The 205,943-nt window shown below is 39.4% G+C and overlaps 4 protein-coding genes across 6 annotated transcripts; 2 read left to right on the forward strand and 2 right to left on the reverse strand.

The window, feature by feature from the left end:
- The first annotated feature begins 13,555 nt into the window (after window positions 1–13,555).
- Window positions 13,556–88,460, forward strand: LOC127436829 (laminin subunit beta-1-like). Its single transcript, XM_051691263.1, has 32 exons — window positions 13,556–13,692; window positions 14,631–14,803; window positions 16,530–16,665; window positions 21,528–21,601; window positions 21,759–21,947; window positions 22,071–22,134; window positions 22,357–22,556; window positions 22,656–22,776; window positions 24,878–25,066; window positions 29,743–29,919; window positions 30,028–30,140; window positions 30,478–30,557; window positions 30,665–30,800; window positions 33,510–33,668; window positions 33,786–33,907; window positions 37,687–37,807; window positions 38,307–38,496; window positions 38,731–38,874; window positions 39,203–39,434; window positions 49,107–49,495; window positions 55,181–55,395; window positions 55,578–55,674; window positions 73,608–73,977; window positions 80,595–80,779; window positions 80,868–81,109; window positions 81,864–82,064; window positions 85,202–85,346; window positions 85,693–85,897; window positions 86,341–86,482; window positions 86,669–86,845; window positions 87,847–88,006; window positions 88,100–88,460. The coding sequence occupies exons 1-32, from the start codon at window positions 13,659–13,661 to the stop codon at window positions 88,234–88,236; spliced, it is 5,319 nt and encodes a 1,772-aa protein (XP_051547223.1). The 5' UTR covers window positions 13,556–13,658; the 3' UTR covers window positions 88,237–88,460.
- A 6,033-nt stretch (window positions 88,461–94,493) lies between these two features.
- Window positions 94,494–158,149, reverse strand: tmcc3 (transmembrane and coiled-coil domain family 3). Of its 2 annotated transcripts, none has more exons than XM_051691287.1 (4): window positions 157,988–158,149; window positions 102,212–103,167; window positions 100,785–100,920; window positions 94,494–98,043 (listed from the first exon to the last, which is right to left on the reverse strand). In XM_051691287.1, exons 1-4 carry the CDS (start codon window positions 158,015–158,017, stop codon window positions 97,741–97,743), a joined length of 1,425 nt encoding a protein of 474 aa, XP_051547247.1. In that variant the 5' UTR covers window positions 158,018–158,149; the 3' UTR covers window positions 94,494–97,740. The 2 variants fall into 2 exon arrangements, with proteins under 2 accessions (XP_051547247.1, XP_051547246.1); XM_051691286.1 differs by lacking the exon at window positions 157,988–158,149 and adding an exon at window positions 133,389–133,592.
- Window positions 158,150–159,507: 1,358 nt separating this feature from the next.
- On the reverse strand, window positions 159,508–171,749 carry LOC127436850 (NADH dehydrogenase [ubiquinone] 1 alpha subcomplex subunit 12-like). Its single transcript, XM_051691297.1, has 4 exons — window positions 171,638–171,749; window positions 162,298–162,380; window positions 161,067–161,154; window positions 159,508–159,793 (listed from the first exon to the last, which is right to left on the reverse strand). Exons 1-4 carry the CDS (start codon window positions 171,724–171,726, stop codon window positions 159,613–159,615), a joined length of 441 nt encoding a protein of 146 aa, XP_051547257.1. The 5' UTR covers window positions 171,727–171,749; the 3' UTR covers window positions 159,508–159,612.
- Window positions 171,750–198,575: 26,826 nt separating this feature from the next.
- LOC127436837 (uncharacterized) lies at window positions 198,576–204,463 on the forward strand. 2 transcript variants are annotated; one of them, XM_051691274.1, is made up of 6 exons: window positions 198,576–198,701; window positions 198,972–199,035; window positions 200,710–202,193; window positions 202,629–202,690; window positions 202,815–202,963; window positions 203,105–204,463. In XM_051691274.1, exons 2-6 carry the CDS (start codon window positions 198,996–198,998, stop codon window positions 203,191–203,193), a joined length of 1,824 nt encoding a protein of 607 aa, XP_051547234.1. In that variant the 5' UTR covers window positions 198,576–198,701; window positions 198,972–198,995; the 3' UTR covers window positions 203,194–204,463. The 2 variants fall into 2 exon arrangements, with proteins under 2 accessions (XP_051547234.1, XP_051547235.1); XM_051691275.1 differs by having other exon boundaries at window positions 198,620–198,701; window positions 198,987–199,035.
- Window positions 204,464–205,943: the final 1,480 nt, after the last annotated feature.

Below are 205,943 nucleotides of genomic sequence, written 5' to 3' on the forward strand. Positions count from 1 at the left end.
TCTACTCCCGATGACATCATTGTTGAGGGCCGTTCTGTTGTGTGCCTCATCCAATAGGAGTTGAGAGTTCGATCCTTTAGTGAGCAAGGCTTCATGGGATTTGTAGTCTGTTTGGACTCCCTTTGTTTGATTTTGGCGCGATTTTTATCAGTAAAATTTACGACTTAGAAGGTGGGGGCTTGAGTTATGTTTTCACGACTGTGTTAGGCCTGCCTTTGTCTTCTATCTGAATACATGAGGCCCAACAACGGCGATGGAAACAAAATTCTCTGAGTTGTTTACAAGTGTGACAGAAGTTGAAAAACGATTCGATTATCTTGAGTCATCGGAAAGAGAATTATCTGCTAATCTGCCCGTGTCCAAAACAGATTTAGAATTAATTTAGGAAAAACTGGAATATTTTGAAAATATGAGCCGAAGGAATAATATACGAATTGTTGGAATTCCTGAGCATGAAGAGGGCAGAGATATGGTGAAATTCCTAGACGAGCTTTTCCCGAGTCTGTTCCACATAACAGGCCACATGCTGGAAATCGAGCGAGCTCACAGAGTCCTGGCTCGAAGATCTGCTGAGGGAGATAGGCCCTGATCGATTCTGGCCAGATTTCTGAAATCATCCAATAAAGATCTCGTGTTGCGCCAGGCGAGGAGTAAAGGGAAGCTTTCTTGGAAGAACCATAATATTTTCTCGTTCCCAGACTTTGTGAATTCGACAAGAGAGAAATGCGATCGGTTCAGGGAATGCAAGAAACCTTACACCAACAGAAGATCGCCTTTGCATTGATGTTCCCGGCCAAACTGAGAATAGAAATTAAGAATGGTCGCAAAGTATTTACTTGTCCAAAACAGGCACTCTCCTTTATAAATACATTGGAGTAAGCCATTTGATGTTTCTTATATTAGTGGACTGCCTCGCGGTTGAGAAACTCTATTATCTGAGAAAGCTGGGTGCCATTTTTGTTTCTTTTTGCGCTGGCTCCGCCTTGCAGTTGGAGTTTGTTTTATGGCATGACTCCAAGAAACATTTGCATTGACGGAAGGTTTTTTTTACACTGAAGTTCCCGGCCAGATCGAGAATGGACACTTTGGATGACCGCAAAATATCTACATGCTCACATAAAGGACGTCTTTTATAAAGTTGACGGGCTGAGTAAGTTATGGTGTTTTGTTTTTTTTTGCACACCCTCCGAGTTAGTTTGGCTCTTGATCATCCGAGGAACCGGGATGTCGGTTTTGTTTTTTGTGCTGGCTCCGCCTAGCGGCTGGAGCTTGTTTGTGGAATTACACTACTTCAGGACAGTTGTGGATAAATCTGTTCGTTCTTTGTGCTTATGCCTCCTAGTAGAATGATTACCTCATCTGCTGCACTCATAACAGCCGGCTCACTGAACAATTGTTTGTCTGTCCGAGGAAACTGAATGGCTTTATATCAGCTGGAGTATATTTTGTGGAGGAACACACCTTCGAGACAGTTTTGTGAATTAATCTACATGTTTTTTCTGTTATTCTGCCTGTTGGCTGGGGTCTGATTTACAAAGTATTTTCTGTTATGTAATTTTGCCTCACAAAATTTGTGCAGAAACACCGGACTTGAATAATCCGATGGCAAAGACGTTGCGGGGGTTCTCGCATGCGTACATGGACCTTTTGAGTTTGGAGGGATTGACGCCGGTTGGCACTGTCGTGCACGGGGTTAATGCGCACGTTTGTTTTGTTCGGGGGGGGAAGTTTGGGGTTTGATTGTTGCATTCATGGGGAATGTGGTCTGTGTAATCTTGTTTTTGACACACTCATTTGTTTTTTTTATTATATCAATATGTCAAATGTTAATATGAATAAGTTGTCTCTCTCCACATGGAATGTGAATGAGTTGGGGCACCCTATAAAAAGAAGGAAGGTTATTTCTTTTCTTAAATGTAAGTAATATGATATTGTGTTTCTTCAAGAAACACATCTTTCCCTGCAGGAAGCTGAAAAATTTGGGAAGAAATGGGGTGGACATGTTTTCTTTAGTGCTGGTTCAAGTAAGAGCAGGGGAGTCATTACAGTGATAAATAAGCATCTATAATTCAAATGTCTCAAACATATTAAAGATAAATTAGGAAGAGTCATTGTTGTTTTAGGAGAAATTCAGGGGCAAAGGTTGATTTTGGCTAATATTTACGCACCTAATGTTGATGATCAGGGCTTTTTTATAGATCTTGATGGGTTGTTGCAAGCTTCTGGCATCTCTTATGACATAATATTGGAAGGAGACTTTAATCTTTTGATGGACTCAGTCCTTGATCATAGTGAAGCAAAAGTGTGTAAACGCTTCACAAGATCTGTAAAAATCTTGGTCTTGCAGATATCTGGTGACTTTTGAACCCATCTGGTAGGGATTATAAATTTTTTTCATCAGTTCATAAGATTTACTCTAGAATAGATTTTTTTTATATCTAAGTCCCTCATTTCATCTGTTGTTGACTGCTCAATTGGAAACATTTTAGTCTCAGATCACGCCCTGGTGAACTTAGAGATGTTGCCACATGCAGAGAAAAAGAAATCATATAGTTGGTGCTTTAATGTATCCCTTTTGCAAAATCCTGATTTCCAACAAATGTTAAAGACTGAAATCAATGTTTATATTGAGACCAACTGGTCCTCAGTATCTTCTGTGGGCGTGGCTTGGGAGGCACTTAAGGCGGTTCTTAGGGGTCGGATCATACAATATGCCTCATTCACCAAAAAATCCAAAGCACGAGAACTCGTGGAGTTGGAAGGAAATATTAAAAGTGCCAAGGCAGAGCTGAAGCACCGAATGTCATCTGATGGTTTCAGAGAATTGACCTGATTGAAATACAGATATAATACTATTTTGTTGCAGAAAGTGGAGTTTTGGTTGTTCAGGGCAAGACAGTTATACTTAAGTCAGGGGACAAATAAGGGAAGCTTTTGGCTAGATATATAAAGCAGAGAGAGTCTTTTTCTACCATTCCCTCAGTGAAATCTGCTGGTGGTGAAATATTTACCTCACCCATTGATATTACTGAGCCCAGCTTAGCTGGGATATGTGAAAAAAAGAATTTCACTGTATATGTGCAAAACATATAATGTGTGATAAATAAATATAATTATTATTAATTATAATTATTGTTATAATAATGCCTTTAAAGAATTCTATCTTGATCTCTATAGTTCCATGTCTTTGTCTACTGATGAAGATATTAGAAACTTTGTGGAACCATTAGAACTCCCTAAACTGACGAATGAGCAGAAAAACTCTCTTGATTCTGAGATAACCCTGAAGGAACTTGACGAGGTAATTAAGTCCTTACCTACAGGCAAGGCTCCGGGGCCAGATTTGCCACTGAATTTTTTAGATCTTATGCTACAGAACTGGCTCCACTTTTGTTAGAAGTTTATACTGAATCATTAAAGAATGGAAAGCTTCCGCCAACCATGACACAAGCCCGGATCAGTCTGATTCTTAAAAAGGACAAAGATCCAAACAAGTGTAAAAGTTACCGTCCAATTTCCCTGATCCAGCTAGATGTAAAAATTTTGGCTAAAATTCTGGCTAACCGATTAAGTAAAGTTATGACATCTCTTATACATATAGATCAGGTGTGGTTTATTCAGGGTCGTAGCTCTTCTGATAATATTAGGCATTTCATCAATATCATGTGGTCAGTGGTGAATGATCAGACTCCGGTCGCTGCCATCTCACTTGACGCCGAAAAGGCGTTTGATATGGTAGAATGGGATTATCTTTTTAAGATTTTGGAAATGTATGGGTTCAGGAGTACATTTATTGGTTGGATCAAGTTACTTTATAGAGACCCTGTAGCAGTGGTACAAACAAATTGATTAATTCCAGATTATTTTACTCTGGATAGGGGCACCCGTTAAGGTTGCCCTCTTTCCCCATTATTGTTCTGTCTTGCCCTGGAACCATTAGCAGCCGCGATAAGAAAGGAGGATGATTTTCCAGGGGTGACGGCGGGAGGCATGGTGCATAAGCTTCTGCTTTATGCAGATGATATTTTATTATTCGTCTCTGACCCTACTAAATCTATGCCTTGCCTCCACAGAATTATTAATTCCTTTTCCAGATTCTCAGGATGCAAAGTCAACTGGTCTAAATCCGAAGCTTTGGCTTTGACAGCGTACTGTCCAGTAACAGCCTTCCAGCCAGGCGCCTTCCAGTGGCCCAAACAGGGCATTAAGTATTTGGGCATTTTATTCCCAACAAATTTGTCTAATTTAGCCAGAGTTAATTTTGACCCTTTAATAAAACGGTTTTTGAGCGATGTAGACAAGTGGGCTTCATTACATTTATCGATGATTGGGAAGGTTAATGTTATTAAAATGAACTGTATTCCAAAATGTAACTACTTGCTACAGTCTCTCCCGGTAGATGTCCCCCTCACTTATTTCAAGCAATTTGAAAGCATAGCGAAGTCTTTCATTTGGAGTGGTAAGCGCCCCAGACTACATTTCAATAAATTACATAGGCCGATTGACAAAGGTGGGCTAGGCCTACCCAAGATTTTGTTTTATTATTATGCAATCGGTCTCAGACATTTGGCTCATTGGTCGCTTCCACCTGAAAGAGCCCCTCCCTGGTTCTGCATTGAACAAGAAATTTTTGCCCCTATTTTGCCATTGCAAAGCTTTCCATCAAACTAAATAGAGAAGTTAAATCACACCCTGTTATTTCACATTTGCATTCAGTATGGACAAAAGTGTCCAGAGTGTTTAATTCAGATATTTATTTAAATGTTGCCTCGAGCCTATGGCTAAACCCCAAACTATGCATTAATAAGTCCCCTTTTTGTTGGTCAGAGTGGATTGTGAGGGGGGTTAATTCACTCTGTGATCTTTATGAGAGCGGTGTGATGAGATCCTTTGAAAATCTGGTTCAATATTTTGGGATCCCCAGATCTCAGTTTTTTAGGTATCTTCAGTTACGCCATTTGCTCTGTACTATTTTTGGGAACAGCATACACCCCCCCTAAAGCAGCAGATACTCTAGGAGAGGTGATTTCTGCTTTTGGAAAGGGCCATGAGGCATCAGTGTATTTCTCCTTATTAATTCAGAGTCTGGGGGATGGAGTCTCAAACACTCTCAAGAGATTATGGGAGAAAGATTTAAACCTGGAATTGGAGGAGAGAGAATGGGCTAGGATTTTAAAAAACATAAAAACTGCATCGAGAGATGCAAGGGTGCACCTTATACAATTCAAGATTTTACATCGGTTCTATTGGACCCCCTCTAAATTGTATAGGCTTGGTCTTAAAGACACACCCACCTGCTGGCGATGCCAATCAGAGGATGGAGACATGGCCCATGTTTTTTGGTGGTGCGCTGAGATTCAGGAATTTTGGTTGAAGGTACAGAGTGTTCTGTGTGACGTGTTGGGCATTTGGATTTCGTTTTGCCCCAGACTCTGTGTTTTGGGTGATGGGGCGGTCATCGACATAGGTGACAAATACATATACAATTGGGTCCTCACCAGTGCGATGATAGGCAGGCAGATTGGGGGGGTTGGAAGTCGGTGGGAGCACCCTCAATTCGGGAGTGGTGCGAAGAGATGGCAAGGGTGGCAGCCTTCGAAGAGGTAATATGTAGAAGGCTGGGGATATGGGATTCTTTTATTTATTTATTTATTTATTATTATTTTATTCTCTGTATATGTGTGTACTTATGTAAGACCACTGGGATGTTGGTTTGGGGTTGGGTGGGGTTCTTGATTGGGGAGGGGAAGTAGTGGGATTTAATGTTGAATCATTGTATATATGTTTTGTTTTTCTTTGTTTTGAAAAATTAATCAAAATGTTAATCAAAAAAAAAAAAAAAAAAAAGAGCTGCATCAATACCATATTATTTATTTATTTTTTCTATTTTTTCCCCTCTTGTCATCTATGGCAAGGCGGGCCAAATCAAAGGTTATCACAGGCCACTTTTGGGCACCTCTGGCATAGAGTAAAAGTGTATGCACCACACCTGCTATTGCAGCTGCTAATGGTTCCAGGGCAAGACAGAACAGCAAAGGGGGAGAGAGGACAGCCTTGCTGGGTTCCCCTACCAAGACAAAAATAATCTGAAATTAATCCATTAGTTTGCATTGCCACTGATGGTTGTTTACAGAGTAACTTAATCCACCCAATAAAAGTGTTTCCAAACCCCTAAACTTCCAAAATCTTAAAAAGAGACAATATTTTTTACATCTAACTGTATCATGAAAATTGGACGATAACTTGTACAATAATTTGGGTCCTTGTCTTTTTTAAGAATGAGACTGATCAGGGCTTGCACCATGTTTGGCGGTAGTTCACCTTTCTTTATTGACTCTGTGTAAACCTCTAACATAAATGGAGCCAGTTCTGTGGCATAAGATCTAAAAACATCTGCAGCAAACCATCTGGCCCTGGTGCTTTACCTGTTGGCAATGTTTTAATTACCTCACCAAGCTCCTCAAAAGTAATATCTGAGTCAAGAAAGTCTTTTTGATCATTCGTCAATTTAGGAAGTTCTAATGGCTCAACAAAGTTGCTGATATCCTGATCGGTAGACGAAGATGTGAAACTATAAAAATCTAAATAGAATGCTTTAAAGGCCTTATAATATCTGTGGCAGAAGTAAATATGCACCAATCAGCCACAACATTAAAACCACCTGCCAAAACCATATTGTGTAGGTCCCCCTCGTGCCACTAAAACAGTGCCAACCCGCATCTCAGAATAGCATTCCGAGATGCTATTCTTCTCACCACAATTGTACAGAGTGATTATTGTTGGTGCCAGATGGGCTGGTTTAAGTATTTCTGTAACTGCTGATCTCCTGGGATTTTCTCGCACAACAGTCTCTAGAATTTACTCCGAATGGTGCCAATACCAAAAAATATCCAGTGAGAGGCAGTTCTGCAAATGGAAACACCTTGTTGATGAGAGAGTTCAACACAGAATGGCAAGACTGGTTCGAACTGACAAAATCTACGGTAACTCAGATAACCGCTCTGTATAATTGTGGTGAGAACAATAGATGTGGGTTGGTGCTATATTGGCGGCACGAGGGGGACCTACACAATATTAGGCAGGTGGTTTTAATGTTGTGGCTGATTGGTGTATTGCCTCCAGAAAACTTCACTGAAGGAATGGTGGAAAAAAACTCTCTCTGTTTTATGTATCTTGCAAGAAGATTCCCTGCATTGCCCCCCAGCTCAAAGTATGTCTGTCTTGCCCTGAATAACCAAAACTCTACATTCCGTGATAAAATAGTATTATACCTATATTTTAGCCGAGTCAACTCTCTAAGACCATTGGATGAATTCTGTGCTTCAGCTCTGTTTTAGCACTTTGAATACTCTTTTCCAATTCCATGTATTCCTGTGCTTTGATCTTTTTAATGAGTGAGGCATATTGTATGATCCGCTCCCTACTAGGATAAGCGCCTTCCATGCCATGCCCACAGAGGACACTGAGGACCAACTGGTTTCTACATAAGCATTAACTTCTATCTTTAACATTTGTTGAAATGCTGTATCCTGTAGAAGGGATGTATTAAAGCGCCATCTATATGATTTCCTTTTCTCAATATGCAGTAACATCTCTAAACACATCAAAGCATGTTCTGAAACTAAAATGTTCCCATTGAGCAATATGTGGCAAATGGAATAAATTACTTACTGTAGATATAAAAAAATAAATAAAATAAATAAAAACTATTCTAGAGTAGATCTTATGAATTGATGAAAAAAAGGTGTAATCCCTCCCAGATGGATTCAGAAGTCTCCAAATGCCTGTAAGAATAAGATTTTTACACATCCTCTGTCATGTCAACATTGCTGTAATGGGTCTACACACTTTGACTACTCACTATGATCAAGGACCAGATCCATTAAAAGATTGAAGTCTCCACCCAAAACCATATCATGGAGGATCCCAGCTGCTTGTAACTTCCCCTCAAAATCTATAAAAAAGTTCTAATCATCAGTGTTGGGTGCATAAATATTAGCCAAAATAAGATTTTGCCCCTGTGTTTCAGCCAAAACAATAATGACTTCCTAAATTATCTTTAATCTGTTTGAGACAATTAAATTGTAAATGCTTACTTATCAATGTGATGACTCCCCTGCTCTTACTTGGATGCTGCAGCACCCCCTGGTGTCTGCCCTGATCTGCACTGTGAAAAAAAGTTTACTAGGTGAAAATACAATTTTAGGTGTCTTTGTGCCTTCCTGTAGGACGTATGTAATCGGATATCGCGGTATATTTCTTTTTAGAAAACTAGCATGAATATATTTCTTTCATATCGCCCAGCCCTACTGTGCACTAGTAGCCTTACTGCCATTATGCAGCATGCAATTTGTGACTGCTGGGTAAACAGACTAGGACTATTTGAATCATCCTTTGGAGGGGGGAAGAAGAGGAGGAGGAAGAGAGAGAATGATTCACTCATTGCACACTCTCACTCTAATCTCCTTTGTTAACCATATTTTAATTATTTATTTTGGCCTATTTAAGTTTTAAACTGCAGGGTCACATTACTCACATATGCCTTCTAAGCAAATATGTTCAATAAAAACATATCTTTCTGTTGCCATTACAATTATGCTTATCAAAGAAGCCTAATAAAACGTTATACTGTATTATGTGTCGTATAAATTTAGATCTATCTTTAGACCTAATTTAGACCTATCATGTCACATGCTCAGACTGCGGAGACTGCCTATTGATTTCAATGCAATTTTTTCAACACTTTTATCCTCTGAAACCGTGCACAATGGCTTTCCAATGATCAAAATATATTAATATAATTTATTAAATGTCCCTTTGTATCTGATAAACTGTGAAAGATGCGAGATCAATATGTGTAATAATTTATGGACTTAAGAGCGGTTCATAGCTCTAGTTTATTTACAAGCGTTTTTATGTGCTACTTAGATAAATTAAATTCCTACATAACCGCTGCAATGCGGATCCCAATAATAACTTAGTGCTGATTTGCCGAGAAAACTCAAAAGCTTATTTTTGCTTATTTGTTTCCCAAAAATTTTCTCCTTACCACCTTGGCCTTTTAGGGGCTCCATACGTGAGAGAGAAGTGAGGGAAAGATTTTGAGAAAAAATTGTTCATTTGCTCTGTGTTGCCTCTTACCTGTTGTATGGCCAAGAATACATCACAGAAAAGTAGAACAACTGCACTCGTTCATTAACAGTGATTGTTACAGTAATATAGTAGCCTACGTTATATTACAAGGTGAACGTTATGCATGTAATAAAAAAAAAATAAAAGAAAAAACGATCCCTAAGAAAAGTTTACTCATGTACTTGAAGCCAAAAACTGGGGAGGGAGAGATGATAAAAGCACAGGTCAAGGTAATCAAATAGCAAAAGTACAAGTTTGTTCATATAAATTTGTACGATTTCATCATGTGCAAATTCCACAAATTCAATGTGGAAGCGTGAGTTTCGCGCACGAGGCGTTAAGTACATGCTTGTTAATATTATGCCCTTACCCAAACCCCTTATCTAATCCTAACTGATCAGCAGAATGTGTAAACATGATAGGAAGAAAGTAATTGTCATGTATTAAATGGAAATGATGTCCAGCGACGTCACTGGCTGTAGTGAATGTCGTATGAATTCATACGAATGCAGTCTTACGATATCATACAAATTAGCCAAATTTAGAAAAGTTGTATGAATCCTTATGATTTCGCTGTGTGAGTGTGTAGCACCATCAATAAAATTGCAACCCTGTATCAATGAGCCATGTGATGTCATAAACCACTATACGGATGGGATTCGTTTTATGTGGGGCAATGTAATGATTGCCAGAGCTTCCCATTGATTTGAATCACATTCAAGCAGATCAGTATTTTTTCCAGACTTTTTTCAGACTTTTTCTGGGAATGCGTGCAACATTAAATATTAGAGTGTTTTTATCTTCTATAAAATGCCGTAAAAATAACCCAAGTGAAGGTGGCCCACTGCGAATTGACATGCTGGTAAAAAGCCAATGAATTTGTGCTGTCTGTGAGCACTTTAACTATTGTTCCCTATCTGTCACTCATTCGACGTTGTGTCGATGTAGCGACACTAGGGGTCACTCTTGGGAGCCCCAAACACCTCTGATTTTGAAAAAAGGCCAATGGGAATTGGCGAGTGGAATTTGCATGCCACTCCCCCGGACATACGGGTATAAAAGGAGCTGGCTTGCAACCACTCATTCAGATTTTCTCTTCGGAGCCGAGCGGTTGTGTTCAGTGAGCTGAATTACTCTGCTGATCCATTCACCTCGAAAAGCTGTTGGATTTACGGCGCATTACAGCGGCTTCTTCCCCTCTTGCACTGGTGAAGTGCAGAGAACGCCCCTGGGCACTTCTGCAGCTAAAGGAGTATATTCTTCCTACAGAAAGAGTATAAATTCCCTTCTAAAAGAGTGGCATAAACGGAGAGCGTCTTTTTTAAAGATGCCTCTCAGTTTGTGTGTATTTCCTGGTTGCGGTCATTACCTCTCTGCTTCCGATGGCCACGATTGCGGTCTTACATGCTTGGGCGCTGCCCACGTGGAGACAGCATTCGTGGATGGGTAATGTTCTCACTGCGAGAGCGTGACCATGGCAACGTTGCAGTCACAGTTTTTCCTTCGTTAGAGGGAAAGACCACCCCAGCAGCTTCCCGCCTCGGTCCTTCTACCTATGGGTTTGAGGCCACGTCGGTTAGCACTGGGGGTGATTTGGGGACCCCAATGGGAGCCACTCCACCGGGTAACTCCCCATGGACCTCCCATTCCCCAGTACGATCGTTTGCCCCGCTGGGATGAGACTGCCGGCTCATCTCAGGGCGAGTTCGCGATCTCGTTTCGGCGCTCGCGATGTGGATGAGCTCTCGATTGCAGCATCGAAAAGCAGGCTGTCCAGTCTGACGCTGAGTACTCGACTGGGCTCCCATCATAGGGTGCGGTCGCCCAGTCGCAGCCTGACGCACAGCTGGCAGCCATGCTTGCCCGGGCAGCTGCGTGTGTTGGGCTAGAGTGGAACCCTCCACACCCCCTGAACCCTCGCAGCCTGAGGATTGGTTCCTGGGCCCGGAGCGCCGCTCACGGCTGTGCCCCGCCCCGGTCCCTTTCTTCCCGGAGGTGCATGAGGAGCTCACGAGGTCGTGGCGGGCACCTTTTCACTGTCCGGACCCGGTCTCTGAGCTCCTCCGCTCTCACTACCCTCAATGGTGGGGCTGCCAGGGGGTACTCGGTGATTCCCCAGGTGGATAAGGCGGTTGCGGTGCAACTGTGCCTGCAAAACACCACCACCTGGCGGGGCCACCTGAGACCCCCGTCCAGCGCCTGTAGGGTTATGTCGTCTCACGTAACACAGTTCAGCTTATTATGGAGTTTCGTATAGGTACCCCTAGTGTCACTACATCGACACAACGTTGAGTGAGTGACAGATAGGGAACGTCCTGGTTACTTTCATAACCTCTGTTCCCTGATGGAGGGAATGAGATGTTGTGTCCCTCTTGCCACAATACAGAACTACCTGCTGAAATGGCTGGGACCTTGTCTCAGCTCCTCAGCACAAAACCTGAATGAGTGGTTGCGAGCCAGATCTTTTTATACCCGTATGTCCGGGGGAGTGGCATGCAAATTCCACTCGCCAATTCCCATTGGCCTTTTTTCAAAATCAGAGGTGTTTGGGGCTCCCAAGTGTGACCCCTAGTGTCACTACATCGACACAATATCTCGTTCCATCCATCAGAGAACGGAGGTTACGAAGGTAACCAGGATGTTGTTTCTGAAGTTCTCTGTATCTAAAGTCATTAGAAAATGAAAAGACATGCTTCACATCCTCAAATAAACACTTAAGAAAAACATGCATCAGCCCATATATTCATATATTTAAAGAGAAAGAAAAGCTCATATTTTCTTTTGGTTAGGAAAAGTGTAGCCCCACATTTTGGGATATATTTTCCAGAAGTAGGCTACAAATAAAATTACATAACTTGAATGTATTGTTCATCTTTTTTTAATTCAATAGAGTAATAGAGCATTGCAATCTGTTGTAATAAATAATCTCAATATGCACAAGTTTAATAGTTTCTCTATAATTAATCAGCACAGCTAAATACATTTCCTCAAAGATCAATAATGTGAAATGGCAGTGTAAAAGCAGTATACACACCTATTGAAATTGCTTAAATTAATCCAGTGTGAACTGATGATAAGAGATGTCCGTTGTAAAATGTCTGTGGAGAGCGGGGCGGGCCAAGCGGCGACTGTGCGGAGCGAGGCCATGTTGGACACCTCACCCAGCTGTGGCTGATTACAGCGTTAACGGGCGAGAGATAGAGCCGCAGCGAGAGCTGCAGTCGGGGAGAGACACAGGGAGAGAGAGAGACTCAACGAAGCTGTTTATGTGTAGTGGTGAGCTGAAAAGCCAAGAGAGTTTATGTGTAGTGTTGAGCTGAAAAGCCAACAGAGTTTGTGTAGTGAAGCCGAGGCCCTTCATGTCAGCTGAGACTTTTGTTAGTGCTGCATAAATGTTCGCAATATCTTGACCTGCATCCTGAGGCGCGCTGTCATTCCCAGCCAGACCCCCACTATCTTGCTCTTGAGAGGCGTCAGACTCACGTGACCGTAAATGCTTTTTAATGTCCCCACAGGCTGACGATTTTGAATTCTTCTACATCCTACACTCCCAGCGCAGTTTAACAAATCAAAACGAAATCAGTTCTCACTAAGTTAAAAAGAACTTCCAACTGTTAAAAATGTGTCTCTAGACAATTGTGTTCTGTTATATTCGTTGTGCTGTTTTTTTTTTTTTTTTTTTTTTTTTTTTACACGAGAAATCATTCCTTCGGAACGCCCCCTTAATTGTTTTTTAGTGTTGTGTACAAAATATTTTAATTTTGAATCTCTATTTTGAGTTGGTTCTTTTCAATGAATTGGTCAAATGGGTTAGCATAACATCTGAATTGGTTCATGGTTCGGTTGAACTTTTCACTCATGCATTGAGTCATTTCCAGTGGTTTCTCACTAATACACACATATATATATATATATATATATATATATATATATATATATATATATATATATATATACTTAATGGGGGATCTGTGACCAAGAGATAAAAGAATACAAACGCAACTGCCTCTGGTCAAAATGGAATAATAAATTCAAGGTGGGTGAACTGCCCTTAAACTAGCCTTTAAACAAAGTTTTGTAAAGCAATGCATTTTCTTGCAAAGATGAATTCATTTTGAGCAAATTAAAATCAAATTTGCGAACATCATCTTGCGCGCGCAGAACATTTTTGTGCGCTCAAAATATCATCTTCTGCACAGAATTGTGCCACAAATATAACTCCATACAGTACCTGCGCTGTTTCATTACGTCGCGCTCCGTCTAGCTGCGTTTGAACGCGCCTATAATGCCCAAAATTTAAGCTCGCGCCAACGATACACCTAAATAATGCTGTCTTAAGTAGGCAGTTCACCAAGTTTTGACACACTGCCAGACTGTTTAGCGTGATTCTCAGTGTTCGGAGCAGCACAACATGCGTAATTGAGTGTTGTTTAATATCATGGGCGGGAACTCCGGTTCTCTCACGGGTGAGGGGCTTGGAAAAAGCTCTGCGCAGCTCTGGAAAACAGTGCTGGAGAAAGAGCAAAATGTGGATATTTAGGATCGCAGTTTTTACAATAGGTAAGATTTGTTTATTTGTGCCGTCAATTCATAACTCTGACTCTGCCTCTTTTATATACAATGTGAATATGTTGTTTTTTTGTTTTGTTTTGTTTTTTTGCTAAGAACTGTAAGGTTCTTAAGTTGCTTATATGGTTAAATTAAGATTTAAAAAGTTTTAATGTTACATTACATATTTTTTTTTTTTCAGATTAGTGCACTGGTTTCTGGGTTCTTTAAAGCACCAATACATACATTATTTAGTAAAGAACTAGAGAATAACAAGTTCTTTGTGGAACTTGAAATGGTTCTCATGTGGTATCAGGCTGTAAAACCATTTATGGTTCTAATTTGATTTATTTGTAAGAGCATTGATATTCTGCCTGCATTTAAAGTATAAAAGCAGGGGAAACTGTGTTTTAGGAAAGAAAGGTTCAGTTATGTTTTCCATTATTTGTTGGGAGTGTGATCAAATACAGTCTGTGGTTTAAAATCAGCATCCATCCTTATCTTGTCTGTTCATACATTTATTGAGGTGGCAGGTTAGATAGTGTCAAGTTTGGTGTTGTGTGCACATCATCTGGTTTTCTACATGCTACATTAAACTCTCCATTGGGTCAAAAGTCGTTCCCATGTGGCATTCATTTGAATAATTAGAAACAGACTCTATTGTAACCCAGATGCCAAAATAATTTAACCACATGCATAGGTTACACGAAGTTTCAACTGTTTCAGAAACAGTTAAGGCAATAAAATAGTTTTAATAATCCATTTTATTGCAAATGTTTATATGATGTTTATATAATGGATTTGTACATTTGGTTAATATCTCTAAAATTATGCAACTCATGTCTATGAATAATTAAGAGCACGGACTTATTAATAAAATAAATATGACAGTCATGTGTCAAGCTTCAGTTGTAGAATCTCAGTCCAGCATCTTATATTTTCTCTCATAGTCACTGGTTTGCGTGTCCTGGCACAAAATCCAGATCAAAATGACAAATGTACAGAAGGGAGCTGTTACCCCGCCACTGGCGATCTGCTGATCGGCAGAGCACATCGGCTTACTGCCACCTCTACCTGTGGATTGGATGGACCAGAGACATTCTGCATCATGAGTCATCTGCAGGTAATGTAACAGAGCATGGCAAACTCCTTGTGCTATACAAGACAGACATGCTGTTAAGAATTACAATAAAATATCTCCAAATCATGTTTATTTGATTTACATTTACCAAGATCCACAGATAGACAGACTGACTGATTGACTGATTGATTGAGTGATTGATCGAAGGACTTGTATGGGTCAGTGACGACGTGATGCTAATTTATTTGTCTGAAACTATTGTTATTCGAAAATACAAAAAAAATGAAATTCACACAAAATTATTACTTAAATACACCTCTTTGATAAGCATGTTTTCAACTACTGAATACAAAGTCATTTTATAATTTTTTCTTGGGGCTTAAAATAAAAAAAATATTCTAAGTGGTGTAACCATCCGGAGACAGAGAAAAGATTAAAAGTCTCTTTTAAAGCTGACATTCTTGAAAAAATCAATATTGGCATGAGTAGTGTAGAATAATCTTTTATTATTATTCCTTTATTCTTTAAAAAAAAAAAAAAAAATGTATAGCAGTTAAATGTTAATATTTGAAAAACTTTTGTCTGCCAAATCAAATTTCTCTGGTAAAATCAATATGCAGGTAGCCACTTTGTTATGTGATTTAAAAAAAAAACACACACACACACACACACACAGAGGACCCAATGAAACCCTCAATCCCCTCAGATAGAATGACTTTTCCTTCTGGCACTACTGATAATGTGTTATGTGAGTGACCTCTGAGATACGCTTCTGGTCCTGTGGACACCACAAAGTAATCACATTTACATAAACAATTCTGAGCATGATTCGCTGGTTGCATTTCCACTCCAGAATTAAATCTTTACTCCACCGACTGGAGCTCACATGCGCCCATACCTTCAACAACACTTCCAGCTTCGGCCACAGGGGGGTGGTTTTAAAATTCACCAGTTTCAACCGAATTTACAGTGTGATAAGTATAGAGATTCCCCATATAAAATTTTTGATATAAATATATTGTAAAGTTTTTCACTCATTTCATCCACCTCTTGTACATGATGCATGCAAAATAAAAACACCAGTGATTTGATCATAGTCTTGGTGTTGTGTATGTTGTTGGGTGGGTATTACAACATTCTGTTTCTCTGCCCACTCTTTAATTCACTGTCTGATGAACAATCAGATCTCTGTGTGCAGAATATGTGATGGGAGGGAGGACTGATGAAGGCCCCTCTCTCAGAAATGCTCCAGACTCCCTCAGGCCACTATTTTGCCCTTTAAACGATCTGTGTGGCCTATCTTTTCCATTCCATACATCAAATCACGTGAGAAGTTCAGTGTGTGATTAGCCTGTGATCAGACAGAATATTTGGACTGAGGCTAATGCGTAGATCTGATCTGGAATATAATCAGGGCTGTTTCGGTACTATCGGTAGACAGGAGCGCTAATATCGAGGTCACCAAAACACCAACCACAACATCACTTTCCTGTAGGGGCTCCGCAAAGATCCAGGAGCTGTTTTGCAAATATTATTTTATACGGGCAAGTTATATGTTAACACTTAATATGTTAATATGTGTGTGTGCATGTGAGTGTTCATGTGTGTTTATGTTAGTGAGAGAGTTGTGGATGGTGCGCATTCAGAACATCTGGAGTCCTGCTGTCCGCATTAATGTGTTTTCACTCTGCCAGTCCACAAAAGACTCTACAGTATATCTCTCACACAGTCCACTAACATCTGCATTTCTCTCTCTGTTCATCTTCAGGATGAGAAGAAATGTTTTGAATGTGATTCCCGAAAGATGTACAATGAGTTCACCTATCCCTTCAGCCATACCATTGAGAATGTGGTGACAAACTTCGCTCCCAATCGTCTCAAAACCTGGTGGCAGTCCCAGAACGGTAAGAGTGTGTGTGAACCAAGTCGAAATACACACGCAATTCAAACTTCTACAGGAAAGAAAAATCACAAATGAGATCTTTTTAATATCACAGTTTTTTCTCCTAGACAGTAATGACATGGAGATCAAATTGAGACTTTTGCTTCAGTCTCCTGCTTGTGTTTTCCCCTGAGAAAAAGATCCCAGTAATCTATATTTCCTCTAAAGTTTCTGAAGAGTTTCACAGTTTCAACATCTCAAACTGTGCTCAGAATTACTGCAATACCAAAGTCTGCAATCTAAAGTCAGAGATCTCAATATAAATGTAAACATGTCTTATCACGTTTTTCCAAGTCCATATTATCAAATGTAATTTTATAGCTTTTATATACTTTTACTGTATGCTTGCAATTGTTAGGAGAATTATCAGAGACAAAGTTCAGAGACTTTCATGAAATGTAACTGATAACGGTAAATCAATTTTTGATCTTGACACTCATTATAGAACACTCAAATGTTCTGAACGGTGTTACTCCCAAAAAAAAGTAATACATTTAAGATTACTAATTACTTCTCTAAAATTATAATCAAATTATATTAATTATTACTTCATGAAAAAGTAATCACATTGCTGCTACTCTTACTTTTAAGCAACTTTCTAAAACCCCTAGAAACGGAACCCATAGAAAAGCTTTTGTTTATTCACGTAACAGTTTCAAAAGAATGTCTATATTTTTTCTCCATTGACGTTCGCAAGTCATACATTCAGCAACACGTTTCTCCTTGAAAATTACCTGTTATGGGGCGCAGGGCCTTCAGCTCTCCTTAAAGGGATAGTTCACCCAAAAATTACAGTTCTCTTATCATTTACTCACCCTCATGCCATCCCAGATATGTATGACTTTATTTCTTCAGCAGAACATAAATGAAGATTTTTAGAAAAATATTTCAGCTCTGTAGGTCCATACAATGCAAGTGAATGGTGATCAGATCTTTATAGCTCCAAAAATCACATAAAGTTAATATAGATGTAATCCATAAAACTCCAGTGGTTTAATCCAAATCTTCTGAAGCAATATAATAGGTGTGGGTGAGAAACAGAACAATATTAAAATCTTTTTTTTAAATTTTATTTTATTTTTTATTTTTTTTACTGCAAATCTATACTTTCACTTTCCCTTTACATTTGAAAGTCACATTTGGTGCCTGTTTAGTTTCACTTTTACATCTGAGAGTGAAAGTTAAAGTGGAGATTATGACCATGTTAACTACATTAAACAGAAGGTTTTTCAGATTTGTTTTGCAGGTTTTTGCAGCATTGAAGCACACTAGATACTCTTTGGAACATTCTCAGTCATGCTGGATAATACGAATAAAGTTTTGCACAAACTTTTAGAGTCCACGACAGCTCGAGTGCATGCTGTCATTAAAGCCAGAAGGGGGATATACCAAATACTAAGACATTTTAAAAAGTCATATACATTTTTCATTTCAGCTTACAACTCAAATTGTTGATTGTAATGCAAAATGGGGAAAGAATCACAAGAGTGTAGCATTTTCACAAATGGACTCAGAATTTGAAACATTAATGATTTTAAGAAACACATCAATTCTCATGTCTTCAGTCCACAAAGAATTTCCATTGGAAGAACACACTGTCTCTTGAGAGAGAAACTTGGATTAAGAGAGAGGGGGAGGATGGAAGCAGAATAAGGAAAAGAAACAGCTTAACTCTGAGGATGAAACACACAGGAAGTAGAGTGAATGGGAAAGTGAGAGTTGGGACGGGATGGGTGAAGCCGCTGGGCGTGGGAAACAGCTGGCCTGCTCTCTCCCTGGTGACCAGCCTCCACAACAGTCACACTAAGAGACAGACTCCACAGATGTGGCACAGCATCACTAATTCTCGGAATGTATGAGTTTGGATACTTTATTTGGCAGTGTGTTTGTTTTGTTACACCCGGATTCCCTGAGAGTACATGCAGATGAAATGCAAACACATTTTTTTCATTATGTTACAAGCATAGAGATTTTACATATTTAAAATGACAGTGAACTAACTTTGTGAATAGTTTTGGTTCATTGGCAATAGTTTCCTGCATTTCACATTTTCAATCCCCTACTGATCGAGTAAAACTTACATTTCAAATTCTTGTAAATATGATTACAATGCATCACGCATAATTTTTAAATAATATTTGTAGAATACACTTAACATTGAGTTTAAACGTATGTACATCTGTTCGTGTTTCGTACAGCTGAAAGAAATCTTTAATTTGAGCGGAAAACAAAAACAACTGCTGCTCAATGCTGAACATGTTCATTTGGGTCTATGACATCAGAAATCCAGCAATTTCAGAACAAGAGGTTTTGCTGCTTAGTTTCCATACATTTTTTTGACTGGGGAGGAAGTTTTGGTACATTTTCATTGTATATCAAACTTAAAAATATAATCAATTAAAGAAATATTTAAAGGTGAAGTATATACACACAACATTTGAGAGATGAGGCAAGAGAGCAGGATCTAAACGCAGCTTATTTTAATGAAAAACATTTGAAACATAAGAACTGAACAAACCATTACAGCCTAAAAATGGAAAACAGACAATGAACAGAGGAAAACACAGGGATTCAATACATGGACTAATAAGCAAATAAGGGACACCTGACACTAATGAACACAAGAACCAATGAACAAAGACAAAGAAAAGAACTACAAAACCCATAATCAATTATATTATAATACCGGTATATATATATATAAATATACCGATCAGACACAACATTAAAACCACCTGCCTAATATTGTGTAGTTCCCCCTCATGCCGCCAAAACAGCGGCACGAGATGCTATTTTTCTCACCGCAATTGTACAGAGTGGTTATCTGAGTTACTGTAGACTTTGTCAGTTCAAACCAGTCTGGCCATTCTCTGTTGACCTCTCTCATCAACAAGACATTTCCATCCAAAGAACTGCCGCTCACTGGATGTTTTTTGTTTTTGGCAATATTCGGTGTAAATTCTAGAGACTGTTGTGCATGAAAATCCCAGGAGATCAGCAGCTCACCAGCACCTCTTCTTCCTGAGACGGCTGAGGAAGTTTGGAATGAACCACCACATCCTCACACGGTTCTACACCAGCACTGTAGAGAGTATCCTGACTGGCTGCATCACCGCCTGGTACGGCAACAGCACCGCCATCAAACGCAAAGCCCTGCAAAGGGTGGTGCGAACTGCCAGACACATCATTGGAGGAGAGCTTCCCTCCTCCAGGACATATATACCAGGCGGTGTGTGAAAAAAGCTCAGATGATCATCGGAGACTCCAGTCACCCGAGCCATGGGCTGCTCTAACTGCTACCAGCAGGCGGTATTGCAGCATCAGGACCAGCACCAGCCGACTACATGACAGCTTCTTCCCCCAAGCAATCAGACTTTTGAACTCTTGATCTCTCACGATCAAAATACATCAGCACTGCACTTTATTAATCTTATTATCTCACACCGGACTGTCATAAATTATATTCTCTCTAAACAACACAGTGGCAACTTACTATCAACCGACAGCCTGAATGTCAATACAGTACAATACAACCTACTGTATATTATATATATACTATTTTTATTGTATACTGTGTATTCTATATTGTGTGTATGTGTATTCTATATTGTGTGTATTGTATATTGTATACTGTACATTGTATATTATTAATTGTATATCGTGTTGTGTGTAATTATGTGTATATTAGATATGTAAATTGTGTTGTGTAAATCTGATGTTTATTGTAAATTGGTATATGTCTCATCACTGTCATGACTACTATGTTGCTTGGAACTGCACCCAAGGCTTTCACCCACCTTTGCACTTGTGTATGTGGTTGAGTGACAATAAAGTGGTTTGATTTGATTTGATTTGATTTGAGTTATGTAAGTATTCAAACCATCCCATCAGGCATCAACAATCATGCCACTGTCCAAATCACTGAGATCACATTTTTTCCCCATTCTGATGGTTGATGTGAACATTAACTGAAGCTCCTGACCCGTATCTGAATGATTTTATGCTCTGCACTGCTGCCACACGATTGGCTGATTAGATAATTGCATGGATGATTGTTGGTGCCAGATGGGCTGGTTTGAGTATTTCTGTAACTGCTGATCTCCTGGGATTTTCACGCACAATAGTCTCTAGAATTTACTCTGAATGGTGCCAAAAACAAAAAACATCCAGTGAGCGGCAGTTCTGTGGATGGAAATGCCTTGTTGATGAGAGAGGTCAACAGAGAATGGCCAGATTGGTTTGAACAGACAAAGTCTACAGTAACTCAGATAACCGCTCTATACAATTGTGGTGTGAAGAATATAATCTCAGAATGCTATTCTGAGATGCGGCTTGGTGCTGTTTTGGCGGCACAAGGGGGACCTACACAATATTAGGCAGGTGGTTTTAATGTTGTGACATCGGTGTGTGTGCGTGTGTGTGTATATATATAATTCATTTTTATTTTTATTTAATTTTTGTGTTTGTGTCAAACAATTAAAGCAGTATTGGCTCAGCCAATGGCATGAGTTCGGTTTGGGTGACCAATTGAAGATGGGGTGTTTGGGAAACCTGTTTGAAAGTCATTACTTTTTAAATTCAGTTTGGTGCCGCAGAAATGATACACTTTACTAACATGCTACTGCTCTTTTAAAAATAATAATTAGTGAAATATTGTTTTTTACTTGAAATATTATTATTAATTATTCAGTGGTTATGAAATCAGTTTATATCTTAGTATATAATATTAAGTTTCTAAATATATATATATATACTGTTATTGTACTATCTATCTCTCCTTCTCTCTTTCTCCTTTCCGCACTCACTTCTACATCTCTTTATCAGGAGTTGAAAATGTGACCATTCAGCTGGACTTGGAGTCTGAATTCCACTTCACACACCTCATCATGACCTTTAAGGTGAAATAAACACTAAATATTCACTGAAGCAGAGCAAACACTAACCAGGGCACACTCTTGAGGAATGTGGAACATGTGTGGAGATATGTTTGAAGTGCTTCTCGTGTCAGAATTTGAAAATGATGTGTACATTTTATGTTTTTGCTGTGTTTCACAGACCTTTCGTCCTGCCGCCATGGTGATCGAGCGTTCGTCAGATTTTGGGCAAAGCTGGCAGGTGTACCGTTACTATGCTTTTAACTGCAATAACTCCTACCCACACGTCCCTCAAGGGCCAATCAAAAAAGTGGATGATGTCATTTGTGACAGTCGCTATTCTGGCATTGAGCCATCAACAGAGGGAGAAGTACATATACATATAAACACACTTTTTTTTTTTTAAAACATAAGTGCTCAACACACTTTATAAACGTAATCTCTAGCAAATGGATTTAGTAAATAAACTCACTGCCACTGTTCTTGTGCATAGGTGATTTTCAGGGTGCTTGATCCTGCATTTGTGATTCCTGACCCTTACAGTCCACATATTCAGAGTAAGTTATTATCATGTCTCCACGGCAACCCAATAGGAGGCTTTGTGCATTTGTGTATGCGCGTCATTCTTGTAGGGTCAAGAAGTTATGAATTTTTTTAATTTATTTTTTTACTTTATTTTTATAATTTTTTTTGTAGTGTCTATTTTTGGTCTTACTGATCACTGATTATCATTGTTTAGTAATTATGATACACTGATTTGTGTTTGTGTGTGTGTGTAGACTTACTAAAGATCACAAACTTGCGCATTCGGATGGAGAAGTTACACACTCTAGGTGATAATCTGTCTGATGATCGAGAGAAGGTGAAAGAGAAATACTATTATTCTCTTTATGACATGATCATCCGTGGCAACTGTTTCTGCTATGGCCATGCCGCCAAGTGTGCACCAGTCTACGATGACGTTGGAGTCGAGGGCATGGTGACTAAACAACATTAATAACAATAAAAGCGGCAACTCTTTACATCTCACCTTTATGTAAGTGTGTGAATGTGTGTGTGTGTGTGTGTGTGTGTGCAGGTTCATAGTCAGTGTGTGTGTAATCACCACACTGCTGGACTGAACTGTGAGCAGTGTGAGGACTTTTACCAAGATCTGCCCTGGAGACCAGCAGAGGGCCGCAACACAAACGCATGCAAGAGTACGACAAACACACATGCAGCTTAAACACATATTTTCAATAATAATAATAAAAATAAAATAAAAATCAAGACACCATGAAATAGTAACTGACACTACAAAATTTTTGTCTTCTTAACTAATAAAAATATATAATCTAAAAACAATATAAATTTACTCGGAGAAGCAAAATTACAGAATATATTACGGTATGTTTTCAGAGAATATTTCTTGAATTAAGTTTCTTACCTCTTTGGCAGATTGTTTTTGTTTTATTATTATTATTTATTAGGGCTGTGAATTGATTAAAAAATGTTAACTAATTAATCACGATAAATCATGGTACATGATACATTACAACAAACATAAAAAAAATCATCATAAAAACAATATATTTATTTTATGCTTTGTCTCAAAGAACTTTATTTTAATTACTTAAATATGTATGTTAATTTTTGTACATAGAGTTAATTAGACACATTTTACAAGTATTAGTCTTTGATACAAGTATATGTTTACATGCCATAAAATCAGTGGTCATGCTATAATTACAATTTGGACAACATTTTCTGGTGTTTTCCAGAGGAATTTATTTTTTATAATAGGCAGATTCAATTCATATCAAACTTTATTGGCAAGAGAAACTTAAGTGTACATTGCCAATGCATTATTAGACACTATACATACAGATATAAAACATATTGAATGCTGAAGTTTAATTTGCTGAAGTATAAAATCTCAAAACTATTATTTTCTCTGGCTGCCGTTCAGTCTCTACAAGTATACCTGAACATCCAAGTCCTTCTCAGTCTCACACACACACTGGGTCTCACTCACGTGGGCGGTTGAAGTCTACATTCTCCGTACAGTAAATCCGCCCCCATATTTTTTATGAACAGGACATGCGTTGTGCGTAATGAATATGCATGCACTGCTTTACACAATCAGTTTCTGTCCGAGGATGTGCAGTTGAGCTGAGCGTGTTTCTCCTTAAAATGTATGTATGCCAATGTTAGCCACAGAAAGTGGGGAAAAACATTGAAGTTTCGCCCATTGTACAAAGGTGCCTGGGTTTGTTCCTGGCAGGCAGCAGATGCTCACACTAATCGGCAGTGTGAGCATCTGAGTAGCCAGGAAGATCTCGAGACAACTTTCTCCTATTGCGTGAAGGACCAGGAAGTAAAAAACAAAACAAAAAAAACAGATACTGCATTGAGTTTTGTTTTTTTACGCGTTAAAGAAAAAAATATTAATCGCAGAAATTAATGCATTAAATTTCCCAGCTGTATTATTTATTATTATTATTGTTTTAGCAAAAATCCAACAAGATTCAGTGAGGTTTATGATACAAAGCAAAAAACATTTTTAGCTTAATTTACGATATATTCTCAGAAAAGATGTCTTATTACAGTGTCTTATACACTTTTGCTTCTTGAATCAGTCTCACCAGGATTTCGCAGTACTTTTTACTTGATTATTGCGGCCAAATTAATTTATTCACTGTTGCTTTGCGCAAAATTGCGAAGCTATTTGTGCCATTTTTGTTATTGTTGTTGTTGTTTTGCAGGGAAAACTTACAAATAATCACAGGATACTTGTGTAATTTGTGTCAATGAAGGTATAAGTGAGATTGCCTATAATTATTTGATTGCATAATTGAATATGCAGCTAGCAAAAAATAAATAAATAAATATAAAATAAACACTAAAATGCAATCAATTTAAGAGGTGGAACCTGTGATAGGGGGGTGGTGGAACTGCTGTACATTGAACAAGCACTACATGGACGCGTTAATGCACCCTTCTGCCGCAATTATCACCTGTTGCCTCATTTGATTTAACCGTGATTATCTGAGAGAACTGTGAATATTGAGTGCTTCAAATTCAAATAACATTATACTATCCAAATAAGGGATTTTAAAAAATACATAGAAATGTCAATCAAGAACGAGTTTTTGAGTCTCATTTTCACTGTGCAAGAGTGCATTATGTGAGCACTCCAAATGAACTGTTGGAAAGAAATACGTTACATTAAAGATGTAAAGTGCCTTGCGAATGCCGTTTCATGTTGTGTTTAAATGTTTTGTTTGCTTTTCCACCTGTCATCTTGCCTCTCTGTCCCAGAATGTGAGTGTAACGGGCACTCGCGTTCGTGTCACTTTGACATGGCGATGTATCTGTCATCGGGGAACATGAGTGGAGGAGTGTGTGAGGATTGTCAACACAACACACTGGGCCAATGGTGTGAGAGCTGTAAACCCTTCTACTACAAGCACCCGGAGAGAGATATCAGAGACCCCAACATCTGTCAGCGTAAGTGTGTTTAACTAAATATGATTTAAATTCGTACCGCTGGTACCATTTGTACTTTGGTTAAAGCACTTATGTTAATTCTTCCACGCAAAAATGTGTTATTTTAGCTGTAAAGTTGTCTAGATCGTCCTTTTGAGGTGGAAATACTTTTCTAGGCAGATCTAAGTTATGTGCTACACGCAATTTCTGTGGATGGAGTTTGCTTCATGTAAACAGTACTTTGTAAATAGTAATGTCACACCCCTTTCTAGTATTCTTGCCTATATTAAGCGGATGTTATCAAGTTTGCCTTCACATAGTCATGACATGAGTTGAAAGATTGGATATAACTTTGCACCGTGTTGGGGAGTAGCTAACTAACAAGTAGCAATGCTATTAACTTAACTACATTTTTCAGTAGCTTGACAGTAGCTCAGCTGCTTTTAAAACAGTGTAGCAATTCCAGTAGAGAACTACTTGTTCCAGCAAGTAGTGGTGTAGCGTGACCAAATGCTACATCATGCTCTGGTCAGATTATAACGAATAGCTCTCTTTATTGCGTAGAAGCCAAATTTCTGCCGGCAAAATGTCTGACGAATTTACAGCGTATTCTGACTGCTGGTCAGAATCAGGCAGTGCCTTTCTTCTTCTTCTGCAATGGCAGATCACAAACTAAAATAGTGCATTACCACCATCTACTGTTAAATCATGCAGCTTATTGTATGGCTCACTTGTATAAGAGACTGTATGATGGTTATGTAGCTTATGTAACGATGAGGTAAATAAAGAGATGACGATGATGTGATGAACCCAAGTGCAGTTTTATTTTTCAAACATGGAATCCAGTAACCCTAACTATAAACGTGAACTAAACATAAACTAGACTTGACTTAAACATAATTTGACTTCAAATGATACAACAAAGTTACATTTACAATACCTGACACTAGACAATGGCAAACATGAGGGCTTAAATACAAGGACATGGGTAACAGGTAAACAAGACAACCAATTACAAGACAAATCTATAAACAAGATAACAACACTAAATGAACTTTAACCAATGAAAACACAAGACTAATAACAAAGTAATCAAACAATGAAAACAAGACACATGAATAGGGGAAACATATGACAAGATTACATGAGGGAACAGGAAATCACATGACATGAACAGTAACTAAACTTGAAAATAAAATACATAAAAACAAGAACAAAACACATAAACATGACACATGTCCTCTTTTTTGAACCTGAAAAATGGCCTTTAAATGACCGGGATTTAGCTTTGTCTTCCTATTGATGTGCTCTCTAGAATTAGGACTATCATACATTCTGTATAATTGGTACTGCACATCAGTTTTGATTCATATACGTGTCCTTATGTGATTATTCTGGCTGAGAGCAGAAGAGCATGCACTCTTTCAAAAACCTTTTTATACATTCTCTCTCTCTCTCGCTCACCTGCTCACTCACCGCTCACTGCATATGTGTGCGGGAAAGAGATCACCAGACGTGCTCTGCCACTCTCAGCAAGAAACATCAATAACATAAGTACACTTTTAATAGTATGTTACCCAACTCTGCAAATTATTAAATAGAACACCTGTTTTATCAGACTCACGCTTACTACACAAAGTCATTTTTAACTAAAAATGTTGACTATATCGAGAAAACAACAAATATTGTCAGATATTTGTAGCGTAACCTCTGTATGTGACCTATAGAGCTGCTCTTGCGTGTCAGTGGTAAAAAAGTCAGAAAATACAGTGAACAAGAACACAGGTGAGGGTAGAAACAAGCCCTGAGTCTCTATTATCCATACTAAATATTATGTGACGAGCACAAAACTTCAGCCCAAGGAGAGTTTGTGATAAAAATGTATGACTTTAGGGAAGTAGGCTACACCTGTGCACAGCAGGACTGAAAAGTGTGAGTATAAAATATAAGTTTATAGTATACATTTTTTTTTAATGGCATCTGATCTTTTCTGTTTTTATTTTCTGTTGTTGTTGTTGATATAAATGTAATTAATACATTTATTAATTAATAAATGTTATTATTGTAAATTTTGTTAATATTATTATTGGTTTGATAGTAAAAAAAAAAATTTAAAAAAATTGCCTCATTAAGTATTGTAGCTTCAATGTACAGTGCTGTGAAAAAGTATTTGCCCCCTTCCTGATTTCTTCTATTTTTGTGTATTTTTCAGACTAAATAGTTTTAGATCTTCAAACGAGATATAACATAAAACAAAGGCAACCTGGGTAAACACAAAATATATTTTTCTAAAATATTTTTTTTTTTTTATTAAAGCAAAAAAGTTATCCAACACCTATATCACACATGTGAAAAACTAACTGCCCCCTTAAACTTAATAGCTGGTTGTGCCACCCATAACTGCAACCAAACACTCCTGATAACTGGAGATCAGTCTTTCACAAAGCTGTGGTGGAATTTTGGTCCACTCTTCTTTGCAGAACTGCTTTAGTTCAGCCACATTGGAGGGTTTTCAAGTATGAACTGCCTTTTTAAGGTCCTGCCACAGCATCTCAACCAGGTTCAGGTCAGGACTTTGACTTGGCCACTCCAAAACTTTAATTTTGCTTTTTTCGAGCCATTCAGAGGTGGACTTACTCCTATGCTTTGGATCATTGTCTTGCTGCATAATCCAGTTGCGCTTGAGCTTCAACTCACGGACTGATGATCGGATGTTCTCCTTTAGGATTTTCTGGTATTCTGATTTTCAGAATTCAGTTTCCCTCAATTATTGCAAGTTGTCCTGGCCCTGAAGCAGCAAAGCATCTCCATACCATCACACTACCACCACCATGCTTGACCGTAGGTATGATGTTCTTTTTTTGAAATTGTGTGTTTGATTTACACCAGATATAACAGGACCCCTGTCTTCCAAACAGTTTAACTTTCAGCTCATCAGTCTGCAGAACATTTTCCCAAAATCTTTGAGGATCATCAAAGTGCGTTTTGGCAAAATTCAGAAGAGCCTTTGTGTTCTTCTGGGTCAGCAGTGGTTTTCTGGTAGTGGAGTCATGGACAGTGACCTTTATTGATGCGAGAGAGGCCTGCAGTTCCTTGGAAGTTGTCCTTGGCTTTTTGTGACTTCCTGGATGAGTCGTCGCTATGCTATTGGAGGAATTTTGGAAGGTCGGCCACTTCTGGGAAGGTTCACTACTGTGCCAAGTTTTCTCCATTTGGAGATAATGGCTCTCACTGTGGTTCTTTGAAATCACAGAGCCTTTGAAATAGCTTTGTAACCCTTCCCACACTGATGTATTTCAATCACCTTTTTCCTCATCATTTCTGGAATTTCTTTTGACCATGGCATAGTGTGCTACTGGGTGAGACCTTATAGCCAACTTCATGCTGCTGAAAAAGTTCTGTTTAGGTATTGATTTGATTGAAAAGGGCTGGCAGTAATCAGGGCTGGGTGTGTCTAGTCCAGCTAAACCCCATGGACTAGGGGTTGGGGGGTTGGGGGGGGGGGAATACTTTTTCACACAGGCCCAGTTGGTATTGGATAACCTTTTTCTTCAATAAATAACATTATCATTTAAAAACTGTATTTTGTGTTTACTCAGATTGCCTTTGTTTTATGTTAGATTTTGTTTGAATTTTTGAAACAAATTAGTATGAGATATACACAAAAACAGAAGAAATCAGTATGGGGGGAAATACTTCTCCACAGCACTATAGTTAGCAACTTTTTGATAGTAACTTATAGAGTAGCTAACTACTTTTTCAAAAGAGTAGCTTGACTGTAGCTTAACTACTTTATAGTGTGAGTAGTTTGTAGCTTGTCAAACTACAGTTTCAAAGTAGCTTCCCAAACACTGTTTTGCACAGAGAAGGTTAGTAAGTAATTCTATCACATTAGTCTCATGTTAATGTTTTATTTTTGGTGCTGTATGAGTGGCATGGTGACTCAGCGGTTAGCCCTGTTGTCTCACAACAAGAAGGTCCTGGGTTCGAGTCAACTGGGCCTTTCTGTGTGGAGTTTGCATGTTCTCCCTGTATTTGCATAGGTTTCCTCCAGGTGCTCTGGTTCCAGGTCCCCCACAAGTCCAGTAACATGCAGGTTAAGTGAACTGAAGACTCTAAATTGCCCTGTAGATGTGAGTGAGAGTCCCCCAGCCACTGGGGGTTGCATGAGGAAGGGCACCTGGTGTAAAACCTGTGCCAAGTCAAATATGCAGATTATAGATGGTCTGCTGTGGCATCCCCTAACAGGAGCAGCTGGAAGAAGATTTTTGGTACCTTACTGTATTTTGTTTTACAGTCTAAGCGAGGAGCTGATATATGTTCTGTGGAAATCGACAGCATGTCACAGATAATGTCGGTAGGATGATTTAGACTAAAGGATGATTTAGACAACTTTACAGATCAAATAAGGAGCACCTTTTGCTCAGTGAATTTGTTTAAATGATTTAACAAAAAATATTAGCTGCATATTTCTGCTTTTGAACCCTCTGAATACCTTGCCCCATAGAATTCCATTGTAAGTACATTACTTAAAACCTCATTTTTGGTTGTTTTTATAAACTGAGGGACAAGACTAAATTATTTCATGTGGTAATAGAGAGCATTTCCTTATAGTTTAAGTTGTATTTTACCTGAAATACTCCTTCAAATAACAGTTTTGATTTTAATATTTGTGTAATCTGTGTGTTTGTGTTTAGCCTGTGACTGTGACCCACGAGGGTCTCTGAATGAAGGCTTATGTGACAGTGCTACGGATGTGCTCAGAGGTATGATTGCTGGACAGTGTCGCTGCAAAGCTAATGTGGAGGGAGAACGCTGTGACCACTGTAAGAAAGGACAATATGGCCTCAGCGATGATCCATTGGGCTGTCGGCGTGAGTTACATACACATTCTTTAAGGCTTTGACCTGTGAAAGACTTTCTGTTTGTCTGTAATCAGTTAGCATGATCAAGTCTGTGTTATTTTTTCTTTTGTGCCCCAGCATGCAGCTGTAATGCTCTCGGCACACTCCCAGCAGGACGTCCCTGTGATATACAGACAGGAAGCTGTTACTGTAAACGTCTTGTTACTGGACAAAACTGTGACCAGTGTCTGGTGAGACAGCATTATGGGTGAATTTGTTTTGGTTTGTGGATTTGGCTATGTTCTGAATGGACTAGCTTACTGCTTACTTCATAGTGTGTAGTAAACACTGTATACTGCATACTATTAAAAAAAAATAGTACCTTGAAACTGTATTATTCAATGATGCTTTCAAATGGTAATAAGGGACATTGTTGTCACACGACCTCATTGTGTTGCATGTGAGTGGCATCAAGTTATAACTGTTATTTTCCATTTGATTTTCTTGCATAAAGTAAATTCACAAATTGGATGGAAACATAGCTAGTATGTTATTCCAAGCAAAGCCTAACACTATTATTCCTTTCAGCCTCAGCACTGGGGTCTCAGTACAGATATGGACGGCTGCAGACCATGTGACTGTGACATAGGCGGAGCTTTGAATAATAAGTAAGAACGAAATAATTGTAACGACTACCGTGAATAGCTGATTCTCTGATAAATGATTTCAATCAAGCCAAACTGAATATCCAAGTCCACATTTTCTCTCGCTCTAGTTGTTCTTCAGAGACAGGACAGTGTGTATGCAAGGAGCACATATTTGGCAGACGTTGTGATCAGGTGCAATCCGGGTACTTCTTTGCAGAACTGGACCACTACACCTATGAAGCTGAGCAAGCTTCCTTCAGACCAGTAAGTGTCTGACAATTTCCATTCATCCTTCAGTGTTTAAAAGCATGCAGAAATTGTGTTTGCAGTAACACATTTACAAAGGAAGTCAATGGGGTAAGGCATTGCACTGGGATACATGTTAAAATACACACTATTTCAAAAGTATAGCCGCAAGACTTCAAAAGTATTGGTGTAAACATGAGACAAATGTGATAAAAGTGCTTACTACTCTTGTTTGTGCAAATTTTCAACTTATGTCAAGACCATATAAAGCTGGTTAAACCAGTATTTTTCACATAATACACATTAAATACATGACGTAACTGTCCTTAAAGTACTGTTTACATGGAGCAAACCCCATGCACAGAAATTTGTCGGTAATGCATAAATGACCAAAGTTCAGCCATGAAAATTAATGTGGTGCAAGCTGTTATTTTCTTTGAGCATGTTATCTATTAGCCAGTCAGCTCGCTCACATGTGACTTGTTAAGACAAGCGGCTCACATGGTGTAAGCTGATTGGTGCTTTTGTAATCGGGTAGCCAATCTACTTGCATCTCTCTCTTTGTGTAACATTTAAATTGCTCAGTTTTGCACTGCGAGAGTTTTTTTTTTTTCTCTGAAACCACCCCAGCGCCACTTGCCAACTAAAAGTTCAGCCATGACAACTCTCAGAATACATTTATGGTGTTATAGTATGGTAGGTCTGCACAATAAGCAGTGCTGGGTAGATTACTTCAGAAGTGTAATCAAGTACTGATTAAATGACTAAAACTGTGATTAGTAATGTAACCTTTTGTATTACTGTTTTCTGGTAATCTAATCTGATTATTTGTTGTCATATGCATTTGAGTAGGATAACCTTGTACCGTTTTCACAAAATGTTGCTTAAATGCAAAAGTTAATTAATTAATAAAAATATAAGAATTGAAATAATTTTGTTTCCTTAAAGGTCCTTAAAGGGTAATGAAATACAAAAGCACATTTTACCTGATAACAATAATTCATCAACATACATATTTAGAAGAAAAACATGCATTTCTTATGGGAGAGTTTCCAGAATTATGGATGGGGTTTCTGGGAATTTTATCAAATGTGGTCTTACTCCAGCAATTTCAGAATTACAAATGCCATCCTTGTGAGGTAACAAAAAAACAACACTCTCAAAAGTTATTGTCAAAGCGCATTCATGGACATTTTTTAAGTTGAGTACAAAAGCAATCTGTGAAACTAAAATGAACTTTACCGCGATAATGCAATAGGTTTGTCATTTATGTGTGGATTAGATTGTGAATACGAAATGACGTGTATTTGGGCATTTTGTTATGTTTGATTGAGAAAACCTTTCCAAATACATAGTGAATATGCTGATCTCACCAGCGAGTGCACAGAAAATAAATGGAGGATGGCCACTTACCCTGTGGAGGTCTGGTGTCATGGGTTTATTGGAACATCAATGCAGCACCTGTTGAAAGGCATTGGTATCTTTGGATCAGCGTTGTAGAAGAGGTAAGGGGTGGGGAGGAATTATTTCCGCTGACCCACTTGGTCCTTATCTGGGGGTTTCTTATATGGTTTGTCTAGACGGGAATGAAGGAATGCCTTGTTGGGAAATCAAGAACGAGAGGCAACCGAAAGGATCCGGTGTCCAGCTGTGGGTGGTGGCAGGGAGTCCCTGACCACTGCCCCACCACCAGGAGATGTTCTGGGATTAATGGGGTGAAACATTTGTGATAAGTGACTCCTGGCTGATGACCCCGCAGCTGGACAACTGGCACTGGCGTATGTGCAGCAGGCAGTAATGCCCAGCAGGTTTAGACATCTACAGTACCTGTGTATCTGATTGAGACACATGGTTCTATGGAACACAGGATAATTCAAATAATTAAAATGTGTTTGTCAGGAGTTGGTTAGATATGCAATGCAAAGTTAATCAAACATTCAAGCAGTATAGATCTTCAGTAGATCTGACACAGAATTGGACAGGATTTTAACTTTTGGAAGGCAGAGTTTACACTGCAGAGTAATGTTTTGCCCTGTGTCTAATAATTTGTGTCTAAAATAAAATTATTTATTATATAAAACTAGTGGTCAAATGCTGAGTGTGACGCTCCATCTTCAGTGTTATATTTACCTGGCTAGTGGCTAGTATCAGGTCTGTGTGTGCAATTACACAACCCTCCCCCCTCTTCCAAAAACATTCAAAGACTTACCAAATGTATATCAGCAGTAGGCTGGGGAGGAGGGGTGTTTTAGAGAGAAAAGTAAGCTATAGTGAAACCATCTTACCAGCAAACAACTGAGGCAATTTAACTGTTAGAGTATGCAAGTTGATTGCATAATAGTTTACTTGTGGAATAACCTATCAGCTTGTGCCATGTAAGTTTCATCCTTTTAGAAAAGTAGTCCTTTTAGCAGTCCCACCACTAAAAGTGCGATTTAGACAACATTACATCTCAAATCACACACGTTTTTGTACGGGAGAATTTACATAAGCACTTTAACTTCTTATTTAAGCTTTATATTTCTGATTTTAAACCCTTCGATACACTTGCCCCATAGACTTTTATTGTAAGTGCATTTCTGTAGGCATATTTTTCCATGTTTTTACAAACTGAGGGACACGTTGAAGTTATTTTCTGTTAAAATATGCTGTCGAACCCAGAACATTCCTTAAACACGTAGCAGAACCAGTTTGGGTAAGTATTCAGATTGTTTATTGACTGTACAGGCGGTGAAAGTGGTTCAAAGACCATTACCTTTGGATCGTAAGCCCACCTGGACTGGTACAGGCTTTGTGAACGTACCAGAGGGGGAAACACTGAGATTCGACGTTCACAATTTCCCTCGGTCTATGGAATACAATTTAATGATCCGCTATGAACCACAGGTAATGTAAAGATACATAAACGATATTAAACTTATTACTTAGCCATTACATCTTATAGGTGTCATATATGGACAGACACATACTTAAACAAGTACATATTATTGGCATTTTTCGTAGTTGCCAGACGAATGGGAGCAGGTTGTGGTAACTGTTGAGCAGCCCAGGACTGGTTACCCCTCAGCTCACTGTACATCTACATACAGTGATGAACAGACTGTTTCATTGCACCCTGGATCCAGGTGAGGCTATTTGCACTCCAGTAATCAGATGGAACCAGACAAAACAGTACAGTATGAAAAATTCAATACATTCATCTGAGAAGTGATGTGTGTGAATTTGACTTTAAGCACAGGCGACCTGTATTCAAATTCGCCTTTTGCCGATCCCAAATTGCCTTTTCTAATTTTTTATCCTACAAAAGTAAACAAAAATGTCCTCAAACTCAAACATTGTGATGTATTAATATTACCATGAACTGCATAGGCCCAAAAATTTGCTACGTTGTTAACATGGCATAGGCTGAATAGGGAAATTTACCATTTTGGTTTCTAAATGTCTCTTGAATTTCAATGGTTTCATGCTCTTGGCAGCCAGTGATTCATTGCACAACACACATTTTTGGAGCTTTTATTTTTTGTACACTGGCAGTCAAAAGTTTGGAATAATGTACAGATTTTGCTCTTGTGAAATGTGTAATTTCATTCACCAAAGTGGCATTCAACTGATCACAATGTATAGTCAGGACATTAATAACGTGAAAAATTACTATTACAATTTGAAATGTTTTTTTCAGAACTTCTTAAACTACTTCAAAGAGTTCTCATTAAAAAATCCTCCACATGCAGCAATGACAGCTTTGCGCATCCTTGGCATTCTAGCTGTCAGTTTGTCCAGATACTCAGGTGACATTTCACCCCACGCTTCCTGTAGCACTTGCCATAGATGTGGCTGTCTTGTCGGGGGCCTGTCTAGATTTGATCAAAAATGACTTTTTTTAAATAGTGATGTGCTGTTTTTTACATCAGCAATGTCCTGACTATACTTTGTGATCAGTTGAATGCCACTTTGGTGAATTAAAATACCAATTTCCCTCCGAAACAGCAAAATCTGTACATTATTCCAAACTTTTGGCCGCCGGTGTAGTTTGGGTTGTATTGTATATCCCTGTGCATATGTTTATATTTTTTGAGGATGAGGGCATGTCACGCAACCTGTTGTCAGGTGTATTCTGTTGATTCATGTCTTTTATTTTGAAATTCTAGTTCCTGTTTCATGTCATGTGTTCCTGTTTCCCTAGTCATGTGATTTCTGTTTTCCCTCCATGTTCATGTGTCATGTTTTCATTGGTTTATTGTTTAATTATCTTGTTATCAGTTTTGTTTGTTCATTGGTTTATGTTCTCCCATGTCTTGTATTTAAGCCCTCATATTTGCATTGTCTGTTGGTGGAGTATTGAATGTTATCGGATGTGATGGTCAAGCCATGGTCAAGCCATGGTCAAGCCATGGTCAAGCCATGGTCAAGCCATGGTCAAGCCATGGTCAAGCCATGGTCAAGCCATGGTCAAGCCATGTTTCATGTTATGACTGCTTCATGTTTGTAGTCAGGGTTAATGGTTTTCACGGTCTCTAAATAAACTGCACTTGGGTTCTTCATCTTCACGTCCTCGTCATCGTCATCATTGTCAACAGTTCCAGCCAACATATGTTACAGAAGAATACTCGACCTCCCATGGACCCAGCGGTTTTGCTTCTGTGCTTACGTCAGGGGAATCGTCCTCTGGAGGACTGTGTTGTGGACTTCTGCGGTCTAGCCAGCCAGGTGGACTTTGATGAGGTTGCCCTCAAGGGTTGTTTTAGATTTGGACTGAATGAGTCCATTTCTTTTTTGATGCCTGGCGATCGCAGTTCCCTCAGCCTGGCTCAATATATCGACCTTGCCCTTCGATTCATTGGTTCCCCGTTCACTGTGGGAGAGGCGGATCCCGAGCCAGAGTTCCACGACGTGGCCGCCGCCGAGCCAGAGTTCCACGACGTGGCCGCCGCCGAGCCAGAGTTCCACGACGTGGCCGCCGCCGAGCCAGAGTTCCACGACGTGGCCGCCGCCGAGCCAGAGTTCCACGACGTGGCCGCCGCCGAGCCAGAGTTCCACGACGTGGCCGCCGCCGAGCCAGAGTTCCACGTCACAGCGACGCCTCGGCCTGCTCCGTGCCACGTCACAGCGACGCCTTGGCCTGCTCCGTGCCCCGTCACAGCGACGCTTCAGCCTGCTCCATGCCATGTCACAGCTCTCATGGCTTCACCTCCCACGGACTTTGCCCTGGTCCCACGCCCCTCGCCCTTTCTCGCCACGCCACGCCCCACGCCTCAAGACACCCCCCCCCCCCCCCCCGCTCCCTACAGACTTTGAATTATGTCATGTATTACGTGTTTTGTTTATGTGTTGGGGTGTCAGGAGCCACCCCTTAGTGGGGGGGATATGTCAGGTGTATTCTGTTGATTCATGTCTTATTTTGAAATTCTAGTTCCTGTTTCATGTCATGTGTTCCGGTTTCCCTAGTCATGTGATTTCTGTTTTCCCTCCATGTTCATGTGTCATGTTTTCATTGGTTTATTGTTTAATTATCTTGTTATCAGTTTTGTTTGTTCATTGGTTTATGTTCTCCCATGTCTTGTATTTAAGCCCTCATGTTTGCATTGTCTATTGGTGGAGAATTGAATGTTATCGGATGTGTTTGTCAAGCCATGGTCAAGTCAAGCCAAGTCAAATCAAGTCTAGTCTGGTTATAGTCAAGTTTCATGTTATGATTGCTTCATGTTTGTAGTCAGGGTTAATGGTTTTCATGGTCTCTAAATAAACTGCACTTGGGTTCTTCATCTTCACGTCCTCGTCATCGTCATCATTGTCAACAGTTCCAGCCAACATACGTTACACCTGTACATTTTGGCATTTGCATTTAGCATAGTTCGTGACCCTATCAGAACAGTCCTGCAACACATTTTGGGTCACAACCAGTGTTGTGTGTAATCTGATTACAAAGTAATCAGTTACTATAATATAATTACTCTATTATAAAAAAGTAGTGTAAATAATTACATTTGAACTCTTGTAATCATTTACATTTTCATGTAATCAATTACAGTTACTGAATTTTTACTTAAAAGGTAATTACTTGAGTTACTGTTTACATATTTCTAAAATAATAATATTTGTGTATAATACATTTAAAATATAAATTCATATGTTTAAATGCACACATTTTTACACTTGTATGCATTTCAGCTGAAGGGTGAGCGACAATGAACAAGAAAATGTGGACATTTTGAATTTATTGAGCAGAAAAACAAAAACTTTTCTGTGAAAAGTGTTTTAGATAGTAATTTACGTAATTTTTATTACGTAAAAACTTAAGTAATTAACAAATTAATCTGATTACATTTAAAGAGAAGAAATTAACAATTTGTAGTGGATTACTTTTTGAGTAATTTAGGCTGAGCAGGCCTCCACTTTGAGAGATGAGAGTAAATGTCAGATGAGTTTGTGGTTACTTTTCTAATAAAGTAATTAACAAATTTATCTAATTACATTTAAAGCTCCCCCTCTGGGCTAAGTGGGTCTCATGATGCAGCTCTGCATTTAGGCTCAATGGGCCCCGTGGTGTAGCTCCTTCTCTGGGCTCAGTGGGCCTCATGATGCAGCTCCACATCAGGGCTCATTGGGCCATGTGATGCAGCTCTGCCTCTGGGCTCAGTGGGCCCTGTGATGCAGCTCAGCCTCTGTGAGAGGTGAGCGTAAATGTCAAATGAGTAATGTGATTAATTTTCTGAAAGTAATTAGCAAAGTAATCTGATTACATTTAAATAGAAGTGATTAAAAATTTTAATATGTTACTTTTTGAGTAATTTACAGTAAGTTACACTGGCCATGACCCACCCCTTTAGAACCACTGGCATTTAGTGTGTAGTTACGTGTAGTGTGTATTTAACTCTCTGATTGTGTGTGTGTGTTTGTGTTTCAGATATGTGGTTCTTCCTGATCCAGTGTGTTTGGAGAAGGGTCAGAACTACACAGTGAAAATAAGCTTCCCATTGTATTCATCATACAGCCATCACTCCTCTCCACACACATTCATCGATTCAGTAAGTACAGATTAACCTTACCTAACCCCTAACCCTAACTGAATGAAAATGTTTAGAATAAAAAAATAAAAAATTTAGTTTATGAATTATTATACTCTTGAGGACGTCCCAAAAAGAAGGTTTTGCTAAATGTAGCTTCTAATTTCTTTATTTTTTTAATTCAATGAAAAAGAACAATCTTTTAAGCGACATTCCTAATGTGCTAAAATACAACTTTGGATATTTTTAGATATGAATTATAACATTACTTAGACCCTTTATGAAGCTATCTGAATGTCTATTTGAAAGATTCATTTGTCAAGTTTTAACATCCTTGTGGGTGGAATTTTTAGAAATTTCGGCTCCATGAGGAGAGCAAAACCAGCTTACATATACAAATATCCACACACTCACTAATAAACGATGCAAATCCATAATCAAACTGACTTCTCACAACTATTAAAAACAGTTGGTTTATTGCAATATTCATGCCAAATGACTTGACTTTTGACCTCTGTAGATCGTGCTAATTCCAGAGGTGCAGGATCTGGACCTGTTTTCTGGAGGACAACGGCAGTTCCCAGACTGGGAAATGTTCCAGAAGTACCGATGTATGGAGCGCAGCCAGAGTGTCATTAAAATCCCCTTGTCGGATATTTGCAGAGATTATATCTTCAGTGTGTCTGCATTAATGCACAATGGAGCTCTGGGTGAGACGCTCAGATGGTTATTTGTAACCAATGAATTGTACACAAAAAGACCAGGAACGTGCATTTTTAATGTATAGTAATCAAGATAAGATTAACAAAGGCACATGACCTCCAGGGGTCACTTGAGTAAGGCTTATCCATTCAATCATTGTTTGACCTCTCTATTTGTTTTCTATTTTTTAACTTCCCTTATTTCTATTTGTCTTTCAATCATCTATAATGTCATGAGCATAGAGTGCAGTTGTGACCTGCATGGCTCTCTGAGCTCAGTCTGTGACTCTAGTGGTGGACGGTGCCAGTGTCGACCCAATGTATCAGGCAGGAACTGTGACACCTGTGCCCCTTCAACCTACCTGTTTGGACCTTCAGGGTGTAGACGTAAGTATAATCTCCACACACATGCACACATTTTCACAGATGCTTTTTTAAGTATGTAAAAATCCTTTCTGTTTACTGTACGAACCTCAGTTCCAAAAAAGAACATTATCATTACATACCACATCTATTTATTAAAAATAGTAGAGTACTGCACTGTCTGCACAAATCAGTATGCTAGTATTTTATTCTGAACATTTTGACATGACGCACATTCGCAAAAAACATTTGACCAAAAATGCATAAAGTCATGTAACAAACTCAGTTAAAAAATGTATCCATCAGCATAAAATGACAGTAACACATGTCTTTCTGATCATTTACTTCTCAGCATGTGACTGTGACCCGCTTGGCTCTCAGAATGCTTTCTGCCACCACTCCACGGGACAGTGTTTGTGTGTGCCAGGGGGATATGGTCGCCAGTGTGCCAGTTGTAAGCCTAGCCACTGGGGCTTCCCTCAGTGCCAGCCCTGCTTCTGTAACGGACACAGTGACCAGTGCCACCCACGTACGGGCGAGTGTTTGGACTGCAGGGGCCACACCACCGGCCATCATTGTGAGAGGTGAGAGTAAATATCAAATGAGTTCCCACTATATTTTAAAGTCTCTAAGGTAAGTATTGTTCAGTGGGCCGTGTGGTGCAGCTCCACCTCTGGGCTCAGTGGGCTCTGTAGTGCAGCTCCGTCTTTGGGCTCAGTGGGCCTCATGGTGCAGCTTTTCTTCTGGGCTCAGTAGGGCTCATGGTGCAGTTCTGCATTTAGGCTCAATGGGCCCCGTGGTGCAGCGCCACCTCTGGACTCAATGGGCCATCACTGTGAGAGGTGAGTGTAAATGTCAAAAAGAGTTCACAACAGGGGTTGCGTTAACTGAAAATTCTACGTCATTTACAAATTTCAAATGTCGTCAGTAATTTTGACAGATAAAAAAATAAGACCTCTCACCTAGGGCATCAGTTTTGATTTCACTGCCTTTCTCACACTCACTTCTGCTGTGTGTGTGTGAGCCCTGTTTATTGCCTGGTAGTATTAAGATGTATATTAACAGGCACCTTCACCTCCTGGTAATATATGCATTTCTTTTGACCAACTGTGTTCAGATTTCAAGGAGAGGGTCTCTGAATTAATGACTGCATACATCGGTCATTATGTTAGTGTGTAACTGCATGATTAGTGTGTTACTTCATTATAATAAAGTGCAAAAAAGTAAAATAAAATGAAAGTGCATTGTTTCTGCCAATTACTTGCATTTAATCTTAGTGCAAACATTATGTTTAGAGCAGCATTGTCAGTTATTTTAGAAGAGTATATGCCTTAGAGCTTCAGAGATGTGTGTGCTTCTCATCTGTGACACTTCATTGTGATATCAGGCACATTCAAAAAGTACTTATGCATGTATGTATGCATATTTTCTGATCGGACATTTGGATCCTCACTCGTCTCTGACAGAAGAACTGATCTGAAACATGGATCCAGCAGAACAGATTGAGCAGCTTTCCCAAGGGTTGAGTATTGCTCCAGATTTTGGAATCTGGCTGCTCAATTGCACTGGAATGAGAGATCCCTCAGAGCTATGTTCTGGTTGGGACTTAATGGCCCTGTGAGGAAGTTGGTCCTTTTAGACTGTGATCGTCTGTCTCTTCAGGAGTTTATCGATAACATCGTAAGGGCTGACCTTCTGCTATCTACACCAGTGGTCCCTTCCTCGGTGGTCCAACCACGATGGTTTTAGCTCCAGTGGTTCCAGAGTCCCCCTTGACGGAGGCCCCTCTGCTCCTAGCTCCAGTGGTTCCGGAGAACCCCTCCACGGAGGCCCCTCTACTCCTAGCTCCGGTGGTTCTGGAGACCCCCTCGACGGAGGCCCCTCTGCTCCTAGCTCAATTGGTTCTGGAGACCCCCTCAGTGGAGGCCCCTCTGCTTCTAGGTCTGGTGGTTCCGGAGACCCCCTCGACAGAGGCCCTTCCACTTTCTCCTGAGACTCCTCCTGCGGCTCTGCCCGCTCCTCCTCCTGCGGCTCTGCCCGCCCCTCCTCCTCAGCTCCGTCTGCTGCTCCTCCTGAGACTCTTACTCCTGCGGCTCTGCCCCTGCCACTGCCAGTGCTCACGGCCACGGAGGCCTTTCCCCTGCCATTGCCAATGGCCACAGAGGCCATTCCCCTGCCCCTGTCAGCATTCATGGCCACGGAGGCCGTTTCCCTGCCCCTGTCAGTGTTCATGGCCATGGAGGCCGCCAACCAGCCTGAACCTTTGCCAGCAGCCTCTGTCCAATCCCCAGTGGCCGCCTCTTCGTCTGTCCAGTCCCCAGCGGCCACCGCTCTGCCGGAACCCACTCCCTTCTTGGAGCCGCCTCCCAGGCTGCCAGACCCCGTTCCCTTCCTGGAGCTGCCTCCCAGGCTACTGGACCCTGCTCCCTTCCTGAAGCCACTTCCCTGGTCACCAGCTCTGGCATGAACTATTGCCATTTTATTTTTTTGGGGGTTTCAGGAGCAGCTTTCTCTAGAAACTTGTCAGTCAATCATTGTTTTGAGGAATGATGGCTATACAATGTTTGAAATTGTCAAAAAAAACTGAAGATTTCATACAAAGGTGTACACAACAGTCTTCAAAGACAAAGGACAACTGGCTCTAAAAAGGACAGAAAGATATGTGGAAGGCCAGATGTTCAACAAAACAAGAGGATAAGTACATCAGAGTCTCTAGTTTGAGAAATAGACACCTTACCTGTCTTCAGCTGACAGCTTCATTGAATTCTACCCGCTCAACACCAGTTTCATGTACAACAGTAAAGAGAAGACTCAGGGGTGCAGGCCTTATGGGAAATAAGAGAATTGCAAAGAAAAAGCCACTTTTGAAACAAAAAGAAAAGGTTAGAGTGGGCAAAGAATCACAGACGGTGGACAACAGATAATTGGAAAAAAGTGTTATGGATCTTAACCCCATTGAGATTTTGTGGGATTAACTAGACTGTAAGGTGCACGAGAAGTACCCAACAAGACAGCCACATCTATGGCAAGTGCTATAGGAAGCATGGGGTGAAATGTCACCTGAGTATCTGGACAAACTGACAGCTAGAATGCCAAGGCTCTGCAAAGCTGTCATTGCTGCGCGTGGAGGATTTTTGATGAGAACTCTTTGAAGTAGTTTAAGAAGTTCTGAACATTTTTTTCATTTATTTTTCATGTGTTAACATGAATGCAACATGAACTGACATGAACCAACAAAGAACAATAATATTTTTATTAATTAATATTAGATAATTAAATTACAAACAAAATGGAAACACTTAACAAAAAGGTTGTATTTGTTAACATTAGTTACCCATATAAGTTAACATGAACTAACATTGAACACATTTTTGAAAACACTTAGATCTTGGTTACTGTTAATTTACTACATACTGTATATTGATTAAAAAAATAATTAAGCTGTATATGTTAACATCAGAGAATACATTATGAACTAACATGAACTAACAATAAATGATTGGGTATTTATTAACATTAAATTAATAAATTATAAATAATATGTTAACACTTTACAATAAGATTCGTTAACATTAGTTCCCTATCTGTCACTCTTGGGAGCCCCAAACACCTCTGCTTTTTTGGAAAAAAGGCCAATGGGAATTGGCGAGTGGAATTTGCATGCCACTCCCCCGGACATATGGGTATAAAAAGAGCTGGCATGCAACCACTCATTCAGATTTTCTCTTCGGAGCCGAGCGTTGTATTCAGTGCACTGAATTCAATTCCCTCCAAAGACGCACCTCAAAACTGCTGGATTTACGGCGCATTTCAGCGGCTTCTCCCCCTCTGCACCCGTGGAGTGCAGAGAATGCCCCTGGGCGCTTCGGCAGAGCGAAAAAAGAAAGTATTTTCTAAAAAAGTATATTTTCATTCACAAAAAGAGCGGCATAGGGAACGTCTTTTTAAAGATGCCTTTCCGTTTGTGTGTTATTCCTGGTTGCGGTCGTTATCTCTCCGCTTCTGACGGCCACGATCGCTGTCTTATGTGTCTGGGCGCTGCCCACGTGGAGACATCTTTCGTGGATGGGTCATGTCCTCATTGCGAGAACATGATCATGGCAACGTTGCGGTCGCGGCTTGCTTTCGCACCGGTCCTTCTACCTACGGGTTTGAGGCCACGTCGGTTAGCACTGGGGCCGATTTGCGGACATCAATGGGACCACCTCCGCCGGGTATCCCCCCACAGACCTCCCATTCCCCAGCACGCTCGCTTGCCCCGGTCGGGTGCTCGGACAAGTCCGCCCGCTCATCTCAGGGCAAGTTCGACCTCTTGTTCGGAGCCCAGGAAGACGATGAGTTATCGATGAGTTATCAAGCGCAGCATCGGAGAGCGGGCTCGTCCAGTCGGACACAGAGGCTTCGGCTGGGCTTCATCTTTTGGGAACCCTCCACTCTCCCCTGAACCCTCGCGGCTCGATGATTGGTTCCTGGGCTCGGGGCACCGTACACAGCCACGCCCCGCCCCGGTTCCTTTCTTTCTGGAAGTGCATGAGGAGCTGACAAGATCTTGGGAGGCACCTTTTACTGCCCTGTCCTGATCTTTCAGCTCCCTCGCTCTCACTACCCTCGATGGTGGAGCGGCCAGGGGGTATTCGGTGATCCCCCAGGTGGATAAGGTGTTCACGGTGCACTTGTGTCCGCAGAGCGCCACCACCTGGCGCAGGCACCCAATGCTCCCGTCCAAGGTCTGTAGGTTTACTTCATCCCTGACGACTAGGGCCTATGGTGCCGCTGGACAAGCCACCTCCGCCCTTCATGCCATGGCTCTCCTGCAAGTACACCAAGCAAAGGCACTAAAAGAGCTGCACAAGGGTAGTTCTGACCCGGGATTGATGCAGGAACTGCGCTCGGTGACCGACCTCACTCTCCGGGTGACGAAGGTCACGCCGTGGTCTCTCGGGCAGGCGATGTCCACCCTGGTGGTCCAGGAGCACCATCTTTTGCTCAACTTGGTTGAGATACGAGAGGCTGACAAGGCACGGTTCCTTGACGCCCCATCTCCCAGGTTGGCCTGTTCGGCAACACTGTCGAGGACATTGCCCAGCAGTTCTTGGCGGTGAAGAAGCAGACGGAGGCCATACAACACATCCTGCCCCAGCGCGGCTTAAGACCCCATACCCCGTCTGCTCATCGCCAAGAGCGTCCTCCTGCAGCAACGACACTGGCTCCACCGAAGCCCGCCCCTGTGGCCCGGCCCTGGCATGGAGCCCAAAGCAGGAAGCAGATGCCACCCGTTTCACGGCCGGCCACTAAGAACCTGAGGAAGGCTTCAAAGCACCCCTGAGACAGGTGACCCAGGGGGAGGAGACCTGCTTCTCTGGAGCTGGTGAACAGACCACTCCATCCCCCGGTGGAGGGCTGGGAGGAGAATCCTTTGTTTCATTTTTTGCCGCATGCCCAAGAGGCTGTGGTACCCAAAAGTTCGACAGAACAGTGGTTTTCTCGTTTCCTGGGTCACATGTCTGCTGCGCACAGCCGTCGTCACGACCACCGTCCACCGTCCCATTTTTGCAGGTATGGCGCTCCAGTGGCGGACACCCCGCCCCTGTGCACCCAGCTGTGGCACAAACACGCCCATACGTGATTGGTTCCGGTGGACTACGGGGACAAGATTCCTCCTCCCCCCTCCTCAGCCAATCTTATGGTGGGCGGTAGGAGCCAGGAAAGTGCTTCGATGTCCCTGGACTCAGCACGGCCATGGGGCTCGAGTACCCTCGATGTGGCACCTCGAGCTCTGCCCCGCCGCGAGGCCCCACCCACCGGTACGTCCGATGTGATCATTCCCTTGGTCCCCCTCGCCCGGAGTTTGGGCGCGTGGCTCGCACTTTCCAACCCATCACGACGCGATTAAGTTCGCCAGGCCCAGGTTCAGTGGCATCCGCTTCACCTCGGTGAAGGGCGAGAATGCCGCTACCTTGCGTGCGGAGATCGCGACCCTTCTGCGCAAGGGCGCAATAGAGCCTGTTCCTCCAGCCGAGATGAAGAAAGGGTTCTACAGCCCTTACTTCATTGTACCGAAGAAAGGCGGTGGGTTTTGACCAATCCTGGACCTGTGAGTACTGAACCGGGCTTTGCACAGACTCCCGTTCAAGATGCTGACGCAAAAACGCATTCTAGCAAGCATCCGGCATCAAGATTGGTTCGTGGCAGTAGAACTGAGGGACGCGTACTTCCACGTCTCGGTCTTACCTCGACACAGACCCTTCCTGCAGTTTGCCTTCGAAGGCCAGGCGTACCAGTACAAGGTCCTCCCCTTCGGCCTGTCCTTGTCCCCTCGCATCTTCACGAAGGTCGCAGAGGCAGCCCTTGCCCCGCTAAGGGAAGTGGGCGTCCGCATCCTCAACTATATCGATGACTGGCTAATCCTAGCTCACTCTCAAGAGTTGCTGTGCGCACACAGGGACCTCGTGCTCTGGCACCTCAGCCGACTGGGGCTTCAGGTCAACTGGGAAAAGAGCAAGCTCTCCCCGGTTCAGAGCATCTCTTTTCTCGGTTTGGAGTTGGACTCAGTCTCGATGAAGGCGCGCCTCACGAACGAGTGTGCACAGTCAGTGCTGAACTGTCTGAAGGCGTTCAGACAGAGGACAGCGGTTCCACTGAAACTTTTTTAGAGGCTTCTGGGGCATATGGCATCCTCAGTGGTGGCCACACTGCTTGGGTTGATGCATATGAGACCGCTTCAGCACTGGCTTCAGACTCAAGTCCCAAGATTGGCATGGTGCCACGGGACACATCGCGTGGCCATCACGCCGATCTTCGCCGCCTCTTCAGTCCTTGGACTGACCTTGCATTTCTATGGGCAGGGGTTCCCCTAGAGCAGGTCTCCAGGCACGTTGTGGTTACAACAGCCGCCTCCAAGACGGGCTGGGGTGCCGTATGCAACGGAGTTGTTGGCAGTACAGCTCGCCCTGCGGAGGTTCCGGCCATTGATCCAGGGCAAGCACGTGTTGGTCCGGACAGACAACACAGCAACGGTAGTGTACATCAACCATCAAGGCGGTCTACACTCCCGTTGCATGTCATAACTCACCCACCGTCTCCTCCTCTGGAGTCAGCAGCGCCTCAAGTCGCTACGAGCCACTCGCATCCCGGGTGACCTGAACACCACAGCGGACGTGCTGTCACGATAGGTTACGCTCGGGGGAGAGTGGAGACTCCACCCCCAGGTGGTCCAGCTGATTTGGAGTTGATTCGGTTGAGCACAGGTAGACCTGTTTGCTTCCCAGGAATCCTCCCACTGCCCGCTTTGGTACACCCTGACCGAGGCACCCCTCTGTATAGACACGCTGGCACACAGCTGGCCCCCTGGACTATGCAAATACGCCCTCTGCCCCCGGTCGCCATGCTTTGTAGAATCTCCACATGACATACTTCCGACAAGACTCGGTAAGACCATGTGATGTATTCCACTCAAAATACCCCCCCCCCCTTTTTGGGCGGGTGTGGTCTCCACGGTGTCTTCCCCTTGGGAGGGACCGCCCCCAACGTACACACTTATGGCTCCCAGTCAGTTAACAAATTCCACTCTTTTTGGGGAGAAAAAAGAGGAAAAGATGCCTCGGCTGGGCTAGCCTGTCCCTGGCAGTCGACTTGTAACCTCCCCCAACGCTCTGAGCATCGAACGGTCCTTCAGGAACGTGACGGCCTGATGTGCCATTTTTTATAGGAACCCCTAGTGTCATTACATCGACACAACGTCGAGTGAGTGACAGATAGGGAATGTCATGGTTAATTTCGTAACCTCCGTTCCCTGATGGAGGGAATGAGATGTTGTGTCCCTCTTGCCACAATGCTGAACTACCCGCTGAAATGGCTGGGACCTGGTCTCGGCTCCTCAGCACAAAACCTGAATGAGTGGTTGCAAGTACTTGGGGATGGTAAGTACTTGGGGAAGCATGACTTGATCATCAGGTTCTTGAGAGGCACTAGTAGGTTGAATCCTCCAGACCGTGCCTCTTCCCCTAGTGGGACGTTTCTGTAGTCCTTAGGGGTCTACAGGGAGCTCCCTTTGAGCCCTTGGAGTCAGGCACTCTCTTTGAAGACTGCCCTCCTGACTGCGCTCACTTCCATCAAGAGGGTAGGGGAACTGCAGGCGTTCTCTGTCAGCTAATTGTGCCTGGAGTTTGGTCCGGGTTACTCTCACGTGATCCTGAGACCCCGACCGGGCTATGTGCCCAAGGTTCCCACGACCCCTTTTAGGGATCAGGTGGTGAACCTGCAAGCGCTGCCCCAGGAGGAGGCAGATCCAGCCTTGGTGTTGCTGTGTCCGGTGCGAGCTTTACGCATCTATTTGGATCGCACGCAGAGCTTTAGAAGCTCTGAGCAGCTCTTTGTCTGCTTTGATGGACAGCGGAAAGGAAGCGCTGTCTCCAAACAGAGGATTTCCCACTGGGTCATTGATGCCATCGCAATGGCATATCAGGCTAAGGATGTGCCACCCCCTGCGGGGTTATGGGCCCACTCTGCCAGGAGTTTGGTGGCCTCCTGGGCCCTGGTCAGTGGCGCCTCTTTGTCAGACATATGCAGAGCAGCAGGCTGGGCAGCACCCAACACATTTGCGAGGTACTTCAATCTCCGAGTTGAGCCGATCTCGTCCCGTGTATTGGCAGGCACGAGCAGGTAAGTTCCGGGACAGCTGGCTGGCTGTACCGCTTGCGCATAGCGCCTTTCCCCTTCCTTGAGGTGAAGACGTGCGCTCTTGACTCCCAGTAGTGTTCACAGACTGTGATCCCTGGATGACTTTCCTCCTTAACCCTCTGGCAGTTGAGTTTGCGGAGAAACTCACTGCCGGCCCAGTACATGCGCTAATGAGGCCCTGTACTGAGGTAGGTGCTCCACATGTGCTGGTTCCCCGAAGGCGACCCCATGTGACATCTTCCGCAAAATCGTTTCCCTGTCGGTAAACTGCGTCTTCCTTGGGCAGAGGCCCCTCTGCCCCCGGTCGCCATGCTTTGTAGAATCTCCACATGACATACTTCCGACAAGACTCGGTAAGACCATGTGACGTATCCCACTCAAAATACCCCCCCCCCTTTTTGGGCGGGTGTGGTCTCCACGGTGTCTTCCCCTTGGGAGGGACCACCCCCAACGTAGACACTTATGGCTCCCAGTCAGTTAACAAATTCCACTCTTTTTGGGGAGAAAAAAGAGGAAAAGGTGCCTCGGCTGGGCTAGCCTGTCCCTGGCAGTCGACTTGTAACCTCCTCCAATGCTCTGAGCGTCGAACGGTCCTTCAGGAACGTGACGGCCTGATAGTTGTGCCATTTTTTTATAGGAACCCCTAGTGTCATTACATCGACACAACATCGAGTGAGTGACAGATAGGGAATGTCATGGTTAATTTCGTAACCTCCGTTCCCTGATGGAGGGAATGAGACGTTGCGTCCCTCTTGCCACAATGCTGAACTACCCGCTGAAATGGCTGGGACCTGGTCTCGGCTCCTCAGCACAAAACCTGAATGAGTGGTTGCACACCAGCTTCTTTTATACCCGTATGTCCGGGGGAGTGGCATGCAAATTCCACTCGCCAATTCCCATTGGCTTTTTTTCAAAAAAGCAGAGGTGTTTGGGGCTCCCAAGAGTGACCCCTAGTGTCACTGCATCGACACAATGTCTTGTTCCCTCCATCAGGGAACAGAGGTTACGAAAGTAACCATGATGTTAATTACATTTGTTAACATGAAAAATTAACAATACTTCTGCTTTTCAATCTTGGTTAATGTTCATTTCAACATATACTACATTTCTTTAATTAAAGGATATGTTAACATTAGTTATGCAATGAACAATTGTATTTGTATTAATTAACATTAAATAAGATTAGTAAATGCTGTAAATAATTATTGTTAACTGTTAGTTCATAATACCTAAAGCATTTACTTGTTATCAAATATAACCTTAAAGTGTTACCACTTTAATTGATATGTGGCAAAATCCTTAGTGAAATACATAAAAGTACTGTATTTAGTGAGCTACATTAATGCTTTCACATCCATGTAATGATTTCACATCCATATTTCTTATAAATGTAACATGCCTTACTTTCCTGAAGGTATATGGCTCTGCTATTGTTGTTGCATAGCACTTATCCTAATTAATAAGCTTTACAATGTGAAATAGCTCTTTTATAAGGTTTAATTTTTTATAAGTCAATTAGCATTACCTAATGAGAGCACTTCCTGAACCAACACTTTTCCTGAAACTCTCTCCTCCAGATGTGTGAGTGGTTATCATGGCAATCCATCATTGGGTTCCAGAGAGCAGTGTCGCCCCTGTATGTGTCCTGATGGACCAGGAAGTGGCAGGCAGTTTGCTGAGAGCTGTTACCAAAATCCTCACTCCCTTCAAACAGTCTGCGTTTGCAGCCCAGGTTATAAAGGATACAGGTGTGAGGAATGTGCCCCCGGTTACTACGGTAACCCTCAGGTGCCAGGTGGGCGGTGCCACCCATGCCAATGTAATGGCAACATTAACTTACAAGACCCGGAGTCCTGTGACGCCCGCACTGGCGTCTGTCTCAAATGCCTGTTTCACACAGTTGGCATTGCATGCCAGTTCTGTATGTACGGTTACTATGGAGATGCCCTTACACAGAACTGCAGAAGTAAGTATGCATTAATGCTTTTGATTGGCTACATGTCTACGCATGTGTAGTTGGCATGAAATACTTTTTAAAAAGTTGTCATGTGGTGTGACATGCTATACTCCATCTAAAATTATTTTAAACCGCATTGTTCTTATTCTTTATTAATTATTATTATTGCAGTTTTATAATATCAGGAAGGGCATCCGGTGTAAAACCTATGTCAATTCAAATAAGCGGATCATGGATGGTCCGCTCTGGCGACCCCTAACAGGAGCAGCCGAAAGAAGAAGAAGATTGCAGTTTTATAATAGTTATTTTATAATAGTGATTATCAGTATTATGTATGCAGCTTTTATGAACAAATATTTATTAATATTTTTATTTCTAAAAAGGCAATTTTCACACCTTAGGACCATTTAAAATGTGCAGAGCCCCTTTGAGGATAGGGACAGAGTTTATTTTCTGAAATAATTTTGCATTCCCTCACAATAAATTTTGTATTCCCTAACAATAAATTTTGCGTTACCTCGCAATTATTTTGGGTTCCCTTGCAAAGGCACAATAGCTTTATTCAACCCTTAATTAACCTTGATTTTACTGCAGTAACCGTAGTTGAATTTATGTATTTTTAGTAAAACCATAGTAACCACAACATTTACCATGGTTTTACTACTGTAACCATAATTTAACTATAATATTCATAGTAAAACTATACTAATAATTCAGGAAAACCAAAACTATGTTAAAACAAAATCATAGTCATTAAACAAAAAAGAAAACATGGTTAAGAAAGTTTTACTACAGTAACACCATGGTTAATTTGTGGTACAAGTATTGTTTTTAAAACGTCTCGGTTACTGTTGTAACCTCTGTTCCCTGATGGAGGGAATGAGATTTTGTGTCGATGTAGTGACACTAGGGGTCGAACTTGGGAGCCCCAATCACCTCTGATATTTGAGAAAAGGCCAGTGAAAATTGGCGAGTGGAATTTGCATGCCACTCCCCTGGACATATGGGTATAAAAGGAGCTGGCTTGCATTCACTCATTCAGGTTTGTTCTGAGGAGCCGGCCATTTCAGCGAGTAGTTCAGTGTTGTGGCAGGAGGGACACAAAGTCTCATTCCTCCATCAGGGAACAGAGGTTACAACAGTAACCGAGACATTCCCTATCTGTCACTCACTCGACGTTGTGTCGATGTAGTGAAACTAGGGGTCCCTATACACAATGCCACGACCAGCTGAACTGTGTTACGTGGATCGGCGGTGCAGATGTAGGCAGGCTACCACGTGTCGGGTAACAAGTGCACACAGCCCCATCGTAACCTTCCCAACGCCCCACATAAATCGCATAGTCCCTCGTACCCCAAGGGGGGAGGCGGGAGACGTACTTACAAAGGGAATAGGTCGCATTAGCTGTTTCGGCCTTTCTCTCTTTTTCTTTTTTTTTTTTTTAATGTAAATTCACTTAGCTGGGACCAAGATATATTCGCGCCGGGGAAGATGTTCTTTTCCCCCATGGATAAAAGGACACCGTGGAGACCACATCCTACCTGAAGGGAGGTTAACATTTGGACCACACATGGAAAGGAGTCCTGCGGTAGGTCCTACCTGGAAGGGAGGAGCTCTAGAAGCATGGCGACTGGTGGCAGAGCAGAGCTCTGCCCAAGGGAGGACACAGGTTTACCGTCAGGGAAACCATACCGTGGAAAACACCTCATATGGGATTACCGACAGGGAACCACCACATATGGAGCACCTATCCCAAGCGAAAATGCTCCCATTGAAGCCCCCAAATCACACCCAGCGCTAGCTGTCGCGGCCTTGTGCGTGTAAGCAGAAGGACCAGGGCAGGGAGCGGTTGGAGTGGCTTTACCTCTATGAAAGAAAGAAAGAGGTGACCGCAACATTGCCATGGTCATGTTCTCGTAGTGAGAACATGAACCATCCATGAATGCTGTCTCAGCATGACTACGACCCATACACGTGAGACAGGTATTGTGGCCGTCAGAAGCAGAAAGATAGAGACCGCACCCAGGAACTGCACATAAACGGAAAGTCATCTTTAAAAAGACGCTTTCCACCAGTGCTTACTCTTTTAGAGAATTAAACTCTTTTATTGTGGCTGCCGACGCACCCAGGGGCATTCTCTGCACTTATCTGTGCGAGAAGAGAGAACCCACTGTAAAATGCGCCATATATTCAACAGCCTAGTCACTGCAGAGGTGAAAGGAATGCCAGTGGAATTTCAGCTTCACACTGATTGGCTCCAAAGAACAAATCTGAATGAGTGAATGCAAGCCGGCTCCTTTTATACCCGTATGTCTGGGGGAGTGGAAATTCCACTCGCCAATTTTCATTGGCCTTATCAGAGGTGATTGGGGCTCCCAAGTTCAACCCCTAGTGTCACTAGATCAACACAACATCGGGTGAGTGACAGATAGGGAACCATGGTTTCCACCAAAAAACATGCCTTAACAAAAAATTATAATGGTTCCACTATAGTAAAGTATTGCAAGAGAATGCAAAAGTTGTTGCAAGGGAACACAAATTATTACAAGAGAACACAAATAGAGGTCTGCGCAGGACTGTTTTTTCCATCCCACTCCCACACGCTCCCACAAGTTTCTATCCCGCACCCGGATGCTCCTGCTGAATTTTACGACATGTTCACCAGCTCTCTGCCTGCAGTGATTTTCTTAACAATGGCTCCAATTCCCGAAATCCCGCATTTGTTTTTCACATTGGGCAAAAGCCATACAAATAGACAAGTGTAAACAAAGAAAGTTTTATTTTTCTGTTAATGCTATTATCGGATGACGTGTGACATGGATGCCCAAATGACTTGCCTGAGGTTGATTTCTTAACACTAAATTGACCAGTTTCTAGTCCGAGTTTCACATCCTTTGATGACACAGTGTGCCCACGCTTTGTTTTGCCATTCTTCTAAAGCACAAGGAAACGTAAACTATTACGAGGGACCAAAAACTAATGCAAAGAATGTTAAACTTATTGCGAGGGAACAAACTATTGCAAGGGAACACAAGCTATTGCGAGGGAACGCAAATTATAGCATGGGAACGCAAACTATTGCAAGGGAATGCAAAATTTATTGTGAGGGAACAAACTATTGCAAGGGAACGTAAACATTCGCAAGGAAATGCAAAACATATTGCGAGGGAACGTAAACTATTGTAAACAAACACAAACTACTGCGAGGGAACGTAAACTATTGTAAGGGAACACAAACTATTGCGAGTGAACGTTAACTATTGAGAGGGGACATAAATTATTGTGAGCGAACAAACTATTGTGAGGAAACTCAAAACGTATTATTAGGGAACACAAACTATTGCAAGAGAATGTAAACTATTGTGAGGGAACTCAAAATTTATTGCGAGGGATGGCAAAACATATTGTAAGGGAACGCAAACAAGTGTGTGGGAACGCAAAACTATTGGGAGATAAAGTAAACTATTGTCAGGGAATGCAAATTGTTGTGAGGGAACACAATGTATCGCGAGGAAAAATCAACTATTACGAGGGAAAGTAAAACTATTGCAAAGGAACACAAAACTTATTGCGAGGGAACACAAACTATTGCAAGAGAATGTAAACTTGCGAGGGAACAAAACTATTGTGAGGGAACGCAAAATGTATTGCGATGGAACGCAAAATGTATTGCGAGGGAACAACTATTGTGAGGGAATGGAAAATTTATTGCGAGGGATGGCTAAATTTATTGGAAGGGAATGCAAACTGTTGTGTGGGAATGGAAAACTTTTGGGAGATAACGTAAACTATTGTCGGGAACACAAACTGTTGTGAAGGAACACAAAATGTATTGCGAAGGAAAATTAATTATTGCGAGGGAAAGCAAAACTATTGCAAAGGAATGCAAAACTTATTGTGAGGGAACGTAAACTGTTGTGGGGGAATGCAGTCTATTGTGGGGGAACACAAAACGTATTGCGAGGGAACACAAACTAATGCTTGGAATGCAAACCTTATTGCGAGGGAACAAACAATTGTGAGGGAATAAAACACTTATTGCAAGGGAATGGAAAACTTATTGCGAGGGAATGTAAACTATGGTGAGGGAATGCAAAACCTTGCAAGGTAATGAAAAACTTTTTGCGAGGAAACAAACTATTGTGAGGGAACGCAATCTATTGTGGGAGAATGCAAAGCATATTGCGAGGGAACAAACTATTGCAAGGGAATGCAAAACTTATTGCGAGGGAACACAAATTATTGTGGGGGAACACAAACAATTACAAGGGAACACAGACTACTGTGAGGGAACGTAAACTATTGGGAGCTAACGTAAACTATTTTCAGGGAATGCTAACTGTTTTGAGGGAATGCAAAATGTATTGCAAGGGAAAATTAACTACTGCGAGGGATTGCAAACTATTGCAAAGAAACACAAAACTTATTGCAAACTATTACAAGGGACCACAAAACGTATTGCAAGGGAAGGCAAACTATTACGATGGAATGCAAAACATATTGTTTATTCCCTCCTTGTCCAATAAAGTGCTTAGTATAAATAAACAGAGTGTCTGTTTACACTAAGTGCAAATAGCCCATCTTGTTGGCAAAGGCTATTTACACTAACTCCTTCCACCATTGCTGAGACCAAGCTGAAGACAGCCATGACAAATTTTTTAGGGGTCAATTGCCGGTTAAATGAATGTGGGCATATTTGAATTTTCCGCGATGGGTTAGAGACATTGAACTGGTTAACGGGTTACACGTTTAGTGGGTTAAGAGAATTGAGGACTAAGTTACTATTTGCACTCTATAAACACAGGAGTCTATGACAAACTGCACCCTTGTGTGCCGATGTAGTGGCTCAGGGTGAAACAGCGGTGCAAATGTGTTTTTTCATGCTGAAGATCCGGATTCAAATCCCACCTTTTGTCATGCTTTTTTCCATGTCTCCACTTTTAATATTTCCTATAATACTACTTATAGCAATAAATAAAAGCAATTCCTCACAGTGATTTGGTCACAGTGAAAGTCGGGGAGTTGAGAGAGGGGTTTAAAGTGGATGCAATTAACCATGGTGTTACTACAGTGATATATCGTTAATATAGTAACCATGTTTAATTTTGTGGTTACTATGATTTTACTAGAAAAATACCATGGTGATCCTATGGTCACTGTAGTAAAACCATGGTTAATTTTTGTAAGATATGGTTAGGTTTAGGGGTAGGAGTTTCTTTAGGGTGTAGGTGTAGTGTAATAGTATCTGCCACTATTTGCATTAGAGTGCAAATAGCATCTAAGACTATTTGCACTTAGTGCAAAAAATATGTTTTTCTTTACACTTAGTGCAAATAACCTCTGCCATAAATAAACTAAAGATGGCAAAATGTATTTTAAAAAAACAAAACTTAAAGTAATGACCAGTTACATGGTTTACACTTTCCCTATTATAGTCATATACATTTTTACCTAAAATCTTGATGTTGATAAAAAAATAAAAACAATCCATGTAAATTTTATGCATCAACTACCTGCATATTTGTGTCTGTGTTTATGTTTAAAAGTCCTTGCATTCTCCCACGCTCTCTGTGTGTGTTTTGGTATGTGTGATATGCACCCTTGAGATCTGTGCATATGTGTTTCATGCATGGTAAAGCATGTGTGTATTTATCAAATTGTCCAAGGCCTATATTCTCTTCGTTTCGTGTTCAGGGTGTGTGTGCCATTCAGTGGGTAGTGTCAGGCACAGCTGTACTGATGGTCTATGTGACTGTGATAGAATTAGTGGGCAGTGCCCATGTCTGCCCGGCGTTGAGGGTCAGCAGTGTGACCGCTGTGCGCCCAACACATGGAACATCAACAGTGGAAAAGGATGCCAACCCTGTAATTGCCACCCTGAACACTCCTACAGTTCTTCTTGTGACCTGGTATGAACACACAGATAAGGCCCTGTTTATACCTGGTATTGATTTATTAACATCTGAATTATAAGTGTGAATACCACATGCAAACAGGGCCTAAATTTACCCATCAACAGTTGACAAAATAAATCCTAAATACGTTCTTGTCAGACTGAACACTGTTTTCCATGTGTGTCCAATTATCTCAGCTGTCAGGTCAGTGCTCCTGTGAGCCCGGTTTTGGAGGCAGGACATGTGAGGAGTGCAGGGAGTTGTTCTGGGGTGATCCTGAGGACAAATGTCATGGTGAGTAAAGAGCACATGTATTACATACAAAGAAACAACACGTTACACTTGTTCACGCTCACAAAGGGAATGTTGCTGACATTTATTTGTACACCATTAAAACATTGCTCTGGTAATGTTTTATCCTCGTTTCGGAAGATTCCATGAAGCCTCGGTTATCCTTGGACCTCTTGCTGAGAAATGTCAGATATCTTTGGATGCCTTTGACAGCTGTGGTTTTTTATGTGATTACAGGTACTGATATACCTAAAACATTCTGGTTAACCTTACCTAACCTTAAGTAGCTTTGAAGCTATTTAAAGAAGAAAATATTTAACCCTTTTGTTCTGTTCATATTGGAGTAACACTTTATGGATTTAGAACTCAGTTAGCTCAAATTACACCATTACATTTTTATATAAAATAAGAAGCAAAGTTGAATATTTATTAAAAGGTTGCTAGGTGTCATGCATTAGGAGTGTTCTGCTGGAAAAACATGACAAAATGTATCAGTTTCATAGCAATGTCAAGTATAGCCAGTAGGTGGCCTCAGCGTTTACCTTATTGTTAAATGGTGTCTGTAACCCACTGCTGTAACGTAATTAATAGATGTTATCACAAGTTATACATTTGTGTATATATAGGTGTTTTAAAAGACAATTATTTGTCAAAGTGTAGCTATTTTTTTAATCCACTTGCTCTGAAATGTTCAGTTTTTGCAACAATATCTCATGTAGTGCTCAATGCACAGTCAAACCTGACCATGGTATTACAAAGAGAAGACTTAAAAAAAAGTATTTTTATAAAAGTATTTTTTTATCTACCATTTATTTTGCAAACTTCATTCAATAATATAATTCAGTAAACTCGAATCTGTGAGGAAAAATTGCTTTGCACGGTAATATGTGTTTTCGAAACAAAACAAAATGCCATGTTTTGTCTGAAAGGGTAAACTCTTCCAAAAGAGGGGTCAGGCATTTAGTTCTGTAAGTGTGTACATGTGTGTGATGTGTGTGGTTTGTGTTCTAAATTGTGGCTGTGTCATAGTCTCACCCATTAATTTCTATTTTCGTTTGTGTGTGTCTGTGTGTGTTGTATGGGTTTGGTCTGCATTGTGTCTCTTTGTTCTGGTCTCACCCACTGATTTTCCCATTGATTTCTATGGTCAGACAAATTTGTCCGGGAGCAGTACAAGTGTGAATTTTTGTAAAACGGCCTAATCTTGATGTAATCTTTTCAGGAATTCTTTTTTTGTTGTTTTTGGTGCATTAAGATGGTAAAAAGAGGAAAAGTCACAAAGACCCAGAATACTCAGTTCAATGACACTATTTCTATACATGCAAAAAGGGATCAAATCAGGCAAAAATGTCTGAACAGAACAAAAGTAGAGCCCGACCGATATGGGATTTTTGAGACCGATATCGATTTTAGAGAGGGGAAAATTCACAGATAACCGATATGGTGACCGATATAGCAAATTTTTGAGCTGGAATGAAAACAGACCTTTTCTATGTGGATTGTGCACCGATATGACTATGCAAAGGTACTCAGAAGGCTGCTTTCTTAAACAAATATTTTTATCAAAGAACATTTGTCATTATTATTATACATTGTCAACAAATTCTAGAAAATAACACTGAGAAAATAAAGAATAAATAAAAATACAATAAATAGCTTAATAAACATCAGTACTGTTAGTATAAGTCAATTGCTGACCATTTAAATAAAGAATAAATTCAAATAAAATAAATTGCTAAATAAACATCAGTACTGTTTAGTATCAGTCAATGGCTGACCATTTAAATAAAGAATAAATAAAAATAAAATAAATAGCTAAATAAACATCAGAGGCCAGTTGCACCAGCTATACGTAAGTTCAAACTTAGCCTAGTTGTGGCGTAAATGGGCACTAAGTCACAATTTATGCTCTACTAAATATTTGAGCATGGCACCATTATATTTATGTAGGATGTAACCTTACATATAAACTAAATATTTATGGAAGCCTCCGACCAGGAGTAACTGACTCATTTAATGACATAAATGAGCTCATGTTTTGGTTGACAGGCATCAGTCCTTTCGATATATGATGGTGTTGGCATTTACACTCATTTACATTTACGAGAGAGATAAAAAATTTTACTTTTAAGTGGCTCTTCAGCATGAAACCGATCTAACGGTGCAGTTTTTAGGGTGCGTCGCCCGGTGTCAAGTTTCAATACATTCAAAATATATATATATATATATATATATATATAGGGTATTAAAACGAATAAATGTCTATTTTTCCAGCCTATTGTATTAGTATTTATCACCCCTCATTTATTTTAGATACAGTTCCTATATATTATTATATATACTATAATATACTATTTATTAAATCTACTTTTATTGTATCCTATTTTAATGTCTGTAAAACCAGACTTTTAAATATGACGTTTTATAAATGCAACAACTGGAATTGTTCGGTTCAAGGGGTACCAAACTGTGAATCCTGAACAAAACAGTTTGGTGAATACATGTTTACACGCTGACAAGGTATGAAAGTAGCTACGTGATTAGCTAGTTAGCTTTAAGCTCGTTGCCACGGAGAGTAAAAGATGGACTTTATTTACTTTCCAGCATTGTGTCTCACCAACTAGGTAACAGTGAAGCGTGAAATCAACACTCACCACACACAATTCACCATCGTACCGTTGTCTGCTGAGCTGCAAAAAGGTGCTCTGATGTTTACATTTCAGTCTGCTACATTACTGACTGCACTGACAAACTATAGCTGGCTAACAGCAAACAGATGTGATAAACATGAGTGACATGGTTGTCAGGGACAGGGTTAACGTTATATTAGTTATATGAAATTATGGGATTATTTTTTATTAACTTTCCAGTATGTATTTCACAAACTAGTTAGCAATTTAAGGAGAAGAGATCGCTCAAATCCGCACCGTTTAACTCCGCCCTGTCTGTAGAACCACTGTCAGCTCAGAGTCAGCTCTGTAAACAATGGAGTTGGAGCGCACTCTGCTGGACAAACTACGCTATGACACCAATTCTAAAGCATTGTTTTCTGCATTATATGTTCTGAAAAAAAGTTTTAATTTACGGCGCATATCGGTAAAATATACGCCGATACCGATATATCGGTGAAAGGCTAATATCTAATAGATACAAAACAAAAGGGTTAAGAATCAGATGATATTATTAAAATATTCTTATTACAAAAATGAAATAATATCACCTGATATAATTAGGGAGACATTAAACTACTAGGGTCACAGCTATCAAATTGAACATCTAAACTAACAAAATTAAACACACCATTTTAGAAAACTGAGTTACAGAAGAACTGGACTTCCCAATTGTAAATATAAGAAAATAAATTATTATAACCTGTTTGTTTACATTGACTGTGAGAAATAAATGATTCACTTTAATGATTCCCAGCTCAACATGAGAGAGAGGACCATTTAGGTGAGCGTGTTTGATTACCCCCTCGGTTCTATTGCTGCATTTGCAATGCAATGTGGCAAATGTAACGTTTTGTGACACTACAGCGCTACTTGTTGGAAAATGTAACTCGTTGCTGGTAAAGCAACACTATTGTGAAAAAAGAGTTTATTTGAAAAAGAGTTTGTTGTACTTGTTATACTTTTAAGCATTGGTATACATGAGTGTATTGTTGGATTGTTGAATTCAACCAAACACACTCTCTCTCTCTCTCTCTCTCTCTCTCTCTCTGTCGTTTTATCTTTTCCTGTCTTTTATCTCTGGCAGACTTTAGTATACACTATTACAAAAACATTTTACACACGTTAGAAGTGCATTTCACTGATTTTGGGACAATCAGTGTGTTTACATGCAACGAGTCAGTTTACATGTGTGATTGTAAACTGATTCAGTCATGTAAACACCTTAAATAGTGTTCTTTTGTCAGGGAAAAGTCATAAACTGTTTAACTAAAAACCGATCCACACACAGATTTGTTACCCATTATCCAGATTTTGCTTTGTATATGCAAAATTTCTTAATCTGCATTCTGTCAGCTTTTTAATGCTATCTAGACTATTTACCGAAATAGAGCTTATATAACATTCACTACAATATTAGGCTAGCACAATAAACCAAAGGTGACATTAAACTGTAGTGTAAATTAAAGAGGAAATTCCAGAAAAGATACACAAGCTCTCATCAAGCCAAAATATATTTTATAAAAAAAGATAATCTAGGAATTTCACATTTCCGTTCGAAACTTCCCACAGCATTCCAACCAAATGTCCTGAACACAGCTGCAACAGAACCAGACACACAAACACTAATATATGCATATGAGTGAATCTCACTAAAACATATGTGTCATATTTCACTGCAGAATAATTAAAAAAAAAAATCCTCTAATTATCATAACTGTAATGCTGTATGTTTTACTTTTGAGTTTGTTTGTAATTTCCATTAGTCATATAAACATACTGATATCATCTTGATGATTCTCATTAGATGTTCATTACTATAACAGTCATGTAAATTATCCTGACTATTTTCTTATTGGTTTTTACTAAGACAACCATCACTAATGCTATTGTTCATACTAAGCATTAAATGTAAGCACGGAACTCGTCCTGCACCGTTTATTCTTTGGACGTGAATGATACGTCAAACTGTGTGGCTTGTCGAGAAGTGTACTATTACTTTTCCAAATAACTTGAGGATTTTACCTAGTGGATTACAAAAAATGTGGTAAAAATATCCTATAAACTTACAATGAATAAAAGATGCGAGCCATATGTAGAGACCAGAAGATCATAGAGACTTTGGGTGGGCTCTTTTGGCCAGTAAGTAACCTAGAAACCACCCAGATCACCCTGGCTACCTCCTAAAAAGCGAACATCCAGAACGTGAATCATGGTGGCGACTTTTGCACAGGCCATACATATTAAAATATAAAAAAAAATTTTTATATTTTTTTTTAATTAAAATCAGCATAAATTAAATTCAGTACAGCAAATACTACAAAGATGTATAAGTTATTTTTCAATTTAAATATTATATAAACAATTATTGCAAAAATCTTTATGCAAAAAATCTTCAGGCAAACAATTTCTTATTACACATATTTTTCTTAGTTCATTCACCTTGTTTATCATGTATTTTAAAAACAGATGTGCTCTCACACATTACGACACACACACACACACACACAGAGAAGTTTTTTTTTTATGGAAGTTTTTCGCTGAAAATATTCAAAAGGCATTGCAAATTGTATTTGAAAATTGTATGGCGTGGATGCGCACATTGTGACTATGCACACATAGTGACACTAGGGATTCGCTCTTTAGCCCCCCAATCACCTTTGATTTATTCAGAAAAGGCCTATGAAAATTGGTGAGTGGAATTTGCATGCCACTCTCCACCCCGGACATATGGGTATAAAAGGAGATGGCGTGCACCACTCATTCAGACTTGTTCTTCGGAGCCGAGCGCATGTGTGTGTGTGTTCGTCCCGTCACCTTATCTTCTGCTGCTGGAATTTACAGTGCATATCAGCAGTCACCCTCGCACAGTCGAGTGTTGTGCTTCCCCTGGGTGGTTCGGCGGCTGAGTCCACAGGTGTTAAAACAGTATATTCCAAAAGAGTATATTTTCTCTAAAAGAGCTCGCACAAAGGATTGCCGTCTTTTTAAAAATGTCCTTTCGCATTTGTGCTACTGGGTGCAGCCATTATCTCTCCCCACCGGATGGCCATAAGATCTGTCTCAAGTGCTTGGGTCGCCAGCACGCCGAGGCAGCTTTCGTGGAGGGGTCACATTCTCACTGCGAGAACATGCCCATGAGAACGTTGCGAGGTAGGCGGTCCACCTCAGGGCGGTTTTAATATCTCATTCGGGCTCACGACGAGGATTAGTTGCAGCATCGGAGGGTGGGCTTCTGCTTTCGGAAGCAGACGAATCTTCTGAGTTCCCGCTCTCGGGCGGTAGAGTCTGTACGACATCAGGATTGGTTCGTGGCCATTGACCTGAAGGACGCGTACTTTCACGTATCGATCCTTCCTCGACACGGACCCTTTCTTTGGTTTACCTTCGAGGGATGAGCATACCAGTACAAGGTCCTCCCTTTTTGTCTGTCCCTGTCTCCTCGCGTCTTTACCAAAGTCGCAGAGGCTGCCCTGGCCCCACTGAGGGTGAAGGGCATTCGCATTCTCAATTATCATGACGACTGGCTGATCCCAGCTCACTCGCGAGATCTATTGTGTGCGCACAGGGACCTTGTGCTTCGGCACCTCGACCGACTGGGGCTTCAGGTCAACTGGGAAAAGAGCAAGCTCTCCCCGGCGAAGAGCATCTCTTTTCTCGGTATGGAGTTGGACTCGGTCACCCTGATGGCATGCCTTACGAACGAGCGTGCACAGTCAGTGCTGGCCTGCCTAAAAACCTTCATGCAGAAGGTAGCGGTCCCAGTGAAACAATTTCAGAGGCTCCTGGGGCATATGGCATCCTTGGCGGTGGTACTCCCCCTCGGGTTGATGCATATGAGACCGCTCCAGCACTGGCTACAGACTCGAGTCCCGAGGTGGGCATGGCGCCACGGCACCCAGCACGTGAATATCACGTCTCGGTGCCGTCAAACTTTCAGTCCTTTGTTAGGCCTGGCATTTCTACGGGCAGGGGTTCCCTTAGAGCAGGTCTCTCAGTGATTGATTTTTTTAGGGCTGTAAAAACATGAAATTAACTTTAATTTTCCACGTCGTGGTCACTACAGATTCCTCAAATACAGGCTGGGACACTGTGTGCAATGGGCAGGCAGTATTGGGGCTCTGGACAGGGCCCCGCCTGCAATGGCACATCAACTGCCTAGAGTTTCTGGCAGTATCGTTGGCCCTGCGGAGGCTTCGGCCGTTGATTCAGGGCAAGCATGTGTTGATCTGGATGGACAACACAGCGACTATGGCGTACATAAACCACCAGGGCGGGGTACGCTCACCTCGCATGTCACAACTCGCCCGCCGCCTCCTCCTTTGGAGTCATCAGACGTTGAAGTCTCTGCAAACCACTCACCTCCCGGGCGTTCTCAACCGTGCAGCAGACGCACTCTCACGGCAGGTAACGCTTCAGAGAGTGGAGATTCCACCCCCGCACAGTCCAGCTGATTTGGGAGAGATTCGGAGAGGCGCAGATGACCTGTTCACCTCCCGAGAGTCCTCTCACTGCCCCCTTTGGTACTCCCTGTCCGAGGCTCCCCTCGGCATGGATGCCTTGGTGCACAGCTGGCCTCGGGGGCTGCGCAAGTACACGTTTCCCCCAGTGAGCCTCTTTGCACAGATGTTGTGCAAAGTCAGGGAGGACAGGCAACAAGTCCTGAATGTTGCACCATACTGGCCCAACCTGACTTGGTTTTCAGACCTGATGCTCCTGGCAGTAGCCCCTCCCTGGCACATTCTCCTGAGGAAGGACCTTCTCACTCAGGGGCAGGTCACGCTCCGGCACCCATGGCCAGACCTCTGGAATCTCCACGTCTGGCTCCTAGATGGGATGCGGAGGACCTAGCAGGCCTTCCGCCAGCGGTGGTAGGCACGATCACTTAGGCCAGAGCCCCCTCCATGAGGCAGCTGTATGCTCTGTAGTGGCATCTCTTCACAAATTGGTGTTCTTCCCGTGGGGAAGATCCACGGAGATGCCCAGTCGGGTCTGTGTTGTCCTTTCTACAGGAGGGACTGGAGAGACAGCTGTCTCCCTCTACCCTGAAGGTGTACGTGGCTGCTATTGCAGCATATCACGATACACTGTATGGGAGACCCTCTCGACAGCACGACCTGATCTCCAGGTTCCTCAAAGGCATGAGGAGATTGAATTCCCCTAGACCGTGCCTGATTCCCTCTTGGGATCTCTCTGTGGTCCTACCTGCCTTACAGAGAGCCCCCTTTGAGCCCCTGGAGCAGGCCGAGCTCAGCACTTTGTCCCTGAAGATGGCCCTCCTGGTGGTGCTCACTTCTACCAAGAGGGTGGGGGACCTGCAGGCGCTCTCTGTCACCAGCGAATGCCTGGAGTTCGGGCCGGCACACTCTCACGTGATCTTGAGACCCCGGCCAGGTTATGTGCACTAAAGCTCCCACCACTCCCTTCCGGGATCAGGTGGTGAACCTGCAAGCGCTCCCTTCAGAGGAGAAGGACCTGGCCTTGTCATTGCTGTGTCCAGTTTGTACCCTGCGCTGGACCGCACACAGAGCTTTAGACGCTCGGAGCAGCTCTTCATCTGCTTTGGAGGGCAGCAGAAGGGGAAAGCTGTCTCAAAACAGAGGTTGTCCCATTGGATTGTGGATGCCATTTCTCTGGTTTACCAATCACAAGACCTGCCGTGCCCTTTGGGAGTCCGGGCGCACTCCACCAAAGGTGTTGCGTTCTCCTGGGCACTGGTGGGGGCGCCTCTCTAGCAGACATATGCAGAGCAGCGGGTTGGGCTACACCCAATACCTTTATGAGGTTCTACAACCTACGCATAGAACCGGTTTTGACCCGAGTGTTACGGGGTAACAACAGGTAGGCCGGGCAGCCGGTCGGGTGTATCGCTTGCATTGCACCTTTCCCCATTTGAGGTGATAATGTGTTTAATCTTGTCCACAACTGTTCCCCGTAACTGGTGAACACTGGACGCTTCTTTAATTCCTTAAGCACTATTCGGTGGCGAACCCGGCGGAGGAGTGATGCTGCCAGGCCCAGTACTCGTGGTATGCCCATTTTCAGGTGAGCCTGTGTACTTGGGCTCAGTGCTCCATGCGTGGTGATTCCACCCTCAGTAATCCCGTATGATGCGTTTCCACTGTTCAGTTTTCCCTCATCAGAGTTCTGCTCTGCCTCGGCCACTGTTGCTGTGTACCCTCTCCGTAGGTAGGGTCTTCCTCAGTGGTATCATTCCATATGTAAACTTCCCTGTCGGTAAGTCCATGTGAGGTATTCTCCACATGTTAACCTCGCTCCGATAGGATGTGGTCTCCGTTGTGCTTTCCCTCCTGGAGAGGGAAGAGCATTTCCCCAGCACTATCCGAGCTATTGCTTGGCGGGAAATTGCTTAATACAAAAATCAGGAAAGGCCACCGCCTGTAGCTTCCACGGGTAAGTCCTCCTCCCACCCTTACTGGGACCCAGGAGACACCTTACCTAACTCGCTGGAAGGTCATGACATGGTCGAGTGTTCCATGCGAGGCATGCAGCAGTCTGCCCGTGTCTGCTCCTCCGTACCTCACGACACGGTTCAGCGCCTGTGCCATTTCGTATAAGAACCGCTAATGTCACTACATCGATACAACGTCGAGTGAGTGACAGACAGGAAATGTCTTGGTTAATGATGTAACCTCTGTTCCCTGATGGAGGGAACGAGACTTTGTGTCCCTCCTGCCTCGGCACTGAACCGACCGCTGACATGGCCGGGACTCTCTCTCGGCTCCTCAGCACAACTCTGAATGAGTGGTGCACGCCATCTCCTTTAATACCCGTATGTCCGGGGCAGAGAGTGGCATGCAAATTCCACTCGCCAATTTTCATTGGCCTTTTCTGAATAAAGCAAAGGTGATTGGGGCTCTCAAGAGCGAACCACTAGTGTCACTACAACGACAAAACGTCTCATTCCCTCCATCAGGGAACAGAGGTTACATCAGTAACCAAGATGTTTTTTCATCGAGTGTCAATCATTGTATCACTCTTTCAAGTAAAGTTAAGCACTAAACCCTACCTGCTCTTTCATGGATTGTTAAATTTGAAAGTAATCCCATGTAGACCTATCAAATAAAAAAGTTGTTTAAGTTGAGGTGGAGGGAGACATCTGGTGGTTGCAGAGACTACATCAGATTCAAGTTACTAGCTCTAAATGCCATGAAAGCATTCAGCATGTGAAGACTACTCTCACTCACTCCTTGGCATATTCAAACCTTGGTGTCACGATCGGTCACAAAACCATTTGTTGGGGCTTCGTTCAGGGGTGGGTTTGGTTATTAGCAATAATTAATAATTATCAAAGATCATTATTAATTATTAAAATCAATAGAACATTGATTAGAATCAACATTAGCTTATTAATCCTTCAAATCAACAATCATCAAAGATCACTATCAATTATCAAAATCAATAGAATATTAATAAGATTTAATATTGCCGGGGCACTACCCTGGAATTAGGGACTAATAACCAGACAGTATAGCAGTCTCAATACGGGACTGTTCTTTAAGGAAAGTCAACATCCGGAGAACATCGACATTCAAATGGGGAACAATGAAGGCTTGAATCCGAGTATTGACATCCCCTGCCAGCCCTTGGCACAGATGCATGCAGAACAATACCAAAACACTTCTCTTTATTGACATAAGATATGGTAACAGATAAGCCTATAATATATGAGAGGAGGGTAGATGTGTGTGTGTGTGTGTTTGTGTGTGAATGGGTGTATGTGTTTGTGTGTGTGTCAGGAGAGAAGGAGTGCACAAAATGGCGGGCATGGCTCTCATGGAGAGTGCGTCACACGAGGTTTCCGGCCAGAGAATGTGGCTGCGAATGCGGGTGGAGAGACTGGTTAATGGCGTCTGCCCGTTAAACACGTGTCTCTGCTGGTACGATAACATAAGGACAAAGCTGGGTTCTATCGCCAAGTTATCTGTTCGCCAAATGTGTGTGTGGGAATGTTTGTGAGGGGTCGTGTATGTGTGCGGTTAGTACGAGAGAGAGAGAACAGGGTGACGGCACCAAAGCCAGTTTAGCTATCGTGGGAGAGATGGCAACTGTTAGTTTTATCACTCAGAGACGCAGTGAACGGCTCAAAATCTGTCTGCCACAAACGTTGGTACTTTAATGGATAAACTCAGTGTGCCAACACAGCAAATCTCATTCATGGTAACAGTAAGTTACAGTAATACCTTGATTATTATTAGCAGCAATGAGTGGACTCGGCAGTCCGTAAACTGTACACAAGAATAACACACAATAATAATCTATCTCTGCCCAGACATAAACCTCTTACTTGAGTCACATGAGGACACAGGTAGAATGTGTGTTCGTCCGTCGTTTGACTCCGACTCGTTTCCTCGAAGCTAGGTTGATGACAGGAGGTAGTTTCCTCGCTCTGTCGGTGGGCGGTACGGTGGCTGATTGTCAGCGGGTTGGCAGAGATATCAGCGAAGTCATCTCAGTTGAATAAGGAAGAGAAATCTTTCTTCACTTCTGTAGGCAAAAGGGTGAGATGCGGATTACTCGCCGGTCTCCTTCAGATCCGTTAGCGTGCTCGGTGGAACATGAAGATCTCAGCTCGTCCAGCGAGACGGAGATTATATGGCCAAATTTCAAGTACGTACGTTACTTCCTTGGGCAGCGAGGCTACACCTGGGAGCATCAGGGCTGCAACAAGACACGGCGAATACTGTCGCTGGAAGCAAGGCTTAGGAGAAATCTCCGGGGTTTTATACTCTCGATGACATCATGGTTGAGGGACGTGTTCTGTCATGCATTTCATCCAATAGGAGTTGAGAGTTTGATCCTTCATAATTTCACACCTATGTGTAAAGTGAGCAAGGCTTGATGGGATCTGCAGTCTGCTTGGACTCCCTTTGTTTGATTTTGGCACAGTTTTTGTGTTATCAGGCTTTGAGTGTTCTACAGGCCTCAGTCAGGCTTTATGACTGTGTGTAAGCCTGCCTTTGTCTTTTATCTGAGCACATAATTCCCAACACATTAATCGCAAGAAGCAATGAGACTTAATTTTGGCTGGTTAGCTTCGAAAAGCCACTGATCGGTAGCAGTTACACAATTATGCAGGCAAAAACATCCTTTGCCATTGGCGGCCATTCAAATGTAGCCATTTATTCTGATGATTTTTTTTTTTGTTGTTGTTGTTGTTGTTTTTTGTTGCAATGAACAAATCTATTATAATATATTTCATTATATTACAGTAGATGATTTAACAGTGATTGATTTTTTTTAGGGCTGTAAAAACATGAAATGGACTTTAATTTTCCTGTCTTCTGCCTTTGTGATTTCCAGGCCTGGAAAAGTCATGGTAATTTATAAAATCTCACAAATTGCAGAAAAGTCATGGACTATATATATATATATATATATATATATATATATATATATACAGTATATATTGTCCATTAATTTTCTGCAATTTTTGAGATTTTATTAATTACCATGACTTTTTCCAAATCTAGCTGAGGAGATATTTTTAAGCATTAGAAAACTAGAAAAATATATATATTTTTTTCTGGTTTTCTAATGCTTAAAAATATCTCATCAGCTAGATTTTGCTCTTGTGCAAAATAAAACTTGCTTGAAACGGCCAACAAGCCAACACCCATGCCTGCCAAGACCAACAAGCCAACGCCCATGCCTGCCACGGCCAACGAGCCAACGCCTATGCCTGCCACAGCCAACGAGCTAGAAGCTTCGTCCGTCCCAGAGCCTGCGTTGCCAGCCTCGCCCGTCCCAGAGCCTGCGTTGCCAGCCTCGCCCGTCCCAGAGCCAGCGTTGCCAGCCTCGCCCGTCCCAGAGCCAGCGTTGCCAGCCTCGCCCGTCCCAGAGCCAGCGTTGCCAGCCTCACCCGTCCCAGAGCCTGCGTTTCCAGCCTCTTCCATCCCAGAGCCTGCGCTGCCTACTTCAGCCGCCTGGAGGAGGAGAAAGGCTTCTGTCCCCGAGTCTCTGCCCATGCACACAACCTCGGAGGTCGTTTCCAAGTCTCTGCCCATGTTCACGACCACAGAGGTTGTCTCCAAGTCTGTCTGCACCCACGACCACAGAGGTCGTCTCCGAGTCTCTGCCCATGTACACGACCACGGAGGTCATTTCCAAATCTCTGCCCATGTTCACAACCACAGAGGTCGTCTCTGAGTCTCTGTCTATGCCCACGACCACAGAGGTCGTTTCCGAGTCTCTGCCTATGCCCACGACCACAGAGGTCGTTCCCGAGTCTCTGTCCATGCTTACGACCACAGAGGTCGTTCCCGAGTCTCTGTCCATGCCCACGACCACAGAGGTCGTTCCCGAGTCTCTGTCCATGCCCTCGACCTCAGAGGTCGCACCCGAGACTCTGCTTATGTTCGCGACCACTGAGGTCATTTCCCAGTCATCCTGGACTCACCTCGAGCCTACCATGGATCCGCCTTCCACGGCTCGGCTCCTCGAGCCTCCCATGGCTCCGCCTGCCACGGCTCAGCCCCTCGTGCCTGCCATGGCTCCGCCTTCCATGGCTCCGCCCCTCGAGCCTGCCACGGCTCTGCTCCTCGAGCCTGCCACGGCTCCGCCTTCCATGGCTCCGCCCCTCCGCAGGGCTTTGGTCCCCTGGTCATCCACCTGATCTGCCCTGGTTCCCTTGGTCCCCTGCTCGTCCACCTGATCTGCCCTGGCTTCCTTGGTCCCCTGGCCACCAGCTCAATCTGCTCTGGACTCTTTGTTCTCCATCTCCATCTTGGCCCTGCCCCCCCTTCCTGCACTACTTGGGCGTCAGGAGCTGCCCATTGGGGTGGGGGGGGGGGGTTTCTGTTATGATTCTCTGTTGTTTGCCCTGTGTTTTGCCTCTATCATCTGTTTCCCCCTGGACTACACTTCCCATGATTCCCTGCCCTGATCGCTACCATCTGTTCCCTATTGTTTTCATCTGTGTGCCATTTACCTAATTATCCCTCATGTATATAATGCCCTGTTTTCTGTTCACCTTTGTCAGTTATTAATGTTTCTCCCCAGTTCATGCTCCGGTTTCAGTTCTGTTTGTTTTCGTTTGTTTTGCTTCCTGTCTTGCCCTGTTTCCATGTTCATCCTGTTTTGTATTTAGTTTTATTCTTATCAAAATAGCTGCTCTTAGATCCTGCCCTCGTGACCTCCCTCATTGCTACAGATCCTCAGCAAAGTGTTCTTTATGACATCACAGTAGAACCTCTGCTGGAGTTCTGATCGTCAGTCATTGCTGGAGATTTTCAGACTTTTCTGCCAGTCATATAGTTCGCTGGTCAGTCAGTTGATTTCTTGAAAAATTGGATTATGGCATTCAAGAGATCTTGCAGGCAATCTTTGTCCACCCCAGCACCTTTCACCCACAATGTGAAATAGAGGCACTGGCTGCGGTCAGGTGGCAATTCTTTCCCATTTCCTGTGCTCAATTTTGGCTGTGACATTGAAGAGCCAATGGAAGTGGAAAAGCCGGTGGACACAAGTGAGCCCATGGACTGGGAGTACAGATGTGAGACACACAGGAGTTCACTGATGTCCACTCCAGCACCACCGTTGTCCAGCTATTTAACATCCAGACCGCTGATAAGGCCACCAGGGTTTCACTACTAGAGCCAGAGCCACTCTGCACCAAAGATGATACAGGTGGCACCAAATCACCAAGATTCCTTCTGTGTTTCTGTACAGCAACAAAATAAAATGAAAAAATTAAAATTTACATAAAAATGTATATTGTCGTTTGTCTTTCACCTTGTGGACAGCATACTTCAAGTGCACTGTTAACAGTTCAAACCACTCAGAACTGTGAAAAGTCATGCTTTAACATGGAATTGCAGTAATAGAGCACAACAGTCTGGTTCAAGAAGAAAAAATTCCATTAAATTTTCTTCATAGACCAACTTATTTTTAACAATTACTTCTAAACCTTTAAAGACAGACATACTGTGAGCTCCAAGATTGTTAATCAACGGTATATGCTTCTGTGGAAGCCATCCGTCCATGTTATTACAAAAGTCATGTTTAAAAGCAGAATTCCTGGTGAAGAACAACATTACCCATGATTCTGAAAAGAAACGCTCCACTAATCAGAAAATTGCGGCCAACAAAGTGCGGCAAAAGAGCTCTGAAGTGAACACTCACTCCGGGGGCCGTCCCGCACTAGGAATGACGCAATCAAGTCAGTCCTCCAACACTCTCAAACTACTTATATATTATTGCAACATATTGAGATATTTGCAAATATACAAGTATATTGTTTCCATACTTATAATCAACAACTTTAAATGAATGGTTTTATATTTTTACATCTTTTTCAATTTGTTTACATCTTTCGCAACGCTTTATGGGATTGTAGTTCATTCCTTCATTGAAGACGTTAAGAACACCTTTGTCTTTTTGCAGATTGTCAAATACTATTTTGCTTCAAATCAAAGTTTGTAATGTTGTGATTCGCCTCAGAGCTGGTCATGGCTTAGAACTCTTTTATTAAGGATTTTATGAAATCCCTATGGAAAAAATGAATCGAAAAAACACTTCTGGAAACAAGATGGCTGAAAAAGTGGTCAGGCACTGTTGCGCTCTATACAAGCAGTAGTTATGGTGATAATAATATTGTTTACCACCTGCATCATTAACTTCATCCAATGTAAACTGAAACTTGAAGAACTGTAGTACAGTCCAATTTTGGATTTGGATCTTGATCAGCCTGTGCATTTGAATTTATTCATGAAATGATGCTGAGACCCACAGAGAGTTGTTTGTCATTGGCACATGTATTGGTGCTGTGCAGAACTAACAGAAAACTGGAGTACTCCATCATGATATCAAGTTTACTTGGCAACAGTATTTAAACATTCACTAGCGTGGAAGAGATTTCAGCACTTTGGTAGATGGAGAACATTTTGAATCAATTACTTTAAATGTTAAACTTACAATCTTCAGTTGCAACACTCTGCAGTCAAATATTTATTTTTATAATGACCACTAAACTGAATAATTGACCGTTTTTCTTGGCAAGCAAATATGAAAGAGCACAAAGTATGACATTTCTAACTGATACACACATACACACGTTTAACTTAGCTTTATCTAAATGAGGACATATCATAGACATATGTTGTTTTTATAAACTCAGCAAAAAAGAAACATCCCTTTTTTAGGACACTGTAATTTAAAGATAATTTTGTAAAAATCCAAATAACTTTACAGATCTTTATTGTAAAGGGTTTAAACAATGTTTTCCATGCTTGTTCAATGAACCATAAACAATTAATGAACATGCACCTGTGGAACGGTCGTTAAGACACTAACAGCTTACAGACGGTAGGCAATTAAGGTCACAGTTATAAAAACTTAGGACACTAAAGAGACCTTTCTACTGACGCTGAAAAACACCAAAAGAAAGATGCCCAGGGTCCCTGCTCATCTGCGTGAACGTGCCTTAGGCATATTGCATGGAGGCATGAGGACTGCAGATATGGCCAGGGCAATAAATTGCAATGTCCGTACTGTGAGATGCCTAAGACAGCACTAAAGGGAGACAGGAAAGGACAGCTGATCGTCCTCACAGTGGCAGACCTGTAACAACACCTGCACAGGACCACACCTGTGGGACAGGTACAGGATGGCAACTGCCTGAGTTACACCAGGAATGCACAGTCCCTCCAGCAGTGCTCAGACTGACCGCAATAGGCTGAGAGAGGCTGGACTGAGGGCTTGTAGACCTTTTATAAGGCAGGTCCTTACCAGACATCACCGGCAACAACGTCGCCTATGGGCACAAACCCACCTTCGCTGGACCAGACAGGACTGGCAAAAAAGTGCTCTTCACTGACGAGTCTCACCAGGGGCGATGGTCGGACTCACGTTTATCGTCGAAGGAATGAGCGTTACACCAAGGCCTGTACTCTGGAGCGGGATCAATTTGGAGGTGGAGGGTCCATCATGGTCTGGGGCAGTGTGTCACAGCATCATTGGACCGAGCTTGTTGTCATTGCAGGCAATCTCAACGCTGTGCGTTACAGGGAAGACATCCTCCTCCCTCATGTGGTATCCTTCCTGCAGGCTCATCCTGACATGACCCTTCAGCATGACAATGTCACCAGCCATACTGCTCATTCTGTGCATGATTTCCTGCAAGACAGGAATGTTAGTGTTCTGCCATGGCTATCGAAGAGCCCAGATCTCAATCCCATTGAGCACGTCTGGGACCTGTTGGATCGGAGGGTGAGGGCTGGGGCCATTCCCCCCAGAAATGTCTGGGAACTGGCAAGTGCCTTGGTGGAAGAGTGGGGTAACATCTCACAGCAAGAACTGGCAAATCTGGTGCAGTCCATGAGGAGGAGTTGCACTGCAGTACTTAATGCAGCTGGTGTCCACACCAGATACCGACTGTTACTTTTGATTTTGACCCCCCCCGTTCAGGGACACATTATTCCATTTCTGTTAGTCACATGTCTGTGAAACTTGTTCAGTTTATGTCTTCGACGTTGAATCTTTTTATGTTCATACAAATATTTACACATGTTAAGTTTGCTGAAAACAAAAGCAGTTGAAAGTGAGAGGATGTTTCATTTCTTTGATGAGTTTATAAAGCTAATTATTGTAACTAATAGACTAACCGTAACAGAAAACATTTTGCATTTTTAGAATAAAAAAATAAAAAATAAAAAAAAACATAATTTATGTATGGATCATTTTTCCAAATAAGGATGTCCAAAAATGTCCCCAAAGGTAGGTTTTGTCCGATTTAGCTCACTTATGGGTACTGTTTGTCCCCATACTACAGGTAAGTACACACTGCAAAAAAAAAAAAAAGATAATTATTTTCATGCTGAGCATTTGTCTTATTTTTACTAAAAAAAAAAAAATCTAAACAACCTTTAAAAAAAAATGTAAAAAAATTGAGTAGCAGAATGACTTAGATATTAAAATATTAAGTCTTGTTTTCAGAAAAATCTAACAAAAGTTGTTTTTTGCTTAAAACAAGAAAAACAATTGCCACCATTGGCAAATATTTTTTATCTTGTTATAAGCTAATTTAATGTAATTTAGCTTTTTAAGTAAATGCATCCCATTTTAAGAAAGTTTCGATATTTTGACTTGAAGAAAATAATTTTTTGCAGTACACACACACGCACACACACAAATACACTGTTCCTTCCAGTCCTCACTTTCAGGATTTTAAATAAAATAAAAATGACGATTCACATTTTTAAATCTAATTGTGCCTGTTTTTTTTTGTGTGTGTGTGTGTTTTTCCAGCATGCAACTGTGACCCACGAGGCACTGCCACTCAACAGTGCAATAAAATGTCTGGAGAGTGTGTGTGCGTAGAGGGTGTGGCTGGGCGGCGGTGTGACTCCTGTGGGCGTGGCTATGTGGGGACATTCCCTGACTGTGAGCCGTGTCATCAATGCTTCCAAGATTGGGATGTTAATGTTGGAGAACTGACCAATCACACGCAGAGGCTGGTGGACACAGTGGAGCAGTTAAAAGAGGCGGGTGTGACAACACCCTATAAAGACACCATATCCAGTCTAGAAGACATGACCAGACAGCTCAGGCAAATATTGGAAGATGACAAAGTTCATCAAACTTTGACACACACACAGATGGTGATGCAGCAAGCTGAGTATGTATAGCCCCCCCCCCCAAAATAAATAAATACATAAATAAATTATAAATTATGTCATCATTTACTCACTCTCATGTTGTTCCAAGCCTGTGTGACTTTCTTCTATCCAATATATTTAGCAAAATCCTCACACTGCTATTTTCACCAGTACTAAAGCATATGGTGACCAGGAGATGTCAAGCTCCATAAAGGACAAAAAAGCACCATAAAACTAGCCATCCACAGTCCGTTCATTGACCATCTGATACATATGGCACACCAAAATGGAAAGCACTTGGAAAAAAATTGCAAGCTCCAATCAGATTGCAGAACAACAGTGCTCACCCAACAGTGCTCTATTTTCCCCAGTACAGTTTTAAGCCATAAACCAACCAACCAGATTAGAGGTAATTTACAAACTTGTAACTGAAGCAAAAGAAAAGAAGGGGAAAAAAGAAAAAGATAATCAGACAAAAAGGAAATTAACTACAAAATGATGCAAAGATTTAAAACCATTGATTTAAAGTTGTTTGTTATAGCTATAGAAACAATATATTTTAGGTTTATTGCCAAATACTCAGATATTTAGAAATATATAAGTAGTTTAATTATGTAGGGAGACTGACTAGTCGGTGCAGAGCTCTTTTGGTGCACTTTGTTGACCACAATTCTCTGATTTCTCTGGAGGATCATGGGTAGTGTAGTTCTTCATCAGGAATTAAGCTATAAAACATGTTTTTTCTAAAAATGAAATTTAAATAATGTAGACTGATGACTTTAACAGTATTATATAACATCAATTTACAACCTTGGAGCTCACTGCAGTCTATCTTTAAAGGTTTAAAAGTTTCTTTAATGTTAGTTAAAAATCAGTTCTTCTGAAGAGTCACGTGGCACCATGCGAGGTTTGGACGTGTGAACGGCGAGCTCTCCGCACATTGCTAGTTTTAATACTTTTTGTGTCATAAACTGGTGAGATTCGATACTCCCTGATTCTTAACTGTTCTAGGAAGACAATATGTCAAAGAATTCAAAATCCTCGGGCTCTGGAGACATTAAAAGACACTTACGTGCTCAAGCTGATGCCCCTGAGAAGCAGGCCGCAAGCCCAGGAGCCAATTTGGCTGGTGAAGGAAATTCGGCGAGATTTGTTGAACGTGTTTGCAATGCTGACGAAGGTCGTTGCTGACTTGGAGGATCTTGCTATAATATGTCGATTGATCACTGCCATGGAGACGAAATTCACTGAGTTGGTTACAAGAGTGGGGGGTGTCGAGAAATGGATCGATTATATGGAGTCATCAGAGAGGGAATTAGCTGTTAATCCGCTAGCGACCAAGGTGGATTTGGAGCACGTCTGGGAGAAGCTGGAGGATTTGGAGAACTGTAGCTGGCGGAATAACGTCCGAATTGTTGGAATTCCTGAGGACGAATGAGGTCAAGATATGGTGAAATTCCTGGACGGGCTCTTCCTGAGTCTGCTCGACATAACAGGCCATAAGCTGGAAATCGAGCGAGCTCACATGGTTCCAGCTCGGCGATCTGCTGAGGGAGACAGGCCCGATAAATTCTGGTCCGATAAAGATCTTGTGTTACGAGGCGAGGAGTAAAGGAAGGCTTTCTTGGAAGAACCACAGCATTTTCTTGTTCCCAGACTTTGCAAATTCGACAAGAGAGAAACGTGACTGATTCAAGGAATGCAAGAAACTTCATCAATGGAAGGTCGCTTTTGCACTGATGTTCACGTCCAAATTGAGAATACATGCTAAGGATGGCCGCAAAATATTTACATGTCCCCAGCAAGCGATGTCCTTCATTAAGTCAATGGACTAAGTTATTTTGTGGTACTCACATTGCAGCCAAGTGAGCCTGACTCACTGGACATTCACTTGACCGTCCGAGAAAACTTGAGCGCCTTTTTTTGTTTCTTTTTGTGCTGGTTCCGCCTAGCAGCTGGAGTTGTTTGCATAGGAACACACCTTCAGGACAGTGTTGTGGATGAATCTGCACGTTCTTTGTGCTTATGCCTCCTATTGGTTGGAGTTTGTTTTGTGGAGTATTTCTTGCAGGACATTGGAGTGATTGGGTCATTTGTTGCACTCATGTAGCAGTCGAAGGGGCCGGCTCACTTAACATTCGTTTGACTGCCTGAGGAAACTGAATGGCTTTTTTTTTTTTTTTTTTTTTGCTGGTTTCGCTAGCGGCTGGAGCTTGTTTTGTGGAGGAACACACCTTCGGGACAGTTATGTAGATGAATCTACACATTCTTTGTGTTTATTCCACCCATTGGCTGGAGTTTGTTTTATAGATTATCTTCTGTTGTGTAATTCTGTCTCACAAAATTTGAATAGAAGCACCGCACTTGAGAAATCCGACAGCAAAGTTGTCGCAGGGGCTCTCGTAGGCATACACTGTTTTAGTTTAGACGGATGGACGCTAGTTGGCGCTGTCTTGCACGGGGTTAATGCGCACGTTTTTCTTTTTTCTGTTTGTTTGGTTCGGGGGGAAGTTTGAGGTTTGATTGTTGCACTAATGTTGGAATGTGGTCTTTATTATTTTATTTTTTACACACAATCCATTTTTTTCTAATATGTCAAAATGTCAAATGTTAATATGAGTCGATTGTCTCTCTCCACGTGGAATGGGAATGGGTTGGAGCACCCCATAAAAAGAAGGAAGGTTATATCTCTTCTTAAACGTAAGAAATCTGATATAGTGTTTCCTTAAGAAATGCATCTTTCCCCACAGGAAGCTGAAAAATTTGGGAAGATATGGGTTGGACATGTTTACTTTAGTGCTGGCTCAAGTAAGAGCAGGGGAGTTATTACACTGATAAGTAAACATCTACAATTCAAATGTCTCAAACAGATTAAAGATAAATTAGGAAGAGTGATTATTGTTTTAGCAGAAATTCAGGTGCAAAGGTTGATTTTGGCTAATATTTATGCACCTTATCTTGGTCTTATAGATATTTGGAGACTTTTGAACCCATCTGGTAGGGACTATAAATTTTTTTAATCAGTCTATAAGATTTATTGTAGAATAGATTTTTTTTTTTTTTTTGATATCCAAATCCCTCATTTCATCTGTTGTTGATTGTTCAATTGGAAACATCTTAGTCTCAGATCATGCCCTGGTGAGTTTAGAGATGTTGCCATATACAGAGAAAAAGAAATCATATAGTTGGTGCCTTAATGTGTCACTTTTGCATAATCCTGATTTCCAACAAATGTTAAAGACTGAAATCATTGTTTGTATGGAGACCAACTGGTCCTCAGTATCCTCTGTGGGCATGGCTTGGGAGGCACTTAAGGCGGTTCTTAGGGGTCGGATCATACGGTATGTCTCATTCATCAAAAAATACAAAGCACGAGAACTTGTGGAGTTGGAAGAAAATATTAAAAGTGCAGAGGCAGAGCTGAAGCGCCGTATGTCAGCCGATGACCTCAGAGAATTGACCTGATTGAAATATAGATATAATAATATTTTGTCGCAGAAAGTGGAGTTTTGGTTATTCAGGGCAAGACAGTCATACTTTGAGTCGGGTGACAAAGTAGGGAAGCTTTTGGCTAGATATATAAAGCAGAGAGAGTCTATTTCTATCATTCCCTCAGTGAAATCTGCTGGTGGTGAAATTTTTACCTCAGCCATTGATATTAATAATGCCTTTAAAGAGTTCTATCTTGATATTTATAGTTCCACGTCTTCGTCTACTGATGAAGATATTAGAAACTTTGTGGAACCATTAGATCTAAACTGACAAATAAGCAAAAAAATTATCTTGATTCTGAGATAAACTTGGAGGAGCTTGACGAGGTAATAAAGTCCCTACCTACTGTCAAGGCTCCGGGGCCAGATGGTTTTGCCGCAGATTTTTTTAGATCCTATGCTTCAGAACTGGCTCCACTTTTGTTAGAAGTTTATACTGAATCATTAAAGAATGGAAAGCTTCCTCCAACCATGACACAAGCCCGGATCAGTTTGATTCTTAAAAAGGACAAAGATCCAAGCAAGTGTAAAAGTTACCGTCCAATCTCCCTGATCCAACTAGATGTAAAAACTTTGTCAAAAATTTTGGCTAATCGATTAAGTAAAGTTATGACATCTCTTATACCTATAGATCAGGTGGGGTTTATTCAGGGCTGCAGCTCTTCTGATAACATCAGGCATCTCATCAATATTATGTGGTCAGTAGCGAATGATCAGTCTCCGGTCGCTGCCATCTCACTTGATGCCGAAAAGGCGTTTGATATGGTAGAATGGGATTATCTTTTTAAGATTTTGGAACTATATGGGTTTGGGAGTACTTTTATTGGATGGATTAAGTAATTTTATAGAAACCCTGTAGCGGCGGTTCAAACAAATGGATTAATTTCAGATTATTTTACTCTGAATAGGGGCACCCGGCAGTGTTGCCCTCTTTCCACATTATTGTTCTGTCTTGCCCTGGAACCATTAGCAGCCACGATAAGAAATGAAGATGATTTTCCAGGGGCGGTGGCGGGAGGTATGGCACATAAGATTTTGCTCTACGCAGATGATATTTTATTATTCATCTCTGACCCCACTAGATCTATGCCTTGCCTCCACAGAATTATTAATTCCTTTTCTAAATTCTCAGGATACAGAGTCAACTAGCCTAAATCCGAAGCTTTGGCTCTGAAAGCATACTGCCCAGCGATGGCTTTTCAGCCAGGTGTCTTCCAGTGGCCTAAACAGGGCAATAAGTATTTGGGCATTTTATTCCCAGAAAATTTGTGTGATTTAGTTAGAGTTAATTTTGAGGTTTTCGATAAATTTTTCTATGATTGGGAAGGTTAATGTTATTAAAATGAATTGTATTCCAAAATTCAACTACCTGCTACAATCTCTCCCTGTAGATGTCCCCCTCTCTTATTTCAAGCAATTTGATAGCATAGCGAAGTCCTTCATTTGGAATGGTAAGCATCCCAGATTACATTTCAATAAATTACATAGGCTGATTGACAAAGGTGGGCTAGGCCTACCCAAGATTTTGTTTTATTATTATGCATTCGGTCTCAACCATTTGGCTCATTGGTCGCTTCCACCTGAGAGAGCCCCTCCCTGGATTTATATTGAACAGGAAGTTCTTGCCCCTATTTTGCTATTGCAAAGCCTTTCTATCAAACTAATCGGAGAAGTTAAGTTACACCCCGTTATCTCGCATTTGCACTCGGTATGGACAAAAGTGTCCAGAGTGTTTAATTCGGACATTTATTTAAATGTTGCCTTGAGCATATGGCTGAACCCAAAATTATGTATTAATAAGTCCCCTTTCTGCTGGTCAGAGTGGATTGAGAGGGAGATTAATACGCTTGGTGACCTATATGAGAGTGGAGTGTTGAGATCCTTTGAAAATTTGGTTCAACATTTTGGGATTCCCAGATCTCAGTTCTTTAGGTATTTACAGCTGCGCCGTCTGCTCTGTACCATTTTTGGAAGTAGCATACACCCCTCTAAAGTGGCAGATACTCTGGGAGTGGTGATTACTGCTTTTGGAAAAGGTCATGAGGCATCAGTGAACTACTCCCTGTTAATTCAGAGTCTGGGTGATGGAGCTTTAACTTCTATCAAAAGATTATGTGAGAAAGATTTAAACTTTAGAACTAGGATTCTAAAAAATGTCAAGTCTGTATCTAGAGATGCAAGGGTTCGCCTTATGCAGTTCAAGATTTTATATAGATTCTATTCGACCCCCTCTAAATTGTATAGGCTTGGTTTTAAAAGCACACCCACCTGCTGGCGATGCCAATCAGAAGATGGAGGCACAACCCATGTTTTTTGGTGGTGTGTTAAGATCCAAGAATTTTGGTTGAAGGTTCAGAGTTTTGTGTGTGACATGTTAGGCACTCGGGTTTTGTTTTGCCCCAGACTCTGTATTTTAGGCGATTGGGCGGTCACCAATACATAACACATAAAAAAATTTGTTCTGACCAGTGTTATGACAGGCAGACAGATTGTTTTAAGGGGGTGGAAGACGGCTGGAGCGCCCTCATGTCGGGAGCAGTGCACAGAAATGGGGAGGGTGGCAGCTTTCGAGGAGGTGTCATGTAGAAGGCTGGGGATCTGGGATTCATTTGATGGGAAATGGGACAGTTATTTGGCATTTTTGGGGGACTCTCGGAGAGGGGCTGTGGAGAGAGAGGCATAGTTAATTTTTTTGTGTCTGTGCATGTGTGTACTTATATGTGACCACGGGGATGTCCGTTGGGGGTCAGTGTGGGGTTGGTGATTGGGGAGTTAAATGTTGATTCAATGTATATATGTTTTGTTTTTCTTTGTCAACTATATGAATCAATAAAAAATGGTTAATCGGGAAAAAAAAATCAGTTCTTCTTCTGGGAAAATAAATGGCATTTTTATGTCCGGAACCAGTTACGTACTATGAACTACTTTTATTATACTTTTCAGGTGCTATTTAGTTCGTTTTGGAGCTTGACAGCATCATTACCCTTTCACTTTCATTGTATGAAAAAGAGCAGCATGGACATTTAGTGAAATAACTCCTAAATAAATCATACAGGTTTGGAACGACATGAATTTGATTAAATGATGACAGAATTTTCATTTTTGGATAGACTATTCCTTAAACCATTTGTTTCTTCTTATCTCAGTGAGATGGCGTCAGTTCTAAGAAAGTCTATGGAGCGATCTAAAGCGGATCTGGAGCAGATATCGAATGACCATCAGAAAGCCTCAGAAAACCTGAACAGTCTTTCAGAGGAGGCTCAGAACTTCCAGAAGACCTCCATGGATAAACAACAACAGGTTCTGAATATCAAACACTCAGACCTCAGAGGTGAGCAAAGTACATAAATGCACAAATTACACCTTCACATCCATAACACGGCATACCTGAAGCGTGCTGCCACCATTATCTCCTGTAGGCGCAATGGACAGTATCAAAGAGTATTACAGGGAGTCTTCAGAGGCCGAGTTTCATACCAGTCAAGCCGTAACTGATTTAGACAGTACGGTGAAACAGTCTGCCAGGACACGCGGAGTTGCTGAAGCCAAACTAGACACAACAGAGAAAGAATTCAACCTGAAACATCAGATGCATGGACAGAGTCTGGACAAAATTGCGTCTGCACTGAACTCCAAAGACCTTTCAGAACTAAGCCATCAGGTAAATCAAAAAATTATCTGATTTGAGAGTCTGTTCTTTAGCTCAGTTCATTTTGATTATTAAGGGGTATTCACATTTACACCAACGGAGCACAGCAATTAGGTTTCAGAAGTAAAAATCTCATTCATTTTCTTCATATTGAAACTTGTTAACATTTCAAGACAGACCAACCATGAGTTCACTGATTGTTAATTGATACTTCTCGCTATTAGCCAGTGAAGAACTACTGTACACTACCCATAATCCTCAAGAGAGATCCACCAATCAGAACAGTTGCTGACACTACGAAAACATAAATTAGACCTTAGAAAAGACCTTAGCAGTGATCACACATTCCCATGAAGCATTGTGAATTAGGCTGGGTATTGATACAGAATTCTGTTGAATGATTCGATTTGATTCCAATTTTGATACGGTTTCATTTGATTCTGATTCATTTGGGTATATTTCAGTTATAATGTTAATTTTTGCTTATTTGTGAAAGAAATTCACAATAATTTGGTACATTGCAAAAACATTAATTCAAACAGGGCCCAATTCAAACATTTAACAACAGGGCCCAAACTATGCAGTTGAATTGCTATTTAACAGATATAATGATCTACCCTGAAAGAATGGGTGGTCACTGTTGTTTTCAGAAATCAGTTTTCAGTTTTCATGCAATTCACAGAATTCTGATTATTGTAATGTGTCAGACGCATGTTCTCATGAGCTTCTGGTATAATGTAAAATGTGTGTGTGTTTGTGTGTATAGGTGTGTGGAGGGGTGTCAGGTCTAGATGGCTGTGGTGCCTGTGGTGGTCTGGGCTGCGTGAGCGAGGACGGCGTGACTCAGTGTGGGGGTGAAGGGTGTGAGACTATAGTGACTCGATCTCAAGACACCTTGAACAAAGCTAAAAACTTTGACCAAGAGATCCTACATGCTTTAAGAGAAGTAGACAACCTTCACAAGATGGTTGGTATTCAATAATAGTAGTATTCATTTGCAGTTTTGTTACATTATGAATTTTTCATGGTTGCTGACATTCCTTTGAAAAATTACAAGCATATAAAGAAAAAAACAGAATTTTAAAAACTTTAATGTATTTAAAGGAATATTTCACCCAAAAAATTAAAATACTATCATAATTTACCCACCCTCGTGTTGTTCCAAACTGTATGACTTTTTGTCTTGTGCATTTATGAATATCCTGGTTTGTCTTTTCAATGGCAGTTGGTAGTGTTTTAACCCTTTAGGCTCTGAGGGTGTTTTTAAAGATTTCCTGTTTCAGTGGCATACCCAAAATTACCACACAAAAAAAATTATAATATAGATTATGATGAATTCTGAGACTCTCAGCATAAGAAACTGATCACAAAAATACTTGAGCCAAAAATTTACTTTTTTCGTATTTTTCTAATTTGACTGGGTGTAAATAAGGTGGCTCCGAAAAACTGCTTTTGTTTTGTTCCCAATCATGGCACCTGTAATTGAGTAAAATTTTGTGTTGATACAACAAAGCAATCAAAAGTTATTGCATTACAAAAATTATTTATCCTAGTTTCCAAAAACGTCTCCAAGTGTCCAAAAGCCTCTCAAAACAAATAAACATAATAATTGTACAGAAGAACTAATTACACATGCAAACACAACAATGACTAAAGGATTGCATAGCACGCAGACATGATTTTAGTAATGAGATTTCACAGAATAAGTTTCATTCTGTGCCATTTGATTCATCATTGTGTCTGTCATGTACTTGGTGTCATCTCCTGGTGACCATATGTAATTACAGTGATTGATTACATGACTATCTGCCCAAATATGGAGGACAATTGCTGTTCCATTCAGGTCGGATGTGGGATATTCCTACTTGTTATCTCCGATCTCTGACCATGAGGGCATTCCATTGCCAGATGCCCGAAGATGACGTTTAAGGAAACAAAACTGCAATGCTCCCGTTAGCTTAGCAGGGGTTTGACTGTAACCAGAGACGTCTCCTAGCAACCCAACTGATAAACAATGCTGCAACGCTAGCATTTGTGCTACAGGTGTACGATTATCAAAAGAAAGTATAATATACCATGTTTTATGCACCTGTTTCTGCAGGCATTTGTTAAACAAGCTTTAACATCATATAATGTAGGAACTTTGACACATTTAGCGATATTACTTAATAAAAGTGAATGTTTATCACTTACTTTGTATATCTCCTCGGGTGCCAACATATTTGTGTGACGTCACGCACGTGCATCTCTGAGAAATGAGTTTCCCACTTGGAATTCTGACTTCAAGTGGCGTTCCATTGCACTTTTCCTACTAGGAAGTTGGAAAATTGGACTTTCTGAGTTGAATAGAACACAGCATATCATCACTGGTTGGAGCAATCTGAACCCAATCCGATTGGTTTAGTGTTCCGTGATGCTAAAGGGTTAAAGCTTTAAAAAGCACCCAAAAGTATCATAAAAGCAGTCTACGTGACTCATATGTCATATTCCAAGTCTTCTGAAGTCATATGATAGGTCTTATGAAAATCTTGACATCCGTTGTGTATTCATGAGCATTATGAGTGAAGCACGTTCACAGTGGCAGTGTTGTATTTAGTGCTAAGCATCTCAAGTTCTCGCATGAATACTTCCTTTGTAAGCTTTAAAGTCATTATCAACTGCCATTATTTTAAAAAGACAGGCCGGAATATTCATTAAAATCTTTCCTTTTGTGTTCTGCATAAGGAAAATTCAAATGGGTTTGAACAACATGAAAGTGAGTAAATAATGACAGAATTTTCATTTTTGGGTGAACAATTCTTGTAACATGAATAGTTGAAGTCTTTGTTAACTCAAGGAGTAATTTAATGTTCAGTTCACAAAAGTAGTTTAATGTTATCAATTAACATTGATTTAGCTTAAAGGAATAGTTTTTACCCACCCTCATGCCATCCCAGATGTGAGTGACTTTCTTTGTTCAGCAGAACACAAATAAAGATTTTAGAAGAATTTTCTGCTCGTTTGGTCCATACAATGCAAGTAAATGGGTGCCAAAATTTTGACACTCCAAAAATCACATAGGTCAGCATAAAAGTAATCCATACGACTCCAGTGGTTAAATCAATGTCTCCAGAAGCAATTTGATAGGTGTGGGTGAGAAACAGATCAATATTTAAGTCCATTTGTACTATAAATTCTCCTTCCTGATCAGTCAGGCTGCGCTTTAACTTTCACATTCTTCTTCTTGTGTTTTTGGTGATTCACATTCTTCATGCTTATCGCCCCCTACTGGGCAGGGGGAAGAATTTCAAGCAAACATTTACTTAAATATTGCTCTTATAATATGACTTCAGAAGATATGGATTTAACAGCTGGAGTTACTTTTATGCAGCCTTTATGTGATTTTTGGAGTGTTAAAATTTTGGCACCCATTCACTTGTATTGTATGGACCTGCAGAGCTGAAATACTCTTCTAAAAATCTTAATTTGCTGTAGAAGAAAGTCATACACATCTGGGATGGAAAGAGGGTGAGTAAATGATGATAGAATTTTCATTTTTGGGTCAACTGTCCCTTTAAAGATGCACTCAGAAACTTTTTTGTGTGTCATCTTACACTGGACTTACACTGACACCTAGCGGCGTGGATGCATCATCATTCAAAATCAGTAGTTTTTAGTTAAGAGATGGTATTTATAGAAATTAATTATTCACTATTCACAATCAGCAATTATTAATTTAGCCCAAGAGTGAAAGGCTCCAATAACAGGGCAGTTACTGAGATTAAGTGAGTAGTATTCAACTGGTCATGTGATTCTAACATGGCGGCTCCCATGAGGGGACCCTCTCCATATAGAATAAAACTCCTTTTAAAAGGTGACAGGAGTCTTCCTCTCATGTGAGTGCTCATGATTTTATAAATGTTTCAAAATTGCAATGAATTTCTTTAGGAGTAAAAAATGTTTAATGAGGAAAAATTGACAGAGTGCACCTTTAATATTTTAGTAGTTTAATATTTTGTTAAATCATGATGTGCTGTAATCAGTGAACACAAGATTTAATTTAATGTTATCAGTTAACATTAGGTTAGGTAAGTGCTCTTGTAAGTACATATGATTTTTTTCCAGGTGTCAGATGCTCGAGGACGTGCGGATGAAGCCAAACTCAGTGCTCAGGGTGTTTTAGTAAGAGCCAATCAGAGCAAAGTACGAGTGGAACAGACCAATGAGGAGCTCAGAGAACTCATTCAGCAAATACGAGACTTTCTCACAAGTACTCTAAACACAGACACTCAAAACTATTGTAGGATAACTATAACTTTATCATATTATATCATAGTTCCGTTTTTAACATGAATAGTTTTTCTTATTATATACGTGACTCATAATAATGATTTGAAATGTTCCAATAATGCTTTTACATGTTCCAGTAAATAAATACATAGGCATTAAATATTAATTTTGTTTTATGACCTTATTTGTCCGAGGGAAACTTATTGCAGACTGATATGAGAGATGTGATTTTTGTTTATATATTTATGTAAAAAATGGAAACTAAGATCTGATTGTGTGTGTGTGTGTGTGTGTGCGTGTGTGTGTGTGTGTGTGTGTGTGAGTAGATGCCACAGATCCAATGCGTATAGAGAAAATAGCTGATAAGGTGTTGAAACTGAGTTTGCCAGTGTTGTCCGGAGTGTTAAAGAACATCACCACAGAGATTCGCCACCATGTGGCCCGACTGACCACCGTGGATGATATTCTCACCCAGACAGCAGAGCACGCCCACACTGCAGAGAGACTCCTGCAACGAGCACAGGCTGCCAGGTGAACACACACACGTGTGAGGATAATTTTTCAATTAGGGGAACTTTTTTGTCCCTTTGAACAATAATAATAGAAAAAAATATATTTGATAAAACAATCGTTCTAGTTTTGAAGTATATTTTATTTAAGCCATATCACACGAGCAAGAGTGCTGTTGTTCTAATAATAGACACAAGGCTGTGCTGATATTCAGACCAACGGCGTGATTGTGAAACAAAAAGTTTCTAGCAAGTTTCTGATCATGGCTTATCAGATTTTTTTCTACAAAAACTAAACAAAAATGTATTACCATCTCACATCATTACCATCAAACACAATATAAAAAAACTCCAAACAGCACACATTCAAGCTAAATCCACTTGAAAGGCTGATGAAGGTCAAGATCAGAATTTATTACAGATGCACACATATTACATTTAAAATGTGTTGTGTGTTTATTACAGTGAGAGAACTACAGCACTTAAACATGCCACTGATGAGATGAAGGAAACTCTAGATGATACCGAGCGCGCTCAGTCTGCTACCAGTGAAAAACTGAAAGAGGTTGAAAGTGACATGGACCTCTCAAGAAAACAAATCGATGCTGTAAGTGTGATGATGCTGCATATTAGACGTCCTGTTTTATGCTTGTGCTTAAGTCAGTGAATGCTATTAAATTTCGAGGTTCGTTAATGCGGCCCAGGATAATACAACCCCTTTAAACATGATCAGCTTGTGGTCTCCACCTTTGATTATTTTTAATGATGTTTCTGTATGTGTGCGTGTTTACAGGTCCAGTCTAAGACAGAAGCGACTGAGTTCCAACTGAGTAGCGCCACAGGAAGATTTTTAGATCTTGAGAACGAGGTGAACGAACTCCGACGAAAAACTCTAGAAGTGTCCAGCAGCACAGAGCAAATTCACAGACAATCTGAGTACATCACAGCAGAAACTGAGCAAACCGAACGGGTAAAAAAATTACATTTGCGCCTGCCATTTAAAGAAATAGAAAATTCTGCCATAATTTACCCATGTCTTTGCAAACCCATAGAAAACTCTAAAAAAAAAAAAAGACAAAACAGCACCATAATTAGTATCCAAATTGCAGTCTACAGTATGACTGTTGTGCTATATTCCAAGTACCAGAATTCTGAAGCCATATGATAACTTTGTGTGAGGAACAGACTCAAAGTTAATCCTAAATCAATGAAAATCTTGTCCCCAGCAACAGCTCTCAAATCTCATTCACACTCAAGTACATTCAAATAAGTATGGAAACCCATTTCCGTACATAAAAAAGGGTTTTAAGTCATAATTATGACATACAAATTCATAATTTTAAGATAAGACATAATTATGAGATAGTCAAAATCATTAGATAAAAAGTTTAAAATGAGATGCTAAATCATAATTATGAGTTATTAAATCTCCACTTTTATCTCAAAATTGACTTTTTATCTCAAATTATTTAATTTTTCAATTTTAATTTCTCAGAATTTGGACTTAGTATCTCAGAATTTTGACTTACAGTAGTATTCATAATTCTGACTTTTTTAATTGCATAATTATGCCTTAGAGTATCTCACAATTATGACTTTTTTTATACTAATTTTGACTTATTTGAGAATTTTTACTTTTTTAATCATATAGTTATGCTTTCAGATCTAATAATTATGACATTCATCTCATAATTTTGAATTTTGAATCTCATTATTATAACTTAGCATCTCAGAAATTTTGACTTGGCATCTCGTAGTTTTGACTTTTTCCAATTTATCGCAAAATTTTGCATTTGTATCTTGTGATTATGACATAATAAAGCACTTTTTATGTGGTGGAAACGGGCTTCCTTTAAATATGGCATAAAGACGCATTGGTGCTTTTTTATCAACCTCATATATGTTTAACAATAGATTTTGTATCAATATATATTGAAATTAGCCTTTATGTGCATATTTGTGTATTTTTAGGATATTGACTCACAGGTGCAGCCTAAGTACCAACTGGTCAGTGGTCTGATTGATCAAAAGGCAGTGGGTGTGTTTGATGCACGTCAGAGGGCGGAACAACTACGACAGGAGGCAAAAGACCTATTAATAGATGCCACAAACAAACTACAGAGACTAAGAGGTGAACACAAAGACTACTTATGCACTCTCATATTAATAATCAATTATGAACTATGATTAAACTGATTGATTCTTCCTCACTTTTCCTTCTTAGAGCTGGAGAGATCTTTTACAGTAAATCAGCACACTCTGGTGGAGAAAGTTCAGGAGCTGGATGGACTGGAGAATGAAGCCAGAGACGTTTTGCTAGAATTGAGTCAGAAAGTCACCATCTACAGCACCTGCTCTTAATAACTATCACTGAAATATTGATCAAGGTTCAGCTGCACAGCTGTCGTGAACCATGCAAATGAAATTTTATAATGTCAAAAATATACTGTATAACTAACTGCCCTACTGCAATTAATTTAATTTTAGTTAGGTAGTTTGAAAAACTATGTATTTTAGCATACCTTTTCTGAATGTAAACAGTCTTTGTATCACAGCAACATTTGTATTAAAGAAAAAGTCAAAAGAAGCTCACTCAGTTTTACAGTGTCTTCCATGATATACGGTCAGGGTTGGAGTGGGGGTTTAGACATTTGAGAAGGTTGTGAAAATCTAATCTCTAATGGTTTCTTTAAGTTTTCAACACTGACATTATCATTGGATACTGAAGAAAAAAAAAACATTATTATCAGTATCAAAACAAAACAATATTTTTTATTTTGTGATTTTTACTTTTCTGAGCAAAGCTAGAGTGTTCGAGATGGTTGCCAGTGTGTTGTTATGCAGTTGTTCTGAATTCTTTTTCACACATTTCTCTATGGATGCTAAAGTGTCCTGAGTGGTTATAGGGGCGTTGCTATGCAGTTGCTAAGTTGTGCTCAGTGCTTTTTAGTGCATTGCTTTGTGGTTGCTTCAGTGTTCTGAGTGGTTGTCGAGTGCTGCTTTGCAATTGCAAAGGTATTCTCAGTGCTTTATAGCGCATTTCTCTATGGTTGCTAGAGTGTTCTGAGTGGTTGCCGGGGTGTTGCTATGCAGTTGCTAAAGTGTTCTCTTCTCAGTGCTTCTTGGTGCATTTTTCTATGGTTGCTAGAGTGTTTTGAGTGGTTGCCTAGGCCAGTGTTTACCAACCACTGTGCAGCAGCACACTAGTGTGCTGTGAAAGATTGTAAGGTGTGCTGTGAAAAATTATCAAATTCCACTAAATAAATAAATGCATAAATAAAAAATAAATAAAATAATTTACAGAGAAGCAATTTTGGTGAAATTCACCATTTGAAGCCATAATCGGTTACTTTTGTGACTGTGAAGAGCTACGATTAATGTGCAAAAGTGACTGATGTTTATACGTGTTAAGGGTTTTCCACATGACACGTCAGTGTTGCCAAATACATTGAAGTCTGTGAAGTGACGCCACTTTACACCAAAGTGTTTTTCACACACGATTTTGCCTCACAAATAATGTCTTTAACAGTACAAAGCAACAAGAAACATTAAAAAACTGTCAAAGAGATGTCTCATAATTTCTTTTAATTAAATATTACCTTTTCGTTTCTGAGCATCCAAAAAAACGCTAAGACCTAAACATAAACGAGTCCTTTAATTACTTTCTGCTATCAAAGCAACTGCCAATTTTTTTCTCTCTCTTCCAAATACATGTTTTCATTGTTTATTGTGCACATCTCCTGCTTTCTTGTGTGGCAAACTCGTAAAATTGCTCCTCCGTGATGCTTTCTGCAACTCTTGTCATGTGAAGGGTAATGCGGCTCTTGACGCTGGCGTTGAACGGAGTGTTGCCGCCTCGACTCAACTCATGTAAAATGTGCTTTACAATGACCAAAGGACATTATTGAAACTCAAAATTATTATTATTAGGCTATTGTTGTGTTTTCTTATAAAAGTCATGCTCAGCAGTTTAAATACTGTTGGAAAATCATACAGTACACCTGCTTTTTTCTTATAACGCTTAAACATTCTACTGAAGTCAGTAGATTTGTAGTCATGCAAGTTTTAATGAAGGAGAAGGACGCTATTGAAACTCACTATTATTAGACTATTATTGTTGTCTTTTTGGATGAAAAATAATGCTCAAACTAAAGGAAAACTATAGATCTGCTTTGTTCTTATAATGCTTAAATACTATAAAGTCTCTTGGCAAATTTCGGCCGTGAACATCTCAAAATGATTCAATGACTCACTCATTGCACATAAGACATATGTTGGGGAGGTCACGTGATGCCATGCGAGGCTTGGACGTGTGAACGGCGAGCTCTGCGCATGTTGCTAGTTTGAATACTTTTAATGACATAAACCGGTGAGATTTAATACATTCTGTTCCATAACTAATCGAGGACAATATGTCAAAGAATTCAAAATCCTCGGGCTCTGGAGACATTAAAAGACACTTATGTGCTCAAGCTGATGCCCCCGAGCAGACCGCAAGCCTGGGAGTCGACTTAGTCGGGGAGGTGCGGGAAATGCGGCGAGAGATGCTGAACGTGTCGGCAGTGCTGACGAAGGTCGTTGCTGTATTGGAGGATATTGCTGTGATACGTCGATCAATCACTGCCATGGAGGTGAAGTTCACTGATGTGTGGGATGTCGAGAAACAGATCGATTACCTGGAGTTATCGGAGAGGGAATTATCTGCTAATCCGCTAGTGACCAAGGTGGATTTGGAGCTTGTCTGGGAGAAGTTGGAGGACATGGAGACCCATAGCCGGCGGAATAATGTCCATATCGTCGGAGTTCCTGAGGGCGAAGAGGGACAGGATATGGTGAAATTCCTGGATGGGCTCCTTCCGAATCTGCTCAACATAGCAGGCCATAAGCTGGAAATCGAGCGAGCTCACAGGGTTCCTGCTCGGCAATCTGCGGAGGGAGACAGGCCCCAATCAATTCTGGCCAAATTTCTGAGATCATCCGATAAAGATCTTGTGTTATGCGAGGCGAGGAGTAAAGGAAGGCTTTCTTGGAAGAACCACAGCATTTTCTTGTTCTCAGACTTTGCTAAATCTACAAGAGAGTAACGTGATCGATTCAAGGAATGCAAGAAACTTTTACATCAACGGAAGGTAGCTTTTGCACTGATATTCCCGGCCAAACTGAGAACAGATGCTAAGGATGGCCGTAAAACATTCACATGCCCACAGCAAGGGATGTCCTTCATAAAGTCAGTGGAGTAAGTCATCTTCTTGTACTCATGTTGCAGCCGAGTAGACCGGCTCACTGAACATTCACTTGACTGTTTGAGGAATCTGCGTGCTTTTTTTGTGCTGGTTCTGCCTAGCGGCTGGAGTTTATTTTGTAGAGTGTCACACCTTCAGGACAGTTTTATGGATGAATCTACATGCTCTTTGTTGGGCCTCATGTATTCAGATAGAAGACAAAGGCAGGCCTAATACAGTCGTGAAAACATAACTCAAGCCCCCACCTTCTAAGTCGTAAATTTTACTGATAAAAATCGCGCCAAAATCAAACAAAGGGAGTCCAAAACAGACTACAGATCCATGAAGCCTTGCTCACTAAAGGATCGAGCGCTCAACTCCTATTGGATGAGGCACACAACAGAACGTCCCTCAAACATGACATCATCTGGAGTTGAAATAATTCTGAAATGTGTCCAGAATTCACTTCCAGCCACTTTGTTCACCGAATATAGACATAGTTTTTTTTTGCTGCTCTCCGGTGCAACCTCGTGGCACAAGGAACTAACGTCCGACTTGAAACTGTAGCCATACAATCTCCATCTCGCTGGACGAGTTGAGATTACTCTGTGTTCAACCGAACACACTAACGGATCCGAAGGAGACCGCCGAGCAATTCTCATCTTCATCCGTTTGCCTGCAGAAGTGAAGAGATTAAAGATTTCTCTTCCATCTTCAATCAAGTCGACATTTCTGAGTTCTCCGCTAGCCCGCCGAGAATCAACAGCCGTACCACCCACTGACAATCAACAGCCGTACCGCCCGCCGACAGAGCGAGGAAACGGCCTCCCGTTATCACACGAGCCTCAAGGAACTGGGTCAAAGTTAAAGGACAGAGGAAAACACATTCTACCTGTGCTAATCTGCTAGCAACCAAAGTAGATTTGGAATGCATTTGGGAAAAACTGGAGGATTTGGAGAATCTTAATCGGCGAAACAACGTCCGAATTGCTGGAATTCCTGAGCATGAAGAAGGCCGAGATATGGTGAAATTACTAGACAAGCTCTTCCCAAGTCTGCTCGACATAACAGGCCACAAGCTGGAAATCGAGCGAGCTCACAGAGTCCCGGCTCGCAGATCAGCTGAGGGAGACAATTCTGGTCAATTTTCTGCGATCATCCATAAAGATCTCGTGTTGCGCGAGGCTAGGAGTAAAGGAAAGCTTTCTTGGAAAAACCACAGCATTTTCTTGTTCCCAGACTTTGCGAATTCGACAAGAGAGAAACGTGATCAGTTCAAGGAAAGCAAGAAACTCTTACATCAACAGAAGATCGCTTTTGCACTGATGTTTCCAGCCAAACTGAGAATAGATACTAAGGATGGCCGCAAAATATTTATATGCCCACAGCAAGTATTGTCTTTCATAGAGACAATGGGGTGAGTAAACCATTTGGTGTTTCTCATGTGGCCACCAAGTGAACTTAACTCGCTGAGCATACACTCTACTATCTGAGGAAGCTGGGCGCCATTTTTGTTTCTTTTTGTGTTTGTTCCGCCTAGCGGCTGGAGTATGTTTTGTGGAATAACACACCTTCAAGAAACTTTTGCATTGACGAAGGGTCGCTTTTACACTGAAGTTCCCAGCCAAATTGAGAATAGATACTAAGGATGGCCGCAAAATATTTACATGCCCACATCAAGCAATGTCTTTCATAAAATCAATTGACTGAGGAAGCCATGGTGTGTTTCTCACTTGCCTCCAAGTGAGCTTGTCTCACTGAACATACACTTGATCTTATTTCAAGCAAACTGATAGCATAGCGAAGTCCATCATTTGGAATGGTAAACGTCCCAGATTACATTTCAGTAAATTACACAGGCCGATTGACAAAGGTGGGCTAGGCCTACCCAAGATTTTGTTTTATTATTATGCATTCGGTCTCAGACATTTGGCTCATTGGTCGCTTCCACCTGAGAGAGACCTTCCCTGGTTTTGTATTGAAAGGGAAGTTCTTGCCCCTATTTCGCCATTGCAAAGCTTTTCTATCAAACTAACCGGAGAGGCTGTTACTCCCCATTATCTCGTATTTGCACTCGATATGGACAAAAGTGTCCAGAGTGTTTAATTCTGACATTTATTTTAATGTTGCCTCAAGCATATGGCTAAACCCAAAATGATGTATTAATAAGTACCCTTTCTGCTGGACAGAGTGGATTGTGAGAGAGGTTAATACGCTCGGTGACCTATATGAGAGTGGAGTGTTGAGATCCTTTGAAAATATGGTTCAACATTTTGGGATTCCCAGATCTCAATTCTTCAGGTACTTACAGTTACGCCATCTGCTCTGTACTATTTTTGGGAGTAGTATGTAGCCCCTTAAAGCGGCAGGTACCCTTGAGGTGGTGCTTGCTGCTTTTAGAAAAGGTCATGAAGCTTCAGCATATTATTCCTTATTGATCCAGAATCTTGGGGATGGGCCGTTAACATCTCTTAAGACGTTATAGGAAAAAGATTTGAATTTGATATTGGAAAATGGAGTGTGGGGAAGGATATTGAAAAATGTTAAGATCATATCCAGAGATGCAAGGGTTCGCCTTATGCAATTTAAGATATTACACTTCTACTAGACTCCCTCCAGATTGTTTAGGCTTGGTCTAAAGATATACCTACCTGCTGGCGATGCCGTTGGGAGAATGGAGATATAATCCATGCTTTCTGGTCTTGTCCTAGGATTCAGGAGTTTTGGTTGAGAGTCCAGAATATTGTTTGCGAGGTCCTGGGCACTCAAATTCTGTTCTGTCCCAGACTTTGTGTGTTGGGCGATGGAGCGGTTATTGATTTTACCGATAAATATGTAAAAAGGTGGGTCCTCACCAGCGTGATGATCGGGAGACAGATAATTCTGAGGGGTTGGAAATCAGCGGGCGCTCCCTCTTTTTATGAATGGTGCACCGAATTGGGCAAGGTAGAGCTAGTGTCTGAGTGGTTTCATAGACGTTGCTATGTAGTTGCTAAGGTGTTCTCAGTGCTTTTTTAGTGCATTACCTTGTGGTTGCTGAGGAGTTGCTATATAGCAGTTAAGGTGTTCTCTGTTGAGAATTCCCACCTCTGGAGCTGATTTAATGAGTTTTGCCACTCCCTTTAAACAGTCTCAAAAACAAAATGATACATTCTCCTTTTTCCTTGTGTTGATTGTGAGCTCCTGTCCTTTTTGTGGTTTTCCCTTTTGTAAGTGTTGTGTTGGTGACCCTACACCAGTTACTTCCAACTACTTCAAGCCACATCCTTTTAAATCCTCCCTACTCCAATACATTCTAGAACATCTGAGGACTCATAAACTCAACTCCTGATAACAGTAACTTAATAGAATGTTAATGTGCTGCTGAACAGGAAATAAATGACATTGGTATTAAGATTCTGATTTATTGTGTTTTAATGGACACACCATCCTTGTAGTACCTAACCAAAACCAGCCAACCACTTCCAATATTTTACATTCTCAGTGCTTTTTAGTGCATTGCTTTGTGGTTGCAGATGCGTTTCTATGCAGTTGCTAAGGTGTTCTCAGTGCTTTTAAACGCATTTCTCTATGGTTGCTAGAGTGTTCTGAGTGGTTGCAGTGGCGATGCTATGCAGTTGCTTGGGAGTTCTGGGTGGTTGCTTAGTGGCCCAAGTGAAAAGAACACGCCACCAAAGTGTTTGTGATTTTCTAGTCACAAAATGTCTCAGGTCCCTCCTTTTATGTTCCATTGTGATGTGGACTATTTCAGTTTTTTCTTTCTTGAGCATTCACAACATTACAAGACAATCATATGTCAAATTCACATACATTCGACACAAACAGCATAAAAACAGTTTTTCAGTTGTGTTGTGCACTTTTTTTTTGTGTTAGTTTTTATTTTAGATAAGCAGATCTAAAATATAAGTCAGATAAGTGGACTTGCATTTATATTAAAGGAATAGTTCACCCAAAAATGAAAATTCTGTCAACATTTACTCACACTCATGCCATCCCAATTGTGTATGACACAAATGAAGATTTTTGTAAGAAAATGTTAGCTCTGTAGGTTCATACAATGCAAGTGAATGGGTGCCAAAATCTTGAAGCTCAAAAAAGCACATAAAAGCAGCACAAAAGTAATCCATAAGACTCCAGTGCATTAAATAATGTCTTCTGAAGTGAAACGCTGTGTAAGAAAAAAAATCAATATGTAAAACTTTTTTAACTATAAAATTTCACTTCCGCACAGCTGTGGTATGCACAGTCACGAAGGTCGAATACATGCTGCCTCTCACGTGACGTAAGCGTGTTGGAAAGTTCACGCGAGAACTGACACGTGAAATACGTAAAATACTTAAGCACTGTGTTGAGGAATGTTATACAGAAACTAACTGATTTTGCTATAGATTTTTATTTGTATCTGTTTCTTTTTCAAGATGGTGCATGCGTGTGCTTATCCTGGATGCTTCAACCTACTGAAAAACGTTAATTATGTCCGTGGGTATAATCGCATATCAATGATCCTGAGCGACTGAAGCTACTATGGCTGCTCACTGTTCACTGGGATATCAAAACACCCACTGAATCACTCAATATTGAAGATGTGCATGGGGGCCTGGGTAGCTCAGTGGTAAAGACGCTGGCTACCACCCCTGGAGTTCGCTAGTTCGAATCCCAGGGTGTGCTGAGTGACTCCAGCCAGGTCTCCTAAGCAACCAAATTGGCCCGGTTGCTAGGGAGGGTAGAGTCACATGGGGTAACCTCCTCGTGATCGCTATAATGTGGTTCGTTCTCGGAGTTGAGCGTGGTTGCTGCGGTGGAAGCCTCCACATGCGCTATGTCTCTGTGGCAACACGCTCAACAAGCCACGTGATAAGATGTGCGGATTGACCTCCTCAGACACAGAGGCAACTGGGATTTGTCCTCTGCCACCCAGACTGAGGCGTATCACTACGCGATCATGAGGACTTAAAAGCACATTGGGAATTGGGCATTCCAAATTGGGAAAAAAAGGAAAAAGAAAAAAAAATTGGGTGCAGTGCAGTGCACATTTTCCCCCTGCTGATTTCAGACCAGCCGACAGATCCTACAATATCGACATGCCAATGCGCTTAAGTCATGCAAGAGGCAGTTTGAACCCTCGTGACTGTTCATACCACATCTGGCTGGAAGCGAACATTTTTATTAAAAAACTTTTTTTTAAATATTGATCTTACACACCTATCGTTTCATTTCAGAAGACATTAGTTGAGCCACTTAGTCATATGGATTACTATTATGATGGCTATATGTGCTTTTTGGAGCTTCAAGGTTTTGGTATCCATTAACTTGCATTGTATGAACCTACAGAGCTGAGAACTCTGATTTTATGGTTTACATAATCTTCAGTCAAAACCAAAGGCAGGCACACACTGAAAGAATCGTGTTAAAATGCCTACATCACTTTGCATTGTGGGATTCATTAAAACATAAAATAAAGAAAATTGAAAATGCATAAAAATAGCTCAAAATGGGTTATATATACTCAACAGAGATGTATCATGTTCTTGTTTCTATAGATTCGAAGGCATTTCTGTTAATAATAATAAAGTTTGTTTCTGTCTTTTGTGCTCATTACAGGGCACCACTGCACAAACTGCAGATTAACTGTCAAAAAATTTAAAAGTGCCAGTGAAAAGAACTTTAGGCCATATCAATAGTACAAAATAATAATTGAATATTTTATCTTAGTAAACAGATGAATCATGGAGCTTTTCAAGGTCATGTACAGGTCATATTTTGCCCAAAAATGAAAAAAAGCGTCTATATTAGGCTAGAAAATAAAGCCTATTTAAGATTTTTTGGTTTGATTTCTGACATTATTTTCATGACAATTTAGCAAATTCCCCTTTAAATTCTCATTACTCTAATATATATATATATATATATATATATATATATATATATATATATATATATATATATATATATATATATATATATATATATTACCATAATGCAAAATAAATACATTAAGTATTTATAAATAATAGTGGTTTAATGGATGTCTTTAATTTATGATGCTTTAAATACAAATCTTCATTGAGAATAATGTTTATATAAATGGTGGTAATTACAAACATCCAGATGCATTACAGTAATGACAACTGCAGTGGAAATGTGCTTAATTTGCATGAAAATAATTTTACAATTAAAAGAAAAAGAAAAAGAAAAAAAAATGAAATGGAGCAAAAACAGCACCATTTTCTTTATACAAAATATAACTTAAAATTGTTTCATGTATTTTGGAGAGATATATGACCCAGACATATTTTTCATAAGAATTACCTAAACACGCTGTTGCCATCTATCAAGTCCTACTTAAAAAGGTACATAAAACAGAAGTGTAAAAAAGTGAACCTTTACTTTTAAGACAGCAAACAAATAGAAACATGTTAATCGCATGAACACAATACAGTCAGAGAGATGGACCCGTTTCTTCTACAGTACATCATGAATACTCCCTCACACACACACACACACACACACACACACACACACACAAACACACAGTGTTTATTAAAGCCATTGTCCTGGGACAGTCACAATGCGAAGGGGGAAGTCCATGAAGGAGTTCTTTAAACAATGCCAGTGACGCACATAGAAACACGTTTGTCGTCATTCATCTGGGCAGCAGCATTCGTTCTACGGCACACTGCAAATGCTCCCAGTTGCTCCAGCCAAATGCCAGTAGACACACACATACAAAGGTTCCGAACATGTGGAGACGACTCCGTAGTAGCGGTGCGGAGAACTTAGCAGCTGTGGAGACGCACACCAATATCACCGTGACAATGGCCAGCATGATGTTGATGCATTTTCCCAGCAGCACTTTGGCATCTGCGCTTTCTAACTGCAAGACCTGCTGCTGCTGTTGCTGCAACTCTAATTTGCTCACTCGCGTCTGACAAACCTCCAATGCATCCTGCAGAGAGAGACAAAGTAAATGCTGAGTTAAGTTATAGTATTTAATTGTCAAATATCTGACACTGTCAAAACCAGATACAAGGCAAGCTTTCAGTAGAGGCTGACCAATTTTGTTTTTTTCAGATAAAGCAATTCAACCTATATTTTTTTTTTTATTTATTTATTTTTATATATATACAGATAATCGGTTTGACCCATATTTTTTAACCAATAAACGGTTTGATATATTTTATTTACTGACAATCAGTTTGAACATTATTTTTAACTGATAATCGGTTTGACCACTATTTTTTAATCATTATTTTCTTTCCACAGATAATCGCTTTGATCAGTATTTTTTTTTTTTTTTTCAATAATCAGTTTGACCAGTTTTTTTTGTGCCTGTGTTCGATGGAAGAAAATTAGGGTGAGCAAATGAGGACCAAATTTTAATTTTGGGGTGTATTACACTATCAGTAACACTCAGTTTCAGACATATAAAGTAATATCAGTAAATCTCTAGTTTTCAGTGTAATTTTTCTTTGCACACCGAATAGAGATCGGTGATATTGTTTTCTTTTTCAGGGCTGATACAGATTATTTATACGTATAAGTGTGCATTAGCTGAAAGGCATTCTGATTTTTCATTATTATTTTATTTATGCTTTTTAACGCAATAATAATCATTAGATTTCATCAATAATAACATGTATTATAAATATTATCATTAACTTGTTTTGCATAAGTTACATTACAATTGAGGGCACACCATTTATTTGTAAACTCGATATTAAAGAACAGATTAATTAAAAAAGTGGGAATATTTGTAAAAAAAATAAAAATACCTGTCAAACTGATTATTGGCCTAATGCTGAAAGTGAAATGCAGCACAAAGTGATAAAATCATCGCCAATAAGAACATACTTGATGTTTAAAATACAGTTCATTGGAGCGAGGATTTGGACCAATGAGATTTCAGTGTGGGCAGGGCAACCCAGCATGATACGACAGAAATGTTGCACATAGACTGGCAATTAGGGGTCGACCGATAACCGATATTTGGGGCGATATACATTTGCAGTGAAAATGAAAACTCCAATACAAAACGTTCTTTAAATGCCTATGAACATGTGTTTAATGAAATACTGCAAAACAGAACATTTCAATATTATCTTTTGAAAAATACTGGAAAACAACATATCAACATTATTTTCTGGGTTAATCCATTTCAAGTGGTCCAACATAGGTTGCTTGACCATTTCTAATTTTCCTCTTTTTTTTTTTGAGTGATTACAAACTTCTATGTATTGGCATTGCAAAACCATCAGTTTTTTTATTTTATTTTACTTTGTTAACCACGGCAGCCATCTTTGTGTCACGGAGCATGACAAATTTTGGATATACAGATGTTTACGGAAACCTCCACATCTCGGCTCAGGATGGTCCTAGCTCCTTGGATCAAAAACTGATCTCTACAAGGTACATGTACATATATATTTTGCACATTCTTGTTCCTTAAGACTTAGAACTTAAGTACTAATGTAATGATCAAGATCGCTGTAAGTTCCACATTTAGGGTCAATTTATAATGGGAAGTGTTCGCGTCTCAGTCCTAAAAAAAAATTTTTTTGGGTAGCTAGGTAGGTATAGTGTGCATGCAGAACATTTCAGGTTTGAGACTTCTCTTAATTTTTTTATGGGGATGAGAAAGTGCAATTTTTTTACATTTCCCCCTCAATTTCGGGTTGATTATCTCTGGTGTGGGACCAGATAGGAACCTGACATTTTCACAGATAAAAGTCCTCTACAGTAGCATTCTGCTGTAAAATGTTTGAGTTTGAGGTTCCACTGGTTATAGAGCTAGGGCAGAATCTAGGGAAAAGCCTACTTTATTCATGCGTTTTGAAAAATTAATAGATAGTTAATAAGCATTACAGAAAATAAAAATGAACAGTATTTTACAGTAATTATATGTATGGTTGATATACCACAATTTCAATCTACATGTTTGATTAGAAGCTGTGAGATTTCTTCACTCAGTCTCTCGGAAATGTTGTGGGAACGTCCGGTGGCACGAGTCAACTCGGCAGGTGTCAGTTTTCTGAGAACATTGTTCATGGGAACCCACGCTTTGTCCTCAGTAGATATCTAGAATGATGTTCTTGGTCCTGCTAACTGTTGACCACTGGCATAGAGTATTGTGTTTATTGCAACTTCAATATCTGCATTCTTACCTTTGAAAACAGCTCGTCCTCTCAATGATTCATATTTCTCTCACTGCTTTCCTCTTTCCCACCTCTCCCCATGAATACAGAGTACAGTGTTGATGGCCATTTACTCGTAACATATAACCAATCCGATAATACTGTGGGTGGGACATTGAGCCAGACTACAAGCAGTAACCTTTCAGAGAGAGGCGGTGGCATCAGAGCCAACAGAACACATTTTAAAATTTATCGGCAATCAGATCAGACAAAATAACGATTCCGATAATTAAAAAAATTCGGAATATCAGATCCGATTATCGGCCATGCAATTCCTTATTTTGAGTGCTTCAATTAGGTTTCCAATAAAAATTAAGAAAAGTGTGCTGTTCTGATTTTAGCGAAATGAGAAGTCATGTCTGTAGTGTTCTTTTACTTCTCTTTAGCCCAAATATTCCAGAATAAAAATGTGCAAAATGTGTCTCAAGCTGAATGAAAGGGTCAGTGCATCTGAGTTTGATTGGGTGTGTATACAGTCCTGCAACTGCATCTTTACCTGTATATCTCTGGCTCGTTCATAGGCCTGATAGGCTATCTTCTCCTCAATGCTTGCTAGCTCTTGTTTGAGGTTCGCTGTCTCGTTCTGATGGAGCTCTGTGAGGTCGTTCAGCTGGTCTTCCAACCGTTCACACCTGAAACAACATTAAGTGTGTTAGTGTGTAAGAGAGAGAGAGAGCCTATAATAAAAAATCTAGAGTAAACAAAACAATCCGCCCCATCACGACTGGTCATGAGTCAAGCAAGAAATCATGACATTTGATGACAATGATAAAAAACCTGGCTTGATGCATCGTCAGGTGCCAGGTTTGAATATGTGCAAGTGTGAATTATAATTAATTTGAGAACTGCATTGGAAAGGAAGTGTTTCAGTGAACATTAGGGATGCAAAGGAACAAAATTTGTGTGCCGATACCGATATCCGATTATTTAGAACATCTGCCAATAGTTTGGTTGTTCTGCTTTTTTATGCAACCTTGTTTTTTTTGTGCACCCTCTGCCTTGAATTTAACACATCATATTCCTTGTTATGTCAAGCCTTAAGGTCAAAAATCTATTTTGTTTTATTTTTATTTTTTTATTTTATTTATTTTTTATTTTTTTCCTTTTTCTCCCAATTTGGAATGCCCAATTCCCAATGCGCTCTAAGTCCTCGTGGTGGTGTAGTGATTCGCCTCAGTCCGGGTGGCGGAGGACGAATCCCAGTTGCCTCTGCGGCTGAGACAGTCAACCCGTGTCTCTTATCACGTGGCTTGTTGGGCAACCATGCTCAATTCACCATGCGCCCCACCGAGAACAAACCACATTATAGTGGCCACGAGGAGGTTACCCCATGTGACTCTACCCTCCCTAGCAACCGGGCCAATTTGGTTGCTTAGGAGACCTGGCTGGAGTCACTCAGCACGCCCTGGGATTCGAACTAGCAAGCTAGCGAGCTCCAGGGGTGGTAGCCAGCGTATTTTAACACTGAGCTACCCAGGCCCCCCTATCTATTTTGTTTTATTAAAAGTTTTAAAGCTAGTTCCATCTCATGGAATTTTAGCATTGCGACGCTTACAAACTGCAACTTTACTGTTATTGTCACCCAATTCAAAGTAATTCCAAATCAGCTGATATTTGATAGCTTCGATAATTGCTTTAATTGTGATACCGATATTTAATGAGCTAAAAGAGACATCTTTGAATGTGCTGTTGCAATGTTGTTGATAAATACCAGCTACATTTGAATGTGCAAACTTGTAATTGTGCAGCAACTAATCGAGTCATAAAGGTTCAAATGTTTAGTGAATAAATGTTCTTGCTTGTGCCCAAATGTTTATGATATACTCATAAGGAACAAGGGGTGGAATGAGGCAAGGTACGTGTAAAGAATCACTAAAACAAGAAGATTTGAATAAAAATGTGATTGTAAAATCATATACTAACCTGTACCGCTCCTCTTGAAGTGTTTGCGTAACATGCTCAAATTCACATTTAAACTGTGTCTTCAAGCTCTCGACGTCTTCAGCCAGCAGATTCTGAGCCTCCCTCAACTCCCTGATCTCCTCCCAGGCCTCCGCTATTCGGCTGCTGCTGTCGTTATGTCCTCCTTCCTTTCCAGATTCACTATGGTGTCCCGTCGCACCTGATCCACTCACATGGCCGTTACTTTCCACAGATACTGACGTCTCCGTGGAGCACTCGTCATCACTGGGATATTTAGGTTTAGAGGTTAGCGTAGCACTGCCACTCAAAGCTCGACTTCCCCCTTCCACCTGCAGCCCACTTCCCGTCTCCATCGAGCTCTTTAGGTGTGCAATGTTGTCCGCACTGCCGAACTTGTTGCGAATGAGGTTCGCGATCTCTCTGGGCTTGCTGAAGAAGAAAGGCGGTGACAGCGAGACTCCCGGGCCAATTGTTTTGACCTTATCCAAATGTAGGTGCCGCCCACTACCTGTGACCATGCTCTCCTTGAGGTTGTCTTTGGGCAACTCGCTGTAGTCTTTGGAGTGTGGTGGCGTGAGTTTGGTCCCATTCGAGACGTCATACTCCTTCATCTTACGCTGATACTGCTCCAGCTTCTTCTGTAGTTGAGCGATATTGTGCACCGTTTTCTGGTTCTTTTTCTCAAACACTTGTTTGATGCGGCTGCTTTGCTGCTTGTCGGCGCTGTTAATGAGCTTGAGATACTCAGCCACGTTCTCATCCTGCAAATTTTGCTCGATTCGCAGCTGCTCTTTCACCTTGAGAACTTTCTGCTGCAGGCTGTCCAGGCCAGAACGAGATCGCGGGGTGTCTCGTCCCACCAGGTCTGTTGTGTCCAGGTCTAAGCATGTCTCTGAGCCTCCTCTACGCATGACCATTGGCACGCTGAGTGTGTTCACATCGCCACCCCGATCCACCTGAAAAGAAACAGAGACAAAAATTAATAACAAGACAATAAATAAATAACTTTTTCAATAAATCGGGAAAAATCTCTCATCATTTACTCACCCTCATGCCATCCCAGATGTGTGACTTTAGTTATTCTGCAGAACACAAAGATTTTTAGAAGAATATTTCAGCTCTGTAGGTCCATACAATGCAAGTGAATGGTGACCAAAACTTAGAAGGTCCAAAAAACACAAAGAAAACATAGAACTGGAGCCGTATGGATTACATTTATGCTGCCTTTATGTGCTTTTTGGCCCTTCTAAGTTCTGGTCACTATTCACTTGCATTGTATGGACCTACAATGCTGAAATATTCTTCTAAAAATCTTTGTTTGTGTTCTGCAGAAGTAAGTAAGTAATACACATCTGGGATGGCATGAATGTGACTAATGATGAGAGAGTTTTAATTTTGGGGTGAACTATTCCTTCAAAGCATTACAGGCACAAATCACATGCTTTTTGCATTGAGAACTTTTAGATATACAAGACAAACTATTATGTGGAAACATTTTCTGGAAACAACATTATCTTCTGAATTGAATATTGAATTCATTGTAATTAAAAAACAATCTTTCAATCAACCGTTACCAACATTATTGCAAGAAAAGTGTGTGTATGTTTTAGAAGAAAAATTATCAAATATTTTCTCTAATTATTGGAAAATATAAGTTGATCAATAACTAAAAACAAACATTTGATCCTAAACTAGCTGATCCTACTCAGTATAGAAACCATATTACTTGCTAATTTTGTACATTTAATTTTGATGTTTATTGCTAATTTTCAAAAATATAAAAAAATTATATATATATATATATATATATATATATATATATATATATATATATATATATATCAGTATTTTAAACAAAAATGCAAAAATTGCAAACCTCAAAAGTAATTTTTTTTAACATACATGTAAAATAAAACCACTCACATAATGTTTTGTTCGACTTCCTGAAGTACCTCCTTTCACTGACCATTTGTTGATTTTTGTGATTTTTTGCATCATAACATTATTTTCAGGACACTTAAGCACATTTTACCCCCCAATTCTCAGTACCATAACACATCCTGACATTTTACTTTTAATATTCCTGTTGTTTTTATTGATGATTCTCATTACCATAACAAAAGAAATTTCTACTGTATTACAGTAATAAAGATGCTGTTGAACAAAGATTGATTTTATAAAAATAAGTGAAAGGCACTGAAATTCCTTTGAAATGAAAGGCAGTACCAAGGAAGTACATATATGATGTATAAATACTTTACAATTTAATCTATAATTTTTTCCACATTGCAGTAATGAGAATATCATAATGTCCATTTTTACAAATCGCAGTAAAGAAATTTTGGGGTAAAATGCGGTTAACTGTACTGAAAATAAAGTCACAGTGTAAAACAATCTTAATGGCTCTAATTGTTTCTTTTGAATAATGGAGTAAAATAGTGAGAGTGACCCAGCCTACTGTGTATCCTTTTTCTAGGAAGAGCCTTAAATGAAAACATGTGAAAACAAGAGTGAACGTACATCTTGTATTATGCATAAATACATTTATTGGTCTTTAAAAGGGCTACATAATTAATTTTCTGCTGAAGACTATATGACTCTGAAGGCCATCTAAACAATTAGAAGGAGCATCGTTAATGAATATTGTGGTCAGCCAATAGATATAACATATGGACAAGATCCCAAAAAAACAGTCACAAAATTGCCTACAACATGCACTTGCGTAAAAAAGGCATAATTTACTGGAAAAGGAAATAAGCCAGAGAGCCAATTTTTTTTTTAAAGTCACACAGTCACATGACGACACTGCACAGAAGTGAACTGAAATCTGCTTAGAGGAAAACAAGGTCGAAATTTCTCTGACTGCTTTAACAAGCTGTGGACCAAACTGAGACACAAATTAGGCCAATAAACAAACCCACAGTATAAGGTTCTGAATGTGGCTCTGGGAAAGGCCAGTTTATGAGCTTGTGCAATGGGCTGACGATAACCAACTCTCCAGAGACAGAAAACTCATTCAAGCAAATATGAAAGGTATGTTCCAGGTTCAATACAGGTTAATCTCTATGGACAGCATCTGTGAAATGCTGTTGATCACCACAGACAATTTTTTGTAAAAACAAGCCAAAATATAGCTGCAAGCGGCAATCATCGGGGTCCAAACACATGTGAAGAAATAACCAAAATAATCAGAATTGACAGAAATGACCCAGTGGATGACAAATAATACAAATTGACAAAATAGATCCTGCCTAAACTAAATTTGTTGAAAATTGGGGAAAAATGTGATTTGTTGCTTGGTTGCTAGAATAACTCCATCTGGTTGCTAGCCAGTTACCAAAGTGATAATCAAAAGGCTTCTTGATACCCTGAGATAAATGAATGACACCGGAAGACTCTATGATGTTCTGGTGCAGAGATATTTGATTTGCTACATGGTTGATAGGGTAACCCCATCTGGTTGCTAGACAGTTTCAAGGTGATACTCTAAAGGCTCCTTACTATCCTGAGTCAAATTAACGAAGCCGGAAGTCTCTACGATGTTCTGGTGCAGAGATATGTGATTTATTACTTGGTTGCTAGGGTAACCCCACCTGGTTGCTAGGGAGTTACCAAAGTGATACTCAAAAGGCTCCTTGCTACCTTGAGTCAAATTAACGAAGCCGGAAGTCTCTACGATGTTCTAGTGCAGAGATATGTGATTTGTTACTTGGTTGCTAGGGTAACCCCATCTGGTTACTAGGCAGTTAACAAGGTGATACTCAAAAGGCTCCTCACTACCGTGAGTCCAATGAATGAAACCAGAAGTCTCTATGACATTGTGATCCTGAGATCCCCATCTAAGAATTTTGAATGGAAGTCAATGGGGTTTGGTTGCTAGAGTGCCCTAAATGGTTGCTAGGGCATGGCTATGTAGTTTCCATGATGATACTTGAAGAACGATTGCTCACTCAAGTTAAACAAGCCAATTGTCATTTCTCTAGGATATTCTGATCCAAAGATATCACTCTCAGCTATTTTGAATGGAAGTCAATGGGTTTTGGTTGCTAGGGGGCTCTAAATGGTTGCTAGGGCATGGCTAAGTAGTTTCCATGATGATACCTGAAGTCTGATTGCTCACCCAAGTTAAAAAAAAAAAGCCAACTGTCATTTCTCTAGGATGTTCTGATCCAAAGATATCATACTCAGCCATTTTGAAAGGAAGTCAATGGGGCTGGTTGCTAGAGCATGGCTAAGTAGTTTTTCAAGTGGATACATGAAGACTGATTGCTCACCCAAGTGAAACAAGCCAATTGTCATGTCTGTAGTCCATTCGGATCCAAAGATATCCCTCTCAGCCATTTTTAATGGAAGTCAATAGGGCTGGTTGCTAAGGTGCTCTTAAGTGTTGCTAGTGCATGGCTAGCCAGTGACCAGAGAGATTCTTACTGGCAGATTACTAACCTGCCTCAAAAAAAAAAACAATCCTCAAGTGTCTACAAAATTCTGTTCTGAAGATATCCTTCTGAGCCATTTTGAATGGAAGTCTATGGGGGTGGTTGCTAGGGTTTAAGACTGATTGGTAGCCCGAGTGAAATGAGCCTGCCCCCATGTCTCTATGACATTCTGATTGGGAGATATGATCCCACAAAATTCATTGTCTTGTCATACTAGGAAAAAAAACAATTGTTTTCATGGGTAAAAGCCTTGCCATAATATGCCTATGGGGCATCATTGGACTGGTTTTAAGGCAGCATTTTACAGTTTTCGGATGCAGCCATATAGAAATGACGCGAGACAGAAACGGGTATCATGGAAAAATAAACACATAATATAATTCCAGACTTTTGTAAACATATCCCTAAAACAATGTGACAGTTAATCATGTCTGGCAACTTGACAAATATGTTTTCAATATTTTTAGGATATGTAAAAATTAAGGTGACATTTGATTATCTATAATCATTTTGGAAATCACAGATTTATTTGCAAACTAATATTATAAAAGTCAGAAGACATTGTCAGTGTACCACATTTCTTCAAATAAATTTATATGCATTCATACACTTATGAAAGCCTTAGATTTAAAAGGATTTCTTATCCTATGGCTCCCTCTTGTGGACAAAAAATAGTATTACAGCTTTCATTTCATTAGTATTACAGCTTTTCATTGAAATGGCTGATTATTTAAAATTTGCTGTTAGCCCCCCATTCATCATAAATCCATTAAATTTAGTATGATTCCTCAGAATGTTTTGTATACAGTTTTGTAAATTTTGGCATTTGTGCACACAAGATACAGGAATATTAGTCATAATGGGCCACACTAGTCAAATATATTGGATTGCATCTTGTAGACTATTTAATGGATCAAAATTCTTTTGATAACTTTTTGCCTGCGTGGTCTAGCGCTGAACTGGGCCAAGTTTGGTGAAGATCTGATTAACGCCCTAGGAGGAGTTTGAAAAAGTAGGGTTTTCAGTAAATTAGAATGGCAGAAACATTTTATAAAATGAAATAAAAATGAGATATAAATTTTGTAGGACTTGACGCAAGGATTTAGAGGTAAAAAGCATTTTTATTTTAATGTGCTCTGATGCGGAGTAATTAGCAAAAACCTTGTGGCCGATTCACACAAAACTTGGTACATAGCCTCATTTTGACTCTGTGTATGAATATCTCAAGTTTCGTAATGGCCGGCCATTCAGATTTGATGTTATTAGCTGCTGAAATTTGATTGGCTGCTGGCGGCCATGTTTGTTGATTTTTCCAAATGATATTTGAGTGATATGTTAGCCTTTGGGCCATAGAAGATGCAAACCAATTTTCAACATCATTGATCATACAGCTGTGGAGTTATGAGCGGTTTCAGTTGTAGCGCCCCCTATTGGCGGAATGTGACGCAACTTGGCGTGCAGCCTCAGAATATCATGTTGTCTATGTGCATCTAGTTTCGCTACATTTGGACTTTTAGTTTGGTAGATATAGGTCAATTTCGATTTCATGAACGACGCCTGACCAGTTCGTTGGCTTATATCTTCATAACACTTCGACAAATTAAAATTCTTTTGATAACTTATTTTGTGCGAATCGGACATACGGCCTTGGAGGAATTCGAAAAAGTAAATTTTCCCAAAAATGTAAAATGGTGGAAAAAAAGTTATAGACGGAAATTAAATCGGAGATTACATGTTGTAGGGCTTGACTCAAGGAATCAGGAGGAAAAAATAATTTTGATTCTAGCCCTTACGGTTCCAAAGTTATGAACACAAACGCAAAGGTGCTTATTATAGCGCCACCTAGTGTCTGACGGATTGGTGTGTGGGGGCCTGAGTAGTGGGGGGGATTTGGAACCATCCTGCCAAGTTTAGAATCTCTACGACTTACGGTCTCTGAAGCCCAGACACTTTTATGGCAGAAGAAAAATAATAAGAAAATCGGAACAAATACAATAGGGTTCCTGCACCTTCGGTGCTTGTACCCCTAAAAATATCTCTCATAAACCCTGTCTGTACAAAGTCAAAGTGTAATAAAATTTACATAATACATAAAAATATGCAGTCACACTAACCGGAGACGGAGCTGTAATTTCTTTATTACATTATAAGTTATGAGGCATTTCTATGGCTCTTTTCAGTGCACAAGAAATATTCTGATCAGCTCTTAAGGTTGTATTATCTGTATACGCTTGTATCAAACTTTATTCAGTTGTCCAAATGTCAGATATCTGCAATGAAATCAAATTTGTCTGTTCCATGACAGCCAGTCATCAAGCGGCAACAGACCATCAGAGATCAGGGACACTGGCTTTTACGACTCCACTGCAGTGGAAGATAAAGAAGATGAGACTTCTTGCAAAAACAAGCAAATAAAGACTACAGGGAATGAGTGATAGAGTATAAAGTCAACTCAAGAATTACTGCCACTCTTTATAAATCTGAACAAAAATCATTTTATAAATACACAACGAATCGTATTTGGCCTCGAACAGATGGAGAATATGGATGTTTTTATGTTAACAGAAGTTTTCTCACACAAAACTCTCTTTTTAACTGAAAGCTCTAAAAACAAACGGACAAAAGGATCAAAATGTCAGTTTAAGAAAAGTCATCACAGTCTAGTTTCCTTTCAGTTTTATTTATATCCTTCCTTCTTGCCTGCATCACCAAAATGTCACCCGTGGTCTGTTTAAATGTCACTCTGATGGTGTATTCTACTCAGCCTGAAGCATTACATTACTTTACACAAGTAAAATTAAATTACAATCGTTTAAAATTGCTTTATCATGTTTGCCATTTGGAATACTTTTGCAGAGCATTTTTTGGAACAATTTATTGTGAATATACTTGTATCTGCTTGTTAGGGCTAATATTATTGACAATTGGTTAGGGTTAGGGTTAGGTTTAGGCATAGGGTTAGATGCTCAAAATACCTATATTATGATGTAATGTAAATAAGTGGTAAATAAGTGGTTAGGTTTTGTAGTGGGGTTGGGTTACAGGATATAAAATATCAAAATGTTCATATAATATAAATAAAATAATGTATTTCTCTGTATAATAAAACATTGCTATTAAATAAACACCTAAATCCAAACACTGCCAAGGCTGAAACGGCACTGTCCGTACTGAGAAGAGACCATTCTGTCCGAGACATTTTCATAGTGCAGGAAAATCGTCGCCTTACTAGAAATTTGAAACATACATTTTGACAACACGGTCAAATACAAAAAAGACAATACAAATAGTGGCTTTAAAAGGCAATATTTATTCATTATTGAACATAAGCCTATCATACAGTCCACAGCAATCCATTTTACAAATGAGTTTGTCAATCTATCCGAGGCTTTTATAAGGATGCGTCAACGTACACTTACGTCAGACGGACGCTTTTGAAGCATCTTACTTTGGTTGGCTTGAGTCAAAAACACTGCATTTTTTGCTCGCTGTGTCAAGTTAAAGGTAGTTTGAAACTTAGAAAAACATGTCTCGAAATCCCTGCATTCAATATTGCACTCTGTCCAGCTGTGTTTGAATGCAAGAACTCATTCTCATTTTGTGCTGTCACCAGCACCAAGCAAGCCTGAGTGTGGTTTGTTCTCTGCACAGTTGCACTTTGTCTACACAGCTGGAGTTAAACTTACTGCCCCCTGCTGAAAACAGGTGATACTTCAAGCTTGATGGCCAGAATATTCCTTATTAACTGCATAAATGTTTTTAACAGCCCTGGTTTAAAATAGGGTTGCTTGATTACAGAATTTTTTGGGAATCGACTGTAAGTTTCGACTCGGGGACTCGGATTCCAGACAAAATTTTTTCATTCTTAAGAAAGAAAAAAAAGAAAGTGATACCTTATAATAAAAATGCAATATAAAGTACTATATAATTTAAAATACTATAACTGAAACTATCAATGACAAAAGATCTCGATATTTTCTTATAAATATAGGTCTATTTTTTGTAAGCATGCAGTGTATCAACATGGAAACCACTTTATAACCACTTTTTACATGATTACCAATTGTATGAATAATTATATATATATATATATATATATATATATATATATATATATATATATATTATATATCAAACCTATATGTTCAAGATGTAGCATTAATTCTCAGATACAAACGTTTTCTGTGTAGTTTGTGAATAGGGATTAATGCTTGAAAAAGATGATGTTTACGTAAGTGTCATTGTGTGTGTGTGTGTGTGTGTGTTAGGCTCTGACCGACTGTAGTGATGACTTCAGCACAGAAACGGTCCTCTGAAGAACTAGGTCAGTCATATCAAAGGTCTAATAGTAAGTCTGGCTCCTCCAACCTTACTTACTTTCTCCTTCCCATGATATAACACACACAACTGGCATCTGACTCATATGATCAGAACCAGATGGTTCTCATCTGAACTTAATCTATTTTCTGGGGTCATGATGTACAGTAAAACACACATGATTTCAAACTTGTCCTTGGTTAACATCTGTTTAAAGCAAAGCAGAAAAGAACCCTAACACTTCGATTTCCATCAGTTACCTAAATGTAGCCATATCTACTGGAATTTTCTGGGTTAAAAATTAAATTAAATATTCATTTACGAACAACACACCACTAATTCAAAACCAGAGTTTTTGCTGGCGGAGAAGAAATTGGCCAATTTGTTTGGTTTGTTTGAAACGCAAGTTAATGTTATTTACTTGTTTGTTGAACTGTTGTATAAAAGCAACAGCAAACAGATGTGATAAACATGAGTGACAAGGTTGTCAGGGACAGGATTAACGTTATATTAGTTATATTGAAAAGGGAAAATGATGGGGTCATTGTTTATTAACTTTCCAGTAAGTATTTCACAAACTAGCTATCAACTTACCATGAAGACACCGCTTAACTCCGCACCGTTTAACACCGCATCGCTTAACTCCGCCCTGTCTGCAGAACCACCATCAGCTCAGAGTCAGCTCTGTAAACAATGGAGTCGGAGCGCGCTCTGCTGGACAAACTACATTATGACACCAATTCTAAAGCATTGTTTTCTGCATTATATGTTCTGAAAAAAAGTTTTCATATCTGCGCATATCGGTAAAATATACGCAGATACTGATATATCAGTGAAAGGCTAATATTGGCCGATAATATCACTATTTGTGTCAGCATGAGACTGAGTGTTCCAGAACAACATAATCAATTGAAAAATCGACATGTTGCTAAAGAAATTTCATGTATCCTGAAATCGACCCCCATTCTGCCGAATTACTGATAAGCGCCACCCCTGAACAGACATTTTTCCATCAATTCAAATGTGGTTACTTTTTCCTGTGGCGCTACTGATAGCGAGCATTCTCAGAGACATGAATTCTTGTCCAATGTGAACCAGAAAGTAATTGCTTTCTAATAAACCAGTGGTTCTTGAAGTGTGGGGCGTGTTGTAAGGGGGGTGTGGAAGACTGCCCCGTTCTTATAACTAGTTCATTTTCACACTTTAACAAAAATATTAACAGAATACACACAAAACCCAATGCGCACAATTTCTTCTCCTCTGCCTTTTCTCCTAACTTGTTTAAACTTTCGCCTGGCACAGCAGCACGTCCTATGCACGCACTCCGCAAAGCAGTGGACAGCCCAACACATGTATATGGTGTCAGGAGCGCTGGCTCAAGTAAACAAAGATGTTCATAATGGTTTTGAACAACGAGGGTGAGTAAATGATTGAAGAAATTGTCATTTTTAGGTGAGCTTTTATATATTAACCTTGCTCCAACACAGGGCGGAATTAAACATATGGGCCAAGTGACGGTATATTTAAATGGTCTTAGGTCCATTTTTATTTTTAGTGGTTATTCCAAGTATTTCAGTATCTTTAATCAGGTGTAAATAATTGTCCAGAGTTCCGGGCCGGTACCGAAACAACGCATAGACAGGGCTGTCACATGGTACCTGTTACTTTTCTCAGCGCTAATAAGTGTTGGGCCAATTACAGTCATTTTTAATTACTAGATGAGGATTTCTAAAAATGCTTTTATGATACTGCTGAGCTGATTTCCATTCACATGTTTAAATTCTTGCAGATATCTTTATTAAATATTTTATTAAAAATGTCTCCAATGAGATATACAACGATCTGAAAGTTGAGGATTCTCTGAGTTTTTTGAGAAACAAGTTTTTCTTGTGTCAAAGGGGGGCAGGACCAAGAAAAATTTAGAACCACTGACATAAACAATGGTGAGCGCGATTCTGAGGTTGCATTTTCGCTCTAAAACTATATTTTTAGTTCACTGACGGTTAGGTTTAGGCTATAGGTTTAATAAAATATGTATTCCTGTTGACTGTACAACATCATTTACAACTAAAAATAAGTTTAGCGTTTGGGGCCACTCTGTGGACATTCCACCCGCAAACTGGAGCTTACACGCGCCCATACGTTCAAGAGCACTTCCAGCTTCGGCCACAGGGGGCAATGTTTTGAATTTCAGTAAGCACAGACCATTTTCAGCAGCAGAACTTTCGGCCTGCTGTCACCAAATTCACACTGAGGTCAGTCTGGAGACAATTGCTTACTACCCTTGTCTGTGTAAAACAGGCAAGTAACAAAACACAAATTGGACTATACAATACAATGCAAAGCCTCATGATACAATACGGTACGATAAAAAAACAAAAACAAAAAAAAGCAGTGCCCACAAATGTTTTACTCAAACTTATTCAAGGATTGAACATGAATGTCTTTTAAATCATAAATTACACAACATTGTCTGACATTGGCAGCAAAAAGTAAAGCTCTATAATAAAGTAATTTTTTTAAAAAAACATTTTCGCTGTGATGTTGGTGCAAATAAAATGACATGTTTGATGTACTGTAGCAGCAGGACATGATGCCATTTTTTGGCATATTTGACAAGCTGTAACGCTACAGTACAATCTACTTTGTCTTTGCCATTGATCTTCTAATAAGATACAATACAACATTTTTTACACCCCTAGTGTAGAATGTTTAAGGCAAAATTACTTCCAGTTTTTCAACTCTATTGTCTAAAATGTAAACCTGGTAACTTTGATCGATACACACAAGGATACTAGAAATGGACTTGATGCAACTATTCCCAAAATAATGTTTACATGGAGCTAGGAGTGGGCAATATACTAGTAGACATGATAAACAGGTTGAAATTTGGCAACCAGTGTACATTTTGGATTATCGCCTGTATCGCGGTTACGCAAAACCGCCACCGCATGCAAGAAATGTGCACCTCATTCTATTCACGTAACACGTATGCGGTACACATTCTGTCAGAGAAATGGAGGAGGAAGACGGAGCGTCTTATGTGAGACTGAGAGAATTGAAGAAACGGGGGTTTTCAAGTTCAGGCCACCAAAACAAATTCAATGGCATTAATTTTGCGTTCTTATTATGCTTCTCATCAGACACACGCAGCTGTGTTTCACGTGATTCTGATCTCTGAAACATGAAAGTGCGTGCAAATCCAGCAGGTTTCAGATTGGGATTCACAGACACTTGCACTACTCAACCCGGTTTCTCTCTATCGCAGCACAAACTTCAAAACTTGCATGACTCATTTGAATTCTGCTGAGTTTTGAGTTTTTTTATACCTTAAAGCGCTATGGAGGAAGTCAAACATGTCAAACGGCAAGACAGCCTGACATTCTAACCAACACTGATGAGGAAAACAGCTAAAGCAATGTGTCATGTGCCAACAATTATGTGTCATCTGCAGATTTTTAAACTATACATCATCACCCTTAATAAAATTCAGTTTGAATTTTCTCGCTTTGCTTTCAGATATTCAAATATTGTCTACAGAGATGACTTAAACCATTAAGAGCCTAATGAAGTGTTTTATAATAATAATACTGGTCAACAACATCAGAATGAAGTGTTAAATTTAACATTGTGATAAGGTTGATTACCACTTTTTGAATACCACCAATTGTTTTGTTTTGTTTTTTTACTGTTTGTCAAGTTCCAAATAAAGAGAAAACTATAAAAGAGGAAGTAGTTGTCATTTAAAGTATTTAATTCAATGACTGGATTATTCAAAAAAAGGCATTACAATATGTTATTTTTAATATGTAAAACAATTGGTATTGATTTAAAAAAAAAAAACAATTATGTAACTATATTGTGATATATTTCGTTATCAAGATATAAAATTAGTGATATTGTGATAAAAGATTTTGGTCATATCGCCCACCCCTACATGGAACAAACAGGAATGATTTTTGCTTGTTTTAAAGAGTTGGGATGAGTTTTGAGTAGCGAGTCAAAATGATTTGCTTTGTTGCAATGTAAAGTTCTATACAAATTGAAATATAATAATTTTTCTCTAATATGGTATTTGACAGCATGTGAAAGATATCGTCCAAACATCTTAACTTGTAATAAGCCCAGAACACTCCTTTTAAAATTGTATTTGTATAGTTGAATGATATAAATGCATATAGTTGAAACTAACATTTTCTTATACTCCTATAAACACTACAGCACAAACCATTTTCTTTGTATGATAACGGCCTGACTCAGGTAAGAAAAGTTAATAAAGGAATGTGTGTACTGAGATTATAATGCAGAACAGGATTATTACTCAACAGAGAGTAGAGAGAGAGAGAGAGAGAGAGAGAGAGAGAGAGAGAGAGAGAGAGAGAGAGTGTGTGTGTCAGGTAAAGATAAAAAGATTACAGCTGTCAAGTGGCCAGTGGAAGTGGCCTCATAGAAGGCTTGTCATGTGAAGAGCTCTCAGTAAAGAACATTCCTATATAGATACACACACACACACACACACACACACACAGACAGAGTCACACAGACACGGACAGACACACAGACACACGCACCCCTGGGCCAGCAGACTAATAAAAACCCTTGTGTGTGTGATGAATTCTGTTCACATGCTTTACATAATGCTGAGGGCTGCAAAAAGCTGTTGTTAGTGAAGCTTTCTGCATAAAACTGAACTAATAGAACTTTACACATCACACATTAACAAACAAAACACGAAAACACACTGCAAGTACTGTACAGTCTGCATTCAAACGAGAAGTGTTTATTTGTGTGTATGTGTCAGATAGAGTGAAATGAAAGAGGAAATGAAAAAAGACAAGAGCAGAATAAAAAAAATCAGGGTGAAGGACGAAGAGCTGGCAGTTTAACAATGTTGCAATACAGAAGTATACCGCACAAAATTATGAAATGTCAAGAGGCTTCAAGCTGCAATAACTTTTTCCACTGTAAAATGTTTTACACCCAAATAAATTGACAGTACTTTTGACAAATGTTCAAATGTATTGTATTTGCAACACTCATATTAGATGAAGAGTCGTATCAATCAGTCAGTACGTTTAAATGCTCAGTTATTATCGAGCTACAGCGGGTTTTGCATAAATAGATTTTATTTCGTTTTTATTTTTCGAAAATGTCTCTTTTTAGTTTTATTTAGTCTTAGTATAGTTTTAGTTTTCATAAGTTATAACACCACAAAATATCAGTAACACTTTACAATAAGGTTGCATTTGTCAACATTAGTTAACTACATTAGTTATTTGAAACTAGCAGTGAACAATACTTATAGCACAATCTTGGTTAATATTAATTCTAACATATAATAGTACATTTTTAACAAAATAATATTTAAATATAATGGTACATATAAACATTTATGAATTTTGAACTAAAATAAACAAGAATGAACAACTGTAGATTTATAAATTACCATTAACCAAGATTAATAAATGCTATAAAAATCGCATAATAAATGTCAATGTTAATTTCAACATATACCAATAATTTTTTTTTATTAAAAGTTGTGTACATTAACATTAGTTAATACAGTATGAACTAACATGAAAAAAACAATGAACAACTGTATTTTTATAAATTAACATTAAGATGAATAAATGCTGTAAAAATATACATTATAGTTCATTGTTAGTTTATGATACATAATGCAACCAGTGTTAACAAAAGGTACCTTATTGAACAATATTACCAAAAATATAGTTTTTTGTTTGTTCATGGTGCATTTACTAATGTTAACAAGTACATTGTTGTAAAGTGTTAGCCTGCAGATATCATTGGTTCAGAAGCTATTCGTGCTCAAAATACCATGGAAGTTAAAAATGTTATTTGTCAAATTCACAACAACACATTATCAACATTGTCTCAAGGGGGGAAGTCACGTGATGCCATGCGAGGATCGGACGTGTGAATGGCGAGCTCTGCGCACTTAACTAGTTTTAACACTTTTAATGACACAAACCGGTGAGATTCGACACACTCTTTTTATTAATCTTGAAGGGATGTTGCAAGCCGCTAGCACCCCTCATGATATAATATTGGGAGGAGACTTTAATCTTTTGATGTCCTTGATCATAGTGAAAGCAAAAGTGTGCAAGCGCCCAAGAGCAACATTGTCACTTCACAGGATGTGTAAAAATCTTGGTCTTACAGATATTTGGAGACTTTTGAACCCATCTGGTAGGGACTATACATTTTTTTCATCAATCCTTAAGATTTAATCTAGAATAGATTTTATATATATATATATATATATAAGTCCCTCATTTCATCTGTTGTTGACTGTTCAGTTGGAAACATTTTAGTCTCAGATCACGCCCTGGTGAGTTTAGAGGTGTTGCCACATATGGAGAAAAGGAAATCATATAGTTGGCGCTTTAATGTATCCCTTTTGCAAAATCTTGAATTCCAACAAATGTTAAAGGCTGAAATCAATGTTTATATGTAGACCAACTGGTCTTCAGTATCCTCTGTGGGCGTGGCTTACAGTATGCCTCATTCTCCAAAAATTCCAAAGCACAAGAACTTGTGGAATTGGAAGGGAATAATAAAAGTGCCGAGGCAGAGTTGAAGTCCCGAATGTCGTCCAATGGTCTCAGAGAATTGACCCGATTGAAATACAGATATAATACTATTTTGTGACGGAAGGTGGATTTTTGGCTACTCAGGGCAAGGCAGTCACACTTTGAGCCTGGGGACAAGGCAGGAAAATTTCTGGCTATTTATATAAAACAGAGAAAGTCTTTTTCTACCATTCCCTCAGTGAAATCTGCTGGTGGTAAAATATTTACCTCAGCCATTGATATTAATAATGCTTTTAAAGAATTCTATCTTGATCTCTATACTTCCACATCTTTGCGGAACCATTAGAACTTCCTAAACTGACGGCTGAGCAAAAAAAAAAATCTCTTGATTCAGAGATAACCTTGGAGGAGCTTGGCAAGGTAATTAAGGCCTTGCCTACAGGCAAGTCTCCGGAGCCAGATGGCTTAGTCGCTGAGTTTTTTAGATCTTATGCTACAGAATTGGCTCCACTTTTGCTATAAGTTTACACGGAATCATTAAAGAATTGAAAGCTTCCGCAAACCATGATGCAAGCCTGGATCAGTCTGATTCTTAAAAAGGACAAAGATACAAGCGAGTGTAAGAGTTACCATCCAATTTCCCTGATCCAGCTAAATGTTGAAATATTGTAAAACATTTTGCCTAACCAATTAAGTTATGACATCTCTTATACATATAGATCAGGTGAGGTTTATTTGGGGCCGTAGCTCTTCTGATAACATAGGCGTTTCATCCATATCATGTGGTCAGTGGCGAATGATCAGACTCCGGTCGCTGCCATCTCACTTGATGCCGAAAAGACATTTGATATGGTAGAATGGGATTATCTTTTTAAGATTTTGGAAATGTATGGGTTCGGGAAAACTTTTATTGTTTGGATTAAGTTACTTTATAGACACCCGGTAGCGGTGGTACAAACGAATTGATTAATATCAGATTATTTTACTCTGGATAGGGGCACCGGGCAGGGCTGCCCTCTTTCCCCATTATTATGTCTTGCCCTGGGACCATTAGCTGCCGCGATAAGAACGGAGGATGATTTTCCAGGGGTGGTGGCGGGAGGTGTGGTATTTGGGTATTTTATTCCCAGCAAATTTGTGTGATTTAGTTAGAGATAATACTTACCCTTTAATAAAAAAATTTTTCAATTGATGTGGGCAGGTGGGCTTCATTACATTTATCTATGATTGGGAAGGTTAATGTTATTCAAATAATTAATTGTATTCCAAAGTTCAACTACCTGCTACAATCTCTCCCTTTAGATGTCCCCCTTTCTTATTTCAAGCAATTTGTTAGCATAGCGAAGTACTTCATTTGGAATGGTAAATGTCCCAGATTATATTTCAGTAAGCTGCATAGGCCGATTGACAAAGGTGGGCTAGGCCTACCCAAGATTTAGTTTTATTATTATGCATTCGGTCTCAGACATTTGGCTCATTGGTCACTTCCACCTGAGAGATCCCCTCCCTGGTTTTGTATTGAACAGGAAGCTCTTGCCCCTATTTTGCCATTGCAAAGCCTTTCTATCAAACTAACCGGAGAAGTTAAGTTACACCCCGTTATCTCGCATTTGCACGCACCCGCAGTATGGGCAAAAGTGTCCAGAGTGTTTAATTCAGACATTTATTTAAATGTTGCTTCGAGCATATGGCTGAACCCAAAGTTATGTATTAATAAGTCCCCTTTGCGCTGGACAGAGTGGATTGTGAGGGAGGTTAATATGCTCGGTGACCTATACGAGAGTGGAGTGTTGAGATCCTTTGAAAATTTGGTTCAACGTTTTGGGATTCCCAGGTCTCAATTCTTTAGGTATTTACAGCTGCGCCACCTGCTTTTGTACTATTTCTGGGAGTAGCATACACCCCCCTAAAGCGGCAGATGCTCTGGAAGTGGCAATTACTGCTTTTGGAAAATGCCATGAGGCATCAGTGTATTACTCCCTGCTAATTCAGAGTCTGGGGGACAGAGCTTTAACTTCAAGAGGTTATGGGAGAAAGATTTAAACTTGGTACTGGAGGAGAGAGTGTGGGCTAGGATTCTAAAAAACATCAAGTCTGCATCTAGAGATGCAAGGGTGCACCTTATGCAATTCAAGATTTTACATAGATTCTGTTGGACCCCCTCTAGATTGTATAGGCTTGGTCTTAAAGACACCCACCTGCTGGCGATTCCAATCAGAAGATGGGGACACCTCTCATGTTTTTTGGTGGTGTATTAAGATCCAAGAATTCTGGTTGAGGGTTCAGAGTTTTATGTGTGATGTATTGGGCACTCAAATTTCATTTTGCCCCAGACTCTGTATTTTAGGCGATGGGGCGGTCATTAGTATAGGGGATATATTCATAAGAAATTGGGTCCTAGCCAGTGTCATGATCCTTAGACAGATGCACGGAGATGGGCAGGGTGGCGGCATTTGAGGAGAGGTCAGATAGAAGGATAGGCAACCTGGGGGTGTTTAATATGAAGTGGGGCAGCTATCTGACTTTTTTGGAAGGCTCTTGGGGAGGGGCAGTGGAGAGGGATTTATAATTTAAATGTGTGTGATTATATATATATATGTTTGTGTGTGTGTGTGTGTGTGTGTGTGTAATTTGGCTTTGACCACATGGATGTTTGTTGGGGGTCAGGGTGGGGTTGGGGATTGGGAGGGGAATAATGGGGGTTAAAAGTTGATTCTGTGCATATATGTTTTGCTTTTCTGTTTCATGTGTTAGAATCTATAAAAAGTGTTAATCTGGAAAAAAAAAAAAAAACATTGTCTCAAAGGGCTTTATAGAGAACATTTACGTGAACTGTCCGCTTCTACTGTTAGTTTTCTTTTTCAAGTCACCTACTGTCATGGCAGATCAAAAGTTTGAAGAAAATATTGCTGAGCACACACATTAAAAACAATATAATTTTTTTGCACATTACTTGAATAATAACGCATGGTACAGACTTCTGAAGGTAACTTTATCGCCCCCTTGAGTACTGAGGTTTGTTAACACCACAGTAGCGCAAGAACGCATGTTCAACCAGACCACGCGTTGGCAGTGTGTTGGCCAAGCGCTCGCAATATGCATAATTGCGCAAAGTATTTTTCTGGCCTTAATCAATAAATATTGAGATATAATTATTTTAGCTATATCACCCAGCTCATTAAAATCCAAGACCACTGACAAATAAGCCAGCAAAACGTAACATAAAATGACTTACTTATGATTGAATTTTAACTGAATTAAAATGAATTTCTTTCTTACTTTAAAACACAAAAGCTTTTTTACATTTTTTTTTTTTTTCTGGTTAACCAAGATCATTGAAAATCAATGAAAAAGATCCTATCTTCAGCTGGGTTTACATCCACTTATTTTTACTAAGACACTGCATAAAAAAAATGCTGGATGAAAACACTAAGATGCAAATAAAGTTAAGAAAATAAACTGCAAGTAATTTATTATATTTAACAAAAGAGCCAACGTGGCTTAAACTTCCAATTAAATTTCTATTTTGTGCCAATTTCCCCAGTAGTGATGTTGTTTTTCTCTTAAACACGTGGGATGGAAACTCTGCTTTATTCGCATATTTTTTTGCGATATTCCGAATTTTCTGATAAATTAAATTCACAACTTGAATGAAAACAGACAGCGCAGTCAGTTTGTTCTTATACACCCACATACGCACACAATCCTAACTACATCAGGCAAGGCTCAAATATTAGATAGCAAACATACACTGATCAGTCCAAACATTAAAACCACCTGCCTAATATTGTGTAGGTCCCTCTCGTGCAACCAAAACAGCACCAACCCGCATCTCAGAAAAGCATTCTGAGATACTGTTTTTCTCACCACAATTGTACAGAGTGGTTATCTGAGTTACTGTAGACTTTGTGAGTTCAAACCAATCTGGCCATTCTCTGTTGACCTCTCTCATCAACAAGGCATTCCGTCCACAGAACTGCCGCTCACTGGATGTTTTTTGTTTTTGGCACCATTCAGAGTAAATTCTAGAGACTGTTGTGTGTGAAAATCCCAGGAGATCAGCAGTTACAGAAATACTCAAACCATCCCATCAGGTACCAGCAATCATGCCACAGTCCAAATCACTGAGATCACTTTTTTCCCCATTCTGATGGTTGATGTGAACATTAACTGAAGCTCCTGACCCGTATCTGAATGATTTTATGCACTGCACTGCTGCCACACAATTGGCTGATTAGATAACCTCATGGATGATTGTTGGTGTCAGACGGGCTGGTTTGAGTATTTCTGTAACTGCTGATCTCCTGGGATTTTCACACACAACAATTTCTACTGATTCACTCTGAATGGTGCCAAAAACAAAAAACATCCAGTGAGCGGCAGTTCTGTGGATGGAACGCCTTGTTGATGAGAGAGGTCAACATAGAATGGCCAGAATGGTTTGAACTGACAAAGTCTATGGTAACTCAGATAACCACTCTGTACAATTGTGGTGAGAAGAATGCTATTCTGAGATGTGGGTTGGCGCTGTTTTGGCGGCACGAGGGGGACCTACACAATATTAGGTAGGTGGTTTTAATGTCGAGGCTGATCGATGTATGTGAGAGTGTTGATCTAAGATCAGTTTTCACTCCTCACAGAAAAGCTAATCTTTTCTCAACTCAACTCTATTGCCAAATTCAAACATTAAAAGGGCTCTGCTCTGGCGAAGTGAAACAGGTTTTTCCTACTGGCAATCTTCCCTAGCGTAAAAAGGATAAGATTTAACTGTCTTAACCACTCACACAGGCCATTTAAAATATGTACACTTTAAAAGTCCATTGTGACATAACAGGATACATGGGATTGCATTTAACATAGTTAATTCTAACTAACGAAGCCTTCTGATTCTCAAAGAGTCTGAAAAGATGTATTGATTCCCTCATTATCGTCACTGGCAACAAATTACACAGCAGTTAGACTGACAGGAGAGTTGTCCGGCTAAACTAAACCAGGCAAAAGTTTCCAACTTGAGAGGTAATGTGATGAAACCAACACCAAACCCATAAACAAACAGCTCAGATCTTTTTTCAAGCAAAGGGCAAAACCGGTTTTTATATCTGTCTGCATTAATGTGCTACAAAGGCTCAAATGCAATGCCTTCCCAGTTGAAATGTCATTCAGTGTACCTAACTGCATTTCTTGGCTTCTCCTGGTCTTTCTTCTGAACCTCTGGAATGTGCCGTAGGAAACGGTTACGCACTATTGAGGAAGCCATAAAAAACAAGACTAACAAAACACTTCTTTCTAGAAGTTTACTCTCTAGTTTAAAAGGAAGACCAAATTACTGACAGAACAGATTTGTACCGCAATTTACATGAAGTTAAATCAATGAAAGTGGCCATAACATTTACTGTATGTTTTCTGCTTTATTTTTTTACCCTCAGGTCCACCTGTACATCTACTTATTCATGCGATTATCTAATCAGCCAATCGTGTGGCAGCAGTGTAATGTATAAAATCATGCAGATACGGGCCAGAAAGTCACAAAAAAGCCAAATGCAACATCCAAGGAACTGCAGGCCTCTCTCGCATCAATAAAGGTCACTGTTCATGACTCCATGACCAGATAGACACTGTCCAAAAATGGCATCCATGGAAGAGTGCAGTGGCAAAAACCACTGCTGACCCAGAAGAACATTAAGGCTTGTCTGAATTTTGCCAAGACACACCTTGATGACCCTCAAACCTTTTGGGAGGATGTTCTATGGACTGATGAGTTGAAAGTGGAACTGTTTGGAAGACAGGAGTCCCGTTACATCTGCCATAAATCAAACACAGAATAACACAAATAGTACAACATACCTACGGTCAAGCATGGTGGTAGTGTGATGGTGTGGGGATGCTTTGCTGCTTCAGGGCCAGGGTGACTTGCAATAATTGAGGGAAACATGAATTCTGCTCTCTACTTGAAAATCCTAAAGGAGAACGTCCGGTCATCAATCCGTAAGTTGAAGCTCAAGCGCAGCTGGATTATGATCCAAAGTTTAGGATTAAGTCCACCTCTGAATGGCTCAAAAGAAGCAAAACATTTTGGAGTGGCCTAGTCAAAGTCCTGACTTGAACCCGATTGAGATGCTGTGGCAGGACCTTAAACAGGCAGTCATACTTGAAAACCCTCCAGTGTGGCTGAACTAAAGCAGTTCTGCAAAGAAGAGTGGGCCAAAATTCCACCACAGCTTTGTGAAAGACTGATCTCCAGTTATCAGGAGCGTTTGGTTGCAGTTGTTGCTATTCAGTTTAAGGGGGCAGTTAGTTTTTCACATGGGTGATATATGTGTTGGATAACTTTTGCTTCAATAAAAAAAAATTATAATAATAATAATTTTATATATATATATATATATATATATATATATATATATATATATATATATATATATATATATATATATATATATATATAACATATATATAATTTTTACACAAAATATATATATATATATATATATATATATATATATATAAATATATATATTTATTTGAAAACTGTATTTGTGTTTACTAAGGTTGCCTTTGTTTTGTTACATCTCGTTTGAAGATCTAAAACAATTTAGTCTGAAAAATACACAAAATATGATACAAACCATTTTCAAACAATAACATTAGTACATTACATACTTAGATGGACGTGTTGTGCAGATTTCCATTTACAGGAAAAAAACTAATTTAATTTAAAGTAGGCCTAAATTTAATAAAAACACACTTATAATATACAAAGAAAGTTTTACATTAAACTGTTTGATGCTAGATTAGTGAAAACTATCACATGATTAATGTGGTCAGTTAATTTAATTTCTAGATCAAAACCCACAACAAACTTCTCTGAACTACAGCAAAAAAATGTTTTACCTGCTTTAAACTATAAAAGAGCCATATGGCTTCGATCATCTCTTAATATAAAAAAACTTCAGCATTCTGGGACACCGGACATAGCCATATCTTAAATACTTCCTGTAAACAAACACGTCACGAGCAATGCGTTATCATACCATTGTTACTTCTAACACACATATCTGCATGAAGACACACATAAGCACTCGGGTGTGTCCAGCATATGGGTTGTGCAGGGACTTGCCAATTCTTGCATGTCATGTGACTAAGATTATAGAAACTCAAGGGCTGAAGGGCAAAGACATGTAGGTGTTTGTATTGTGAACTACTGAACCCACTGTAGATGATGCTGCTCAAATTTCTCTGCAACAAACATGCAAATTAATTACACACACACACACACACACACACACACACACACACACACCAGTACCTGGGTACAGACATCAAAGATGTAATGACAACAGATCAACTTCCCATCTCTTATCTGTACCTACTCAAGAAATAAAACTCTTCCATAAATGCACATTGTGTTACTAAGCAGTAATAAACTTGTGTTTCTGTGCCACAATTAAATCAACTGACTGCAAATGTGATATTAGAGGAATGCTCCAAGTTCAATTCGCTTCTGCCACAGCGCGAGTCAACGAGTGTCGGGTGACAAATGAGATAAACAGAGATATATGCTCATCGCGAACATTAATAACAGGAAAAAAGGTTTATCCTGCAATAACGAAGTTGAGACTAGAGGTCGACCGATAGTGGATTCTGCAGATTCCAATAACTAATGTGGTGGGAAAGGCCAATAACCAATTAATCGGCAGATAGTTTTTAAAATGTATTTATAGAATGTCAACAAAAAAAAACATTATTCTTTCCTTACTATGACGGGCACAGACAAAGAGTCCTAAATGAATAAAATACCAGATGCAGTTCACTGTTCAACAAAAATCCCAAAAATAACCAGAAAATGATTTGGTGCATAGTGTGGGACTTTTTAAGTATAAACAAGCCCCAAACACACTGGGGACTCTTATTTTGAAATTACATTCTGCCATTGATTTTTGCTGATAACAATAGTTCCAAAAAGCAACTATCGGCACCGATATATCGGTCTACCTCTAGTTGAGACATCTCCCAAATGCTTATTTGCATTACTGTTTTTAAGGGTACTGTTGTATTAAATAGCATAAAGCATAGCCTGCTCGCCACATTAATAAAAAAAAATTAAAATCTTTAAAAAAAAAAAATGTGTAAAAAGACTGCGGCCCTCGAGGCTAAAGGGATCCTGCTTTCCGGCCCCCCGGCTTTCCAAAGTTGAGTACTCCTGGTGTAGGGTCTTGTGAACAGTCAGTTTTAAATCATTTAAATTATGCGTTGCATATAGCGAAGCCAAATACAACGTCCACGCATGTGGACGCGTGGTCGCACAAGGTTAAAAGAAGAAATGTGACCCTTTCATATGTATATTCATACATAGAACTAATATTAATATTAATTTATGTTTATTTTTATGCTATCAGTGAATGGTATCTGTAATTTTTAGGGATGCACAATATCAGCAGGCCGATATATTATTGGCCGATAACCGGCAAAATCTAAATATTATTAATTGCGCCGATAACGCAATTGCTGACAATATTTTCGCAGATAATTTCTTACGGTTTATTTACTTGTGGCTGAAATTCTCTGACTGCCTGCGGCGTCTTTCCTTCAGGCAGAGACTCGGGCAGTCTCAAGCGACAGCGTGTCTCTGAGGATTATTTCAACATCTCTGCACCTTGTTACATTGTTTTGGGGCTGGTTTTAGTCATCTGCTGTAAGTAACGATGGCATTTCCCATATTCTGTTTGTTTCATGAGGCAATAAATGAAACATGACAAACATGTATGCATGTTACATGTGGGCTATCATTTTCACTAATTACTTCTGAAACATCAACACAATGTGGGAAATAGCACATTGTTACTTACATCACAGCACTGTGATTAAAACAAGTACAACCTAAAACAGCACATTTAATAAGTTATACAGTGGAACTGTCACAGATGAGCGCTTTAGCAAGCATCTGTGAATGAGATGCGCATAAGCACGCACATTCATAACACACACAAACCACAGTTGGACTTGCAATCCGGCTGCCGGTGTCCTGATAATATATGCTATGTATCAGGATGAGCTACCAATGCTATAATCGCATAGTTTTAGGGTTAGGGGTAGGTTTAGGGCTTAGTATAGCCTCACACCATATCACATTATCTGATAGGTATGCTGGCAGCACATCCTGATAGGTACTATCTGCTTGACAAGGTTTTTAACACTCTTCATGCTGCTGTAGTACATACTGACATGTTCTCCCATCCCTCCTGACTTGTGCTACCCATGTTTTAACTTCAACACATCACTGTTTTTACTGCTGGTAGCACAGATTATCAGAACACCGACACTAATAATACACCATGTACACAGAGATTAGGGTTTGTTTTGTGTGTTTTGTTGTTTAATATTACATGCAGTTTATCGTCTCATTTTGGTTTAATGCATTATTACAGCTGTTTGAAGTTCTGTCTCTGTGAGCAGACACTAGGATTACCGTAAACACCTAAATAAATGGGCACCATAATTTATGCAAGTGCATTATTATTTATTTCTCATTTAAATCAGCATAAAGCTGCTTTGAAACTATGTGTGTTGTGAAAAGCGCTATACAAATAAAAATGACTTAATGTAGGCACATTTGTGGTTCATGTTACATCCGTCAAAACTTAAATAGCAGTCAAAATTCCAAGCTTTTAAATGACACCTATTTTAAAATGAGAAGCTTTTAATGAATCAGCAAGCAGTTCCAGGTTGAAGGATGAAAAATTAAAACGTCTTTTTTTTATATATCGGTTATCGGTATCTGTATCGGCCACAATGAGCTGAGGGTTATCGGTTATCATATCGGGCCAGAAATTCCATATTGGTGAATCCCTTGTAATTTTAGGATGGAATTTGTTTGTGGAGAAAGAAAAAAACACATAAAATGTGTTATCTGAGCTGTAAAATCATCTGAATCATCCTTATATCAAGGCGGATGAACTTCTTTATGCATTAACAACATCATTCCCATAGGTGGAGTTTGCTCAATGTAAATGTGTTTCTTCAACTTCTGATCATTTCATGTCCCAGACTGATTTTTATTAAATTTGATTTAAATTTTTGTTCTATCACAAAACAACTGACTTTTTTGCTATGAGTTTATATTTTTTTGGTATCTTTTCAAATTTGATGTATAGATTTTATAGTTTTAGCCTTGTCCCAGACATAGACTTGCAATAATAAACTATGAAAATCCATGCTCCATGCTTGAGATGAAATATGTGACAAGTAATGTTTGAAGAAAACAAATAAATATCAAGGTAAATATAAATTGAGTAAATTTCTTTTTATTGGGCATCATTTCCAATCGAGCTGTAAGTTTTCCAAATTGCCAAAACTGTGAAAATAGTTTAATTGTGTGTGTTTAGAGTACATAAAATGTAAGCTATGAAATTAGCCTTTGCATGACAAAGAAGTTGGTCTTTTTTTTTTTTCAAAAACTTAAATGTCATTTCCATCAGAATCATTTCCCCTACAGATTTCTATTAGACACAATACAGAATTTGAGATGTGCTGGAAATTTTCATGACTTTCTGAACAAGATTTTTGTTTGTTTTAAAAATTGAGGGATACGTCGCAATTCATTCCTGTAGTAATGGACAGCAGGTCGATAAAACTTGTACTAAACCCAGAACATCCTGTTGATTTGTTTTACACGAGGAAACACTCTGAGTCTCTATTGTATTAGAGTAGGAAGATATAAAATACTAGATCCACCCTCATCCACAAATCAAGTCTTTTCATAGAGGTTTCTGGTGCACAGCCAGTTCTACAATCTTATTTGCCAAACACACACACACACACAGTAGTATGGTTGTAAGTTATGGCCACAGGAGGACACAATGTCACTATGGGGACAGAAATGAATAACTCTGAGACGGAGGAGATTGCAAGTCGCCATATAGACAGCTAGATCAATTATAACGGGAGTGTGCTTCAATGGGCCAATCTTCCACATGCTGGCGTGGGGGGTTTCAGGGGGACTCTGTGTTTCCCTGGAAACAACAGGAATGCAGCACACCCATGTCCACTACAATGTCCTCAGAAGAACAGTTGGATTCCTAAGAGTGGGTTTTGATGTACGTGTTCTATACTTTGTGGACAGTACTGTTCCCAGAAGTGAGCTAAATCTGACAGAACATCCATCCTTTGAGGACATCCTCAAAAGTAAAAATAAAATAAAATAAATAAGTTTTGATAAAACATTTTAGTTTTGAAAATGCAAAAATTTTCCTTTTAGGGGGAAACTTGCTTAAGCTTTAAGTAACTCACTTCATGTGAAGTCTATGATATGTCCAAATTTAAATACGCAAACGTAGCTACGTTATCTTTTGATTAGGCGTCCCCAATGGGAAAAATACAAATGTTTACCAACAGTTGACCATCATAGGATCTCAACGTATGCTTTAGTTTGATCTGTCATTTAATCAATACTCGATAAATACAAACCGACAGCTTCACTAACGCAATGCGTTTATGAAACATCAGGCTGCGCACATAAAGCAATTACGAAAAGCTAATCAAATGAGTATTGCATTCTCTATCCATTAATGGCAAGCTTAATAATGCATGAACAGCCAGACACTTTCAAGACAATCAATTAAATCTATCAGCACCCCCTCTGTTCACTCAACACACTTCTGTGCTAACACAGCATGTAAATGTGCTTTCACTGAAAACTGCATTAAAACAACTAGATTGAGAAAGTGCTCTTAATGCACTCGGTTTCTTCATTTAAAGGGATAGTTCACCCAAAAATGAAAATTCTGTCATCATTTATTCACCATAATGGTGTTCCAAACCAGTATGACTTTTTTCACACAAACTTAGGCAGATTGAAATGAAAGTGTGGCTTCAGAAATTATCAATATTTTTCAGCAAATTGACGATATTCAATATATATCTCGATAATTATGTTTTTGCTCTGAAATACCATAAAAGTGTTGTTTTTTTCAATCAGAGGAACCATCGTTTCATCTAAACAGCCATTGTAGCCATGTAGAATTAATATTTCAAAGGCATTAAATAAAAATCTATTTAAAAATGTTGAAGGCATGTTTCCCATAGTTTTTCACTAAATTAACAAAAGGGAAAGTAAAATGTAAATTTTAATGAACCATTTGTGAATGAACAAGGTGTGCAGAAACAACTTCACTTATTTTTTGGAAACCAGATGAATATTGCATAGTACTAAATTATTACTGTGGAACCCAGTCACGTTTATTATTATAATATAATACTGAATTATTATTATTTTCAGGATAAGATTTGTTAAAGATAAATTAATATATTTCTGTCTTATTTACTTCACCCTAAACTGGGGTTTGCAGTTGTGTTTATTTCGCCTTCACCAGGAGCTATTATTATGAAACGTGAAGTGCAATGTTTGTTTGACAGTTATGAGTTTCGCATCTTGTGGACCGCTGTCAAACTCTCCTTTACGGTTCCGCGTTTGTAGATTTGTACAATAACTTTATAGCAGTTACTAATGTTTGGAATTTCGCAAATGCTTGAACCAGCAGTACTTCACAATGCAAGAGAACTGCACTAAAAACACGAGCCCCCACGCGTGCACACAGATCAGCGCGTCACCAGTTCATTCTGAAGTGCACACAGACCATGTTTATCTGTCTTTAATCACAGCCTTTGGCAGTTAAATAATCACATATGATCATATTGACAATTTGATGTTATTTTGATTAATTATAAAGCCCTGAAGGATCGTGAAATTAGTCTACTGATGCACTCTATGAAATGTAATGGGCAAATTAAAGGCTCAATAAAACAGTGATATTCCCAATATTGTTGAATTTTATATCGTCAGCAATATCACTGCAATTATATCATGGGTATTCGATGTATCGCCCAGTCCTAAATGAAAGTGAATGGGGGCTGTAGCTTTCAAGCTCCAAAAGGAACAAAAAGCACAATAAAGTAGTCTACAGTATATGACTCGTGCACTATATTCCAAGTAGGGACAGCGGATCTTAAAGTATTTAAGTATATGACGATACACACATAAAAATATCGATACTAAAGGTGTTTGCTAAACTAGAGATTTTATTATTTATTTACTATACAAACTACTGAGTTTCATAAGATTCAAAGTGAAAAAAATGAACTATTATAAGCAAATGTATGTCTATGATTTGACCTATTTTTCATTCCACTCATTAATGCATGGAAGACACTTGTAAGCAGTTGCAGACAGAGCTCATCTGTTATACATTTATTTATTTAAATTAAAATCTGTTAAATGGACGTAAAATGTTCGTTGTTGTTAATAAATGATAAACAAAAATAGATGTCTGATAATTTGCTGTTTAGGCCTATAAATATTTTTAAAAAAAGGATGGCTTATAAATATAATGTTAAATGGCTAAAATTACCCATTTTATCCGCAGAAATTGCTAAATAAAAATGTATTTAATAGAGTTGATATTGAATCGATATTGATAGTTACTTGGTATCGGATCCAAAAGAAAATAATATCGCCAATCTCCAATTCCAAGTCTTCTGAAATAATCCAGTTTCTTTGTGTGAGGAACAGACTGAAATTTATAGTTTTTCACTGGATATCTTCCCATGACAGCTCTGGTCACCATTCACTCTCATTGTAAGGAAAAGAGCAGCTTAAACATTCTGCTCAATAACTTGTTTTGTATTCCACAGAAGAAAGTTAGTCAAATGGGTTTGGAACAAAATGCAATGCGAGTAAATTATGAGAGAATTATAATTTTTAGGCAAACGATTCTTTTAAAGTGCACACTAAACACTATCTCAAGGTTTATCATAACACAGCAAGAGGTTTCTTTCCCAAACCAAGAGCTGGCCACATGTTTAAAAAGACACACACTCCAAGACTTTGAAAACAAGCCATTATGTGGGTGCAGCATCACTATGGCACACACACTGTCTTGGTGCCAGGGGTTGGGGTTAACCAGGACACACATACATGGGACACTAAAGCACTTGTTCTGCTTACAACAGACCCGAACACATGCCCCAGCACGCCACCATCACCCCAGTGTTTCAAATGCATTGCAGTTTAGCCGTGTGTGTAACAGATACTTGGAATTTATACTGCCATGAATAAAATTATCAACATGAACTCCCTCCTTTATGGGAAAACATCAGTGAAACCGGTCTAACTAGGGTTAAGTATTACTATTGTCTGGTTTAATTACCTTTGAACACACTGTTGAGCTGAGCAAGTAAGCACTCTAACAATAGTTGTTGGAGTAGTAGTAAAGCAGTTTATAACTCTGCTTGTTTTCCTGTTTGTCATTCCCAGTGATTTTTTTTTTACTTTTAAAGCTGTTAAAAAGCCATTTTTTCATAATTTGTATTTTGTTCTAGTGTTTTTAATTTGTTCTAGTCATCGCTCTTCTGTTATTTGAGAACTTAATTCTTAACACATTATCATATTTCACTTCAGACTACTAAAATTTTGGTATTGTGACGGTGTATATGTTGTACATGGTAGATCTTGCTGCAATATCATGATGAAAAAGTAGATCTCATTCCATAGAAGTGTGAGCACCCCGGCTGTAAATGATGGAGATGGAGCCTTTACTTTATTTGACTACCGTACATAAAATAATTTAACTATCATATGTAAATACCCTCCTCCCCTACCCAGCACAGAGAATGGAGTTGATTGCATAGGTATAATACTATTAGGTTGGGCATCTGTCATAATTTTAGAAAACATACAACAGAAACTTTGACATGTTACTACTTGTACTATAATATAACCAATACTTAAATGTCTTTTGTCCCCGCACAAGTAACTTTTTTACTGGGACATGTGAATGACCAATTCACAAGCAAATCACAATGCTTAATGTTGAGCCCTGCAAGTTATAAACTACTTCAGGATTATTTGACTGAATACAGTTCATCCAGTAGAATCTTTGTAAATATATTTAAAAAAAAATTTTTTTTTAAATGTTTAAATGTTTTTATCTTTCTACATTTGGTTTTAAATTATGATAGAAATTCCATTTTCATTCTTTTACCTTTTTATGAATGGGAATTGTATCAACATGAATTATTTTTTTGACTGGGAATGGCATAAACTTGAAAAACAAGCTGAGTTATTCATTACTTGAGAAACGTTGGATTGGAATGACATAAACATATGAAAAACAATCCAAATAATAAACTACTTTAGGTATTTTGGACCGGGAATGGCATAAACCTATATATAAAAAATAAATAAATAAGCCATTATAAACTACTTCAGGAATTATTATTATTTATTTATTTTTCCTCACTAGGAATGACACAAACCTATGAAAAACAAGCCGAGATATGAAGATTTAAGGAATTTTTGACTAGGACTGGAATAAACAATATTCTGATGAAACAATGGAGAAGTTTACAACTTAAAACAAAAACATGAGCCTATATTACTTTAAACAAATCTACAGTATATTGCTGTTTTTTTAATACTATTCAAGTTTTCACAGTTTAAATGCAGTATTAACGAAAACCCCTTCTGAGAATTTATCATGCTTTATCGTATTTGTAATAAAAAACAATAATAATATTCCAAGCAGCAAAACATGCTTAAACAAAAGCATAGTAGCAGTAACATGGCATACTATATCGTACCAAAACCAAGATTTCCAGCACAACAAAATGGTTACTGCTGCATTACTATAGTAAAACTACTGTAATGCGTGAAATCCCATGGTAAGAATGAGAGTGAAGGCTCGTAAACAATCAAAAGAACAATAATAATGAGATGAGACACATAAACATTTGATTATATGGTATCTCGTGCACAGTGGGTTAGATAACATGCCGCATAGATTAAAAGAAGACTCGATATAACTATCGTATAACTACCATGTCGCAGTGTAAGAAAGTGTTCCTGTCGACTTCAGGTAAAGTTCTGTCGGCGCTGGGCATAGTTCAGTCCGCTCGGTCCGGTGAAAATGGACTCTCGTGCGCGTTAATGGTGGCTCGGTTCGCTACATCTCGTTGCTACATTGCGCGCTCTCTCCGTAGAATCCTCTTTGTAATCTGCGCGAGACACACACACAGAGCGAGAGAGCGAGAGAGACAGAGAGAGAGAGAGAGAGAGAGACACACACACACTCTCTCTCTCTCTCTCTCTCTCTCTCTCTCTCGACAAATGTGCACAAAATGTGCATAAGGATTGAGGTAGTGAGAGAGAGAGAGACACACACACACACACACACACACACACACACACACACACTCTCTCTCTCTCTCTCTCTCTCTCTCTCGACAAATGTGCACAAGGATTGAGCTAGTGAGAGAGAGAAAGAGAGCACACACACACACACTCTCTCTCTCTCTCTCTCTCTCTCTCTCTCGACAAATGTGCACAAGGATTGAGCTAGTGAGAGAGAGAGAGAGAGAGAGAGAGAGAGAGAGAGAGAGAGAGAGACACACACACACACACACACTCTCTCACGAGAGAGAGAGAGACAAAAGAGACTCGCTAATGTTATGACGTCACCGCCATTTAAGGGGAGGTGCTACAGGTGGAATTTTTTACATTTGAATTATATTAGATGTATGGCAATAGATCCCACAGAAAATGTGTTTTCTTTTAGTATTAAAGTCAACACCTCAGGGTTTGTCAGGCATTTTTCAATTGTCAGACACTTTTTTTTATTTAACAATATATTTAATTAAACATTTTTCATAGGCTGTGTAAATGAACATGCGTTTGCCCCTTTGTGAGATAAAATGTCCCCTTAAATTATTTTTATTTTTTTAAATGACCAGACAAGAAACAGATTTAAGAGGCAAAATCTAAAATTAGGGGTATGAACATATTATGAAGAAAATGCTCGTATAAAATAATTAAATTTAACTGTTTATATATTCTTTTAGCTATTCTTATTTTATGTTTTGTACACTCAAAAATACATTAATTTTAAGATTAACTCATTTCAATTCCATTACAAATTTCCTTTAAATTGAACTGTGTAAATTGTGTCTTAGGTTTATAAGTTTTTCAATTATTATTGTTATTATTATTTATTTAATTTTGTTAAATATTACTCAATTCAATTTAAGGGGAATTTGTTAAAAAATTAAATGCTTAATTCTTGAAAATATATATTTTAATATAGTTAAAAACAAAACAGTGGAAAGGAAGAATTGTTAAATCCAACCAGAAATCATGACTTATGCCTGTAGTGCCTGTTCTGTAGCTTCAGATCATAATGATGAATTTACATTAACTGGCTGCAGGAGGTAAAAAAAGTCCATGCAAATTAGAGAAGAACATCTGATAATGGTGTGATAAATGGCGATGTGCTTATGTTTTGTTAAGGCTTCATAAAGATCTCAAGTCTTAAAGTAAATAAGTATCAGGCACAATGACAAATCGGAAACAGTAGGTTGACTTTTCTTTAGCTAAACTCAGTCTGTAAATACCGAAATGCAAATCACTGCCCATGGTGGCCAAAGCAGTAACTTTTGTTGGGGTTATGTGCGCGTGTGAGCTCCGATTTCCGGGTGAAATGTCCATAGAGGTGCGCCAAAAGCAAGTTGTGAAGCGAGTTGTTTTCATCTGTACATATTGTTATACAGTGAAGAGGAATGCATATTTTATAAACTGAAGCCCCCAACACAATCCCCAAACCTAAACCTAACCATCAGTGGAGTAAAAATGGAATGTTAGAGGGAAAAATGCATCCTCCAATTCGCACTCATCAAATACTTCCTGGTTTCAAAGCGGAATATGAACCCAGATCTCCCACTCTGCTGATGAAAACACACATCTTGTCATGCCACAAGGGAAGGTAAACACATTGGAGCCGATGCAAAAATGTCTAATGAGAGATGCCGCTTGTCAGTGAGTTGGCATAATGTGGCCGATCCTAAGATGCTGAAACTTTTGGAAACAACATGCCGACTTTCCATGTGATCGTGTTGCATAGACACTGTGACCTGGACAATAGCTACAGTTCAGAAAACATATCACCCGATAGTCCCTAACCATAAATAAACCTTATAGAGAATCTAACAGCATTAATCTTTCAGAGGAAAACCCTTTTCAAATGAGTGCTGAATATTTAAACATCTGCTGGTTTGAAAGAATTATGTGTGCAGGCCAGAGTCATTCAGGGTGTGTCAAGCTTTAAAAACCATTCTCTCTCTCTCTCTCTCTCTCTCATACACACACGTTATAAAAGTTAAGAACCACAAGGTCAAAGGTCTACTCACTGCTACAGTATGGCATCTTGAATATGTTTGTGACCACATTCAGCAGTTGACCTACACTTGTTTGCTACATGAGTTAACAAAACCATAATATAAGGAGTTCTCTTTTAATACACAGAATCATTTACAGTATGTTTGTACATTTAATATTTGACACATAATAAAAAGATTTTTACTTCTGAAGAAACTGTCAGTGGTGTTTGCCTGTGCAAAACTCATTGCCAGATTACTAGGGTGTTGTGGGTGGTCGCCAGGGCGTTGCTATTTTGTTGGTTAGTGCTTTTTGTTGCACAGCTATGCAGTTTCTAGGTTTTTCTCTGACAATCTAAGTGTCTGATATTTTGGTCTCAAGATGTGGCTCAGACACCTCCTTTAATGGGATTTTCACCTGTTTTATGGTCTGACAGGCAAAGATTGTAAGTGTTCAATCTGCCTTTTTACTCATGATTTCTGTCAAAGTGAATCAAAGTCATTGTGGTGTGATACAAACTTGGCCATGACAAAACATGTTGGAGACATATCCCACCCATCCCACCAATACATTACACAAATGAGTATGTGCAATAGTAATAGTCATGCTTGCATTATCAAACGCCATTTATTATGATACAGAAATAATAATACAGAAATAGCACACGGTTGCACTTTATTTTACAGTATGTGTTCTTTTAGTATACTTAGTGTACTTACCCAAGAAAGTACTGAGTAATATTAGGTAACTACATGTACTTTATATGGGTTAAGGTTAGGGTTGGGGTTAGGTTTAGGTTTAGGGTTAGTACCTAGTAATTACTGTATTTGTTGTGATTATATAGTACGTGAATGTAGAACAGTACTGTAAAATAAAGTGCTACCCACACACTTTTCTTAAGCTACTGTGTTATTGTCCCTAAAAATTGACAGGGTTAGTGTTTCCCAAGGGAACTGTTTTAATTACCAAATTATTCCCATCTGTCTTGCAGGGCTGCTAAATGGAGCAAACACTTAAAGCATAAACATTACGCTGCAGGTGAGCTGCCTTTAAACCAGAAACATACTTTACACAAGTATGCAAATGTAGACAGAATGCTTGGCCTACTCATCACAAGCATACGGTCCCATTGTACATACAGTAACGTGCGTTCTTGCATTACTGTGGCTGTAACAAACCTCAGTACTCAAGGGGGCGATAGAGTTGCCTTCAAATGTTTGCACCATTAACTCCAATATGCTACTGCACATGTGGCTTCAAAACCTAAACTACTAACTGTATTTTCTACATCACAAATCATGTGGAAAGACTTTGTGATAAGAAAATACACAACTTGTTTGACTACGACCAGTTCTAGAACACCTAATCTCCTGCTGTTTTCAAAACAAATGTAGAACATAAAATATTCACCAGCACAAAATATACTGCTGTCAAGGGCCTACTTTATTTCAAGTGTGTGAAATAGCCCTTTAAGTAGCACCAAACACACACAATGAACCATCAGACTGATACACCATTAAACTTGATGTGCACTAAACTGAACAGACAATGTAATGAGATCTCGCACATTAAGAGTCAGACACACACACGCACACACACACACATTAACACACACCTGCTTCCCTCTCCATGCACAAGCAAATTGCACAATCACACCGGCACTTATCTTACCTGTGAGAGCTTGCACACACATTCATACCAGAGCAGATCATGTGTCTGGAGATGTGTTCCTGTCTAAAATGACAGATTGTGTGTGTGCACAAGCATATGGATAGATTATTCAGAAGTTTGGTAGCAGTGGCTTTAGAAGCAATGCCTGACCAACCTCCCAGAACACCAAATTAACAGCCTAGCAACCACCCAGAACACCCTAGCAGCCCACCTAGCAATGCCTAGTCAACCATCATAGCAATACGCTAGCCTAACCCCCTAGACCATCCTAAGTACCACCCTGAGCACCCTAGCAACATGTTAAAAAAACACTAAGAACATATTAGCAACTGCATAGCAACGCCCTTGCAACAACCCAGACCACCCAATTAACCACCTAGCCACACCTGATCAACCATCCAGAACACAATAGCAACTGCATAGCAATAAACTAGCAACCACTCTGAACACCCTAGCAACTGCATAGCAACATGCTAGAAACCACACAGAACACACAATCAACAATCTAGCAATCACCCAGAACACCCTAGCAATGACCCAGAACACCCTTGCAACCACCCTGAGCACCCAAGTAACCACCTAGCAATGCTTGACCAAACATCAACAAAACTCTAGCAAAGGCATAGCAATACGCTAACAACCACCTAGACACCCCAACTTCCATAGTGAGCACTCTATCAACATGTTAAAGCCACTCAGAACACCTCAGCAACTGCATAGCAACACCCTTGCAACAGCCAAGAACACCCACGTAATGACCTAGCAATGCCTGATCAACCATCCAGAGCAAAATAGCAACCGTAAAGCAACACACTAGCAACCACCCAGAACACCCTAGCAACTGCAAAGCAACATCCTTACAACCATCCAAGTAATCATATAGCAAGGCCTGACCAACCATCCGGAACACCCTAGCAACCACCTAGAACACCCGATGAACAACTTAGCAATCACCCACAAACCCTAGCAACCACCCAGTGCACTCAAGTAACCAACTAGCAACCACCCCGAAAACTCTCACAACCATGTAGTAATACGCCAGCAACCACACAGAGCACCCTAAAACCATCCTGAGCACCCTAACAACATGCTGAAAACCATTCAGAACACCCTAGCAACTGCATAGCAACTCGCTAGCAACCACCCAGAACAGGCTAGCATCAGCCTAGTAACCACCCAGAAAACCCTAGCAACCACACTGCAATGTCATGGCAATCATCCAGAATACTGCAGCATAGTTGCAGAGGCTTGAGCAAAGACAAAAAAAAAACAAAAAAAAAACAAAACAAAAAAAATGCTTTTAGATTGGAAGACTTTTGCGAATTTCTAAATTGATATGATGCGGAGCAGCTATGTCCCTCTCCCACAGCTGCTAGAGCAGAGTGACATTTTAATATCATGATGTCAATCTCACATAGAGACAGATGGAATTTAAACTGTTTCAGTGACCTACAGACTGTATCTGCCAACTGCCAAGCATAATTAAATGAATGAATCACCATATGAATGAGTTTCCTTTCCATAAACTCTAGAATGACTGTCAGTTTGTGGATGTTTCAGGAATGCATTCGATTCACAACATCCACAGAATTCATTTTATGATATTAAACAACTGTACACACAACACAGTAACCAAAAGAAAAGATGCAGCAAATTTTTACAACCTAAACACAGACACATTTGATTTAATTATATAGATAATGTACTGTATAATATTCAGTATATATTCAGTGAAATCAGCCTGAGACTTGGGAGTGGGCAATTTTCAATTGGCCAGGAAATAACCACCTAGCAACCACCAGTAACACCTCAAAACCGCTCTGAACACCTAAGCAACTGCATAGCAATGCCCTGGCAACCACTCACAATACTCTAACATCTTGGCGGTGAGTATAGCATAGGCAAAAACAACATTAATTAAAAAAGATATATCTAGTTACTCGCTTAAAGGGATAGTTAACCCAAAAATGAAAATTCTCTTACTCACCCTCATACCATCCCAGATGTCTATGACTTTCTCTCTTCAGCAGAACACAAATAAAGATTTTTAGAAGATTATCTCAGCTCTGTAGGTCCATACAATGCAAGTGATTGGTGATCAGACCTTTGTAGCTCCAAAATCACATTAAGGTAATATAGAAGTAATACATAAGACTCCAGTGTTTAAATCCATATCTTCAGAAGCAGTATAATAGGTGTGGGTGAGAAACAGATCAAAATTTAAATCCTTTTTTTTTTACTCTAAATCTCCACTTTCACTTTTACATCTGAAAGTCACATGTGGTGCCTGTTTAGTTTCACTTTCACATCTGAAAGTGAAAGTTGAAGTGGAGATTTGAGGACTTAAATATTGATCTGTTTCTCACCCACACCTATTATATTGCTTCTGAAGATACGGATATAAACACTTTTTGGAGCTTCAAACATCTGATCACCATTCACTTGGATTGTATGGACCTACAGAGCAGAGATATTCTTCCAAAAATCTTTGTTTGTGTTCTGCTGAAGAAAGAAATCATACACCTCTGGGATGGCATGAGGGTGAGTGAATGATGAGAGAATTTTCATTTTTGGGTGAACTATTCCTTTAATGGTTATGGCAAAATATTGGTTTGTTCTGTTTACTTTCGAAGATACCTCTCTGTTACTTTCGAGAGAACCCCCCCCCACCCCCCGCACACACACACACACACACACACACACACACACACACACACTATGTCAAAGTGTGACAAAATGTTTTGTAAAGGTCATGACTTCTGTTTCTAACAATTAGTGGAAACCCAATCCATGAGAATGCCCACAGGCTGTTTCTTTCTAACTGAAAGCTTTTCTACTGAAAACTAACCAACAACAGGTTCTAAAAGATTGACCAGCGCTGCTCACTCAGAAACCACATGCAATTCACAGCAATATGGGGGAAAAATAGGTTTTGGAACAAGATAAAATGGAAAAAGTGAGGGAGAGGTAATTAGTAATTTGTAATGGACCACTTGTAATTTTATATCACCTTGTGCAATTTATCCAGAATGAAGTAAGAATTGTATTTTCTCCATATTCAGTTGGGATTCTTAGTGTATACGCTGGTACACTATCTGTGCATTAATCTCTCTCACACACTCATTTTGGCTACTTTTGTCCTTTCTCTTGTTCTTGTGAGTGAATTAGTGGTGTCAACTACAAAAAAGAGCAAAGAGAAGAGAAAGAGAGACAAAGAGATTGAAAGATAAAAGAAAGAAAAATGACCTTTGCCCCTTCGGCTCCCTCAGCCCTCCTGCAGGACATGACATCACTATGTAGTTTTGATCCTCTGAAGGAAGAGATGAAAAGAGCTACTATACGTGCACAGCAATGCATCAGTTGGTCATCCTTTCATCTCTAGCTGCTATTTCTTTCATGACATAGGCCAGATTCAAGAGCCCGTCCCTTACGACCAAGACGAAGAGGGGCAATTTCATTCCAAAAACCAAAACATCAAATAGCCTGCCCGCTTTTTTTTTTTTTATATCAAGAATAGAGCACACATGAAAGTATTTTTGCACACAAGCTAAATCACAATTGTTACTACAATTTAGGATCAACAGAACACAACAGTCTGGTTCTGGAAGTAAAAATCACATAAATGTTTTCTATAGGCAAATAATTTTTTTTAATGCTAACTTATAAACCTTTAAAGACAGACCTGTGAGCCCCAAGGTTGTTAATCGATGGTGTATAGTTCTGTTGAAGCCATTAGTCCATGTTATTTCAATTATTATTTTTTTTATATAATGTTTAATGGTGGAATTCCTGGTGAAAAACACCACTGCCCATAATCTTCCAATCAGAGAACCACAGGTCACAACCCACGGCAAAAGAGCTCTGCAGCGACTGCACACTCACATGATGTACTGTGATTGACGCAATCAAGCCGCTCTTAAACTACTTGTATATTTGCAAATAGAATTTTTGCAATACAATTAAAATATATAGTTTTATACTTAAAATCAACAACTTAAAATCAATAGTTTTACATTTTTCCATACTTTTTAATTCAGTTACAACATTCGCAATGCTTCATGGGATTGTAGTTCATTCCCTCATAAAAGAGGGTAATTACACACCTTTGCATTTTTGTCCAATTTTCAAATACTTCTCTGCTTCGAACAAAAAGAAGTTTGTAAAGTTTTGTAAGCTGGTAACTCTTTAATGAAGGATTTAATAAAATCCTTATAAAAAAAAAAAGATTGGGAAAAATACTTCTGGAACGAAGACGGCTTAAAAAGTAAGCACCCACTGTTGCACCCTATAGTAACAGCGTCTTCTCTGATTGGTGGATCTCTTTTGAGGATTATGGGTAGTGTATTTCTTTACCAGGAATTCTTCACTTAAACATGATTTTTATAAAAATGCAATGGTAATTGCACTGACTTATACCACTGCACATACCATCGAATAACAACCTCATATCTCAAGGTAGGTCTGTCTTGAAAGATTTTATTAAAATAATAATAATAATAATATTAATACTAATAATAAATCTGTTCCACTTTTGAGAATAAGAATGGGATTTTTACTTCCAGAACCCATGTGTTGTGCACTAATGTCTTGAGAATCAAAAGCCCCAGATAAGAATTCGAGATCTGACATGTCACACACACATTTGCTCAATAAATCTAATACACAGGCATCTAGAGGTGATTTCATTAGGAGCCTTGCTGTAACATTATTAATGATTCATCTTCCTGTCTACCATTCAGAAATGAATTATTGATTAATACAGTCTGTGTGTGTGTGAAATGACCAAAGACTTGAGTCTAAATATAGCTCCTGTTTAATTGCACAAATTTACTGAAAACAATCTTGAACAACTAAATTAGCTATATGTGTTATTTGAATGTGGACATACAAGGGTGATATAATTCTTATGAGCATTCATAAAGCATTTTATCATGTTTACTGTCACTTAGGCACTAGCTGGCTCTAGTTTCATGTTACATAATTTGTGTTCAAAACCGCTAAAGAAAGTTTCCACGTATACTGCATGGAAAAATGGATATAAGAATCAATGTCTCTCTAATGCTAATGTAAACAATGGTCAGCAGTGCGTGAAGACCTTTTTATCACCAATAAAACATTTCTTTAATCTATCGCCATTTCTTGAAATGTTTTTTTCAATTAACATTTTTTATTGACTGAAACATATAAACTGAACATATGACTGAAAAAACACAACATATATTTACATTTATGCATTTGGCAGATGCTTTTATTCAAAGCGACTTATCACAGGGACAATCCCCCTGGAGCAACCTGGAGTTAAGTGCCTTGCTCAAGGACACAATGGTGATGGCTGTGGGAATTGAACCAGCAACCTTCTGATTACCAGTTGTCACCTGATCACTCAGGTGACATTTAACCCCCACTATTACCCCTCCCCAATCACCAACCCGGACCCCAGCGAACACCCCTGTGATCACAAATAGAATACACACACACACACAAAAAAAAACACAGTTGTGCTCAAAAGTTTGCATACCCTTGGAGAATTGGTAATATATGTACCATTTTTAAAGAAAACATGAGTGAGCAGGCAAAACACATTTCTTTTATTTCTTATGGGATTCATATTCAACTGTAGGTTATAACAGAATGGCACAATCATAAAACAAAACATGGCAACAATGAAAAAAATGAAATGACCCCTGTCCAAAAGTCTGCATACCCTTAGTTCTTAATACTGTGTATTGCCCTCTTTAGCATCAATGACAGCGTGCAGTCTTTTGTAATAGTTGTCTATGAGGCCCCAAATTCTTGCAGGTGGTATAGCTGCCCATTCGTCTTGGCAAAATGCCTCCAGGTCATGCAAAGTCTTTGGTCGTCTTGCATGAACCACATGTCTGAGATCTCCCCAGAGTGGCTCGATGATATTAAGGCCAGGAGACTGTGATGGCCACTCCAGAACCTTCACCTTTTTCTGCTGTAACCACTGGAGGGTCAACATGGCCTTGTGCTTAGGGTCATTGTCATGCTGGAATGTCCAAGAGCATCACATACGCAGCTTCCGTGCATAAGAATGCAAATTATCTGCAATTAATTTCTGATAACATGCTGCATTCATCTTGCCATCAATTTTCACAAGATTCCCCGTGTCTTTAGAGCTCACACACCCCCAAATCATCAGTGAGCCACCACCATGCTTCACAGTGGGGATGGTATTCTTTTCACTATAGGCCTTGTTGACCCCTCTCCAAACATAGCGCTTATGGTTGTGACCATAAAGCTCTATTTTGGTCTTGTCACTCCATATTACAGTGTGCCAGAAGCTGTGAGGCATGTCAAGGTGTTGTCGGGCATATTGTAACCGGGCTTTTTTGTGGCATTGGCGCAGTAAAGGCTTCTTTCTGGCAACTCGACCATGCAGCTCATTTTTGTTCAAGTATCGTCGTATTGTGCTCCTTGAAACAACCATGCCATTTTTTTCCAGAGCAGCCTGTATTTCTCCTGAGGTTACCTGTGGGTTTTTCTTTGTATCCTGAACAATTCTTCTGGCAGCTGTGGCTGAAATCTTTCTTGGTCTTCCTGACCTTGTCTTGGTATCAAGAGATCCCCAAATTTCCCACTTCTTAATAAGTGATTGAACAAGGGGACCTGGGTAGCTCAGTGGTAAAAGACGCTGGCTACCACCCCTGGAGTTCGCTAGTTCGCTAGTTCAAATCACAGGGCATGCAGAATGACTCCAGCCAGGTCTCCTAAGCAACCAAATTGGTCCGGTTGCTAGGGAGGGTAGAGTCACATGTGGTAACCTCCTCGTGGTCGCTATAATGTGGTTCGTGTTGAGTTGAGCGCGGATGCCGTGGTAGATGGCGTGAAGCCTCCACACACGCTATGTCTCTGTAGCAATGCGCTCAACAAGCCATGTGATAAGATGCACGGGTTGATGGTCTCAGATGGGGAGGCAACTGGGATTCATCCTCCGCCACCCGGATTGAGGCGAATCACTATGTGACCACAAGGACTTAAAAAATGCTCTGGGAATTGGGTATTCCAAATTGGGTAGAAAAAAAAAAGTGATTGAACAGTACTGACTGGCATTTTCATGGCTTTAGATATCTTTTATATCCTTTTACATCTTTATAAAGTTCCATTACCTTGTTACACAGGTCTTTTGACAGTTCTTTTCTGCTCCCCATGGCTCAATATCTAGCCTGCTCAGTGCATCCAAGTGAGAGCTAACAAACTTATTGACTATTTATACACAGACACTAATTGCAATTTAAAAAGCCACAGGTGTGGGAAATTAATCATTTAAATCTGTGTGTGAAACCTTGTGTGTCTGTTACAAGGCCAAGCATTCAAGGGTATGTAAACTTCTGATCAGGGCCATTTGGGTGATTTCTGTTATCATTATGATTTAAAAAGGAGCCAAACAACTATGTGATAATAAATTGCTTCATATGATCACTATCCTTAAATAAAAGACAGTTTTTTTGCATGATCAGTCATATTTTCAAAATCAATGTCAAAATTTCACAATTTCTGCCATGGTACGCAAACTTTTGAGCACAGCTGTATGACACTCTGAACCTTGGATCTTAACACACCACCAAAAAACATGGGTTGTGTCTCCATCTTCTGAATGACATCGCCAGCAGGGGGGTGTGTCTTTAAGACCAAGCCTATACAATCTAGAGGGGGTCCAATTGAATCTATGTAAAATCTTGAATTGCATAAGGTGAAACCTTGCATCTCTAGATGCAGACATGATGTTTTTTAGAATCCTGTCCCACACTCCCTCCTCCAATACCAAGTTTAAATCTTTCTCCCATAATCTTTTGAGAGAAGTTGAAGTTCCATGCCCCAGACTCAGAATTAGCAGGGAGTAATACACTGATGCCTCATGACCTTTTTAAAAAGCAGTAATCACCTCTCCCAGTGTATCTGCCGCTTTAGGGGGGTGTATGCTACTCCCAATAACAATACAGAGCAAGTAGCACAGCTGTAAATACCTATAGAATTGAGATCTGGAAATCCCAAAATGTTGAACCAAATTTTCAAAAGATCTCAATACTCCACTCTCATATAGGTCAGGGTTAGGGTTAGGGTTAGGGTTAACAATTAGTTAACCCTAACCTAACCCTAACCCTAACCCGCTATCGGGTGTCTATAAACTTAACTTAACTTAATCCATCCAATAAAAGTTTTCCCGAACCTGTATATTTCCAAAATCTTAAAAAGATAATCCCATTCTACCATATCAAACGTCTTTTTGGTGTCAAGTGAGATGGCAGCGATCGGAGTCTGATCATTCGCCACTGACCACATGATATTGATGAAACGCCTAATGTTATCAGAAGAGCTGTGGCCCCAAATAAACACCACCTGATCTATATGTATAAGAGATGTCATAATTTTACTTAATCGGTTAGCCAGAATTTTTGACAATATTTTGACATCTAGCTGGATCAGGGAAATTGGATGGCAACTCTTACACTTGCTTGGATCTTTGTCCTTTTTAAGAATCAGACTGATCCGGGCTTGTGTCATTGTTGGCGGAAGCTTTCCATTCTTTAATGATTCCGTATAAACTTCTAACAAAAGTTCTGTAGCATAAGATCTAAAAAATTCAGTGGCAAAGCCATCTGGCCCCAGAGACTTGCCTGTAGGCAAGGCCTTAATTACCTCGCCAAGCTCCTCCAAGGTTATCTCAGAATCAAGAGAATTTTTTTGCTCAGTCGTCAGTTTAGTGAGTTCTAATGGTTCCACAAAGTTCCTAATATTCTGTAGATGAAGATGCGGAACTATAAAGATCAAGATAAAATTCTTTAAAAGTATTATAAATATCAATGGCCAAGGTAAATATTTCCCTACCAGCAGATTTCACTGAGGGAATGGTAGAAAAAGACTCTCTGTGCTTTATGTATCTAGCCAAAAGCTTCCCTGCTTTGTCCCCCGACTCAAAGTATGACTGTCTTGCCCTGAATAGCCAAAACTCCACCTTCCGCGACAAAATAGTATTATATCTGTATTTCAATCAGGTCAATTCTCTGAGGCCATCAGATGACATTCGGCACTTCAGCTCTGCCTCGGCACTTTTAATATTCCCTTCCAACTCCATGAGTTATCGTGCTTTGGATTTTTTGGTGAATGATGCATACTGTATGATCCGGCCCCTAAGAACCATCTTAAGTGCCTCCCAAGCCACACCCACAGAGGATACTGAGGACCAGTTGGTCTCCATATAAACATTAATTTCATCCTTTAACATTTGTTGAAATTCAGGATTTTGCAAAAGGGATACATTTAAGCGGCAACAATATGATTTATTTTTCTCCATATGTGGCAACACCTCTAAACTCACCAGGGCATGATCTGAGACTAAGATGTTTCCAATTGAGCAATCAACAACAGCTGAAATGAGGGACTTTTTGTTTGACATTCTAGTCGGAGGCGCGGCTGTGTTGTTTAAATGCGCTATGTGACGCAGGCGAGGGAGACGAGCAGGCGCGCTGGTCAGGCTCCGTCTGTGCGGCTTTCGAACAACACTGCCAAGCATTCATCTAGCAAATCACCGCTCTCTCCGTAACAAAACGGACGTACTACATCTCCTCACCCGCACAAACAAGGACTTTTCAAACTTTGCTGCCTTGTGCTTCACAGAAACCTGGCTGAGTGAAGCCATTCCGGACAGCGCATTACATCTGCCGGGCTTTCAGCGGTTCAGAGCAGATCGCATCGCGGAGTTAACAGGGAAAACGAGAGGCAGTGGAACATGCTTTTACATCAATGAAAGTTGGTGTACAGATGTAACAACGTTAAAGAGGATGTGCTGTCCTAATTTGGAAGTGCTCTTTATTAACTGTAAGCCTTTCTACTCGCCGCGGGAGTTTTCCTCGTTTATTCTGGTGAGTGTGTATATTGCGCCAAACGCGTGTTTGAATGCCGTGCTGCAACAGCTGGCTGATCAAATCACAGACACAGAACAACAATACCCGGACTCAGTTATTATTATTCTTGGGGATTTTAACAAAGCAAACCTCACACATGAACTGTCCAAATACAAACAGCACATTACATGCCCAACCAGAGACAGAAATATACTGGATCACTGCCACACAACAATAAAGGATGCATATCACTCTGTCCCTAGAGCAGCTTTGGGACTATCTGATCACTGTCTGGTTCATCTTCTTCCAACCTACAGACAGAAATTAAAATCTGCTAAATCTGTATTAAGGACTGTAAAGAAATGGACCAACAAAGCAGAGCTGGAACTACAAGCCTGCTTTGACTGCACTGATTGGAGTGTTTTTGAGGCTGTAGACACCAATCTGGATGAGCTCACAGATACTGTTACATCATATATCAGTTTTTGTGAGGATATGTGCATTCCTACTAGGACTTATTTAACATTTAACAACGACAAACCATGGTTTACAGCCGAACTCAGGCAGCTTCGTCAGGCCAAAGATGATGTTTACAGAGTTGGGGATAAAGTCTTGTACAATCAGGCCAGGAACACATTGAATAAGGGAATCAGAGTGGCTAAAAGAACATACTCTGAGAAGCTGAAAAACAAGTTTTCAGCTAATGACCCTGCATCAGTGTGGAGTGGCATGAAACAACTTATGAATTACAGGACTCCTGCCCCCAACCCTGTGGTAGACCAACAACTGGCTGACGACCTGAATGTGTTCTACTGTAGATTTGAAAGGCCCAATCTCACACCCCACACCCACTCTGACCTTCACTTCACACAAACACCAACACCTCCTGCAACCCCCCTCCTCCCCCCTCCTGCAACTCAACCTGCACTTAAGATCTGTGAAGATGAAGTGAGCCGCGTCTTTCGACAGCAAAGTATAAGGAAAGCACAGGGCCCAGATGGCGTTTCACCTGCATATCTTAGATCCTGTGCTAACCAGCTGGCCCCCATCTTCACACAGATCTTCAATAGATCACTGGAGCAGTGTGAAGTCCCATGCTGCTTCAAACATTCAAACTCTACACCAATGACTGCATTGCCAAGGACCCCTCTGTCAAGCTCCTGAAGTTTGCAGATGACACTACTGTCATCGGCCTCATCCGAGATAACGATGAGTCTGCATACAGAAGGGAGGTTAAACAGCTGGCTGTCTGGTGCAGTCAAAACAACCTTGAGCTGAACACGCTCAAAACGATGGAGATGATTGTGGACTTTAGGAGGAACACCCCAACACTGACCCCCCTCACCATTCTAAACAGCACTGTGGCAGCAGAGTCTTTCAGGTTCCTGGACACTACCATCACACAGGACCTGAAGTGGGAGACCCACATTGACTCCATTGTGAAAAGGCCCAGCAGAGGTTGTACTTCCTTTGCCAGCTGAGGAAATTCAACCTGCCACAGGTGCTGCTGATACAGTTCTACTCAGCAGTCATTGAGTCAGTCCTCTGCACTACAGTAACTGTCTGGTTTGGTTCAGCTACAAAATCAGAGATCAGAAGACTACAAAGGACAGTTCGGACTGCTGAGAGGATTATTGATTGCCCCCTGCCCCCCCTTCAAGAACTATACACTTCCAGAGTGAGGAAAAAGGCTGGAAAAATCACTCTGGATGCCACTCACCCTGCCCACTACCTTTTTGAACTGTTGCCTTCTGGCCGACGCTTCAGAGCTCTGAGCACCAGAACTGTCAGGCACAGGAAAGGTTTTTCCCCTCAGGCTATCCATCTCATGAACAGTTAAATTGTCCCATTGAGCAATAACTATGTGCAATACACAGTTTAGTCTTCATATATTTATCCAACACATCAAACCTCTTCTGCCATTTCATTGCTCTGGAAAAGAAAAAAAAAAAAAAAAAAAACATTTGCACTGTACATAACATATTTGTATTTACACTGTACATAAGAGATTGTATTAGATTTGCACTACCCATGTGTATGTGTGTATGTATGTATGTGCGTGTCTGTACGTATGCGTATAATTAGTTTTTATTTTGTTTTATTTTTGTTATTATCTGTCTTGCTGCTGTTTTTGTATTGTTGTACACTGGAAGCTCCTGCCACCAAGACAAATTCCTTGTATGTGTAAGCATACTTGGCAATAAAGCTCTTTCTGATTCTGAAAGATGTGTTTCTTGAAGAAACACTATATCAGATTTCTTACATTTAAGAAAATAAATAACCTTCCTTCTTTTAATGGGGTGCCCCAGTACATTCACATTCCACATGGAGAGAGATAATCCACTCATATTAATATATGACATTTAACATATTAGAAAAAGTAGATTGTGTGTCAAAAACAATATTATAAAGAACACATTCCAACATTAGTGTAACAATCAAACCCCAAAATTCCCCCCCAAACCAAACAAACAGAAAAAAGAAAAACGTGTGCATTAACTCCGTGCACGACAGTGCCAATCGGTGTCCATCCGTCTAAACTCAAACAGCCCATGTACGCCTACGAGAGTCCCTGTGACAACTCTGCCATTGGATTGCTCAAGTCCGGTGCTTCTATACACATTTTGAGAGACAGAATTACACAGCAAAAAATAGTCTATAAAACAAACTCCAGCCAATAAGCAGAATAAACACAAAAAATGTGTAGATTCATCCACATAACTGTCCTGAAGGTGTGTTCCTCCACTGAACAAGCTCCAGCCGCTAGCGGAACCAGCAAAACAAAATAAAAAGTTCAATTCTTCGGGCAGTCAAACGAATATTCTGGCCCATGTACCGGCCCATTCGGCCAATACATGAGTGCAACAAAAGACCCAATCACTCCAATGTCCTGCAAGAGATATTCCACAAAACAAACTCCAGGCCACAGGAGGCATAAGCACCAAAAACGTGCAGATTCATCCACAAGCTGTCCCGAAGAAATTATATTACACAAAACAAACTCCAGCCGCTAGGCGGAACCAGCACAAAAAGAAACAAAGATGGCGTCCAGTTTCCTCGGCAGTCGAGTGTATGTTCAGTGAGTCAGGTCCACTAGGCAACAACATGAAAATCAGCAAATGGCTTACTCACTCCAATGTCTTTAAGAAGGACAATGCTTGCTGTGGGCATGTAAATTATCTACAGCCATCCTTAGTATCTATTCTCAGTTTGGCAGGAAACATCAGTGCAAAAGTGTCCTTCCGTTGATGTAAGAGATTCTTGCATTCCTTGAATCGATCACGTTTCTCTCGTCGAATTTGCAAAGTCTGGGAACAAGAAAATGCTGTGGTTCTTCCAAGAAAGCTTTCCTTTACTCCCCGCCTCGTGTAACACGAGATCTTTATCAGATGATCTCAGAAATTTGGCCAGAATTGATCGGGGCCTGTCTCCCTCAGCGGATCTCCTAACCGGGACCCTGTTAAGGGGTCAATTTCCAGCTTATGGCCTGTTATGTTGAGCAGACTCAGAAAGAGCCTGTCTTGGAATTTTACCATATCTCGGCCTTCCTCATGCTCAGGAATTCCAACAATTCCGACGTTGTTTCGTCAATTACGATTCTCCAAATCCTCCAGTTTTTCCCAAACACGTTGCAAGTCTATCTTGTTCGCTAGCGGATTAGCAGCTAATTCCCTCTCCGATGACTCCAGATAATCAATCCATTTTTCGACGTCCCCCATTCTTGTAACCAACACAGTGAATTTCGTCTCCATGGAAGTGATCGATTGACATATTACAGCCAAATCCTCCTAGTCTGTGACAACCTTCGCCAGCATTGCAGACATACTCCAAACTGAGTCCCTGGTCTGCGGCCCTGTCAGGGGTATTAGCTTGAGCACGTAAGTGTCTTTTAATGTCTCCAGAGTCCAAGGACGTCTTCATAAAACAGTTAAGAATCAGGGTGTATCGAATCTCACCGGTTTATGACATAAAAAGTATTAAAAACTAGCAAAGTGCGCAGAACTCACCGTTCACACGTCCAAACCTCGCATGGCGTCACGCGACTCCTCTATTTCTTGACATTTTAAACATTCTAAACATAGATGCACTTTCTGGAGTAGCCATGAAGCCCAACTTAAGTAAAAGGAAGGTTTTACAGCAAAATTGTGAAGCTTGTAATTTTTGTTAAAGCACTTTTTTAAATTATTTTATTTTATTTATTATTTATAAAAATTTATTAATAAAATATGAATTAATAGTTATTATAAAAATACCTAAAATACTTACATTATTATTATTATATTTTTGTAAATAAATAAGTTATGTATATAAAAATATAACATTTTCTGTGTTATTTGAGTATTAAAATTGTCTTAATCCAGACGAAAACCAGATGAAATTCTGGTTGTGCGTTGCCGATGTGATTCCTGTGAATGGAGTTTGCTCTATCAGTACTTTGTGAATAGCTATGTTATGTCCTTTTTTTGGTATCCTTGCACATGTCATGTAAAAGTTACAGAGTTTGCCAACTTGACATGGTCATGACATGATTTGAAAGACTGACTGTTAGTAAACAAGTTTATCACACTAGTCTTGTGGCTATACTTTCGATGTGTATTTCAAAATGTATTATGTTGCAATGCCTTTTGTTTGTTTTTATCACAAACTAAGGTACAAGTCTAAACAATTTTCTATGGTAATCGACTGTGGTATTCTATTGATCTTAACCCGGAATATTACTTTAAGTCTATTATGTACAAACAGCACAAATTTAAACAGATTGTAAACAGAGACTTTCACACTGTGTTCCATGCTCTTCCTGTGTGTGGCCTGTTTACAACTCACAATGTGACTTTCTGCCACACACATACAGTATACAATATATATAACACTGGAGAATACAAGACAGTTTATAGCTACAGTATTACTTCAGAATGGTAATATGAACTCATTAATATATCTTATATCTTCATTATTCGAAAAGTATTGAGTATGTGGTGTTCATCCTTTCAACAGGGAGTGGCCAGATTGGAAAAGCTGTTTGTTTTGTACCATTTCCTGTTGATGAAAGCCCAACCTCATCCTACAGGATCTGACTTCCTCTCTCTATGCTCTTCAGACCAGAATAAGAAAGTGAAAGAGAGATAGAGAGATGTGCACATAACTAACTATCTGGGTCAGTGCTAAATTTACCACATTAGTGCCTCAAAATAAGGGCATCCTGAACTCAGATAATATGATCTAACATTACCCTATGATTTAAAATACATATCATCTCATATCATATCAGTACTGTGATATTAAATCATACCTGCCCATCAAAACATTGATGGAAAGATAAGTCCTAAACAAGACCAGTCCCACCACACTTGAAATTAAAATGTGAGTGGTGCTTACCCATGCAGATCACACCACCACAATGCTAGAGTGTTTTGGGTGGTCGCTAGGGTGTTTCATGTGATTGCTAGGGCATTGTTTAGGCAGTTATGATATTCTGTTATTATATGTTTGTGATATTCTGGTCCCTAAAAGACTCAGTTCCCTCCTTCAACACAAGCATTTCACCCCGTTTTATCAGCACAGAAGATTGTAACTGAGAGGTCTGGTGATTAAATAATCATATAAATCCAGCTATACACTGCACTAACAGCCGTTTATTCTGGGAAAATTAAACAATTTTGCAATGAACATGTGTTTGTGTGAGCTAGAATACTACATAACAATACCACACATCATATTTTAGCAGAGTCTTACTCTTTTATACAGAGCATCTGCGCCAAATATTTGTTTGGCGTGAAAGGGACTTTACAGTCAGTTACAAACAACTCTGACTTGCTGTGTTAACCATAAGCTGCTGGTGTCATACACACATTGCACATCAGTTGTCAGCACTGTTTGTTTCCATTCCCTGTTCCAACAACTTTGGCTAACATTATTTAAAGTTTAGGAACAAATGTTGTTAAAATAAGTGTTAATGGAACATCTCTATGACGTTATAAGCATAATAAGAAACATTCTTTTTTACATTATTATTATGAAGTCAAATTAAGTTTTCACATTTTCAAGAATGTTATGTTAACCTGTAAATTACGTTCTACTGACACGAGTAGTAATGTGAGAACTTGACATTTTGTTGTTTTCATAACCACAATGTAATGTTTTGAAAACGTGTTAAGAACATCAGTTTGTTAGCTGGGGTGGTATTTACTCCAAAGAATACCATGGTTCTATCATGGAACATGTTAAAAATGTGCCATGGTGAATGCCCAGTTAACAGGGAATTGCCATAGAACCTGTGGGATGGGGGCGTGGTGGTGTGTCTGTCTGCGGGAGAGAGAGAGAGCGGTGAGTGTCGGCACCTGGGTTTCAGGGCTCGTTCCGGAGCCTGATCACCCATAAGGGGGTGGAGCCCACCTCGTGGGTGGCCCCGGAGCCCACCTTGACCATCCTACCAGTTACTCTAGTAAAAATGAGGCCTGCCAACAATCCTGAAGCCTACCTCGACCTTTTTGAGAAGACGGCCGAAGTGTGGAAATGGCTGCCTGACCAGTGGGCGGCCCGGTTGCTGCCACTGCTCTCCAGGGAAGCACAACTAGCGGCCCAACATCTCCTTGCCGCGAATCTCCTCGTGTACAATGACCTGAAAAGAGCAATCGTGCAATGGGTCAGTCATAGTCCGGAGCAGAGTCACCAACATTTCCATTCCCTGAGATTGGGAAGGCACGGCCACCCCTTCGTGCAGCAGCTCTGGGACACCTGCCGAAAATGGTTGCTGGCTGAGGGGACCCATGGCGCTCCGGACATCGTAGGCCTAGTGATACTGGATCAGTTCGTCACCCAGCTACCTCGTGGCATGGCTAAATTTGGGATATTCACATGTATCCTGTGGTGACCGTTGAGATACAATTCAGGGGGAAAAAGCATAGAGCGGAGGCGGTAGTTAGCTCCCGCATCACCTATCCGCTAATTTTAGGAACGAATTTGCCTGAGTTTCAGAATTTATTAAGGGGAATTGTGTGGATGGGTTCCGCAAACAAATATCATGATGTGTGATGTGTTGGCTGGAGAGGTGGTGGCAGGGCCATCTACATCTGTGTCGCATCAGAATGACGCAAGGGAGGGGAGATAACCGGAAGTAACTCTCAAACCTAATCTGTTCACCCCAGTCCCTTGTGGAGACCACCTCTCACCATCGCAGCTCACAGAAGTTGCCAAGTTGCAAACAGAATTTGCGGACATGTTCTCGCCTCTCCCCAGTCATACAAACCTCATAGAGCACCATATCGAGACCACCCCGGGGTTGATGGTTCGTAGCCATCCCCACCGCCTTCCTGAGCACAAAAAAAAGGTAGTCCAGGAAGAATTGGAAGCGATACACGAGATGGGGGTAATTGAAGAGTCGCACAGCGATTGGGCCAGCCCAGTGGTTCTGGTGCCGAAGAGTGACGGGACTGTCTGGTTCTGTATGGACTATTGGAAAGTCAATGTGGTTTCCAAATTTAATCCGTACCCAATGCCCCGGATTCACGAATTGCTCGATCGGCTGGGCGCGGCTCAATTTTATTAAGCTGCCAGGTCAACATATTTGAGCAAACTCATAGAAAATAACCACAACAATCCTAGGTGTTTATTCAGTACTGTGGCTAAATTGGTTAGGAATAATGCCTCAACTGAACCAGATATTCCGTCGCAGCACAAGAGTAATGACTTCATGAATTTCTTTACTGATAAAATTGAAATAATCAGAAATAAAATTGGAATTATGCAATCATCTGTCACAGTACCTCAGAAAACAGTGTCTCATAATGTTCCTCACGTGCAACTTCAATCCTTCGCTGTCATAGGTCATGAAGAGTTAACAAAACTTATCGAAACATCAAAAGCCACAACATGTATGTTAGATCCAATACCAACTAAGCTCTTAAAAGAGGTATTCCCTGTAATCTCAGAACCTCTTCTTAATATTATTAACTCCTCACTGTCCTTAGGACATGTCCCAAGAAACTTTAAAATGGAAGTTATCAAACCGCTTATTAAGAAGCCACAACTTGATTCTGGAGAACTGGATATTATAGACCGATTTCAAATCTCTCGTTTATGTAGAAAATACTAGAAAAGATTGTGTCCTCCCAACTATGTTCATTTCTACAGAGAAATAGTATATATGAACAATTTCAGTCAGGATTTAGGCCACACCACAGTTCAGAGACTGCACTTATTAGAGTTACAAATGACTTAGTGCTGCATTCGACACGATAGATCACGACATTCTCTTGAATAAACTAGAGAATTATGTTTGCATTTGTGGACTTGCATTAGCATGGTTTAGGTCCTATTTAGCAGACCGCTACCACTTTGTCTATGTAAATGAGGAATTGTCAAACCAAACAAAAGTAAAGTATGGAGTGCCACAGGGATCAGTTTTAGGGCCTCTGCTTTTCTCCTTGTATATGCTTCCCCTGGAAGATATTATCAGGAATCGTGGAATACGTTTCCACTGTGAAGCCGATGATACCCAACTTTGTATTTCTTCAAAACCTGATGAAATTTCACAATTCTCCAAATTAGCAGTGTATCAATTAAATAAAAGTTTGGATGGCCAGAAATTTCCTTCTACTCAATTCCGACAAAACAGAGGTACTAATTATTGGACCAAAAACCTCTAAAAACAAGCTGCTAAAAAATAATTTGACTCTCGATGAATGTACTGTTACATCGTCTTTAACAGCGAGGAACTTAGGTGTTATATTTGATACCAATCTGTCATTTGAAAATCAAATTACCAATGTTTGTAGAACAGAATTCTTACACCTAAGAAATATTGCTAAATTATGAAACATGCTCTCTGTTGCTGATGCCGAAAAACGAATTAATGCATTCATGACTAGATTATTGTAATGCATTACTGGGAGGATGTCCAGCAAGTTCAATAAATAAACTTCAGTTGGTTCAAAATGCAGCTGCCAGAGTGCTGACTAGAACCAAGAAATATGATCATATTAGCCCCATTTTATCGTCGTTACGTTGGCTACCTGTTAAATTTCTTATTAATTTTAAAATTATGTTAACTATGTACAAAGATTTGAATGGTCTAGCTCCGCAGTACTTAAGTGAACTTCTACCATACTATATTTCATCACGTTAATTATGGTCGCAAAATTCTGTCCTGTTAATAGTTCCTAGAATATCAAAATCCACAAAAGGAGGTAGATCCTTTTCCTATTTGGCTCCTAAACAATGGAATAGTCTCCCTAACCCTGTTCGAGATGCAGACATACTCACTCAGTTTAAGTCTAGACTAAAGACTCATCTATTTAGCCAGGCATACACCTAATTTATCCTTCAACTCACAATTGGGCTGCTTTAGTTAGGTCTACCGGAACCAGAAACATTGATCAAGATCTATAACTCTGCAATAAATTGAATGGCATCTATGCTAATATTATTCTATTTGTTTCCCTGTCTCAACCTTGGGACTCCTATCCTGAGGTCACCAGAACAGGCTGGATCCAGCTCCATTCCTGGTTGGTATCGGACTCCACTGCTATGTGTCTGTGAGTGATGACGACTAAATGCAGCCAGTGCCAGCCAAACATCACTTCAGTCTATTACGACGGACTTCAGAGGATGAACTGATGCCAATTCCAACCATAAGACATGGGATACATCATATATCCTTGCCTGAACCTTGGATTTAGGATAGACCTCACCAAAATTACCAGCCAGTTGAACTGCGATGCACCTCACTGATCTCTGCCTGCATCACCTAGGTCTGATGATGGACTACACTCTTATAATGGAATACATAGACTATCAATTAATTGCCAACAAAACCCTTCATCAGCCAACTAACAAAGGACAATGCATCTATGTGAACTTCTGCAGTTAATCCAGGATGGACTTCAAAGACATTAGTCATTAATCTTACAGTTCTTACAAAATCTGTGTTTAAACACTGACCCTTCACACTTACTTAGTTTAATAATTTTAAACCATGACTTGCACTATACATAATTAAGTAATATTGGCATTATATTCATGTTGTTTAGCCAGAGGGGAACTGGCCCCCACAGTGAGCCTGGTTTCTCCCAAGGTTATTTTTCTCCATTAACCAACATCTTATGGAGTTTTGTGTTCCTTGACACAGTCGCCTTTGGCTTGCTCACTGGGGTTATAAATACAATTATTATTTAATTACTTATTTTTAAACACAGTTCACAATCGTATCTTATCAAACTACACAATTATGACTCTAAGACATTATAGATATTAGTTTCATTTTCTGTTAATGCATCATTTTCTGTAAAGCTGTTTGAAAAGATGTGTACTGTGAAAAGTGCTATACAAATAAAAATGACTTATTTGTTAAGTCTTGCCTTAAGAACAGGCGGTGCAACCAAATTAAGCACTGACTTAGTTACAAACTAACTAGTAGTTACTAAGCCGTTAGTGTGAACTTTATGTCGCAGCTTACGTAAGACCTTACGCACAGCTGGTGCAACCCTACACTACCATGTCTCCAAAGAGACAAGAAATCCTGGAATTTGAGCTCAGCCCATTAAAGGCCTTGTTTTTCTTTCACACAAGTTTCTGGTTTCATCATGAACAATTTCATTACAAAAATCCCTTCCCCATAAACTCAGAAATCCTTAGCAGGCAAAATCCCCCAAACTATGCAAACAGCGGCCTCTGCTGGCCAACTGCAGGCTCACATTATAAACACTCACCCACCCTCGAAAAGGAAACTGTTTTACCTGAGTGTGGCTACCAAAGATTAGATCCATCAAATGTTGAAGACCATCACAGACTTTTGGAGAGGGGTGCGTTCGTGTCACATTTTATGGTCATCTGATACATTGCCATCTCACATATTCGCACTGCTCACAGACCTGTGAAATACTTCAGCTTCACACGAACTGATCTCTTTAACATTGGGTCACACAGGAAATAAAGCAACATCGGTATGAGGCCATGCTAAGCTGCTCGTTTTAAACAACTAAACACAATTATACTTAAAGGAATATTCCGGGTTTAATACAAGTTAAGCTCAATCGACAGCATTTGTGGCATATTGTTGATTATCACAGAAAATAACTTTTACTCGTCCCTCATTTTCATTATAAAATGCTAAAATCGAGGTAACAGTGAGGCAATTACAATAGAAGTGAATGGGGCCAATTTTCGGAGTGTTTAAAGCAGAAATTTGAAGCTTATAATTTTACAAAAGCACATTAATTATTCTGTTAAAAGTTTAATATTATTTCAGCTGTAGTGACATTTACATTTTACATCGTCATGGCAACTAAATTGTAAAATTGGTTATGACTTTACACAGAAAAGGTTAGTAAGTGATTTTATTACACTAAAATCATGTTAACGTGCATATTGTTTACGTCTTGTGAATATACTTTTGAAACAGTGAGTATTTTAATGTTTACAGACTGGCCCCATTGACTTCCATTGTAAATGCCTCACTGGAACACAGATCTTGCTTTTAATAAAAGGAGGGTTTTTGTGGTAATCATCAAATGCTGTTGCTTGAGCTTAACTTGTATTAAACATGGAATTTTCCTTTGATCATTCATACAAATAACATGAATGATTTATTGATTAGTCAACATGAAATAGTCTTATTGTGCACTATTCATCAGTGCATGTTATACCAAAAACTAAAAAAAAAAAAAAAATCGTAATTTCTCATCAAAATGTAATGACTTTGTCCACCTCTGAAACAACTTTTCAGCTTACGTCATGAAGCCGTTGTATTTATGTAATGTCCACTTTGAGATCCAAATAATTTACGACTGATAAAATCAAGTGCAGCCCACGTATTTTCTTGTTAGATATCCTGTGACATATTGTCGAGGGAAACATTACGGAAGTGGGCTGCAAACAGTATTTCATATTGACTTTAAAGCTGAAGTGAGTAATTTTTTGCCACTAGCGTTACCAAATGGAATTGCAAAAATAAACATTGTTTTTAAACAGTAATCCTGAATACTCCCGCAGTGGTCAAACAAACAGATAGTACCGCCACAAACTTACGTCACTGGTCGAGTCAGTGTTTCCAGTGTTTACTCTTTTCTGGGAAATCAACCTATGAATGATTTACCTATATAGTTGTCTCTGCATATCAAGCTGGGATAGAAAAAAAAGTATTAAAACTGGAATAATTATCAAAATTAACTTAAAAAAAAAAAAAGTTCTTTGTAATCTCAAATGCTTTGGTTAATGTAAAAAAAAAAATTAAATAATGCACATAATCACACAGAGACAAAGATCAATTTTATTTTATTTATGATTATAAATTTGAACTACAATTTACAGAATGTCCCAGACAGAACAAAGGAGGCAAAGGGACAGGATTAGGGATGGGGGGTTATTTCTCGCCGGCTTTTGGGGGCACCCACTCATGGATCTTCTTGCGGGTTGTGGAGTATGGCACATAGCAGTTAGATGTGCCGCTGAGGTTAAACTGATGAACCTTGGCCAGGAACTTCTTGGGTTCGGGAGGGTGAGTAGTGGGAGGGTCATCGGTCATGCAGTGCAGCCAACGGTGCCTGAAAGAACCATAGCAGTGAGGATTTCAAAATAAAACCATTATAAGACTTAATTCTGAAACAATTCATATACAAATTCCACACATAGGGCCAGCAGTGTCCCAAGATATGTAATAGTGTTACAATATATATTTGTGCTTTCATAAATTATATTTGTATGATTATTTCATATCAGTGATATCTATTTCCTTGTTTCTTACAAGACAAATGAGTATTTATTCATACAAATGACTACTATATTATGCAGATGTTCTGCGTAACAATGCTGAATAATCAGCACCTCATGCAGAATGCGTGTACACATACATTTTGTACACGTTACTCAAGGTGGCGCTGTTATTTCAGTGATTGATGTTATTTACATTTGACTGCTATTTGACAGTGAAAAATTAAACATCAAAATATAAAACATATATATTCCATTCTATTATTTTCTAATTGACTTGAAAATGCTTTAAAAATATTACATTTTCTGGACATTTTGTATACCCATTTGTGATTGCTGTGTCACTAAATATCCGAGCTATACTGCCTTATAACGTTTGGTGAAACACCCATGCATTTAAAGGGCTAGTTCACCCAAAAATGAAAATTCTCTCATCATTTACTCAACCTCATGCCATCCAAGACGTGTATGTCTTTCTTTCAGATGTGAAAGTGAAACTAAACAGGAACCACATGTGACTTTCAGATGTGAAAGTGGAAATTTAGAGTAAAAAAAAGGACTTAAATATTGACAGATATTGATTTAACTAATGGAGTCTTATGGATTACTTTCATGTTTCCTTTAAGTGATTTTCAGAGCTATAAAGGTCTGATCACCATTCACTTGCATTGTATGGACCTGAGATATTTTTCGAAGAATCTTTGTTTTTGTTCTGCAGAAGAAAGTCATACACATCTGGGTTGGCATGAGGGTGAATAAATGATGAGAGAATTTTCATTTTTGGATGAACTATCCCTTTAAAATAAAATAAACAAACAACATAAATCTGAATCCGCATGCACAGAAATTAAACACCCCTCACTCACAAAGTTCTGCTCATCTGTTGCCTGTTGCATGTTATTTAAAAAAATATTTTGGCTAATTTAATCATGCAATTAACTATTAATAAGAGCGAGGTTCTCTAGGGTTGTTTTAACAAATTATACCATGTATAAAGCTATTCCGCTATTTCCCCCAAAATTCACACAAATATGTGAAAAAATGTCTGGGTCTGATCAGAAGTATATTCTGAAGTAGAAGTAGAAGAAAAAAGAATCAGTATATTACCATTCAGCAGGGACCATGCTGCCATCAACCTCCCACAAAGTCTTCTTGCCGTTCATCTCTGTGGTGTAAATCACCCATCGGTGACGACCTGTAAGTAATGAATTGAACAGTACACATTCAGAAGGTGAACATGAATCAGAGTGATCAAAAAGAACGCATAATAATCTTATCCCTTGTGCATCAATAAAAAAAAAAAAAATTACTCAGAGGTCCTGAGAGGACAAAAATGTCCATGTCAAAAAACTGCCACCATAATATTATATATTAATATTATTTTCCACTTTCAATTAGTTAATTTTTCAGTCCTGATCATAACTACCAAATATTCATTCATTTTCAGGATTTGAACCCTTTAAATGCCAGTTTGTTTATATAATGCCACTGTTGTTTTTTTAATGGAAAACATAAAAAAATAATTATTTTCCATATACAAAATCCTAAAGGGATCTTTTTTTTTTTTATCATCACAGTCTGGGATATGTCAATGAAAAGCAACAACATTGATTTTGATGCATTGTTATTTTTTGTGCAGTGTCAAAAAAAAACAAACAAAAAAAAAAACACACTCGGTACCTTAGAGGACAAAAATGTCCGCATCAAAAAACTGCCATAAAAATATTATATATTAATATTATTTTCCACTTTCGCTGACTTAGATTTTTTTTTAACCAACATCAGTTCAGATCATAACTACCAAATATTCATTCATTTTCAGGATTTTAACCATTTAAATGCCAGTTTGTTTATATAATGCAACTGTTGTTTTTTAAACAAACACACACTTCTCAATACACGCATACAAAACACACTCTGATATCCATACCAACACACCCACACAATTTTAGCTGCATCATTTATTCAATTGGCCTGCAGTGCTCTATAATACAGCAAACAGAAAATAGGAAAAAAGCACGTATGTGCTCCATAGACTAAACATGAGAAAAATGGCGCCATCTGGTGGAAAATATTTTAAAAAAATATTAAATGAAAGCATAATATCATAGAATTCCTGATTTTATGCTTTAATGACACTGGGATCAAATATTGCAGTTTTAATGGGTTTCAATGGGGACATTTTTGTCCTGAAGGTCCTGAGTGTAACTATTTTGTGTACACAGTGTATTATAGATGTTAAAATGATTAAAAAAAAGAAAAAGAAAGACAAAAATGTCCCAAAGGTCACACAAGGGTTAAACACTTTTACACTTTACAAAGGTTGCTAAAGTCTTACCGAAGAAGTATCTATTGTCCTCGTAGTATTTGTTGCCATATTTGTCGATACCCACCAAGGCTCCAGTCTTGATATCATTTACCCTGAAAAAGGAAAAAGTTCATCAAATATATCATACATAAACTTAGATTCTTTATTAAAAACAAAACATCGCAACAATTGTATACATGCAAACAAAACCAGTATGAATTCTTAAATTGTAAACCCTTTTTAATCCTCTACAAAAAGTACTGTGATGGTACCATGGAACAGGGATTGTATCAGGTGGCACCACGAGTTGAGACGGAGGATTTCTTCACATAGGATGAACAGCTGTGCCTCATTTTTTCACCAAGACCTGGCTGTATGCTAACATCCCTGATGCGGCTATCGAGTAGGGCTGCAACAACTAATCGATAAAATCCATAATTATCGATAATGGAAATCATCGAAAATGAATTTCATTATCGATTAGTTGGATATGTGCCACAAGCACAGAGAAGCTCCAGTAGTGACGTTACTTTATAGCCCATTGAAAATGTGTTGCATGATGAAACTCATTTGAAAAACAACGGAGACAAGCTGAAAAAACAGTGCACAAAAACACTTTATAAACACCTCAAAGAAGATCATAATAAGCATACTGTTTAATGTGGAGCAGTTGCTGCATGACAAACATGTTACTGGATGAACATCCACATAGTTTTGAAAAGAATAGTTCAGAAACATGTAATCAGTGACGATACTTTTTTAAAGGGGTCATGAACTGCCTTTTTTTATTTTGTACTGTTCTCTGAGGTCCACTTATAATGTTATCAAGATTTTTACATAAAAAAACATCATAATTTAGAAGTAATAGTCTATTTTCTGTCCTGTTTTAACCCCCCTCATCGTAACACACCGTTTGAATAGGCGTGGTGGATTGTAGACTCGGAAGTAAACGCCCACTGGTATGATTGGCTAACAGTTTTGCATATTTAAAAAACCTTTGCTTCTACGATTAGGTCCCAAAGTTCCAAAGGACAGCTGTGTGCCCACCGATGTAAACTTCAGCATGTATGTTTGACAGCCTACATCCTTCATAGATGGACGCTGCTGTGTACATATCAAACGATCTGTAATAACAGACAAAGCAATAGTGACCACGTAATAAAAACATTTACTCACACTTGTGTGGTGCGACATTACTGTCGGATCCAAGTTTCAGTCTTTCTGAAAATCCTGCGTCGAGTTGTGCCTTGTTTGTAAATGAATCCGCGGTAAAATGAAGTGAACAAAGGACCAAGTTCTTACTGACGCGGTCTGGAACTTCATTAAAAATAAAGTTCATCCACTCTTTTCTAATGTTGGGATCAGAAGGAAGGCAATGCAAAGACTGTGTTTTTCCACAACTTGGCAATGCACGGCGTCTTGTTGTCTTCAGAGCCATCTTTATCGTTTGCTTTCTGCGTAGAACTGCGTTTACCTCTCTCGTATTTACCTACTACATGCGTGAATCGGTGGGCGGGGCTAAACAGGCAGTGATGTAGAAGCAGGTGTTGATCATCTTCTGCGGAGGCGGTGTTTAGCCACACTATTACGTAATAAAGTGGCACATTCCACATCCTGTCGTTTTGGCAGATTGGCTTCAATATAAGCTGTTTTTAGACTAACGAGAAAGTTTTGAGTTCTGAAACTTGCAGGATGTTTTCATAGTACAATGACCTCTTATATGTCAAAAGATCATGGGAATTTAGATTTCTCAGTTCATGACCCCTTTAAAACGTACAATATTAATTTCAAATACTTCAAATGTATGTAATCAGTGACAGTGTACAAGCATATGTATCTAACATAATTATGAATTTTTCAGCTGGGCAGAATTAATAATATTTCTATTCTGGTGTCACCATTGCCTTCTGCTCGGCTGACTTTTTTCATCATATGAACAATGAGCAGTACTTTTTGTTAAGTTTTAGAAGTAAAAGGAAAGGAACTGTTTTGCATATGTCCTGAAAGTAATAATAATAACAATACATTCAAACTTAACTTTTCATGATTCAGGCTTTGTTGAAAGTTATGTAAGTGTATAGAATCGTGAATTCAGTACTGTAAATTGAACCAAATCCGTATGCCCTTTATCGTTTCTGTTTTTGTTTTTTTAAATCATCTTTTAATAAAGGAAATTAAATTTTGATTTTTATCTGATTAATCAATTATCAAAATAATCATTAGTTGAAGCCATGTATGTAAGCAACGCTTGGTGCACCTCCACAGATATTATTGAAACTTTTACTCCCTGGATTTAGAAATTATAACGCTGATGTGCAGAACTTTCCATCAGCCAAGGTAATTTACAGTAGTGTTTCTCACTGCAGTTTACATACCTTTGCAAGCTAATGCTAAGTTAGCATTGGCTAAACAGCAAAATGTTACAAACGGACTGCAAATCTCTCCTCCAGACAGCGTGTTTATCATAGCAGGGGACTTTAATCACGCCAATCTTAAGACTGTGCTCCCCAAATTCTATCAGTTTGATTTCCCAACCAGAGGAAATATCATGCTGGACCATATCTACTGCAATGTAGCGAATGCCTACAAAACATCGCCTTCCCCCCACCTCGGCCGGTCTGATCGCATTACTTTGTTCCTGACCCCGGCATACAAACCTCTTGTTTGACAGTGCAGACTGTCAAGAGTCTGGCCAGAGGGAGCCACGACTAAACTACAGGACTGCTTCGACAACACAAACTGAGATCTGTTCAAACAGGCTACTCAGGACAACCACACGGACCTAACCACCTATGCCTCCTCTGTTTTAGCCTACATTAACTTCTGTACGGACAATGTTACCACTGTTAAGAGTATTTGCACATTCCCCAACCAGAAGCCTTGGATGAACAGAGATGTTCAAAACCTGTTGAAGGTATGTGACAATGCTCTCTGTGAGGGAGATCCAGAGGCTTATAAAAGAGCTAGGTCCAATCTGAGGAAAGGCAATAGTGAGGTGAAGCGCTGCTACAAAATGCGAATAGAAGAGCACTTTAAAAGCTCAGACTCCCATGTGTGGCAGGGCATTAAGTCCATCACAGTTTATAAAGGTAACAACACCTGTTCAATCTACAGAGCAAACTCTTCTCTCCCTGATGATCTGAATCTCTTCTTCACACGGTTCAACATGGACAGCAACCAACCCAACACCAAGCTTACACTGGAAGAGGCTCCATCATGTGCACTGGTGCTGAACTCCCACGAGGTGAGGTGAGATGGGCCCTAAGCCACATCAACCCCAACAAAGTCGCTGGACCTGATGGGGTTCCTGGACGGGTCCCGAGACACTGCGCGGGACAGCTGACAGCAGTGTTCACTAGCCTGTTTAACATCTCTTTGGAACAGGCCACTGTTTCCATCTGCTACAATTATCCCTGTTCCAAAACAGATAGCGGTCAGGTCCCTGAATGATTATCGCCCAGTGGCCTTGACTCCCATTGTTATGAAGTGCTTCGAGCGACTTGTCTTAACACACATAAAAAGTAACATCCCCCCTTCGCTGGATCAATATCAGTCTCCTTACAGGGTAAACTGGTCAACTGAGGACACTGACTCACTAGCTCTTCAAACTGCACTGTCACACTTGGAACAGCGGGACAGTTATGTCCGGATGCTGTTCATTGATTATAGTTCTGCTTTAACACCATACCCCAACAAGCTGGCCATCAAACTAAACAACACACCTATGCAATTGGATTCTGTACTTTCTTTCCAGCAGACCATAAACAGTGTGCATGGTTAAGCACTCCTCCTCCCCCATAACACTGAACACTGGAGCACCACAGCGCTATGTGCTGAGCCCTCTTCTATACTCCCTCTTCATGTACAACTGCAAACCCATCCATGATTCCAACATCATAATCAAGTTTGCAGATGACACCACCGTGATAGGGCTGATCTCTAAAAACTAGGGCTGAAACGATTAGTCGATGTTATCAACAACGTCGACAATAAAAAAAATTGTCGACAAACATTTTCATTGTCGAATAGTTGTTTGATCTCATTTAACATAACATGAGATCACAGTAAACTCTAATGATGATGCATGAGAGCAGCACTGCAGTTCAAGCCTGACTGAAGAGAGGAAGAATTACACAGCTCACAGTCCAGATGCACTCTAAACTTTCCAAACAGCTTCAGGTGATGTAGATCGAAAAGTATGAGGGAATTATACAAAAATACAAAATAAGTAAATACAGAAGCACTCTCGTTGTGGAATAAGTGGAGCTGGAGCAAAACTTGCATGTCGAGCCTCTTTAAAGGAAACACCCCGGTGTTACATCTTAAATGCAGTTATATTTAATGCGTTATAGCTTTATTAAAGTTCAAATAATACGGAAGCAGATCATGTAAATAACTACAAACTCCTAAACTGGCATTTCTCTGTGCGGTCAGCGCCTCTTCTAGGAGTTGCACGAATGTCCCGATCTAAGGGGGAAGAGATTGAAACTGCATCCGGCTGATGCACACTATGTCGCGGGGACGCTCGTCCCTCAAACACACGCTCTTGCTGCAGCTAGATTATAACTTGATGGCTCGCGATTTATTGAATCATAATATATGTCACTGTGCATTTCATATCTTGAAGAAAATTGGCAATACGCAGCTTTATTAATAAGAGAGAGTTAAAGATGGATTGAAGTGAACATTGAAGTCTTTGCCCCATTATAAACAATCAAAAGCTGTGTCTCGTTTGGAAGGATGCGTCCTCCAGAGGTTGCATTTGTTGGCCGCTTATGTCATCAAGGCTGTCTTGTTTCATAAAAGCGAGTAGGACACTTCGAATGCGACCTTCTTTCATGGGAATTCGGAGGATGCATGAGGTGTATCCTTCGTGGGCACTCACAACCAACAATTCTTTGCTTCAACGGAAATGTCTAAAAAAAAATTACGCCAATTTGCCAGTAAATATGATGTTCAAACGCAAGGAATGTTAATTCCCAAGTTGAAGTACCTCAGTAGATGGGTGCAGAGTATATAATATGTATAATTATATGAATATATAATTAAAGTACTAGACTAAAAGTACATCTGTAAAATCTGTTTTCTTTTCTCTTTACATCATTATAACTCTCCTAAAATGTACCTCATACATTCCCTTCCAGAGGGATTTTGTTCCTTTCTCACTCAAAGCGCTCACACTTGTTAAAGTGTGGCGTGCTGTCATAGCAACTGTGATATGTTACGTTTCCGTTTGTCCTATGAAGGCCGTCTCATTTAAACGAGACTTGTTTAGAGGAGGACACTCGGTATACTGCAGCCTTCAAAGGACGTGTCCTACCTAGCATGCAGCCTTTCAAATGAGACACAGCCAGCATACGTTTTTTATTAGGTTATTTTTGGCTTGTTTTCCAATATAAATATCTAAAACTCTTTTAAAACAATGTACATTTTCTTTAGCAGCTATACTGCAGAAGAAAAAATTGTTATCTGAGAATGTTGAATATAATATTAAAAATACAAATATTTTAAAATATCTAAAAATCCTTTAAAAAAGATGCATTCACCTGAGAGGCAGCATATAAGATATTTAGACTTGCTTTTAGAGAAAAGATCTTGAATATAAGGATATTTTGTCTTTACTGCACTCGCAGAAGCATAACCAAGTGAAAAAAAAACGTATATTTAAGATACATTCTCTTAAAGCAAGTCTACTGTAAATATCTTATGTTGCTTCTCAAGTAAATGTATCTTGTTTTAAGGATTTTTAGACAATTTTAAATGGAAAACAAGACAAACACTTGATAACAGTAGGATTTTTTGCAGTAAATTTCTTTACTGAATTAAATTTAATAAGTATTTTTTCCCTTTAATTCAGTGAATGTCATTTAGAGGTATTTTTAAAAGATGATTTTGTCTTCTTAATTGTTAGTAAGTGTGTTTAATACAACCTTTTAAGTCGGGGCACAAGCTGAATAATCGGTTAAGAGCTAATGATTAATCATTGCAATAATTGCCGAATAGTCAAATAATTGTTCTAATAATCGTTAGATTAATCGATTATCAAAATAATCGTTAGTTGCAGCCCTAATAACAACAACAAGTCAGCCTACAGAGAAAAGGTTAATAACCTGGAAAGCTGGAGCCGGGATAACAACCTTGCTCTCAACTCAAAGAAAACAAAATAACTTTTCTTGGACTTCAAGAGACTGAGGCACAATGGTCACCATCCCATCAGCATTAATGGTGAGAGGGTGGAGGCAGTTCAGAGCTTCAGATTCCTTGGAGTCCATATCAGCCAAGAATTGTCATGGTCCATCAACACGACAGTGATGGCCAAGAAAGGTCTTCAGAGGCTTCACTTCCTGAGGAGCCTGAAGAAAGCACAACTCCCATAACAGCTACTGTCAACCTCTACAGGTGCGCCCTAGAGACCGTCACTACACACTGCATTACAACATGGTACCCTGGGTGCACCTCTGAGAACAGGAAGGCCCTCCAGCGCATCATCAAAATGGCCCAGAAGATCACTGGCTCACAGCGTCCAACACTGGAAGAAATCTTTAGAACCCGCTGCAGCCGCTGCAGCCACGAACATCTGTAGAGACCCGACCCATCCCGGCCACAGCATTTTCACCCCTTTGCCATCTGGCAAGCGTTACAGAGCCCTGCATGCCCGCACGACCAGGCTGAAAAACAGCTTTTACCTCAGACCTGTCACACTGCTGAACACAGAGCGCTCAGTTTCCACCTTATAACAGCGCCACGACTGTACTGGACCTCAGCTGCACTATACACATTAGGCCGGGCGTACACAGTGCGAGTTCTGACAATCGAGAGGTCGCCCCTGCACATGTTACAAGTCAGTTTATCTGAAATTCCATAGTGCAATTGTTCACGACACGACTTTACGACCTGGCGAATTCCGGAGCAATCGCATTCATTTTCGCACAATTTATCATAAGACAAAGCCAGAAGAGGACATTGCTTTAATTCCTCGTAGCTTGTGTTTTAGAAATAAAAAAGAAGACTGGAATGGCCAGGGGCTGCATTAGATGAAAACTCATCTGCTGATTAAAAAAAAAAAAAAAATGGATAATTATTACAAATGCTGTCCAACATTTGACAGATTCAGATTTCGAAGAGAAGCTGTGTGATTTCATGACTGCAAACATCAATCGTTATGAATCATCAATGTGTTGCTGCCAGTTACTGCATGACAAAAAAGTGCACAAAATGTACAAGATTAAAAAGAAAGTGCGGAAAATTCGCAAACCGTTTCTGTCGGTTATACCTGGATTTAATCGAAGCGCAAACATGACGTTTAGTGCAGAATTCTGAGCTATTTTAGTGGAGTAGGCTACCTGTATTATTCAGCTTTATATGTAGGCTACATCCTTCTCATCTGTGTCATTGCTTGCATGTTGATAGAAGACATTTTGAAAAAGATCCGTGAGGTCTTGTCCACGTGAATGCGCTTTAAAGCTGCACACAGCAAAGTTTAAAAATCTTGTTTTAGCAAAGCGGTTGAATGACAGGTAGAACTTTCAACATAGAAGTCCTCCTAAATGTAGCCCTAGAACAGAAACGAATGCAAGTATGACGAATAAAAATGGACCATGACGTACATTTTACAACTCTGTCCATCAGAGTGATAAGACTGTTTTCTAGCGCAACCCGCATGGCAAATGATTTGTTTGAAGAGCAGAGAACAGCATGGCCTTTCTGTAGAATAATTCCCAGTAATGTGGTCAGGAGTAATAAGGGAGAAACAGTTTTAACATGACCATTTTCTCCAAATGCGTAAAAGCTTCATGAACACTCAGTTTTCATTGATCGTGTGAGTTGTAACACCTTCTACTAATTGGTCAACTTCAAGTAGATCGCCAAATCGGCTCATTCAGCCACACAGACCTCATGAATTCAAGCTGACAGTGCCCAAATTTTTTAGACATTTTTAAAAAATGATTGAGAGGTCATGAGCTGCTTGGCTCATAATTCCTCTCACACGATGCGAGCCGCAACCACACGACCACCAACGATTTCCATGCTATCTCTCCCGACTGGATTAAAAAATAAATAAAAACGGTCGGGAGCTTGCACGACAGCCGAATATCGCACCGTGTACACCCGCTTTTACACACTTACATATGCTGGCCTATGTGCAATATATTTCTATTGGCACTAAATAATTATATCTCAGCTGTTCCTCTTATTTATTTGTCAATTTGAGTGACTCAGTCACTCGATTGAGTCAACTCATTCTCTCAACTGAATTGAATTGAGGGAATCTCCAACACTTGTGCAATTAAGTTCACTTAACTTGGTGTTCTTATAGAATGAACTTAACTATTTAAGTAACTAGATGCAAGTAGACTTCTCAGATTTGTTATTTAAATATTGTTGTTTCTACTTAATAATTTGAGTTGAATTGACTTAAATGTAGATGAACCAATAACACGGCTCAAATAAAAGTGATTTTAATCAATTCTAGGTCAATCGTTACATAGAATTAACTCTCCACAGGAATGCACGTGTGTCTGTACTTCAGTTGCACATGCACAAGGAGAACTGAACTAGTGTGTGAACGAGGAACAACTTGACCAAAGGGGACACAGATCACCCTAATGTTGACATCACACGAAACACATTATTTGCAACAAAACAACAAATAATGCTACAAAAGAGCTAAAACCTCTATGAATTCTTAATAACAACTCTTTAAATGCCCCTATTTGTTCCCATTGACCAAGGAAGCATAATTAAATTAAGCGCAAGGGACTATGGGTATTCCCCATAGCCTCAATTTTGTACTCAATCGTTTGAGTTATTAACACTTAAAATCTGAAGCCTATAGATTTGTAAAATAAATAATTTCATGCAACATAGACAGAGTTATCAGCCCAAAACTTGACATTTCAAGTAATGCTTAATTAAGACAATGTCTAAAAAAACATGGTAATACTATGGTACATGTCCTAAAAACACAGTAATACCATAGTACATACCCAAAAAACATGGCAATACCATGCTACATTTAAAACATAAAATAAAATAAAATAAAAACAGTAATACCATGCTACATGTCCCCCCCCCCCTCCCAAAAAAAAAATAAAATAAAAAAAAAAAAATGGTAAAACCCTGGCAAATATACCAACATACCAAATAAGTGTTCTTTATTGAAACTTTTTATTTTCTTTTTTTTTCTTTTTTTGTAGTTCGCAGTGTTCATGTGCAATGAAACACTTTTTAAACAGTTTGTTTGGTGTTTCACATTCAGCTGTACAGAGAGGTCATTGCTGTGGTTCAGTGTCATACAGCGTTTGCACACTTCATTTCACTACACTGTTATCCTCTAAAGCTTTAAATGACATTTACTCGAGTGACTCACCTGAACAGCTGCAGTAGAAAGCCTTTGACTCCGCCGTGACCGGTGATCTGGCCCGCGGCCCGTCGCACTACATTCATGTACTCCGCCATCACTGACGGTCTGTCCCGCACTATTACTGTTCCCACTGCACACGACCATAGTGTTCAGTTCCGCTATCGGGCAGAACTTGATAAAAGTTTATGTTTCATCGCCCGTCGATGAAATGACCCGATCAGTCAAATCGAATGTGTATTGTATTTGCATCAAATGTCTCAAAAACAGAAACATATTTTCTCAGATGGGTTTTCTCATAACATGGAAATGATATTGCTGCATCTCTGCCTTGCATCCCCTCACAAACTAATAATCTTTCGTGAGTTCCTTCACAATATAATATATATTGCGGCATATTTGCCTTTGTATCACTTTTTAATAAACAACTTTACGGATCTTACGTGGGGTTTCCGCACCAAATATACATATATGATATATTTGATGCAGAAAACCAACGTAAGATCCGTAAAGTTGTTTATTAAAAGGGTCATTCATGGGAATCAGTAATACTTCAGACCCCCATACTTGTTGTGGTGGTTCACTAAAACGAAATGCTGGAGGCTTTTTGCAAGATGTTGATATGTCCATTATAATGAATTAAAATAATGTTTGCATTAAAATAATCTTTATCTTAAAAGATTGTTTTCTTTCTATTTTATACCAAGCATTTTGTCATGTCCCTGAGGCACTTAATTAAATTTGTACCTAGAAAATAATTAATAAAATGTGCACCCTGTTTATAATTTTTTGACAATGAATGTAAACATTTATTTAGTGTTCCTTTGTTGAGAAATATATTTAACCAAAAAAAAAAAAAAAAAAAAAAAAACAGGCTATAAAGTTCAGTCTGAACTCAACCCCATCACACCAACTGTTTTTAGCCCATAAACATTTTGGTTCCACCCATATGTGAAATTATTAACCAGAAGTGACATCATTCAGCTTTCTTTATAACAGCGTGGAGCAGAATCAGCCAGGTAAGAAGTGTCATAATTTGTATTTGTAAAAATGCCACCTTGCTGGCCTAATGGCGGAATCCAGCGAAGCGGTGAAGGTATCTGCTCGTTTGTCTTTTTCGTGCACGTGTGGCTATAGTGTGGTGGAAATTCACTTGCAAAATGAATCAGGCCACTCCAGTGGTAAAGCTTAAGCAAAGAAAATCTTTATTATTACTCACGAGCCCAGATAGCCCTCCTACTACCAAAGTATACCTCAGAGAGCTACAAAGGTTAGTTTCAAAATACAGAATATTTATCCAACACAATCATGCATATTCATTTTTTAAAAGACAAAGAATCAACTAAATTATTGGCTAAATATAAAAGTATTTACCATAGAACCTCATAACTTTCTTCACCTTACAAGGACAGGTTCTTGTCCTGAAATGCTCTATTCTTCATCCACACTAGTCTTCCTCAGCACATTCCATAATAATAAGATGTTTTTCACTCTTTGGCTGTGTCCTCTGATAAGACACAGTTCTCTGCCTCCCTTTTCCTCTCTGACCTTGTCAGAAATGGCCATACAAAGAAACTTCAGTCCACTAAAAGAGAAACTATTTATCAAAGCATTTGAACATGTTTGGTTCATTTACAGAAAACAATTTGTAGTTAATAAGAAATAATAGAAACGAAACGAAGCATAATGAGAATTAATAAAAAATAATTTTCCACATTAGCGTCATAAATGATGGATTTAGTTAAGACCGAACCTGACTCCATTAATAATTTAATCTGACTCCAGTTATATTAGACCTCAAATTTTATCTGAATAATAGTTTTGTTTAGTCCCCCTAGATCTGCATACACTTAATTAAAATAACACTACTCTCAGCCCGAAGGAGTGACTTAAAATATCTGGATAGGCCGATCAGCACCGTATCCAGATAGTACTTTTAATTAGTCTCCATAGTTTTCTATGTACCCTTGGCCGGTATAATGTTAACTGTAATCAGAGGTAATGACTACCATTATTTAGGTGAGTCGATCAACATTTTGTTCTAAATAATGATTATATTTAGTCCCTACAGTCTAGGTACACTTAGTTAATGCCGAATAGTTAGCCAGAAAGCTAAGATTTTAGAAGACATGCCTGATGCTCTATCAACGCTGAGCCGTTAGTTTGTACTAACATTGATCACAGATTTGTGTCAATAAGGACTTAGAATAATCTTCTAGAGACAAGAATTTCAGAATAATTCAGAATAGAATCAAGTTTAACAATTTATTAGCAGTAGGAGTAGGAGATGTAGAAAGACGACGATGAGGCAATTCTTGCTCAGTCGAGTTTGAGATGGTATCTTTGCGAGGAAGTTTCTATGCTGATTTTCTCAGAGATCATACATTTGCTCTTTGCGTCCCTGGGGAGTTTTGTCCTTTGAATGCAAACACCTTGGCACCCCGCCTTACATATTCATTATTTAAAGTGTGTTATAGTCAGATGGGTATGGTCAACCTCAACAACTCAACCCCGTCACATGAAATTAAGATATTAAATCAGTACTTTTCAAAATGATATTTTAATCCATAAATATATACAATATAGAATTGATTAATTTCATGCATGCTATGTGGTCTTCTGTCCCAATGACCTCTTTGAACAGCTGAATGTGGCCATTTAAAAAAAAAATAAATAAATAAATAAAACACACAACTCTGTCACATTTCTTAACTGTAAACCTGAGACGAGGAAAAAACTGTCATAACTATTATATTGTTATGAGGGAAACATGAGCAGTAGGTATACTGTATATGTATATTTTATAACCAGTATTGCGTAGAATCATTTTCAAATCACTTCCATTATGTCTTAGATGGGGTTGAGTACAAAAGGTGTCTAAATCAGAAAAAAATTTAAAATAAAAAAGGGCTTTGATGCCTGAAGGTAGGGAAATATTGAAGGTTTAATATGTGCCTAATGTTGTGGAGTATTCAGACAATGAATCATATGTAGTTGAATTCAAGTTGAAATATTACAGAATCCCAGGAATGACCCAAACAGTGATACAAAGGCAAATATGCCGCATAATTTATGAAGCAATGTAAAAAATATATAATAATAATAATTATACACTGATACTTGAGATAAGGGACAAAACATGTCTTACATACAAAAGTCAAGGAAAGTTAAAAATCAAGAAATTCATAATAATAAAAATACTGGAAAAGTGCAATCTAAATTAAATGTGTATATTCAGTGCATTTATTACTCATATTTTTAAATAATTTCATTAGAATTTTTAAAAATACATTTTCTATACTTCCCATTGTGATAGTTTCTGTTAAGAATTGTGAAAATATTGCTGGCATTTTAGTTTAGGTTATAGAGGCAACTTTAACTGAGAAAAAAACAAAATGGCTCCAGTGTACAGCACATGGTTAAGATGGAAATATATTCAGTTTTGTCAACTCCGTCAGAATTTTCAGAATAATGTGAAAACAGAAGAAAAGTGTATTTTATCACTTAACTCCTTTACTGACACCATTATTAGATAATTAAACACTTTACACTCTTGTTGGATGTTTCATAAAATAACATGCTTTTTAGTGTCTCTGACGGAGTTGACACAAATGACAGTAAGATGTAAGTTATAAAGAGAATAAATGTCAATTTTCAGAAAAAAAACACTTGTTCCCTTGCATGGTTCGTTAGCTGAGACCTTTGTCAACACATATGTCCATTTCATGTATGCTTATAAACAGTGTATGATTAATGGTATTTCATATGCCTTTCCATACAAAAATTTGATATAGTCCGAGTACAGTTGTAACACTTTTTGCTTTTTGCTCTACTGCACAAATACTAACCAGAATAAGCATGTCATGTTTTCACATGAAATGCCTTTATTTGTCTACCAACAAAAGAAATGTCAAAAACCTGCATACCTTGTGGTCCTTGTGAAGACAAGGAGCGCTTTTGTTAGAACTATCCCCATGCTGGTTGCTGTTACCCTGGGACAGTTGTAACACTCATTTGTAATGTGCTAAATGATGCATTAATCGTAACAAGCGAAATATACTAACATATTTTTATTCTCTGTGATTGTTTTCAAATCAATATATCTATCTATCTATCTATCTACTGTACCTCTCTCTGTCTGTCTGTCTATCTACGGTATCTATCTGGCTAACAGAATATATTTTAATGTTTAGGAAACTGAAAAAAACAACAACAATGTATCTTAAACATAATTAAAAGAGGTCAACATAAAGCAACACTTGGTATGAAGGTCTCAACAACACTTGCAAAAGTCACCAGCCGGTGGAGCAAATGAGAAAAATAAAATCACTCTGACCCACTTAAAGGAATAATTCACCAAAAAATGAAAATTCTCTCATCATTTACTCACCCTCATGCCATCCAAAATCTTCATTTGTGTTCTGCAGAAGAAAGAGAGTCAAATTCACCTGGGATGGCATGAGGGTGAGTAAATGATGAGAGAATTCTTTTTTATTTTTGGGTGAACTATCCCTTTAAATATTGATCTGTTTCTCACCCACACCTATCATATCGCTTCTGGAGATAAGGATTTAACTAGAGAGTCTTTCAATTAGAGTCTTATGGATTACTTTTATACAGCTTATATGTGCTTTTTGGAGCTTTAACATTTTGGTACCTATTCATATGCATTGTATGGACCTACAGAGCTGAAATATTCTTCTAAAAACTTTGTTTGTGTTCTGCAGAAGAAAGAAAGTCATACACATCTGGGATGGCATGAGCAGTGGGGGATTTAAACATGTGCGACATGGGCAGTTGCCCAGGGCGGCATCTTGCGGGGGAGGGGGGCGGCATCTGTCAACCCTGACAACAATTTTGGGGGCGTGTTGAAGCGGGTTTCGCCCAGGGCACCATACAAGCTAGAACCGCTACTGGGCATGAGGGTGAGTAAATGACGAGAGAATGTTAATTGTTTATGGTGAACAATTCAGGTGTGTGTGTGTGAGTGTGAGTGTGTGTGTGTGTGTGTGTGTGTGAGTGCGTGCGTGCGTGCGTGCGTGCGTGTGTGTGCGTGCGTGCGTGCGTGTGTGTGCGTGCGTGCGTGCGTGTGTGCACGTGTGAGTGTGTGTGTGGGTGCGTGTGGGTGTGTGGGTGTGTGTGAGTGTGCATGTGTGTGCATGTGTGTGCGTTTGAGTGTGTGTGTGTAAATAACATACCTTTGTAAGGCAGATTTATAAAGAAAATTAATCTGCCTTACAAAGTGGAAAAAATGCAAGGAGGAAGAAATACTTATTTTCCACAGCAAAACCAGTTTTTGTTACCCCTGACACTGGCCTTTTCATAAAGACGTTTTATGGCCCTATGTAATAGATAGGTAAGATCCTGATATATAAATACCTCTTTTCATTTTACCTCTGTACCTCACTTTTTCAATGAAATAAATAATTGTCCATCCTTCCTAAAAATTGTTATTGCAAAATAAGTAAAATCACCCACATTTTGTGGTGGTGTATCTTCTACCAAATCCTAGATATTTCTGAACTGTGTTGTGGAATTCAAACAGTGTGCTAGTATAGTTGTTTGTCTATAGTTGAATATGTTATGTAATCAACAGAGAACACTTCAGTTGTTTCAATGCCAGTATTTGCTTTTAATAAATACAATTTATAATTATGCAGTGAATTTTTCACTATGTGTGTCTATCATGTGCTCCTAAAACATGTAACTGCTGAAAACTGCAATATCTCCTGATTAACTTTATATATGTTTTTGTTTCTGTGTTGTAGTTGTTTGATGACCTTTCTTTCTTAAATATGGAAGGCCCATTCTCAGGATATAGTGCCAATGAGTGTGCATGATACTGATATAATATGATATAATAAACAGTATTAATCTATATTAATAAAATGTATTTAATCCCATTGCATTACACCCTGAAACATTTTGAATGTATTTGCACAAAAAAAGAGAATGAAACAAATTGTGCCCCTTTCATTACAGATGGGTTTGTGCCTTTGGTTGTTAGTCCTCAGTCGTTATCTGTTAAAATAAAAAGTGTTAAAAATAAGTGACACAGGAGCATCAGAGTTGTTCGTTCTCAAGTCTGTTTTGCTATCTTCTCCTGAATCAAGCATGGGGAGTTGTGTTCTGATTTGAGGGATTGGATTACAAATGCTTTTCAGATGTGTTTGCAGCTTGTACAGTAACAATGTCAGGGTTCTGCCCTTAGTTTTGGGTTTTTTCCACTTTGTGGCAGAGCCCTGACATGTCTGTGTTCTGTGTCTGTTTTATGTCTTGTGTCTGGATTCAGCCACTTCGGTTGGTTTGGTTTATTTATTTGGGGCAGTTTTAGTTTGTTTTTGTTATATTTTTTGTATTAATAAAAGCCCATATTGCTACCCTGCGTTTGAGTCCTGCCATTTCCTCCACAAAACCTGACAAACCAGGAGTCATGCATCTGGCATTCTGAATGAGACAAATTCTGAAAGTTCCATTTGAATTTGTTTGAGGTTAATTTCCTTGACTTTTCCCTACTTTTATTCGTAGTGACTTCCTAATGCTTTGTCTACTGATAAAGTACAACATGCAAAATCTGGTTATTTTGCACAAGTTTACATAGAATAGAATAATCAAATAACCAAACAAATTTCGAAGGCTGGTACTACAGACAGTACATTGTAATTTGGTGTTAAATAAACTATTAAAGATTGTTTTATTCGATTAATAAGATTGTTGTGACATTTTTACTGGTCTTGTTTAAAAAAGGATATTTTCCAATTTTGTAAACATGTCACAACTGTAAATCTTGTAAACTTATGCCCAGAGCAAAGGAGTTTTTCTGTCAAACTTTACAACTGTCACTGCATGCATATTGTGTTGAGGTGTGTTGATAAAGACTGGGAGGAGGGCCTTCCGTGGCTGATGCTGGCTGCTCAAAAAAGTACTAAAAATTACAGGCTTTAGTCCAAATGATTTGGTATTTGGACAAAGTCAGAAGGCCATTCCATCAAAAAAAAAAAAAAAAAAAAAAAATGTTATGGCCAAAACTTTTAAAAAGTTTTTTAAAGTATTGCACCAAAATAAAATAATAAAAAATAATAATAAAAATAAATTCACAGGCAATAGCCAACAAAACATTCAATGTTAGGCCACAAAAATGTTAACAATAATTACATTATTTGTAACCATGAGTATTCTCTTCTGTTCTACCAACTTCAAGTATTTTGCCCCTACTAAAATAAACCAAATATTTGGAAACATTAACACATATTCATTGATAACACTGGCATTTATATCATTAGGCTAGGAGTTTAAAGAAATTTAAGCAATTGCCACATTTTAGTGCTTCATTTCTTTTCTTGCACACCTTGTTTTATCATCGCACACCCAACGCATTTTTTCTAGCTACGACATTGCTGTGTGTGGTGATGTGGGCATGGCCAAGCGACATCTGTGGAGAGCGAAGCTGGGAGGGAAAGAATGGTAAAGATTGAAACCTGTAAGAAATTAACTCTAACAGCTGTTCTGTGTTAGAGTGAGAGAGGGCAGTTCAGACTACCGGAGGGGACAGAGAGATGCACGCAGCAGTGATCATGTGTGCCATTATTTATGTTATGCTGAAAAGCAAATGTTGGTGTTACACTGAAAAGTGGAAAAATAAAGACTCAAGTTGGATCATTTATCCAGCTACCACTTCCTCCTTTAAAGAAATTAGCAAGAGATCTGTTCCAGTGGTGCCGAAACCCAGGATTAGGAGGAAGAAAATGCAGTCCTCGCCATTAGCTGAAGTCATCAAGACTCTTGCCAGCATCCACCAGATGCAGCATCAAGCCCTCCTGGACCTAAGTCGGAGTAGGAACAGTGTTTCCAGGTCCTGCTCAAAGCCCAGGCAGAGGACCGACAGGTATTACGGAGCCTGATGGCTCAGGGGAGTACTCCAGCATCAGCCACAGCCACAGCCACGCCCCACATCATGCTTGTAAAAACGGGGCCGCAAAATGAACCCTAAGCCTTCATCGAACTCTTCGAGTGGGCAGCTGAAGCATGTGGCTGGCCCAACACACAGTGGGCAGCCCGAATACTGCCCTTGTTGTCCGGCGAAGCACAGCTTGCAGCCCAACAACTTCTGGTCACGAGCATCCTGGAGTATGCGGATCTAAAGCAGGCCATCTTGCAGAGGGTCGGCCGCAATCCGTAACAACACCGTGTGCTGCCGTTCAGCGAATTCAGTCGCCCGTTTGCCTTTGCCCTACAGCTCTGTGATGCCTGTCGAAGACGGCTGCTGGCAGAGGATTTTTGATGCCGGAGCTGTTATCGATCTTGTGGTAGTGGAGCAGTTTGTCAGCAGGCTACCAAAAAAGAGGGCGGAGTGGGTCCAGTGTCATCGTTCGGCATCGTTGACGGAAGCAATCCAACTGGCTGAGGACCATTTGGCAGCATATTCAGGGGCCGGCGAGCCCTCTTCTTTTCTCTCTCTCTTTCTCTCTCCTCCATCCCCCTCTCCTTCTCCTCATCCTGTTCCTATTCCTGGAAACGGAGAATTATAATCCCAAAACCAGTTCCCCAGTCCTGTGGTCCTTTCAACCCACTGGTTTTCCCTAACCCTCTCCACTCTCCCTCACAGGCTGGTGAATCCTCTGCCGTGGGGATTCGCTGGCTGGGGAGGTGGCGCCAGGGCCATCTACGTCAGCTCCACATCAGGATGTCGCAAGGGAGATGAAGCCGTGCCTTTAGAGGATTCCCTGCAGAGGATTACCCTCTGGAGCAGACACAAGACGAGACCCTGAGGCACGCCACTCGACCAAGTGAAAGTAATTGATGGTCAATGCCTCCAGCCAGACATTGCACTCTCATACCCATATTTTTCTATTATTAAGGATCGGTTGTATCAAGTGACGCAGGACACTTAGACAAAGGAGGATACAACCCAATTGTTAATACCGAAGAGCTGTTGGGAAATGCTATTCCAGACGGCTCATCATAATCCAATGGCGGTTCACTTAGGGTAGGAAAAAACACTGAACTGTCTGATGGCCCATTTCTATTGGCCAGGCATTTGCGGGGATGTTCGCAGATGGTGTGCAGCATGCCGTGAATGTCAGCTGGTGAATTCAGCGGCCACGCCAAAAGCACCATTGTGCCCCCTTTCATTGATCAAGGTCCCCTTCGAAAGAACTGGCATGGACCTCGTCAGGCCATTAGAGAGGACGGCACACGGACATCGCTTTGTGTTGGTTCAGGTGGACTACACAATGTGATATCCAGGAGCAATGCATCTCAGCACGAAGTGTTGCGGAGACACTCTTCAGAATTATCTCCCGAGTGGGGATTCAGAAAGAAATCCTCACTGATCAGGGCACTACGTTTATGTCAGGTACACAACACGAACTGTGCGAATTATTGGGGATTAAATTGATTCGGACCAGTGTTTACCACCCCCAAACGGACGGCTTGGTCAAACAATTTAATCAGACCCTAAAGAATATGATTCTTAAGTTTGTGCATGAAGATGCTCAAAAGTGGCTCGAGTCCCTATTATTTGCAGTACGAGAGGTCCCGCAAGCCTCAACGGGGTTCTCCTCATTTGAATTACTGTATGGGCATCGCCCGCACAGCATGCTCGACGTCCTATGGTAAAATTGGGAGGAGGGACCTTCAAACAGTAAAAACGAAATTCAATACGTTCTTGACCTGAGAGCAAATCTCCACACACTGGGGCAATTAACACAGGAGAATTTTCTCCAGGCTCAAGAACATTAAAGCCGGCTGTATAATAGGTGTACTCGTTTATGGGAATTTACACTGGGAGATAAATTCCTTATATTGCTCCCCACATCGAGCTCTAAATTACTTGCCAAGTGGCAAGGACCCTTTGAGGTTACACAGTGAGTTGGGGAAGTCGATTAAGAGGTTAAATGAACAGATAGAGGCAGAGCACATCAGATTTACCACTTCAATCTCTGTAAAAACTGTAGAGAGAGGCGGTCCCCGTGACTTTGGCAATGGTGGTTCTGGAGAGGGAGGAGCTCAGACCAGAGGTGAAGTTAAAAGCAACCAGTCGAGCCACCCCGGTCACTTGCGGAGACCATCTCCCACTATTACAAGTCACGGAGGTTGCCAGGTTGCAAGGAACATTTTCTGATATGTTCTCGCCTCTTCCCGGCCGTATGAATCTCATAGAGCACCATATCAAAACAACCCCAGGGGTAGTGGTACGTAGTCATCCCTACTGATTACCTGAGCACAAAAAAGAAGTGGTTCGGGAAGAATTAAAGGCCATACTAGATATACAGCCTACCCGTGACCTAAGACCAAAAAGGAGGTGAGACATTTCCTGGGGCTTGCTGGCTATTATGCTACGTGCTTTCACCCTCTGTTAGAACCATGCCCCGCTCCAGTGGCTCCATTGCATGAAGGATGCCAATTAGTAGATCACCCATTGGTATCTGGCTCTCCAGCCTTTTAAATTCGAGGTGGTCCACAGGCCGTGGACGCAGATGGCTGTGGCAGATTTCCTCTCTAGAAATGGGGTGGGGGAGTAAGTGACAGGCCGGATGGCTCCCTGGCCTGAGTCGAGCGATGGGGGTATGTGGTGATGTGGGCATTGTCAAGCGACATCTGTGGAGAGCGAGGCCGGAAGAGGAAGAATGGTAAGGATTAATACCTGTGGGAAATGATCTCTAAGAGCTGTTCTGTGTTACAGTGAGAGCTGGAGAGGGATAAGAGGGCAGCCCAGACCACCAGAGGGGAGAGAGAGAGACACACGCAGCAGTGATCTTTTGTGCCGTTATTTATGTTATGCTGAAAAGCAAATGTTGTTGTTACATTGAAAAGTGGAAAAATAAAGACTCACGTTTGATCATTTATCCGGCTCCTGATTCCTTCTTTAAAGAAAGTAGCAAGAGATCTGTCACACTGAGTTATGGTGTTTTTCTCAGTAAATAAAGTTAAACTGGAGAATGAGTTTTATTGGCACAAACACAGAGGGAAAAGGAATAAAAGACCAGTTACATTGGCACCAGCCTTACATGACCATACCTTTAGTAACGATTGAGTATGGCACAGGGAAACATTTGTTGGGCCTCATGTACACAAATAGGAGACAAAGGCAGGCCTACATACAGTCAAAGCCTGACTGCGGCCTATACGAACACTCAAAGCCAGATACATCAACAGCACCAAAATCAAACAAAGGGAGTCCAAAACAGACTACAGATTTCATGAAGCCTTGCTCACTTTACACCTATGTGTGAAATTCTTAAGGATCGAACTCTCAACTCCTATTGGATGAAACACATGACAGAACACGTCCTTCAACCATGACGTCATCGAGAGTATAAAAACCTCGGAGATCTTTCTGGGCATTGCTTCCACCAACAGTATGAGCCTCGTCTAGTTGCAGCCTCCTCTCATGTTCCTCCCAGGTGTAGCCTCGTTGCCCAAGGAAATAACATACATACCTGAACTTTGGCCATATAATCTCATCATGCTGGATGAGCCAAGATTTCTACGTGTTCCACCGAGCATGCTAACAGATATGAAGGAGACTGCTGAGTGAGCTGCATCTCACCCATTTGCCTGCAGAAGTGAAGAAAGAAGATTTCTCTTCCCTCTTCAACCGAGTCGACTACACTGAATTCTCTGCCAGCCTGCCGAGAATCAGCTGCTAGATACAGACTTGACATTTTTTAGAATCCTAGCCCACACTCCCTCCTCCAAAACCAAGTTTAAATCTATCTCCCATAATCTCTTGATAGAAGTTAGAGCTCCGTCCCCCAGACTCTGAATTAACAGGGAGTAATACATTGATGCCTCGTGACCTTTTCCAGAGAGAAAATCAAATCTCCAATGAAGGTACAGTCTCAACAAAGGAAAGGACAGGGTTCCACATTTTATAAAATGAGTTAGCAGAGTATCTAACGGAGTGTTTAATTTTTTCCAGGTGTAGAAAGGACATTAAGTCCTTCAACCAAGAAAAATTAGAAGGGGGGCATGAGGATTTCCAATGTAGCAGTATTCGTCTTCTGGCTATCAATGAAGCAAAAGCAATAATATCAGCATGCCGCTTATTATACAAGCCATCAACAGGGGGTACTCCAAAGACTGCAATTATTGGGCAGGGTTTCACAGAGATATTAAGAGCCTTTGACAATGTAGCGAAAAAAGAAGACCAGAATGAATGCAATTTTGGACAGGTGTAAAATGTGTGAGTATGATCTGCTGGGGATAACGAGCATCTATTGTGACTGTTATCTTCTGTTAAAGAAAGTTTCTTCAATTTTGCTTTGGTGTAATGAATTCTGTGAACAACTTTGAACTGGACAAGTTTCAAATGAGCACAAATACAGATAGAGTTAATTTTAGCTAGAGCATTATTGCACAACTCCTCATCAAGTTCCAGTCCTAGCTCCCTCTCCCAGGTTTCCTTGAGAGCAGAAAGTGGAGGGAACTGCGAAGAGCATAGCAGGTCATAAATTGAGGCTATATGGCTATGTGATTTCGAAAGTGACATTATATCTTCAATCAAAGTTTTCTTTGGCTGGTGAGGAAAGGGAGCATAGTGTGCTTTGGCAAAGTCACATAGTTGAAAATAGCGGAGTAAACTGGATTTAGGAATATTGAATCTACTCAACAGATCATTAAATTACACAAATGTGTGATCAGAAAACAAATCATGAAACAATACTAGAACCTTCTCCCTGAACTGTGCAAAAGTTGAATCCAAAGTAGGAGGTACGAAGAGATGATTACCACAGATAGGCATAAAAGTGGACAATGTGTTTAATCTAAAATGCTGACGAAACTGTTTCCAGATTTTAAGCGAAGAAAGCACAATCGGGTTATTAGTGTATTTAGAGGGGTGCCTCAAACTGGAGTCAAAAACTAATGCTGATAATGAGAATGACCTGCAGGATTTAGCTTCTATCATACACCAATTAATATCCGGGGAGTTGCACCATGCATATATTTTCTGGATATTAGCTGCCCAATAGTAGAAAAGGAAATTTGGAAGAGCGAGGCCCCCATCTTGTGTGGTTCTTTGAAGAGTTGACTTGTGTACACGTGGAGGCTTACCAGCCTAAATATATGAGGATATAATGGCATCAAATGATTTAAAACAAGATTTGGGGAGAAAAATGGGAACTGTTTGAAATTTTAAAACAAATATTCGTGGCAGGATATTCATTTTAACTGATTCAGTCCTACCTACTAATGATAATGGAAGACCGCTCCAATGCTGAAGATCTACTTTAATGCGGCCCATTAATTTTGTAAAATTTTCTTTGTGCAATGACTTGAATGAGTTTGAAATATGAACCCCTAAGTAACAGAATCTTGTGGGAGACATGTGAAAGGGGAGCATAGCTGGAGGGATTTGTTTTGCCAATTCATTTATGGGAAAACACTCACTTTTAGCAAAGTTCAGCTTGTATCCTGAAATAAAGCCGAACTCTTTCAACAGATGCATCCAGTTAAGTGGGTCTAAAACATATAACAAGAGATCGTCTGCATATAATGAGACAGGATGTTCCCTTCCTCCTCTATAAATACCTGAATATACTGAGGTCGGCTTCAAGGCTATAGAGAGAGGATCTATAGCCAGAGCAAAAAGAAGAGGTGAAAGTGGTCAACCCTGACGCATACCATGAGAAAGAGAGAAATAAGGAGACGTTTCAGAGTTCGTTTTTACACAAGCTGAGGGAGTGGAATACAGTAAACGAATCCATGAGATTAGATTAGATCCGAATCCAAATTTTTGTAAAACCATGAATAAATAATCCCACTCCACCCAGTCAAAAGCCTTCTCCGCGTCTTGCAAGATAACCATTTCGGCCTTGATGACCTAGATGGAGTAAGGATTACATTCAGAAGCCTCCGTATATTGGATGACAACTGACGACCTAGTATAAAACCAGTTTGATCATCTGATATAATGGACGGAAGATGAGCCTCTAAATGTTTGGCCAATACTTTAGCTAGTAATTTAACATCATTATTAATTAAGCTAACAGGTCTGTTGCTGCCACAAAGTTTAGGGTCTTTGTATTTCTTTAATATTAAGGAAATCAAAGCTTGGTTTAAGGATGATGATAGGAAACCTTGATCTAAGGAATGATTGTATAGTTCTAATAATAAAGGGGATAACTGAGTGGAAAGCTTTTTACAAAATTCCACAGGGAAGCCGTCAGGACCAGGAGCTTGGTTGTTTTTCATGGTTAAAATGCGAGATGCTATCTCCTCCGATCTAAGAGGCTCATCTAGGCGACTGGCTATATCTGGGTTTATCTTAGGTATTTCTAATTGAGAGAGGAAGGACTGAATAGTAGCAATGTCTTCTGATTTGTAAAGATTAGAGTAGAAAGAAGAGAACTCTTGAGTTTATTTTAACTGGATCTGTAACAAGGTTATTTGAGGAATCATAGACCTGTGAGATTAATTGAGAAGCAGTTTGATGTCTGAGCTGAGATGCTAAAAGATGGCTAGCTCTATCTCCATGCTCATAATAGGTTGATCTTGTGCATTTTAGCAGAAACTCAACCTTGTTGGTTGTCAATAAGTCAAATTCAGTTTGTAATTTTAGCCGCTGTGTCACCAGATCAGGGTGTGGCTACTTGGCATTCAGCATATCTACCTCTAAGATTTTGTCAATGAGTTTCTGCTGTTTTAATTTCCTGGATGTGATCTAATATGCATTAAAAGAAATAATCCTTCCACGTATAAAATTTGGGGGAAGGAGAGGTCTAAAATGTGTGGGGCATGGTCTGAGATAATTATTGCTGAATATTCTGTGGATTTAACAAGAGATAAAAGAACTTTGTCTATAAAAAAAAATCAATATGCGAATAAACATTATTAGAACATTAGAAAAGAAAGAAAACTCTTTTGCAGTTGGATTGAGGAAGCGCCAGGGGTCTACACACCCCAACTGATCCATTAGAGATGAGAAGGACCTAGACATTGATGTAGGAGCTGATGACTTGGGCTGTGAGTGGTCTAAATTTGGGTTGATCGTGCAATTAAGATCGCCACCTAAAATAAGGCCGTGAGTGTCCAAATTTGGAAGGTGGGAAAAGAGTGTAGTCATAGAAGCAGGGTTATCATAATTAGGGGCATAAATGCTAACTAATATGAAAGGTGTCTGGTACAGAATTCCAGATACTATTACATAATGCCCAACAGGATCAGTGATTACATTGTGTGAGACAAACTTTATCCGTTTGTGTATTAAAATAGCAGTGCCTCTAGATTTACTGTTAAAATTTGAATGAAAAACTTGACCAATCCATGGCTTACATAGTCTAACCTGATCACTAATCCTGAGGTGAGTCTCCTGTAGAAAACTAATATCTGTAGACAGATTCTTTAAGTGCGCAAACACCCTTTTAACACCACCTAGACCCCTCACATTCCAAGTAACAAGTTTGACATTATGACCTGCTAGCCCCTCTGTGTTCACTTTAGGACTAATCATTTATGTTGTTATGGAGATAAAAAAAAAAGAAAGGTCTGAGAAGTATGAGTCGAGGAGATGAGGAAGATGGGGGGGGGGGGGGTTGTACAAACCTGTACTAACAACTCTGATGCTCGTCTTTTTGAACATAATGAGAAGCCAGAACGTCAATTTACACAACCGATTAATCACATAGAACTGTCAACTCCTAAAACTTAGATGTACACCCAAAACAGCTATCAAAACTTAGAGCTATGTAAAAAAAAAAAATTACACAGTTAAATTTGGCAAATTATATAAAAGACCCACCACAAAATGGCATTGCCATCAAGGACCAGTTGGTATAGCATATATAAACATTAACCGAATAGCATAATTAACATGCAACCCATAAACTATATATTTTGGGGATGTATGGACAGCATCAAAATAAAGCAGAGGCACTCGTGGTGTGAGAGTCTGATTTTCCCTTAAGCTCAATTATAATAAAGCAAAATGAAAGCTTAATATTGTCTTTAAGTTATTTACAGCAGCTTATACCTGTCGAATTCACCATCCTGTTTCGAAAATGCGCCAATATTAGACCACGGCTTAATTAGGAAAGTTCTGATGATAAAACGACTCTGCTGCCTCAGGGGAATCGAAGATCCATTCCACTCCATTACAGCTGACTCAGAGGCGAGCAGGGTACAGCATCCCAAAACATACTCCTTGCTTGTAAATTAGGCTCTTGATCTTGTTGAAAGCTGCACGTTTCCTCGCCAGCTCTGTGCTGAAATCCTTGTACATTTTGATTTTGTGGCCCTTGTAAGAAATGTCTTTATGAGATTTAGCCCAACTCATGACAGTTTCCTTAACAATATATCAGTGAAATCTGATGATCAGCGGACGTGGCGTTTCCCATGTAAGGGGTTTTGGCCTTTCTGAATTTTTCGAGCTCCTTGATTAAGACACGATTGTAAGCTGTGTGGATATGGACTCGGTATCCACCATTTTGCTGCTTTCTTGACCGGCCTGCGCATGTTGAACTTGAGTCTGTTGCTTACCGCCTGTCTTCGTAGATTTGCTTATTTTAAGTGAAAGTTCCAAAGGTGGGTTGTTTATAAAATGCAAAAAGAATGTAATGAATTTGACGTACTGATACAAATAGGGTGTATTTTGAAAACAGTACATGAAATAACGCGGAGCTTAGACACCATGCGTCCTAACACCGCATTACCAAACCGGAAGCCCCAAGATAGAATTCTTTAAAAGCATTATTAATATCAATGGCCAAGGAAAACATTTCACCACCAGCAGATTTCACTGAGGGAATGGTAGAAAAAGACTCTCTTTGCTATATATATATCTAGCCAAAAGCTTCCCTGCTTTGTCCCCTGACTCAAAGTATGACTGTCTTGCCCTAAATAACCAAAACTCCACCTTCCGTGACAAAATAGTTTTATATCTGTATTTCAATCTCTGAGGCCATCAGACAACATTCGGCGCTTCAGCTCTGCCTCGGTACTTTTAATATTCCCTTCCAACTCCACGAGTTCTCGTATTTTGGATTTTTTGATGAATGAGGCATACTGTATGATCCAACCCTAAGAACTGCCTTAAGTGCCTCCAAAGCCATGCCCACAGAGGATACCGAAGACCAGTTGGTCTCCATATAAACATTGATTTCAGCCTTTAACATTTTTTGCAATACATTAAAGCGCCAACTATATGATTTATTTTTCTCCATATGTGGCAATACCTCTAAACTCACCAGGGCATGATCTGAGACTAAGATGTTTCCAATTGAGTAATCAACAACAAATGAAATGAGGGACATATATACAGGTGCATCTCAATAAATTAGAATGTCGTGGAAAAGTTCATTTATTTCAGTAATTCAACTCAAATTGTGAAACTCGTGTATTAAATAAATTCAATGCACACAGACTGAAGTAGTTTAAGTCTTTGGTTCTTTTAATTGTGATAATTTTGGCTCACATTTAACAAAAACCCACCAATTCACTATCTCAAAAAATTAGAATACATCATAAGACCAATAAAAAAAACATTTTTAGTGAATTGTTGGCCTTCTGGAAAGTATGTTCATTTACTGTATATGTACTCAATACTTGGTAGGGGCCCCTTTTGCTTTAATTACTGCCTCAATTCGGCGTGGCATGGAGGTGATCAGTTTGTGGCACTGCTGTGGTGGTATGGAAGCCCAGGTTTCTTTGACAGTGGCCTTCAGCTCATCTGCATTTTTTGGTCTCTTGTTTCTCATTTTCCTCTTGACAATACCCCATAGATTCTCTATGGGGTTCAGGTAAGGTGAGTTTGCTGGCCAGTCAAGCACACCAACACCATGGTCATTTAACCAACTTTTGGTGCTTTTGGCAGTGTGGGCAGGTGCCAAATCCTGCTGGAAAATGAAATCAGCATCTTTAAAAAGCTGGTCAGCAGAAGGAAGCATGAAGTGCTCCAAAATTTCTTGGTAAACGGGTGCAGTGACTTTGCTTTTCAAAAAACACAATGGACCAACACCAGCAAATGACATTGCACCCCAAATCATCACAGACTGTGGAAACTTAACACTGGACTTCAAGCAACTTGGGCTATGAGCTTCTCCACCCTTCCTCCAGACTCTAGGACCTTGGTTTCCAAATGAAATACAAAACTTGCTCTCATCTGAAAAGAGGACTTTGGAACACTGGGCAACAGTCCAGTTCTTCTTCTCCTTAGCCCAGGTAAGACGCCTCTGACATTGTCTGTGGTTCAGGAGTGGCTTAACAAGAGGAATACGACAACTGTAGCCAAATTCCTTGACATGTCTGTGTGTGGTGGCTCTTGATGCCTTGACCCCAGCCTCAGTCCATTCCTTGTGAAGTTCACCCAAATTCTTGAATCGATTTTGCTGGACAATCATAAGGCTGCGGTTCTCTCGGTTGGTTGTGCATCTTTTTCTTCAACACTTTTTCCTTCCACTTAACTTTCTGTTAACATGCTTGGATACAGCACTCTGTGAACAGCCAGCTTCTTTGGCAATGAATGTTTGTGGCTTACCCTCCTTGTGAAGGGTGTCAATGATTGTCTTCTGGACAACTGTCAGATCAGCAGTCTTCCCCATGATTGTGTAGCCTAGTGAACCAAACTGAGAGACCATTTTGAAGGCTCAGGAAACCTTTGCAGGTGTTTTGAGTTGATTAGCTGATTGGCATGTCAAAATATTCTAATTTTTTGAGATAGTGAATTGGTGGGTTTTTGTTAAACGTGAGCCAAAATCATCACAATTAAAAGAACCAAAGACTTAAACTACTTCAGTCTGTGTGCATTGAATTTATTTAATACACGAGTTTCACAATTTGAGTTGAATTACTGAAATAAATGAACTTTTCCACGACATTCTAATTTATTGAGATGCACCTGTATATATTTAAAAAAAATCTATTCCAGAATAAATCTTATGGACTGATGAAAAAAAATTATAGTCCCTACCAGATGGGTTCAAAAGTCTCCAAATATCTGTAAGACCAAGATTTTTATACATCCAGTAAAGCGTCAGTGTTGCTCTAGTGGGCTTACACACTTTTGCTTCACTATGATCAAGGACTGAATCCATCAATAGATTAAAGTCTCCTCCCAATATTATACAGTACTGTGCAAATGTCTTAGGCACATAAGATGTTTCACAAAAGCATTTGTCTTAAGATGGTTACTTATATCTTCAGCTTTAGTGTGTCAATTGGAAATATAAATGTTAGACTACCAAACGTTACATTTGCAAATAGAAAAGATTAGAATAGAAGAACAGGGAGCCCTGCAACAGATGTCATGGCCCCCACAAAGCCCCCCACTGAACATCATGTCAGTCTGAGGTTACTCAAACAGCCTAAATAGATAGAAGAACTGTGGCGAACTCTCCAAGAAGTTTGGAACATCATATCTGCCAACATCCAAGAAAAACTGTGTCCAGGTGTACCTAGGAGAATTGGTGCTGTTTTAAAGGCAAAGGTGGTCACTTTGTATGACATTAAGTGATAAATGAAAACTATTTATGTCATTATTTTTTAAGACATCCACACTATGCAACATTTTTCACAAGGGCCTAAAACTTTTGCACAGTACTGTATCGTGCCCTGATCATCAGCGTTAGGTGAGTAAATATTAGCCAAAATCAACCTTTGCCCCTGAATTTCTGCTAAAACAATAATGACTCTTCCTAATTTATCTTTAATCTGTTTGTAACATTTGAATTGTAGATGTTTACTTATCAACGAAATGACTCCCCTGCTCTTACATGAGCCAGCACTAAAGAAAACATGTCCAAATTTTTCAGCTTCCTGTGGGGAAAGATGTGTTTCTTGAAGAAACACTACATCATATTTCCTTAATTTAAGAAAAGAAATAACCTTCCTTCTTTTTATGAGCTGCCCCAACCCATTCACATTCCAAGTGGAGAGAGACAATCCACTCATATTAACAACTGACATTTTGACATATGAGAAAAAATAGATTGTGTGTCAAAAATAAAATTATAAATACCACATTCCAATATTAGTGCAACAGTCAAACCTCGAACTTCCCCCCAAACCAAACAAACAGAAAAAAGAAAAAAGTGCATATTAACCCCACGCACAACAGCACCAACTGGCGTCCATCCCTTTAAACTCAAACAGTCCCTATGACAACTTTGCAGTCGGATTGCTCAAGTCCGGTGCTTCTGTACAAATTTTGTGAGTCAAGAATTACATAACAGAAGAAAATCTATAATACAAACTCCAGCCAATAGGCAGAATAAACACAAAGAATGTCTAGGTTTCTTCGCATAACTGTCTCGAAGGTGTGATCCTTCACAAAACAAACTCCAGCCTGTAGCGGAACCAGCACAAAAAAAGTAATTAGATTGGCATACAAGAAGACAGCTTTGAGTAAAAAATAAATAAATAAATATATACAGATAAAATATTTTTTATTATATATACAGTATTTAATTTATATGTATTAATTTACATATTTAGATTTATCAGACTTCCTCAGACAGTCAATCGAATGTTCAGTGAGCCAGCTTTTCATGAGTGCAGTAGATGACCTAATACTTCCAATGTCCTGCAAAGAATACTCCACAAAACAAACTCCAGCCAATAGGAGGCATAAACACAAAGAACGTGCAGATTCACCCGCACACCATCCCGAAGGAGTACCACCCCACAAAACAAACTCCAGCCACCAGGTGGAACCAGCACAAAAAGAAACAAAACAGGCGCCCAGTTTCCTCAGACGGTCAAGTAAATGTTCAGTGAGTCAGGTCCACTAGACTGCAAAGCGAGCGCCACACAATGACTTACTCATTCCATAGGCTTTATGAAGGATATTGCATGTTGGGGACAAGTAAATACATTGTGGCCATCCTTAGCATCAATTCTCAACCTGGCCAGGAACTTCAGTGCAAAGCGACCCTCCGTCGATGCAAACGTTTCTTGAAGGAGTGTTATTCCACAAAACAAACTCAAGCCACTAGGCAGAACCAAAATAAAAAGAAACAAAAAGTTGCCCAGCTTCCTCAGACAGTCAAGTGAATGTACAGTGAGTTAGGCCCACTAGGCAGCAACATGAAAATCACCAATTGGCTTACTCACCCCATTTTCTCTATGAAGGACAATGCTTACTGTGAGCATGTAAATATTTTGCGCCCATCCTTAGTATCTATTCTCAATTTGGCTGGAAACATCAGTACAAAAGCGACCTTCTGGAAATGTAAGAGTTTCTTGCATTCCTTGAATCGATGTTTCTCTCTTGTCGAATTCGCAAAGTCTGGGAACAAGAAAATGTTGTGGTTCTTCCAAGAAAGCCTTCCTTTACTACTTGCCTCGCGTAACACAAGATCTTTATCGGATGATCTCAGAAATTTTGAACAACTGATTGTCTCCTTCCGCAGATCTCCAAGCCGGGACTCTGTGAGCTTGCTCAATTTCCAACTTATGACCTGTTATGTTGAGTAGACTCAGGAAGAGCTCGTTTTGGAATTTTACCATATCTCGGCCTTCCTCATGCTCAGGAATTCCAACAATTACGATTCTCATGGCCTTCCAGCTTTTAAAAACATGTTCCAAATCTACTTTGGTCGCTAGCGGGTTAGCAGCTAATTCCCTCTCCAATGACTCCAGATAATCAAACCGTTTCTCGACATCCCTGATTCTTGTAACCAACTCAGAGAATTTCATCTCCATTGCAGTGATCGATCGACGTATTACAGCAAGATCCTCCAAGTCCGCCATGACCTTCGCCAGCATTACAGACATGCTCGACAGTTGACATTGAATCTCTCCCGCCGCACCGTCCAAACTGAGTCCCTGGTCTGCAGCCCTGTCTGGGGTATCAGCTTGAGCACATAAGTGTCTTTTAATATCTCCATGGCATGAGGATTTTGACTTCTTTGACATGTTGACTTTATAGAACAGTTACGTAGCAGGGTGAATCGAATCTCACCAGTTTAAGATACAAAAATAATAAAAAACTAGCAAAGTGCACAGAGCTCACCGTTCACATGTCCGACCCCCGCATGGCACCACGCAACTTTTTCTGACAAGACCAGATTTGTGATTTTACTTGAAACCGTTCAGAAGTTATAAGAAAATATATGAATTTTTCATATCTCATGACCACTAGGTGGCGCTGTGCCGAAACTGTGCAGGTACCCTCAGGTCATGGTTGTCATAACACATCAAGTTTAATGTGAATACGCTAAAGCGTTGCGGAGATATAGCCTCATGTCCAATTTGGCGTGCTCTTCATCAAATTTGTTCGTGCATTATTCAAGAACCGTTTGACTAATCAACTTGAATTCCATAACTTTTTGTCAGCCTGGTCTGAAGATGATCTGATTCAGATCTGATTCAGTTTTTGTGCAAATCGGAAGAACGGTCTAGGAGGAGTTTGAAAAAGTACATTACATTTTCAAGACGGAAAATAACGACATATCGATTCGTCAGAGGAAAAATATTATTTTCATTCTAGCACTTACGGTTCAAATGTTATTAGCATAAACGTGTGAAATATGGGCAGTTAGTGGTGCAAGAGGGTTTGAGTTAGAGACTCCAAATTTGCTCCAGTTAATGTTCAGACTGTGCTCTATCTGTGTGCCAAATTTCACAACTTTACCACATACAGTTCTATGGGCTACCATAGACTCAATGGTGGAAGTAGAAGAAGAAGAAGAAGAAGAAGAAGACTGGTGCCTATGCACTTTCATTGCTTGGCCCCTAATAAGTAGGGGTGTGAATTAAAATATTTTTTACTACTTAATCGCACAGCTTTCTGTAATTAATCGCAGTAAATCACGGTACATAACAACAAACATTAAAAAATATGATCATAGATATATTTCATTTATACTTTGTCTCAAAAAACAAGCAAGAAATTGGTTAGTCATCATTTACAAGGCTGTTTTTAGTCTCCAAATCACAGAATTGCTCGATTTAGATTGCTGTTCAGAGACAAGATAGAAAGCCAAAGAAAAGGAAGACAGCTGATAACGGATTAATCTGAGGTTTAATAAACAGTATATATCGTTGAGAAGATAAGTTTGCATTCCCTTTTGTCTCATAAATGTTCACACCTCTTTCATAATTTATATAAATATATTGAATGAAATCCCAGATGCAGTTTGTTGTGCTACTCCAGTCCCAACCAATAATTACCAGAAGAAAAAAAGTGGTACACAATACAGGACTTTTAATTATAAAGAAGCCTGAAATACACATGGGACTCTTATTTTGAAATGTCTGCGCTCCCAGTTGTGAACTCACCAATGGCTGATTCGCTGAGAAAGTGAATCTGATTCAAACTGCTAATCTGAGCTCCTGAGTTCAAATCCTCAGTTCTTTTTGGGTGATTCATGAAAAAGATCACGCTGGGTTTGTTGTTGTGTGCGGTGCAGCGAGCTCGTCAGAAACAAAACGGGTGAAAAGTGGCACAAGACACACTAGTGGGCGTTCTAAAAATGTATTCAATAACTCATAAGATGATATCTGACAAAACCGCATATGAAAGCACACAACCCAACTGTCGCCAATGGTGACTAGATTTTAAATGATTGTCGCAATCAATTATTTTTGGTCGCATTTGCGACCATTTTATTTGCAGTCTGGAGCCCTGATTTATTTTAATTATTTTAATATGAACATGCTTTTTTCCATATAGAGTTAATTGGACACATTTTTACAGGTTTTAATCCTCGATTGAAGTATGTGTATAAATGCCATAAAATCCATGGACATGCTGTAATTAAAAGTTGGGCAAAATCTTCTGCCATTTTCCAGTGAACTTTGTTTTAATAACTGGATCAAATAGGCAGATTCAATTCATATTGAACTTTTTTGTCAAGAGAAACTTAAGTTTACATTACTAATATATTATTAGACAATATACACACAGATATAAAACATTTTGAATGCTGAAGTTTAAAATCTCAAAACTATTATTTTCGCTGCCGTTCAGTCTCTAAAAATACAAAACTTGCCTGCAGCTTGCTGAAGGGCGAGACACTTCAGTCTCTATCCTGCATACACTGAGTCTCACTCGCATGGTTTTGCTTTTGAAACTGGTTCAGATGAAAGTCAGTGAGCGTTTTCAGGCAATGCAAAGAGATACCGCAGTCTCCATTATCCTTACATTAAATCCGCTGCTGGAATGCGTCGTGCATAATGAATAAGCGTGCACTGCTCCACACAATCAGTTTCTGTGCTAGGATGTGCAGTTGAGTTGAGCGTGTACCTCCTGAAAATGTATATATTCTCATTTTTGATATAGAAATTGGGTAAAAACATTAGTGAAATTTCATTCAATGTACAAAGGTGCTCCTAATTCTAACCTATGGAGCCTTTAAGTCTGAGTAGCCTGCCAGGAAAAACTCAGGACACCTTTTTCCCATCCTATCAAAAATAAATGATCATATTTGTAACCATTGAGCACTCACTCATGGTGGAATAATCTAACCTGTGTGGCTGTGTTGGTGAAGACCTGTACCAATAACTGATATTGACGACAAGGGACATGAATGGTAGGAAATGACAGAGTCTTGTGTGGGACTAGAAACTAGTAAAAGCAAATGAATTGTCACATCCAATCCAATGACTTGTGGTATTAAAATTAATGTAAAAAAATCCCACAAGTCTGAACGTGCATTTGCAAAGCAATCATCGTGAGGAGTACAAATTATTCATGGATAATGATGCGGAAAGGAAGTGTAGGCCTACCATCGATAATGATAAAGCCTGTGCCACTTTCTTTCAACATGGGAAGCAGCAGACTCTGATCTTGTGTTTCCAAAGATCTGAGGTTTGGGCAACAAGATCATGTGAATATAAGAAACGCAAAAATGCACTTTTCATATAACGTTTTATGTATTTTGGTAGAATCCAGTAGTATAGTCTAGCGTCAAGAACAATTTGTAGACTTTCGCCCTGTAATATTTCAATCTACTGAGTCGCTGAAATGAAGAGGTAGGCTGAGAAGATTCCATTTGCGGATATTTATTAGAGGATTTGAAGAAACATTCCAAACAGTAGTCATCAAATGTAGTCAGGTCACAGGTTTGGGTCAAAACACAGATAAATCAGTTCACAGGCAAACAAATCCAAAACAGTAATCCAGAGACATGAATCCAGCAAACATAAGCAATGGTCATAACAGGAGTCAAAACAATGGCAGAGAATAAATGCTTGGTAAGGCAGATAACTGGCAATACTTCACAAAGTGAGAGTGCGAACGCATGGCTTATATACATGGTGAACAGGAAGTGATATGACAGGAACTGATGTGGCAGGAAACAGGAAGTGACAGAGTTCAGAATTCAGGTGAGGGCTCCCTCTGGCTGACGGGAGATTGCTCAAACGTTACAGTCGCGATGCCACAACACTGTTGAGTGGATTGTGAATTTATTTATTTATTTATTTATTTTCAAAAAGTGTACAGTCAACGATTCTCTCAAAATGCGCACGGAGCAGTGGGAGGCAAGAGAGCTTAACTGAAGACATGGGCAACATAGGCAGTCTGACTCAGCTGAGCAACTGATCAGAACATTTGTTTCCCCCTAGATGAGATATTTGCAAACCAATCATAGTTTACATTTCGGTAAGGGACGGGACATTTGTAGCGTCTAAGGTGAAATGCTAAAATGGCAGCAGCCAGCAATAGTCATCATAATTTGCACTGTTAATTTACTTAGCTGCTAAACATGAACATATTTATGCATTTAAATACAACTTAAACTTTGTGAAAATACTGACTGAACCAGTGCAAGTTTTTGATGCTCTCCACTAATGCTGGCCAACTTAACTGAGTTGTGCCATAATTATATCAAGTGTCATTTTTTCTGTCTTTTACTTCTCGTGAAATCAAATAATTTCAATTAAATTTTCTCAGTAGGAAATTTCACTAAACTAATGATATAAGCACATTATAGCACACCAATACAAATAATATTATTTCTTAGTATAAAATATAAAATAATTACATTGTTTGCCAATTGCTCTTAATTTTAAAGGTCTTTCTTTTATTTATATGTAAATAACTCTGGAAGTGTTCTGTTAATTTCTAAACTATATTACTAAAACTGAACCTGAAACTAAAATGTATAAAAACTAAATAGAAATGTGTCCACAAAAAATAAAAACTTTGCTATGCAGCTTTTGCAATGTTTGTGCAATGTTAGTTACAGTATGAGGAACAAGGTTTGCTGGAAAGGCCAGTTACATAGTTTCCTCATGTTTTTGTTTTATGTTGTTTTTTTGGGGGGGGGGGGGGGGGGTTTGTCATCAGCTGCTCATGCTTTATAAACTGGGATAAGAACTTGACTGTAAGCACCATTACATACCATACAAAGACTTTCGTGAATCTTGATTCCCTACTCTGTTATCATCTCAATCATACTTTTGTTATTATATATATATATTTAAAACAGGATATTAATAAATATTGTAATTGTTCTATTAGTCAAGTCAGTTTAATCACTCAAGACTAAATCAGAAATGCCTCTCATGTGATGTATTTTTATTGCAAGTAAACTTAACCCAAACTTTAATCCTAACTTCAAGAAAAATCTAAATATGAATTACTCAGTTTGGAAAAGAGCCAGCTAATTCCCCTGCTTATACAGTAGAGTTAAACTAAATAATGTGTATTTGATTGTATTTCAGTTATCCATCTCATTTAGAACGTGTAATGCTTGAATGTATCAGTTATTAGGATGTAGAGTGTTATTAGTCAAGGAAATTGTGTTTCCTGTCCTTTTGATTAGGATTATTCAATTAGGGAGTCAAATTAAATATTTTATTTAGAATATTGCCTGAGCTTCATACTTTGCATGTATTTTTATGTTTGGTTGAAAAAGTTCTTCCTTCAGTTATCATGTGCCAGGAAACAAACCTATTATTTTGAGTTGTTCCGCCCTTTTCTCAATAAATTCACTCTTTGGTACATTCTCTTGCCCTGCCCACTAAAAAAAACCAAAAAAAAAAAAACCTTGCTTTAAATGTCACCTCACCTGTCTGCTATGATTATTTAGAGGCAACTAATTAACTGATGACAGTATCTTCAGCATCAAAAGGTTGCAATTTGTATTAACATTGGATTGTTTAATTTCTCTGAGGAGGTCATTAAAAAGTAAGTTGAAAAAGTTTGCAATAATTTGATGCACTTGCAATGTGGGCTTGGAAAGCATTCTAATTTATTTAGTTTACTTACTGAAACTGGTTAATATTTGGTAAATATAACTGTATTTGTTTGTTGCCTGTACAGTTCTTGATTCTTTTTTCCATCATGTTATCAAACTCACCACTCGTGTTGACTTTATTTTTATTCTGCATATAATGAATTGTGTTTGATTTTAAACTTTTGAACATTTCATTAATGTGCTTCATTTTAACTTTTTAGGGATATTGCCTAAAGAACACAGCAATGAAGTGGAGAATTATACTTGGTCTTCTGTGTCTAATCGGTGAGGAGCTTGTTCCAAATCACTCTTCATAATGTTCTCATTGCACTATTTCAGAAGACAGAACTTTTCAGATATCATAAACTAATCATAATAATCATCATCAACAACAACAACAATACCATTACCATATATAATAACCTTTAAAAGATACTAAACTTTTAGTAATGTTCCCTCCATTTTGGGTCTGTTTCTCAAAAGATGTCAAATTTTCCATTATTTCTCTGCTATGTTAATCCGAATTTTGTCCTAACTAGCATGCGAAAAATTATTTGTGAAAGTGTAGTTTATTGTTTACATTAGATCAAAAATGACTTTTTTCAAATAGTGATGGTGTTGTTTTTTACATCAGTAATGTCCTGACTATACTTTGTGATCAGATGAATGCCACTTTGGTGAATTAAAGTACCAATTTCCTTCCGAAACAGCAAAATCTGTACATTATTCCAAACTTTTGGCTGACTGTGTAATATATTAACCTATTTTATTATATATACACTACCGGTCAAAAGTATTGAAACACGACTGAAATGTTTCTCATGATCTTAAAAATCTTTTGATCTGAAGGCGTATGCTTAAATGTTTGAAATTAGTTTTGTAAACAAAAATATAATTGTGCCACCATATTAATTTATTTCATTACAAAACTAAAATTTATTAAAAATATATATATATATATTTGAAATTGATGTCTTGGACCAAATAATAAAGAACAGCAGCCAATAAGTGCCCAACATAGATGTGAACTCCTTCAATACTGTTTAAAAAGCATCCCAGGGTGATACCTCAAGAAGTTGGTTGAGAAAATGTCAAGAGTACATGTCTGCAAATTCTAGGCAAAGGGTGACTACTTTGAAGATGCTAAAATATAACACAGTTTTGATTTATTTTGGATTTTGTTTAGTCACAACATAATTCCCATAGTTCTATTTATGTTATTCCATAGTTTTGATGACTTTACTATTATTCTAAAATGTGGAAAAAAAAATATAATAAAGAATGAGTAAGTGTTTCAAAACTTTTGACCAGTAGTGTATATATATACATTTAAATTTCATAAAAACTTCCATCCAATTAAATTGTGTAATTTTTAACTATATTAAATTAATAAAACTTTTCTTTAATGATTACTCAATTTAATTTGATGGAATTTTGTGGTGAAATTTAAATGCATAAATCTTAATATTATTTTTTGAGTTTATTAATGGTATATAAGGATTCTTAAATATAATCTAAATAAAATTATAAGAATTTTTAGCACTGACAATGTACTGTGTCCCATTTTCCTGTAACTGCACACTAAACATTAACCCCCCATGTGACGAGTCCAAATATAATACTAGTTATATATACTATAAATGACGGTATCACAAAGCAGTAATTGTGCGCATGCATCAAGTGTGTTCGTATTCGCTCATGGTCAAAAGAGTATACTTTGAAAGGCAGAGCACTTGACCGTGTGCGAGACAACATGGTACACGGAAAAACAAAGTATAAACGAGCCTTTAGTCTTTTTGGAGCAGCTTAAATGTTATATTTGTGGTTAAGAATCATGTAAGTTCAAGGCAAACTTGTTTAACGATACATAGTGATTGTTTATGTTAATTGAAATAAAAATACTAATTTTTATCACTGACAATCTACTACGTCACTTTTCCATTAATTCTACACAAACAGTAACTCAGAATGGGACTTCAAATGCAGCAGCCTCTAGCAACAGCACAACTGCATCTCCTAAAAACATCAAAATCACAACTGCATCTCCTAATAGCAGCAACAGCACAACTGCATCTCCTAAAAATATCAAAATCACAACTGTATCTCCTAGTAGCACCAACAGCACAACTCCATCTCCTAAAAACATCAAAATCACAACTGCATCTCCTAATAGCACCAACAGCACAACTGCATCTCCTAAAAGCACCAACAGCACAACTGCATCTCCAAATAGCACCAACAGCACAACTGCATCTCCTAATAGCACCAGCAGCACAACTGCATCTCCTAATAGCACCAACAGCACAACTCCATCTCTTAATAGCACCAACAGCACAACTCCATCTCTTAATAGCACCAACAGCACAACTGCATCTCCTAAAAGCACCAACAGCACAACTGCATCTCCAAATAGCACCAACAGCACAACTGCATCTCCTAATAGCACCAACAGCACAACTCCATCTCTTAATAGCACCAACAGCACAACTCCATCTCTTAATAGCACCAATAGCACAACTGCATCTCCTAATAGCACCAACAGCACAACTGCATCTCCTAATAGCACCAACAGCACAACTCCATCTCTTAATAGCACCAACAGCACAACTCCATCTCTTAATAGCACCAACAGCACAACTGCATCTCCTAATAGCACCAACAGCACAACTGCATCTCCTAATAGCACCAACAGAACAACTCCATCTCCTAATAGCACCAACAGCACAACTGCATCTCCTAATAGCACCAACAGCACAACTCCATCTCCTAATAGCACCAACAGCACAACTCCATCTCCTAAAAACTTCAAATTCACAACTGCATCTCCGAATAGCACCAACAGCACAACTGCATCTCCAAATAGCATCCACAGCACAACTGCATCTCCAAATAGCACCAACAGAACAACTCCATCTCTTAATAGCACCAACAGCACAACTGCATCTCTTAATAGCACCAACAGCACAACTGCATCTCTTAATAGCACCAACAGAACAACTCCATCTCTTAATAGCACCAACAGCACAACTGCATCTCCTAATAGCACCAACAGCACAACTGCATCTCCTAATAGCACCAACAGAACAACTCCATCTCTTAATAGCACCAACAGAACAACTCCATCTCTTAATAGCACCAACAGCACAACTGCATCTCCTAATAGCACCAACAGCACAACTGCATCTCTTAATAGCACCAACAGCACAACTGCATCTCCTAATAGCACCAACAGCACAACTCCATCTCCTAATAGCACCAACAGCACAACTGCATCTACTATTATCATCAGCGTCACAACTGCACCTCCAAGCAGCGCCAGTGCCACAACAGCATCTGTTTCACAGTTTAATGTAACTTTCAGCATTAATCAAACATTCCAGGATGTCTACTCCGATATGAACAATGCTGAAACCATAAAGCTGAAAGAAAGAATCACCTTTGAGGTAATATTTTTTTTATCCAAAGGCAATTGGTTAGGATGAGGTTAGGATATTTTTGGATCCTGAACCCATTTTTATAGTTTTTGGATGGGTGTGCTTTTTTCTTTAATTTAATGTTTCTTTTTAATGCTCTGCAGTAGCAGTGGATAAAGCTAATGATGTTTATAGCCAACATTAAAAACAGATACAAGTAATGATATACATTTATTACATTTTTTGGATGTAAACATAAAAAATAGTTTGCTAAGAGTTTAATGAACTACTAAATGCCTATTTTTCCAGCTGTAAAACCAACAATGTTTTGTAGCAAAGTTTGATTGACGTGAAAATAATTTGTCCAGTCTGAAAATAACAATAATAATAACGAATACACATATACTGCTATAAAAAAAAGTATGGAAATCTGTTTTAAGCTGTTTATTTATTGATCTATTATAGATTTTACTAGTTTACAGGAGACGTTTTGTGACCTTCTTTCGTATGTTTATTCGGCAATTCAGGTAAATGCATTCTATAAATAACTAACCACTCTGTTTAAATGTTATCTTAACTTATTCATTTGTTCATTCCGTTGTTCATTTGCTAAGTATTTGGCCATGTCTGAATCTGATTGTGTCTTCTCAGGAGTGGCTCCATTGTGACAGATGGTAACCTTGAATTTAACAACAGTGGCACTATTCCTACTGTGACAGAAGTGAGGGACACCTTCGTTCAGGCAGTTAAAGATGGAAATTTCAGCTTCCCAGTTGATGTGAATTCCATCCATGTTACAGGTCACTCTAAGTATACATTTACAAATATGTTGTCATGTAATTATTTATACGTACTGTAATATCTTAATAAGAGTTTCAGCAGCACTGACAATATATAATTATGTTAGGTCAGGATAATGAATATTTTTGTTTTTTATACAGCTTCCAGGTCTCCAGTCTTGGCTAGTATGCTCACAGTGTTGTGGATGACCCTCGCATCACTTCTGTTGTCAGCTGTAATGCACCTCTGAGCATCACATTAATTTAAGCAAACAAACAAAATCACACTACGGAAAAGTATCTGTAGAATATGATCGTGTAATCTTTGATCTTTTAGTTTGCATTCAGAATCAACAAATCACAAAGAACTTTTGTTGTAGCATTTGCTATTCTTTCTTGCCACATGCAGAGCCAAGTAATATGTGTGGCATGTCTGATTTGTTGTATTTTGGTATCTGCTTTACAAAAAGTACATCATGCATATACATGTGAGTGCACACGTACACTGAGCTGGAGAAATAATGAGGATTTTTGTCAACTAAACCAAATCTGAAAGTTCCTCCATGCCATATTATTGGTACAAATAAATATTATATACAAATGGGTGTTATACTACAATTTAGAACAGGCTTTGTTTTTCCAGGTTGAAAATGGATTTGAAAAACATGATATACTGTATATTTATTGCTTTTTTTAAGTCAATGTGAAACCAAAATGGACCCTACTTCCCAATCAGTGTTGGGTGTAATGTATTACTAAGTAATTAATTACTGTAAATTACTTTTTCATTGAAAAAAAAGTAAAGTAAGGGATTACTCTTATTTTTTCAGTAATTTAACTACAGTTACTTCTGATGTAATTGCGTTAAATACTGTATAGACACTAGAACAATTCTAGATAAAACAATAGTGAATTTGAAATGTTAAAATGTATGTTTTCTAATTTAATGTAGCCCCCTTAAATTCTTTGGCCAGTTCATGAATAATTTATTTGATTTTATATGATTTATTTGAAAGAATAAAAAGAACAGTTTCATGCCTTATATTTTCCATCTAGTCGAGGTTGATAAGGGTTTTAGAAAGTAATTACTGGGGGCCTGGGTTGCTCAGTGAGTATTGACACTACCACCCCTGGAGTCGCAAGTTCGAATCCAGGGTGTGCTGAGTGACTCCAGCCAGGTCTCCTAAGCAACCAAATTGGCCCGGTTGCTAGGGAGGGTAGAGTCACGCTCTCAATGGGGCGCGTGTTAAATTGTGTGTGGATCACAGAGAGTTGCATTAGCCTCCACATGCTGCGAGTCTCCGTGGTGTCATGCACAGCAAGCCACGTGATAAGATGCGTGGATTGACTGTCTCAGAAGTGAAGGCAACTGAGACTTGTCCTCCGCCACCCGGATTGAGGTGAGTAACCGTGCCACCATCAGAATTGGACATTCCAAATTGGGGAGAAAAGGGAATAAAAATAAATAAATAAAACAGAAATTATAAAAAAGAAAGTAATTATTAATAAGTAATGCAATTACTTTTCAGACAGCGTAATTAGTACAGTAATCTAATTACACTGTAGAAGATGTAATTAGTAGTTAGTAATTAATTACTTTTTTACTTCAATGAAAAAGTAATTTACAGTAATTAATTACTTAGTTATACATAACACCCAACACTGATTGGGAAGTTTATTACTGTTGTTATATTGGTTTATATATACATAAAAAAGGTTAAATATCATGTTTCCTTGTGTTCATTTAGGGAAAAACGTGTGCAAAGATTTAGTGAAAACAGTGTAGAAAACATTGTTCTTGCATTTAAGCATTTTAGTCTACTTGGCATCATCAGCTGATTGGTTAAAATAATGTTTTCTCTCATTGAAGATACAAACACACCCCTTAAAGTCATTTCAGAACAAAAACATAAAAATGTATATATTAAATATCGGCAAAAGACTGAAAAATATCAAGATTAACCTGCTTGATCGTTCACTTAATCTGCACCTTGCTGTGGCAGAATTCATTGTCGACACCCCTCACTCTCACTGGACTTTCACTGTGTTCTTGGACCAGCTAATATTTTCTATTTGTATTTCCACACAGACTTTCTTAGCATGATTAAGGCATTACATGGCTTCTAATTGCATTATTAGACTTTTCTGATGGCACTCATTTATCTCACTTCAGCCTTCCTGCATTAACTTAACTATATCACTGAACACAATAACTTCTCAATCACAAAGTTTCATGCCACATAACAAAAAACAAAAAACAAAATCTGTCCTATTGCTTCATGCCTTTTTTCCAATTAACATTTTTTATTGATTCGTACATATAACAAAGAAAAACAAAACATATATACACTGAATAAACATTTAACCCCCACTATTACCCCTCCCCCTCCCCAAACACCAACCCCACCCTGACCCTCAATGAACATCCCTGTGGTCACATATTAGTATACACACACACACACACACGCAAAAAAAAAAAAAAAAAATATATATATATATACACACACACACATATATATATATATATATATATATATATATATATATATATATATATATATATAATCATATGCATTTAAAACTATACTTCTCTCTCCACAGCACCTCCCCAAGAGTACCCCAAAAATGCCAAATAACTACCCCAATTCCTATCAAACAAATCCCAGATCCCCAGCCTTCTACATGACACCTCCTCGAAAGCTGCCATCCTCCCCATCTCCACGCACCACTCCCGAATTGAGGGCGCTCCAGCCGACTTCCATCCCCTTCAAATAATCTGTCTGCCTATCATAACACTGGTCAGGACCCAATTTTTTATGTGTTTATCCCCTATATTTATGACCGCCCCATCGCCTAAAATACAGAGTCTGGGGCAAAATGAAATTTGAGTGCCCAATACGTCACACATAAAACGTCTAGGTTAATGTTGTAACCCCCATTCCCTGATGTAGGGAATGAGGCGTTGTGTAGATATAGTGACACTAAGGGTCGCCCTTGGGAG

Source organism: Myxocyprinus asiaticus, chromosome 47, assembly GCF_019703515.2.
Source record: "Myxocyprinus asiaticus isolate MX2 ecotype Aquarium Trade chromosome 47, UBuf_Myxa_2, whole genome shotgun sequence".
Classification (NCBI taxonomy): Eukaryota; Metazoa; Chordata; class Actinopteri; order Cypriniformes; family Catostomidae; genus Myxocyprinus; species Myxocyprinus asiaticus.

Excerpts from the sequence above, each read along its gene's own strand:
- LOC127436829 (XM_051691263.1), top strand. The coding sequence starts at position 13,659 with ATGTGGATATTTAGGATCGCAGTTTTTACAATAG. Across the intron at positions 29,920-30,027 it reads TGATCCATTGGGCTGTCGGC|CATGCAGCTGTAATGCTCTC; the intron begins GTGAGTTACATA and ends TTTGTGCCCCAG. Across the intron at positions 39,435-49,106 it reads ACCGGCCATCATTGTGAGAG|ATGTGTGAGTGGTTATCATG; the intron begins GTGAGAGTAAAT and ends TCTCTCCTCCAG.
- tmcc3 (XM_051691286.1), bottom strand. The coding sequence starts at position 133,451 with ATGCCCAGCGCCGACAGAACTTTACCTGAAGTCGACAGGAACACTTTC. Across the intron at positions 100,921-102,211 it reads CTTCAAGAGGAGCGGTACAG|GTGTGAACGGTTGGAAGACC; the intron begins GTTAGTATATGA and ends ATGTTGTTTCAG. Across the intron at positions 98,044-100,784 it reads AACGAGCCAGAGATATACAG|GATGCATTGGAGGTTTGTCA; the intron begins GTAAAGATGCAG and ends CTCTCTCTGCAG.
- LOC127436850 (XM_051691297.1), bottom strand. The coding sequence starts at position 171,726 with ATGGCGGAGTACATGAATGTAGTGCGACGGGCCGCGGGCCAGATCACC. Across the intron at positions 162,381-171,637 it reads TTTCTACTGCAGCTGTTCAG|GGTAAATGATATCAAGACTG; the intron begins GTGAGTCACTCG and ends TTCCTTTTTCAG. Across the intron at positions 159,794-161,066 it reads AGCATGGTCCCTGCTGAATG|GCACCGTTGGCTGCACTGCA; the intron begins GTAATATACTGA and ends TGGTTCTTTCAG.
- LOC127436837 (XM_051691274.1), top strand. The coding sequence starts at position 198,996 with ATGAAGTGGAGAATTATACTTGGTCTTCTGTGTCTAATCG. Across the intron at positions 202,691-202,814 it reads ATGTTTATTCGGCAATTCAG|GAGTGGCTCCATTGTGACAG; the intron begins GTAAATGCATTC and ends GTGTCTTCTCAG. Across the intron at positions 202,964-203,104 it reads GAATTCCATCCATGTTACAG|CTTCCAGGTCTCCAGTCTTG; the intron begins GTCACTCTAAGT and ends TTTTTTATACAG.